At 42.6% G+C, this 209521-nt stretch overlaps 1 protein-coding gene across 1 annotated transcript; it reads left to right on the top strand.

The window, feature by feature from the left end:
• Nucleotides 1–24612: 24612 nt before the first annotated feature.
• LOC126474040 (pyruvate dehydrogenase E1 component subunit alpha, mitochondrial-like) lies at nt 24613–145870 on the top strand. The gene is made up of 7 exons (XM_050101452.1): nt 24613–24750; nt 75681–75743; nt 81888–82061; nt 99207–99425; nt 128599–128847; nt 141729–141977; nt 145415–145870. The coding sequence occupies exons 1-7, from the start codon at nt 24709–24711 to the stop codon at nt 145601–145603; spliced, it is 1185 nt and encodes a 394-aa protein (XP_049957409.1). The 5' UTR covers nt 24613–24708; the 3' UTR covers nt 145604–145870.
• Nucleotides 145871–209521: the final 63651 nt, after the last annotated feature.

The following is a 209521-nucleotide window of genomic DNA, read 5'->3' as shown; positions in this document are numbered from 1 at the left end:
GTAACTAATGAGGAGGTATTGAATAGAATTGGGAAGAAGAGAAATATGTGGGCCAAGCTGCCTAGAAGGAGCGATCGTTTGATAGTACACATTCTGAATCAAGGAATCATCATTTGATATTTGAGGAAAGTGTGGGAGGTACAAATTGTAAGGTGATACCAAGAGATGAATACAGTGATCAGATTCAGACGAATGATAAATTGCAGTAGTTATTCAGCGATGAAGAGGCTTGTACAGGTTAGAGCAGCATGGAGAGCTTCATCAAACCAGAGTCTACAGACTGAAGACCACAACAACAACAAACAATAAACATCTTACAAGCCCTTCTGTGGCTGCATGTTATTGAAATTTCTAATCTAATGGTTCAATATTTAAGTTCAAAACAGAAAAATATATATATATATATATATATATATATATATATATATATATATATATATATATATATATATATATATATATATATATATATATATATATATATATATATATAGTGAAATCTCGCAAAGCAGTCTTTAGAGTTGAGAAGTACAAACGATTTGAATTAATTTCAAATAATTTTTGTTATCTGTTACAGTCTTAGAATCACTATGCTAGGTAATATTTATAAATTTTAAATAATGCACACACAATTTTTTTTCTGTCCAGTGCCGATATTGAATGTTGAATTACGAATGATGTAGGTCATAGTAATACACTTAATTTTCTTGTCGCTTTTTGAGCTATGACTTATCTTTCAATAATCACAAGGGAATATACAGCTGATATAAATTGATAGTCATGGGATAGCAATATACACATATACAGATGATGGCAGTATCATGTACATAAGTTAGAAAAGGGCGCTGCATTGATGGAGCTGTCATTTGTACCCAGATGAGTCACGTGATTATTACTGCATGACAGGAATCACCAGACTGAACACAGAATGGTAGATGGGCCATTCTATTTCGGAAATCGTTGGGGAATTCACTATTTCATGATCCACAACTTCAAGAGTGTGCCCTGAATGCCAAATTACAGCCATTACCTCTCACCAAGGATAATGCAGTGGCTGACAGCCTTCACTTAATGACTGAGAGCAGTGGCGTTTTCGTAGAGTTGTCAATACTAAAAGACAAAAAACACTGTGTGAAATAACCACAGAAATCAATGTCGGACATACGGCGAATGTATCCTTTGGGACAGTGTGGCGAAGTTTGGCATTAATTGGCAATGGCAGGAGACGACCAATGCGAGTGCGACCCAAGATGACTGGAAAACTATGACTTGATCAGATGAGTCCCTATTTCAGTTGGAAAGAGGTGATGGTATGGCCCGGAACCCATGAAGCCACGGACCCACGTTGTCAACGAGACACTGTAAAAGCTGGTGGTTTCTCCATAATGGTGTTGGCTGTGTTTATGTGGAATGGACTGGGTCCTCTGGTCCAACTGAACTAATCATTGACTGGAAATGGCTACGTTCGGCTACTCAAAGACTATTTGCAGCCATGCATGTATTTCATGTTCCCAAACAACGATGGAATTCTTAATGATGACAGTGCACAATGTTATCAGGCCACAATTGTTCATGATTGGTTTGAAGCACATTGTGGACAATTTGAGCAAATGATCTGGCCACCCAGATCGCAAGACATGAGTCGCATCGAATGTTTATGGGACATAGTTCAAAGGTCAGTTCGTGCACAAAATCTTGCACCGGCAATGCTTCTGCAATTATGAATGACTATAGAGGCAGCATGGTTCAATATTTCTGCAAGGGGCTTCCAACGACATGTCGAGTTGCTGCATTACACCGAGCAAAAGGAGGTCCGACACCAAATTACGACGTATCCCATGACTCTCTTCACCTCAGTGTATGTCCAGCTGTCTAGTGAGTTGCTTATAAAGCATTACCGATACACACCATTGATCATATGCATTGGAAGATGGTTTGTCACATACACAAAAGAGCAGACATATGAAAGTTACAGCAGTTAAGTTGGTCTATCCCAATTGTAGACACTCAAAATGAGTGATTGTATCAAGTTGCAGGTTACACTAAGTTATAGCAAACAGTGCGATGAATTTTCTAATGTAGAAAAATAAGTTTTAACATTTATGTCTGCAGAATTATGGCGCCAACTTCTTTTATAAATTGATCTATGCAGCTACTTTTTTCTGAGCTATTAGAAAAAGACTTCCAAGATAACTTCAGCGACATAACATACAAACTACCTAATCAGACTGTGAGAAGATAACAGTGACACAAACCACTGCCCTGCATTTAGAAGATATGCCAGAAATATAAGCTCTACTGTACCACATGTAAGCAGATACATGATTCGTGTGTTTATTATTATAACTGCCACATCATGTGGCCAAAATGTTGCAACTCGAGTACTGATACATGCTACTAAGCGATTCTCGACAGAAAGTAATGCCCATTGTGTTTCATCTGGGCTTATCATAGTGCAGCATTTTCTTCTTTGCGATTCATTGGCATTTCCTCGTTCTTTTAATTTTCCCCACAGATAAAAGCCCCGAGGATATCAAGTCTGATGAATGTCCAGATCATGTTGTGTTTTCCAAACGACCATACAACAATCTCCAAATGTTCTACTGAAGTCTGTAGTTACCAGTACACATGTGTGGGAAATCACAACAGGATGTCCTCCAATAGCTGTGGCAGCTTATCTGTTAGGGACTGCAGTTAACTGTGGCTATTTAGAGTCTCATTAAGACTCGACAACAGACTACAGCTATGTGAATGACGATGTGCAAGCGAGAATCAAAGCGACCTGGACATGATTTGAGAACGTCACTGGTATTCTTTGGGATAAGAAGATCCCTATCCTCCCAAAATCAGACACAGCACAATGGTGAGGCCTGTTGCATTGTGTAGTACTGATTGTTGGCCCACACCTAGAAGTGCTGAGCACTCGCTGCATGTCACGGAAATGCGGACACCGAGATCATTAGGCATTTCTCAGCATGATCAGATCAACAATACATCTACATCTACATGGTTACTCTGCAATTCACACTTAAGTGACTGGCAGAGGGTTCATCGAATCATTTTCAGACTACTTCTCCACCATTCCACTCTCGAATGGCGCGTGGGAAAAAGGAACACCTAAATCTTTCCGTTCGAGCTCTGACCTCTCTTATTTTATTCAAAAATGGTTCAAATGGCTCTGAGCACTATGGGACTTAACATTTGAGGTTATCAGTCCCCTAGAACTTAGAACTACTTAAACCTAACTAACCTAAGGACATCACACATGTCCATGCCCGAGGCAGGATTCGAACCTGCGACCATAGCAGTCGCGTGATTCCGGACTGAAGCGCCTAGAACTGCTCAGCCACCGCGGCCGGCTCTTATTTTATTATGAAGATCATTCCTCCCTACGTAGGTGGGTGTCAACAAAATATTTACGCATTCGGAAGAGAAAGTTGGTGATTGAAACTTCGTACATAGATCTCGCCGCAAAGAAAACCGCCTTTGTTTCAGTGACTGCCAAGCAACTCACGTATCACATCAGTGACCCTCTCACTCCTATTGCACAATAACACGAAACGAGCTGCCCTTCTTTGCACTTTTTCGATGTCCTCCGTCAATCCTACCTGGTAAGGATCTCACACCGCACAGCAATATTCCAGCAGAGGGCGGACAAATATAATGTAGGCTGTATCTTTGGTGGGTTTGTCCAATCTCCTAAAGTGTTCTGCCAACAAAGTGCAGTCTTTATTTTGCCTTGCCCACAATATTACCTATGTTGTCTTTCCAATTTAAGTTGCTTGTAATTGTAATTCCTAGGTATTTAGTCGAATTGACAGCCCTTTGATTTGTGCGATTTATCGTATACCCAAAATTTATTGGGTTTCTTTTAGTACCCATGTGGATCACCTAGTACTTTTCTTTGTTTAGTGCCCTTTGCCACTTTTCGCACCATACAGAAATTCTCTCTCCATCATTTTGTAATTGGAATTGGAATTTACTAGACGGTAAATTACAGCATCATCTGCAAACAATCTAAGGGGGCTGCTCAGATTATCACCTAGATCATTTATGTAAATTAGGAACAGCAGAAGGCCTATGACACTACCGTGTGGAACGCCAGATATCACTTCTGTTCTACTCGATGATTTACCGTCTATCATTATGAACTGTGACCTCTCTGAGCTGAAATCACGAATCCAGTCACACAGCTGAGACGATACTCCATATGCAAGCAATTTCATTAGCCTAATAGTTGCTTGTGAGGAACAGTATCAAAAGCCTTCTGGAAATCTAGGAATATGGAATCGATCTGAGATCCCTTGTCGACAGCACTCATTACTTCATAGGAATAAAGACCTAGCTGTGTTGCACAAGAACGATATTTTCTGAATCCGTGTTGGTTATGTATCAATAAGTCATTTTCTTCAAGGTGATTCATAATGTTCGAGTACAGTGTATGCTCCAAAATCCTATGGCAAATTGGAGTCAGTGATATGGGTCTGTAATTCGGTGGGCTACTCCTATTTCCTTTCTTGAATATTAGTGTGACCTGTGCTACTTTCCCGTCTTTAGGAACAGATCTTTCGTCAAGTGAGCGGTTGTATATGATTGCTAAGAAAGGCGCTATTGTGCCTGCGTACTCTGAGAGGAACCTGATTGGTATACCATATGGACCGGAAGACTTGCCTTTTTAAGCGATTTGAGTTGTTTCGGAACACCTAAGATATATACTTTAACGTCACTCATGCTAACAGCTGTTCTGGTTTCGAATTCTGGAATATTTACTTCGTCTTCTTTCGTGAAGGAATTACGGAAAATTGTATTTAGTAACTCCGCTTTGGTGGCACCATCATCGGTAACATTTCCATCGTTATCGTGCAGTGACGGTATTGACTGTTTTTTGCACTGGTGTATTTCCTTGAGTTTCCTATCAACTTTTGATACAATATTTCATTGTAAAAACTATTAAAACCATCTCGCATTGACGTCCGCACTAAATTTCGAGCTTCCGTGAAACTTAGCCAGTTTTGGGGATTTTGCGTTCTTCTGAATTTGGCATGCTTTTTTCGTTGCTTCTGCAACAGTGTTCTGACGTGTTTTCTGTACCACGGTGGATCAGTCCCGTCTCTTATTAACTTATGCAGTATGAATCTATCTATTGCTGTCGATATTGCATCTTTGAATTTGAGCCATATCTGGTCTACACTTACATAATTAGCTTGGAAGAAATGGAGACTCTCTCTTAGGAAGGCATCAAGCGAATTTTTATCAGCTGAATAGATATAGTTTGCGTTTATTTTTATTGGTTTTGGTTGATATAGTTTTGAGCCTCGCTAAAATGACCTTGTGCTCAATAATCCCTGTATCCGTCATGACGCTCTCTATTAGATCAGGATTATTTGTGGCTAGGAGGTCAAGTGTGTTTTCGCAATCATTTACAGTTCGTGTGGGCTCATGAACTAATTGTTCAAAGTAATTCTCAGAGAAAGCATTTAGTACAATTTCGGAAGATGTTTTCTGTCTACCACCGGCTTTTAACATGTATTTTCGCCAACAAATCGAGGGTAGATTGAAGTCTCCACCAATTTGACAACTAGCTGGAGTGGCTGAAGCCAATGAGAAGATGCAAGAATCTAGACTTGGTTGGCATGGACACATCGTATGGGCACCACCAGGCTCGGTCATCAGCTCTGTCCAATATCTCACTTTCAATGCTCATAGACAACGTGTAAGAACTAGATTACAGTGGCCGGATGCTATAAATGCACATCTTAGATACGTGCATCCATGGGAAGCGTTGAGATCTAATGAAATGGTGTGCACTGACTCAAAAAGGGGACCCTTTTAAAATGGGAAGATGCTAAGAAGAAGAGAGACCCATTAATGAAACAGGGACCAATGGTGTGATTCTTGAAAAGCCCACAGCACTCATCGACAGACCAGCCAGCAATCACGGATTTTCAACTGACCAGCAGCGCATTTTATTAAGGTCGCTTCATCCACAGTTTGTAAAAGATGCTTCATCCATGAATAAAATCTTGCTTAGAAACATCGCATCATTCCAGTTTTTGTAGACACCATGTGGAGAACTCTAATCAAATTTGGAAGATGTTGCCATAAAGCTGTTGAAGGAGTGGAAAGTACAAAGGACGGAACTAGTTGGAATGTAGTATTGGCAAACCTCTCCTTCGGCTGAAGCTACTCGCAATTTCAAACTGCCTGGTAGAGACATTGCGGCATGGCGGATCGCACTCTCACTATTCATTAAACATTCTGCCCACTCACCTGGATAGGCTTCATGTTGTCTGCCCCTTCACCCTGCAGTGGTAGATACTGGTTTAGCAGACAAAAGCGGCGTTGAAAAATATTCGACTAAATACGTGCCACGCAAAGGCCACGTAACTCCAGTCCACGGCTAGTAGTTGAAAGTCAGTTGAAGTATCGAGCGTTCCGGATTCTTGCATGGCTTATCTGAAAAAATGTCAAAATTTTCTTTTAGTTGGCTTATTGTCTTTAAAACAAGGAAAATGGCTATCCAGCCCGTGTTTAACATCCCAATATCAATTATGTAATGTTACGGACTGTCTCTGTAACAACCTCACACCCCAAAGCAGACAGAAGATATTTAGACAGACCAGATATTTTAAACGTCATAAACAGTCACTGACCCACGACTACTTGCGAGCTAACACATCCAGTCGTTCACTAGGCTTCCTGTAAAGAAGTGCTCGCCATAATGTCTCATAACCTGTTCGAAACATGCCACGCGGAGTTTATGCACGACAGAAATGTTCACACGCGAATAAAAATAAAACACTCACAAGGCTCAAACTTTCACAAGTTGCTCAATACTGTAGTCGATCTGTGTAAACGACGAGAGAGCCGAACAGACGCGCGAATTCCTTCATTTTGGTACAAATCTGATCAGTGCGATTTAACAGAGGGGATTACCAGACGACAGCCCCTGAGCGACTATATCGACTCATACATCTGAGGCACAAAGCCCCACTCGAACGCGCGGGAAACGCTGAATTCCTATTGGGTAGTTTGTTAAGCAACCAATCAGCTCATTTCGAGCACTTCTATACTCATGGTATTTCTAATGTCAGCCAATCAGATTACCACAAGTAATTTAGCCTCGAAATTTCGTAATTCCGAAACTAAATAAAATTTAATGAAAACTAAATACGATTCCTTTGCACAAAACAAATCACTAATAAATTTTATACTCAACTGCCCTTCTGGCTGCCTTTTACACAATCATGCTCACTCAGAGATATGTCAGAAATTCCCCTATTGGACAACATCTTTCTCACGCATACATTTACACAGTATTAATAAAATATCACATTCTCACTTTACATACGTCCTCCGTTTACTCTCTGTCACTCGAACACACTCCAACAACCGAAACGTGATGAAACAATAATTACCGAAAGTATTTTAATTACGTCGGAAATCTGTGGTAATGAAATTAAAGAAAATCCCAGAAAATTAGATTACATTGAACCTATCCTCTTGGTCGTAGTTTCAGTTGATATTACACACGAATACATTACAGTCCCTAACTTGGTTTCACAATACCAGTACAGTTATATATTTTAGCTAAAAATATATAGCTCTGAAAGTATTGAAGTTATTGGTTTGAAATTTTAGCGATTTGGTTGGGTTATCCATAGAATTTGGTACACCAAGTATGAAAACTATCGATTAATATTTAAAAGTACTTCAGATTCACAGAGAGTATGCGTAACGTATTGAACGCAGCGTTAGGCAAGTACACGGCTCACGCTGTCTAATAGCCAACGCCAGCTGTGCGAGCGTGAGAACCAAAGTCTGCTCTTCTCTAGGCTCCGCGGCAAGATACGCTTTCAATGAAAGATGACAACTCGTAATAATTTGCTGTGTTACAACATGTGGACTGTGTAATATTGCTGCATTTGTCTCATCATCTGCTGTTCACTTTTAGCTTTCCTTACCTCGGTCGGTTAAAACGAAACGGTTATAGGATCACTTTGGTGTCCCGTCTGTCTGTGTGACCGACAGTTCAAGATCCTTTTTTTTTTTTTTTTTTTTTTTTTTGCAGGAACAGGTAGACGTGAGATTTATGTCACATAGTAATGTGTATAGTCCCTAGGTGGTATAAAAAACATTATCTTCAAAGCCGAAAATACGGCAATTTAAATCACAAATTTTGGTAATCGCAAGCTCACTCAACAAAATCTATAGCATACTTCCCCTTGAGCATGAAACATGAAATTTGGCAAGAAGAAAGGCTTCACAATACAAGTAGAGCTTAAAATCCGAAACTGTTAAATTTGTAAGTATATTACATGAAAACTTTTTTTATCATTTGTTATCCGACTGTCTGCTCCTCCTTCTGATAAGACCCTTTATCTCACGAAAGAGTACACGCATCAAGTTGAAATTTGTACACTGAGATCTGTAGTGCACTCGTGGTGTAAAAATCTTAATCTTCTAAGTCAGTGTATTCGAAAGAAACAGCCGTTTGTATCTCTGTCTTGATACTAGCAGTCTCACTAATTAAAACTTATACCATTCCCTGAAGTAGAATCATTAAATTTGACAAGAATAAAGGTTTCACAGTACAACTAAAGACGAGAAAAGCAGAAAAATGTTAATTTGTAATTACATCACACGAAAAATTTTTCTCTTGTCATTTGTTACCCGACTTCGAACTTGAAATTAAAACATTCTTCAAAGTCTTTGAATCCCTGGGATTGATGTCTTGCCAGTATCGGTGTTGATAACAGGCAAAAATTGTCGAAATCCTGCATTCCTGAAACGGATCAACTGCTTGCGGAACCTTCAGAGGGCGAGTACTGCCCTTTGCATAATGTTTGCTGAGACACATCGGGAGCCCTTGGCGTGGTCGAGGTATCTTTCAGCGGCGCCGCTGCTCGTTAACAGTTTGGCGATATTCACTGCAAACGAAAACCATCGCTCTACGAGCAAATTGTCTGATCGCTACAACAACAGAGGACAGACTTATAGGCTTCAGGCACACTGGTAGACACACAAACCATACCTGAGTTACTCTTTGTGTACATTTAATGTACCAGGTCTGACATTTGCGCGACTTCTTCGCCCACTGGCAGAACAGTGGTTTGCAGTGTAGTTATCTGGTTCCTATTCGATCAAGTCCAACACATGTCGTCTCACCCAAGTTCTGTTTCAAATCCTACACAAAGAGTACGTACAGGTAAATATCGCTTACGCGATAGTTACATTCCGCGGAATCGCCGCGCATATCGAATTCGTGAAAATCGAGAGTCATTTTATGCGGAAAATATAGGCTTAGGTTATGGTTTACTCTCACCCTAAGTTTAAAAGTGCAGAGTTTCTGAGTATTTTTACCGAGAATATCCGTTATCATCTCTCTCAAACGCATTTTAATGCAAACTTCATGCCATTAGCAATTTAACACTGAAACACACAATAATACATTAACATCATTATTTCGTTTCCAATGAAATCCCAGCCTGTTGTTGTCACATTCTGTTAGAGTCCTAGTATTCTGAGATTGGTAGATTACAAAGGGTCTCAATTTGCAATATTCCGGAAACGTTTACTCTGGAAAGGGTGCATCGGCCCCTGGCAGCCTTAAGGATACAGGGTACTTATAAATGGTGGAAAAATTGATTTTTGATGACTTTATTAAATTCTATAGTCTTTCTTGATTACATTGATATATACATTATAGGTTTTCAAATAAAAAATGGCCTATATATACCAAATTTTAAAGTTACGGTCATGTATGCCACCACGCCCCCTTTATTTCTGTTATCGTACAGAATACAGTATTATTTCGAAAAGAGCTGTGAACTTCCTGTTTCCATCAATTATACATATGATACATTGTATATGTTGCTAACAGTGCAGGTTTCTAATGTCTGTAAATGATTATCTTTGTTAGTATTTGCTTTTGTTGCGCTGAATCAGTTTGTTTACGTGTTACTGAATGTTTGTTGCCCAAGTGCTACAAATATTTGTAGAAGAACATATCCTTTAGTGTGCAATAAATACGAACTACGCCACCAATGAAGAAATTCAATAAAAGGCAATTCCATGGTAACCAGTCCACAAACAAAGCATGCTGAACAACGAAGTCGCAGGAAGGGTTTAGCGTCAAAATTAGTTGTTCTGTGTAGATCTTGCAATAAATCTACCTCGAAAATGACTTCGAACATTGTGCATAATTCATATGATGTAAATTTGAAGTTAGTGTATGCAATGCATGCAATAGGAAAAGGAAAAAAGGCTGCTTAAACGTTTTGTGGTTTGATGGACCTTCCTCCTCCTCCCAGAAGGTTCAGCCAGTACATAAAAATTCTTTTAGGTGCCTTGACGATTGTGTCTAAAGTATCTATGAAACGTGCAGTAGAAGAAACTGTAAATATTAGTTGAACCATTGACATTGCTGTTGTACTTGATGGGACATGGCAACATCGAGGACATCGTTCCTTGAATGGTGTTGTAAGTGCTACTTCTCTGGAGAATGGAAAAGTTGTTGATGTTGAGTGCTTATCTACACTTCTGGAAATGGAAAAAAGAACACATTGACACCGGTGTGTCAGACCCACCATACTTGCTCCGGACACTGCGAGAAGGCTGAACAAGCAATGATCACACGCACGGCACAGCGGACACACCAAGAACCGCGGTGTTGGCCGTCGAATGGCGGGCGCTAGCTGCGCAGCATTTGTGCACCGCCGCCGTCAGTGTCAGCCAGTTTGCCGTGGCATACGGAGCTCCATCGCAGTCTTTAACACTGGTAGCATGCCGCGACAGCGTGGACGTGAACCGTATGAGCAGTTGACGGACTTTGAGCGAGGGCGTATAGTGGGCATGCGGGAGGCCGGGTGGACGTACCGCCGAATTGCTCAACACGTGGGGCGTGAGGTCTCCACAGTACGTCGATGTTGTCGCCAGTGGTCGGCGGAAGGTGCACGTGCCCGTCGACCTGGGACCGGACCGCAGCGACGCACGGATGCACGCCAAGACCGTAGGATCCTACGCAGTGCCGTAGGGGACCGCACCGCCACTTCCCAGCAAATTAGGGACACTGTTGCTCCTGGGGTATCGGCGAGGACCATTCGCAACCGTCTCCACGAAGCTGGGCTACGGTCCCGCACACCGTTAGGCCGTCTTCCGCTCAAGCCCCAACATCGTGCAGCTCGCCTCCAGTGGTGTCGCGACAGGCGTGAATGGAGGGACGAATGGAGACGTGTCGTCTTCAGCGATGAGAGTCGCTTCTGCCTTGGTCCAATGATGGTCGTATGCGTGTATGGCGCCGTGCAGGTGAACGCCACAATCAGGACTGCATACGACCGAGGCACACAGGGCCAACACCCGGCATCATGGTGTGGGGAGCGATCTCCTACACTGGCCGTACACCACTGGTGATCGTCGAGGGGACACTGAATAGTGCACGGTACATCCAAACCGTCATCGAACTCATCGTTCTACCATTCCTAGACCGGCAAGGGAACTTGCTGTTCCAACAGGACAATGCACGTCCGCATGTATCCCGTGCCACCCAACGTGCTCTTGAAGGTGTAAGTCAACTACCCTGGCCAGCAAGATCTCCGGATCTGTCCCCCATTGAGCATGTTTGGGACTGGATGAAGCGTCGTCTCACGCGGTCTGCACGTCCAGCACGAACGCTGGTCCAACTGAGGCGCCAGGTGGAAATGGCATGGCAAGCCGTTCCACAGGACTACATCCAGCATCTCTACGATCGTCTCCATGGGAGAATAGCAGCCTGCATTGCTGCGAAAGGTGGATATACACTGTACTAGTGCCGACATTGTGCATGCTCTGTTGCCTGTGTCCATGTGCCTGTGGTTCTGTCAGTGTGATCATGTGATGTATCTGACCCCAGGAATGTGTCAATAAAGTTTCCCCATCCTGGGACAATGAATTCACGGTGTTCTTATTTCAATTTCCAGGAGTGTAATTACTGCCTCACCTGCCATGATAACACTGAAGGACATACTGAACATCAGTGTTCTAAGAACTATGATGGTTACAGTGGAGGTATGGAGTGTGATGGAGCTCTAAAAATATTTCAGAGGTCAGTTCCCATTTATAACGTTAGATATACGAAGTACCTAGGCGATGGGGACTCTAAAGCTTTCAATAAAATTAATGAGTTCAGAGTTCATAGTGATACCTTGGTAACAAAACTGGAGTGTTGTGGACATGTGCAAAACAGGATGGGTGCTAGATTGAGGAAGCTATGAAGAGAAATGAAAGGAAAGTTGCTATCTGATGGAAAATCTCTGTCTGGCCGAGATAGATTGACAGAAACTGAAATAGACCTTCTTCAGAGTTATTATGGACTGGCCATTAGCCGAACTGCACATCTGAATGATGTTACAGCAATGAGAAAAGCTGTATGGGCCACCAACTTTCATAAGTTGTCCACCGATAACCACCCTGTTCATGGATGTTGCCCTGAACGAGCAGATTGTTGGTGTGGTTGCCAAAAAGCAAAAGAAAGTGGTCAAATATACTATGGTAAGCATTCTCTTCCTGAGCGTATTATGAATGAAATAAAATCAATTTTTAGAGACCTGAGTGACCCTGTTTTGCTCAGTAAATATCTTCATGGGGGCACTCAGAATACAAATGAAAGTTTCAGCAATTTCATATGGGAAAGATTACCCAAGAATGTTTTTGTACGACTAAATACATTAAAAGTTGGTGTACTAGATGCAGTGATATGTTTCATTGATGGAGTGATAAGAAGATTGGAAGTCCTGAGATATTTAGGCATAAAATGTGACTCTAATATGGAAGATCAATTGCTTGTTTGTGACAGACAACAGGTGCATGAAGCTGAAAGATTCGCTCTTCAAGTTACCAAAGAAGCAAGAAGTGCTAAAAGGAATGCCAAGAGGAAGCTTCAAGAAGAAAAATGCTGCAGGATGAAGACTATGCATCAGGAATGTTCTGAGGCACAGTTTAATTGGACTCATATCTTCATGCGGACAAATTGTATTTTTCAAAATTCAGGTACAAATATTTCCTAATGTTTATAAAACATTGCTCTAATTTTTCCTGTAACTTTCAATACGCCATACTTGTGTAGTAGACCTACGCTTTCTTGCAGAATCAACTAAATTATAGAAAAAATAACATTTTATTAGGAAAAAAATATAAAAATTAAAATGTAAGATGTGATATTTTTTATCCTTGTAATATACGTAAATGGTGGAATTAAATAGGTCTAGTACCTCAACCATCATGTCATGCATATATGGCAAAAATTTGGTCTCCTTCAAATGTATAACATTGGATTAAATGATACCTCAATTTGAGGAAGCATTTTGGAAATAAACGCATCTATTTCTTTGTAATTTTTTAATAACCCTAAGCAGGTTCAAAAATATTCAAAATACTTCTAATTTGCTTAGAAAGTGTCCTGCATTACCTGATATCAACAAAAAATCTGTAAAACATATACATTATAAGCAGTGCCTGAAAGAAGTGATTTTTACGTAATATTAAGCCGGAAAAGTACCCTGTATACTTAAATCCAGGCGCCGCATTTTCTTCAATAGAACTGAATGTGCCTCTAGGCATCGCTTTCCAAAAGAAGCACGTTTCATCAAGGTTGGAAATGTGCTTCGCAGTATAGCATTTTTGTGTCGTAATTTGTTTAAACCTGACATGTCAAGATGTCGCCGGGAAAGCCTGAAGAGTCACATCTTGTCTAAACCTCTTCGTCTGCCGCAGCTCCACCTCCTGTCGTTTTAATGTTGTGAAAGCCAACATGATGCTTGAATTGATGAAAGCAACCTGAGATGGCGGAGAAAGGTACTGGATCGTGCTCTTATTTCGTTCAATCTGCATACAAACTCTTGGCTTTAGCTTGACAAGCAGCTCCAGAGACAGGCACGTCCTATTGGTTGTGGTGCTCAATCCAATGGCTCAACATTTTTTTTCTATCGCCTAAGAGCGAGATTTGATCACACTTAAAGTCAGTTGAAGAGCGAGCAGTTTTCCGAATTTATTCCGCATTGTCACCAACAGTTCTCACAGTGGATTCATTGAATGTTAACAATATGCTCACCTTTCCCATAGCGATCCAAAACCTCTTTCTCTGTTTCCAGTGAATAAAACTTCCGCGCAAGCGTATTTCCCTGAACTGGTACACTTCCTTTCCTCTTACACGACGTTTTAAATACAGACCGTATCAAGTGCAAGTTCACAGCGCTACTGACTGATTTGATCTGACGATTGACGTTTCGACAAACGCGACAGAAGAAGCGCGCTGAGAAGCGCTTAATGCATTAATACTTCCGCACACTGTTAACAGATGGCAGCACTGGAACAAAAACAAAAATAGCACGCATGCGGAAACTCGGGTAACGAAACCGCGTATAATGGGGGCCTACCTGCAGTTACGCAAATTCGTTAGTGCATGATGCCTTCCCAATTTTCGCCATGTGAGGGTACGTCCAGCATTGTTAAACACGATCGTTTTGGTTGTCTAGGTGTTATGGTGTGGGGAGCCATCATGTTGCAGCCCAAATCTCTGAACACGGCACGATCACCGGTTAACATTATTACGACACTACTCCCTCCCCGTGTGCATTTTTTCAGGGCTGAATTCGGCGCTGACTGCAACTCAATGGATGACAGTTCGCGACAGGATACTCGGAGAATGGACTGGCCGCCTAAATACCATCGAGTGTGGAATGCGTTGCACTGCAGCACGCCCATATGCACCAATGACCATCCTGCAGTTGTCAAACGCACTGGTGGACGAACTCAAAGACCTACCACACGAGGTCCTTATCAGTCTTGCAGTCAGCATGGGAGTACGTTGCAGAACAATGTCCTGCCTTTTGTAATATCCAGGGAACCTTCATAAATCGCCGTGACTTCAGTGTAATTATTGTCTGTCAATAAAAGTGTCATTTCTGCACGTCTCATTGCGTATTTTTTATTTTACACTTATAGTTCCGTAGGACCAAACTGAGGAGCGAATCTCCATGGTCATGGAATGTGTCATTACATGAAATTACAACAGAAAAGTAATAACAGACAAAATAAAATGGTCATGAATTTCAAAAAGACGACAAGCTATAAGTTTATATAAACGCAGTCAACAATGTAACACAGAAATTAGCTTAATTTTTCAAGAACCTCCTCGACAGATTAGAAGGAGTTGACAAATGAGGACACTCTTCAGTTTCGATTTGAAAGGGCGTGGATTACTGCTAAGATTTTTTAATTCTTGTGGTAGCTTATTTAAAATGGATGCAGCAGTATACTGTACGTCTTTCTGCACAAGAGTAGCCTAAAGGAGGTGCAATCCAAATGTAGACTGGATTTCTGCCTAGAATTAACTGATTGAAAGCTGCTAATTCTTCGGAATAAGCTGATGAGGCCTACGTCAGAATACCCAGACTAGTGAACAAGAGTGGACAAGAGGTTCGCGAACTTTCATCACTTATTGCCAGAAGTGCCCGTTTCTGAGCCAAAAACACTTTTTGAGAATGGGAAGAATTACCCCAAAATATGATACCATACGTCATTAGCGAATGAAAATAAGCAAAGTAGACTACATTTTGCGTCGAATTATCACTTACTTCAGATACTGTTCCAACAGCAAAAATGGCAGCATTATGTCTTTGAACAAGATCCTGAACATGGACTTTCCACTACAATTTACTATGTGTCTGAATACCTGGAAATCTGAACTGTTCAGTTTCACTAATCATAAGCCCAGTCTGTGAAGTTAAAACGTCGGGTTTTGTAGAACTGTGTGTTAGAAACTGTAAAAATTGATTCTTACTGTGCTTCAGGGCTAGTTTATTTTTCTACAAGCCGTGAACTCATATCATGAACTGCACTATTTAAAACAGTGCCAGCATTGTACACAACATCCTTTACTACCAAACTAGAGTCTTCGGCAAACAGAAATATTTTAGACTGACATGAAATACTAGAAGGCGTATCATTTACAAGAATAAGGAACATGAGTGACCCCAGCATCGATCCCTGGGACACCCTCCCCCAAGCCCCCGCCCCCTATTTAACGGTGCCTCACTCGGACCCCACATTATAGCCATTCTTAATAATGTGGAGAATGACCTTTCGCTGTCTCTTCTTAAAGTAAGAGATGAACCAATTGTGAGCTGCTTCCTGTATTCAATAATGGTCCATCTTCTGGAACAATATTTAGTGATCAACATGATCAAACGCGTTAGTTAAATCAAAAAAGGTGACTAGCGTTCGAAAGCTTCTATTTAACCCACCCAGTACCCAAACAGAAAAGACAATACAGTATTTTCAGTTCTTCTACTTCTACTTCTAAAACCAAACTGTACATCTGACAACAAATTGTGTAAAATGAATTATCTAATTATCCTTACAGACGCCGCTTTTTCAATAACTTTATCAGACAGTGATGGGATAGAGATTGGTCTAAAATTTTCTCCATTCTTCTTTCAGTTTCCTTCTGAACTTTACTGTAGCATTTGTTCCTATGTATGGACCAAGTTTCATCGATCTATGTTACTTGGCAGTGACACATCACGATAAAGTCACTGTAGTTCTAAAGTTTTGCACGCCAGTGTATACGAGAACAAGAGCGATCCTATCACACTTCTCTGGGGCACTCCTGTCGATATCCTTGTCTCTAATGAACACTGCGTTCCGTTACTTAAGAAATTTTCGAGCCACTCACATACCTGAGATCGTATTCCGTGTACCCGGGCCTTACTTAACAGTTTGCAGTAGAACACTGTGTCAGGGGCTACACGCAAAGGTCAGGTTTCAAAAGCGAGGATATGTTGACAAAAAGTTATGGGGGAAAGTGACCTAGGAAATAGTAATGAAGCTTATTTACGTGCAACACACTACATTTATTTAGAGTGAGACCCAACTACGACTGTAGCTGAGTGGCCAGCGCTAGAGTTGCCCTCTATCAAAAAATCACAGTTCGATAATTTTTCCACACATGTTTTATATAAGTTCGAGGAAGTGTTGTTTGATATATTTTTTATTTACCTTCTGTTGAGGAAACTGCGTTTCCTAGTGCTAGATGATAAATCTGAGCTGTTGTCTTTACTTTTACTACAACACACCTGTTTCATTTTATAAATAAGAATAAAAGATGAATTAAACATCGACAATTTCAGTTTTGCTATAAATACTCTTTGTTCCTAAGTAATAGCTAGGAATATAACGATGTATTCGTAGATCAAAAACGTTCTGTTGGTTACGCGGCATTTTCTAAACATTCACTCAGTTTCTAGACGGTTCACCGCTTCCGATTTTTAAGGGGAATTCGGTAAGATACTGATTGCATACGTAAAGAAAGTGATCATTATGAGGTAATGCCCGATAGGTGTGCAACAAACCCAACGTGCAGTTTATGCAGGTATGACCCTAACTCAGCAAAGCTACTTGGAAGAGTAAAGTAGACCATGCTTACTTATGGTGGTCTACAGTCGTTTTACAACTATAGTCAGCACATTTCATTTCATTTATTATCATCCTTTTCATCATTTACATGATATAGGAATTGTCATAATACTGTCCAGAATACACAGAGCAGAATATTACAAATTTCTAACAAACACACAAAATTATCATTATGTTGAAAATTAAAACACTGAATTAAAACACATAAAATTAACACTATATAATATGTTGAAAATTAAAATATTGAATTAATGTCTTGTTCTTTTACATGCTCTTTTAACATGTACTGTATGGGATGGATTTATATATACTTAATACATTTTGGAAAAGACATATTACACATAATTTAGAGTTAAAAGATTATAAATGAGGCGTAGAACTGACAATGAGAACAACATGATATTGACAATACAACAGTTAGTGATTTAAGGATTCAAAATAATCCTCTGTGCTATAAAAACATTTATTTATCATAAACTTGTTTAATTCTGACTCAAATTTTCCTTCATCTTCTGTTCCCCTGATGCAGAGTAGCAGAGCATTACAAATCTTTATTCCATAGTGGCTCACATGTTTTTGAGTTTTTGTTTTTCTTGTTCTTTCTACATGCAGATTCTTACAGATACGTGTATTGTAGTCATGAAGATCTGAATTTACACGTAAAATACTCAAATGTGTTCTTGTATGCAGTATTCCTTTTTATATGTACAAAAATGGTACAGTAAGTATGTTTAGCTGCACGCACAAGGGCTTGCAATGTGTTTGTGGAGAGCTGTGTGTAATAATGCTAATGGCTCTTTTTTGTAAGTTAAAAACCTCTCTCAAGCGACAGAATGTTATTCCATAGGATATAATAGAAGCGAAATAAGCCATATACACTAATCTTGTACACTCTGCACTGCAAACTCTAGTAATTATTCTCGGTGCAAAACATGCTGAACTGAGTTTTTTGGATATGTATATGACATGGTCTTTCCAGCTCAATTGCTGATCAATGTACATGCCCAAAAATTTTGTAGACCAGACTTTCTCTATTTTTTGGAATTTGACGATCTACTTGGAAAGATCTAGGTTGATTCCTACGACACGTTTGTTATTGTCTAAATTTCTGATAATTTCTTCCGTATAGGCCTGTATAGCTGTTTCTGTGCTGTAACCTGTACGAAAATTGTGTTGATTACAAATTAGAAGTTTGAAGGCGTCAAGGTAGCTTATGAGTCTAATTTTCATCAGTTTTTCAAAAATGTTTGATAAAGATGGAAGGGGGGATATAGGTCTATAGTTTTCTACCTTATGTATATCCCTGTTTTTGAATAATGGTTTAACCTTAGAAATTTTCAGCCTCTGGGGGAACACACCTTTGTTGAATGATAAATTGACAATATGTACCAGTGGTCCCAAGATTTGTGTGGCAACTTTTTTTATTATTGTCACTGGCACTTCATCCAGTCCTGCAGACATTTTTGGTTTCATACTGTTAATTACTTTCAATATTTCATATTTATTAGTGGGACTCATTAACATGCTACTGACTACTTTTGGAGCTGTTGTTTTCTCTTCTTTGGTAAAGCTCTTGCTTAATTTATCAGGTACATTTAGAAAGCAGTTGTTAATGTAATTTAGCAAGACTTCCTTCTTTATTTCAATGTTATCACTAGATTTAAGTACAGTATCCTGGTCTTTAGAGCTTTTTCCAATTTCTCTTTTAACAATTTGCCATGTGGTCCTTGATTTATTGCCTGACTTCCTTATTAGTCTATCGTTATCTTCCTTATTAGTCTATCGTTACGTAATACGTTTGCTAGATTAATTACCCTTCTATATACCTTTTTGTAGTTACTGACTGCTACATGACAGATCCAGTTTCGGTTCCCGGTACTGCGAGGAACTTTTGCTCACTGAGAAGACTGGAAAGCGGTGCACCAAAAAAGTGTGGTACCCAGTGAGGAGATACTTGACCGAGTAACAGAGGCACTGGTAAAACTGGTCTGGTAACCGACAGGAGAGCAATATACCGCACGTCTTGCAGGCACTACGTGGGCGAACATTGTCCTGCTGGAACAACACATCACTTGCCTGTTGCGAGAACGACAAAAGAACTGCTCTAACAACATTCTGCGTGTACCGAGCACTGGCTAGCAACCCGTCCAGAAACAAACGAGAGTTGTAGCTTATCGCACCCAGATCATAATCCCTAGGATGGGGCCAGTGTGTCTTGAACGAATGCGTTCTATGCGACAGCACTGAACTGTCTACGTCGTACTCGCAAACGGCCTTCACTTGCGTGCGGGCAATATCTGCTTTCGTCACTATAGGCTACAGTGAGCCATACCATTTTCCAAGTGATCCTGTGATGGCACCAGTCGAACCGTGCATTTCGATACTGTGGCGTGAGTGGGAGACAGGCTAGAGCTGTGCATGCCCGTACTCCCACTGCTAATAAAACTCCGCAACTGTTCGCGTTGACACGTCTGGGCTCACAAGCCGTCTTTTCTCTGCTGTGGTAGTTGCACATTCTGCCACTACTGCCCTTACAGTACGACAATTCTGGCGGGAGTGTGTGCTGCGGGCTACGTGGGGTTTCCTATCGTGGGGTTTCCTACAAGGGTGCAGCAGATAGCGAAGCTGTCCAGAGCAACCGGTCCCCTAACTAGGTGTTTGCGAACTGAGCCTCCCCCACTGCTTGTCTACCCCAGTCGCTCACCCCCAGTGCAGGTGTTATCACCGTTTCTGAGACAGTGTCGTCGTCGATCAGCATCAATAATTTCGCAAAGTTAACTTGCCGATTCTGAAGTTTCGTCATATATGTCATACAAAACTAATTATTTGTATTTGGCGGATCTCATTCACAAAAGTACGCTTTTAACGGCATTTCTAAAGTTCTAATACACAATCTGCTATTTATTGAATTTTTAACTCAACAAAACTGAAATTTCACTTGGTAAATTTCTTACATAACATGGTCACTCGTCCTGTGAAGCTTCCAGAATTTATGTGAGGAAGGCGGAATGAGGACTCAGACAGCTGGTTGCCCACTTTTCTGTCAGAGAGTTTTAAACACTATCATATTTGCCTTTATTGTGCTCCAACAGGAACATTTTTCAGCTAATTATTATGTAGTTCATTTTATAAAGATGAAATTTCAACTAGATGAACTTTGGTGGAGTCATCTATATTAAGCAACGAATTTTATCATCTGTAGACATCAAGAACAACACTCTAGTTATCGAACTTTATACGCCGCATCTAACCATAGGGAAATATACTGTAATTGCTTTCAGATGAACACGCCCATTGTCGCGTAAATCTTTATCTACTTACTAACTGTAAACCCGGCGTTTCCCGGATATTTATTCATCCCAGTTTTATGTTAGTTCATCCCCTCTTCCCTCATCTCTCTTGTCCATTTAGTCCTATCTCGTCTCTCTATCCACCTCCTCCTTCCGCCCATCCGTCTCTCTTTCCATTTCCTCCATCTGCCCCCCTCTCTCACAACACTTCCTCCTCCTCTCCATCCTCCTCTCCCTCTCCATCCATCTTCCCGTCTCTGTCCACCTCCTCCCCCGCTTTTTCTAATAGTACATCAAATTCACAATAACACCCCTAATTTATGTATTTATTACAGTGATCCATTAGTCATTCATCACCTTCCCCCTTACTCTGCTTACCTGCTGCTCCCTCTCTCTTTTAATCTGCTTCTTTCAGTTCTCTGGGCGCACCTCCTGCCCCCTCCCCACCCCCATCACGTTCTCCTCTCTCCTTATATCCATATATCTCTCTCCGCCTCCGTCATGCCATCTCCTCTTTCTCCGTCTATGAAAAAATACGTATATCTGGCAACTTCCGTGCTGATTGACGAGACGATGTTGAATTTATTTAAAGGTAGGCCAACCATCTGCCATCCAGCATACGTTGGCTTGGGTAAATGCCTTCACCACGAAAACATACATACATGAGCCAACTCCCAAGCTGATTAGTCAAATGGTGTGTAATTCTGTTCTAAGGCACCCTCCGCCATACACCGTATGAAATTTCTCGTAGACGGTGAGGTTACCCTTGTTTTTAAGATCAAATTTACAAAATTTCATCAAGATCGGAGCAATACTGTGGCTTTTGTGGAAATCCGTAAGTAAAGTACCCTCCACCATGCACTGAACGAAGTTTTATGTAGACAGTGACCTTCCTCTTGGTTGGGGAAATAGGAATTCATTTTTATTCACCCCGCTCGCTCTATGCCGACTTATTTGTGAAACATAAATAATAGATTCGAACAACAGAAATCATGTAATGATTCCTGTCGTATAAGGGGCAACATAGCTATTAAATAATAGTAACGAGATAAAGAGAGCAGTCACTTTCAGTGTTACGTAAAATAACGTTATACCTTTAAATTATCACGACACAAAATGATGATGATAAGCAACGTGGGACTTCCTTCCGTTTGCGTTTGAAACTATCGGAGAAATCCTGTGTGGTGAAGAGGGTGGGAGGGGGCAGCAAGGGGAGCATCGATTTGTATTGCGGGCCCAGGCCACTGACGGGTTTAGTGTGCCACTGCACGTACGAAACCCCACGGTAGGAAACCCCACGGCACCGTGCTGCGCGGACGTCCAGAATCTCATCTACAGATGTGAGAAAGACCACGTGACCACTGATACCTGCACCATTGCACAACTGACGCAGCGCTTCCAACTTATGTGGCAATTCTCCGAAAGCACCATCCCGCCAATCGGAAGAGCATACTCTGAATCTTTTCAAACTTGCTAATTTTGCTGTAGGAAGCGCGAGTGTATCTCTGTGGCATGGTTTCCTGCTTTCTTCGTATGTTTGCACCACACTGAGCCTTCTGCTGTGAGCATTCCCTATTAAAGGGTAGACAGAGATGGTGCTCTGGTAGCTATTCCACTACGCTGCTGGCGGACGACGCTGAATTATTATCAGTATCATTCCCCAGGTGGCGTATGCTATCATCGGATCAAAATCGTCGTCGTCTTTTCATATGCACAATTTATTTTTCCCCTGCAGTGTATACAGGGTGGTCCATTGATTGTGACTGGGCCAAATATCTCACGAAATAAGCGTCAAACGAAAAAACTACAAAGAACGGAACTCGTCTAGCTTGAAGGGGGAAACCAGATGGCGCTATGGTTGACCCGCTAGATGGTGCTGCCGTAGGCAAACGGACATCAACTGCGTTTTTTAAATAGGAACCCCCATTTTTTATTACAAATTCGTGTAGTACATAAAGCAATATGAATGTTTTAGTCGGACCACTTTTTCGCTTTGCGATAGAGGGCCCTGTAATAGTCACAAACGTGTAAGTACGTGGTATCACGTAACATTCCGCCAGTTCCGACGATATTTGCTTCGTGTTAAAATGAACCGTTTACCAATTGCGGAAAAGGTCGATATCGTATTGCTGTATGGCTATTGTGATCAAAATGCCCAACGGGCGTGTCTTATGTATGGTGCTCGGTATCCTGAATGACATCTTCCAAGTGTCCGGACCGTTAGCCGGATAGTTACGTTATTTAAGGAAACTGGAAGTGTTCAGCCACATGTGAAACGTCAACCACGACCTGCAACAAATGATGACGCCCAAGTAGCTGTTTTAGCTGCTGTCGCGGCTAATCCGCACATCAGTAGCAGACAAATTGCGCGAGAATCGGGAATCTCAAAAACGTCGGTGTTGAGAATGCTACAGCAACATCGACTGCACGCGTACCATATTTCTATGCGCCAGGAATTGCATGGCGACGACTTTGAACGTCGTGTACAGTTCTGCCACTGGGCAAAAGAGAAATTACGAGACGATGACATTTTTTGCACGCGTTCTATTTAGCGACGAAGCGTCATTCACCAACAGCGGTAACGTAAACCGGCATAATATGCACTATTGGGCAACGGAAAATCTACGATGGGTGCGACAAGTGGAACATCAGCGACCTTGGCGGGTTAAAGTATGGTGCTGCATTATGGGAGGAAGAATAATTGGCCCCCATTTTATCGATGGCAATCAAAATGGTGCAATGTATGCTGATTTCCTACGTAATGTTCTACCGATGTTACTACAAGATGTTTCACTGCATGACACAATGGCGATGTTCTTCCAACATGATGGGTGTCCGGCACATAGCTCGCGTGTGGTTGAAGCGGTATTAAATAGCATATTTCATGACCGGTGGATTGGTCGTCGAAGTACCATACCATGGCCAGCACGTTCACCGGATCTGACGTCCCCGGATTTCTTTCTGTGGGGAAAGTTGAAAGATATTTGCCATCGTGACCCACCGACAACGCCTGACAACATGCGTCAGAACATTGCCAATGTATGTGCGAACATAACGGAAGGCGAACTACTCGCTGTTGAGAGGAATGTCGTTGCACGTATTGCCAAATGCATTGAGGTTGACAGACATCATTTTGAGCATTTATTGAATTAATGTGGTATTTACAGGTAATCGCGCTGTAACATCATGCGTTCTCAGAAATGATAAGTTCACAAAGGTACATGTATCACATTGGAACAACCGAAATGAAATGTTGAAACGTACCTGCGTACTATATTTTAATTTAAAAAACCTACCTGTTACCAACTATTCGTCTAAAATTATGAGCCATATGTTTGTGACTATTACAGGGCCATCTATCGCAAAGCGAAAAAAGTGGTCCAACTAAAACATTCATATTTCTTTTCGTACTACACGAATATGTATTAAAAATGGGGGTCATATTTAAAAAAAAAAAACGCAGTTGAAATCCGTTTGACCTCTGGCAGCACCATCTAGCGGGCCAACCATAGCTCCATCTGGTTTCCCCCTTCAAGCTAGACAAGTTTCGTTCTTTGTAGTTTTTTAGTTTGACGCTTATTTCGTGAGATATTTGGCCCGGTCACGATCAATGGACCACCCTTTATACGAACTCTTACTGGTTTTCTGGCTCTTTCTCGATTAGTGAAACCACTGTACGCCACCAGTGTTCATTTTCTTGTAATATCTACAGAAATGCTTCGTCCGCCCCCACCCCCGCCCCTCGTTACGAGTGTATGTGCGCGCGTATGTTTGTGCAGCGTCGAGGACGAGCCAAGGCGGCCGCGAAATGCCAGCGCTAATCCCGTCCCGTGGGCGTGTCTCGCCAGGTTTAAACATAGCCGCGGCAGAAGCAGCAGTAGCAGCAGCAGCTCCGCCAGCCAGCCGCTCCGTCTTACGGCCGCGCCCTCAGTCGCTGCCTGGGCGCAGAACGGCGCCCGCCCCCACCATGCTGGTCGCTGGATTGCGCGCCGCGCTACGCAGCTCTACGGTGCGTCTGTGTGTCGTGTCGTCTCGTGTGTGCCAGTGTGTGCGTGTGTGGCTTCCCCGACTCTCAGCAACGACGTCGCAGGCCCAGAAGACAAAGTACTCCAGGGAAGTGTGGATAACGTTAACGGACACATCGTCCAACAAGTAGTGACGAGAGCAACTTTATCAAAACATACGATTTCATCGTGGGTAGCCCTAGGCCAATATTATAGTATCAAATTTCTTTGATAAAGTTGCTTTGTGAAGTACACTGACGGAAAGAAATCGCAACACCAAAAAATACACTACCGGCCATTAAAATTGCCACACCAAGAAGAAATGCAGATGATAAACGGGTATTCAGTGGACAAATATATTATACTAGAACTGACATGTGATTACATTTTCACGCAGTTTGGGATAGATCCTGAGGAATCAGTATCCAGAACAACCACCTCTGGCCGTAATAACGGCCTTGATACGCCTGGGCATTGAGTCAAACAGAACTTGGATGTCGTGTACAGGTACAGCTGCCCATGAAGCTTCAACACGATACCACAGTTCATACAGAGTAGTGACAGGCGTATTGTGACGAGCCAGTTGCTCGGCCACCATTGGCCAGACGTTTTCAACTGGTGAGAGATCTGGAGAATGTGCTGGCCAGGGCAGCAGTCGAACATTTTCTGTATCCAGAAGGGCCCGTACAAGACCTGCAACATGCGGTCGTGCATTATCCTGCTGAATAGTACGGTTTCGCAGGGATCGAATGAAGGTTAGAGCCACGGGTCATAACACATCTGAAATGTAACGTCCCCCGTTTAAAGTGCCGTCAATGCGAACAAGAGGTGACCGAGACGTGTAACCAATGGCACCCCATACCGTCACGACGGGTGATACGCCAGTATGGCGACGACGAATACACGCTTCCAATGTGCGTTCATCGCGATGTCGCCAAACACGGAAGCGATCATCATGATGCTGTAAACAGAACCTGGATTCATCCTAAAAAATGACGTTTTGCCATTCGTGCACCCAGGTTCGTCGTTGAGTACACCATTGCAGGCGCTCCTGTCTGTGATGCAGCGTCAAGGGTAACCGCAGCCATGGTCTCCGAGCTGATAGTCAATGCTGCTGCAAACGTCGTCGAACTGTTTGTGTAGATGGTTGTTGTCTTGCAAACGTCCCCATCTGTTAACTCAGGGATCGAGACGTGGTTGCACGATCCGTTACAGCCATGCGGATAAGATGCCTGTCATCTCGACTGCTAGTGATACGAGGCCGTTGGGATCCAGCACGGCGTTCCTATTACCCTCCTGAACCCACCGATTCCATATTCTGCTAACAGTCATTGGATCTCGACCAACGCGAGCAACAATGTCGCGATACGATAAACCGCAATCGCGATAGGCTACAATCCGACCTTTATCAAAGTCGGAAACGTGATGGTACGCATTTCTCCTCCTTACACGAGGCATCACAACAACGTTTCACCAGGCAACGCCGGTCAAGTGCTGTTTGTGTATGAGAAATCGGTTGGAAACTTTCCTCATGTCAGCACTTTGTATGTGTCGCCACCGGCGCCAACCTTGTGTGAATGCTCTGAAAAGCTAATCATTTGCATATCACAGCATCTTCTTCCTGTCGGTTAAATTTCGCGTTTGTAGCACGTCATCTTCGTGGTGTAGCAATTTTAATGGCCAGTAGTGTAATTAATGTAGAGTAATGAAATTTAGGATATACACTTGCCTAGGTGACGTATTTAAGTGATTAACATCGCTAGATCACAGTTTAATGTACGTGTGAGATAAGCCGTCGCAAATATGAAATAATGGAACATTAATAACCGGTGTTACAGTCAGAACGTTCAATGCAAGAACGTAGACCTGCATCAATTGTGTTGTACCATGCCTAACGCGTCTGGTGGTCCAATCCTGGGATGGTTTACGCTTGTTGTGGATGGCGCTCCGATGATGTTCCATATGTGCTCGATTGGAGACAGATCTGGTGATCGAGCAGGCCAAGACAACATGTCGACGCTCTGTAGAACATGTTGCATTAGATCAGCGGTACGTGGACGATTCGGTGTTGGAAAACACCTCCTGGAATGCTGTTCATGAATAGCGGCACAACAGGCCGAATCACCAGATTGACGTACAAATTTGCAGTCAGGATGCGCGGGATAACCACGAGAGTGTTCCTGCTGTCATACGAAATCGCACCTCAGACCATATGTCCAGGTGGAGGTCCAGTGTGTCTACCGTGCAGATAGATTGGTTGCAAGCCCTCGACTGACCTCCTCCTAACCAAGAAACGGCCATCACTGACACCGAGGCAGAACGGGATTTCACCAGAACGCATGACAGACCTCCACGCTGCCCTCCAATGACCTCTGCCTTCACACCACTGATGTGGGAAATGGCAGTGGTTTGGGGTCAAGGGAATGCACACTTCCATGCATCCAGCTAGCGGCTGTCCTTCAAGCAACTGATTTGTAACAGTGCGTTGTGTCACTGTGGTGCCAACTGCTGCTCAGATTGCTGCTGCAGATGCATTACGATGCGCCAGAGCCGTCCGGAACCCGATGTTCTTGCGAGTGTACATTGGCTCTAAGCACTATGGGACTTAACATCTGAGGTCATCAGTCCCCTAGACTTAGAGCTACTTAAACCTAACCAACCTAAGGACATCACACACATCCATGCCCGCGGCACGATTCGAACTTGCGACAGTAGCAGCAGCGCGGTTCCGGACTGAAGCTCCTAGAACCCCTCGGCCACAGCGGGCGGCGACTGTACATACTCGTGAGCACCGCTGCCAGTAATCGTGTACAGTGGCTATCTTCCTAGAAGTCTTCCTGCAATAGGAACATCCAGTTTCTCGTAGCCCTGCTACACGACCTCGGTGAAACTTAGTGAAGTGTCGCTTTAAAGGCATTCTTGACTAACATCAACTCATCATGTCCAATGGCAAATGGGACTTAACTCTCACCACAGTTACAGCGTGTATTTAAAGCAAACATGATTTGCAGCCTCATAGTGGAGCTATTAGTGCCACTCTTATGCGGTTGGTGTCAAATTTGAATACACAGTATCTTTTAGATGTAGAAACGCGACTACCAACTTTCGCTTACGTTGCACAGCTCCTTCCTGGTGTTTCGATTTTTTTCCGTCTGTGTATATTTGACTTAGTGTAATATGAAACTTCAGTCACATGTCACCTTTCGTCAAATTTATTTGATCAACTCTAGAGTCTCACCTTGGATTTTATCAAAGAAAGCGATCGTCTTCTGTTTACTGCAAACAGCTGGAATGTATAAGCACAATACAAAACGGTCGAGTGTTGAGTGTATGGAGCACATTCAAAACGCAAATGAGGTCGTATCTCGGCGGTTGTTGGGGCGCAATAAATTTTTTTTTTTAGACAGGGAGATGGAAATAAACTCTCTTTCTTCAAAGCGGATTAGAATAGTCAGTACTCAGTACTCACATTTGTATAAGAAGTCAAACCAGAAAAAAATATAAGGCAGATTCATTGTTACCACCGTTGTTTATTTGTTCACTGAATTAAAGTACTTTTGTTGTTTGTCAAGCACAGAAAGTTAGCACAAAACCATTCATTGATGATGCATCAGTGGTAGCTGAAAGTGAACACGAATTCGATTTTGTTTTAAATGGAATGGAACATGCGCTAGCTGTAAGATAACATATGCACATAAAGTAGACAGCGTCACGGGTGGACATGATAGTGAGCTAAATGTTACAGCCAGGAAATAAAAAGCAAAGACAAGGTCAAAAGGCCTTCTATCAGAATAAACAACAGCTCTAGTGAAATAATCTAAAAATCGTGTCTAGTTTTGAATGTACTAAAATGAGCCTGAAATACGTAAAGCAATTCTCGAAAGCGAGCTGCAATCGGCATAAAGCATCAGAAAGTACTTGGCATGCACGCGGATGTACGCACAATCAGCCCCTTTTGAACTTAAAACACGCCGAGTTACAATTCATTTCTCACGTTAAATGATTTCTTCCATGATTAGATTACGAGTCGGATACTGTGAACTGTATACAATACATTGCACTCAGATTTTATTTAATGTATCTTAGCATTAACAGGTGGTGGGATATTGGTTTGATCGCATTTCGTTTCGTATTGTAAAAATACGTAAATCTGAACTATAGAACTAACAGAATTAAAAATAGCAGTTTCTCATCTGATATCATATGTATTTTAAAAATGGACTATAAACAGTGTCCACAGCAAAAACGTTTATTTCGACGGTAACCGGTTTCGGCCAGTGTTTGACCGTCCTCAGACCCTCATATCATGATGGCAGTCGGAGGCGGTAAATAGAGCGGGTGTTGTAACTCCACCAACGTCACTACTTTTAGCCAAACCGCTGTTTCTAGGCGAGAAATATTCTCAAAAATTACTGATATCGCAAGGTTCTTCTGTTGTTACATGCTAGCCATTCTAATTGAACTATGTCGAGATATTTGACGACGGAGTAATACCACTTTTGCGTTACACCAAAAATCTTTGTCAAAGAAACATAATGAATATTTTATCAAATTTCTTTGACAAAGTAGTAATTCTGGTTTAATTACGTGTTTGTTGAACTATTGATTTATTCTTTTGCGTGAAACTGCTGGAGCGACCGAATGGAAACGGTCGATGCAGTCGGTTGTAGTTTGACGTATGCATAGGATAATTATTCATTCATTTCCTTCGAGTAAAATCAGTCTACGTGTACAAACATATGAAAACATTCGACACAACCCGGCGCATCCAATTCTCAGCGGAAACATTCGGTTGTTTTGGCACTGTTAAATAATTATTGTTTACTGCACTTTATTATCAATTGTCGTTACTGTTGCTGTCTTTCCGATATCTGCTTTTTATTGGGTGCTAATGTGTAGCTTTTAGTTACGTTTTTCGTCCATTAAAGTAGGCGTTTACTGAATAGTGAACTTTGTGTCTGGTCAGAATGCCAAAACGCTCGGTGGCGTGGGAAAGGAAGCAATCATATGACTGGATGAAAAGTGATCCTCAAGATAAATTCACTGTGATATACAGTATCGTCATGGATGATTCAGGTTATGAAACTAAATGAAAGAAATTCAAAGAACATTAACGTATGATTAAAAATAATTGCGACAGTACACGCTTAAAAGGCAAGTGAAAAAGTCAGTAAACAATTTAAAAAGATATATATTATATGCTTTCTGTTCACGACACATGACAATTTACCGAAGTAAAATGATCGGTGTAGGGCCCAAACCAGTGAGAAGAGAGAGAAGATCTTCAATAAGTTTAGATAAGAAAGTAATCATTTACACAAGTTTATAATGTAGTACCAGTTATCAACAATTCAAAACCAACCAAAAAACCGTATTTAATGTCAGAAATTCGTGTTTAAGTAGATAAATACATAAACTTTGAAAATATTTCGTTTTCAGAAATATTTTTTTTATTCACCTCGCCTTGAAATAGGATGTGCTATTTGTATATAAAAAGAAATTGACAAGCGTAGCTGTGGTTGATGCAAATGTTAATAGACCAGTAGGATGACGGAAACGTGATACTGAATAATGCACTATGTATCAGAACAATGATTATTAACACCCTACTTGAAGTGCACCAACAAATCCTTCATATTACTAGAATTTTCTTGGTATTTTTCACCTGTGTGAATTTTTCTCACATAACTACTTACTGTATAACAATCTGTCATACAGGTCTGCACATGAAATGGTTAGACTACACTTCAGAAACATTTCAATCGCAACTGTACTACTTAAAACATCTGTGTTATCACATGACCAATTATAATTCATTTTTGAAAACCAAAACTTATATCCCAAATTCAACCCCGGGATGCACAGAGCAGTTTCTACAATTTTAAGCAAGATTACTACTTTTACGCAACTTTCTTTTAAACTTTAAATATTACAACCCGTATAATACGCACTTCTTTCTTTGAGTCGTTCCAGTTGTTTTGACAAGACAATATTCATCAAACAATTCTGCACTATCAATTTTTACACTGTTTACTTTTTGAATCAATGGTATGCTTGATTCTATATCACTTCACTGCAGCTTCTTTTTCAAATTGGCGCAACAAAGTCGACTATAATCTGAAAATTACTTCCCCCATGAAAGCAAATATTCAAGTACTACATTATTGAATGAATGAACGTAGGAATAAAACCTACTGTGAGCAGCTTGAGTACTGTCGTACAAGCCCTTCAACATAGAATTAATCTTGAAACTCACAAACTTATTTTTTCCTGTTTTTATGTTTGTTAGGAATAATTCACAACAAGATATTGTCTCTAGAAGGAAGGCATGCTGCTTTTCGATTTCTCTTATGCTTGTTTCAAAAAGATGGATCAACTATCATCAAACCACAACCATAATTTCAGATTCCTCATTATTAAAAACTGATTGCAAAGATAAAAGACAACGTGATTCAAAGTGAAAAAAGGAATTTAGAGTAAGACATAAATTCAAAATTCTTTCAAAAGCAGGAAGCAATGTCACTCATCTCGTTCTTCTGTAACCTGGCAATTGATGGTAACTGACATTTCCAAAATAAAAGAACTCTCCCAGTCTTTCCACCCCTACAGCACAAATCTGAAAATATATGTAAATTTTACAAATAACATTATCTACACGAATTGACAACTTTCGAACGAGTGATACCACACTGTTGTGGATGATACGTTCCACACAACCCACACCTATAAAATAATTGCTACCAAGGCTTGCTCCTAATTTAGCAAAAATATTTTCTCTGCCCCTTCAGTTTACATAAAAACTGTTTGAGCTGTCAGCAGGTAAACAAACAAACTTTGGTTTTAGGCAGTGATCATGCAGAACTGACTTCTCATTTTTAGATGTTAGAAGTTTCATTTCCAATAAAAATAATTCCAGTATTTTTTTATGCACTCCGCTTTCTGAAGTGAAATATTTTACTTATACTGGAAGGAACTTTGTTGACTCGTGAGTAATGATAATAATGCAAAACAAAATTTACACAGTCAAGATATCTAAGAACTTGTCTGCACCAAGGAGTTAATACACCATTAATAATGGCTTCAGTTTTTGTTAGTTTACAACTAAACTTGACGTCATACAGTTTTTTAATGACACTGATTGTGGAATACACGGAACTGTAGTTGTGGATATGACACACAGTGTGGTATGCTAAGGTTTCCTCAACTGAAGCCAATGAAGCCTCTTCATTTCCTGTAATTTCACGAATTATGCTTTTACTATTTGACCATTCTACCTTGATACTAATTATAGCTAACAACTCTAACATGTATAGTTTTCACTACATAAAGTCGACTTTAACGAAATGTCTTAATAGCAGTTACGATCAAGTATCAGGTCAACCCGCAACGATAATATCGTACCTTTCACTATTATAATTAACGTAAAAGCTCTGTGATCCTGAACATCAAGAATTTGATCTCATGACAGGCCATTAATAAAGCATTTTTATCCTGGCAATGTTTTACATTTCCAAAAGCATGTTTCATACAAACATCGTGAGCAGAACTTCTTAGGATGTGTGAAAAAACTCACCCAAGAAGTAACTGATTTTGGAGGTTGTTGCAACAGCAGTAGAAGAAGCTAGCTTATGTTTGTTTCATTTATCATGCTGAATAATATCCGAGTTCCCACCACGTGCAATCTAAATTGCGGCATTGCACATTTTACAGCAACTTTATAACTAAGCTTTGCCTCTTGAAAGAATGGATTTTCCTCCTTTAAGTTGAAAGTAAAGGTGCACTTGCGCTTGGGCACAATAACTTAGTTTACGCAAATGACAGCACACCGTATCAGATGAGAACACAAGACTAAGCAAACTTCATCTGTTCACAAAACGCATTCAACAACGAGAACAATAAGTGAAATAAGTGTCGATGCAGCTTTTTCCGCGTCAATAAATGACAGAATAATTCGTTTTTTAATTTAGGAAGACGGTATCACGAAAGTGCCAACGGCCTTGCCGCAACGGTAACAGTGGTTCCCGTCACATCACCGAAGTTAAGCGCTATCGGGCTGGGATAGCACTTGGATGGCTGACCATCCGGTCTGGCGAGCGCTGTTGGCGAGCGGGGTGCACTCAGCCCTTGTGAGGCAAACAGGAACTACTTGATCGAAAAATGGCTGCTCCGATCTCGTAAACTGACATACGGCCGGGAGAGCGGTGTGCTGACCACATGCCTCTCCATACCCGCATCCAGTGACGCGTGTGGGCTAAGGATGACACGCCGGCCGGTCGGTACCGTTGGGCCTTCCATGGTCTGTTTGGACGAAGAGAGTTTAGTATCACGAAAATATGAGAACTATTCGCGCCCTAACAAAAATTCTGGGGACCCGGAACACGCGAGCAAAAAAAGGGACTTAACGTTTTTTACGGGACGAATGGCACGCTTCATGTAAATGAAGTCACGCAAACCAGGAAAATGAGAGAAAACATTCATACAACTGCCGTAAATATCAGTGACTTTTGTCAGTAGGTTGTCTTACTTTAAGTGAAACCAATGAACCCCGGAGTGTAGGTGAATGAAAACATTCAAATCGCTGACAATTGCGAAGGACTAGTTTCGTTCAGTTGTTTCGTTCGATTGTAAAAACCAACTGAACGAAAAGCCAACAGACTGGTCAATCGGCTGTTAAAACCAATCGGTTGTCCATCGCTAACAAAGGGCAGCTGTCCGCAAACTAGATTCATTGTATCGTCAACAGATAAGCAGGCCGTGCATTAGATTGTCAGGTGGGTGAGCGTAAGTAATGGTCGCAGAACGTCGCGATCGTATCCAAGTTGGCATTTTCTGATAATATAATCGCCGCTCTAACCCATTGAGTATGTATGAATGGAGTAAGCATAGCCTACTGCGCTTCTTCTCGACTTCTAACCGGGCTAATCACGTGATTTTGGGGCAACGCTGCATATCTACAATTTCCGGTAATACCGTGACTTGAATACTATACGTATTCGCCTTGTCTTACATATGTTTCTGCATGTTGGAGTTTTAGTATGAGTTACAGTGCAGTATTGTCGTTGCAGCGGACTTAATGAAAAGTACGTGAAACGAGATCCTGTTTTCATAGGGATGTACAACAAATGTATAATTGCAAATGTCATGTTGATATGAGGCACTTTATATTATAAAAAAAGCGAGACACAGTATTGTATTGTAGAGATAATTTCCACGATATTAAAGTATGTGTTTACGAGACAAGTGCTAGATAAATTTGCAAGTGTGTTTGTGTAAACTCCCATATTCATACTACGTTCATTTGGAGATAAAATTGATACATGACAGTCTGATTAATTTCATCCGATTTATGAAGGTTCTCAAACCCTTGTGTGTTTAGTATTTCTTCATGAGACAGTTTCCTGTATAATGTCATTGTAACGCAGTTAATTAGAACAGATTCCACAGTACAATCAATGCAACAGAAAACACTAAAAGAATATTGTTAGCTGTCACTTCTTTTGTTGCTCCAAACTTAGAGCATTGATCTTGTAAATTTTTTTTTGTGGGTAGTGTATGTAGGGGGAGACCAAGAGATGAATACACTAAGCAGATTCAGAAGGATGTAGGTTGCAGTAGGTACTGGGAGATGAAGAAGGTTGCACAGGATAGAGTAGCATGGAGAGCTGCATCAAACCAGTCTCAGGACTGAAGACCACAACAACAACAACAGTTATGGTTTTTCTTTTCTGATGAAATGACGGGAAAATGTTATAGACTTTTACTTGTCTATAAGAGGCAGAATGGTAAATAAAGGAAAACTGAAAACAATAATGGGCAAGCGGATGGTGCAAATAGGTTACCGTATTTACTGTTACAGTTTCATAATTCCAATGCATTCTTTCTTCGTGACACTTCGGTGCCGTCTACAGTGGCATTCTAATGTAATTAATTAGAACAAAGACTCGACAACATGAATAAGTGCGACAAAAAGCGTAAAAAATAATGTTGGTTGTCAATTGTTATCCCGTTACGAAAAAACCTAAGTAAAGTGAAAGCTGAGCTACGATACTGTTGCGAAAAAGCAGAATACTATTGCTCGTCACATCTTTAGGCCTGGTATCAAATAGTTAGGAAGTCTGTAAAACACATATACAAAGTTTCATCGTACTTCTGAAGGTGATGTATCAGTAGCAGCGAACTAACAACACTCAAAATACTCAAAATACTCTTAGCGCTATATTGGCTAAATGCGCGGTCACAAAATCACGTGGCTTGAGCTGCAGCAGAGGTTGCGGGTGGAATTCTCGTTCTGCGCATCCGAATGCTCAGTCCATAGAAATTTATACTTCTCTAGCCCGTGCGAGCCTCTTCATGCCCGAATAATGACTGCATCCTACATTCATCTGAACCCGCTTAGTGTAATGGTTCAAATGGCTCTGAGCACAGTGGGACTTAACATCTGTGGTCATCAGTCCCCTAGAACTTAGAACTACTTAAACCTGACTAACCTAAGGACATCACACACATCCATGCCCGAGGCAGGATTCGAACCTGCGACCGTAGCGGTCATGCGGTTCCAGACTGAAGCGCTTAGAACCGCACGGCCACCCCGACCGGCCCGCTTAGTGTATTCAAGCCTCTATCTCCCACACTTCCTTCCATTACAAAATTGACAGTTCCTTGATGCCTCAGGACGTGTCCTATCAACCGATCCCTTCTTTTGCTCAGGTTGTGCCATAAATTACTTTTTCCCCGTTCGATTCAGTTCTTCCTAATATGTTAGTGGATCTGCTCATCCAATTTTCAGCATTCTTCTATAGCACCGCACTTCAAATGTTTCTACTCTCATGTCTGAATTACCTATCGTTCACGTTTCCCTCGCATACAAGACCACGATCCACAAAAATATCTTCGGAAAAGTAATTCTCACGCTTAAATTTATACTCGATGTTAACAAATTCTTCTTTTTCAGAAATTATTTTCTTGCTATTGCCTGTCTGCATTATATATCTTCCCCAATTCGACCGCCATCTGTTATTTTGCTGCCTAAATAGGGAAATTACTAATGCTCTACACTTAGCGTCACATATTTCTAATCTAATTCCCTCGTCATGGCCTGATTTAATTCGACGACAATCCATTCCCCTTGTTTTACTTTTATTGGTGTTGCTCTTATAATCTCTTTTCGAGACAATATTCATTTCGTTCACCTGCTCTTCTAGTTTCTTAGCCGTCTGTGATGGAATTACAATGTATCGGCAAACTAGCAAATTTTTATTTCTTCTCCCTGAGCTTTAAATCCCTTTCCAAAACGTCCTTCGACTGTTAAAACTCCAGTCTTGTTTCTGTACGAGTTGTAATTCACTTTTCGGTTCCTGTATTTTGTCCCCGTTAGCTTCAAGATTTGTAAGAGTGCAGTGAACACTGTCAAAGGATTTCTCGAACTCTACAAATGCTACAAACGTAGGTTTACCCTCCTTCAACTTATCTAAGGTATGTCGCAGTGTCAGTATTGTCTTTGATGTTCCTGCATATCGTGTTCTCCAAGGTTGGCCTCTACTAGTTTTTCCACTTTTGTTATTAAACTTGTTGTCACCAGGCAAAGCTACTTTGATTGCTCTGGGAGAAGGCTCATTATACCACAACACAAGAAATATTAGTTCGCTTTATTATATAAATGAATAAAAGGTTTACTTTACTTTGACTCAAATCTTTGTCACAGGATTACTGGGTAATCTGAATACTTTAAAACTGTCATGACCAGCAAAGCATCACTTGATGCACTAATTAATTAACTATTCCTTTGCAGTAGAGAAAGGAACATATACGAAATACATTTCCTCAGAAACTTCAACGGTTACTGTCCTACGTGATGATGTTGACTGCTGTAGCTGAGGTCTTCAATTGGGCGAACACTGACATGTCCGACACTACACTGACAACCTGAGGGCGCTGCAGAGCTGATATTCAGGAGCGCCTCTTATACGTCATTGGAGACTGCATAGAACCCTCGCTAATATCTGTGGTATCGATTCTCGTTGTCAGCTATGGTGTGGCAATGCGACCTCTGTACCATACCACAAAACTCGTGGTTGAGCAGTATTCACACGTGTCAGCAACCGCCTCGTTTGTAACTGGTACTATTACATTCTGGCTAAGTCTGAGCGTGTTTCCCCTGTTTCATACATCTTCCGCAGCAGGTGGAATACTTTTGTCATGGCTGGTTCTTCCAGCAATCTCATTAATTCTCAGTGAATATCGCATGCTCCAAGGGCCTGGTTTCGACTTAGGTCTTTCAGTGCTCGGTCCAATTTTCTCACAATTTCTTACCTCCCGTTTCATCATATTCTTCGCTTTCTATAATATTGCCCTCAAGTTTTTCTTCCCCTGTATAGACATCCTATATATTCCTTCTTTCCTTCTGTTTTCCCTTGTTTGCTACGTACTAGCCTAACCACTGAGTAGGAATATCTATGCAGCGAGCTATCAGATGCGCAGAACCGAATTTCTGTCTGCAACATACATCGACTACATCAGTCACATGACTATGGTTGGCGTAAGATTTGCCCGTAAGCACCCTACAGATTTTGAACGTCATTACGTCGCTATCATAGACAGATGCTGTCCAAAAGTACCGCGATTTTGTGCTCGCATCTCGCATCATCATTCGATGTATGGAATCTACTTGGCCTAAAGCTTTAAAGAGATAAAGTACTAGAATCTCGCTGGTTTGCGAGAAGTTTCACAGCTCAGAAGTCGGTATTACTTAGGGCTTTCTCCTTCAATCGATAAAAACAGAACTATTATAGGATTACTTTGTTGTCTATCCGTTCGACTGTTAAGACCCATTTTACTCAGGAACGGGAAGCTGTGTCAAGTTTAAATTTATGTCAGATATTAAGACCTACGGCTACTTGGCAGCATAAAAAATTTACGTCTCTAATTCAATACAATCAAAAGATACGACCATGTATGTCACATATTTTGATACTCGCAAACTCACTCATCCTAACCTGTAGATGAACTATTTATATACTTATCGGTCTTGGTGGTCCAGCGCCAAACCGCGAGCACAGAAACTGAGTGGTTACGGATTTTTCAGTGTTCGTTTTAACCCAGCCGTCGTCTCTTAACGATGCGAGGAGTCGCCAAAACAACATGTGGTTCGGATTCCACGTTAAAATGTGGGTCCCTTTACCACAGTTGGACAACTGGGTAGGTTAGGGACACGTCAGCCTCCGAAGTGGCGTCCAATAGAAAGACTTGTACCAGGCCATTGAAGCGTATGAATTGTCATTATTATTAGTATTATTATTACTATTATCTGTACATACAATTAAGTTTTTTAGGTTTTCTGTTTAAGAAGTGGTAGCACCCGGTCACTGAGGCACACAAATGTGTTAGTACCAACTCATCGTCAGATGATGCGTTTAAAATGAAAGAAAAAAGAAGATAACAGAGTACAAGTAAACTGAATTACAGGTCAAATTAACTGGGTCAACTGAAAAATGGGATACAACTCGTTGTCTTTGACCAATGACGTCATATTCAAGTCACAGCTGATAAGTTGTTTACTTATGAGTCCTAGATAGTAAATCTTGGGAAACGAAGCGTCAAATCGTAAATTTAAATAAGTGAATGAATGTAGAATTAAACCAAAGAAACAGTGCACGCGTTTTGTTGTTGGTCGTTGTATTAAAGAATTTATGTAATCGTTTTAATTTGCCATTGGCAAAGAATAGGATACCTATGTCAGGTTTATCGTTCTTTTTGTGTTGGGTAACACTAGTATGTTATTTTTCAGTTTACTTCAGGATACTAATGTAGAGGTACCGTTTTCTACGCATTAGGTAATATACATGTCAGCTGAAATAAAGCTACACAGGTCAACTTAAGTACGGAATACTAATGTTAGGTATGTTGTTCTTTTGGATGTAGGTAATACTAGTATCTTGTTTTTCAAAAAATGGTTCAAATGGCTCTAAGCACTATGGGACTTAACATCTGAGGTCATCAGTCCCCTAGACTTAGAACTACTTAAACCTAACTAACCCAAGGACATCACACACATCCATGCCTGAGGCAGGATTCGAACCTGTGACCGCAGCAGCAGCGGTTCCAGACTGGAGCGCCTACAACCGCTCGGCCACAACGGCCCACCCTATTCTTTTTCAGTTGACCAGTACAGGTTATCTGAAGGACAGGATACCGATGCTAGGTAATACCAATGTTTGGCGGGTGTTTTTTCCTCCAAGGGTAACACTGGTATCCTCTTCCTCGGTCGTACATGATATCAGTGTTCGGTTTGTCGTAATTTTCCTCTAGCGTAATACGTTTTCTGTTGTTTTTGTTAGTATCTTCTTTTGTGGTATCTGCCCGAAACTCCCTAATTCCCACATCTGTTTCTTTAATTTGATTTATTTTATGGACTTTCATAAATCGCGCATCATTATTTTTCCTTTACATAAGATTCTTTTTTACAATATGAGTTCACGCGATGTACATGATCGATCTCTGTACTCAGTGCTACATTTCTTTGTTTCTGAACATTCGTTTATGCTTTCAGATGTCAGCTATCATCTATGGCTTACCTATGAAGTCATTGGGCAAAGTCATAGAGTAAATATCTCTGGAGATAGTATTGCGTTCTGCGCATGTTGTCAACATTAAACCAGGATTGTCACGTGTTTTCGGGACTTTGCTGTGCGTGTGTGCTTTCCGCAGAGTTTTAAGTTTATAATATCAAGAGTTTTGTTGTGTTTTCACCGTTTGTTGATAGTGTAATTGGTGAATTACTGTCGTTGCTACGGATGCAAAGAAAAATATGTGAAAGGAGAGATAGTAACTTTTCATGGGTACATACCATCTAACTCTAATTATAGTTATCATATTAATAAGAGACACTGTATATGTTTAAAAATTTCGAGACGTATTATAATTAAGGCTTGATTTTGTAGACCTATTTTTCTACGATTTTATGACTATATAGTAGATATTACGGCTCGTACAAAAGCTTACAAACAATCGCTTCCTCTCGTAAATTTTCTAGTGGAACAGGAAAGGGAATGGTTAGTTCTTTCAGCAAATGCTATCCTCCATGCATTTATCAGTGACTTGTCGATTATGTATATAGATTTGAAAGACGGGAGACAGAGAAATTCAATAGAGTGGGAGTCTGTAATTGTCTTCGTATAATTACGTGCGTCCAAACCTTTTTGTTTACTATAAAGTTACAGTAGGACACCATGTTAAGTGTGTCTTTGGCATGGAGAATGATTATGTGTGATTTATATTTTAGTTTCCCGAAGGATGAACAACGAGTAAAGATGTGGCTCCAGAAAATAAGGAGGCGTAATTTTGTCCCCACAAAATATTCCAAAGTATGTTCAAAACTCTTTGAAGAGGAATGTTTAGGCAGAAAAAAATTTGGATGTGTGTGGCTGAAGGTAGATGCTATACCAACTATTTTTAATTTTCCACAGCACTTACTACCAAAAGTACCCACACGAAAACCACCTGTAAAACGAAATTTGTCAGGTTCGTATACATAACTTGTGGTTATCATATTTGCTACTTTCTTTCACTGACAAATGTGTTTCATTCTGAATTATTTGGCATATGTTTGTACACTGAGATGTCTGTTTCGTCTTTACACTCAAAAACCTTGATAAACTGTGATGACAATAGTGCAAAAAGTCAAGACGAGCGTAAAATATTAATAAACATGTCCCCAAACTCTTTCATTTGTGTCAGTTTCCACTTCCCTTAATAGTGTTATATGGGTTGGCTGTTACATGACCAACTGTATTTGCTTTACAGTACATTTATTCTCCGATCGCCTTTTTCCCCCCTTCGTACTCAGTCTACTACTTATTTAATAAACTGGGAGCAAGTACGTAAAATGAGTTAAATAAATGCTTCAAAGTGTCACCAGTAAGAAAAATTGTGCTTTAGGTCGCAAAAACGAGAAAATAAATAAGCAGAAATAGCAGAAAAAAGGAGGAATTAGCAGTGATATAATCGCTAATTTGTGGCAAATTCGGTGTTTTTCGGTCACTTACAAAAGTACTAGCGTACTGTCAAGTCGTTTTGCAAGACTATCACTGAAAAAATCTCTGTAATACTATAAAGTGCCGTATCATACCGAAACTACCAAAAATCGAGTGCATCTGAACTGTGACACCCATCGCAAAAAAGCAGAATGCAATATCACTTGCCCTTAAAAGTTACGTAGCTGGTTTAGTCCCCGTATCAAATAGATACTGTTAAAATGTCTGCGTAACATATATAAATAATTCACGACACGTACGAAAAGAATCCGTCAGTACTAGGGATGTAGTGACATTCTAAATATACAGGGCGCTATACGGACAAACACACGACGCCCCGAGAACACGTGACCAGGTCGGTAATGTATGTTGACAACACAAAATCTGTTCTGCGCATGTGAATGCTCACTCCAGAGATATTTACTCTATGGGCAAAGTCGACGAGTTGCATCCCATTCTTCAGAATTTCCAACTAACTTCTATAAGCAACCATACATAGTTAATATCTTACATAGTAACTCGTCAACTGAAGAGGCCGGATCGTAACTTAAACATATCTGGGCTCTAATTGTCAATTCTAAATACTACAACTGAATCAGTAATAATACCGGTTTGGTATCATATAAGATTAAAAATATCCACACAATAAAAGCAATTGAAAGATAGAGCCTTCTCAAAGCGAAAACTAGTTAGAAAATTACATGACTGCTGTTGCGAATAAGCTAGATATGCACCAGAAGCAGGCTTGATGAAGCTCGCCTGTGGAGCGTTCCGCGAGTAGCAAATTAGTGCATGCTGGTCGCAAGAGTACGCTAGTTCATACTGACTGTTTAGCGTACGCTCGCCACTACCAGCTACTAATCTGCTGTTCCCGGATCACGTCTGCAGAGGAAATTACTAGCTTACTTCTAGTGCATGTCTAGCTTATTTGCACCAACAATTAAGTAATTTTTATATAATTGTTGATGGCGTACAACAACCAGCCACAAATTGGTTTTAGGTTACATTATTGAAAAAGTTCTAGACGCTTCAGTCTGGAACCGCGCGACCGCTACGGTCGCAGGTTCGAATCCTGCCTCGGGCATGGATGTGTGTGTTCTGCTTAGATTAGTTAGGTTTAAGTAGTTCTAAGGGACTGATGACGTCATATGTTAAGTCCCATAGTGCTCAGAGCCAGTTGAACCATTTGAAAAAGTTCGTTAGCGGTTTAGAATTTACAAAGTTCATCATCATCAGAGGGCTTTCATGATTTCGGCAAAACATAAGATGCATTCGTTTGCTGGTGAATTGCCATAGGATAAACAATAATTCACAGTTACAAACGCGTAACAAAGATGGCTGCGCTACGGACTTGTATTAGAGTGCAATTTACGTGAAACGTCTGGAGCATTTGTTTGCACAGTTTTCTTCCAGCGAATCATATTCGAAATGCTGTTTGTATTTTCACCATCACATACGTTTGTTGGCATTGTCAACACTTTCATTGAGTCACAAAACGAATTTCCAATGTGGACCTCATGTTGTGACTCACACCCAACGAAACTAAATGCAGAGTTTGCTAAGTGCACAAGTCAAAGCTGCAGCAATACAATGAATTATTGTTTATCCTAGAGCAGCTTACCAGTTAACCAACGCATCACATGTTTTGATGAAATCATTAAAATCTTCTAATGATGAACTGTATAAATTCGAAACCGGCAACGCTACTTTCTGAATAAAGTAACTTAAAACCAATTTGTGGCTCGTTGCTGTACACTATCAACATTTTACCTCATATAACAGCCACAGTCTCCAATCATGTCTTTATTTGACAAAATTGCAGTAAATTTTTATCAGTTTCTCTTACAATCAGTTTTACATTGTGAATGTTTGTAATCTCATATTTGTGACATGAGTTACCAGCATAATCATTGGCAGCCTGTAAGTTACCCGTTCTTCCGTTACGTTCGGAAAACATGCAAATATGTATCCTGAGTATGAGCTAAAATGATGCCCTCTACAACATAATGTTTAGACCTACAAAAGTCATATGATAACGTTATATGACTACAAAATTTTAGAGCAATGGGATAAGAGAATAAAGGATACAGTTTACTTTGCATAACGTAATAAATGAACATCTGAAGGGTTTCTGTGATAGCACTACTTCGTGATAAGCTTACAACGTCGTTTCAGGTCGTGTAGTACTTCAGCTTGTGGCCATGTTATGTCCAGTAAGCATGCTTGGTTCAGTCTGTTAATCTACACTATTCTATGTAGAAATCTGAAATTTAAAGACACAACGCAATCACTTCGTATATAAAGTGATGATCCCGCATTTCAGGCTGCTGACTTACCGGCTGGCCTAAGAAGCATGCAAAGAAATAGCCGAAACGTACTGCTGACTGCAGTTTTGAGAAATTTGTTTACTGATTGTAATAGTGACTCAGTAAGACTGGTATCTCTGTTGAAAGTAGAAAATCGGTAACATTACGAGAGGTAACTAAATGAAGTTTTCAAAGTGCAGAATCTATCGTAAGGATGTTAGAACCTTTAAAAAGTGACAAGGAATCATGAATGAACCACGTAGACTTTCATTTAAGAGAGTAAGTTTCGTCTAAAGCTTAATCGTGCCCACAATCAAGCACACAATTGCCTGTGCATGAAACGTTTCGTACACCAGGCCACTCCTAAGGAAAGATGTAACAAAATAATTTCATATGCGTTACAGAGCGCTGAAAACAGCTCGCTAGACGAGAGTGTGACGATTTCAACGGCCCTTGCATCCGGATAAGCTAATGTAAACCAGATTTCTGTTAACATGCCTCGAGGACAACGAACGAGAAATTTTGAACACAGATAAATACAAGCTGCGTATCTGGAAGTCCTCCAGATACTAATGCGAGAAGCAGCCCAATGCAGAATAAAACTCTTGTAAACGAGATCTGAGAATGTTCAACAGAAAGTGACTTCAAATCCATTTAACTGATTACTCAGTCACAGCAGCTCCTCTGCGCTTCGGAAAAGCCGGCCGGAACATCAAGCAAGCCTGTAACTCCCTTTTGTCCGTTCCTAGCTGAGAACATGACGTGCATCCCCGTCTGACTGGCTAGCGTTACGGCTCGCCAAAGTATTTCACCTCACATATCCCTACTGAGTTCGTCACAGACAGTGATACTTTCAGAGATCGACTGTTCGGCCCAGAAAGATGTTTACACAGTGTTTGTGGTTTAGAACACACACAAGAAAAATTCTGAAAGCTGTGATTGTGATGTACAGCTTTCAAGCCTTCAGTGTCGACAACAAGAGATCAGATACGTTGACATTGAGAGGTCCCCTCTAGGTCTCTTCAGTTGACGAGTTACTATCTAACGAATTCAGATACGTGTGATTGTGAAAAGTAGTTTGTTTGATTTGTAATTTGGTTTTTTAGTACTTTAGTATACCCTCCCCTTTTTTTCTTTCAAACATATTATCTGATGACTTGTTAAGAAGTCGCAGTCGTTAATGATACGGTTATGTGACCTGAGGAAGAAAATAAATTATTAAAAAAAATTACAAGACGACCACTCTGTTTACTTAATGTTGTATGCCTAGGCTGTGTAAACACATTACCCAAGCACAAGCTACGTGCAACTCTGCTCGACAATGACGCAAATGGTTCAAGAATAACCTAACAGCAGCTGGTACGCCAGCACTGACGCCCCGTCCTGTAGCGAATAGGGTTACGTTTCTCCACGCATTAAGAATAATTTAGCTCTTAAGGTAGAAGTAAAAAAGTGATGACGTAAACGGTAGGAGAACCAGTTTTCTGAAACGGTGTCACGTACTCTCTCTTCTTTTTATTACTAAACCTCTACGCTCACCAAACACCATTTCAGGTTGTGTATGTAACGTCTCACAGGGGCAATAAAAAATTAGTTTTCAGCATTTGATATAATTACTAATACTATAATTACGAATTTAAAAATTAAAATCTTGTCATAATATGCTCATTAGGAGGTGTAATGTTACGTTAAAAGTTTCGCACACTAGGTCAAGAATTAATTAGAAACTGTGTACGTGGCTAGAGGCAGCATAACTCACGAGCGCAAATTATCCAGACTGTTTTCATACAGCATTTGAAAATGACAGCATTTAGTGACTACCTTTATGCGTAATTTCAGACCTTTTAGAAACTTTTCCTCGCTAACACCCCCTTTGAAATAATGAAAGGAAAAAAATTATCGCTCGCTATATATTCGCTGTTCATGCAGTAAAATTTCAGTATCAGGCATGAAGTTTTAATTTATTTTCTCATTACTACAGAGAGTTTTAGCAAAACACCCTGCAGACTGTATCCATATGCTTGTAAAACAATAAACTGGTAGCCAAGATCGCACGAATTCTTTTTATTCCATGATTACCAGATTCGGCGAAACTGAAGCCGCCATCATCGGATGTTAGGAAACATACAGGTTACAACATCATCGGTAGGAGAACCAGTATTCTGAAACGGTGTCACGTACTCTCTCTTCATATCTTATCTTTACTACTAAACCTCTACGCTCACCACACATCATTTCATGTTGAGTATGTAACGGCTCACAGGGGTAATAAAAATTTGGTTTTCAGCATTTGATATAGTTACTGAACTAATTTAAAAATAAAAATCTTGTCATAATATGCTCATTAGCAGGGGTAATGTGTCCTAACAAGGGAACCTCCCCATTGCACCCCCCTCAGATTTAGTTATAAGTTGGCACAGTGGATAGGCCTTGAAAAACTGAACACAGATCAATCGAGAAAACAGGAAGAAGTTGTGTGGAACTATGAAAAAAATTAGTAAAATGTACAAATTGAGTAGTCCATGCGCAACATAAGCAACATCAAGGAGAATGTGACTTCAGGAGCGTCGTGGTCCCGTGGTTAGCATGAGTAGCTGCGGATCAAGAAGTCCTTGGTTCTAGTCTTCTCTTGACTGAAAATTTTACTTTCTTTATTTTCGCAAAGTTTTGATCTGTCCGTTCGTTCATTGACGTCTCTGTTCACTGCTATAAGTTTAGTGTCTGTGTTTTGCGACCGCACCGCAAAACCATGCGATTAGTAGACGAAAGGACGTGCCTCTCCAACGGGAACCGAAAACATTTGATTGCAAGGTCATAGGTCAACCAATTCCTCCACAGGAAAACACGTCTCATACATTCTATACGACACTGGTGACGGCATGTGCGTGACATGATAGGAATATGTTGTCGACCCACATAACTTGTGTGTTTGTTTCATTGTTGAAGGTTCATTATGGAACATTCAAATACTACCTCTCTTATATACCTGCATAAGTGATAATTCAAGCATAAACAGAACAAACTTGAAGTGATATGATCCTAGATGTCAGTTTCTAGAGCACTTAATCTGTATGATATCTATCTCTCTTTAAATTTTGAACAGCTGAAGTAAAGGCTGACAGCAAACCTTGCAAAAATTATGTGCAAAGCTTCACAATACAAGACAGACCTTTACTTATGCCAGTAACAAGGTTGAATTTTTGTGAACATTTTCAGGTATAAGGGGCAATCTACCATCAAACATATCTGTTGTCATACCCATAAAATTGGTATAAAGAATGCTTTTTCCAAACTTTCTATAAAGGAAAGTCTGCTATCAAGACATTGCTTTTGTTCTATTGCTTTATTTATGACTGAACGTTCTAAAACTGAAGACACTCGTCCATGCTCTGCTCTGCAGTCGAGATCTAGCAACGTCGCTCTCTGTTCATTGGCTGACTGTGTTTTGTGACGTCAGATGCGCAGAACGAACCTGAACTCGGCCGCCAACATAAATGACGCGCACTTTAATCGCACGGTTTTGCGGCGCGGTCACAAAACACAGACACTAAACTTATTTCAGTGAACAGAGACGTCAATGAACGAACGGACAAATCATAACTTTGCAAAAATAAAGTAAGTAAACTTTCCGCTCGAGGGTAGACTTGAACCAAGGACCTCTCGCTCCACAGCTGCTCACACTAACCACAGGACCACAGCACTCCTGCGCCCATATTATCCTTGATGTTGCCTGTGTTGCCCATGGACTACTCAGTTTGTATATTTTGCTTATTTTTTCATAGTTCCACACAACTTCTTCCTCTTTTCTCGATTGATCTGTGTTCAGTTTTTCAAGGCCTATCCACTGTGCCAACTTATAACTAAATCTGAGGGGGGTGCGATGGGGAGGTTCCCTTGTAAGATCCGATGATGGCGGCTTTAGTTTCGCCGAAACCGGTAATCGTGGAATAAAAAGAATTCCTGCGATCTTGGCTACCAGTTTACTGTTTCACAAGCATCTAGACCGCTCCCACATGAGCACAATGTGCTCCCTACAAAACTGTATTCCTATGCACCATTGATGTACCTGCAAAATTATATCATCGTACTACACACACTTCGGGAGATATGACGCCATTAACACTGAGTTGCGCGGTAAACTAGCTTTAGTTAAAACGGAGCGCAAATTTCCCGGACCAAAATCATCCACACATTAACTCATCTGTGAAGTAATCAGGCGTTTGAAGCTGTTTAATACACGGAAGCTGGATTGTTTAAAGAGTAGGGGGTGGGAGGGTTGTTGGTGTACCGTGCCACGCATTGTTCCTCTGCTGACAAACCAGAAAGAGGAGCAGTTTTGCCACCGATTTTTATGCAGTTTTGCTTACACATACGAAGATTCGACGTTTGATTTGTAACGATAGCGATATGAGTGAATTTTTTTGTGCTAGACAGCTACCTAACAGATTTCAGTTGTTGTTATTGCCTTTCAGAAGACTAGAATGAGATTTTCACTCTGCAGCGGAGTGTGCGCTGATATGAAACTTCCTGGCAGATTAAAACTGTGTGCCCGACCGAGACTCGAACTCGGGACCTATGCCTTTCGCGGGCAAGTGCTCTACCAACTTTTTTTTTTTTTTTTTTTTTGTTCGCTTTAGTTCGTTGTATCTGCTCGGGGCGGACGTCGTAAGACATCCATTTCAGTTCGTTGTTGATCTGTTAACTCAGTTTTTTTTATTACAGAGGGCACGTTACCCTCTGACCGAACACGCTGAGCTACTGTGCCGGCGACTGAGCTACCGAAGCACGACTCACGCCCGGTACTCACAGCTTTACTTCTGCCAGTACCTCGTCTCCTACCTTCCAAACTTTACAGAAGCTCTCCTGCGAACCTTGCAGAACTAGCACTAGTACCGGGCGTGAGTCGTACTTCGGTAGCTCAGTTGGTAGAGCACTTGTCCGCGAAAGGCAAAGGTCCCGAGTTCGAGTCTCGGTCGGGCACACAGTTTTAATCTGCCAGGAAGTTTCATATCAGCGCACACTCTGCTGCAGAGTGAAAATCTCATTCTGGAAACATCCCCCAGGCTGTGGCTAAGCCATGTCTCCGCTATATCCTTTCTTTCAGGAGTGCTAGTTCTGCAAGGTTCGCAGGAGAGCTTCTGTGATGTTTGGAAGGTAGGAGACGAGATACTGGCAGAAGTAAAGCTGTGAGGACCGGGCGTGAGTCGTGCTTCGGTGGCTCAGTTGGTAGAGCACTTGCCCGCGAAAGGCAAAGGTCCCGAGTTCGAGTCTCGGTCGGGCACACAGTTATAATCTGCCAGGAAGTTTCATATCAGCGCACAATCCGCTGCAGAGTGAAAATCTCATTCTGGAAACATCCCCCAGGCTGTGGCTAAGCCATGTCTCCGCAATATCCTTTCTTTCAGGAGTGCTAGTTCTGCAAGGTTCGCAGGAGAGCTTCTGTAAAGTTTGGAAGGTAGGAGACGAGGTACTGGCAGAAGTAAAGCTGTGAGTACCGGGCGTGCGTCGTGCTTCGGTAGCTTAGTTGGTAGAGCACTTGCCCGCGAAAGGCAAAGGTCCCGAGTTCGAGTCTCGGTCGGGCACACAGTTTTAATCTGCCAGGAAGTTTCTTTTCAGAAGACTAGTTTGATAGATCTCTCCATGGCAGTCTGTCGTGTGTCAGGCTTTTCATATAGGCTACGCATTACTACTGGATCCTACATCCATGTGAACTTGCTTGTTGAGTGCAAGATTTGGTCTCCTCCCGCCCCCCCCCCCCACCCCCTTCCTCTCCCTAACGCACACTTCCCTCCATTGCCAAACTAACTATTCTTCATTCTTCAAGATGTGTCCGACCATCAAAACTTGGAAATATACTTCACGTACCAATTGCCTTGACATCATTTTCACCTACTGCAGTTGATACTCAGTTGCAGCTCAGTTACATAGGTCAGCGACAACACGATTCACCAACAGGCAATTGAATTTGTGTTTATTGTGGTGGCATTGTTCAAATCGCACTGGTTATCAAAAACAATTAACAGGTCTGTCTGTGGAATAATGGAGGTAGGTCTTGTTGAGTCATTAGCCATGACACATGGTGGAGGACCTGTGTGATGTGAATATAGAAATACGGTAGTGAAGATCGGTAGGAGAGCCAGGCTTGTACAAAATAGCCAAGTCATCAAGCCAACACGTCCTGTCTATCCTCCCCCGCCATTTAGGCAACAAAAAAAGAAAGAAAGGTAGATTAGGTTTAACGCCCCGTCAACATCGAGGTCACTAGAGACCGAGCACAAGCTCGGATCGTGTCAAGGATGAGGAAGGAAATCTGCCGTGACCCTTCAAAGGAACCATCCTGGCATTTGCCTGGAGCGATTTAGGAAAACATAAATATCGATGGCCGGACGTGGGTTTGAACCTCAGGCAACAGAATGAGAGCTTTCGTGATACATATCCTTAATGTGAGAAGGTGATTGCCATAGGTGCATACGAATTTCGACATGTTATTAGATCTTACACTGAAGAGCCAAAGAAACTGGTACACCTGCCTAATTTCGTATAGCGCCCCACGCGGGCACCCAAAAGCGCCGCAACAACACGATGTGGCATGGACTCGATTAGTATCTGAGGAAGTGCTGGAGGAAATTGACAACATGAATCTTGCAGGACTATCGATAAATTCGTAGCAGTACGAGGGCGTGGTGATCTCTTCTGAACAGAACGTTGCAAGGCATTTCAGATATGCTCAATAATGTTCATGTCTGGGGAGTTTGGTGGACAATGGAAGTGTTGAAACTCAGAAGAATGCTCGTGGAGCCACTCTGTAGCAATTGTGGACGTGTGGGGTGTCGCAGTGTCCTGCTGGAATTGCCCAAGTCCGTCGGAGTGCACAATGGATATGAATGGATGCAGGTGATCAGACAGGATGCTTACGCACGTGTCACCAGTCAGAGTAGTATCTAGACGTAGGTTCGTGAGTCGGCCGTAACATGTCGTTCGTTGCAGGTTTGACTACTGGTTCTATAGTTACTAGTTACGGAACGAGAAGAGCTATGGCCACTATGAAAATTAAAAGCCTTTTGCTCTCAAGGAAACAGGACTGCCTTATTTGCAGTCATCAAAAGTGAGGCATCATCAAAAATCTTTGTGTAGACAGCTTTATGAAGACGGCTAATGTGAAACGTGGTCTCCATCCTTTTAGAGATGGTTGCAGGACTCGGCTGTTCGATAGAGGATGTCAAATTAAACACCTTCCAGCCGTGAAAGTTCCAACCTTATTTTATTTGGCAACCAGTTTCAGGATTTTACTACGACATCTTCAGGCCCCTGACCGACGTGTAGGAAGAATCTGCCTCGGTTGTGATAAAAACAGTAACCAGCAATTCTGGTATTAGTAGACATTTGCTACAGTGACCGCTTCAACCATCAAATTCCACTTTAATAATAATTTCGTTTGTAACGAGAAACAAACCAACGCTTTCCATCGACGCTGGGTGGAGCATGAAAGACCTGATATCTCGCGAAGAGACCATGAGGATAAAATCAGAGAGATTAGAGCCCACACAGAAGCATACCGACAATCCTTCTTCCCACGAACAATACGAGACTGGAACAGAAGGGAGAACCGATAGAGGTACTCAAGGTACCCTCCGCCACACACCGTCAGGTGGCTTGCGGAGTATACATGTAGATGTAGATTTAGATGTAGATGAGTAGAATTTGTTTGGGCTGATTCCAGATACAGATTGAAAAAAGGAAATTGCAAACATCTGCCAATAAAACCAGAGGAAATGTGTCTGACGAGCCATAGGAAAGACACCCTGTACGCCGCCCGGAGTGGACGAGCGGTTCTAGGCGCTACAGTCTGGAACCTCGCGACTGCTACGGTCGCAGGTTCGAATCCTGCCTCGGACATGGATGTGTGTGATGTCCTTAGGTTAGTTAGGTTTAATTCGTTCTAAGTTCTAGGGGACTGATGACCTCAGAAGTTAAGTCCCATAGTGCTCAGAGCCATTTGAACCATTTTTGATACCCTGTATACATTAGACATTCTTCGTGGATTAGTCCAGATTTTATGGATTTGGCTTCTCTGGATAGTGTCTGAACCGATCTATGTGCCTGATGAACATTTTGCACTCCGAAACTCTTGACAGAACACAGCCGGATGTTGCTGTATTATGACTCCACGTCTGCTGAGCATATACTGAGGGAGGGCCACAAATACCAGGAACAGTCAAATGTCCTCCTTTTAGCAAACAGAAGTAAAAAATGTAATATCTTGGAAGCCCCCAAAATCAACAAACATTTGGCGTACAATCCTGATTTAACTTTAAATAAACAAACACAGCTCAATAATTCGCTTCACCTAAATTTCACTTAATGTTCACAGTTCTCCAATGGCTCCCTCCATATCTATTCCATTCTACAGGGTGAACGTAAATAAAAGCGACAACTGCAGTGACGGATTCAAAAAAATGGTTCAAATGGCTCTAAGCACTATGGGACTTAACACCTGAGGTCTTCAGTCCCCTAGACTTAGAACTACTTAAACCTGTTGTTGTTGTTGTTGTTGTCTTCAAAAAAATGGCTCTGAGCACTATGGGACTCAACTGCTGAGGTCATTAGTCCCCTAGAACTTAGAACTAGTTAAACCTAACTAACCTAAGGACATCACAAACATCCATGCCCGAGGCAGGATTCGAACCTGCGACCGTAGCGGTCTTGCGGTTCCAGACTGCAGCGCCTTTAACTGCACGGCCACTTCGGCCGGCTGTTGTCTTCAGTCCTGAGACTGGTTTGATGCAGCTCTCCATGCTACTCTATCCTGTGCAAGCTTCTTCATCTCCCAGTACTTACTGCAACCTATATCCTTCTGAATCTGCTTAGTGTATTCATCTCTTGGCCTCCCTCTACGATTTTTACCCTCCACGTTGCCCTCCAATGCTAAATTTGTGATCCCTCGATGCCTCAGAACATGTCCTACCAACCGGTCCCTTCTTCTTCTCAAGTTGTGCCACAAACTCCTCTTCTCCCCAATTCTATTCAATACCTCCTCATTAGTTATGTGATCTACCCATCTAATCTTCAGCATTCTTCTGTAGCACCGCATTTCGAAAGCTTCTATTCTCTTCTTGTCCAAACTATTTATCGTCCATGTTTCACTTCCATACATGGCTACACTCCATACAAATACTTTCAGAAACGATTTCCTGACACTTAAATCTATACTCGATGTTAACAAATTTCTCTTCTTCAGAAAATATTTCCTTGCCATAGCCAGTCTACATTTTATATCCTCTCTACTTCGACCATCATCAGTTATTTTGCTCCCCAAATAGCAAAACTCCTCTACTACTTTGTGTCTCATTTCCTAATCCAATTATCTCAGCATCACCCGACTTAATTCGACTACACTCCATTATCCTCGTTTTGCTTTTGTTGATGTTCATCTTATATCCTCCTTTCAAGACGCTGTCCATTCCGTTCAACTGCTCTTCCAAGTCCTTTGCTGTCTCTGACAGAACTACAATGTCATCGGAGAACCTCAACGTTTTTATTTCTTCTCCATGGATTTTAATACCTACTCCGAATTTTTCTTTTATTTCCTTTACTGGTTGCTCAATATACAGATTGAATAACATCGGGGAGAGGCTACAACCGCTGCTTCCCTTTCATGTCCCTCGACCCTTATAACTGCCATCTGGTTTCTGTACAAATTGTAAATAGCCTTTCGCTCCCTGTATTTTACCCCTGCCACCTTCAGAATTTGAAAGAGAGTATTACAGTCAACATTGTCAAAGGCTTTCTCTAAGTCTACAAATGCAAGAAATGTAGGTTTGCCTTTCCTTAATCTATTTTCTAAGATAAGTCGTAGGGTCAGTATTGCCTCACGTGTTCCAACATTTCTGCGGAATCCAAACTGATCTTCGCCGAGGTCGGCTTCTACCAGTTTTTCCATTCGTCTGTAAAGAATTCGCGTTAGTATTTTGCAGCTGTGACTTATTAAACTGATAGTTCGGTAATTTTCACATCTGTCAACACCTGCTTGGACGTCACACACATCCATGGCCGATGCAGGATTCGAACCTGCGGCTGTAGCAGCAGCGCGGACTGAAGCGCCTAGAACCGCTCGGTCACAGCGGACGGTGACGGGTTCCTAACTAGAAACTGAGGAAGAAAGGCTCTATGACCATGCGTCAGGAAATGCATCGCTACTACGGTAGATGGCTCTGACGAATGAAAGTTCCTCCGACCACGTGCGGTGTGTTCCTTGTGTGTTCCAAGCTGTGTGATTGACGCAGCATACTGTAAGCAGCAGAGTGGTCGGGTATCATGTCCGGAACAATCCGAGATGGCGTCTGTGTACCGACAAGCAGATGGAAACAGTCGAGAAGCAGAACCCGGTCCTTCAAATGCGGTGTACGCACACTCCGCCGCCTCCCTGCACGTTCGTCTGTCTGAGACCCATGATCACACAAACGCGCCAAAAGTGCTGGAAATATTGTATGATGTGGTTGGTGTCTGGGGTGGTAGTTGTTCTGGTATAGCTGTACTGCCTCTGCTGGTATCTGCTTGACCGTATACAAACACCATTTCGGTTTGTTTCTGACATGAAAACAGGACCATTCTGCTGCTTACAGGACGCTGCGTCAATCACACAGCCTGCAACACGCAACGAACGCATGGCACGTGGTCAGAGAAACTTTCATTCATCAGAGGCATCTATCGTGGCAACGGTGCATTTCCAGACACATGTTTACAGGCCCTTTTTTCACCCACTGCCAGTCAAGAATCGGTCACGGCAGTTTCTTGTTTAATTGATGTTCGTATTTCATTCCTTCATTTTTCCTGTGTCTATCTATTATGATACTGCGTGAAGAGTTTGACAGAGCACTGAAAGACCTCAGTCGACACAAGGCCCCGGGAGTAGACAACATTCCATGAGAACTACTGACAGCCTTGGGAGAGCCAGTCCTGACAAAACTCTACCATCTGGTGAGCAAGATGTACGTGACAGGCGAAATACCATCAGACTTCAAGAAGGATATAATAATTCCAATCCCAAAGAAAGCAGGTGTTGACAGATGTGAAAATTACCGAACTACCAGTTTAATAAGTCACGGCTGCAAAATACTAACGCGAATTCTTTACAGACAAATGGAAAAACTAGTAGAAGCCGACCGCGGGGAAGATCAATCTGGATTCCGGAGAAATATTGGAACACGTGAGGCAATACTTAGAAGATAGATTAAGGCAAACCTACGTTTCTAGCATTTGTAGACTTAGAGAAAGCTTTTGACAATGTTGACTGGAATACTCTGTTTCAAATTCTGAAGATGGCAGGAGTAAAATACAGGGAGCGAAAGGCTATTTACAATTTGTACAGAAACCAGATGGCAGTTATAAGAGTCGAGGGGCATGAAAGGGAAGCAGTGGTTGGGAAAGGAGTGAGACAGGGTTGTAGCCTATCCCCGATGTTATTCAATCTGTATATTGAGCAAGCAGTACAGAAAACAAAAGAAAAATTCGGAGTAGGTATTAAAATTCATAGAGAAGAAATAAAAACTTCGCCGATGACATTGTAATTCTGTTAGACACAGCAAAGGACTTGGCAGAGCAGCTGAACGGAATGGACAGAGTCTTGAAAGGAGGATATAAGATGAACATCAACAAAAGCAAAACGAGGATAATGGAATGTAGTCGAATTAAGTCGGGTGATGCTGAGGGAATTTGATTAGGAAATGAGACACTTAAAGTAGTAAAGGAGTTTTGCTATTTGGGGAGCAAAATAACTGATGATGGTCGAAGTAGAGAGTATATATAATATAAACTGTCAATGGCAAGAAAAGCGTTTCTGAAGAAGAGAAATTTGATAACATAGAATACAGATTTAAGTGTAAGGAAGTCGTTTCTGAAAGTATTTGTATGGAAGTGAAACATGGACGATAAATAGTTTGGACAAGAAGAGAATAGAAGCTTTAGAAATGTGGTGCTACAGTAGAACGCTGAAGATTAAATGGGTAGATCACATAACTAATGAAGAGGTATTGAATAGAATTGGGGAGAAGAGGAGTTTGTGGCACAACTTGACTAGAAGAAGGGATCGGTTGGTAGAACATGTTCTGAGGTATCAAGGGAGTACCAATGTAGTATTTGAGGGCAGAGTGGATGGTATAAATCGTAGAGGGAGACCAAGAGATGAATACACTAAGCAGATTCAGAAGGATGTATTTTCCAGTAGGTACTGGGAGATGAAGAAGCTTGCACAGGATAGAGTAGCATGGAGAGCTGCATCAAACCAGTCTCAGGACTGAACACCACAACAACAACATCTATTTTATTGTGAATGCCTATGTACTCCATATATTCTGTTGTTACAATGGCCAGTTCTATCTTTTTCTCTCGATCTGTGTCTCCTTCCATACGCGATAACTCTTCAATATATTCGTCATAACACTTATCACATACTAATTTTATTTTATTTGGATTTTTATTTTAATTTAAACTGTTGTATAGGCACCTGTTTTTTCAAGTTTAGTGTTAATGTTTTTCTGGTTGGTCGTCTTTAAATTTGTTAACTATTTAAAATTTTTAATTACAACTCCTTTGTCAAAGATGACATTTACTCTGTGCTCATACCTCAGTGCTGATGTGTAACTTTTTTCCAGTGTTGTTCACGAACACTGTGTAAGATGGACTCAGTTGAAATTAAGACAGATAGAAAAAGTAATCGCCATAATTGTTAATACATTTAACCAACTGTGAGACAAGACGATCAGTGCCTTCATGGGAAACTGTTTGCTGTTACCTAAGGAACCCGTGGTTGTACCCAGGCGTGCTCTTCTTCGTCCGAAGGGAATCAACGGCCAGCCACAAATGTACGGAAATCGCGTGGGGAGAGACAGGGACTGTATGGGGCATGCGTAAGCGTTTCCCGGCGAAACTTCTGCAGCGTAGTCGAAACAACGTTGTCATCGTGGGGGTTGGCAATGTCCTGCAACATGATGATGCCATTCGTCAACAGTTCTGGGCGTCTGTATTTGATGGTGCATTTTAACTTTCGCGAAGTGGCCACTCACCGCTGTGCGTTAATGGCGCCGTGTTCTAGAAAGTCAATGAGTAAGGAGCCCTTGCAGTCAATGAAAAAGGTGCTCCTAACTTCCCCGGTGCTGGCGTGCCTTTTATTTCGCCTACGCTGCAGAAGTTTCGCTGGGAAGCCCTTACACATCCTGTAGTCCCGATTTCTCCCCATGCGCTTTCCATATTTTCGGAACCCTAAAGAAAGACATTTTTGGCCAATTTCCTTGGGACGAAGAGGAGCACGCCTGAGTACATTAATGGCTCCGTAGGCAACCGAAATCGTTTTTCCGTGAAGGCATTGACCATCTCAGTTCACAGAGTGATAAATGCATTAACAGTTATGGCGGTTACTTTTGAAATAATAAACAGTTTAGTTACGTTTTCCCAATTGTCTCGTTTTCATTTGACTGCCCCTTATACCTTCTTTGACGACGATAGGCAGTTAAAGTAAATTAACACTCTAGAACATATACAATACTGTGCTCTTCATTTATTGTTTGTAACTCGTGACAGAATGTGAAGAATGGCGTCAGTGTCTGCCATGGTACTGTCTCTCATGTTCAGCGGACGAAACCTCCATGCGGCCTCATGCCACTTAATCACAAGTATACGCATCAAATTGCAGGTTATCATACAGGAAAGGTAAGCATTTTTTCTTTCTTTTTGCGAACTGATAAACTAAATGTGCCACTGAGCTCAAAGCCACATCACTTACACGAAATTGAAAAGAATGCTGTGAGTGAAAACCGATCTTGAAGCAAATAAATAAGCAAACCAATGATTTCACGCTCAGTAGACTTGGTCAGCGCGAACTGTCTGAGAAAAAGATAACTGAATTTAAGAAAACTGTAATGTCGGCCTGTATAAGAATGTAACCTGAAACACAAGAGAATTTCCACACTGACATATGGTCCTGGTAAAATAAAGAAACTGACAGAACCTACATGCGCAAAGGAAACAAAACAATCACGTATTATGAATCTCAGCTGCAAAATGAAGTACTGGCAGAAACAGCAATACTCCGCAACAGCTAAAAAAATACTGCTAAAAATTAACTACAGCTGGTCCAGGGATATTGAATTCATAATCTTGACACAGAATGCCAATGAAACACATGACTCAACCTTTAAGTACTGAAATTTCAGTTAGGAAGGAACTTATCAAAGAAAACAATTGTTGTTGTTGTTGCTGTTGTTTTCAGTCCAGAGACTGCTTTGATGCAGCTCTCCATGATACTCTATCCTGCGCAAGCTTCTTCATCTCCCAGTACCTACTGCAACCTACATTCCTCTGAATCTGCTTAGTGTATTCATCTCTTGGTCTTCCTCTACGATTTTTACTCTCCACGCTGCCCTCCAATACTAAATTGGTGATCCCTTAATGCCTCAGAACATGTACTGCCAACCGATCCCTTCTTCTAGTCAAGTTGTGCCGCAAATTTCTCTTCTCCCCAATTCTGTTCAGTACCTCCTCTTTAGTTATGTCATCTATCCATTTAATCTTCAGCATTCTTCTGTAGCACCACATTTCGAAAGCTTATATTCATTTCTTGTCTAAACTATTTATCGTCCACGTTTCACTTGCATACATGGCTCCACTCCATACAAATACTTTCAGAAAACACTTCCTGACACCTAAATCTATACTCGATGTTAGCCGGCCGTGGTGACTGAGCGGTGCTAGGCGCTACAGTCTGGAACTTCGCGACCGCTACGGTCGCAGGATCGAATCCTGCCTAGAGCATGGATGTTGTGTGATGTCCTTAGGTTAGTTAGGTTCTAGAGGACTGATGACCTCAGAAGTTAAGTCCCATAGTGCTCAGAGCCATTTGAACCATTATATTCGATGTTAACAAATTTCTCTTCTTCAGAAACACTTCCCTTGCCATTGCCAGTCTACGTTTTATATCCTCTCTACTTCGGTCATTATCAGTTATTTTGCTCCCCAAACAGCAGAACTCAATTACTACTTTAAGTGTCTCATTTCCTAATCTAATTCCCTCAGCATCACCCGACTTAATTTGACTACATTCCATTATCTTCGCTTTGCTTTTGTTGATCTTCATCTTATATCATCCTTTCAAGACACTATCCATTCCGTTCAACTGCTCTTCCAAGTCCTTTGCTGTCTCTGATAAAATTACGATGTCATCGGCGGCGGACATCAAAGTTTTTATTTCTTCTCCATGGATTTTAATACCTACTCCGAATTTTTCTTTTGTTTTCTTTACTGCTTGCTCAATATACAGATTGAATAACATCGGGGAGAGGCTCTAACCCTGTCTCACTCCCTTCCCAACCACTGCTTCCCTTTCATGCCCCTCGACTCTTATAACTGCCATCTGGTTTCTGTACAAATTGTAAATAGCCTTTCGCTCCCTGTATTTTACCCCTGCCACCTTCAGAATTTGAAAGAGAGTATTCCATTCAACATTGTCAAAATCTTTCTCTAAGTCTACAAGTGCAAGAATCCTAGGTTTGCCTTTCCTTAATCTATCTTCTAAGTTAAGTCGTAGGCTCAGTATTGCCACACGTGTTGCAACATTTCTACGGAATCCCGAGGTCGGCTTCTACCAGTTCTTCCATTCGTCAATAAAGAAATCGTGTTAGTATTTTGCAGCCGTGGCTTATTAAACTGACAGTTCGGTAATTTTCACATCTGTCAACACCTGCTGTCTTTGAGATTGGACTTATATCATTCTTGAAGTCTAAGGGTATTTCGCCTGTCTCATACATCTTGCTCACCAGATGGTGGAGTTTTGTTAGGCCTGGCTCTCCCAAGGCTGTCAGTAGTTCTAATGGAATGTTGTCTACTCGCAGGGCCTTGTTTCGACTGGAGCCGAGCGACCGCTACGGGCGTAGGTTCGAATCCTGCCTCGGGCATGGATGTGTGTGATGTCCTTGGGTTAGTTAGGTTTAATTAGTTCTAAGTTCTGGGCGACTGATGACCTCAGAAGTTAAGTCGCATAGTGCTCAGAGCCAACCTTGTTTCGACTTAGGTCCTTCAGTGCTCTGTCAAACTCTTCACGCGGTATCATATCTCCCATTTCATCTTCATCTACATCCTCTTCCATTTCCGTAATATTGTCCTCAAGTACATCGCCCTTGTATAGACCCTCTGTATACTCCTTCCACGTTTCTGCTTTCCCTTCTTTGCTTAGAACCGGATTTCCATCTGAGCTCTTCATATTCATACAAGTGGTTTTTTTTTTCTCCAAAGGTCTCTTTAATTTTCCTGTAGGCAGTATCTACGTTATCCCTAGCGATACATGGCTCTACATCCTTACATATGTCGTCTAGCATCCCTGCTTAGCCATTTTTCACTCCCTGTCTTATCTCGATTTGGAGACATTTGTATTCCTTTTTGCATGCTTCATTTAATGCATTTTTGTATTTTCTCCTTTCATCAATTAAATTCGATATATCTTCTATTACCCAAGGATTTCTACTATGCCTCATCTTTTTTGCTACTTGATCATCTGCCATCTTCACTATTTCATCTCTTAAAACTACCCATTCTTCTTCTGATGTATTTCTTTCCCCCATTTTTGTCAACCGGTCCCCAATGCTCTCCCTGAAATCCTCTACAACCTCTGGTTCTGTCTGTTTATCCAGGTTCCATCTCCTTAAATTCCCAACTTTTTGCAGTTTCTTCAGTTTTAATCTACAGTTCATAACCAATAGATTGTGGTCCGAGTCCACATCAGACCCTGGAAATGTCTTGCAATCGAAAACCTGGTTCCTAAATCTCTGCCTTACCATTATATAATCTATCTGAAACCTTCCAGTATCTCCAGGCCTCTTCCATGTATACCACCTTCTTTCATGATTATTGAACCAAGTGTTAGCTATGATTTAGTTATGGTCTGTGCAAATTTCTACATCTACATCTACATCTACATCTACATTGATACTCCGCAAGCCACCCAACGGTGTGTGGCGGAGGGCACTTTACGTGCCACTGTCATTACCTCCCTTTCCTGTTCCAGTCGCGTATGGTTCACGGGAAGAACGACTGTCTGAAAGCCTCCGTGCGCGCTCTAATCTCTCTAATTTTACATTCGTGATCTCCTCGGGAGGTATAAGTAGGGGGAAGCAATATATTCTATACCTCATCCAGAAACGCACCCTCTCGAAACCTGGCGAGCAAGCTACACCGCGATGCAGAGCGCCTCTCTTGCAGAGTCTGCCACTTGAGATTATTAAACATCTCCGTAACGCTATCACGGTTACCAAATAACCCTGTGACGAAACGCGCCGCTCTTCTTTGGATCTTCTCTGTCTCCTCCGTCAGACCGATCTGGTACGGATCCCACACTGATGAGCAATACTCAAGTATAGGTCGAACGAGTGTTTTGTAAGCTACCTCCTTTGTTGATGGACTACATTTTCTAAGCACTCTCCCAATGAATCTCAACCTGGTACCCGCCTTACCAACAATTAATTTTATATGATCATTCCACTTCAAATCGTTCCGCACGCATACTCCCAGATATTTTACAGAAGTAACTGCTACCAGTGTTTGTTCCGCTATCATATAATCATACAATAAAGGATCCTTCTTTCTATGTATTCGCAATACATTACATTTGTCTATGTTAAGGGTCAGTTGCCACTCCCTGCACCAAGTGCCTATCCGCTGCAGATCTTCCTGCATTTCGCTACAATTTTCTAATGCTGCAACTTCTCTGTATACTACAGCATCATCCGCGAAAAGCCGCATGGAACTTCCGACACTATCTACTAAGTCATTTATATATATTGTGAAAAGCAATGGTCCCATAACACTCCCCTGTGGCACGCCAGAGGTTACTTTAACGTCTGTAGATGTCTCTCCATTGATAACAACATGCTGTGTTCTGTTTGCTAAAAACTCTTCAATCCAGCCACACAGCTGGTCTGATATTCCGTAGGCTCTTACTTTGTTTATCAGGCGACAGTGCGGAACTGTATCGAACGCCTTCTGGAAGTCAAGAAAAATAGCATCTACCTGGGAGCCTGTATCTAATATTTTCTAGGGCTCTTGAACAAATAAGGCGAGTTGGGTCTCACACGATCGCTGTTTCCGGAATCCATGTTGATTCCTACGTAGTAGATTCTGGGTTTCCAGAAATGACATGATACGCGAGCAAAAAACATGTTCTAAAATTCTACAAGAGATCGACGTAAGAGATATAGGTCTATAGTTTTGCGCATCTGCTCGACGACCCTTCTTGAAGACTGGGACTTCCTGTGCTCTTTTCCAATCATTTGGAACCCTCCGTTCCTCTAGAGACTTGCGGTACACGGCTGTTAGAAGGGGGGCAAGTTCTTTCGCGTACTCTGTGTAGAATCGAATTGGTATCCCGTCAGGTCCAGTGGACTTTCCTCTATTGAGTGATTCCAGTTGCTTTTCTATTCCTTAGACACTTATTTCGATGTCAGCCATTTTTTCGTTTGTGCGAGGATTTAGAGAAGGAACTGCAGTGCGGTCTTCCTCTGTGAAACAGCTTTGGAAAAAGGTGTTTAGTATTTCAGCTTTACGCGTGTCATCCTCTGTTTCAATGCCATCATCATCCCGTAGTGTCTGGATATGCTGTTTCGAGCCACTTACTGATTTTCATTGCTTACCCCCATTCCATATTCACCTACTACGTTTGCTTCTCTTCCTTTTCCTACTACCGAATTCTAGTCACCCATGACTATTAAATTTTCTTCTCCCTTCACTATCTGAATAATTTCTTTTATCTCATCATACATTTCATCAATCTCTTCGTCATCTGCGGAGCTAGCTGGCATCTAAAATTGTACTACTGTGGTAGGAGTGGGTTTCGTATCTATCTTGGCCACAATAATGCGTTCACTGTGCTGTTTGTAGTAGCTTGCGCGTGTTCCTATTTGTTATTCATTATTAAACGTACTACTGCATTACCCCTATTTGATTTTGCATTTATAACTCTGTATTCACCCGACCAGAAGTCTTGTTCCTCCTGCCACCGAACTTCACTAATTTCCGCCGTATCTAACTTTCTTTCCCTTTTTAAATTTTCTAACCTACCTGCCGATTAAGGGATCTGACATTCCACGCTCCGATCCGTAGAACGCCAGTTTTCTTTCTCCTGAGTAGTCCCCGCCCGGAGATCTGAATGGGGGACTATTTTACCTCCGGAATATTTTATCCAAGAAGACGCCATCATCATTTAACCATACAGTAGACTCTAATACGAAAATTCATTTAATCTAATAACTTCCATGGTACAGTAACTTAACCCTGCGGCAAGCGCGCTTAAGATCGTTGCGTCAGCGGTCGCGTGCGGCACTACGTGCCGCCTACATTTAAATACATTAAAATGAGTTTTTTTTTTAATTTTTTGGTGGAATTAATTATTTATTGCTTATAACATCATTCTTAACAGCATCTTTTAATATGATCTGTATACATATATCCAAGGTGAATGGGAAAATTAAATTTGTGAAAGAATATCTGACATACGTTTCCAGGATATTTCCTAAGCGCTACTTTAATAACAAATTCTAAATAAATTATAACCACAGATATGATTCGATTGTTTACCATTGTTAAAGCAAGTTTTACAAAAACGTGTAATATGTATAAAAACTTTGTAGCAATAATAAAGAATAAGGCAGTCAGTAAATACATATCAAGAATCACAGAGAGAAGCTCTGCAATCATTATATGTGACAACATTGTGGCAATGTTGCTTGAAAACGAATCTTTTGCAGCTATTGCAAGTGAGAGTAGTTTTTTTTTTTACCACCACAAAGATGGCACCTTCCACACCTTCTTTCAGTCTCATCGTGATTGGCGGGAATTGATTGATGAGGTGACTGAAATCCTTGAATATCTCGTGGTAGAGTTGAGAGCTGAGCCCTTTCTTTCAAATGGCAGTCCATCAGAGCCAAGGCCAGGTTTTTTAGGTAGGTTCTTCTTCTGAATCTTTTCTCTGGATTGTTTGCAAAAAACAAGACCTGGAAATTTATCCCAGCACTATCCAGATAGCGAAAAAACAATGCTAACGGCCATCTTCTTGTGGTCCTTTGTGTAGAGTAGGATGAACACACATAATCCACAGTATCGACTCCACCTTTTGCATTGTAGTCCAAATTTACAACAGACTTGCCTGTAGCGGTGTCGATTTCAGCAGTTTCATGCATTGACGACAGGAAAAGCACAGCCTTGTTCCTTTTTGTTTAGCATGAAGTAAGACAGAAGTCATCTTGAAATCTGAAAAGACAATTTCCAATTTCTCGCGATCTGTTGGGCAAAAATTCCGGAGGAATTTCCTTCTTGTTCTTTTTCAATGTGTCAATAAATGTTAGCGCATTTTCTAAAAGATGCTGGGCTACAGGGTAACTACTGTAATAGTTGTCCTTAGTTATATTCCTGAGAGTTCCCTTGATTGGCTCAACCAGTCTCTTCACAATATCCATTGGCTGGTTAGATGCAACATATGGTCCAGGATTCCGCCTGCCGCAGTATACTTCAAAATAAAAAGTATAAAATGTCTTGCTATCGCACAATGCATACAACTTCAATCCATACTTAGCGGGATTATTGGGCATGTACTAAACAAAACCACAACATCCGCGAAATGGGAAAAGCATTTCGTCTATGGTTGTGAACTCCCCTGGACTGTAGTTATTTCTGCAGTTGTTCAGAAATGCTGAGTGGAGATTGCGGATGGCAGCAAGTTTACTAGTTGCTAGTCGCTCTTTTCTTGTAGAAGTATCGTCAAACCTGAGTAACCGGAGCAAGAACAGAAAGCGCTTGTAGCTAAATGCTGCCCTTGGAATAATCATTCCTGTTCCATTTGATGCCCACAGCTCTAAGACATTTGTGCGTCCTCGTTTTTGTACAGCAATGAGAAACAGTGCTCCTAAAAGAGCCGTTATTTCAGAAGCAGAGGTAGTTTTGCAATCTCTAGCCCTTGAGTAAGTCAGAGATGATCTGTTGTTATTTACGTACTTGTTTGTGTTTGCAACGACATAATCAATTATCTCAGGATCAAACTATTTGAGAAAACTTTCAATTTCAGTTTTAGCTTCTCTACCATTGCGTTTCGGGCCATGAAGGACTTTGATTATATTCTTACGTTTTGGTTTCCCTGGTAGTCCTAACGTATTATTTATGCACAAAGTTTCTTGGTCCTAATCAATATAAAAATGGCAGTCATCATGTGGCATTCCTTTCACTTCATTCCCGTCAACGAATGACTGCTCAGATTCGCTGGAATGATCTGCAGTTTCAATTATTTCTGCCTCCTCATCGCTGTCAGAGAAATTTGCGTAATCTTCTTCGTCAGATGATTGCAGAAGAAGACGCTCAATTTCTTCTGGTGTTAGTCCTTTTCATTGTGCGGACCTGGGAGACAGTAAAATAATTCTAATACCAAAGCAGTGTTAATAACTAAATCATCATTCACCCACAGAGTTGTAAAACAAAGCTTCTAATCATCAAAACATTCGACAGAGGTACGGCTACATGTACTTACATTACCGGGCGCGTGCGGTACGCAGTGCCGTCTCGGTGCAGTCGTCCACTTCACAGGTGAGTCACAGCTGTTAATGGTGGGTACAATGACGGCGCAGTAACGCAGTTTGGCGCGTGACTAAACAATCGAAGCATATCTAGCACCTCTGTTGTGTGCTCGGCGCGCTGACGTAATTATTTAACGAAAACAAAATTGGCGGCACTGTATGCCACCACGCGCCCGCCGCAGGGTTAAGTAAGAAGATCAATCAATAGAATTAATTATTAAAAACTCGACTGTGACGCGGGTGAAGTGGACCAACAGTTCAAGTCCGCAAAAATAAAATTAAACTTTTTACCTCATCAAATAATACCTTGTCCTTCATTGTGGAATCTTTTTTTGTTCGTATGCAGCCCAACCATAGTTCTAAGTCATCATTCCTCTTCATAATAAATCTGCAACTCGCATAGTTCCAAAAGTGCATCCATGCATTACACTGTCCACTCAACGAACCCCCACCTGCTGCACACCGCAGCTCTCCAATACTGACTGTCAAAGATTATACGACACCACAATGCTATCGTAGTAGACACTTATACTGTTGCCTAACAACTGTTTCTCTGACCACAATTCTCCAAATATATTGTTTTCCTTTATAAATATTAACACATCCAATAACACCATCAAAATATAGCCATCTTACAACTGTCTCTCATATTCAGCGGACAAAAACCTCCATGCAGCCTTGTGGCTCTTGATCACAAGTATTCGCGTGAAACTCCAGGTTGTCATACCGGAAAGGAACGCTACTGCGTGAGGCAGGACAGTGAGCGAACTCCGATTGAAGCTTGTGTTTCTGCACATCTTTGATCACGTAACGGAATTAACAAGTAAAAAGTGTGTGTGTCTACAGGAGCGATAAGAAAATGTGCTTGTCAATGACGCAGCATCTGGAGACGCAGGTGTATGTCGCCTTTGCGTCACAGTTGCTGCTGTTGGTCAGCCCGCGAGTATAAAAGGAGACACAAGAGGCAGACGAGGCTCGCTGGCTCCCGGCCACGCGTGAGACAACTGATGTGCCGGGCTTCCCCACGTGACGCATGCGCAATGGGCACACTACTTGGCACGGAATCTCAGGCGTGTCACGCGGTTCTCGCTCCCATCGCACGCGAGCCAAGTACACGCCCAACGGGCCATCGAATTTGCTCATCTTTCTTACACCTTGTAATACATACACTGACGGAAAAATATTACTAACCTGGAAAGACGACTTCGATTTTAATCTGATGACGGGCTATGCCACCTAGGGGATAATAGATGCACTGATAATACGAGGGTAAAACAAAAGTAAGGTCTATTTTTTAATAAGTACATAGACCTGTTCATTTCTACAATGGCTTACATCAGTTTAAAGCTTAAAAAATTAAGCTATTTTTCGACATAATCACCATTTCTGTCGATGCATTTTTGTAGACGCTATAATGGTCGCCTAGTATTAGATATTACTATAATCGCACTATTTCACTCCCATTTACGGAGCTTGTTAGCACTTGATGTTAGGTTGGCGCCATTAAAATGCATTGTGGTAATCGCTGCTGCTTGCTGGATCGCTGCTGTGTCTCGATGCTGATGCTGGCTCTAAATCTGGTTGTCTAGGAGTAAAACGATGAGGTCCCGTGTTTTTGATGTGCTTTTGATGATAATTAATGAGCGAAACCAACAAATATTTAAACTTCAAATATTTATTACTCTGGTGGCCATCTTAATTCCACTGTCCACCAAAGACAATGACACAACACAAAGTAGCACTTCTTTTACATGTTCTTTGCAATGTTTATCCACCTCGAAAAATAACACACATACACTTTACCAAAGTGACATTCAGACTCCGCTCCCGACACTTCTTGCTGCTTGTATTTATAACCTTGTCAAAGAACTACTAAAAAGAGATATAGTTCATAAGTCACATGTACATCTGTTATCGTAATTTGTGCAGAAAAGTTATTAATTTATATTGAGTGACATAATTTAACAGGTTATTAAAATGACAGATTTGTTGACTTGACAGAATAGTTCTTTGTTACAAAACGGCCGTTTTTTTAGAAGTTTGTCAATTGACTTCTCTAATTTGCATAAATAAGTAAATAACATGAATTATTAAGAATTACATTGGTTTTCGTCTAAAATAGGAGTGTTTACGTGAATACTGAGTGAAAACGGTCCTAGTGAACAAATAGATTTCACTGGGTGATTTTTATTTAAGGAGATCCAAAATACGTAAGTTGGCCACTATATTTCGTACTTCATATTAATTATTTAAGATGAACTTAGTGTTTTTACATGATGACATTAGCTGTATCAGTGATCAAGTGATATTAACTTTTGTGTGGGTCAGTTATTCAGTATAATTTAATGTGTTGACTGTTCATGGAGACATGTTATGCAATCATTGTTAACATACACAGCAACTTTTCTATAATCATAAATACTCGATAAACTGTTTGAATTTGGAGGGTATCGCATACTTCGGTAAAGTAAAGCCTTTAATAGGTTCCGTTACAAGGCTGTGGCAGTTTTTGTATGCCCATGTCGTACCAGCTCGCCGCCATTCTGTTCAGAAAGTTACGAACCTCTTCTTTCACCTCGTGGTCGGAGCTGAATCGCTTTCCGGCCAAATGTTCTTTTAACCTAGGTAACAAATGATAGTCACTCGGCGCCAAGTCAGGACTAAAGGGTGGGTGGGTGATTATGTTCCACTGAAACTGTTACAGGAGAGCAACAGTTTGCCGAGCGATGGGTGGGCGAGCATTGTCATGGAGAATGTGTACGCCCTTACTCAACATTCCTCTTCTCCGGTTCTGAATTGCCCGTTTGAGTTTTTTCAGAGTCTCACAATACCTGTCAGCGTTAATTGTGGTCCCGGCGGGCATAAAGTCGACCAACAATAGCCCTTTCCGAACCCAAAAAACCGTTGTCATGACTTTACCGGCAGACTGTGTTTGTTTGAATTTCCGCAGCTTTGGCGAGAAGGATGCCGCCACTGGCGTGATTGTTGCTTGGTCTCAGGTGTAAAGTGGTATGCCGAAGTTTCTTCACCCGTGACAGTTGAGTCCAGAAAGTTGTCTTGTTCGGCTGCAAGGCTTTGAAGAAATGAACGGGAAGCATAAACTCATTCAGCATGCGTGGTACCCATCTTGCGCACACCTTCCAGTAGTTCAATGTTTCCGTTAAAATTCTGTCAGCGGTGCTTCGGGAAACCTCAGGAACCAACGTGCAGAGCTCATCCAGGGTGATCCGCCGATCTTCACGCATGCTTTGCTCAACCTTCAACACTGTCTCCTCACAAAATGGCGGTCTCCCGCTCCTTTGTTCGTCGTAAATTCCGGTCCGACCAGCTACAAACTCTCTACACCACTTACGAACATTTTTTATATCCATGCACGACTCACCACACACTTCCGTCAATTGGCGATGGATTTCAATCGGCGCAGTGCCCTTTCCGTTCAAAAACCGAATAACTGCGCGCAATCGCACTTGGTGGTAACATCCAACGAGAGCTCCATTCTCAACGACTGCCAAGCCAAGACTGAGCGCCTCAGCGCGGCGTGCGCGTGTTTACACACAGCGCGTGAAGCACTCTTCATAACCGTGTGACCAACTGCCACACAAACAGAGTTCTGTACTAACAAAAAAAAAAAAAAAAAAAAATAGGAGACCTTACTTTTGGGATTACCCTCGTAGTTTCAACGTCATCCGTCAACAGATAGCGTAGTGGCATGGCTACCAGAGCGCCATCTACATCTACATCCATACTCCGCAAGCCACCTGACGGTGTGTGGCGGAGGGTACCTTGAGTACCTCTATCGGTTCTCCCTTCTATTCCAGTCTCGTATTGTTCGTGGAAAGAAGGATTGTCGGTAAGCCTGCGTGTGGGCTCTAATCTCTCTGATTTTATCCTCATGGTCTCTTCTTGAGATATACGTAGAAGGGAGCAATATACTGCTTGACTCCTCGGTGAAGGTATGTTCTCGAAATTTCAACAAAAGCCCGTACCGAGCTACTGAGCGTCTCTCCTGCAGAGTCTTCCACTGGAGTTCATATATCATCTCCGTAACGCTTGCGCGATTACTAAATGATCCTGTAAGGAAGCGCGCTGCTCTCCATTGGATCTTCTCTATCTCCTCTATCAACCCTATTTGGTACGGATTCCACACTGGTGAGCAGTATTCAAGCAGTAGGCGAACAAGCGTACTGTAACCTACTTCCTTTGTTTTCGGATTGCATTTCCTTAGGATTCTTCCAATCAATCTCAGTCTGGCATCTACTTTACTGACGATCAACTTTATATGATCAGTCCATTTTAAATCACTCCTAATGCCTACTCCCAGATAATTTATGGAATTAACTGCTCCCAGTTGCTGCCCTGCTATATTGTAGCTAAATGATAAAGGATCTTTCTTTCTATGTGTTCGCAGCACATTACGATTGTCTACATTGAGATTCAATTGCCATTCCACCATGCGTCAATTCGTTGCAGATCCTCCTGCATTTCAGTACAATTTTCCATTGTTACGACCTCTCGATATACTACAGCATCATCCTCAAAAAGCCTCAGTGAACTTCCGATGTCATCCACAAGGTCATTTATGTATACTGTGAATAGCAACGGTCCTATGACACTCCCCTACGGCACACCTGAAATCACTCTTACTTCGGAAGACTTCTCTCCATTGAGAATGACATGCTGCGTTCTGTTATCTAGGAACTCTGTAATCCAATCACACAATTGGTCTGATAGTCCATATGCTCTTACTTTGTTCATTAAACGACTGTGGGGAACTGTATCGAACGCCTTGCGGAAGTCAAGAAACACGGCATCTACCTGTGAACCCGTGTCTATGGCCCTCTGAGTCTCGCGGACGAATAGCGCGAGCTGGGTTTCACGCGATCGTCATTTTCGAAACCCATGCTGATTCCTACAGAGTAGATTTCTAGTCTCCAGAGAAGTCGTTATACTCGAATATAATACGTGTTCCAAAATTCCACAAGTGATCGACGTTAGAGATATAGGTCTATAGTTCTGTGTCTACCTGTTAATAGCGAAAGCGCACAGCCAGAAGGCTCTCAGTGTTGTGCAAACGTGACAAGAAAGCTGGAAACCACGCCACAGAGACGCACTCAAGCTTCCTGCAGCCAACTGAGTGAGTCTGGAAGTGGTAAAATTGTGGCCTTCCGAGGGACGAGATATCCCTTTGGAGAACTGGCACACAAGTGTGGCGGGCTGCGTCAGTTGCGCGACGATGCTAATATCTGTGGTCACATGAACATTCTCACATTTGTACATGAGGTAATGGACGTCCACGCAGCACAGACGCTCGCCAGGATCGTTGTACTGTAAGGACAACATTGGGAGATAGCTCAGACGTGTCAACACGAACTGTTGCAAGCTGGTTACCTGCAGTGGCAGTACTGGCACGCACACCCGTAGCCGATCTTGCACTCACGCCACTGCTTTCAAAAAATGGTTCAAATGGCTCTGAGCACTATGACACTTAACATCTGTGGTCATCAGTCCCCTAAGACTTAAAACTACTTAAACCTGACTAACCTAAGGACACCACACACATCCATGCCCGAGGCAGGATTCGAACCTGCGACCGTAGCGGTCACGTGGTTCCAGACTGAAGCGCCTAGAACCGCACGGCCATGCCGGCCGGCGCCACTGCTTTAACGTGCAAGACTCGAGTGGTGTCTTCAGGGGATTACTTGGAAGGTGGAATGGCGCCCCGTGGTCTTCAGCGATGAAAGCAGATTCTGCCTGCGATCAATTGATTGTCGTTTGCATGCACGATGTAGACCTGTTGAGCACTGTGACGTAGAGTGCATTCGTCCGAGACGCACTGACCCCGTTCACTCTTTCATGCACCGGATCCAACGCTCTCTTCAGCAGCTGGCGGACGACGGTTCTCCGGTTACCTTTATGTGGGTTCCTGGCCATGTCGGTATCCCTGGGAACGAAGCTGCAGATGCCGCCGCCCAGGCTGCGGTCCTCCAGCCTCGGACAGCTTCTTGTTGTGTGCCTTCATCTGATTTTAGCAGGGTCATTTGTCAGCGCATTTTATCGCTGTGGCATGCCGATTGGTCTACACTTAGTGAAAACAAGCTTCGGGCCTTGAAACCTCTTCCCACGGCTTGGACGACCTCTTCACGCCCTTCTCGGCGGGAGGAGGTCGTTTTGGCCCGGTTACGGATTGGACACTGCCGGTTCACCCATCGCCATCTGCTGACGGCTGCGCCGGCGCCGTTCTGCCCATGTGGGCAATTGCTGACGGTACACCACATTTTAACGTCCTGTCCGAATTTTAATACACTGCGCGTTGATCTTGGCCTGCCATGTACTCTGGATGCCATTTTAGCGGATGACCCAGGAGCAGCTGCTCGCGTTCTTCGTTTTATCCACTTGACAAACCTGTCAAAGGACATTTGATTATGCTGTTTTCTTTTAATCCCATGCCTGTTAATATGCCTTTTATAGTGTTGTCCCTTTTAGTTGCTGTTTTAACCTTGTGCCTCGCAGTGCATTCCTAAGTTAGTCTGAGCGCTAATGACCATTGTAGTTGTGCGCCCTAAAACCACATAAAAAAAAAGAGCACTGGCCTCATCCAGGCCCCTCTTGTCTCGCGTGCGATGAGATACAACTTTCACCATTAGTGTTTTGGAGAGGACGCTAACCAGCACTTGGTATGTACAGAATGTTGTCAGAACCGTTATTTTGCCGTTGTTGCAACAGGAAGGTGATGTGTTGTTCCAACACGACAATGCTCCCACACACACCGCCCGGGAAAGTCCATATGTTCTGTAAGATGTGCAGAAACTTTCCTGGCTAGCACGCACTCTATCCTACAGCAGCAGCTGTAGGATAATGATGTATGGAGAATAACATTCCTAAAGTGGACTGGCCTGTCCATAGTCCCGAACTCACCCAATGAAACACCTTTGCAATGAGTTAGAACGGCTTCAGGCTCCAGCAACTAACATCACTATCCTCTCTGGTTTCTGTTCTTGAGGAACAAGGGGCTACTATTCGTCCACAGACACTCAGACATATCATTAAAAGTGTCCCCAGCACAGTTCAAGCTGCCATAAAGGCGAACGGTGGACACTAACGTCCACTAATTGGTTTCCGGATACTTTGCATCAGAGTTTGTACTCTGGTGCAGGCTCGGCTCGTGGTTTCTACTCTGGGGAAGACTGTGACATTTACCTAACAGCAGTATGGTGCCAGGGCTCTCTAGAAAGTTCACTGACTGCATCTCCTTTCCTTTACATAATCACCTACGAAACGACAACAAAAGATGACTCCAAGATAAGAACTGTAGGTAAGCACATTTTAGAGCCGCCACTAATTCCTCGACACTTTATCACCACAAACTGTACTGAAAATGATGCCTGTTTGGCGTTTTAGAGAGAATTTTAATGCGTTGTGTATTAGTTTCACTGCGTACTTAATGTTTTTCGTGTTTTCAGTTGAGAACGTGTTTAATGTTTTGCATAATTATGGTTCACTCCGTAGCGCTTATGAGTTTGTGGGACGAAACATTGATATTTCGTGACGTCATGCGTCCTGTGTAGTGATTGGCTGACAGAAGTAAACTGAGAAGCCCCCCTTTCGATTTAACTATATGCGTAGCTAACATGTCGTATTTGTTGGTTTCTGGTACTTATACTTGCGTATTACGAAAATATGCAGTTTAAGTGATACACCACATTATGGATTTATCCTAGACGTGTCATTTTTAGCAAGGTTTGTTGGGCTCAAGCGCCAGAAATCTGTTGTCAATGGCTAAATACGTTACTGTACATTGCCCTATTGAAATTATCTAAAATAGAATTCTTTGCCTGGATTTGCACGCTTTTGTTTCCGACTGTGTTTAGATCGGGCGTGAGCGCACCGAGTTCGTGCTTATGCTACAGTTATTCCAAGAAGATAAAAACTCACAAGAACTGAAGCACAGTACACTCACAGAAAGCTTGCTAATAACGTACTTTATCCCACTAAAGCTGTCAGCAAGGAAGGAAATTTTTAGCAACTAAAGGTAACAAATAATGTGTTGCGCTTTTATGTTCTCTAACCATTCGTGAAACTCTCGCTAGATGGTACCGCTTGTGCAACCATATTCTAGTGCACTGTACCGAGACATTTACAAACTTAGCATGCCTTTCCAGTAACAGGTGAAATTGCTAATAACAGAAACAAAGAAACCATCTTCAACACTGAAACTTCCTGGCAGATTTAAACTGTGTGTCGGACCGAGACTCGAACTCGGGACCTTTGCCATTCGCTGGCTGATCCTTCCACTCAGTTTTTTTTTTTTTTTTTTTTTTTTTATTATTACAGTGGCCAACGGGCTCTCTGACCGAACACGCTGAGCTATCGTGCCGGCTTGCGACTTGCGGTTCAATGATGAAAATGATGAAGAAGGACACACAACACGCAGTCCCCTGCGTGGCAGGCGGAAACGCTACCACTACGCTACAGAGGCGGACTCTGTTTGTTCGCTTTTGTTCGATGCATCTGCTCGAGGCGGACGTTAAATAAGAAGATGATAAACGTTTGTACTGAAAGATACAGTTAATAGCCTAGTACAGAGGCACTATAATGTTTGGGTTACTTTGAAGGTGGTTAGTTGAGAGCACAACAGCCCTCGTTTCCTACCTATACCTATATGATTGTGTATTACTATTGTCCAGTATGATGTTCCATCGATGTGTCATGTAGTTCCCACTGTGAGACTGTTCGAGTTAGCATTATAAGCAGAAGACAATAAACATTTTATGCTGCAACATGAACTTAATGTCCTAGTACGACGGGTCGTTATAATTTTTACCTGACTTTGGTATCCGTTCTAGTGGAACTAGGACCGATTTCTGAATCTAGATGTGGGAATAAGATTTTTTCTTTAAATTTGGTACAAAGTCAAACTCTTCTCATCAAGAAATGCATATTATGCCATATGTTACATCAGTCGTGTTAGTAAGTGAGTTGCAAGTAATTTGATAAGTAATACAATTTAGATGTGGAAATATTTAACTTAATGGTCCATTGTGCTTGCAAATTGTGGTACAGTTATCGAACTTTAGTTGTCGACAAGTGGTCCTTAAACTGCAAATCTTATCAGTACTGCTACTCTGTCAGCCAAGTGTATTTTTTAAAAAAATCGCATACAACAATTAAGTTTTGACAGCAACTGTAGTTTGGAACAAAAGCAGAATTTTTGTTTGCAATCAGTGACCTGTAATTATACCTACTAGTACATATTACAATAAGTAACCTGAACTTGTGATAATGAACACAGGCTGAAATAATTAATTAAAATTTGTACTAAGGCCGAGATTCGAACCCGTGTCTTCTGGTCACGAGGCAGATGCACTAACCACTACACGGTCCTGGCACTGCGAATAGCATAGGTGCATGGGGTTATCCTAGAATGTCTCCCATGCGAATACAATTTCAGTCCCACCTCAGCCCATCTTCATGCTCCCCTTCTTAACTCTTATCAGTATTGCAGCAGCACTCCAACATTGGAATAACACCTTTCGTGTGAGTGAGCGTGTATATATATATATATATATATATATATATATATATATATATATGTGTGTGTGTGTGTGTGTGTGTGTGTGTGTGTGTGTGTGTGTGTGTGTGTGTGTTTGTGCGTGTGCATTTGTGTGTATGTGTGTGCACTTACATGATTTTTGAAAGATCATTTGGATAATTTTGAACATGATAGGCTACAAATTGATTAGCTGTTTCGTTTTATTGTCCCTCTCGGTAAAATACTGCACTGTGATTAGCTGTTTCATTTTAAGTAATGCTATTTTTTAAAAAAAATTACCCGTCAGATCATTGTTGCATTTTTTAAATTTCCTGCCATTGCCATCTTGGATTTTCAAATTTCTTACCACTGTGATGTTGATGATGCCATGCATTTGAACCTGGCATGTAGCTAACCTACACTAGCACTTGCACTTTTCAAGGTCATTTAAGTGCAGCTATACCCTTGCGACTAACAGCCACAGGAGAGAGCTGAACAAACACCTCAAACAATTATTCAGGTGAAGGAAGACAGCGCTGGGATCTCGATGCTTCATGTACTGGTTGCACACTTTCATGCACAAAGTGCAGCATTTCCATTAGCAGACTTAAAAAATGCGCCAGAAACGAACGTAGTGGCCACTGGACATCCTATGCAGTCACTCTTCCTTTTCTGTCCATTTCTGTTATATCAGATCCATAGTCAGATGGATCAGTAGAATCTTCAACCACTCTTTGTACTGACGTAGAACGATCATCATCAATGAAATTACAATAAGATCTATATCTATACTTCGCAATCCAAGCACCTTACCTAGGGCAGGAGGCTACCTCTGTTACCTCAATCTTTTCCTCTCTTCCCTGTTCTATTTGAGAGTGGCCTTTAAGGAGACTGACCGTCGATAAACGTCTATATGAGCTCTAATTTCTTTGACTTTCGCTATAAGTAATGCTTTGCCTGACTTTAAGATCTGTCAATTTATTGAAGAATTTAACAAAAAATTAATAGCGATTAAATGACGATTTTGCATAAAATTTGGTTAGTTGTATTGAAGCAAGTAGTACACACCATGATGACAGAGGGATCGTTGACGTAGTGATGCTTGAAAAAATTCCAGGAAGGAGGGAAGTGATGAGGGGTTCTTAATGGTCCTGAGACGTCTGCTGCTTCGCTTTAATGTTGAGAATCTGTGAAGGATATTAACGATGGGAAGTGAGATGTGGACCAAATTCTGATTTGAAGATGTGGATAAGGAACAGATCAGTGTGAGGGACAGTGTTTGAGTGTAGTGGCGCTACTGAGTTCAAGGATCGGTAGCTGGTAATTTTGACGATTTTCATAACCGAGGAAAACGCTGGTCTCAACGTCCATCAACTACCATAAACTGTAAACTTTGCCGTAGGATTTGACAGTATAACATAGCTTTGTTTTAGTGTGGTGCAGAGTAATATTTATGTCTTATTCTCTTTCCAGAGACCGCAGGTATTATCTGTGAGCAGCAATGGCTACGCAACGGAGGCGACATTTGACACGAAGGTACGTTCCACACACAACAAATAACGAACTTACTACTTTTAGAACTTTTCCAATGCTGGAGCATGTCGTCTAGAAATCATTTAATTTCATGTGCTACGCCTATTTTCGAAATCGAACTGCATCAGACGATCGCTCACGGGACAAAATGGCTACTTTACTTATGTGTCTCATATTTGTAATTTGTATATATACATTAATTTTAACTGGTATGATGATAGATCATTATATGTTAAACATCCATTAATAATTCAGAGCCTTTTGCTAGTGCGAAAGATACGCTTTGTATGTCTAGAAATTTATCTGTACAGAACTGCTTCTGAATGAGTTCTACAATCTTTGACACAGTTTTTGTGACAGAAGGGCGTATGCCACTTCGGTCAGACTCTACGCTTGCCCCCATTAACATGTTACCTTACATGTGGGTTGGATGTTTTCTTGCAGTCTGTGGTTTTGATACAGGGGTTCTTTAGCATTGGTCTGGATCAGTAGTCGCCAAACTTACGAAACTTCTGAGCTACCATACCGGTTTTAAATTCTAATATTAGCTATCAAAAGATACTAGGACAGAAATAATAACTTTTAAAAATCTTGCAATTGTTTACGTCTATATTCTTACATTTCTAACAAATATGAAATGAATTTTTAGTAACCAGTATATGAAAAAATAAACTGAATTCGAATTGCACATAATAAAGTAATTGAAGCGTAGTTAGTAACAAATTACAAATGTAAGAACAGATTTTTATCATACATTACCTTCAGTGAGAAGGCTGGCATTCTTTTATGTCATCAACAAGTTTTTTAATGTTGGAGGAGTAGGTACTGGGTGCGCGGGAGAAACAAGCAATTGTCGTGAGCGCGGTCTGAGCTCAATGGGGCCAACCTGAGCGTTACCACGATCTCTCAAAACTGTTCCCACGAGCTACTAGGAGCTCTGGATCGACGATTTGACGATCACAGGTGTAGATGCAGTTGTATTGCTCTGAAACACGTCCAGTAACTGATGTTTTGTACGTATAGTTGATATGACGTATGTCGTATAGATATATGACGGTTATATTTGTATGTGAACGCTAGGCCTAATTATGGTCTTCTTTACTGTATATATCTACCTGAGGAACGGCTTGTCGTCTGATCGAAAGTGGTTGTTTGTAATAGAATGATGTACATCTGTTATGATAATCATGACTTTTCGAAAGCATTTCGATGCTATCTCTTGGGAAGCCATCGTACAACTGCATGCGAAACAGTACTAAAATTACTACGCACCACTTGTCTAAGATGTGTGATTTGTTTAACACATTATATTTCGGGGCTACATTCTCTCATTATCAAGTTATATAAAAGAAACAAACACAAATCATTATTTCGCATTACAACAGACAGTAAACCTATCTACACTGCCTGTGCACTAGTATCACCTACAGTAAACTTCATCTACCATTAGGCACAGAAAAAATAAGAAGCAAGTACCAAACAAGCATTGTTAAACATACAAGACTTTTCCTTGTGCATTACACTATCATAAAGCTCAATTCATTAACTGAAGATAACTACCCCCGGCTACCAAATGGTGACCTATCTTGCTCCGTATATCTCATAAGCCCGAACGATGCTACAGTTTGAACAATTGTGTGTCAACTCACATCAAATCCTAACCTCACAATGGTGCTACTAGCACCGCTCTTATGCGACTGCCGCGAAATTTGAATAGCCGTCATCTTTCAGATGTAGGAACACGCCTACCAACTTTCGTTTATGTCGCACGACTCCTTGGCGTTGCATTTTTTTTTTTTTGTCAGTGTATGTGTGTTAGTGTGTGTAGTAATGCGAAGTAATGGTTTGTGTTTATTTGTTTTATATAGCTTGATAATGTGATCGTGTACGAGGGCTATTCGAGAAGTGAGTTCCAATTGGTCACGAAATAAAACTGCTATGAAAATTCGATGAAGCTTTGCACATGCACTATGTGATCAAAGGTATCCGGACACCTGGTTGAAAATGACTTACAAGTTCGTGGCGGCCTCCATCGGCAATGCTGGAGTTTAATATGGTGTTGGCCCACTCTTAGCCTTGATGACAGCTTCCACTCTCGCATGCATACGTTCAATCAGGTGCTGGAAGGTTTCTTGGCGAATGGCAGCCCATTCTTCACGGAGTGCTGCACTGAGAAGAGTTATCGACATCGGTCGGTGAGGCCTGACACGGAGTTGACGTTCCAAAACATCCCAAAAGTGTTTCATAGGATTCAGGTCAGGACTCTGTACAGGCCCGTCCATTACAGGGAAGTTATCGTCGTGTAACCGCCACAGGCCGTGCATTATCAACAGGTGCTCGATTGTGTTTGGTGCCATCGCCATCTCCGAATTGCTCTTCAACAGTGGAATACAAGAAGTTGCTTAAAACATCAATGTAGACCTGTGTTGTGTTAGTGTCACGCAAAAAAACAAGGGTTGCAAGCCCCCTTCACGAAAAACACGACCAAACCATAACACCACAGCCTCCGAATTTTACTGTTGGCATGCGCACTCTGGGTGATGACGTACCCCGGGCATTCGGCATACCCACACCCTGCCATCGCATCGCCACATCGTGTACCGTGATTCGTCACTCCACACAACGTTTTTCCACTGTTCAATCGTCCAACGTTTACGCTCTTTATACCAAGCGAGGGGTCGTTTGGCATTTACCGGCGTGATGTGTGGCTTATGAGCAGCCGCTCGACCAGGAAATCCAAGTTTTCTCACTTCCTGCCTAAATGTCATAGAACTTGCAGTGGATCCTGATGCAGTCTGGAATTCCTGTGTGATGGTCTGCATAGATGTCTGCCTATTACACTTTACGAACCTCTTCGACTGTCGGCGGTCACGGTCAGTCAATAGACGAGGTCGGCCTGTACGCTTTTGTGCTGTACGTGTCCCTTCACGTTTCTACTTCACTATCACTTCGGAAACGGTGGACCTAGGGATGTTTAGGAGTGTGGAAATCTCGCATACAGACGTATGACACCCAATCACCTGACCATATTCGAAGTCTGTGAGTTCCGCGGAGCGCCCCATTCTGCTCTCTAATGACTAATGTCTAATGACTACTGATGTGGCTGAAATTGAGTACCTGGCAGTAGGTGGCAGCACAATGCACCTAATATGAAAAACGTATGTTCTGGGGGTGTCCGGATACTTTTGATCACATAGTGTACGTGCTGGGCAGAGTGTTTAGTATGCCCGTCGATCGCGTCACGCCGCTCTTTTCAGTTCTCAACGCACAGTGAGCACGTAGAGGGGCTTAGAAAACCGTGTCGCCTGCCAAGTATGAGGGCCTGGTGAGAGATTTCGCTTGATGTCGTGCAGCCCACATAACACAATTGCCACACGGTGCCTTCTTCAAGACAATTCTCGGCCGCAGTCTGCAAAGGCAATCAAGATGCTCCTGCAGCCTTTGCTAAGGGAAGTGTTTGATCACCCACAATACAGCCCGTAATTGGCTACCGCTGAGTTTCATCTCTGCTCACATGAACCGCTGGCTATGAAGACAACGTTTTGTCACAGACAACGAGCTTTAGATCAGCGTAGAGAATTCGCGGAAAGCACAGGCGGTTGCCTTCTATGACGAAGGTATTGTAAAGTTGGTACAACGCTACGACAGATGTCCAAGTCGAAGTGGTGACTATGTAGAAAAGTGGCTGGAAGATGTGCTAACTCTTGCAAATAAAACTTTTTTTTATTTTCACAGTGGTTTCCATTTTGCGACAGATGGGGACTTGTTTTGCGAATAGCCCTCGACGTTCCGAAACATGTTGTGTTAAATACATCACACATTTTCGACAACTAGTGCATAATAATCTCAGTACTAATTCTATTAGATGTTATAACTCGTCGTCCCCTTAAAATAATGCTGTCTGTTGTCGGCTGTTCATTTTTGGAACACAACCAACGACCATCTTAGAGACAGAAGTGATAACACTTTCTGCAGGACCTGACCATCATTTTGTAGCACAATGTTCAAGCACGTACAGTGCAAGCTGTTACTGATTTTTTTGACTGATGGGGCTGCTAAGTGTTATACCAACTACTGCACTCCCCTGACTTAATACCTCGTGAGTTCAACTCGATTTCTGAACCGAAGGAAACAGTTCACGGCATTCGCTTCAGAACGGCTATAAATTCGTCGGGCAATACACCGCGCCGCTCGAACTGTCAACACAACTGGCACTGCTAAGAGTATCCTAAGACTTCCACATCCCTGCAACGGGTTATACACAATGCTGGTGACTACTCTGAAGGTCAGTAAAACTTTGAAACAAGTATTTATTTTGTACGAGTTGTAAATAAATAGTTGCCACTATTAAAGTTTCAACCTTGGTAAACGAACAGTAAACATCGAAATACAGAATATAAACAACGTAAATCCGTAAAAACTCAAAAAACTTACAGCTAGAACATTTTGAAAGGTGGATTCGAATTCTGCACACCACACTTCACATTAGTTGATGTATCACATCCCAGACGCAAAACTGCTGCCGCGCAGTCTCACTGAAGCCCGACTCTCTACCTTATGGATGGGCTGCACCATTTTGTTTTGGGTTTTCCAGTGGTGTGCTATGGCACTGAGGCACAGGGATTTCAGTGTGTACCAGGTCGGCAGTCATTACCACAAAACAAACAAACAAACAAAGAATTACATAGGTAAGTTTACTCTTTTGAGGTCAGAATGAAAACGTTGTAACTGCGCACTGTACACATGTATACGTAACAAGCAAATTTATTTATCGATGGATTCCTCCTTGAGTAAACACAGTTTTTTCTTCTTTTCAACCAGACGTGTTTCGCTGAAGTTACAGCAACTTCAGTGGGTTTTTATTTGATTTCTACCAAACAACAGAAAAATTACTCTTTGTTATTTGTAGACATAAAATTTCAGTTTCGGAAGTATTCACAAATTGAAACAGAAATCTTTTAATACCTTGTTAACATATGCTCTAGTTTTGCAGCTTTCTGCACTTTGCAGTATAGGTGTTATTCCTTGAGAGTTTGTTATCTGCAACGATAAAGAAACTAATACAGAAAACTTATTTACATTGAAAACTACGTCTGTTGTGTCAAACGGTTGTGATTAACATTACTTCACACTACGTGAAAGGTTCTATGTCCATGTGTGTGTTTTTTTAGGTGTATGCAGTTGGTGATACCTACTTTTACAGGTTTGCACATTGTCTTCACTTTGAAACTGTACTAGTAACTTACACTGTCTCCATTTTTACAAGATACGAAAAGGAGATGGCGGACAGTTGATTGTGCCCTGGGTGGGAGTCTTGAATCTAGTTTTCACACTAGGCTGTATCTCTCTCTCGCCCCCTTCCTCTCTCTCTCTATGTGTGTGTGTGTGTGTGTGTGTGTGTGTGTGTGTGTGTGTGTGTGTATGTGTTTGTGTGGGTGGGTGGGTGTGTGGGTGTCTGTGCGTGTGTTGCGTCTGTGCGTGTGTTGCGTGTATGTGTGTGTGAGCGAATAAGGTAACACCATCTCGTTTTCGTATCTTGTAAATGGCGAGACATTGACGTACCTGTGCAGTGAAGACATATACACACACACACACACACATACATATATATATATATATATATGGACACGCAGTCTTTCGCACAGAGTAAAATAATTCACAACAATTTAAAATCCCAGGAGTGATTTTCGAAGTAAATAAGTTTTCGTTATCCGGAAAACTATGGTTCCAGATGACAAATTGTAGAAGGATAGCAGTCATATTATAAAGTACAGAAACTACAAAAACCACAGCATGAGTTAACAAGCTATTCAAAATTTCTGTTGAACTTTGTGAATACTTCACTTTAAAAAGTGAAAGTCTATGTGTACAGAGACGAAATAGCAACATTTCCTGTCATTGGTGGTGGTATTTGCTTAAATCTGGAAAGGCATGACAATACACGATTTCTTTCTTGTTTAGGGTCAGCACTGTCCAACTTTTCACCTTCTGATAAGAAGTACCATTGAACAGGTTGACTGAGTGGTCTATTACGTAAATAAACAGCATTTCGGATTCCTTGGACTTCCAGATTACAGCCAGACTGTCGCTTATATTCCTGTGCGTGGTGCCTCCGCGGTGAGTGACGCATAGCTCTTCTTGTCACAGGAATTCCGGCTGCACCGGCTGGACCAGGGCCCGTCCACCAGTGTGAAGCTGACGAGGGAAGATGCGCTGCAGTACTTCGAGCAGATGCAGACAATCCGACGCCTCGAGACCGCTGCCGGCAACCTCTACAAGGAGAAGATCATCCGGGGGTTCTGCCACCTCTACTCTGGACAGGTCAGGACAACTCGTCACTGGCCGCCGTTCCCAGAAGTCCGGGAAGAAGGGACGAATATTAAAGTGCCATAGAACATACACAATTTATTGAAAACGTAATTTTTTTACAAACACATTAAGTAGCTTCTCCCATTTATGTATGGAAAATTATATCCTCCGTATGGTTACTGAAGGCCGTGCGGCACGAGCAGTGGGTTGGTTCATTGAAGTTCTTGATGACACGTTCAGAAATATCTGGTGGGATGGCGTTAATAACCCCTTTAATTATTTCATTCCTCAATTGGTGTACCGTTTGTGGCTTGTTCACATAAACTTTTGACTTCATAAAGCCCCACAAAAATGTCACAAGAAGTAAGATCGCATGATCTGGCAGGCCATTTCTTGTTGCCACGTAAAGAGATAATTTTTTGAGGAAATTTTACATTCGGTAGAGAAAATGTTTCACGGGATGTGTGACATATCGCACCATAATGTTGATACCAAAAATCGTCATTTTCATCAATAAGAGGGGCAAACCAAGCAGGAATCACGTTTCGGTAACGGTCGCCGTTCACAGTGACGGCAGCTCCCTCATCATTTTCAAAAAAAGTACGGGCCGATCACTCCTCCTGCCCAGAAGCCGCACCACACAGTCGTGCGTTGTGGATGCATCTCATCATCCACAGTCACTAGCGGATTTTCGTTACCCCAAATTCTGCAATTCTGCTTACTGTTGTACCCACTGCGGTGGAAGTGCGCCTCATCTGAGAAAAATTCTTTTGTGAGGTTCGCATTCTCCGCTTGTCGAGTCAAGGCGCATTGAACAAATCGATGTCTCTTTCCATGAACTGCAGGCTCCAACTCTCGTGAAACACCTTTCACATGTATTTTCAGATCATTTGAAAGGGTTTCATTCAGTGAACTTGGCGATAAATCCAGTTGTTGAGTTCATCGGCGAACCGCTTTTCTGGCGCGTGGCCTCATTATCACGCACGACAGCAATGTTTTCTTGTGTACGGAAAGCAGTAGTCCTGTTTTCTTAACGTTTGAAACAAAAGTGGTCTCAAACTTCCGGATCAACTTCCGAACTGGTGGTTAGGTTGGAGCAGCATTATGTCCGAGTGTCACGCGCAATTCACGGACGGTTGTCTTGGAACTTGCACCGTTTTCGTAATAATTTATTCTCACTTTGATATGTTGCTCAGTTTTCATCTGTTCCATGATGCAGATAAACATCAAACAACAATGCTCGCCATACAAAAGCTATCACGCTACTAATGGGAATGATCGCATGTAACAAACATGAAAAAAACCACTCCTGCCAAACGTCATATGACAAAATACCGCAAAATTCAAAATTCGTCCTTCCTTCTCGGACACCCGTTACTTGTGTATGTTACTTGAGTTACGACGAATATGCTTTTCTTTATTTTTCTCGCCAGTCTTCTGGATGATTTGATGCGGTCCGCCACGAATTGGCCTCCTGTGCCAACCTCTTCATCTCAGAGTAGCACTTGCAAGCTACGTCCTCAGTTATTTGTTTTGATATCCTGTCAGAGTGAGGCGTTCCGTCTCGGCGCGGCTTCAACTGTTTACTCTATACTTCGTCTTTCCCCCTCTTTCCGATGCTTTTTTATAATCTTTTCTCTCATCCCATTTGTTCACAGGTTCCCGTTTCAGTGCCGTGTTTTAGTCCATAATTATCTCTTTTTCCTTGTGAAATTTCCCAAATTTTAAAAATGGTTCAAATGGCTCTGAGCACTATGGGACTTAACATCTTAGGTCATCAGTCCCCTAGAACTTAGAACCACTTAAACCTAAGGACATCACACACATCCATGGCCGAGGCAGGATTCGAACCTGCGACCGTAGCAGTCTTACGGTTCCGGACTGCAGCGCCTAGAACCGCAAGACCACCGCGGCCGGCCCCAAATTTTAAAGAAAGAATTGGGATCGGCCTGTAAAAGTGGCTTGAACACTGTAATGTAAGTATTCAGTCTTGCGGAAACTTTTTTATCACTGTGATACGGTCTTTGCGTAATACTGTTTACGGTCTTTTTCTTCTTTTTGTTCAGATTTACACCCGATGATGCAAAGTGATCTACGAAATCAGTCGCGCTTTTAATAAAAAATCTACAACAACTGTAGCTCCTTTTCTTGAACATATTCCCTTCTGGTTCGTGTACATATTCTAAGTTACCCGTCTTCACCTACAGTTTACTGCTATTCTTCTCAGGATTTCGAACAGCTTGTTAAATTGCACATTGTCGAGCGTTTCCTCCAAGCCAACGAATGTTTCTTGATTTTTCTCTCAGTCCCGCTTCCATCATCAGTTGCAACGTCAGAACTGTCCATCTGGTGCCCTTACCTTTTTGAAAGCCGATCTGAATGTCATCTAACAGATCCTGAATTTTCTTTTCCATTCTTCTTTATCTGATACTAGACAATTCTGACCTGGTTTAAGAGAAACGGAAAAGATGACAGTCGAAGCGTTTGAGATGTCGTTTATAGGAGGACGATAAAAACTAAGCTAATTTAAAAAAAATGAGAAATGAGATTTTCTACAGAATCAGCCAGGAAAGAAACGTATGGAAGACAATAGTTACAAGAAGGGATAGGATGACAGGGCATGTGGTAGAACATCGAGGAGTGACTTCCATGGTACTTGAAGTGACTGCAGAGAGCAAAAACTGTAGGGCAAGACAGAGATGGGGATATATCCAGAAAGTAATTGAGTGCGCAGTGAGCAAATGCTGCTTCGAAATGAAGGGGTTGGCACAGGAGAGGAAAACATGTCGAGACGCATTAAAGCAGTCAGAAAATCATGTTTTCTCAACCACGGAAACTATGTTGTAACTGACCATGACAGGTAGTCATCGGCGAATACGGTGTGGCCTCTTTGCTCTCGTGAGGCATGGGTCGCGCAGCGGGAGTTACTCGATGGTAACGCTCGCGTTTCACATTGTTTATGAGGTCTGTTGGGCTCTGACGACGGGCAGTGACCGGCAGCTCGGTAGTTGAGTCACGACGAAATACGCCTAGACAACAAAATACCCGAATAGACTTAGATAAAGGCTGCTGTAACATTGCCGAAATGTCGATATCATTCAGTGATATTTACTTTACGATATGACGCAGCTTGTAATCTCCTCCCTCCTTCCTGATTCCAGCTGTTGTCCTCAATAAGCAAAGTCTTTTATGAAAAATTTGAGAGGAGCGAAGATTACAGTAAACTTTCTAGTATACTTAGCTTTTCGTGTAGAGTTGGCTCCAGTTCTTCTTGTCTAGGGGTCTTATTCTTGAAGCTTAAATTCTGACATTTTAGGTCCTCATGGTTGAATTGATCTAAATAAATTTGAAGATTATTGTTGCAGAATTTTTTTGTTACACATTTTAGTGTATCATACAGTCTTTCGAATTTTCACATAAAACAAAGCCGAAATTACAAAACTACGTCCGATCACATCAGAGGCATGCTTACTACTATCTCACTCAGCCGAAATAACAGTATTCCAAAGGGTTTACAAGTTTCCATGACAAATGAATTTCTATTAATTTTCGATTATTATTTCATAAATGAATCCAGAAATAAACATATTAAACAGTACTAGATGGCGTAATTAATAACAGAAATTTTAAGTGTGCCAAATAATTCTCAATTTCAAATGTTTCAAAAAAAAATTTAACTATACCTTCAGAGCTAGTACTTATCGATTGTAACATCGAAAATAAAGTAATTCCTTTTCATAAATTTCAGCTTGAAATACAACACATTTTGTTTAAAAATTATATGAAAGTTTCCAAGTCTGCAGCTCGTGGTCGTGCGGTAGCGTTCTCGCTTCCCACGCCCGGGTTCCCGGGTTCGATTCCCGGCGGTGTGAGGGATTTTCTCTGCCTCGTGATGACTGAGTGTTGTGTGCTGTTCTTAGGTTAGTTAGGTTTAAGTAGTTCTAAGTTCTAGGGGACTGATGACCATAGATGTTAAGTCCCATAGTGCTCAGAGCTATTTGAACCATTTTGAAAGTTACCAGAAAAGCAGCTGAGTTTATACTGACCTGTCCAAAATTCGAAAAATAATACTGGTGTCGACAACTAGTGTTGAGGAAAGGTAGTTCTGGAGGAGGATGTCCCGTTACATGCTCCATATCCAGAAAATTTATGTTAAAGCAGGAATCAATATAGCTTTCTGGGTTACTTTCAGTATAACATTTGTAGTACTCCGATTTTTAACTTCCATTTAGAGCACCTGGAGACGAAAATTATTTTCCTTATAATATCGCAGGCGATCATATAGTGGTATTGCGAACACGTATAGCGTCAAATTTTGTTTTAATATTTTTCTGTCTCCTCGTTTGCTATTTCTGATCTATAAGAACGACTATGTTGACATATTTCCTCTCATCTACTACTCGCAGTGTCACACTTTCTAACCTAATTCCCACAGTTGGGCTATATTCCATTACCACTTTTTACCTTTCTTCATATTCATCTTATAATCTGTTTTGAAGACATTGTGCATTGCGTTTAACTGCTCTTCGCCGTTCTTTGGCGTCTATGAGTAATTGACAAACCTCATTGTTTTCTCTCAGATCTGACAATTAGGCTAACCTGAAACGAATAATGGGTGTTGTTGTCAATGTGGTGGCCTTCAGTTCAAAGAGAGCTTTGATGCAGCTCTCCACACTACTCTATCCTGCGCAAGCCTCTTCACCTCTCCATAACTACTGCAGCCTACACCCATCTGAATGTGCTTACTGTAGTCAATCTTTGCGACACCTCTACAACTTTTACACCCCCCCCCCTTCACCCACACCCACACAACCAACACTTCCCTCCATTATCAGATGGTCGACTACTCGATGGCTCAGAATGTGTCCTGTCAAACGATCCCTTCTTTTAGTACAGTTGTGCCACAAAATTTTCTTTTCTTCCCACTTCGATTCAGTAACTCCTCATTAGTTACACGATAGACACATTTAAGCTACAGCACTCTTTTGTAGTATCTCATTTCAAAAGCGTCTGTTCTTTTTTTTGCCAGAACTCTTTATCGTCGCCGGCTTTGTGGCCGAGCGATTCTAGGCGCTTCAGTCTGGAACCGCGCGACCGTTACGGTCGCAGTTTCGAATCCCGCCTCGGGCATGGATATGTGTGATGTCCTTAGGTTAGTTAGGTTTAAGTAGTTCTAAGTTCTAAGGGACTGATGACCTCAGATATTAAATCCCATAGTGCTCAGAGCCATTTGAACCATCTTTATCGTCTACGTTACACTTCCATACGAGTCTACATTGTAGACAAATACACCTAGAAAAACTTTCCAACACTTAACTTTACAATTGATAATAACAAATTTTCGTTCTTCAGAAACGCTTTTCTTGCTATTGCTAGTTTACATTTTGTATCCTCTCTACTTCAGCCATCGTTCCTTTCCCAAAAAGTAAAATCCATGTAAGATTTGCTGATGTAATTCTTTCAACATCGCTGGATTGCGTTCACCTGTACCCCATTATACTCGTTTTTGTTGGTTTTTATCTTACATCCTTGTTTTTAAGACAGTGTCCATTCCGTTCCTCTGTTCATTCAAGTCCTTTGCTGTCTCTGACAGAATTATTTACAATGTTATCGGCAAACCTCAAGGCTATTATCTCTTCTCCTTGATTTTAATTCCTTCTCCAAAATTTTCTTTGGTTATCTTTACTGCTTGCTCTATATACAGATTGGATAATATCGTGGATAAGTTACAATCCTGTCTCACTTCCTTCTCAACCACTGCTTCTCCTTCGTGCCCTTCGACTCTTATAACTGTTATTTCTATAGAACTTGTGTACAGGGTTTCTAACCTTTCGCTTCCTGTATGTTACCCCTTATACCTTCAGAATTTCAATGGCTGTATTCCAGTCAACACTGTCAAAAGCTTTCTCTGTGTCTAAAAAAATCAATAAACGTGCATCTACATCTCATCTACATCAACATGGATACTCTGCAAATCACATATAAGTGCCTGGCAGGGGGTTCATCGAACCTCCTTCGCAATAATTCTCTATTGTTCCAATCTCGCACAGCGCGCGTAAAAGACGAGAGCCCTGATTTCCCTTATTGTATTATGATGGTCGTTTCACCCCGTGTAGGTCGGCGTCAACAAAATATTTTCGCATTCGGAGTAGAAAACTGATGATTGAAATTTCGGGAAAAGATTCTGCCGCAACGAAAAACGCCTATGTTATGGTGTCCATCCCAAATTCTGTATCACGTTCGTGACACTCTCTATCCCGTTTCGCAATAGTAAAAACGTGCCGCCCTTCTATGAATTTTCTCGATGCACCCCGTCAATCCTATCTGGAAATAATGCCACCCAGTGCAGCAGTATTCAAAATAACGGCGTAGAAGCGTAGTATAGGTAGTCTCTCTAATGCATCTGTCACATTTTCTAAGTGTCCTGCCAATAAAACGCAGTCTTTGGTTAGCCTTCCTCACATCATTTTCTATGTATTCCTTGCAATTTAAGTTGTTCGTAATTGTAATTCCTAGTTGAATTTACGGCCTTTAGATTTGATTGATTTATCGTGTAACCGAAGATTAACGGATTTCTTTTAGCACTCATGTAGATGACCTCACTCTGTTCAATATGTAGAGTCAATTGCCAATTCTGCACTACATAGATATCTTTTGTAAATCGTTTTGCAATCTGTTCTGATCTTCTGATGACTTTGCTAGTCGATAAACGACAGCATCATCTCCAAACAACGCAAGACGGCTGCTCAGATTGTCTCGTAAATCGTTTTTACAGATAAGGAACAGTAAAGGGCCTATAACAGTATCTTGGGGAGCTTTGCCTTTCTTTACCTGTCTTCTAAGTCATAGGCTCAGTATTGTTTTGCGTCTTTCTATATTTCTCGAGAACCCAAACTGATCTTCCATGACGTCGATTTCTACTAGTTTTTCGATTCTTCTGTAAATAATTCGTGTAAGTATTTTGCAACCATCACTTATTAAATAACTGATTGTGTAGTATTCACATATGTCATCACTAATTTCTTTGGCTTTTCCTTGTTTCTAATGAAAGGAAGTAAAATGAACCGCAAGCCATCGGTAACTGGTAATTTCTTTATTGTCACAACCGGTTTCGCTGCATTAAAACAGCGCCCTAAGGCGGAAACAGTGTCACATTAGCGCCCCAAGATGTCCCCAACGCTCATAGTCAGAAATCAAACCTCGGAAGAGCAGGAGTCGTCAAAATAAATAAATAAAACCGAACATCTGGGCGAATAGCGCGGTGGCGTACGTTTGCTGGTTGCGAGGGTACAGCACGGAAGGCGGTCAGGTGCATGTTCCTCTTTTACTTATTTTGACGGCTTCCCCTCTTCAAGAGTTTGATTTCTGACTGCGAACGTTGGGGTGTCTTGATGCGCCATTGTGACACTGTTTTCTCTCGAGGATGCTGTTTTAATCCAGAGAAAGCGGTTATGACAATCAAGAAACCACCTATTACTTATGTCTTGCGGTTCATTTTACTTCCATTCAATATGAAGGTTAACGACTGCAGCTGCCCGCATTACGAAGTTCTGTGTTTCCCTTCTTTGCTTTGTACTGGCTTGCCATCTGTGCTGTTTGTAGTCATAGAGACGATTCTCTTTTAAGAAAACCCGTCTTTAATTTCCATGTAGGTGGCGTCTGTCTGTCTCATGCATACTTCTTCAGCTTTGTATTTCTGCTCTAGCAAATTCTGACTTGTCATATTTAATACTTTCTGTCAATATTATTTTCTGAGGTAACTGATAAATGATAAAATTCGGCGACCAGGGCGAAGTGAGGTTTGACGTAGCGCTGTACGCTATCTGATGAAAAGTATGTAGGACACCTCAACGTAATGTGTAAGTGACCACTAGATGTCACTAGAGGCAGACCCCCACCCCTCAGTGTAAAAGGAGGCAGGGAATATTGTGTAGCCAGTAGAGAAACAATAACAGGAGTATGAGTGGGTCAGAAGAGCTCAATAACATTGAATCCTTAGATATCACCTGAGTGACAGATCTGTCAGAGACATTTCATACATTCTAAAGCTCTTCAAGTCGAGTGTTGGTGGTGTGATTGAAAAGTGGAAACGCAAGGGAACAACGAAAGCTAAACTGGGACCAGGAAGAACTTATGCACTAAAACGGACAGGGACCTTCGAGCATTGCGAAGGGTAGTTGTAAAAATATCTCATGAAATCAGGAGAAGGGATCACCTGTGAGTTCTAAAGTGCAACCAGAAGTACAGCTAGCACAATAACATACACAGATTTCTCTATTCTGTGCTCAGCGGTGCGTGAAATAGTGTAAAGAGTGATATCACTAGAAAGTTGACGACTAGAAACGAGTAGTTTAGGGGTGATGTATCACGGCAAGGTGCTGGGTGGATTTGGGTTTGACGAACGCCTGGGAGCGTTACCTGTCAGCATGTATACTGCCAACAGGGAAGTACAGAGGAGGTGACGATACAATGTAGACGTGTTCTACGCGCTTAAGAAAACGTTGAATTCGAACGATGTAAATAAATTTTACAGCACTGTGTATAGTAGAGGAACAGCTGCGAAACGATGATTATATCAGCATGACAATACACCCTGTCATAAAACAGTATCTGTGAGACGATGGCTTATGGCCAGTAATATTCCTGAAATAGACTTCCCTATTCAGAGTCTTGACCTAAATCCAATGGAACACCTCTGGGATGAAGTAGAACGTCGACTTCGCTCCAGTATATGTGAGGCAATGGTTTGTGGGCAATAATATTCCTGAAATAGGGAGCCCTGCTCAGAATCTTTACCTAGACGCAGTGGAATACCTTTGGGATGGAGCAGAATGTCGACTTTGCTTTAGTATCTGTGAGACAACGGTTTAAGGCCAACGATATTCCTGAAACAGACTTCCCTGCTCACAAGGGAACCTCCCCATCGCACCCCCCTCAGATTTAGTTATAATTTGGCACAGTGGATAGGCCTTGAAAAACTGAACACAGATCAATCGAGATAACAGGAAGAAGTTGTGTGGAACTATGAAAAAACAAGTAAAATATACAAACTGAGTAGTCCATGGGTAGCATAGGCAACATTAAGGATATTATGTGCACAGGAGCGCCGTGGTTCCGTGGTTAGCGTGAGCGGCTGCGGAACGAGAGGTCCTTGGTTCAAATCTTCCCTCCAATAAAAAGTTTAAATTTTTATTTTCAGACAATTATCAGAGTTCAGCCACTCACACATAATCAATTTCGCTCTCCAAACTTCCAGGACGTGTTCAGATTTGCTTGAACATATGCAGATTTTCTTGGACATATGCAGGATTTGACGATCTGCACACGTAAAAAATTTGAAAACGTTAAAAACATGTTTTGACAGAGCACAGAGAAAACTGTGCGACTGTGAAACTGTTGCATTCATTTGTTGCAGTTTATCTGACACACTCTTATGTTTTCATCACTTTTTTGGGAGTGACTATCGCATCCACAAGAAAACCTAAATCGGGCAAGGTAGAAGAATCTTTTACCCATTCGCCAAGTGTGCAAGTTAGGTGGGTCGACAGCATATGACGCACATGCCGTCACCAGTGTCGTATAGAATATATCAGACGTGTTTTCCTGGATCAAATGTTTTCGGTTTCCATTGGAGAGGCACGTGCTTTCGTCTACTATAGTTCAATTCTTTTATTTTGGCGGCTCGCGCATGCCCGCCCAGACGCGGGAGATTGCTGCGTTGCCAGTTGCACACGACGCACGCGCCAATAGAAGCAGCGCCATAGTATAGCATAGTTCGCAAGCTTACGTTTAGGGGGGAGCGCGCAGTTCATGAAGTAAAGCCACCACGGTCGCATTAACCCTTTCGCTGCTACAAAGACGTGCTCCCTGCATTCCGCGCTGTGCGCGATTTTGTCACTGCACTGCTTGCCTGTGCAGACACATCGTGTTCCGACTGCTTTGACACTCGTACCATTCGATTCCACAAAAACTATTTGGCCCAAAAATTAGCTTTTTATACATCTTCTTGACTGATACCTTCCCCCCATAAATGACTTAATTTTGTTTCGATGTTCAACGCAGTTATTATGCAGCATTAAATATAGTAAACCATTGCACGAAATTTTGAAGAGTTTGCAGAGGTATAAGTCCATAGAGTAAACTTTCCGTATGGTCCATTTTAGTTGCCACAATGTTGAGAATGAAATGTGGACAAGATACCTAAATTTCATATAAAATTTACTGTATAACAATATCTCATTTAAGTACCACATAGGTGTCGTATGTAATAATGAGAAATATTCCGTCTTTCGCGACTGTAATAAAAGTTTTATTTACACCAGATGCGTTTGGCTTTATTTTAAAGCACTTCAGTTAATGAAAGGTATGGCACATACACAATGGTACTCACATTCTCTTTCTTGTTTTTGTTCCACAGTCGCAGTTTTACCAATGGTACTGAAATATATTGCTCTTCTGCAACTGTAATAAGCGACTTATTTATACCAGACGCGTTTCTCTCTTTTGAAGCATACGGAAAGTATACGCTATGGACTTATACCTCTGGAAACTTTTCAAAATTTCGTGCAATGCTTTGTGCTGCATAATAACTGCGTTGAACATCGAAACAAAATTAAGTCATTTATGGGGGGAAGGTATCAGTCAAGAAGACGTGTAAAAATCTAATTTTTGGGCCAAATAGTTTTTGTGAAATCGAATAATAAGTGTGTCAAAGCAGTGGAAACATCATGTGTCTGCACAGGCGAGCAGTGCAGTGATGACAAAATCGCGCTCAGCGCGGGTTGCGGAGAGCACGTATTTGCAGCAGCGAAAGGGTTAATGAAGAGACAAAGCACTAGAAATTTCAAAAAATTGCATTCAAACGAATATAATTCGTGACGAAAGGCACTTCGATATTGTTTTTAAATAATGAAAGTACTAAGCACCGCACAAGGTTTGAACTCATAACCTCTCACGTAGTAGCCCAACATCTTAACCGTTTCGCTATCACAACCCGTCTGGCTACTGATTGCCATGAGAAGTATAACACGTCACGCAAAATACTGACGTATGAATTGACTATGAATTACTCACGCTTCGTCGAAGTACAATAGGAAATAAACAATTATCGCCGTTCTTTAATGCGAAAAAGCGGTTCGTGAGATTGATACAAACACCTTTCCTTGCTATCGCCTGAATTAGGAGTCTTATTGCTTGTTTGGTTTAATTAATTAATAGAATATGAAGCAATTGGTATGTTGTTGTTGTTGTGGTCTTCAGTCCTGACCGAGCGGGGTGGCGCAGTGGTTAGACACTGGACTCGCATTCGGGAGGAAGACGGTTCAATCCCGCGTCCGGCCATCCTGATTTAGGTTTTCCGTGATTTCCCTAAATCGCTCCAGGCAAATGCCGGGATGGATCCTCTGAAAGGGCACGGCCGACTTCCTTCCCCATTCTTCCCTAATCCGATGAGACCGATGACCACGCTGTCTGGTCTCCTTCCCCAAAAACCAACCAACCAACCTTCAGTCCTGAGACTGGTTTGATGCAGCTCGCCATGCTACTCTATCCTGTGCAAGCTTCTTCATCTCCCAGTACTTACTGCAACCTACATCCTTCTGAATCTCCTTAGCGTATTGATCTCTTGGTCTCCCTCTACGATTTTTACCCTCCACGCTGCCCTCCAATGCTAAATTTGTGATCCCTTGATGCCTCAAAACATGTCCTACCAACCGATCCCTTCTTCTAGTCAAGTTGTGCCACAAACTTCTCTTCTTCCCAATCCTATTCAATACCTCCTCATTAGTTACGTGATCTACCCACCTTATCTTCAGCATTCTTCTGTAGCACCACATTTCGAAAGCTTCTATTCTCTTCTTGTCCAAACTGGTTATCGTCCATGTTTCACTTCCATACATAGCTACACTCCATACAAATACTTTCAGAAACGACTTCCTGACACTTAAATCTATACTCGATGTTAACAAATTTCTCTTCTTCAGAAACGATTTCCTTGCCATTGCCAGTCTACATTTTATATCCTCTCTACTTCGACCATCCTCAGTTATTTTGCTCCCTAAATAGCAAAACTCCTTTACTACTTTAAGTGTCTCATTTCCTAATCTAATCCCCTCAGCATCACCCGATTTAATTTGACTACATTCCATTATCCTCGTTTTGCTTTTGTTGATGTTCATCTTATATCCTCCTTTCAAGACACTGTCCATTCCGTTCAACTGCTCTTCGAAGTCCTTTGCTGTCTCTGACAGAATTACAATGTCATCGGCGAACCTCAAAGTTTTTACTTCTTCTCCATGAATTTTAATACCTACTCCGAATTTTTCTTTTGTTTCCTTTACTGCTTGCTCAATATACAGATTGAATAACATCGGGGAGAGGCTACAACCCTGTCTCACTCTCTTCCCAACCACTGCTTCCCTTTCAAGCCCCTCGACTCTTATAACTGCCATCTGGTTTCTGTACAAATTGTAAATAGCCTTTCGCTCCCTGTATTTTACCCCTGCCACCTTCAGAATTTGAAAGAGAGTATTCCAGTTAACGTTGTCAAAAGCTTTCTCTAAGTCTACAAATGCAAGAAACGTAGGTTTGCCTTTCCTTAATCTAGCTTCTAAGATAAGTCGTAAGGTTAGTATTGCCTCACGTGTTCCAACATTTCTACGGAATCCAAACTGATCTTCCCCGAGGTCCGCCTCTACCAGTTTTTCCATTCGTCTGTAAAGAATTCGCGTTAGTATTTTGCAGCTGTGACTTATTAAACTGATAGTTCGGTAATTTTCACATCTGTCAACACCTGTTTTCTTTGGGATTGGAATTATTATATTCTTCTTGAAGTCTGTGGGTATTTCGCCTGTCTCATACATCTTGCTCACCAGATGGTAGAGTTTTGTCATGACTGGCTCTCCCAAGGCCATCAGTAGTTCTAATGGAATGTTGTCTACTCCCGGGGCCTTGTTTCGACTCAGGTCTTCAGTGCTCTGTCAAACTCTTCACGCAGTATCTTATCTCCCATTTCATCTTCATCTACATCCTCTTCCATTTCCATAATATTGTCCTCAAATACATCGCCCTTGCATAAACCCTCTATATACTCCTTCCACCTTTCTGCCTTCCCTTCTTTGCTTAGAACTGGGTTGCCATCTGAGCTCTTGATATTCATACAAGTGGTTCTCTTCTCTCCAAAGGTCTCTTTAATTTTCCTGTAGGCAGTATCTATCTTACCCCTAGTGAGACAAGCCTCTACATCCTTACATTTGTCCTCTAGCCATCCCTGCTTAGCCATTTTGCATTTCCTGTCGATCTCATTTTTGAGACGTTTGTATTCCTTTTTGCCTGCTTCATTTCCTGCGTGTTTATATTTTCTCCTTTCATCAATTAAATTCAATATTTCTTCTGTTACCCAAGGATTTCTATTAGCCCTCGTCTTTTTACCTACTTGATCCTCTGCTGCCTTAACTACTTCATCCCTCAGAGCTACCCATTCTTCTTCTACTGTATTTCTTTCCCCCATTCCTGTCAATTGTTCCCTTATGCTCTCCCTGAAACTCTCTATAACCTCTGGTTCTTTGAGTTTATCCAGGTCCCATCTCCTTAAATTCCCACCTTTTTGCAGTTTCTTCAGTTTCAATCTGCAGTTCAAAACCAATAGATTGTGGTCAGAGTCCACATCTGCCCCTGGAAATGTCTTACAATTTAAAACCTGGTTCCTAAATCTCTGTCTTACCATTATATAATCTATCTGATACCTTTTAGTATCTCCAGGATTCTTCCAGGTATACAACCTTCTTTTATGATTCTTGAACCAAGAGTTAGCTATGATTAAGTTATGCTCTGTGCAAAATTCTACAAGGCGGTTTCCTCTTTCATTTCTTCCCACCAATCCATATTCACCTACTATGTTTCCTTCTCTCCCTTTTCCTACTGACGAATTCCAGTCACCCATGACTATTAAATTTTCGTCTCCCTTCACTACCTGAATAATTTCTTTTGTCTCGTCATACATTTCATCAATTTCTTCATCATTTGCAGAGCTAGTTGGCATATAAACCTGTACTACTGTAGTAGGCATGGGCTTTGTGTCTATCTTGGCCACAATAATGCGTTCACTATGCTGTTTGTAGTAGCTAACCCGCACTCCTATTTTTTTATTCATTATTAAACCTACTCCTGCATTACCCCTATTTGATTTTGTATTTATAACCCTGTAATCACCTGACCAAAAGTCTTGTTCCTCCTGCCACCGAACTTCACTAATTCCCACTATATCTAACTTTAACCTATACATTCCCATTTTTAAATTTTCTAACCTACCCGGCCGATTAAGGGATCTGACATTCGACGCTCCGATCCGTAGAATGCCAGTTTTCTTTCTCCTGATAACGACGTCCTCTTGAGTAGTCCCCGCCCAGAGATCCGAATGGGGGACTATTTTACCTCCGGAATATTTTACCCAAGGGGACGACATCATCATTTAATCATACAGTAAAGCTGCATGTCCTCGGGAAAAATTACGGCTGTAGTTTGCCCTTGCTTTCAGCCGTTCGCAGTACCAGCACAGTAAGGCCGTTTTGGTTAATGTTACAAGGCCAGATTAGTCAATCATCCAGACTGTTGCCCCTGCAACTACTGAATAGGCTGCTGCCCCTCTTTAGGAACCACATGTTTGTCTGGCCTCTCAACAGATACCAGTCCGTTGTGGTTGCACCTACGGTACCTGTATCGCTGAGGCACGCAAGCCTCCCAACCAACGGCAAGGTCCATGGTTCATGGCTACAACACTGTAAATATGACCTTAATTTGTACTTCAACACTTCGGTTCTTTCTCCAAACATCAGTACAAGAAGAGTTCCATAGATGGGCACCTCCTTTACTGCGTGTGGTAGGTATCAGCCACTTATCCTCATTTTACGCTACTACCATCATTTCACACACCCATCCCATTCCCTCCCCAATCCCATGTATAGTTCTGAAACTAACACTTTTTATATTTATTTTTATTTATTTATTTCTGCTGTCACCCAGTAAATGAATATGTTGTGTGTTTGTTTCATTGTTGAAGGTTCATTATGGAACATTCAAATACTACTTCTCTTATATACCTGCATAAGTGATAATTCAAGCATAAACAGAACAAACTTGAAGTGATATGATCCTAGATGTCAGTTCCTAGAACACTTAATCTGTATGATATCTATCTCTCTTTAAATTTTGAACAGCTGAAGTAAAGGCTGATAGCAAACCTTGCAAAAATTATGTGCAAAGCTTCACAATACAAGACAGACCTTTACTTATGCCAGTAACAAGGTTGAATTTTTGTGAACATTTTCAGGTATAAGGGGCAATCTACCATCAAACATATCTATTGTCATACCCATAAAATTGGTATAAATAATGCTTTTTCCAAACTTTCTATAAAAGAAAGTCTGCTATCAAGACATTGCTTTTGTTCTATTGCTTTATTTATGACTGAACGTTTCTAAAACTGAAGACACTCGTCCATGCTCTGCTCTGCAGTCGAGATCTAGCAAAGTCGTTCTCTGTTCATTGTCTGTCTGTGTTTTGTGACGTCAGATGCGCAGAACGAACCTGAACTCGGCCGCCAACATAAATGACGCGCACTTTAATCGCACGGTTTTGCGGCGCGGTCACAAAACGCAGACACTAAACTTATTTCAGTGAACAGAGACGTCAATGAACGAACGGACAGATCATAACTTTGCAAAAATAAAGTAAGTAAACTTTTCGCTCGACGGTAGACTTGAACCAAGGACCTCTCGCTCCACAGCTGCTCACACTAACCACAGGACCACAGCACTCCTGCGCCCAGATTATCCTTGATGTTGCCTGTGTTGCCCATGGACTACTCAGTTTGTATATTTTGCTTATTTTTTCATAGTTCCACACAACTTCTTCCTGTTTTCTCGACTGATCTGTGTTCAGTTTTTCAAGGCCTATCCACTGTGCCAAATTTTAATTAAATCTGAGGGGGGTGCGATGGGGAGGTTCCCTTGTCAGAGTCCTGACCTAAACCCAGTAGAACACCTTTGGGTTGAAGCAGAACGTCGACTTCGCTCCAGTATCTGTGAGACAATGGTTTACGGCCAATAATAGTCCTGAAATAGACTGCCCTGCTCAGAGTCCTGACCTAAACCAAGTGGAACACCTCTGGGATGAACGAGAACGTTGAATTCGCTCCAATATCTGTGAGACAATGTTTTATGGCCAATATATTCCTGAAATAGATTGCCCTGCTCGGAGTCCTGACCTAAGCCTAGTGGGATGGCACATCTTTGGGATGAAGCAGAAGGTCCACTTTGATAAAATGGTTTATGGCCAATAATATTCATGAAGTATGCTGCCCTGCTGAGAGTCCTGACTTAATCCCAGTGGAACACCTTTGGGATGAAGCAGAATGCCGACTTCGCTCCAGTATTTATGAGACAATGGTTTATGGCCAGTATTATCCCTGAAACAGACTGCCCTACTCCGAGTCCTGACCTAAACTCAGTGGAACACCTTTTGGATGAAGCTGAACGTTGATGTAGCTGCAGTATCTCTGAGACAATAGGTTAAGTCCAATGATATTCCTGAAACAGACTGTACTGCTCAGAGTCCTGACCAAAACCCAGTGAAACACCTTTGGGATGAAGCTAAACGTCGATGTAGCTTCAGTATCTCTGAGACAGTAGTTTAAGGCCAATGATATTCCTGAAACAGACTTCCCTGCTCCGAGTCCTGAACTAAACCCAGTGGAAAACCTTTGGGATGAAGCAGAGTGTTGACTTCGCTCCAGTAACTGTGGGACAATGGTTTATGGTCAATAATGTTCCTGAAATAGACTGCCGTGCTCAGAGTCCTGACCTAAACCCAATGGAACACGCTTGAGATCAAGCAGAACAACGCCTTCGCTCCATATCCCAGTGCTCAGCATTACTACCTCCTCTGGTTTTGGCTTCCGAGGAAGAGTGGCTACTATTCCTCCACAGGCACTGAGAGACCTTTATTAAAGTGTTGGTAGCTGAGCTCCAGCCGTCGTAAAGGCTAATGGCGGACAAATTCCATAATAATGTCCACTAATAGATGTTCGGATGCTTTTGATTAGACCTCTGGAGAAGCTCCACTTTCAGAGTGATTGCAATGCGTTCGGCGGCACTGTTGCAGGAGGCGGTGGCGGTCGGCATGCGGTGTGTGATGCGGCCGCAGGACTCTGTCATCTCGGCGTACCGCGTGCACGGCTGGACCTACCTGATGGGAGTGCCGCCGCTGGGGGTGTTGGCCGAGCTGACGGGCCGGCGCTCGGGCTGCGCGCGCGGCAAGGGCGGCTCCATGCACATGTACGCCCACAACTTCTACGGCGGTAACGGCATCGTCGGCGCACAGGTCGGTCGCTCCAGCCGCTCGTCTCAACTACTGCTGTTGATGAAAGATCGATATATTGATACATCGATATTTTTCCAAATAACGTCGATAAATATTGGTCGATACTACACAGTGTATCGGTGTCGAAAGGCAATATCGGGTGCCGATATTTTTGATTTATATTGTATTTTTTACCAAATTTTCGGTAAATAACAGTTCTTTTGAAACTGTAGTAAAACATAATTCTGCTTTCACTGTTTGAAGGAGTCTTACTATTTTTTGAGCAGTCTTTCTCTTTGACTGTGTAAAGCCAGTATAGGTGACACAAAGAAGACGTCCGACTGCGCCTGGCGGTGGCTGTGTGAATAGAATAACAAGATTTCCGATGTGAAGAAATAGCACACCAGTTGCGTTACAAACAATTTTTCACGCAACTAGCATGCTCCTTCTTCACACTGGCATTCTTCAAAAACAGTTGCTGAAAATGACGAACAAAAATCTAAATGACAAGACTGGTCTTTACGGTGGACGGAGACGTGCGAGGGGAAATGCTGACGTACTCGGTGCTCGGCGCTACTAACACAAACTGCAACGTTTAACTTCACCACGCAATTTTGACACTACAACTGCTAGTTTGCTAGCGTTTTCAGAAATGCAAAAATAGGGCAGCCAACAAGAAGTGTTATAGATAAATCCGATATATGACGGAATCGAAAGGTTGAGCCATCGGACGCCTTTTATCGTGCCACCTACAGGCAGTTACCATTGTTAGCAAAGTGGTTGTAGCCAAGCGCTCACTTGGATCGGTTACCTTTCAATTCTTGCTCTAACGGGAATAAGCAGGCTGATAGCTTGTTGATGTCCAGAATATCCAAGAATAAATCAATACTTAAATACACAGCTCTAAAACCGGCGGTATATTTACAATGTGCAACCGATGTTTTTATAGGCCGTTACATCGATATTTTTTCCGTCGATATATCGATACATTTTAGTTATATCGGGGGCAATAATGATATTTTTTTAAATATAAATATATCAGATTACCGCCAAATTTTAAAAATATCAACAGTCCTACTCTCAACCGGCTGAACATTCTCCCCACTACTGTCTCTGTCCACTCCACCACACGACCGCAAACTAACACCAACTGATGTCACTGACTTCATCATAAGAATAAACCTAATGTAAACATTTCAATATGTATTCTTCCGCTTTTGCTGGAATTTCATGGGATGCCATTTCACGTGGAGCGGAAGTCAAGATGTTTCGAGTACAGTCACAGCCTAACATAACCAGTCACGACACACTCTGGTGCAAAAGTTGTTACCATTTGTCAGATGGAGCGATACTAGCGCTCCAAGCGGTGAGAAAGCAGTCACATGCGTCGTAAGGATGATGATTGTTTTCAGTTATTTTCTACTTAATGAACGAAATAGTTTTACAGTTTTGCGTTACTTGCGTAATTAAATTACCAAGACAAATGAATTATAGTGAAATACATTTAAAAAGAGCTGAATCACAATGATTCAATGACATAAACTACAGCTTGTTTCTGAGGAAATACTTTCGAATATGTGTTGATTTGCAGCTTATTCAGCTGAATATTTCATGTATGAGAAGCATATATTTCTGTGTTGTCTGTTGTTATTATCATAGGCACTTTCATTGATGCTTAAAATTTTTTTTATCGGTTCTAGTGAATCAGCCATTCTTATGCTTCGCTCGGCTTTCTAATACAGGGATATTTTTATAAATGTAATTACGTTTCCAGAATGAGATTTTCGCTCTGCAGTGGAGTGTGCGCTGATATGAAACTTCCTGGTTACCGGAGCACGGCTCGCGCCCGGTACTCACAGCTGTACTTCTGCCAGTGCCTCGTCTCCTACCTTCCAAACTTTTACTTTACAGAAGCTCTCCTGCGAACCTTGCAGAACTAGCACTCCTGAAAGAAAGGATATTGCGGAGACATGGCTTAGCCACAGCCTGGGGGATGTTTCCAGAATGAGATTTTCACTCTGCAGCGTGCGTCGTACCGGGCGTGAGTCGTGCTTCGGTAGCTCAGATGGTAGAGCACTTGCCCGTGAATGGCAAAGGTCCCGAGTTCGAGTCTCGGTCGAGCACACGGTTTTAATCTGCCAGGAAGTTTCGTTAATTACGTTTGCTTCAAAAGCTAATGTTTTGAAGATTCTAGCCGTTTGTGGCTCGTATTTAGCAACAATAGGCTGTTTTCCTAATTTTAAAAATATGGTTTGGATTGTTGTTATTCTGATTGATCATGACATATGAATAACATTTACGGTTAATATTCTCACATACCATCAGTTATTTTCATGTAATTAAAGCTTAAAAATCATGAAATATCAAGCTCTGGTCACGTGATCGAAAACGCTCTGTTATTGGCTGATGTTCTGGTGATGTCACAGACTAGGAGCAAGACGATACTGTACGTGTGTTGTGGAGCGTTAGACGAAATTACGAGGTTTTCGCGTAATTTTTTGTGAACAGTTTAGCTATTTAGTAATGAAAAATAGGTTACAACTTTTAAGTAGCAATAGAAAGGAATTTTGTGAACGCTGATAGTGGAAGAGTTGAGAACGTTGATGCGTTTATGCTCCACGCATTCAGAGGGGCGATATATGCAACAACGGACATTCTTGTCCCTGCTCCCTGCAACACCGTTAAACTCGCTCAAAACTAAGGAATTATAGAACTCGGGGTTATCACCTATGGTTGGTCGGTAATTACACACACAAAGCATGGAAATTGCATTTATTAATCACTGAGACAAAACGAACAAACATGGCAGAAGAAAAAGTTACACGACGAGAAGAAGCTAGAACAAACGCAGTCCAAAGAAATAGCAGTCAAAGATAGGGTACTCTGCGCCAGAGACGACACAGAGCCCCCCCTCACCCGGTAGTTCGGAGCACGGCGGAGGGAAGCTTCATCACACGAGTTCATAATCTTCGTGCCAGCGCGGTGGTTGTAGGCGGAGGCCGGCGCGAGAAGTAGGCGCATCGGAATCTGCAGTGCAAGGGTCCTGTGGTTCCAACGGCTGCGCAGGTGGAGAGACATCGGCTGAAGGCAGGTGGGCAGCGTCGGGAGGCAGGAAGGTGAGTGACCACGCCGGTTTCAATCGATTAACACACACAGTCTGTGGGCGCCCGTGTAGGTGGATGATGAATGTGTCCGTACCGCAACATAGCATGCGGTGAGGGCCCGAATAAGGCGGCTGCCAGGCTGTTCGCACAGTGTTGTCCCATAGCATCACAAAGTCACACGAAGCAAGGTTCTTGTGGACGCACACAGGCAGGGTGGAGTGAGGGGATGGAAGAGGGGTGCAGAGGCGTGTGACGTTTGTACGAACCCATTCAACCAGAGAGGGAAGATCCACAGTAGTGGCTGATGGAAGGATGAGGGGTTCGCCGTATAGGATCTCAGCAAGTGAGGCGTTCCAGTCTTCTTTATGGGCTGAGCGAATATCCAGCATGACCCACGGGAGGGCCTCGGACCATAGGCCACCGTGGCACATAAGCATAGCCTTGAGTGTGTGGTGCCACAGTTCGACCAGGCCATTCGCCTGTGGGTGGTAAATCATAGTGTGAAATTTGACAACGTCACAGAAATCGCAAAGTTCGTAGAGTTGTGCAAAGAGGATGGACTCAAACTGGAAGCCCTGGTCGGTCATGAGAGACAGGGGACAGCCGAGACGAGTAACCCAAGCTGAGATGAAAGAGCGTGCGATTGTCTCGGCCGTGATGTCAAAAAGAGGGACCACCTCGACCCAGCCAGTCACGTGGTCAATTATCTATAAGATTTATCTGTAACACTCAGAAGGGGTGAGGGGACCTATGACGTGGTTATCGACGTGCTGAAGACGCCCCTTTGGAATTTCAAACATAATCCAAGGAGGTTGAGCGTGCCTGTCGATCTTACTGCACTGGCACAGGATGCACACACAGGTCCAAGTGCGGCAGTCGTGCTTCACGCCGGGCCAGACAATGCGCTCCTTAAACAGCCGTGTTGTGGCTCATTCCAGGATGGGCCAAGATGTGCAAGGCAGTAAAGACGCCGTGACGAAGAGTGGTAAGAACCAGGAGGTGGGGTGTGGCCGCAGTGGTGTCACAAAGGACAGGGATCGTCGACCCGTGTACTATAAGGGGTTGGACAGACAGCGATGATTCGTTTTCTGATATTATTTGCTGTATATCATCGTCTTCAGCCTGAAGTAGGGTGAGCTCTTCCAGATTCACCAGTGCAGTTAGCATGCAGATGCAGGAAAGGTAGTCTGCCACAACATACTCCACTCTGTGAATATAGCACGCGTTGGAAGAGTGCTAACAGATGTAATCCATATGGCGGAAATGTCTCGGTGGCAGGTCTGTAGTAGAGTTACGAACAGAATTCACTAGTCGCTTGTGATTTGTATAGATCGTGAAAGACCGCCCCTCGAGGTCACAATGGAAATGTTTAATCGCCTCTTACACTGCGAGGAGCTCACGGTAGGAAGCTGACGATGTAGTCGGTTTCTTGGAAAAGAAAAAGAGGGGTTGGGTGGAGTCAGCGGTGTGCTGTTGTAAAACAGTGCCCACAGCTAAGTCACTGCGTCAGTAGTGTTCGAGACACAGGCCTCAGGATCAGGGTGGACTAGTGTGATGGCCTTGGTGAGGGCAGTTTTAAGGTTACCAAATGCATCGAGCATGGGTTTGGTCCACTCCAACTTCAGTTTCCCAGTGGTGTTCTTACAGGAGAGGGCGTCGGAGAGGTCCATTTGGACAGAGGCAGCCTGAGGAATATGGCGGCGATAAAAATTATCCATACCCAGAAAATGATTGAGCTGAGCATTATTCTCAGGGAGAGGGAGATCAACTGATTTCGACATGAGAACTCGTTGGTCGGAGGCCGTCGGCAGAGATGGTATGGTGTGGAACACAGTTGAGATTTATCATGATTGATGATCACATCATTGGCAGTGAGGGCCAAACAAACTGCATCGAGGTGAACTTGATGCTCCTCAGTGGAGGAGGAAAAGATCAGTACATCATCTAAGTAAGCATAAGCAAATGGCAGAGGGAGCAAAATGGAGTCAATGAACTGCTGCCATGTTTGCACAGCATTTTTCAATTCATAAGGCATGTAAAAGAATTCAAATAGGCCAAAGGGTGTGATGATGGCCATCTTCGGAATATCTGGTGGATGCATAAGGACCTGATGGTATGCCTTGGAACAGAGAAAAAATTAGAATCATGTAGTAATTGTGTGAAATCCTTTATATGAGGAATGGGATAGTTATCGATAATGGTGCAAGCGTTAAGAGACCTGTAGTCCCCACACATGCATAAGATGCTGTCCTTTTTAGGAACAAGGTGAATGGGTGAAGGCCAGTTTCTATCGGAGGGATGGAGGATGCCCGAAGCCAACAGATCCTGAACGATCTCCTTGGCACGCATAAGTTTGGAACCGTTAAGGCCCCTGGCCTGATAACATACAGGTCAGCCATTGTTGGTGCAAATCCAATGACAAGTGCCATTACTGATGGCCAATACTCGCAAAGGGGGGTTGGAAAGAGGGGTCAAGAAGGGATCTGCAGGCAATGTTGGTTCACTGACCTTGATGAACTAAGCCAGCATAGGTGGGGCTTTGGCTGTAGTTGACAATGAAAGGCTTGGTGCAGGAGGCACACGGTGTGGAGAATCAGCAGGGGTGCATGAAGGTGTGTCTTGGAGATTCAGCTGCAGTGATGCGAAAACGACAACAGGTGCTGGAATGTTCGACACAGGAGCAGGTTGGCAAGAACACGTAGTAGAGGCATGTGTTGGGAGCCTTGTTGCGGTTCTGCAGATAGCCGATGTATTGTACGCCGTGCACGTGACAACTCAATGGAGGTAGAGGCAATGTGGGTGCATAAGGTGGCATTCTGGATGTGGAGTTCTTCAATTTGTGAGTGCACATTCGACAGGTCAGAGCACTTGAGCAGGGATGAACATGAAGGAGGCGGAGAGTGAAGCCGTGCTGAACTCGTGTGAGCACAGAACAGTAGAGCCAGACACATGGCAGAGCATGGAAGCTTGCAGGTCTGGTGAAAGGTCGTACTGATGTAGAAAATCCAACCTGATCACAGGTTCATCCACGTCAACAACGTGGAATGTCCAAGGGAAGGTGATAGGCGACATCTTGATGGAGCCATGGACCGCAACAGGAGAATGATTGTCGGCGATCAAGGCGAAGGTAGTAGGTGAAAGAGTGTTGCCAGCGTACTTGGCTGTGATAACGCTAACGTCGACACCAGTGTCGAAGAGAAAGCGAATGCCCAGTGACATGTCTGTGGCATAGAGGCATCACACCGCTGAAGCGAGTGGTGCAGTGTCGGATGGTAGGTATCTTGAAGGAATGTGCCGGGACATGGCGCCTAAACGTGCCTGCTGAAATCGTTTGGGTAGGTGCAAGGTGTGCGGTAGTTGCTAGCGTCATCCCTGTAAGTAGCATGGAACCAGCACAGTGGGTAGGCTGCTAGGCGAGGCGGTGCGGAGCGGAGGGGGCGGCAGCCTACTGCATCGGGGCTGGCAGTCTATCGGGCTGCTGCTCGGGTGAGGTCGGTGGCTGTTGGGAGGCCGCAGGCAGTACCTCCTATAGGTCGCTAGGTGGCAGATGCTGACTGGCAGCTGAGGCACCGAGGCGAGCACGCTGGCCTCTGCCGGCAGGGCACGGAACTGAAGGTGCAGGCGTGCCAACTGAAGGTGATGGAGACGCCGTCCATGACAGGTGGTGTCAGTGACAAATGATAGCGTAAGCCCCATCTGCCATGCATAAAAGAACCTCAGGTGGGTCAGCGGCGCGAGACAGTAGAGGAAGTTGCAGATACAACGGCATTTTGACCATCCACAATCTCCAAAGCGTGGCATCAGGTAATGCTTGATCATAAATTAATGGATGTAAGCGCTGCCAAAACTGCAAAGGACTGTGGTTGTCAAGATGCTCGTCGTGAATAATGTGGTGTATAGCCTCTGCCGGAGAGTGAGAAAGGTGCTCAATGAGCAGTGCTTTCGTCGTCTAATACTTGTGCGAGGCGGGCAGTGAGAGAAGCAAGTCACTGATGAGGTCCGGATGAGTGTGGAGGTGACTTACCAGGCAGACAAAACAGGCGTCATCGTCCGAAATTGAGAAAACTAGGGTCTACTAGAATCTGCCTGCGATTGTAAAACTGAAGCCGCGACGTGTGTTCTCTGATCAGCACTGGGAAATGGTGAACTGCTATCGTGACTGAGTTGTGCAGTAGCAGAAGAGGGCGTCCTTGTTCCATTAGGGACGTGTGTTGGACAGGTACTACCCAACCACGATATTTTTGCACTTCGCCTCCCGTGGCAGCTATCGGAAACAGGCAGTGACATTACAGTAAGCAAGTACAGTGGAACATATGGCACTGTCAATGCTTCTGGGTCAGTTGTGCATGTAGTGTCAAGTGGTTTAGCATGTCCTCGTGAAATACCGTCTGTAGTGTAGTGAGGTGTTATCCATAACCATGAACACTCCAGAGAATGGAAAACAGAGGAAGATGTAGTGGAAGTGGACACTTTCAGGTGAAAAAGAGCTTATTTTCAAAGTTTTGCAGTTTTGTCACGAATAAGAAAAAGCAGAATCAGCTATCGATACCGCTACAGAGAGTAATCTTGTCGGTGGTAAAAATGGCAGGAAGAACAGTATAACACATTTTGAATGACTATAAGAAAGAATAAGGAACCGGAGAAAAAGTTAAACCGTATAAAACGAAGACGTTATAAAAAAGTTGTTTTTCTAGATGACTTCGTTAAGCATTTATTCGGAGAAAATTTTTGGAGTATTATCAGGAGAAGAAGTAAATCCCAACGTTGAGGAAGTTGATTACATTTTCAAAAACTGAAATGAAATTCAGGGGGAAGGGAAACATTTCGGAAGATTTAGGAATATATGAGATTTCGCTTCTAAAAATGTAAAAATAAGAGGCTGTTCTAGCAGTATGTTGCAACATTGTTCCAAAGCTTTGGAAATATTTGGGGGCACTCAAAAAAAAAAAAATTAAAAGGGGCCATATAAACCAATGGGTGCATACGCGTTACGCCATGAAAAAGTGCTGGTTGTACGAAAACATACCGAATTCCCAAGATAGTCACGATGAAATCAGTGAGGTAACTATCGCAAGTGTTACAAGAGAAACTGAATCCCAACATCCCAGCTGCTAGTATTATTGGTTTTGATAGCGCATTGTATCATACTCGTCAGACAACTAAAGCCCGTACTACTGCAACTCGCAAAAAGGGCATAACTGAGTGGGTCATTCAGATTAAAATCAGCTTTGAACTAAGCTTAACATTTAACAAAATGTAAAGTGTTTACAAATTATGTGTCATAATAAGCAGAAGCGTGTTTTTAAAGCAGACGCAGTTTTAAAACTGTCCTGAGGCTCCCGCCATGTCACTGTAATTTGAATGCTATAGATTGTCTGTAATCTGGAATACAATGAAAAAAAAATTGCACGCAAAAAAGTTTCTTTCAGTAATTTTACGCTAAAACAAATAACCAAAGAGTCTTTATGTAAGATTACCAAACATAACTAATTAAAAGCCTGTGAACATGTAAAAGGAGCTGAAAATGAATATTAGCGTATTGGTGGGTTAATGGAAAAAGCAACACAGAACTTAATAATAAATGTTGGTCTTGAGAGTGAGATTAATAAGCAGCACATGATGACAATTATATGGAAACCGACACGGCGGATAAAACTGGAACGGATTCCAGTGAAATAGATGCAGCAGATGACGTACTTTGCGTCTGTGCTTTTCGTGATGGACCATCCACTTCATAACTCTAATCATCAAGGTTAGCACAGTTTTCATTGTGTACCTGTAGTTGTACCTTCCTTCCTTCCTTCGCTCAGACTTCGCTCCGCAACCCCGATTACGTGCTGACCCACGTTAAGCTCTCTCACTCCCGAGTGCAGTAATGCTGCGGAAATTTTGGAAATTTGTGGTTAAGTCTTACGGGACCAAATTGCTGAGGTCATCGGTTGCTAAGGTTACACACTACTTACTCTAACTTAAAAGTAAGTTACACTAAGGACTACACACACACACCCATGCCCGAGGGCGACTCGAGCCTTCGGCGGGGGGAGCCGCCCAGACCGTGACAAGACGCCCTAGACCCATCGGCTACACCGGGCGGCAGTAATACTGTGCTTGACTAGGAAACTCCTGCCATGTTTATCTTCTGCTGAGAACAGGCGCCGGAATCCGTGCGCAAACGTGTTAGTACAATCCTCCTGGTCAGCTCTCATAAAGGACTACACTTTTCGTTGAAAAGCGGGCGACCAAACAAACCCAAGTTACTGTTGGCAAAGTCGTTTGAGTCGTTAGGCTGCGTGTTACTGATAACGCAATTCCGATACTTAACGTTCATTTACAACGAAGAATTCATGTTTGTGTGCATACATTGTTCTAACTATATGGCAGTTTTGACAATGTTTAAATTACTACATAACAGAAAATATATTACACCGGCAGATAAATATTACTTATTTCGCAAAGTCGGTCTCAGTTACTCGGCTGGCTTCTTTCTCACTATATAAACTCATATAATATTTGGTCCTGGGTCTTTCAAATAACAAGTCGCTGGAATATTATGTTTCTTTTAAACACGGTCTTCATTTATTGCCACGCTCTCGATACACTTTCTACAACATCACTTCTTCAAAAAAAAATATTGTGCCACGTTCTTGAACTAGACAAAGAACGCGGTAGATCAGAGAGTAACATGCACCAAAGTTAATAGGTGCTAAACTCACTCTGGCGCGCTTCGCGCCAAAATTCTCTATAACTAATACGATCCAAGCTTCCAGTATTTTCTAGAACAGGATGTAGTCCAAAATAGTATCAACATGATTGTCTTCAACGAAATTGCTTTTCAGATTTAATTTAATATTATTTGTGTGAAGATTTCTATGGCTAATTGTTAATAACAAAAACTGCAAGTGTTTGACAATATGAAAAATAGCAGCTCCCTGTAATTTTATAGGATCGATTTAATTTTCGATGCTAAAATTAAAAAAAAATTATAAATGAAGACAGGATTTCGTTCCCATGAAAACTGAAGCATTGTGTGTATTGTTTATTCAACCGGGGACTCAGCAACGACGGAGAGGCTTCGTCCCACCGTCGTCCTCAGTGGTCCACAACCTCACAACAGGCCACAGCAGTCCACCCACCCCGCTGCCGCCTCACACCGAACACAGGGGTTAAAGTGCGGTTCGGCCCCCAGTGGACCCCCCCCCCCCCCCCTCCCGTCTCATACCATACCAGACGAGTGAAACCCCAAATGTTTGCTTGGTAATTATGGTGTATGTGTACATGGAAACAGTGTTCGCACAGCAATCGCTGACATGACGTAACTGGGGCTGAATAAGGGGAACCAGGCCGGATTCTCCCAGGCAGGTGGAAAACCACCTTAAAAACCATCCACAGGATGGCCGGCACACCGGACCTCGACACTAATTCGCTGGGCGGATTCGTGCAGGGGACCGGCACGCCTCCCCGCTCTGGAAGACTGCGCGGCTAGCCGGGCGAGTTAATCTGAAGCACAATAATATTGTCTTTACTGTAAACTGGTTTTCAGATCATTTGAGTTGACAATTGTGATTAGGTATTTTCATGGTTCAAGATTAGATATTGCGATATAAATAATAGTAAATACTGTATCACAGAAATATCTTTTGGCAATCAAATATGTTCAAAAATGTCTTCTGGAGTGGAATATATAAGTACGAAAATTAATCCAAGTCTGGCCAAAATTTATGTGGGATCGAGCATATCAATTGATGTACGAAAGTTCAAAAATGGTTCAAGTGGCTCTGAGCACTATGGGACTTAACATCTGAGGTCATCAGTCCCTTAGAACTTACAACTGCTTAAATCTAACTAACCTAAGGACATCACACACATCCATGCCCGAGGTAGAATTCGAACCTGCGACCGTAGCGGTCGCGCGGTTCCAGACTGAAACGCCTAGAACCGCCCGCCCACATTGGCCGGCTTGCGAAAGTTCCAAGGAGGGAAGATTCATTACATATTCCACTGCGAAGTTCTCCAGTGTTCAGCCATCCAGGGACGCCAGTGGAATCCTGAAGAAGAACCCAGCAGAGGGATCTACACGACGAGCATTCAAGATGTTTGAGGAGAAATATGACGGAACCTAGCGACTCAGACTTTTGACATTCCGCGATTCATTTCTCGAAGTCTGAATGTGATAGGGAAAGTGTTAGGAAATCCAGAAAATCTAAAAAAGGAAATGGAAGGACTCAGTTTAGATATAGTGCGAGGTCAGTAAGTGAAACGGAAGGAGGATGAGAATTTCTGGTCAAACAAATACAGGATAATGTGATCACCAACAGAAAGTGGTGTAATGGGAGTAGAATTCGTGATCTACATCTACATCTACATCTACATCTACATTGATACTCCGCAAGCCACCCGACGGTGTGTGGCGGAGGGCACTTTACGTGCCACTGTCATTACCTCCCTTTCCTGTTCCAGTCGCGTATGGTTCGCGGGAAGAACGACTGTCTGAAAGCCTCCGTGCGCGCTCTAATCTCTCTAATTTTACATTCGTGATCTCCTCGGGAAGTATAAGTAGGGGGAAGCAATATATTCGATACCTCATCCAGAAACGCACCCTCTCGAAACCTGGCGAGCAAGCTACACCGCGATGCAGAGCGCCTCTCTTGCAGAGTCTGCCACTTGAGTTTATTAAACATCTCCGTAACGCTATCACGGTTACCAAATAACCCAGTGACGAAACGCACCGCGCTTCTTTGGATCTTCTCTATCTCCTCCGTCAACCCGACCTGGTACGGATCCCACACTGATGAGCAATACTCAAGTATAGGTCGAACGAGTGTTTTGTAAGCCACCTCCTTTGTTGATGGACTACATTTTCTAAGCACTCTCCCAATGAATCTCAATCTGGTACCCGCCTTACCAACAATTAGTTTTATATGATCATTCCACTTCAAATCGTTCCGTACGCATACTCCCAGATATTTTACAGAAGTAACTGCTACCAGTGTTTGTTCCGCTATCATATAATCATACAATAAAGGATCCTTCTTTCTATGTATTCGCAATACATTACATTTGTCTATGTTAAGGGTCAGTTGCCACTCCCTGCACCAAGTGCCTATCCGCTGCAGATCTTCCTGTATTTCGCTACAATTTTCTAATACAGCAACTTCTCTGTATACTACAGCATCATCCGCGAAAAGCCGCATGGAACTTCCGACACTATCTACTAAGTCATTTATATATATTGTGAAAAGCAATGGTCCCATAACACTCCCCTGTGGCACGCCAGAGGTTACTTTAACGTCTGTAGACGTCACTCCATTGATAACAACATGCTGTGTTCTGTTTGCTAAAAACTCTTCAATCCAGCCACACAGCTGGTCTGATATTCCGTAGGCTCTTACTTTGTTTATCAGGCGACAGTGCGGAACTGTATCGAACGCCTTCCGGAAGTCAAGAAAAATAGCATCTACCTGGGAGCCTGTATCTAATATTTTCTGGGTCTCATGAACAAATAAGGCGAGTTGGGTCTCACACGATCGCTGTTTCCGGAATCCATGTTGATTCCTACATAGTAGATTCTGGGTTTCCAGAAATGACATGATACGCGAGCAAAAAGCATGTTCTAAAATTCTACAAGAGATCGACGTAAGAGATATAGGTCTATAGTTTTGCGCATCTGCTCGACGACCCTTCTTGAAGACTGGGACTATCTGTGCTCTTTTCCAATCATTTGGAACCCTCCGTTCCTCTAGAGACTTGCGGTACACGGCTGTTAGAAGGGGGGCAAGTTCTTTCGCGTACTCTGTGTAGAATCGAATTGGTATCCCGTCAGGTCCAGTGGACTTTCCTCTATTGAGTGATTCCAGTTGCTTTTCTATTCCTTGGACACTTATTTCGATGTCAGCCATTTTTTCGTTTGTGCGAGGATTTAGAGAAGGAACTGCAGTGCGGTCTTCCTCTGTGAAACAGCTTTGGAAAAAGGTGTTTAGTATTTCAGCTTTACGCGTGTCATCCTCTGTTTCAATGCCATCATCATCCCGTAGTGTCTGGATATGCTGTTTCGAGCCACTTACTGATTTAACGTAAGACCAGAACTTCCTAGGATTTTCTGTCAAGTCGGTACATAGAATTTTACTTTCGAATTCAATGAACGCTTCACGCATAGCCCTCCTTACGCTAACTTTGACATCGTTTAGCTTCTGTTTGTCTGAGAGGTTTTGGCTGCGCTTAAACTTGGAGTGGAGCTCTCTTTGCTTTCGCAGTAGTTTCCTAACTTTGTTGTTGTACCACGGTGGGTTTTTCCCGTCCCTCACAGTTTTACTCGGCACGTACCTGTCTAAAATGATAAATAGGAAGACAGGGCAGAGAGTGGGAATATGGGAGGATATGAGCTTGATAGCAAGAACTCGGCAGGAGAAAATTTCTGCAATTAATTTGAACTAGTAATAGCGAATACAGTTGTTGTTGTTGTGGTCTTCAGTCCTGAGACAGGTTTGATGCAGCTCTCCATGCTACTCTATCCTGTGCAAGCTTCTTCATCTCGCAGTATTTACTGCAATCTACATCCTTCTGAATCTGCTTAGTGTATTCGTCTCTTGGTCTCCCTCTACGGTTTTTACCCTCCACTCCGCCCTCCAATGCTAAATTTGTGATCCCTTGATGCCTCAGAACATGTCCCACCAACCGGTCCCTTCTTCTTGTCAAGTTGTGCCACAAACTCCTCTTCTCCCCAATTCTATTCAATACCACCTCGTTAGTTATGTAATCTACCCATCTAATCTTCAGCATTCTTCTGTAGCACCACATTTCGAAAGCTTCCATTCTGTTCTTGTCTATGCTATTTAACGTCCATGTTTCACTTCCATACATGGCTACACTCCATACAAATACTTTCAGAAACGACTTCCTAACACTTAAATCAATACTCGATGTTAACAAATTTCTCTTCTTCAGAAACGCTTTTCTTTCCATTGCCAGTCTACATTTTATATCCTCTCTACTTCGACCATCATCAGTTATTTTGCTCTCCAAATAGCAAAACTGCTTTACTACTTTAAGTGTCTCATTTCCTAATCTAATTCCCTCAGCATCATCCGACTTAATTCGACCACATTCCATTATCCTCGTTTTGCTTTTGTTGATGTTCATCTTATATCCTCCTTTCAAGACGCTGTCCATTCCGTTCAAGTGCTCTTCCAAGTCCTATGCTGTCTCTGACAGAATTACAATGTCAGCAGTGAACCTCAAAGTTTTTATTTCTTCTCCATGGATTTTAATACCTACTCCGAATTTTTCTTTTGTTTCCTTTACTGCTCGCTAAATATACAGATTTAATAACATCGGGAAGAGGCTACAATCCTGTCTCACTCTCTTCCCAACCACTGCTTCCCTTTCATGTCCCTCGACTCTTATAACTGCCATCTGGTTTCTGTACAAATTGTAAATAGCTTTTCGCTCCCTGTATTTTACCCCTGCCACCTTTAGAATTTGAAAGAAAGTATTCCAGTCAACATTGTCAAAAGCTTTCTCTAAGTCTACAAATGCTAAAAAACGTAGGTTTGCCTTTCCTTAATCTGTCTTCTAAGATAAGTCGTAGGGTCAGTATTGCCTCACGTGTTCCAACATTTCTACGGAATCCAAACTGATCTTCCCCGAGGTCGGCTTCTACCAGTTTTTCCATTTGTCTGTAAAGAATTCAGCTTAGTATTTTGCAGCTGTGACTTATTAAACTGATAGTTCGGTAATTTTCACATCTGTCAACACCTGATTTCTTTGGGATTGGAATTATTATATTCTTCTTGAAATCTGAGGGTATTTCGCCTGTCTCATACATCTTGCTCACTAGATGGTAGAGTTTTGTCAGGACTGGCTCTCCCAAGGCCGTCAGTAGTTCTAATGGAATGTTGTCTATTCCCGGGGCCTTGTTTCGACTAAGGTCTTTCAGTGCTCTGTCAAACTCTTCACGCAGTATCGTGTCTCCCATTTCATCTGCATCTACGTCCTCTTCCATTTCCATAATATTGTCCTCAAGTACACGCCCTTGTATAGACCCTCTATATACTCCTTCGACCTTTCTCCTTCCCCTTCTTTGCTTAGAACTGGGTTTCCATCTGAGCTCTTGATATTCATACAAGTTGTTCTCTTTTCTCCAAAGGTCTCTTTAATTTTCCTGTAGGCAGTATCTATCTTACCCCTAGTGAGATAACCCTCTACATCCTTACATTTGTCCTCTAGCCATCCCTGCTTGGCCATTTTGCATTTCCTGTCGATCTCATTTTTGAGACGTTTGTATTCCTTTTTGCCTGCTTCATTTACTGCGTGTTTATATTTTCTCCTTTCATCAATTAAATTCAATATTTCTTCTGTTACCCACGGATTTCTACTAGCTGTCGTCTTTTTACCTACGTGGTCGTCTGCTGCCTTCACTACTTCATCCCTCAGAGCTACCCATTCTTCTTCTACTGTATTTCTGTCCCCCATTCCTGTCAGTTGTTCCCTTATGCTCTCCCTGAAACTCTGTACAACCTGTGGTTTATTCAGTTTATCCAGGTCCCATCTCCTTAAATTCCCACCTTTTTGCAATTTCTGCAGTTTTAATCTACAGTTCAAAACCAATAGATTGTGGTCAGAGTCCACATCTGCCCCTGGAAATGTCTTACAATTTAAAACCTGGTTCCTAAATCTCTGTCTTACCATTATATAATCTATCTGATACCTACTAGTATCTCCAGGATTCTTCCATGTATACAACCTTCTTTCATGATTCTTGAAGCAAGTGTTGGCTATGATTAAGTTATGTTCTGTGCAGTATTCTACCAGACGGCTTCCTCTTTCATTTCTTACCCCCAATCCACATTCTTCTACTATGTTTCTTTCTCTCCCTTTTCCTACTGTCTAATTCCAGTCACCCATGACTATTAAATTTTCGTCTCCCTTCACTATCAGAATAATTTCTTTCTTCTCACCATACATTTCATCAATTTCTTCATCATCTGCAGAGCTAGTTGGCATATAAACTTGTACTACTGTAATAGGCGTGGGCTTCGTGTCCATCTTGGCCACAATAATGCGTTCACTATGCTGTTTGTGGTAGCTTACCCGCACTCCTATTCTTTTATTCATTATTAAACCTACTCCTGCATTACCCCTATTTGCTTTTGTATTTATAACCCTGTATTCACCTGACCAAACGTCTTGTTCCTCCTGCCACCGAACTTCACTAATTCCCACTATATCTAACTTTAACCTATCCATTTACCTTTTTAAATTTTCTAACCTACCTGTCCTATTAAGGGATCTGACATTCCACGCTCCGATCTGTCCTCTTGAGTAGTCCCCGCCTGGAGATCCGAATGGGGGACTATTTTACCTCCGAAATATTTTACCCAAGAGGACGCCATCATCATTTAACCATACCGTAAAGCTGCATGGCCTCGGGAAAAATTGCGGCTGTAGTTTCCTCTTGCTTTCAGCCGTTCGCAGTACCAACACAGCAAGGCCGTTTTGGTTAGTGTTACAAGGCCAGATCAGCCAATCATCCAGACTGTTGCCCCTGCAACTACTGAAAAGGCTGCTGCCCCTCTTCAGGAACCGAGCGAGGTGGCGCAGTGGTTAGACGCTGGACTCGCATTCGGGTGGACGACGGTTCAATCCCGCATCCGGCCATCCTGATTTAGGTTTTCCGTGATTTCCCTAAGTCACTCCAGGCAAATGCCGGGATGGTTCCTCTAAAAGGGCACGGCCGACTTCCTTCCCCATCCTTCCCTAATCCGATGAGACCGATGACCACGCTGTCTGGTCTCCTTCCTCAAAACAACCAACCAACCCTCTTCAGGAACCACACGTTTGTCTGGCCTCTCAACAGATACCTCTCCGTTGTGGTTGCACCTATGGTACGGCCATCTGTATCGTTGAGGCACGCAAGCCTCCCCACCAACGGCAAGGTTCATGGTTCATGGGGGGGGGGGGGGGGGCGAATACAGTACATTGTTAAAAAATCACAATAGGGCCAAGTATACTTGGGAAAGGCGAATGAGACATACACTGAATTCACTTAACTGGCGATCAAACTACTCTGAACAGCTGTGGATATTGTAATGGCTTCTCACTGAATGTGAGTGGACACCGGCTGGGAAACTTGGTGCTACTAGTTAAAGAAGGTTAGAAACTGTGCAAACTAAAACTGCGTAGAGATTGTCGTTTTATTTTATGCTAGGATTGTCAGGATAAACAATTTTACTTAAGAAATTCCATCGCTTTTATTCGCAGTAATGTCTACCTGCCCAATTACATCGGTCTGAAGGTTTCAGCCTAATAACAGGGCGCTGTTTATTTAAGATTTTCACAGAGCTGAAGATACCAGCAGCGAAACTGGTACTTCGAGGCTACTTGTTTGAACACAAGTAGTGAGAGCCTCTGTCGAGAAAGCGCAAACATGGAGGCCGGCCTGTGTGGCCGAGCGGTTCTAGGTGCTTCAGTCTGGAACCGTACGACCGCTACGGTCGCAGGTTCGAACCCTGCCTGGGGTATGGATGTGTGTGATGTCCTTAGGTTAGTTAGGTTTAAGTAGTTCTAAGTCTGGGCGACTGATGACCTCAGATGTTAAGTCCCATAGTGCTCAGACACATATGAACTACACTCCTGGAAATGGAAAAAAGAACACATTGACACCGGTGTGTCAGACCCACCATACTTGCTCCGGACACTGCGAGAGGGCTGTACAAGCAATGATCACACGCACGGCACAGCGGACACACCAGGAACCGCGCTGTTGGCCGTCGAATGGCGCTAGCTGCGCAGCATTTGTGCACCGCCGCCGTCAGTGTCAGCCAGTTTGCCGTGGCATACGGAGCTCCATCGCAGTCTTTAACACTGGTAGCATGCCGCGACAGCGTGGACGTGAACAGTATGTGCAGTTGACGGACTTTGAGCGAGGGCGTATAGTGGGCATGCGGGAGGCCGGGTGGACGTACCGCCGAATTGCTCAACACGTGGGGCGTGAGGTCTCCACAGTACATCGATGTTGTCGTCAGTGGTCGGCGGAAGGTGCACGTGCCCGTCGACCTGGGACCGGACCGCAGCGACGCACGGATGCACGCCAAGACCGTAGGATCCTACGCAGTGCCGTAGGGGACCGCACCGCCACTTCCCAGCAAATTAGAGACACTGTTGCTCCTGGGGTATCGGCGAGGACCATTCGCAACCGTCTCCATGAAGCTGGGCTACGGTCCCGCACACCGTTAGGCCGTCTTCCACTCACGCCCCAACATCGTGCAGCCCGCCTCCAGTGGTGTCGCGACAGGCGTGAATGGAGGGACGAATGGAGACGTGTCGTCTTCAGCGATGAGAGTCGCTTCTGCCTTGGTGCCAATTATGGTCGTATGCGTGTTTGGCGCCGTGCAGGTGAGCGCCACAATCAGGACTGCATACGACCGAGGCACACAGGGCCAACACCCGGCATCATGGTGTGGGGAGCGATCTCCTACACTAGCCGTACACCACTGGTGATCGTCGAGGGGACACTGAATAGTGCACGGTACATCCAAACCGTCATCGAACCCATCGTTCTACCATTCCTAGACCGGCAAGGGAACTTGCTGTTCCAACAGGACAATGCACGTCCGCGTGTATCCCGTGCCACCCAACGTGCTCTAGAAGGTGTAAGTCAACTACCCTGGCCAGCAAGATCTCCGGATCTGTCCCCCATTGAGCATGTTTGGGACTGGACGAAGCGTCGTCTCACGCGGTCTGCACGTCCAGCACGAACGCTGGTCCAACTGAGGCGCCAGGTGGAAATGGCATGGCAAGCCGTTCCACAGGACTACATCCAGCATCTCTACGATCGTCTCCATGGGAGAATAGCAGCCTGCATTGCTGCGAAAGGTGGATATACACTGTACTAGTGCCGACATTGTGCATGCTCTGTTGCCTGTGTCTGTGCGCCTGTGGTTCTGTCAGTGTGATCATGTGATGTATCTGACCCCAGGAATGTGTCAATAAAGTTTCCCCTTCCTGGGACAATGAATTCACGGTGTTCTTATTTCAATTTCCAGGAGTGTATTTTTGCAAATACGGAAAGTACAGGAACTTTTAGGAATATTAAAAAATATTATATTATAATAATATTTCGTAGCCGGCAGCTGGACAGTTGCCTTTAGTTCGTTTTACCCAAATATCTTGACTGGAAACCTACCCAGAAATTGGGAAAATTTGATTTTTCGGTTTTTGTACTACAGTAGAAGAAACTTTCCTCTTTCATATAACGTACAGTGTGCATTTATATTTTATGTTCTTTGATCTTAAAGTTTTTTTAGATATATGATATCACAATCTAAATGAATAAGGTACCCTATTTTTTCAGATATTCTTCTGGTATATACAATGTTCGGAAATTCCCCTTACAAACTTCTAGGACTTGTAGAGTGGAGTGAGTACATAATATTTTTAATAGGAACCCATTCCAGAAACCTCATCCAACTACGTTGTAGGGCGTCAAAGTTGTAGGTGCCAGCGCCTGTAAATGTATGTATATGCGGGGCGATTGCGTCATGATGTACAAACTTTTTAGGATGATGGTGAAGGATAAATGTATCAATTTGAGGTAAGGGTCCCTGTACTGGAAACGAACGAGCCGAAAGTTATAAGCGAAAACCGTTCTGATACCTCTGACACTGGACTACATGTACTGATATTCTTGTTGCTAAGATTGTAGGATGGGCAACTTTCAGAGGTGATAGTATGGACCAAAATAAGAAAAAAATATTCGGTAAACATGGTATCTAAAATCCATACCTGAGGAGCTAAGAGCGCTTGTTCATCTTCGATGCTATGAAAAACGTCTCCTCTATTGAACAAGTGCTCTTAAGGCGTGCGATGTAGAGCCCATGTTTAGTAGACATTTTTTTCTTGTTTTGGTTCATACTACCAGCTCTGAAAGTTGCTTATCCTACAATCTTAGAAACAAGAATACCAGTACATGTAATCCAGTGTCAGAGATATCAGAACGGTTTTCGCTCACAACTTTCGAATCGTTCGTTTCTGCTGCAGGGGCCCTTACATCAAATTGATACATTCATCCCTTCCCATCATTCTAGAAAATGTGTAATATCATCACGGAATCACTCTGTATATAGCAACATTTACACGTGCCGGCGCCTATAACTTCGACGCTCTGTATCGTCGTTGGATGATGTTTCCGGACATGGTTTCTTATACAAAACATTATGTACTCACTTCCCTCTACGAATCCTTGAAATTTGTAAAGAGAATTTCCATACATCCTATATATCAGTGAAGCATGTTCCCACGGGTGGTTGACGTGAGACTACCTGCTATTGTTTCAGTTTCGGATCGAGAGCCTCAAGAATAGAGCAATATCTTTGCTGTTACTTTATGAATTGCACTGTTGGTTTAATGCAAACATGATGCATTTCAGCAATGGGCTTTATTAAAAAGAAGAAGCTTCCAGGAAGGTACATAAGTAACAAAATAATGACAGTTTTTTGTTACAATCCATGCAACACTATTAACAGTAGGGAGCTCATGTGTGATCAGTGGAAACTGGAAACAAGCCACATGGATCTGAGGACTATGACTGTTTCAAATCACATTGTTCACACTCTCGTTCTTATTCTGTCAGACAAATCTCTAAAAAGTGGATTTATAATTGCCATCGCAGCTTTTGACCGACTGTGGGTATGCGCGTAAACGTGCTGTCATCCATGCTATATGTATTTGCATTAACTATCTGTTGTACATGATCCACGTGAAGGTTGAATATTAGTAGAAAGATATATTGAACTCTATACAATTTGACTATGTGACAATATTGATACGTAGAACATAGCAAATATTAATAACTACTATGTGGTCTGAAAAATACAGGTCAAGTCCTATGAGAGAAAGGGGATAATTGGAAGAAATAGAAGGATTTGAGGAGGCAAGCTAAATAGAAGACGGAAGCTGTTGGCTAGTGACTTAGAAAATTCAGTCTTTGGTCCGGAACTTGATTGAAGTGTTATTGAAACTTCAAACACCGTTTCCTGCAAATGTCCTTGATTGTCATAAAACGAATATTTTCAGATAAGACAAATTTTCGATGTTTGTACAGCATATCTGTTTACACCTTAAGAATTACCCACCCCATGCTTTTAAAAGAACTCTGGAAAAGTTGCATGAAGTGCCATTGTCCTATTTAAACAACTGTCTAATTTCATTGTGTTTGTATTATGTGTATATTCTGGAGTGTTGTACGATAGTATTAATAATAATAATGATAATAATAATAATAATAGATCATAATAGGTTTTCCAAGCAGATCTTCAAATATCTTAAGGAAAAGAAAGTGAGAAACACCTGGGTTTAAGACGTTAGGAAAGACTTGGAAAAAAATAACACAAGAAGAAGGTATGTTGTAAAGAGACATTTTTAGGGTAAGGTTTTAAAAGTAGGAGGATTCCAAGGCAAGAGGGAAATGAAAACCAGCTCAAAGTGGTCTGAAGACAAGAGCAAGAAACATACTGAAACGATGAAGGAATATTAGAAGTAAAAGAAAAGATCAACAATGGATTAGGAATTGAAATTACAAAGTAGTCCCTAAAAGGTATTAATGCGATAATAATAATAATTCTCTAAGAAATCTCTACACCGTAAATATGATGTACAAAAGGTAAATGGTAATGAACAATTTACAAAAGAAACACAAAATTTAAAACCACAAAATTGGCAACAACTGCAAGCAGGACTTTTAAGAGCAGCTAAAACTGTAGCACCGCAAACAAGAACATGTAAACACCCATGGTGGACAGATGAGTGTGACCAACTGATAACTCTCAGATAACAGGCGTAGCAAAATTGGTTGTGCAACAAAAATCGAAAGACCCTGGAAGATTTCAAAGATACCAGGAAAACAGTCACAAAAGCAATACGAACAGTCTGTAAACAACACAAAGACAAAAAATTGCAAGACATTGAAAATGATTTTAAGAAAAACAATTCCTGAAATTTCTACAGAGTATTCAAACAAAAATTAACAAAGTACTCTCCTCCATCACTGAAATTCAAAAATGAACATGGGGAAATTGCCCATACCAACACCGAAAACTGTGAAATTCTTGCAAAATACTTTTCTAAATTACTGAATTGTGAAAAGCCTGCAGAAAAATTTGAGTTCCATTACACACAACAAAACCCAGATTCAAAGCCACCAAGTTTACAGGAGGTTAAAGAGATAATTCAGTCACTGAAAAACAACAAAGCATCAGGAGAAGACCAAATAATCGCAGAATTATGGAAAAATGTAGGAGAAAATCTTATTGCAAAACTCAAAGAAATTATACATGAAATCTGGAAAACTGAAAAAATCCCCACAGATTGGAAGACAGCAATCATACATCCTCTGTACAAAAAAGGAAGTAAAACAAACCCCAACAACTATCGTGGAATCTCTTTATTGTCAATAACATACAAAATACTGTCTAAAGCCCTACTAAACCGAGCAGAACCTCAGCTGGATTCAAAACTAGGCGAATACCAAGGTGGATTCAGAAAAGGTCGATCATGTGTAGAACAAATCCTTAACTTGAAAAACTCAATGAAATATTGTCATAGTACTTCAAACAAAAGTTATGCCATCACGTTTGTCGACATTAAAAAAGTATATGACAGTTTAGACCGAGCACCCCTTTTCGAAGTATTAGCAGAATTAGGACTAGATCAAAAGACAACAAACGTCATAAAAGAAACACTTATGGATCCAAATCCAAAGTAAAATATATGGGAGAATTGAGCACAGAATTTGAAATAGACACAGGAGTACAACAAGGGGATGTACTGTCCCCAGTACTCTTCAATTGTGCTCTTGAAAAAGTTGTTAGAGAATGGAGAAAAGCAGGTGCACCAGCACACAGACTGGGACCAAGGCGTAAGGGCATAGAATTAGACTGTTTAGCATTTGCTGATGACATGGCACTGATCGCCCAAGATATTACCGATGCACAGAAACAGCTAGAATTATTACAAGAGCAGGCAGCAAAAATAGGATTACAAATTTCATTTGAAAAAACAAAATTTATGACTGACATCGATGATGCACCTTCTGATCTCAAAATTGGTAATAACTACATCTCTCGAGTAAAAGAATTTAAATATTTAGGTGAATGGATTGCAGAAAATTGTAATGAAAAGAAATGTCAGATCAAGAGTCCCAGAAAATGGAGACGGTGTTTCAATTAACAAAAAACATTTACAACAAAAAGAGTTTCTTGTGGAACTGCAAAATACGACACTACACAACAGTAATTTAACCCGAAGCTCTCTACGCATCTGAGACACTAAACCTTCAACACAGAACACTAAAAGAGATATTAGAAGTGAAAGAACGTAAAATAATGAGGAAAATCCTAGGACCAAGAACTAAAGATGGTGTGCATTATCCAAAGCCCAATGCAGAAATATATAAAAATATCTCCAAAATAACAGACACAATGCGCATGAGAAGAATCCAATTCATGGGGCATTTAGAAAGAATGGACTCAAACAGGTTAACGCATAAAATCCATACATTTTTAAAGAACAAAACTACAAGACCGAACTGGTACAAACAGATAGAAAAAGACCTGAGAGAATTAGGGTCTCCAAATCTACATGATAGAAATGAAATCAGAAACATCACAAACACACGGGGTTTTGAGGAAGAAGAGAGAAAAACTAACCGACTTACGCGGTCTACGCAAGGAAAGCTAGCCCATTAGTTGTTTATGAAGGAATACTGGCCAAAAAGGAAGGCCAACAAATGTTGATTACGCGTGGTCCTAAGTGATCCATTCGCGAAGAAGAAGAAATAATAATAATAATAATAGGCCTGGGAAAACCCTGTGGAGGCCCGGGAAAAGAATAGGCCTCCGGTATGTTCTGCTAGTCATAAAAGTCGACGAAAAGAACAAACCACTAATAGGGCTAACCCCCCCTTTTAGTGTGATTAGTTGGTTCAGGACAGAACTAATGAAGCCTCAGACAAGCGCTGTAATGGTCGGGGACGACGCTTGAACCCTACGCCTGTCCACAAATGTAACACTGCTAGCCACTCGGAAAATGATTTAAATCGAAATAGAGGTGTTTTGCAGGATATGCTTCCTGCAAGCACCCTGGAAGGAAACAGAGACAGAGGATGAGATGATCAGATGAAGTTAGCCGACACCTCATGTTCTGTTATTACCAAGCAACAAACTTAGGAACCAACACAACTGGATACAGATCACAGGTATACACAACATTTATTACCAGATACACAGAATTAAAATTTTCAACAGAACAACGACTAGTTGATCAGATCCGTGTAATAATCAAAAATAACAGGATACCCCAGTCAGAATTAGAAAACATCAAACAACAAGTGCAACAAATACTGGAACAAAATAATGTGCAATCAGAAGAAGAAGAAAATACAGTACTCAAACATCCCAGAGCAAACAAACAAAGAACAACACGCATCACTTAAACAATCAGAGGAAAACGAAATCTTAAGACAGCCACCAGAACAAGCACAAATAGAACACGAAGTGACACACATGTTAGACATAGAAGAAAAATTTCAGCTGACATATATAGAATACAAAGACACAAATGCAGACATTAGACCATTCTTCCATAGACCACCAAATAACCCAGAAGTCGAAACAACAATAACAACTATCAACACAATCATGCACAACAAAATAAGTAAAAATACAACTATGGAAGAGTTACAACTACTGGTTTATATAGGAGCACACTCTACACTAAATATACACACTAAGCAGAGATCAGAACCAACCAACACACAGAAGAAACCCACAAAACCAGCATGGCAACACAGGCTACAGATCAGAATAGAAAAACTGAGAAAAGACATTGGACAGCTAACACAATTTATAAGAAATGAAATATCAGACAAAAAACGAAAAAGGTTAGGTAAAATCTCACAACAAAAAGCGATAGAGCAATTAGATGAAAAGAAGCAGAAATTACAAGCATTGGCCATACGACTTAGAAGATACAAAAAAAGTGAAAATAGAAGGAAACAAAACCAAACATTCAACACAAACCAAAAGAAATTTTACCAGACAATAGATAACACACACATTAAAATAGACAATCCACCAAACATAACAGACATGGAACACTTCTGGAGCAACATATGGTCAAACCCGGTACAACATAACAGACATGCACGGTGGATACAAGCAGAAACAGACACATACAAGATGATACCACAAATGCCTGAAGTGGTAATTTTGCAACATGAAGTCACCTGAGCAATTAATTCTACGCACAATTGGAAAGCCCCTGGGAAAGATAAAATAGCAAATATCTGGCTAAAGAAGTTCACCTCAACATATTCACATCTAACTAAATTATTTAACAGTTATGTTGCAGACCCATACACAGTCCCTGATACACTTACGCAAGGAATAACTTATCTGAAACCTAAAGATCAAGCAGACACAGCAAACCCAGCAAAATATCGCCCCATAACATGCCTACCAACAATATACAAAATATTAACTTCAGTCATTACACAGAAATTAATGACACATACAACACAGAACAAAATTATAAATGAAGAACAAAAAGGCTGCTGCAAAGGAGCACGAGGATGTAAAGAGCAACTGATAATAGATGCAGAGGTGACATTTCAAGCTAAAACTAAACAAAGGTCGCTACACTACGCATACAATGATTACCAAAAAGCTTTTGATAGCGTACCCCACTCATGGTTACTACAAATATTGGAAATCTACAATGTAGATCGTAAATTGATACAGTTCCTAAACATAGTAATGAAAATATCCAAACAAATTCAAATAATATCACATCACAGCCAATACAGATTAAGCGTGGAATATACCAAGGAAACTCATTAAGTCCTTTCTGGTTCTGCCTTGCTCTGAACCCACTATCCAACATGCTAAATAATACAAATTATGGATATAATATTAATGGAACATACCAACACTAAATCACACATTTGCTATACATGGATGATCTAAAACTACTGGCAGCAACAAATCAACAACTCAACCAATTACTAAAGATAACAGAAGTATTCAGCAATGATATAAACATGGCTTTTGGAACAGACAAATGTAAGAAAAATAGCATAGTCAAGGGAAAACACACTAAACAAGAAGATTACATATTGGATAACCGCAGCGACTGCATAGAAGCGATGGAAAAAACAGATGCCTATAAATATCTAGAATACAGACAAATAATAGGAATAGATAATACAAATATTAAAGAAGAACTAAAAGAAAAATATAGACAAAGACTAACAAAATTACTGAAAACAGAATTGACAGCAAGAAGCAAGACAAAAGCTATAAATACTTATGCTATACCTACTCATTTGGAGTAGTGAAATGGAGTAACACAGACCTAGAAGCACTCAATACACATACACGATCACAATGCCACAAATATAGAATACATCACATACATTCAGCAACAGAAAGATTCACATTAAGTAGAATGGAAGGCGGAAGGGGGTTTATCAACATAAAAAACCTACATTATGGAGAGGTAGACAATTTAAGAAAATTCTTTGTAGAACGAGCAGAAACTAGCAAAATACACAAAGTAATCACTCATATAAATACATCGGCTACAACCCTTTAGATCACATAACATGAACAGATACGAAGAAAGTAAATTGGAAAAAGAAAACACTGTACGGCAAGCATCCGTGTCATCTAACAGAGCCACACATCGATCAAGATGCATCCAATACATGGCTAAGAAAAGGCAATATATAAAGTGAGACGGAAGGATTTATGATTGCAATACAGGATCAAATAATAAACACCAGATATTACAGCAAGCATATTATTAAAGATCCCAATACCACAACAGATAAATGCAGACTTTGCAAACAACAAACAGAAACAGTAGATCACATCACAAGCAGATGTACAATTCTAGCAAATACAGAATACACCAGAAGATATGACAATGTAGCAAAAATAATACATCAACAACTTGCCATACAACATAAACTAATAGAACAACACATTCCCACATACAAGTATGCACCACACAATGTACTGGAGAATGATGAATACAAATTATACTGGAACAGAACCATTATAACAGATAAAACAACACCACATAACAAACCTGACATCATACTCACCAATAAAAAGAAGAAATTAACAACTAATCGAAATATCCATACCCAATACAACAAATATACAGAAGAAAACAGGAGAAAAAATTGAAAAATACATCCAACTGGCTGAGGAAGTCAAGGACATGTGGCATCAGGATAAAGTTGACATTATACCAATTATACTATCATACCACACAATATCCACCAGTACATCAACGCAATACAGCTACATCCAAACGTATATATACAATTACACAAATCTGTAATTATTGATACATGTTCAATTACCCGAAAGTTCCTAAGTACAATGTAACATGTACCGTACAGTTAAAAGGAAGTCACGCTTGATCAAGGTCTGCATCTCTTTCCATTTTTAACTAGACATAACGTCTGAGAAAGGAAAGAAATAATAATGTAAAAATGTTGAATACTTAGTGCTCTGCAGCTTTTAGTTATTTGTTAAAGGACACTTCTAAACACCATGAGTGGCACTTTCAACGTTTATTAGGAGGCAAACCGGTATTCAGATGTGGCACCCATCGTCAGTGAAATCTCACATCTATTGACGACGGCCTATACGCCTGAATATCCGCCTGCTTAGCTGACTGGTTTAGTTGGTTCTCTATTTTCTGCTTTATAAATTTCAAGCTCCTCTAAAAAATTAAAAAATAAATAAATAAAAAATAAGAAAAAATATAAAAAAGTCGTTAAGATAAAAAAAAGCTTTCGCGGTTTACGAGACGGTCGTGTTCGAGACGACAGTTCGAATCGTGCTAACATGTATTTTCTAATCTCTATATTTTTCGTCACTGGTCACATTATTTAATTTAAAATTTAAAAAAAAGTGGTAACGTGCTTGCCTCCCATGCAGCGGGCCCGTGTTCGATTGCAGGCCGGGTTGGAGATTTTCTCCGCTCGTGGACTGAGTGTTGTGTTATCATCATTTCATCCTCATCACCGGCACGGAAGTTGCCTAGTGTGGCATACACTGAAATGAGACTTGCACTCGGCGGAGGAATTTCCCCGGATGGGGCCTACCGGCCGACGATGCCATACGATCATTTAATTTTTTTATACACTTTAATACCGGTTTAGCTAATAAACATTATGAATGCCGCTCATGGTGTTTAGAAGATGTCCTTTAACAAACAGTAATAGTGATGATAATAATAGTGATAATAATAATTTGCACATTTTATATAGCTCCGTCATAATTCGTCAAAATATAGATCAATATCTACGTAAGATGGTGTAAAAATTATTTCAGTTTCCCAGCCATAAAAAAATATCTGAAAAATAATTTCCAATATACTGAAATTCCTTTGACAGAAGATGTCAAACATATTCACGATGGTGCTTCAAAAATATATCTTTACGGTGCGTGTGATCTAACAGAAAATGTTCCTTAAATTTAACAAGTGTCCACGTCCTCTTAAGGTAAATGCCGGGATTTTAAGGAGGTGGCGCCTTATCGTTCGAAAATATTTGAAAAAGTCAATGATTCACCGCTGAGAGCTGCTGCTAAAATTTTATTTATTACGTAATCAGTTTCGGTTCACAGGCCATCATCAGGTATCACAAAATATTTATATCAGCTTACAAGACAATATAAAATCATTGCCGTCAAAAAATATAAAATCCATCACACTAGTGCCGAATTATGGATTTATATTTTTTGACGCCATTGATTTTGTATAAATGTTCAAGCTGTTGTAAATATTTTATGATACCTGACGATGGTCCGTAGATCGTAACTGATTGTTCAATAAAGAAATCTTGTCAGCTGCTCTTGGCAGTGAATCATGACGTTTTTCAAATACCAGGATGATTTTTTAGAAAAGGACGCGGCCGATTTCCGTTCCCAACCTTTCCCCAATCCGAGCCCGCCCTCCACCTCTACGTGACCCTTCCCTCTTTCTCTGCTGTACTAGCTGCTGTGTGACCGTGCTCCCTGCAGGTGCCTCTGGGAGTGGGCGTGGCGTTCGCGGCGCAGTACCAGGGTACGGGCGGCGTGTGCTTCGCGCTGTACGGCGACGGCGCGGCCAACCAGGGCCAGATCTTCGAGGTGTACAACATGGCCAAGCTGTGGGGGCTGCCCTGCATCTTCGTGTGCGAGAACAACGGCTACGGCATGGGCACCAGCGCGGAGCGCGCCTCCGCCAACACCGACTACTACACGCGCGGAGACGTGGTGCCCGGCATCAAGGTGCGTACGTGCGTGACGCCTCTCCCACTTCCCAGTCCACTCTGCTACACCGTGGACCACCATCCGCAATATCTCGCTACGGCGCAGAATACTTTCCGGCACATTAAAAGTCTGCCGTGGACAGAGACTGAACCCGGAAACTTTCTTCTCTAAAGTATGGAAAGGATAAGGTAGATAATGGCAAAAGAAAAGTTGTGAGGGTGCATCGTGAGACGTGCCTTGTTATCTCAGGCGGTACAAGCATTGATCGCGATAGGCAAGGTACTGGGTTCGAGACCCAATCTACCAGTCAGTTTAAATCTGCCAAGACGTTTCATAGCAATTTTTGAGAACATTTCTCTTGGAATACAGCGGTTTTTTTACTACTTTATGCCGGCCGGTGTGACCGAACGGTTCTAGGTGCTACAGTCTGGAACCGCGCGAGCGCTACGGTCCCAGGTTCGAATCCTGCCTTGGGCATGGATGTGTGTGATGTCCTAAGGTTAATTAGGTTTAAATAGTTCTAAGTTCTATGGGACTGATGATCTCAGATGTTAAGTCCCATAATGCTCAGAGCCATTTGAACCATTACTACTTTAAAAGGAACATGAACAGCCACAACCGCAAGAAACGTCTTTTCTTTTAATGAGGTTACCGGTTTCGGTCTGTTTTAGACCACTTCAGACCTCACACCATGATGGTAGGCGGTGGTTTTGAAGGGATCAGGTGTTACGACTCCACCATCATGTTTTGAGGTCTGAAGATCGTCTAAAACAGGCCGAAACCGGTAACCTCATAAAACAGAAGTTTCTTGCGATTGGGACAGCTCATGATCATTTTTAAGTTTCATAACAGTGTATACTTTGCTGCAGAGCGAAAGATTCATTCTGATTATGCCAGCTGCTTCGCAGAATTGTTGTAGATTCTCAGTGAAAATGTGGTAACATCTACCCACACTATCTGATCAGCAGTATCCAGACGCATATTCGTGGACATTAATATGGGTTGTACCCACCTTTTGCCTTTGTAACACCTTGGATCCGCTGAGGACACTTGGAATGCAGTGTCGTAATGTCTGTGGAGAAATGACATCCCATTCTTCCAAACGTGGAAATTGGCTCTAAGTATTGAACAGTGCGAGGTCATCCACAGAAGTACTAAAAGGAAGTCCTTAAATTTCGATTACACGATGAGTCACACAAATCCAAAAGCTTCCAGTTCAACCAAATACTAGGGACAACAATTACAAACAACTGAAATAGGAACGATGATGATGATGATGATGAGGTCCCATAGTCCGAGGAGCGTATGGAACCATGCGGGAGACCCGCACCGCCGTACTAGGCAAGGTCCTAGCGGAGGTGGTTTGCCATTGCCTTCCTCCGACCGTAATAACGATGAATGATGATGATGATGATGACGACACAACAACGCCTAGTCATCTCGAGGCATGGAAAATCCGGGACCCCATGCGCGGGAAGCGAGAACGCTACCGCAAGACGAGCTGCGAACGAAATAGGAGCAAGCAATGGAAAATCCAGGTAGGGATATGAACTATGTATGAAAAAGTAGAAGATTTCTCTTTACCATCAAGAAGACAAATTGAGTTGTAGTCAGGCACAATTGAAAGACACTTGCAAAAAAGCATTCGGCCACAGCGCCAAATCCAGCATCTCGGGCCCTAGATGCAGGAGTTGGCGGTCATGTGTACAAGAGGTTTGCTTGCTTGTGTGTATGAATAGTGTGTGTCTCTCTTTTGCTGATAAAGGCTGTGGCCGAAAGCTTTATGTAAGTATCTTTTAAATGTGCCTCTCTGGAACGGAACGTGTCATCTTTAGGGTAAGTAGCAATCTGTCTCTCCGTACATTGTAAATAGGAACAATCACATTGAAAATGTTGTGAGGAATAAGAGCCAAAGACTTCATTTTATTGGCAGAACACTTACAGGGTGCAACAGGTCTACTAAAGCGACTGCCTACACTACATTTGTCCCTCCTCTTCTGGAGTACTGCTGCGTGATATGGGATTCTTACCAGATAGTATTCGCGGAGGACACAAAGAATTGCAGCTCGTTTTATATTATCGTGAAACAAGGGAGAGAGTGTCACGGATATTATACGCAAGCTGAAGTGGCAGTTACTAGAATAAAGGCGTTATTCGATGCGGCGAAATCTTGTCACGAAATTTCAGTGTCCAACTTTCTCTGAATGCGAAAAGATTGTGTTGACGTCCACCTACATAGGGAGAAATGATTATCGTTGTAAAAATACTAGAAATCCAAGATCGCACGGAGAGATTAAAATGTTCGTTTTTCCTGCCCGCTGTTCAAGGGTGGAATGGTAGAGAAGTAAAGTGAAAGCGATTCGATGAACCCTCTGCCACGCACTTAAGCATGAACTGCAGAGCAGTCGAATAGATGAAAGGACACCTGGGCGGAATGTTGTTTTTCGCCGGTAACGCTTTTCGTAGAACAACGTAGAGTCTCAGACTGGCTGGGAGACTTTTATCCCTGCTTTCTCCTGGGAATCTCGATGGGTTTATCGTTAACAGTTTTTTCTTCTGCCTTTAATTGGGTGGAAGTACGGTCGCCTAACGCCACTCTACGTGGAGCAAAGACTTGTCTCTCTTAGAAGGTGGGAAAGAAGCCCACTGGATTTTCTAAAAAAAAAAAATCTGTAAGTGGCAGTTAAGGATGCTGTTTTCTAGAAATGTTGGATGTGAAACAACGTCCCATTGGGTAACACACAAAGATATCTGAAAAATGGGAGCTTTGAGTTTGGCCTTCTCAGTATTGTATGCCCCGGAAGGAAGCCCATTAGGTGACTTATAAGACAACTGCTAGTTGGGGCGTTGGATGTCCCTTTAAAAAAAATCTTACTGGCCAGAGTTTAACGGAGTATTCTTTGCGTGGGTTTTGTGCAGAGCAGTGAGGAAAGATAGAATCTTTTAGACACACTGGAGGAGAACGAAGAAGTGGTCACTCCAGTGGGATGTGAAAGCAGACGCTCCAGGCTCAGAGACATGGTGAAGCAGTGGAGAGTGGACTCGTATTTCTGCGGGACAGCCGATCACACGTTGGCTGAATGATAAGCAGCTGGCAGGAGACTCTGCAGTATGCAGGACTCGATGCTCCACGTCATCAACTGTGATGAGACACTCGCAGTGTAAGTTAACCGGGAAGGAAGACAGTTACGCATTTTTTGCGGCCTGTTGCACCTAAACGTAATTAGGTTCCGTGATTTAACAACTGATGAGAGATTCGAGGGCTCGTCCATAGCCGAGCAGACTGTTTTGCATGAGTGCTTCATATGACTTCCTGGCCCGATCGGGGTACTCACTGCACAAGCGTTCACAGTCATGTGTTTTCGAGAATGACCTATTGAGATGGTGGTCACTGTCTATCGCCTTGTTCTTTGTAGACTTTCCCAAACAAGTCTATTTGCGATTTAAGTAAGTTGCAATGTTCAAAACTAGTAGTTTCTCTCACTTTATAATCTGTTGCTCACGTTGATGTGTAATTATTGCTTTCTTGAGTGTACAGGGTGGTCAAAAATTCCCGTTACAAACTTCTAGGACATGTAGAGGGTACTGAGTACATAACATTTTGAATAGGAACCCATGTCTGGACACGTATCGTTTCCGTTCTACGAGAGTTTCAATGCAGATGATTATCTCATCCACACCCACGTGAGGAAAGTACTTAGACGTGACCCAGTCAGTTGTTGCAATCCATTTGAAAAGAATACTGACTCGCTCCGTTATTACTTACGCATTTTTTACAACTTACACCTTATGGTTTACATTAGTCGACAACAACAAGAACCAAACATCTACGACACCAGCCGCAACGGACCGATGCATTACGACAGCGGATCGATGTGGCGACCACCAACATTGTTACACACATTGTACCTCCGAAGCATGCTCCGGTACACTGTCTCCATCCCATCTGGTGTGCCGGCCGCAGTGGTCTCGCGGTTAAGGCGCTTAGTCCGGAACCGCGCGACTGCTACGGTCGCAGGTTCGAATCCTGCCTCGGGCATGGATGTGTGTGATGTCCTTAGGTTAGTTAGGTTTAAGTAGTTCTAAGTTCTAGGGGACTGATGACCACGGAAGTTAAGTCCCATAGTGCTCAGAGCCATTTGAACCACCTGGTGTCTCTTTAATGTCTTGTGCAGCGGCCACAACTCGTGCCAGCAGATCTTCCTCTGTCTCTACAGGTGTCTCATAAATCAGGCTCTTCAAACGACCCCACAAGAAGTAGTCCATAGGGGTTAAATCCGACGATTGTGGCGGCCACGCGGTTAGACCACCACGGCCTATCCATCTTTCACCATACCGTCTGTTGAGATATCTCCGGACAGTCAGTGAAATGTGAGGTGGTGCTCCATCATGCTGAAACAACATTTCCTGACGGACATTCAATGGCACAGCTTCCAAGAACGGGTCCATTACGTGTCGGAGGAAGACTAAGTATGCGGGACCCGTGAGCTTGGATGGAAGGAGGTATGGTCCAGTCACATGACCGTCCAGAATACCTGCCCACATGTTAATTCCAAACCTGTCTTGAAATCCCTGAACATGCGTGGCATTAGGGTTTTCGTCCTACCAGACATGGCTATTTCGAGCACTCAGAACACAATCCCTCGTGAACCTACATTCATCTGTGAAGAGAACTCGACGTGGAAACAGGGGCGCGTCGAGACGACGGTGCAGGAACCATGTACAGAAGGCGACGCGCTGTGGAAAGTGGGCTGGACCCACAGCGTGTACCCTTTGTAAGTGGTACGGATGTAATTGTTGCTCATGCAGGACGTCCAAGACGGTACTGTGACTAACAGCCATTACACACGCAATTGTTCGCGAACTCGTTGACGAGCTATCCTCAATGCGACGCAGTACATCTCCAAATTCGGGAGTGCCGCGTCGCCATGGAGCACCACAGTCCTGTCTCCTCACGGTGAAGGTACCCTTTTCTCGTAGCCGTTGTGTAACTTGGGCAAACAGTTTGTGCGATGGTGTGTGACGGTGTGGAAAACGTTCGTGATACAGCCGACTAGCAGCTCTTCCGTTACCTCCAGCTTCGCCATACACAAGGACCATGTCTGTGTATTCCGCAAAAGTGTACTGCACCATGTTTCCTCTATCGGTGATGCACAGGTATTGACTCGGTCTCACAGCAAAGCGGACAATAAGTGATATCTGGACATCGTTTGACGTAGTACACTTCATCGTGTCTACCCTGTTGCATACCAGGACAGGGAACTCTGAGACGTTTCTCTTGCCCTAAACTGACGTTGACGAGGTACACATCTGAACCGAAACTGTCGTAGAACGGAAACGATACGATTACGGACATGGGTTCCTATTCAAAATGTTATGTACTCAGTACCCTCTACATATCCTAGAAGTTTGCAACGGGAATTTCCGACCACCCTGTACATATGCTTAGAAGCAATGTTTGTAAGAAATGGTGTTGGACCAAGACTTTTAATTCGGTATTTATATGAAACCTCCTTTTAGTTATTGAACCTACAATGTTTTTTGTAAAGACAAACACCCGGGACTCATTATGAGGTCCATTCTGTTTATATCATTCAGTCTGCTGCGCGATGAAATCATTTATGTGTCGGAGTTTGTGGGTAGTGATGTGTCTCTCTATCAGTCCAGTCGTTGCAGATCACTTTTGCAGCCACAAAGGTAGCTTGCTCGGATGGCATCTTACATTTGTTAATGGAGAATTACACTCACAAAATGGAATGACCTGTCTAGAGTCCTGACCTGAACTCAATGGAACGTCTTTGGAATGAATTAGAATGTCAACATCGCTCCAGATCCCAGCGTCAACACCACTGCCTTATCGGGTTTGGGTTCTTGGGAAAGAATGGACTGCCACTCCTCCACAGACATTCAGACACCTTACTAAAACATTAAAAGTGTCCACATTAACGATCAAACTGTCACAAAGGCGCAGGGTGTACAAACCCCATACTAATATCCACTAATAGGCATCCAGATACTTTTGAACACGTAGTCTACATATTACTGAAACAGAATTAGCACAAGTGAAATGCATGTTATCTCTACCTGATGCTATCGCATACTGATTTTGTAGTATGTTAAATTTCGGTTCAATATATTTGTGCGGTATCTTGGATTAATTTCTTATCCAACATGTGGATCATGACGGTGTAGATTCCATAACAGTAATAATTACTTGGAATAAAATTACAGCACCTGTTGTACTTTTATTTTCGATCACCACGGTCGGTTTCGGCCACCAAAGCCATTTCCCACTAGTTGTGAGTGTATCATCACGGAAGTACACAGACACGTCACCACGACCAGCTTCGGCCATCAAGGCCATTTTCCACTAGTTTGTATCATCATGGTACTACACAGAAATATCACCAAGGTCGGTTTCGGCCACCAAGGCCGTTTCCTACTGGTTGTGAATGTATCGTCACGGGAGTACAGAGACAAATCACCATGGCCAGTTTTGGCCACCAAGGCCATTTTCCATTGATTGTGAGTGTATCATCATGAGACTACACAGAAAGATCACAAAGGCCGGTTTCGGCCACCAAGGCCATTTCCTACTGGTTGTGAATGAATCCTCACGGGGGTGCACAGACCATGGACAGTTTTGGCCACCAAGGACATTTTCCACTGGTTATGAGTATATCATCATGAGACTACACAGAAAGATCACCAAGGCCGGTTTCGGCCACCAAAGCCAATTCCTACTGGTTGTGAATGTATCGTGTACACAGAAAGATCACCACAGGCAGTTTAGTAAATCGTAATTTCACTGTAATTTAAAATAGTAATAGTACAGTAAATATACACCGCCGCACAAAGAAAGTTAGCACTCAGTGTGGGAGGAGGAAACGAAATGAAACTTCGTACATCGAGAGCATATGTGATGTTACTGCAGTGATTAAAAAATGGAGTCCAGTTTAAAAAGAACTTGGCAGTACAGGCACACTTATCAGTATGTCATTGCACTCCATGTAGCCTGGATGCATCCACTCATTCGGTTGGGAAAGACATCATAAATCTGTTGTATCCCCCTCCTGAGGCAAGCTGGCATACAACTGTTGTGAGTGGTCCTTGATGTCCTTGACACTGGCACTGGGATACTGCACGTGTTCTGTGAGGGACAGATTTGTGGACATTATTGGCCAGAGGAATACCTCGACATCACGCACACATACAGAGGCTTCCCATGTATGGAAGAGCATTGTCCTGCTGAAAAATGGCACCACGTTAATATTGCATGAGAATTAACGTGTGGACGCAGAATGTTCATGACGTACCATTGTGGCGTCAGAGCTCCCTCAGTTACTATCAGCCATGACTAGGTCACACTCGATGACTCCCCACACCTTGACAACAGGAGTGACACCGCTGTACCTCTCAAAAGATTGGAACAATGGGACATCAGCCCTGGTCTGCAGCACTCACCGAAGATGGTCATTGGCGTAGTGCAGAACCGTGATTCATCGCTCAACGCAATACGACGCCATTCATCGGTGGACCATACTTCTTTATCATGGCAACACACCAAACGTAGCTGTCAGTGTTGCGGTGTGAATGGCAGCCGTCACATGGGACGGCAATTCCCTAATCTGGTTGCTGCTAGTTTCCATCCAATGTTTCGGTATGGCGCAAAATGTTCCTGGAAGTCCATTAATCTTTCTCTGATGGGAGGGGTGTCACAAAGTACTAGGTGCACAATACGGCGATCTCCCTTGCGGTGGTCATACGGATCGACCGGAACCTTGTCGATGAATATACCTGCCGTCATTTTTCCATGCTGTCTAACATCAGGCCACTGTCTTATTCGAATGCTACATAAATAAGGATATTGTATGAGTCGACGAGCTGGCCAAATGGAGGCCCACTGTGACCCCATTTTTAAAATGCCTGCTGTTGATAATGCTGTATCACATGAGTATGTATCATCTCTGTGTCATTGATAGTACTCACTGAACATATGATATTTTTCACGCACATTATTACCCTACCAAAGGTGGTAACAACACTAAACACACTACCAAAGTGTCCAATTTAAATATGCAGATTGCTTTTCTTTACTTCCAAATAACCGGTTTCAGGTCAGTTCCGCGTCTTCAGATCATTTGTTACAGTTACAGAGTAACTTGTAGATACAGAATTGCAAATTCACTGTCATAACTTTTATTTGTCAGGCAGAATACAGGTTGTTTCAAATATGCTTTTACCAACTCTGGCGCTGGTTCCTTACACCAAAACGTGAAAAAAGTTCATACAAACATATTTCTGAAAATCCTTCATTTTCGAACCATCAATGAAAGTTTGCTGTTCACATAAACTCACAGTAAGTACTCAAAATGTCGTCCTCTTGTTTCTAAGCACACATGACTCGTTGCCTTGTTGACTGTTGCATACTGTCAAATAATGCCTGACGGTTTCGAGTAATTTTTCACGCTTCCAAAACATGCTAATGAAGAGTTTCTGCATGCGGGTGGTCTGCTGCTTAGATCAATTCTTTAAGGTGAGATAATAATCCAATAAACTGAGGTCTGTGGAAATGGTCTTCCTCTACCTATCCAACTGTCATGGTATGGGATACCAGCCAGTGCCTCTCGAACACTGAGACTGAAATGTCCTGGGACTCCATCATGCATAAACCACATGTCTCTTCTTATTTGCAGGAGCACATGTTCTAGTAGGTCCTGGAGAGTGTTCTGAATAACCCTGTAAACAACACCTGTAAGACGTGCTGAGAGGACATATGGCTCTACCTGACAGTCACCTACTACGATTGCAGCCCACATGTTAATCTTAAGTTAATGCTGATGTCTAGTCTGTACTGTAGAATGAAGATTGCGAGAAGTTCATATGTTGTGGCTGTAGAAATTTGTTATTTCATCTCTTCCAAACGTTGCCTCATCTGTATATAAAAGTGAAGGGGCAAAAACGAGTTGGCAGCCTGAGCAGAAAACCGACGGCAACAGTTCTCTCGTGGTGGATGATCGGCAGATGTAAAGTCCTGCACACACTGAAGACAATACGAATAAATGAGTTGCTCGTGAAGTACCCTCCATGCTGAATTTGGAGATGTGCGACGTGCCAGGGCCACTTGTCTTGCGCTGATACCTGGCTCTTTTTCTACAGCCCGTAGAACGTGCACTTCCTGGTCAGGCATATGAGCAACATGCGGTCTTCTACGGCCAATAGTCTGTGGTGCTACGGATAATGTCTCGGCAGCACGACGATACGCAGCACTAAAGACTGGATGACTCTGCAGTCCTCAGTCTGCAAACGCCGTGTGGTACTGCCGTGCAGCCTCGTGTCCATTACCATTCGCGCCCTTGTAGTTTTATGTCTGCTTGCTCACGAAGTGAATATCCTGCCACACTTTAAAGGAGCACTCTGAGTTAAGTCACTATCACCAATACATGTACACGATGGACTCGAAACGAGACGAGTGACGACTGTAAACAAGTCTCCCTAGCAGCACAACGCCATCGGGGATACAATGAGCCGAACGGGCGCATAGATAGGTGAAGTTGTTGAGCTGTATCTGGAACGCTCCTAAACGCAACTTTCGTTAATAGTTCGAAGCCGGCCGTTTAGGCCGAGCGGTCCTAGGCGCCTCAGTCCGGAACCGCTCTGCTGCTACGGTCGCAGGTTCGAATCCTGCCTCGGGCATGGATGTGTGTGATGTCCTTAGGTTAGTTAGGTTTAAGTAGTTCCAAGTCTAGGGGCTGATGACCTCAGATGTTAACTCCCATAGTGCTTAGAGCCATTTGAACCATTTTGAATAATTTGAAAACGAAGGGTTTTCGGACATACCGGTACACTGAAGAGCCAAAGAAACTGGTACACCAGCAGAATATTGTGTAGGGCCCCGTGAACACGCAGAAGTGCCGCAACACGACGTGGTATGGATTATACTAATGTCTGAATTAGTGCTGGAGGGAACTGACACCATGAATCCTGCAGGGCTGTCCGCAAAATCTGTAAGAGCACGACGGGGTGGAGATCACTTCAGAACAACACGTTGCAAGGCATCCCAGATATGTTCCGTAATGTTCATGTCTGGGGAGTTTGGTGGTTAGCCGAAGGTGTAGCCACTGTGTAGCAATTCTGGACGTATGGGACTCGCATTGTCCTACTGGAATTGCCCATGTCCGTCGGAATGCACAACGAATATGAATGGATGCAGGCGATCAGACAGCATGCTTATGTACGTGTCACCTGTCAGAGTCGTATCTAGACGTATCAGGGGCCTCATATCACTCCAACTGCACACGCCCCACGCCATTACACAGCCTTCACCAGCTTGAACAGGCAAATGGTTCAAATGGCTCTGAGCACTATGGGACTTAACTTCTAAGGTCATCAGTCCCATAGAACTTAGAACTACTTAAACCTAACTAACCTAAGGACATCAAACACATCTATGCACAGGGCAGGATTCGAAACTGCGACCGTAGCGGTCGCGCGGTTCCAGACTGTCTTGAACAGTCCCCTGCTGACATGCACGGTACATTGATGAGGTTGTCTCCATACCCAAACACGTCTATCTGCTCGATACAATTTGAAACGAGACTCGTCCGACCAGGCATCATGTTTCCAGTCATCAACAGCCCAATGTCGGTGTTGAGGGGCACAGGCGAGGCGTAAAGCTTTGTGTCGCACAGTCATTAAGGATACATAAATATGCTTTCTGCTCCGAAAGCCAATATCGATTATGTTTCGGCAGCAATTTGCGGAAGTGTTGCACTTCAGTCACGTTGAACGATTCTCTTCAGTCTTCGTTGGTCCCGTTCTTACAGGATCTCTTTCCGGCCACAGCGATGTCTGAGATTTGATGTTTCGCCAGATTCCTCGTATTCACAGTACTCTCGTGAAACGGTCGTACGGGAGAACCCCATTTCATCGCTATCTCAGAGATGCTGTGTACCATCGCTCGTGCGCCGACTGTAACACAACGTGCAAGCTCACCTAAATCTTGATAACCTCTCTCTGTAGCAGCAGTAACCGATCTACACTACTGGCCATTAAAATTGCTACACCACGAAGATGACGTGCTACAGACGCGAAATTTATCCGACAGGAAGAAGATACTGTGATATGCAAATGATTAGCTTTTCAGAGCATTCACACAAGGGTGGCGCCGGTGGCGACACCTATAACGTGCTGACATGAAGAAAGTTTCCAACCGATTTCTCATACACAAACAGCAGTTGCCGGCGTTGCCTGGTGAAACGTTGTTGTGATGCCTCGTGTAAGGAGGAGAAATGCGTACCATCACGTTTCCCACTTTGATAAAGGTCGGATTGTAGCCTATCGCGATTGCGGTTTATCGTATCGCGACATTGCTGCTCGCGTTGGTCGAGGTCCAATGACTGTTAGCAGAGTATGGAATCGGTGGCTTCAGGAGGGTAATATGGAACGGCGTGCTGGATCCCAACGGCCTCGTATCGCTAGCAGTGGAGATGAAGGCATCTTATCCGCATGGCTGTAACGGATCGTGCAGCCACGTCTCGATTCCTGAGTCAACAGATGGGGACGTTTGCAAGACAACAACCATCTGCACGAACAGTTCGACGACGTTTGCAGCAGCATGGACTATCAGCTCGGAGACTTTGGCTGCGGTTACCCTTGACGCTGCATCACAGATAGGAGCGCCTGCGATGGTGCACTCAACGGCGAACCTGGATGCACGAATGGCAAAACGTCATTTTTTCGGATGAATCCAGGTTCTGTTTACAGCATCATGATGATCGCATCCGTGTTTGGCGATATCGCGGTGAACGGACATTGGAAGCGTGTATTCGTCACTTCCATACTGGCGTATCACCCGGCGTGATGGTATGGGGTGCCATTGGTTATACGTCTCGGTTACCTCTTGTTCGCATTGACGGCACTTTGAACAGTGGACGTTACATTTCAGATGTGTTACGACCCGTGGCTCTACCCTTCATTCGATCCCTGCGGAACCGTACTATTCAGCAGGATAATGCACGACCGCGTGTTGCAAGTCCTGTACGGGCGTTTCTGGATACAGAAAATGTTCGACTGCTGCCCCGGCCAGCACATTCTCCAGATCTCTCACCAATTGAAAACGTCTGGTCAATGGTGGCCGAGCAACTGGCTCGTCACAATACCTGCAGTCACCATTCTTGATGAACTGTGGTATCGTGTTGAAACTGCATGGGCAGCTGTACCTGTACACGCCATCCAAGCTCTGTTTGACTCAATGCCCAGGCGTATCAAGGCCGTTATTACGGCCTGAGGTGGTTGTTCTGGGTACTGGTTTCTCAGGATTTATGCACCCAAATTGCGTGAAAATGTAATCACATGTCAGTTCTAGTATAATATATTTGTCCAATGAATACCCGTTTTATCATCTGCATTTCTTCTTGGTGTAGCAATTTTAATGGCCAGTAGTGTAACAACTGCGCCAGACACTTGTTGTTTTATATAGGCGTTGCCGACAGCAGCGTCGTATTCGCCCTGTTTACTCGTACATATCTCTGTTTTTGAATACGCATGCCTATACCAGTTTCTTAGGCGACATCAACTTTCTTTCTTGTTGTGGCCGAGCGGTTCTAGGCGCTTCAGTCCGGAACCGCGCAGTTGCTACGGTCACAGGTTCGACTCCTGCCTCGGTCATGGATGTGTTTGATGTCCTTAGGTTAGTTAGGTTGAAGTAGTTCTAAGTTTAGGGGTCTGATGATCTCACAAGTTAAGTCCCATAGTGTTTAGAGCCATTTGAACCATCTTTCTGGTTTGAATCACACTGTATAAAGAGAATCATCCCCAGTTCTTGCTGGTGGTCGTTACATAGTTTGTTAGTAAATAAAACGATTGAGGTGACTGACTGCGTTGCACGCTGCCTGCAGGTGGACGGCATGGACGTGCTGGCGGTGCGCGAGGCGTCGCGGTTCGCGATAGAGCACTGCTCCTCTGGCAAGGGCCCGCTGCTGATGGAGGCGGTCACCTACCGCTACTCCGGGCACTCCATGTCCGACCCGGGCACCAGCTACCGGACGCGCGAGGAGATCCAGGAGGTGCGCTCCACCAGGGACCCCATCTCCTCCTTCAAGGAGAAGATCCTCAACTCGGAACTCGTCAAGCCCGACGAGCTCAAGGTGAGCAGACCTACCCGTCCACTGTCCTATCTGTCTCCAAGACCAACCGCATTTACAATATCAGCAGTCTGTTCACACTGGCAGAAGTGGAACGTGTTACACTATCAAGCATCAGTTCGATATTTTACTAGTTTCTTCACGAGTGCTGATTCCTCGACTACTTGTTTGTTGTTTTTGTGGTCTTCAGGCCTGAGACTGGTTTGATGCAGCTCACCGTGCTACTCTATCCTGTGCAAGCTTCTTCATCTCCCAGTACGTACTGCAACCTACGTCATTCTGAATGTGCTTAGTGTATTCATCTCTTGGTCTCTCTCTACGACTTCTACCCTCCACGCTGCCCTCCAATGCTACATTTGTGATCCCTCGATGCCTCAGAACATGTCCTACCAACCAACCCCTTCTTCTTGTCAAGTTGTGCCACAAACTTCTCTTCTCCCCAATTCTATTCAATACCTCCTCATTAGTTACGTGATCTACCCATCTAGTCTTCAGCATTCTTCTGTAGCACCACATTTCGAAAGCTTCTATTCTCTTCTTTTCTAAAATATTTATCGTCCATGTTTCACTTCCATACATGGCTACACTCCATACAAATACTTTCAGAAACGACTTCCTGACACTTAAATCTATACCCGATGCTAAAAAATTTCTCTTCTTCAGAAACGCTTTCCTTGCCATTGCCAGTCTACATTTTATATCTTCTCTACTTCGACCATCATCAGTTATTTTGCTCCCCAAACAACAAAACTCCTTTACTACTTTAAGTGTCTCATTTCCTAATCTAATTCCTTCAGCGTCACCCGAGTGAACTTGACTACATTCCATTATCCTCGTTTTGCTTTTGTTGATGTTCATCTTATATCCTCCTTTCAAGACACTGTCCATTCCGTTCAACTACTCTTCCAGGTCCTGTGCTGTCTCTGACAGAATTACAATGTGATCGGCGAACCTCAAAGTTTTTATTTCTTCCCCATGGATTTTAATACCTACTCCGAATTTTTCTTTTGTTTCCTATACTGCTTGCTCAATATACAGGTTGAATAACATCGGGGACAGGCTACAACCCTGTCTCACTCCCTTCCCAACCACTGCTTCCCTTTCGTGCCCCTCGATTCTAATAACTGCCATCTGGTTTCTGTACAAATTGTAAATAGCCTTTCGCTCCCTGTATTTTACCCCTGCCACCTTCAGAATTTGAAAGAGAGTACTACAGTCAACAATGTCAAAAGCTTTCTCTAAGTCTACAAATGTTAGAAACGTAGGTTTGCCTTTCCTTAATCTATCTTCTAAGATAAGTCATAGGGCCAGTATTGCCTCACGTGTTCCAATATTTCTGCGGAATATGTTATTAATATTGTGAGTTCTGGTGCAGGTAAAATTTAGAAAATAAAATACGTTCCAAAACAGAAGGAATCACACATATGCTGTTGATATTTTCATCTTCCGAGACGTCTAACATGTTCTCAGGCCTGTACATCTACATCTACATTAATACTCCGCAAGCCACCCAACGGTGTGTGGCGGAGGGAACTTTACGTGCCACTCATTTCCTTCATTTCCTGTTTCAGTCGCGTATGGTTCGCGGGAAGAACGACTGCCGGAAAGCCTCCGTGCGCGCTCGAATCTCTGTAATTTTACATTCGTGATACCCTCGGGAGGTATAAGTAGGGGGAAGCAATATATTCGATACCTCATGCAGAAACGCACCCTCTCGAAACCTGGACAGCAAGCTACACCGCGATGCAGAGCGCCTCTCTTGCAGAGTCTGCCACTTGAGTTTGCTAAACATCTCCGTAATGCTATCACGCTTACCAAATAACCCTGTGACGAAACGCGCCGCTCTCCTTTGGATCTTCTCTATCTCTTCCGTCAACCCGTTCTGGTACGGATCCCACACTGATGAGCAATACTCAAGTATAGGTCGGACGAGTGTTTTGTAAGCCACCTCCTTTGTTGATGGACTACATTTTCTAGGGACTCTCCCAATGAATCTCAACCTGGTACCCGCCTTACGAACAATTAATTTTGTATGATCATTTCACTTCAAATCGTTCCGCGCGCATACTCCCAGATATTTTACAGAAGTAACTGCTACCAGTGTTTTTCGGCTGTCATATAATCATACAATAAAGGATCCTATGTATTCCCAGTACATTACATTTGTCTATGTTAAGGGTCAGTTGCCTCTCCCTGTACCAAGTGCCTATCCGTTGCAGATCTTGCTGCATTTCGCTGCAATTTTCTAATGCTGCAATTTCTCTATATACTACAGCATCATCCGCGAAAAGCCGCATGGAACTTCCGACACTATCTACTAGGTCATTTATATATATTGTGAAAAGCAATGATCCCGTAACACTCCCCTGTGGTACACCAGAGGTTACTTTAACGTCTGTAGACGTCTCTCCATTGAGAACAACATGCTGTGCTCTGTTTGCTAAAAACTCTTCAATCCAGCCACACAGCTGGTCTGATATTCCGTAGGCTCTTACTTTGTTTATCAGGCGACAGTGCGGAACTGTATCGAACGCCTACCGGAAGTCAAGGAAAATCGCATCTACCTGGGTGCCTGTATCTGGGTCTCATGAACAAATAAAGCGAGTTGGGTCTCACACGATCGCTGTTTCCGGAATCCATGTTGATTCCTAGAGAGTAGATTCTGGATTTCCAGAAACGACATGATACGCGAGCAAAAAACATGTTCTAAAATTCTACAACAGATCGACGTCAGAGATATAGGTCTATAGTTTTGAGCATCTGCTCGACGACCCTTCTTGAAGACTGGGACTACCTGTGCTCTTTTCCAATCATTTGGAACCCTCCGTTCCTCTAGAGACTTGCGGTACACGGCTGTTAGAAGGGGGGCAAGTTCTTTCGCGTACTTTGTGTGGAATCTAATTGGTATCCCGTCAGGTCCAGTGGACTTTCCTCTGTTGAGTGATTCCAGTTACTTTTCTATTCCTTTGACACTTATTTCGATGTCAGCCATTTTTTTCGTTTGTGCGAGGATTTAGAGAAGGAACTGCAGTGCGGTCTTCCTCTGTGAAACAGCTTTGGAAAAAGGTGTTTAGTATTTCAGCTTTACGCGTGTCATCCTCTGTTTCAATGCCATCATCATCCCGGAGTGTCTGGATATGCTGTTTCGAGCCACTTACTGATTTAACGTAAGACCGTACGCGTACTTTCCTGTTGCATCTCGAGTGACCTGTTATGTCATGCACTCTTATTTCAATAGGAAATGTCTGGCGGCTATTTGGAACATAATAATCAGTATCGTTAGTTCTGTATCTCCACAAGATCAAATAATCAACAACAGGCTTCAATGCATATGACGTGCCTGAAGAAATTTTCTCGGCGGACTGAGGCCATTCTCAAGGCTAGCTGTCGTGTCGGACGATGCGACGTGTTCCTTGCACGGCCCCCTTCTGTGTCGGCAGGAAATCGAGACGAGGGTGAAGAAGGCGGTGGACGAGGCGACGCTGAAGGCGAAGGCGGACCACGAGATCGGCCTGGACGAGCTGGCCAGCGACGTGTACGCCAGCCCCCTGGAGCCCATGGTGCGCGGCACCGTGCCCTGGTCGCCCGTGGCGCACAAGCGCGTCGGGCCCGCCGTCAACATCAAGTGACGCGGGGGCGGCGGGGGCTGGCCGCCCGCCGGGCGCATCATCGTCCCCTCCGAGTGAGGCGGCCGCCGCCCCCGCTCCGCAGACATCTCCAGACATCGCCCGAGTGGGCGGCTGTCGCCCGCCGGGGATCCACTGCCACGTACTGCCTGCCATGCAGCTGACGAGCTAGTACACCACCAGTAAAGCTGTCCACTTTTTCGTCACGTTACCGTTCAGTGTCTTATTTAAAACTTGTAATTTGTAAATAAATGGAATCTTTGTGTCTTACACATCGGTTATTTCTGTCAGCCTTATTTCTTCTACCTTTGTAGGCACAGTACCTTTAAGCTTCCTATCAATAAATAAACTTACTGATAAAAAAGACTGGAGCACCTAGACGGAGAAGGGGAAAGTAAACTTGACGGGTTGAGACGCTACGTAATGTTATTTCAATACTTACCAAATCGAGTTAAATTTACAAATAATTTTCCAGATGATTAAAGTGGGGCAAGATTGCGCACTTAAGGTTTAAATAGCGATATACTGAAGGAAACGTCACAAATTACAATTATATTTTAACTGGCATGTCATCTGAATTTTGCCTGTTATATGACAGAGTCCGAAAGTCATGGAAGCAATTTAAACTGTAGTTCGCACTTAGTAAAAAAAGTAATGCAAATGCGCAGTCTTATCCGACCGTGGGGTAACAGACCTTGTTTCTCTGCATATAACAGTTACTGTTGACACAATATTTGACCTAATGAACAAATCTGGGCCTGTCATCAAAAATATTCATGTCGGACGAAAATATTTTTAACAGAGATCACAAATGGAAGTGTCCAGAACTTTCATGACAAGAGCAGGATTCATGCCACCACTCCTCGCACTTGAGACATTGAATCCGGTCTTCTGTTGGTGGATTATTGTATTTTTTAGTACAACCTCGACAGTGAAAAGTTCGTGAATTTTCCCTAGACGTATTTAAGTTTTGCTTTGCTTTCTTTTTGTTTGCTTGATCAGAATCAAACCGTTTCCTCTTTGGTTTCTTTATTTTTTGTTCTGTTGATTGGGATTCCAGTTGCTTCTTGAATGGGGTCCCAGATACTATTTCTGACTTCTTTCCTTTCTTCTGTCTTTTTTTGGCGATCTTTTCTTCTTGGCAAAGGAATTATTTCTTTTGGGGAAACGTAGGTACTTGGTCCTGGTTGTGGTTCATTTGTAGATGTCTCTGAACTTTGGCTCTGGGGAGATCCAGTTTCAACTGTGGATGCATCATTAAATTTATCGCTTTGGTCTGCAACAGTCGAAGGCAGGAAATCTTCCTCTGTGAATTTGTGACGATCGGTTGGATAAATGCCACATATCTTGAACGCCTTTGTTGCCTTCGTCATTGTGGCCGTCCTTTGATAGGCGTTCCCAAACAATTCAGCGATACATTCTTGCGTAATTACATATCCAGGGTGGTTAATGAGCCACTTGTCGCATTCCTGTGTATAAAAGTCCGTCAGTGGCTTGAAAAAGCAGCGATCCAGTGTCTGCATTTTGTGGCTGCTGTGTAGAGGAACGGTAAACACGTGAATGTTATGGTCCCTGCAGTAAAGAACGGCGTTCAGACTCAAATGTGACGAATGATTGTCCAAAATGAACAAGGCTGGATTATCTTCTGTTGGCTGTGTATGTTCTTCAAAATGTTGTATCCATGTGAGATACAAATCTGAGTTGATGTATCCAGTGTCCGAACACATCATTAGTGACCCAGGAGGGGCACCGTTCCTCGAACTATCCTTCATCCTTTTCCAAGGAAATATTATTCCTGGAGAGATGTAACTCCCCTAGCTGCCATACAACATATAACCGTTATCAGCTGACCTCTTTCTGCAGATGATATTTTGCCTATGTGCTTCCTGCCACATGTTGCAATCCCTTTCGGAACTTTGTTAGGAACAGTTGTAATTCCTGACTCATCCATGTTGTAGATGCGATGAGATTCAAATTTATATCTCTCCATCAGCGACGAAAGATTATCAAAGAATATGCTCGTTTGCTGTTTGTTGAACCCGATCACACGACCGAGACTAGTTTTCTGTGGGATCCGAAGGCTAAGATTTCGTCTCTACAGGAAATCATAAGCCCAGTCCTTTCTGGCCATCTTAGTGTTTTTGTCAAATTTTGTTTTTATGTTATTCCTCTCAGAGTAATCATGAACTAATCTTCTGAAATCTTTCAGTCATACCATAACAGCCGGCCGGGGTGGCCGAGCGGTTCTAGGCGCTACAGTCTAGAACCGCGCGACCGTATGGTCGCAGGTTCGAATCCTGCCTGGGGCATGGATGTGTGTGCTGTCCATAGGTTAGTTAGGTTTAAGTAGTTCTAAGTTCTAGGGGACTGATGACCTTAGAAGTTAAGTCCCATAGTGCTCAGAGCCATTTGAACCATTTTTTCATACCATAATAACATTTGACCAAAGATCTGCAGTGTTCGGCGAGTTCCAGTTCCTGTTCATCATTAAAAGTTCTTCCGAATCTTCCCAGTTTGTTTATCCCAAAACCCTGAAAAAAGTGGAGGTGGGAGTATTAATTTTAAGCTTATCCCTATGTAGGCAAAAGTTTCCAAAATAAAAAATATAGAGATAAAAGTATACTTGCAAGGGCCTCGTACCTCTTTAAGGCGATTTCTGAGGGCAGCTTCACTTATTCCAAGCTCCCTCGCTGTTTGTCTTTTAGACTTGCCATTTTTCAAGCCCTCTTTTGCAGCTCCCAGCATTTCTGGAGTGCATGGTTTCCGTTCGGTTTTCCTTTTGTAGACGCTAAAATATAAAAAAGGATTCTTAGAGGACTATTGCCGATGTATAATATTCACCTCAACGTTCATAAATATTTCTAGGTCTATGAAAAAGCTGATAATTATAAAGCATGGGGTAAGATTACGCACTGCGAAGTTTTGTCCCACCTGCAACGCGTAAACTTGCCCCGCACTACGACACTGCAGCTTTTGACTGCACATGGAAACGCTTTGTAGGAATATAGATGTGTTAATATACCACAAGACTGAATGCATCGTAGTACACATTGAAATAAAGTTTAAATTGATAATCCAGTTATTGCCTGAGTTATACTTAGCTTATTTCCGGAACATGAAATGTTATATGAAAATAACGTAAAGCAGTTCTTACCGCATTGCGCAGCCGTTAACAATCAAACTACGGCAATAAAGGGTCAGCCACAGAGGCTATTTCGTGCCCTGTAGAGTAGCCAACTGCTGCATTACTAAAACTGAGATACAAGCCTTGCGCAGTCCGCCGCGCAATCTTACCCCACTCTACTCTATGACTTATCAAAATGATAATGATGGAAGTTGACGAAATGAATTGAAACTTGTGCCACGGTCCAATGCCCTACTCAACGAGCCTCAATTCATATCTTCAGCTTATTTTCCCCCTAAATCGAATGACTTTGCGCACCCATTTCCCTGATTTCTTGCAGTGATTTGGTTTGAATAACACCACAGCGTTGGACGTAAGGGGGAAGTCCCGTAACTCAGGTGATCTTATAGATCATATAATTAAACTATATCATATAAATTGAATAATTAACTGAGGTAAAGGACTTCCCCATTACGTCCGGCGCTGAGGCGCTATTCGAATTCCGGTAATCCCCGTCAATAATGACGATTTGGGGTAAAATAAACTGGAGATACGAGTTGAGGTTTGTTTTGGGGAGGACACTGGATTTGAGTAATCCCTGTAGCAGTGCTGACCGTAGTGCTGTGGTGATGTATTGGTTAGTATTGCTGCCTAATAAGCAAGGACCCCGGATTCGAATCATGAGCATGGTACAAATTTTAGTTCATTTCTTCAGCTTCCATCATTATCGTAAATAAAGATGAGACTTGAATGTCTCAGGAAAAATTTTATTATAAGATTATCAAAATGACGTTGCGCACCCATTGCCCTGATTTCATGCAGTGATTTGGTTGGTAAGTGTGTTATAAAGCTGTTTTACCCTCTCATGAAGGTAGCTGACAAACAGCTTTTGTAACTGGTCCTTGATTACTGGCCCTGGGACCGAGTTGACGTGCGAGCTGTGTAACCTCCCCCTTACTAATCGGCCTATCCTGCTTCTTATGTAAAATATGACCATGGATGGCATGTATGCCTAATGGATTTTTACTAAATGGATAAGGCTATCTTTGCCGAAGAAATAATACCGAGAAATAGGAGGAGAGTGTACAACAGACCCTTCTGATGGAAAAGTCTACTAAAAATAAAAAGTAATTAAACCTAACAGGGTTATAATTTGGAAAAGTGGAAGTTATTTTGTGCATTCACTCACGAACAACACTGGATAGAAAATTGGTACCACTGATAATGAATCCAAAAGTTACACTAATGAACGAAAAGGAAATAATTAACGGCCGCCAGACCATTACGATAATTTACATCCAAAAACCCTGTACAAGAATAAGGGAAAGAAAAATATGTATTATTAAACAGTGACGTGGCAACTGAAGGTTTTTTGACACTAATTTTGAGTATGTAATGATAAAGAAAACTGAAAAGTCACTCTTACGTTATGTTTGTCATTAAATTTTGAAAAAAAAACAATCGATTATAGATTTGAAAATATGCAGTTAAACTGTTTGTTAGTACTGAACTTCGTTACGTGGACAATGACTTTCAGTGGCCTCAACGTAATGTCATCAAAGAAATTTAGAAAGAAAGCAAGCACCTTTACTTTGCAGTTAGTTATTTTGCAAATTGGATTTCAAATTATTGTCTGAACAACTGAGCCTTTTTTACTGACTTGAGCAGAAATAAATAATAGAATACGTACCAAACCAAACAGCCGTGTGCCCCAAGCTATATGTAAAATAAATAAAACTTCCGCACTCTCAATTTGTGCATTTCTTTAGATTTGGATTTTTTCCAGTGATTGATGCTCAAACTTGAGAAACGAAATTGCTTTACTTTACTCAAATACAACAGTTAATTGACAGTAGACTGAGGCTAAAATCCTTAAAACTGAAATTAGTCATTAAGAAACGCTGTAACTATTCAATTTGATTCTTATGACACTCGGTTAGCATGTAAGGAAAAAAAGGAACAAGGACCCTGCTTGGTAACAATGTCTGAGGACCATGAGGACACAATCGCCCTGAGTTTAACTGATAATTATTTAAATAAATTTTATCAATCAAACCACGTTCAGTTGTGCTGCTGGGTTAGCCGTTAATACTTTCTACCAATGAACAGCCTTACTTCAGTGCTGAGCATACGGCGAAACTCGGAGCCGACGACGAATCTGTGTTGCTGGAACTACTGCTGTTGTTGAAGACGGTAGCATCTTGTGGAGCACGGCTAATTACGGGAACAGGCAATCGTAATTAATGCAGCCCCTTCTGCCCGTCCACTGCTACTAAACATCTGGCCGGTGCGCGTACATGATGCCGCCGAAAATGCTACTCTCTACTGCGAGAGCGTTAACACCACACTTCCGGACACTACAAGCGCTGGAACCGGTCTCTCTCTCTCTCTCTCTCTCTCTCTCTCTGTCTCTCTCTCATCGCGCTCCGTGCAACAACTCCCTACCCAAAGATTTTACAACGCACAAGCACTGCTATTATCGTTGCTAGTCGATGCAAATAACAATTCTTTACGCTTTTCCCCAGAGCTTGTAAGTTTCACAGTAAGACACAGATAAATACAATGAAACGTTAACAGACTTCTATCTATATTTACACATATAGTGAAGCAATGTCCTTACTCATTAAAAGAAAGCATTTAAATTACAAATACGCTCATGCTCATAAATTAAGGATAATGCTGATACATGGTGAAACAACGCTCTGGTGGGCCGTTTGCGGGCTTAAATCACCTCGGGGTATGACCATGCGGTGTATTTGATCTGCGGTCGTCACACGGTGACGCTGGCAGCAGTCCACATACTGTACACAGATATGTGTTGGTGCATGTCAGAGTACGGTGCAGCGAGTAAGTGTGCTGTGCGGCTGGTCCCGGCGGAGGTTCGAGTCCTCCCTCGGGCATGGGTGTGTGTGTTTGTCCTTAAGATAATTCAGGTTAAGTAGTGTGTAAGCTTAGGGACTGATGACCTTAGCAGTTAAGTCCCATAAGATTTCACACACATTTGAACATTTTCGAGTAAGTGTGCAGACGTTTTCAGACGTGCTAATGTTGACTGTGTGTTGAAAATGGCTCAAATTACACATATTGATGACGTTATGAGGGGCAGAATACTAGGGCGACTGGAGGATCGTCAAACACAGCAGGTCGTAGCACGGGCCCTCTGTGTACTACAAAATGTGATCTCAAGATTGCAGCATACAGGAAACGTGTCCAAGCGCTACAGTACGGGATGTCCACAGTGTACAGCACCACAAGAAGACCGATACCTCACCATCAGTGCACGCAGACGGCCACCGAGTACTGCAGGTAGCCTTGCTCGGGACCTTACCGCAGCCACTGGAACAGTTGTCTCCATACACACAGTCTACATATGACAGAACAGACGTGGTTTATTCGCCCAGAGACTTGCAAAGTGCATTCCACTGATCCCTGGTCACAGGAGAGCCCGTAAAGCCTGGTTCAAAATGGCTCTAATCACTATGGGACTTAACTTCTGAGGTCATGAGTCCCCTAGAAAAATGGCTCTGAGCACTATGCGACTCCTGATGTCATCAGTCGCCTAGAACTTAGAATTAATTAAACTTCTGATGTCATCAGTCGCCTAGAACTTAGAACTAATTAAACCTAACTAACCTAAGGATATCACACACATCCATGCCCGAGGCAGGATTCGAACCTGCGACCGTAGTGGTCGCTCAGTTCCAGACTGTAGCGCCTAGAACCGCACGGCCACTCCGGCCGGCGTAGTCCCCTAGAACTTAGAACTACTTAAACCTAACTAACCTAAGGAAATCACACACAGCCATGCCCGAGGCAGGATTCGAACCTGCGACTGTAGCGGTCGCCCGTCCCAGACTGTAGCGCCTAGAACTGTAAAGCCTGGTGTCAAGAACACAATACATGGTCATTGGCACAGTGGTCCCACATTATGTTCATGGACGAGTCCAGGTATAGTCAGAACAGTGATTCTCGCCGGGTTTTCATCTGGCGTGAACCAGGAACCAGATACCAACCCCTTAATGTACTTGAAAGGGACCTGTATGGAGGTCATGGTTTGATGGTGCGGGGTGGGATTATGATTGGTGCATGTACACCCCTGCATGTCTTTGACAGAGGAACTGTAGCAGGTCAGGTTTATCGGGACGTCATTTTGCACCAGTATGTCCTCCTTTTCAGGGGTGCAGTGGGTCCCACCTTCTTCGTGATGAATGATAACGCACGGCCCCACCGCTCTGCCATCGTAAAGGAGTACCTTGAAACAGAAGATATCAGGGGAATGGAGTGGCCAGCCTGTTCTCCAGACCTAAAACCTATCGAGCACGACTGGGATTCTCTCGTTTGACGTATCACTGCACGTCTTCAAACCCGTACGTCACTTCAGGAGCTCCAACAGGCACTGGGGCAAGAATGGGAGGCTATACCACAGAAGCTGCTCGACCACCCGATCCAGATTATGCCAACCCATTGTGCGGCCTGTGTACGTGTGCATGGTGATCATATCCCCTATTGATGTCGGGGTACATGCGCAGGAAACAGTGGTGTTTTGTAGCACATGTGTTTCGCGACAGTTTTCTCAATTTATCACCAATACCGTGGACTTACAGATCTGTGTCGTGTGTGTTCCCTATGTGCCTATGCTATTAGCGACAGTTTTGTGTAGTGCCACGTTGTGTGGCACCACATTCTGCAATTATCCTTTAATTCATGAGCATTTGCGGTGTTACAGCTGGTCCCACACATATTTTCTTGGGGACAGATCTGTGGATCTTCTGGCCACAGGAGTTCGTCAACATCACGCAGACAGTTCGAAGAGACACACGCCGTGTGTGGACGAGCACTGTCATGTTGACAAATGGCATCTCCATACTGTCACATGAGTGGCAATACGTCAGAGCACAGGATGTTGCTGTTTACACCGTTTTTTCGCCAAGGGTTCAACAATATTACCAGCCGTGATCTGAAATCATATCCGAAGGGTCCATAGACGATGACTCCAGGAGTACGTCACCATGCTCGTCATCGATGGCCACCTGGGGTGGGGCAGAACCGTGGTTCATCGCCGAACACAGTGGGACACTATCGATCAATACTGCATGTTTCCTGGTCATGGTAAGCCTCCAGACACAGCCGTCTGTGCTGTGCTGTTAACGTCAGCCTCTGCATGAAACAGTGAATCTCAATTGTAGCTGCTGCTATTCTCCGATCACAGGCGTGGAATGACACAGAACGCCGCAGGGAGTCCATTCCTTGTTCTCGGATGGCAGGCGCAGGTGTGATCGGGTTACGATGTACTTGGTGGACAATACGGCAATCCTGCCTTGTGATGGCCAGACATATTTGCCTGGAACCTTAAGTATGCCTGCCCTCATGTTCACATTGCATGGGGGCTTATTTAAAATGCAATAATTTTAGTAGCTGTGTGTCCGGTTACGAAATCTCGTAACTGGTTGGGCCTGAGTAATATTAGCACACAATCTGACTGTATAAAATAAAAATAAAGAATGACAAGAAATTTCCGTTAACACAATTGCTTAATTAAGTCCCCTGCAACTATAAAAGCTACGAAACAACAAAGCACAAGTGTAACTGTTCTGTGTATGGTAGTGTGACTCAACGTACATGTATCTGGCACGGTTCTTTCTCAATACGACAAGATATTTTAAACACCATTTACAATGAACTAATTAAAAAACCAGAAATACTATAATTGCACAAGAAACCAGAATTACAAGTCTAATACATGAACACGAGCCAGATGCTTTGTTAACTGAACCTGTGACCAAGAAGCATTGTCATTAAAGAAAAGTGAAATAATTTTTTTTTATCTCAATATATATTGACGAAAAATACACTGTGATCATTGCAACATCTTCCATCTATACATTACACCAACCCAACAGCATCTACTCTCTCGCCCAACAGAACAACAACTGCACTCGACATCCTCTGAACTAGTACTGTTCTCGACATCCTCTCAACAAGTACTGCCCACGGCAACCTCTGATCTACCACTGCACCAGTGGAGGCGGCGGAACTTTGGCGCAATCTCTGGCGCTGTGACTCAGTGTAGCCACCTTTCAACATGCAGTCCAATACCTGGTCTCTGTCTTATCCGAATACCTCAAAAATTTGGATATTGCTTGATTCGACCAGCTGGTCAAACGAAGACTAACAAATGAGGTCATTTTCAAAGTCAATCAGGCGCTGATAACTCTGTCCCACACGATTATGTGACATCCCCATCTCCTTCCCAATGAGCGCTGAATATCTTTTCACGTCCCTTGTATAACCTACTAGATCAGGTAACAACATTATACACGTAGAACATTAATACAGTCTGGTAGCCGTTCTGTCTGTCACAGAGAATTGCTACTCTAATCATTTTCGAACCCGCCGGTGGTATGTCAGTATACAAAAATGGCTCTGAGCACTATGCGACTTAACTTCTGAGGTCATCAGTCGCTATAACTTAGAACTAATTAAACCTAACTAACCTAAGGACATCACACACATCCATGCCCGAGGCAGGATTCGAACCTGCGACGGTAGCGGTCGCTCGGCTCCAGACTGTAGGGCCTAGAACCGCATGGCCACTCCGGCCGGCTTGTCAGTATACGAACCTTTGTTTATATTTCATTATGTCTTCTGAGTACTTCACGTTTTTCGTTATGTGGCGGATCTGAAGAGTAAATTAATACTTTGAGAACCGAGCGCAAGTGTGGACGCTCAACCGGCTGATACTGAGCGATTTCACAGTTTTTCTGAATTTTCTACAGCAGATTCTATACCACAGAAAATAGATTGCCTGTTTTGCATTTAAAAACTACGTCCATTCCCTTCAGAGTACTGCAAAGAAATAAACATTTACGTTAGTGACAGGGGTTGTATATTAATTTTAGAGTATGCTGTTTTCACACTGAAAAATTTTTTTTTTTAGGTTTTAGGACCTCTAAGGGACATAGGATTGAAGTTGTTAGTTTTAAATGAATAACTGTTGTGAAATATGAACTTTTTATTTTATTATTAATCACACAGTTACATTGGCTTTTGGATGAAATATTTCGAAACATTTTGGAAAACAAAGCCCTACGTCACAAGTTTCACAATAATATCGCGTGTCTTTCCTTGAAACTTTACCATATCTGGCCTTGCTTGTTTCTGCACATACTTTGCACCTTCTCTGAGGTCACTTAGACAATTTTGTGGGTGGAATTAATTTTGGAAAATGTCTGCCGCTTAGTCTGTTGATGGATGAACTATTCTGAGAAGTGCATTAAGTCTAACAGGCCACCTTTGTGAACCAAGTTCTCTGCTAACTCTGTAATGTATTCAACCAGATGTTTGCTTGTATTCTACGACGTTTTATACAAAATGTATGAATTTATAGTCATGAGCACGAAAATGTGAAAGAAAACTTTTCTCCACCACTTTATTTGTTTTCCTTCAAAAGGATAGTACGCCATTAGCTGATCGCTATGATCCACTCCAGCTTTTTTACTATTGTAGTCCAAAACACAGTCTGGCTTCATTTTTTCCGCCATTCATAATTTAGTTTTTACACTGACATTTGTTGTCGTCATTTTATGCTTTGTTGTCAAAAGAAAAACGTCTCTGTTGTCCTTCCATTGTACAAACAGTAAGTGATCTCGTCTGCGAAACGAAAGTTCATTTTTTTTCAATTTCTGGCCAACAAGATCCCTTGGTAGTCTTTTTCTATTTTTCTGCACAGTAACAACTGCCATAGTTCTTTTCCCCCACAAATAATGCAGTAAATCAGGGTTGGTGTAAAATCGGTCCATGTATAATGTGTGACCTTTATTTTGAAACGAATGACACAATCTGTCTACAATGTGTAAAATGCTGTTATCGGCATTAGACTGTTTCGGAGAATAAATTTCACAGTTCAGGACGTACCCACTTCCACTTTCACATAGCATAAAAAATTTTACGCCATATTTATTAGGCTTATTTTTCATATACACTCTAAAACTCAGTCTACCACGAAAAGGGCAAATTCCTTCATCTGTGGTAATATTTTCGCCTGACTTGTAAGCCTTTCCACTTTGGGTTAAGCATCTGTCGAATATAGGTCTTACCTTATGAATAGGATCGTGACCTACCTGGTTTTTAGGAATATATGTTGCGTTATCTATGATATGTAACTTTCGTAGAATTGACAAAAATCTACCTCTTGGCAGACACTTTACCGCAAATGAGGACTGCAACACCGGATTTGTTGACCAGTAGTCAGACAATTCTGGTTTCTTGACTAGGCACATATGCAAAATAATACCAAAAAATTTATACAGTTCACTGAGTTTCACTGTTGTCCACTTACGCCACACTGACTGAGGCTTCAGTTTTCCAGTAGCACTTAGTGTCTCTATTGTCATTCTAGAGTAGCGGTTTCTCTCTCGTTTGATCAGTCTCACCAGATCTTCATCGGAAAAGTGCGTGAAACAATCAAACACTGAAGAATGTTGGTCAATCCCATCTTGAATTCCACAGGATTCAGAAAAAAACAGGAAGCTGGGGAGTGATTGTATCGTCATCTGTCCACTGGCCAGAAGAATATGGCAAATTGCAATGACCAGTTGTGTTTGTTGTGACAACGATGTAAATAGCCTCATCTTCAGGTCTTCCTGACAGTTCACCGTCCGAGGGATCGTTTTCATCTATAACAAAATTCGTAAAAATTATCTTTTTTGTGACCAGGAATCAAACCACAGAATTGCGGAAAATTCTGACAAAAAATAGCTTAGCATCACTAATGTCAAAATCTGCAATTTCTTCATTTAATTCTGAACTACTATTGTTCAATAAAAACTCTCATTTCTTCATCTCGCAAGGCCATGACGAAAATAAAGCGCAAAGCAAGTTTCGAACTGCGGCGCGCCTGTTGTGGAGCGTGAGCGCGGCAAAGCAAATGACTCAAAATATACTCCTGTACCACCTCCAACAGTGACAAATGCTGCCATCTATATATTTTTTTCTTGGTACTAGGATAACCAGAGAGTGCTTTTAAACCTACAGAGTATGAAAGTCATGCGCTGGGAGTCGTTAACATCGCTGATATCGGCCGACGTAGAAGCTACGTCGATCGTCTTTTTGGGGTACTGTCGGACCGACGTAGGAGCTACGTCGCTCGTCTCGAAAGTGTTAAAAGTGTCTGCTGGACCAGGGTTCGAACTTCAGTGGCCAATGCTCTTACCTGCTGTGCCAGCCAGAGGCGACCCCCGGCTCGCCCACACAGCTGTGTATCTGCCAGTTCCTCTTCTACTTTCCAAATATAATAGAAACTTGAATTACTATTTTAAAAAAGAAAGTTTTCTTGTTCAGAGTCCATTTTTGCGAATTTTTCTTCTTTGATCATTTCACAAACAACTACGCTTAGAGATGGAACCCTCCTTCGATCTAACCTGAATAACTAACGAAGCTTTCTATACGCAACAACGAATTACCTAACTGGCAGAGTAACAAGGTAACTTTAAAACAACACATGAAAATTTGTTTGCAGCTGGGGTGCGGCTTAGCGAAAGCCCAATTCTGCACCGCAGTGCAACAATAGCTACAGTATTCTATGCCGAAGGCACAATAAAATGATTCTGCTGGCCACGAAAATGATGCGACTATGCAGGGCAAAACTACTGAAATATACTGCGATGGCAACATGCAGCGACTGTACTTTTTATGCAAACTGCAGCTCATCATCTACGTTTCCGCTTCATCATCTCTTTCCTCAGTACTACACTGGTGCAGTTGGTTCATGAAAAATGAAACAAACAAAAGATTAGCACATTCATGAATTATAGTTCGACTCCCACGATAGGCGCCAGTTGAATTATTATTTTAAAAAAGAAAGTTTTCTCTACACTGCTGGCCATTAAAACTGCTACACCACGAAGATGACGTGCTACAGACGCGAAATTTAACCGACATGAAGAAGATTCTGTGATATGCAAATGATTAGCTTTTCAGAGCATTCACACAAGGTTGGCGCAGGTGGCGACACCTACAACGTGCTGACATGAGGAAAGTTTCCAAATGATTTCGCATACAAAAACAGCAATTGACCGGCGTTGCCTGGTGAAACGTTGTTGTGATGCCTCGTGTAAGGAGGAGAAATGCGTACCACCACGTTTCCGACTTTGATAAAGGTCGGATTGTAGCCTATCACGATTGTGGTTTGTCGTATCGCGACATTGCTGCTCGATTTGGTCGAGATCCAATGACTGTTAGCAGAGTATGGAATCGGTGGGTTCAGGAGGGTAATACGGAATGCCGTGCTGGATCCCAACGGCCTCGTATCGCTAGCAATCGAGATGACAGGCATCTTATCCGCTTGGCTGTAACGGATCGTGCAGCCACGTCTCGATCCCTGAATCAACAGATGGGAACGTTTGCAAGATAACAACCATCAGTACGAACAGTTAGACGACGTTTGCAGCAGCATGGACTATCAGCTCAGAGACCACGGCTGCGGTTACCCTTGACGCTGCATCACAGACACGAGCGCCTGCGATGGTATACTCAACGACGAACCTGGGTGCACGAATGGCAATACGTCATTTTTTCGGATGAATCCAGGTTCTGTTTACAGCATCATGATGATCACACCCGTGTTTAGCCACATAGCGGTGAACGCACATTGGAAGCGTGTATTCGTCATCGCCATACTGACATATCACCCGGCGTGATGGTATGGGGTTACGCGTCTCGGTCACCTCTTGTTCGCATTGACAGCACTTTGAACAGTGGACGTTACATTTCAGATGTGTTACGACCCGTGGCTCTACCCCTCATTCGAGCCCTGCAAAACCCTACATTTCATCAGGATAATGCACGGCCGCATGTTGCAGGTCCTGTACGGCCTTTCTGGATACAGAAAATGTTCGACTGCTGGCCTCGCCAGCACATTCTCCAGATCTCTCACAAACTGAAGACGTCTGGTCAATGGTGGCCGAACAACTGGCTCGTCACAATATGCCAGTCGCTACTCTTGATGAACTGTGGTATTGTGTTGAAGCTGCATGGGCAGCTGTACCTGTACACGTCATCCAAGCTCTGTTTGACTCAATGCCCAAGCGTATCCAGGCCGTTATTACGGCCAGAGGTGGTTGTTCTGCGTACTGATTTCTCAGGATCTATGCACCCAAATTGTGTGAAAATGTAATCACATGTCAGTTCTAGTATAATATATTTGTCCAATGAATACCAGTTTATCTTTTGCATTTCTTCTTGGTGTAGCAATTTTTAATGGCCAGTAGTGTATTTTGTGTGGCGCTCTGAGTGGTAACTGAAAAATAAATTTAGATAAGAGGAAATTAACAGGAATGCAGTTAATAAAAGAAGCACCCAAGTAAAAAATAAGGTTTAAGTTATCACACAGCACAGATAAATTTACCATTAAAAGACAGAAAATCAATAATTCAAGACTTTTTCTAACCTGCTTTGACACTGTGGAGTGGACTGACCGCGCACATCGTTTGTTGGCTGTATGTGGACCATTAATACCACGCGTTATGCGCAGAAGTGCTGCCCGGAAACTGTGTTTACAGATCGGCTTAACACATCTCAGCAACGCACGAGTGGCTTCTGCAAATTCGAACATCAATGATGTTCGGCAGCGGCGAGCAAACGATATGTCGGTAGTCTTGCAGTTCTCCTAGTTGAAACATAGAAAAGTTGGCAGGCAAGGTTAATGTTATTGAAATGAAACATTGGTTAACAATTATTCATATATTGACGACACATTTACATAGATAAATATTTTACACGCTTTGAAAATCTTTTTCTAGTACAACTGCCTGTTACAAATTCATTCGAGAGAGCGATCATTAAGAGAGAGCGATCGACAAGAGTGGGGGCATCAATAGAGAGCGGATCTCAGGAGAGAGACATCGAGAGAGAGCGAGCCAGACGCTGCTCGTGTTTATACACAAGTAGACAACTGAAGGTAACTTTGCTGTCATTTTTCCTCGGTCTCTTCCTGTTCTGGAAGCCTCTTCCGTGGAAACATTTTCGAGAGACTTCGCTGCACTCCTTTCCGGCGTGGCTGATCGCATAAAATTTGATTGTTGACTCCGCTTGCGCTGCGTCTTGTAAGCTCCCGTCTCCTTGGAGATTATATGGATTAGTTAATAATTGTTATGTTACATTCCTCTTGTTTTAGTTGACCGTGTATATCGAGACTTCGTTCATTGTTAAATGCAATGGTGTGATACTAACTGATGGAGAAGCATTAAGAACTGGTAAAATTTAATTTATTTCCTTTATCACACTGCACAAACATAAACACACTATTATTCAAACTGTGTTCCACTACTATTAAACATAGAGATAAATCCTTCTCTACGCAACCGCCTTTGGCTCACGCAGTTTACACCTTCCACAGCCTCTGCCTCTGCCTCTGCCTCTGCTTGCGACTCTCTGCGCCACTGGGCATTGTCGCCCTCCAAAGAACAACCACTTACAAATACTACACACCAGTACCCTCATAGTTTGATGCATTATTTGCCAATTAAAATGTACAATTGCTCCCTTTCGCTAATTTTAACATCTGTATGTTTTCTCATATTTAAGAATTAATTATAATTTTACATTATAAGACAATTTAAGGACAATAAACGTAACTAATAACGAAATACAGCGTTTCTTAATTAGATTTACATAAATTATTTTAGTTTTTTACATTATAAGACAATTTAAGGACAATAAACGTAACTAATAACGAAATACAGCGTTTCTTAATTAGATTTACATAAATTATTTTAGTTTTGGGGCTTAAATTTATTTACACATAAAAAGAAACATTTCAAACTCTTCTGCATACCCTGGAGACCATTAATATCGAAAGTTCTTTTAGGTTCACCTTTGCGATGTAGAAATGAACAATAACCGCCTTTTAATAAGGCAAAAGGACAAGAATAATGACCGCTTGGAAATCGTGAATAAAATTATAGTATATAGCTATGAATGCGAACTACTTACAAAATAACTTTAAACTACCTTCAACAATAACTGGCACTCACAGTCCTTGAGAAACGAGACGGCAGTGCAACAACGTCCATTGGCCTTTGCCAGGACCAAACGCATTCACCGTTAAGGGAGAATTCAGGCAAGAAGCTCTGAGGTTTCTCAGCAGCCCTAGGGGAAGGATTCAAATCCTTAACCTGGGGGAAAGAAGATGGAATACGTTAAGACAGCTGAACCAATGCAGATAAACTTCAGCTGCAAATGGAAGAGCAATTCTGGAAGCTAACAAGCCCAGTTCCTGACGCATGGTATGTGACGTGACTGGATGATCCCACGTGACCGACCATACAATATACATCTGTCCTCTCAGGCGCGAGGGCGTTTGAGACACTGCATGGCGTCGTGTACGGTCCGCCTGGTTCCGTCGATTACAAAAAATGGTTCAAATGGCTCTGATCACTACGGGACTTAACATCTGAGGTCATCAGTTCCCTAAAATTTAGAACTACTTAAACGTAACTAACCTAAGGATCTCACACACATCCACGCCCGAGACAGGATTCGAACGTGCGACCGAAGCGGTCGCGCGGTTACAGACTGAAGCACCTAGAACCGCTCGGCCACACCGGCCGGCCCGTCGATTACATATTGAAAGGTGGCTACACTGTGCCACTGCGCCAGAGAGTGCGCCAAAGAGTACTATTAAGCCGCCTCCACAGTGCGTGTTAAGAGATCGTGGCAGTCAGTGCTTGTTATGAGATCGGACTGGACAGTGGTTGTCGAGAGTTCATGGGACAGTGCCTGTTTAGGGTTCGTGGAAGTCAGTGCTTGTTGTGACTTCGGAGAGGACAGTGCGTGTTGAGAACTCATAGAGTCAGTTTTGTCGAGAGCTCGTAGCAGTGTGCGTGGGCAGAGCTCGTGGTTGTTGTGAAGTTGGAGCAAGATGTTGTAGTAAAGAGTGTAGTTCCATGTCTTATGCAGTTATTTGATGGGAGAGATAGCAGATGTTATTGTAATGAGTGCATTTCGTCAATATATATGAAGGTAAAAATTACAATGTTTTTATTTATTGGTTGTGTATCTGAAATAATGTGTCACTACAGGTTCAGTCAACAAAGCATCTGGCTTGTGTTCTTGGATTAGAGTGTAATTGTGATTTTCTTGCGTAATTATAGTTTTTCTAAATTTTTTTTTGTCACGCCAGTATAGTTGGTATTTAAAAATTCTTGTCTTGTTGGAAAAGAACCGTGCCAGATGTGGACGTTGAGTCACACTCCCACATACAGAACAGTTACATTTGTGCCAGGATTTGTAGATTTTATAGTTGCTGGGGACTTAATTAATTAACTGTGTTTACGGAAATTTTCTTACATTGTTTGTTGCAGTCAGATAGCGTAATAATTCTAGTCAGGGCCAACCGATTACGAGACTTGCGTAATCGGACATACAACTAAAAACAAAAAAAATCATTTTCAATTAATTTATTTAATTAAGCCCCCATGCACGTGGCGACCGCTGCTTCGGATCGTCCCTTGGAATTTTTCTGATTGTGAAAATTGTAGACTGTAGTATTGTTGTAGTAATTTGTAGCTAGTGATTGTAGTCTGTATTGAGTGTGTAGATTTGGTAATTGGCATTCTTCTAATGGTATTTTTCAAAATTTAATTTTTTTATTGTCTTGTATACGCGTTTGACAAATTAGTGCAATTATTTCAATTGTTCGATTGATCGTGTTTGAGGGAGACATTGCATGTGAATAGTATTGTTGGAGATAAAGAGTCATTGGGTGTAATTTTCGTACAGTGACGAATCTTTCGTATATTTTTTAAATGATTACGCGATCAATGAAAAAGGCAAAAATGATGAATAGTGAGAATAACGAAATTGTTGACATGGCGAACTCGCCAACACAGGAAAACAGTATGGTGGATAATGGAGTTGAAAACAATGTAATAAGTCGGGAAAATAGTCCAGAACCATTTCAAAATTTTTCTCAATCAGAAAATTTACAGAATATGAGATTAACGATAGAAGATTCTGAAATAGTATCGAACACAGATAGCTTTACAGCTATGACGAAGGAAACTGGAATTGCGGGAAATGCTAGGCGCGAAAAGAATTGCGACCCGGCTACAATGGAGCAGTTGATGGGTGCAATATTAAATCTGGGATCACAAATGGGAACAATGGTAACACGAATGGAAACAATGGAAACAATTAAAACAGAGATGGGAACTTTGCGATCTGAAATTAAAACTGATATAGGAACAATTAAAACTGATATGGGAACAATGGAAACACGGTTTGGATCTGAATTAAAAACAGAGATTGGAACAATTAAAACAGAGATGGGAACTTTGGAAACACGGTTAGATTCAAGAATAGGGACATGTTTCAAAAATATGAAAGATGAATTAAAGAAAGAAATCAGGGAAGAAGTACAACCGATTCTGAATTCTCACAATAATAGATTAATTGCAGTAGAAATCAGACAAAGGGAACAGGATAGAGAACAGGAGGAAAGAGATCGCGTGATAGTACAGAATTTTTCAGAGTTAAATTTACAACGTGCAAAGGATAAGGAAGAAATATTTGAAAGAATCGAGGAATCCGTACCAAATGACAGAATAAATAATCTAACACGACAATATGAACAGTTAACTACCAAATGTGTCAATACTGAAACCCGAGTCGCGACACTTACGGAAGATGTAAACAAACAGAAAGAAAAAATAGGTGACTTATCGGAAAGAGTTGAGGAAATTTCAGATAAATTGACAAATCTTAGTTTACATGGGGACAGAGATTCGGATGATACAGCTCCATTACCATTTGCAGAAACCGAAGAATACCAGAACATAAATAAGCATGTTGAAAATCAGGGAAAATTTAATGAACGCGTGAAAAAGGAATTTGAGGCATTACGGAAGCAAGTCAAGCAGATCGAAGGCGAAATTGTAGGAAAAGATAGCAGAAGAAATTTAGAATCACAGGTAGCAGAGGGGTTTGAAGAAAATAATTTGTTTCATTTACGGGATGCAACAAGAGAGCGCCAGGCGCGCGAACTTTACAATAATCGACATTCGGACTGGGACAGACGCGGTAGGTCTTTGTCGCCACGAGGCGAAAACTTTGACTATAAACACTTTTTAACTGTTTGGAAGATTAAGATATTTCGCAATTCGAAGGACGACATACATCCATGTGCATGGTTAGATCAAATTATGTACGCACTTCCGCCAGATGTGCCACAAAGTCACAAACTAGAAATTATGTGCGGCTATTAAGTCCTCAGGGGATTCACTACTCTAAAGTGAATATGTGCCGTAGCGAGCATAGGGCCCCGAGCTGTAGTGGTGCTATTTCTCTTTTAGTTTTCTGCACCGCTACCTACTCTTTCACTATTCTTTGCATCTGTCAAACCAACTCTTCGACTATCAATCTATCTAGAGAGTAAGTAAATAATAACCTGATATGACGATTTTACCCAAATGAGATTTCGAAAATTACTGTTTGGACTTATTAATGACCTCAGGGGATTCACTACTCTAAGTGAATATGTGCCGTAGCGAGCATAGGGCCCCGAGCTGTAGTGGTGCTATTTCTCTTTTAGTTTTCTGCACCGCTACCTACTCTTTTACTATTCTTTGCATCTGTCAAACCAACTCTTCGACTATCAATCTATCTAGACAGTAGATAAACAATAACCGGATTTGACTACTTACCTAAATGAGATTTTGGAAATTACCGTTTGGACTTACAGTATCTCCAGCAGCATTCATTTGTAGTTTAAACGAAATTTTACCTGTTTATCTTGGTGACAGTATTACTTCATATGTTGACGATATTCTTATTGCTAAACGTTCTTGGAGTGAGCACAACAAAATTTTGGATTCATTATTACGTATTTTTACGCGAGTTGGCATGACAGTGAACTTGGAAAAATCTGAATTTGGTCGTTCTCAGGTGAAATTTCTCGGCCACATTATTTCTACAGAAGGTATTCTCCCTGATCCAGAGAAATTAGATGCTATTCGTAATTATGCTGTTCCTACTACAAAACGTGATGTTCGTAGTTTCCTTGGTGTCTGTAATTTTCTTCGACGCTTTGTTAAATTGGACGATTTGGCCACACCTCGTTTATGTGAACTATCCGGAAAGAAATCTAATTGGTGTTGGGATGAGGAAGCTCAGTCAGAATTTGAACAGCTTCGTGATGCTTTAGTTGCTGCTCCACTTCTTTCACATCCGGATTTATCTAAAGAATTTTGTTTGGCAACGGACTCATCATACAAAGGCCTAGGAGCACATTTATTTCAAGAGCTAGAAGAAAACGGCGTTGTAGTACAGAAGACTATTGCATTTGGAAGTCGCGTTCTCTCTAAATCCGAAAAGAATTATTCGATTACGGAACTTGAAGCTTTGGCTGTTGTTTGGGCTTTTACAAAATTTCGCACATTTTTGTTTGGCAGACATACTAAGGTTTACACCGATCATCGAGCTCTGGAATTTCTTATGTCAACAAAATTAACTCATGGCAGATTGTCACGATGGGCGTTGTACCTACAGGAATTTGACTTTAGTATTGTTTACATACAGGGTTCTGCAAATATTGTTGCTGATGCTTTATCACGTGCACCTATGGGTTTGAAACAAAGTGCTGAAGAGGACTACAAGGAAAACAATTATGGTTTGATGTATATTCAAGGTGTTGCGTTTGAGAACTTTATTTCGTCTTCGCTCCAGGACATCGCTAAGGAGCAAAATAAGGATCCTATCTGGAAGGACATTAAGGAGAAGTGGAGGAGAAAGGAAAGCGTAGCGATTAGACAGCATTATCTAGTTCGCAATGACATTCTTTTTAAACGAAAATCGGTCGACAACTCCGTTTGGTTAGTTTGTATTCCTGATGAGTGGGTCAATAAATTGATTTGGTATACGCATTTCAGTTATGCACACTTTGGTCCCAGAAAATGCTTTCATAAATTACGAGAAAATTGTTACTTCAGTAATATGGAAAAACGTATTCGATCTGTTCTTGCCAAATGCAAATTATGTCAAATGGCTAAGCCTCCAACGATTTCTCACAGAGCACCGTTGTTTCCTGTCATTCCAGCGAAATTAAAGGAGATGGCTGCAGTTGATTTGTTTGGTCCAGTGGTTCGTTCTACTAATGGTTTTGCTTACATTTTCGTAGCAGTGGAGTTGACATCAAAATATGTGTGTTTTACACCGTTACGCAAAGCAACAGCTCGTTCAGTATCTAATGCCTTCATCAAACATTTTCTTAAAGAAGTTGGTCATGTTGATAAGGTTATATCAGATAATGGATCACAGTTTCGTTCTAAAATTTGGCTTCGTACTCTACACCGTCGTAAAATTAAACCAATCTTCATCTCACTTTTTCACCCTCAATCTAACGCTTCAGAGAGATGGATGAAGGAAATCAATAAATTGTGCCGTCTTTATTGTCATCAGAATCACAGAACTTGGGATCAGTATCTTCATATTTTTCAAAACGTTCTGAATGAACTTCCTAATGACTCAACTTCTTTACCGCCTCTATTGACATTAAAAAATAAAGCACCGACAAATCGCATTTCTGAAATCGTTCCTTTTCCGCCTTCACGGAAACTGCGGCATTCTGAAGTTGTGAACATGGCTCTGCAAAATATTGCATCTGCGGCTGCTAGAAGAAAGAAATCGGCGAAGCGTCCTGGTCGTTTAAAAACTCTTTCAGTTGGTCAAAAGGTATTAATTAAGTCCCACCGTTTGTCTCATAAAGGAAAAGGCTTGTGTCGCAAATTTTTTCTGCTTTATAACGGTCCATATAGAATTCGCAAAATTATACATGATAACACTGTTGAAGTAGAAACTCTTAAATCTCGACGCTCTAAAGGAATACATCATATATCAAACGTTAAAATTTTTGTGGAATGACATACTTGTGAGAAACTAACAGCTACATGTAAACATGCGGAGAGTACAAGGATACCGCGCTGTGTTTTGGCGGCGGCACATACTCAAAGCAACAGTCAAGTCTGCGCGCCGTACAAGGCAGTCGTTGACCGCAAACAATTGCTTCCTACGTCACGCGCCCACAGCTGATCGAGCGCTCAGTGCGAATGCACTGACAGCCGTAAACAAATACTCAGTCTAATTTCTCCGACTAAATTCAGTATAAAGCTATAGTGACTTGATGAATTTTGTTATTAACATTCAGTATTTTGCAGGATACGGTTGTATAAAATATTTAAGACCTTCAGGTAAATTCTGTGCGTGTCCGACGTTAAGACGACCTGCTATCGAGAAATTTTCAGGAAGAATGTAATTTCGAAGAAGAAACTAATAAACTAAAAAAGGGTAACTATTCATTGAGTTCATTTACAGGTAACCTATTTCCACTTAGGTACGTACTTTAGACGTAATTTGCTGCTCGCGATTACGTGATTCATACTTTGTGCTAAATTTCATGTTCTATGAATTTACGTGTGAAGCGACGTGCTTGTATACATTTACTGATTTTGACAATTATTGATTAATGAACTGGGTTGTGATTTGTATATATTATGCATCGCTTAGCCGCTATGCTTTTTCACTGATGTCATATTTTCTTATTATGTGTCTGTAGTGCTTATTTATTTAAATTGTAATGGTAACCTGATTTATTGTGCTGATGTGGTTAGGTATGTAAGTTATACTTTGTGATTTATCTGCTTGCGCCTCCATGTTTACTTATTAAGATGACATATGAACATTTATTTGCTTATGCTGATATGTTGCTAATAACCTGTTTATTACTTAAGATATATGTTTGCTGCTTTTTGCATGGATTACATATTTACACATTTCTGTTTTGTTGCCATAACTGCTCTTTAATTTGGTGTATAGAAATGCTGATATACTGTGTATAAACATAGAGTTTAGGTCACACTATTGAATTAATTATAGATTGTTCGCTTGGCAGAGCCTCGTTGTAGGAATTGTGCTGCATACACTTGTGGACATTCTGTTCACTACTGGTATATTTAATCGCTATTGCTTGTTTTGCTTACGCTCAGTGCCTTATATTTTTAAGATAAGAAAATTAACTGCTATAATTCGACGAACGACATTAGTACAAGAGAGTCATAGAAGTCACATGAGCTGAGGTTTTATGAAAGCTGTATAAATTTATGCTAATAGGAAGGAAGCTAACGACATGACATACCAATACTAGGTTTAGACCATTAACAGTTATTACACTGCATTTTTCGTGAGCAATTGAAATAGGAAGTGACACTTGACACAAAAATACTCCACATGTTTGCTTCTGCTATGATTCTTGAAGTGGTGTACACACTGTGAAATATTATGATCATTCACACTCCGTAATCGTACTTAATTACTGAGAGTTATTCAAACTAAGTCTGTTAGAGGTCAGGTATGCATTTCTTTTATTTAATAATGGACAAGGAACCAAAATGTATCTTATAATTTATAATGAGTAGAAAATTTGGGTCAGATGGATTACACAGAGGTTGTGTGTTGGCAATGTGTCTTCGGATTGTATGGGATGCTGAATTGAAGTTGCATTAGGATTTTATCTGTACTTGTTCGAGGAGACTGACGAGAGGAAAGAGTTGTTATGGAAGTGAAATGATATTGGTGCTGAGGTTTATATTTATCGATGTATTATTATAGGTATTGAGAGTATATGAAGTTGTTTGTGGACAAGAGGTAAGGTGATATTGGTGCTGAGGTTTACATTTATCGACGTATTATTGAGGTATTATTGAGATTATGTGATGCTGATAATTATTGGAGTTTTGGTGGATAAGAGGTAAAGTAAGTGAGGAGCATATTTTTTTTGTTGGTCTTATGGAACAAGAGGATGAAGAGAGCAGACTAAAACACTAAAATAGAAGGAAGATAGTCTATACACACACTTTGTTATATCACTAAGCAGTATATACTTTTTTTTGAAGAGAGGAAGTAATTGCATATCGTGGCTCACTGACAGTTGTTCAACAACAGTACATTTTGATCTGGCTTGGCAAACATTCGTCTTGACATGATGACTATGACGTTGACTTAACTATTAGTGACTGTTATACATTGCTGCCAGTACTACTTGATACACATGATGAACATTAAATTTTGACAGAATTGCATTTACACAGTTAACACTATTCAATTACACAGTAGTACTTAATGTGGATGAGAGATGAGTGAGTGTGTTCTGTGTGTTTTCCTTTACTAATCCTACCAACCTATCTCCTAAATATTATTTTATTTGTGTGTAGTGGCTTGCACTGACACCCATAAATATTATAGGTTTACTGGTATTTGTGTATTGTAATAGTTAATAGGACAATTATCTGATATCATTTGTGTGTTTGTTATGATTTGTATCTTACTGTAAAAGCATTTGTATGTGCATTCAAACTATTGTTCAAGCCTGAACTGTCTGATTAGTGAAGATAAATATTCTGAACTGTTACCTGCACTTTTCAACATGATGTGTGACATTTGGTCGTGTTTAATTTCTGCTGATGAACTGTGTGATCAGTGCTAGTGAATTTTGTGGAACTGCTTCGGCTGAGAGATGTCACTTGTTGGTGTCTACACCTGCTCTCAACATTGCTGGGTGCAACTGATGAACTGCTTCTACTGAAATGATGTCACTTGTTGGTGTCTGCACCTGCTCTCAACTTTGCTGGGTGCAACTGATGGACTGCTTCTACTGAACTAATGTGACTTGTTGCTGTGTGTACCTCTGCAACATTGCTGGGTGCAACTGATGGACTGCTTCTACTGAAATGATGTCACTTGCCGGTGTCTGCACCTACTCAACATTGCTGGGTGCAACTGATGGACTGCTTCTACTGAAATGATATCACTTGTTGGTGTCTGCACCTGCTCAACATTGCTGGGTACCACTGATGGACTGCTTCTACTGAAAAGATGTCCCCTGTTGCTGTGTGCACCTGATCAACATTACTGAGTGCCACTGTTAGAACTGTTTCTACTGAAATGATGTTACTTTTTGGTGTCTGCACCTGCTCTCAACTTTGCTGGGTGCAACTGATGAACTGCTTCTACTGAAATGATGTCACTTGTTGGTGTCTGCACCTGCTCTCAACTTTGCTGGGTGCAACTGATGGACTGCTTCTACTGAACTAATGTGACTTGTTGCTGTGTGTACCTCTGCAACATTGCTGGGTGCAACTGATGGACTGCTTCTACTGAAATGATGTCACTTGCCGGTGTCTGCACCTACTCAACATTGCTGGGTGCAACTGATGGACTGCTTCTACTGAAATGATATCACTTGTTGGTGTCTGCACCTGCTCTCAACATTGCTGGGTGCAACTGATGAACTGCTTCTACTGAACTAATGTGACTTGTTGCTGTGTGTACCTCTGGAACTTTACTGGGTGCCACAGATGGAACTGCTTCTACTGAAATAATGTCACTTGTTGCTGTCTGCACCTACTTAACATTGCTGGGTGCATCTAATGAACTGTTTCTACTGAAATGAAGTTACTTTTTGCTGTCTGCACCTACTCAACATTGCTGGGTGCCACAGATGGACTGTTTTTACTGAAATGACGTCACTTGTTGGTGTCTGCACCTGCTCTCAACTTTGCTGGGTGCAACTGATGGACTGCTTCTACTGAACTAATGTGACTTGTTGCTGTGTGTACCTCTGCAACATTGCTGGGTGCAACTGATGAACTGCTTCTACTGAAATGATGTCACTTGTTGGTGTCTGCACCTGCTCTCAAGCGGGGTGCAACTGATGGACTGCTTCTACTGAAATGAAGTCACTGGTTGCTGTCTGCACCAACTCAACATTGCTGGGTGCCACTGATGAACTGCTTCTACTGAACTAATGTGACTTGTTGCTGTGTGTACCTCTTGAACTTTACTGGGTGCAACTGATGGACTGCTTCTACTGAAAAGATGTCACCTATTAGTATCTTTTTGTTGTATAAACTAATCATTGAAAGCATTTTATGTGAACATTTGTATAAACTGATTTTTTGTATATTGTGTAAACTATTATGTAAAGTCACGTGTATGAAAAGAATTTGTATTGCCTACTGTATTTCATATATTAGGTTAGTGAAAGGTCAGTGCAAAGCCAAAATTTTTAACTAGTTATGTGTTGTTTAGGTATTAATATTATCTTTTATTTTTGTCTGTATTTTTCTGGACGAATTTGGTGGTATTTTCACCACCAATGCTGGCAAAAATACCATCAAATTCTGGCCTGTGGAGGAGGGGCATATGAAAGGTGGCTACACTGTGCCACTGCGCCAGAGAGTGCGCCAAAGAGTACTATTAAGCCGCCTCCACAGTGCGTGTTAAGAGATCGTGGCAGTCAGTGCTTGTTATGAGATCGGACTGGACAGTGGTTGTCGAGAGTTCATGGGACAGTGCCTGTTTAGGGTTCGTGGAAGTCAGTGCTTGTTGTGACTTCGGAGAGGACAGTGCGTGTTGAGAACTCATAGAGTCAGTTTTGTCGAGAGCTCGTAGCAGTGTGCGTGGGCAGAGCTCGTGGTTGTTGTGAAGTTGGAGCAAGATGTTGTAGTAAAGAGTGTAGTTCCATGTCTTATGCAGTTATTTGATGGGAGAGATAGCAGATGTTATTGTAATGAGTGCATTTCGTCAATATATATGAAGGTAAAAATTACAATGTTTTTATTTATTGGTTGTGTATCTGAAATAATGTGTCACTACAGGTTCAGTCAACAAAGCATCTGGCTTGTGTTCTTGGATTAGAGTGTAATTGTGATTTTCTTGCGTAATTATAGTTTTTCTAAATTTTTTTTTGTCACGCCAGTATAGTTGGTATTTAAAAATTCTTGTCTTGTTGGAAAAGAACCGTGCCAGATGTGGACGTTGAGTCACACTCCCACATACAGAACAGTTACATTTGTGCCAGGATTTGTAGATTTTATAGTTGCTGGGGACTTAATTAATTAACTGTGTTTACGGAAATTTTCTTACATTGTTTGTTGCAGTCAGATAGCGTAATAATTCTAGTCAGGGCCAACCGATTACGAGACTTGCGTAATCGGACATACTAAAACACTAAAAACTATTTTCAATCAAATATAAATTTAATTAAGCCCCCATGCAATATTTGCGTGACCAGCTCATGTATCAAAATCACAAAACTATGACCTAGAGACTCAACCGCTGTCACTACTACACGTTTGGACTTGGGACTTGAGTCTGGTGGATGTTTCTCTCACGATCTCACAAAAAAATCTACGTTACAATGTGAATTCTGAATGAGAAACGGGTTGCGTAATATTACTATTTACACAGAATGTAGGTGGAGTAACTCGTAGCTCCTTTGTGTGTTGTGGTGAAATGGTAATTACTTGCATATCCAGCGGATGTAGTACTCTTCATCAGAATTTGCCATTTTTTGAGTGCCGCCATCGTGGAGTTGCACGTTGACGGTCAGCAGTGTGTGCACATTGCTGCAACGAGGAAATCAATTCTGTGGCACTCCTTAGCTTCTTAAAATTTGTATTGTCGCTCAGAATTTTCTACAAGCAACTGAAAATCACAACGTCAGAAAACAATACCCCATCCTGCAAATTTGTACAACGAAGTCTACGTGCATGCAAATGTGTGTGGTTGTGTGTGTGTGTGTGTGTGTGTGTGTGTGTGTGTGTGTGTGTGAGAGAGAGAGAGAGAGAGAGAGAGAGAGAGAGAGCATGAATGTGGTATGTGCGTTTATTTGTTGATATGTGGTCTTAAACAATATGGTGGCAGCAGTATAGCGCAACAGCCTTTTATCTGTGTTTTGGCACTGATTTGTGTGAGTTCTTTCATTATCAGCGTCTCGGCAAACAGTAGCTGTATCTAGTAGCCCGATCTCTCCTTATCACAGTTCTGAGGAGCACCTCAGTCCATTGTGTGACGTATCGTGAATCCCGTAGCGATAGTGCTGATAGCGGCCTGCCGGCATTAGTGGCCGAGAGGTTCTAGGCGCTACAGTCTGGAGCCGCGCGACCGCTACGGTCGCAGGTTCGAATCCTGCCTCGGGCATGGATGTGTGTAATGTCCTTAGGTTAGTTAGGTTTAAGTAGTTCTAAGTTCTAGGGGACTGATGACCACAGATGTTAAGTCCCATAGTGCTCAGAGCCATTTGAACCAATTTTTTTGATAGCGGCCTTTTGGCCGAAAAATAGACTTACTCGTACAAATACGTGCCCAGACGTACGGCCAGGATGAAGTTTAAGAAAATCAGTCTGTGCTCGCCCTGTTTATCAAGGGTGACATACGTCAAGGATCTGTACCTCCGAAATAAGGGGAAGAGCTACTGAGCAAGTTAGTTAAGACACTGGACTCTCCTTCTGGAGGATGGCGAACACACTGGACTTTCCTTCTGGAGGATGGCCTTTCAAATCAAATCTCCACCCACTCTGACGTAGATTTCAAATGGTAAACTAAATGTCGTTTGAGAAGGACACGGCCAGTTTCCTTCTCTATCCTTATATCAGTCTGAGCTTACGTACGTCATCTGGCCTCTGTCGTTGGGACTACATATTTACCAATATATCTCCTTCAAAAAGTGCAAGCTTCTACATTCGTTCATTTATTTGAAGACGATTTCGAGACAGCGCAGGATGGTACGTTCCTTCAGTTGCAAGACATGTGTCTGGAACAAGAAGGATTTATAATCCTCGTCCAGCCATCTGATTTGGGTTTTCCATGGTTTCCCTGAAACTGGTTAACGCCAGTGCTGCGATCTTTGATTTTAAATCACAACGGCCGATTTCTTTGCCCGTTCTTGTCTATGACAAACATACTTTCCTTCTCTAAGCCCCTTGCCCGAGGAAGGAAGGAAAGCACCGCCTTTCATTTAAAGAACTGTCTGGGGAGGACAACCACAACTCAGAGACATTGTGAACAAGTCTCAGCACTCAGTAAGCATTCAAATTATCACAAAAATTATAATAATTAAATAGTCAAGAATGGTGAGGTGTTTCCAAAAGCTGCATAGTTGTATGAAGATGCTTTACTCGCATCACGTCAATATAGGCGCATCTTCAGGTTTATAATGGTTACATTTTCATATTGTAGATGGACATTTGGTAAGTCCCAGCTTTCAGAAAGTTGTCCATGTTAAGAATCAGATCACGCTGGTAGGTTGTCATAAAAAATCGAGTACATCCAAAAGATGCGTCTCAAAATGTACAAAGCATGACTGTTAATGAGCGCTGATAACAACCCAAAGAATATAAGACCGGGTAGACACCAGCTGTATAAAACTGGTATAAACGAAACAAAATTTCCTGTTTTATAAAATGCATTTCAGCCATCAGCTGTTTATTTGTCCCATTAGTCATCTACCGATTTCGGTCCTTAAGCATCGTCCAGGATGTTCGATACAAGAAATTAGTTAAAAGTATCCCGTACTCCTTCGAAGCTGAACAATATCGAAACTATCCAATGAAACTGTACAGACACCTGACATAATTTGTCTTAGAATACTGACAGTAGTGAGATATGCACTATTTCACTGGATAATTTCTATATTCAGCTTCAAAGGAATATGGGATGCTTTTAACTAATTTGTTGTACCGTAAGTCCTGGATGATAGATAACAACCGAAACCGGTAGATGATTAATGGGACAAATAAACAGCTGATGGTTAAAGCGCATTTTATAAAATTCTTTACGGCTGTTGAACCTCATCGTACGGAAGCATTAAAAATTCCGTGTGATGGCCGGCCGGAGTAGCCGAGCGGTTCTAGGCGCTACAGTCTGGAACTGCGCGACCGCTACGGTCGCAGGTTCGAATCCTGCCTCGGGAATGGGTGTGTGTGATGTCCTTAGGTTAGTTAGATTTAAGTAGTTCTAAGGTCTAGGCGACTGATGACCTCAGACGTTAAGTCCCATAGTGCTCAGAGCCATTTGAACCATTTGAATCCGTGTGATGTACGTAGTTCCGCCGTCTTACTAAGAGACCGAAGTGGTATAAGCAGGTAATTGTGGCTAGCAATACGGCGGAAGTACGCACATCACACGGGATTTTAAGTTATACTTAAGTGGTTTTATACAACTGGTGTCTACAGGATCTTATATCCACTGGGTTGTTATCCGTGCTCATTCAACAGTGCTTTGTACTTTTGACAAGTATCTTCTGGGTTTGCTCAATTTTATTATGACAACCCGCCAGTGTGGTTAGATTATTAACGTGGACATCTTTTTTAAAGCTGGGACTTCGTAACAGTCCATCTACAGTGTCGAAACGTAACCATTATAAACCTGAAGATGCGTCTATACTGACGTGAAATCGTTTTCTAGTTGCGAATAAAGCATCTTCATACAGCTCTGCGGCTTTTGGAAACACTACTTCATTCTCCAAGGCCCCGGGAGTAGACAACATTCCATTGGAACTACTGACGGCCTTGGGAGAGCCAGTCATGACAAAACTCTACCATCTGGTGAGCAAGATGTATGAGACAGGCGAAATACCCTCAGACTTCAAGAAGAATATAATAATTCCAATCCCAAAGAAAGCAGATGTTGACATGTGAAAATTACCGAACTATCAGTTTAATAAGTCACAGCTGCAAAATACTAACGCGAATTCTTTATAGACGAATGGAAAAACTGGTAGAAGTCGACCTCGAAGATCAGTTTGGATTCCGTAGAAATGTTGGAACACGTGAGGCAATACTAACCTTACGCCTTATCTTAGAAGAAAGATTAAGGAAAGGCAAACTTGCGTTTCTAGCATTTGTAGACTTAGAGAAAGCTTTTGACAATGTCAACTGTAATACTCTCTTTCATATTCTAAAGGCGACAGGGGTAAAATATAGGGAGCGAAAGGCTATTTACAATTTGTACAGAAACCAGATGGCAGCTATAAGAGTCGAGGGGCATGAAAGGGAAGCAGTGGTTGGTAAGGGAGTGAGACAGGGTTGTAGCCTCTCCCCGATGTTATTCAATCTGTATATTGAGCAAGCAATAAAGGAAACAAAAGAAAAGTTCGGTGTAGGTATTAAAATCCATGGAGAAGAAAAATAAACTTTGAGGTTCGCCGATGACATTGTAATTCTGTCAGAGACAGCAAAGGACTTGGAAGAGTAGTTGAACGGAATGGACAGCGTCTTGAACGGAGGATATAAGATGAACATCAACAAAAGCAAAACGAGGATCATGGAATGTAGTCGAATTAAGTCGGCTGATGCTGAGGGAATTAGATTAGGAAATAAGACGCTTAAAGTAGTAAATGAGTTTTGCTATTTGGGGAGCAAAATAACTGATGATGGTCGAAGTAGAGAAGATATAAAATGTAGACTGGCAATGGCAAGGAAAGCGTTTCTGAAGAAGAGAAATTTGTTAACATCGAGTATAGATTTAAGTGCCAGGAAGTCGTTTCTGAAAGTATTTGTATGGAGTGTAGCCATGTATGGAAGTGAAACATGGACGATAAATAGCTTAGACAAGAAGAGAATAGAAGCTTTCGAAACGTGGTGCTACAGAAGAATGTTGAAGATTAGATGGGTAGATCACATAACTAATCAGGAGGTATTGAATAGAATAGGGGAGAAGAGGAGTTTGTGCCACAACTTGACAAGAAGAAGGGACCGGTTGGTAGGGCATATTCTGAGGCATCAAGGGATCACAAATTTAGCATTAGAGGGCAGCGTGGAGGGTAAAAATCGTATAGGGAGACCAAGAGATGAATACATTAAGCAGATTTAGAAGGATGTAGGTTACAGTAAGTACTGGGAGAGGAAGAAGCTTGCACAGGATAGAGTAGCATGGAGAGCTGCATCAAACCAATCTCAGGACTGAAGACCACAACAACAACAAACGTCATTCTCGACTTTTTAATTGTTGCAATTTTTACGATAAATTGACTGGTTATTGATTGTTGAGTGTCGTTATTGTTATTTACCACCGTTCGTGCCTAAGATGGGCCAATCATGCTTATCTAAAGGCGTCACTTGAATGCGACGTGGAGGGACCTGATGTCGATTCACCGCAATCTCGGGTCTTGCTAGCTGTGAAGATCTTGGAGTCGCTACTTCTCAGTCAAGTAGCTCCTCAAACGGCGGCAAGAGGCTCCTACCAAGGGAAAATCCCTAGCAGTACCGGGTACTGAACCCGGGACAGCCGAATGACAGTCAGTCACATTGACCGTTCAGCTACAGAGCATGACTCCGCACCGTCAACTAGATGTTACATACTAGTCTTGCTACTCCTGTGCTCAATTCTTAATACAGTTTGGAGTACTTCGCATTACTTCCACTTTATTCTCGCCCAGTTTTCTGACGCTCCATTAGTACACGATTCAGTGTGACTTCTTCCTCAACCCCATTTCAGATTTTATACCAGTTGATTTCTTGTTGGGATGAAATTTTCTGCGCCTGGATGAATCTGTACTACACTACTGGCCATTAAAATTAGTACACCAAGAAGAAATGCAATTGATAAACGAATATCCACTCGACAAATATATTATAATAGAACTGAAATGTGATTACATTTTCACACAATTTGGGTGCATAGATCCTGAGAAATCAGTACCCAGAACAACCACCTCTGGCCGTAATAACGGCCTTGATACGCCTGGGCATTGAGTCAAACAGAGCTTGGATGGCGTGTGCAGGTACAGCTGCCCATGCAGCTTCAACACAATACCACAGTTCATCAAGAGTACTGACTGGCGTATTGTGACGAGCCAGTTGCTCGGCCACCATTGACCAGACGTTTTCAGTTGGTGAGAGATCTGGAGAATGTGCTGGCCAGGGCAGCAGTCGAACATTTTCTGTATCCAGAAAGGCCCGTGCAGGACCTGCAACATGCGGACGTGAATTATCCTGCTGAAATGTAGGGTTTCGCAGGGATCGAATGAAGGGTAGAGCCACGGGTCGTAACACATCTGAAATGTAACGTCCACTGTTCAAAGTGCCGTCAATGCGAACAAGAGGTGACCGAGACGTGTAACCAATGGCACCCCATACCATCACGCCGGGTGATACGCCAGTATGGCGATGACGAATACACGCTTCCAATGTGCGTTCACCGCGATGTCGCCAAACACGGATGCGACTATCATGATGCTGTAAACAGAACCTGTATTCATCGGAAAAATGACGTTTTGCCATTCGTGCACCCAGGTTCGTCATTGAGTACACCATCGCAGGCGCTCCTATCTGTGATGCAGCGTCAAGGGTAACCCTAGCCATGGTCTCCGAGCTGACAGTCCATGCTGCTGCAAACTTCGTCGAACTGTTCGTGCAGATGGTTGTTGTCTTGCAAACGTCCCCATCTGTTGACTCAGGGAACGAGACGTGGCTGCACGACCCGTTACAGCCATGCGGATAAGATGCCTGTCATTTCGACTGCTAGCGATACGAGGCCGTTGGGATCCAGCACGGCGTTCCGTATTACCCTCCTGAACCCACCGATTCCATATTATGCTAACAGTCATTGGATCTCGACCAACGCGAGCAGCAATGTCGCGATACGATAAACCGCAATCACGATAGGCTGATAGGCTACATTCCGACGTTTATCAGAGTCGGAAACGTGATGGTACGCATTTCTCCCCCTTACACGAGGCATCACGACAACGTTTCACCAGGCAACGTCGGTCAACTGCTGTTTGTGTATGAGAAATCGGTTGGAAACTTTCCTCATGTCAGCACGTTGTAGGTGTCGCCACCGCCGCCACCCTTGTGTGAATGCTCTGATAAGCTAATCATTTGCATGTTGTTGTTGTTGTTGTGGTCTTCAGTCCTGAGACTGGTTTGATGCAGCTCTCCATGCTATTCTATCCTGTGCAACCTCATAGCATTTTCCTCCTGTCGGTCAAATTTCGCGTCTGTAGCACATCATCTTCGTGTTGTAGCAATTTTAATGGGCAGTAATGTAGATACTCTCCTGACTTGGTCGACTTTATGTAATCTGATTTTCAACATACTGTAATATTTTTCACTTCTTCAGTCGTATTTGTACAGTTTTCCTTTGTTACTGCTTTTTTTATCCTTAACCTGTTAGTAAGCTGTTCATGCCACGCAACAGTTCTCTTTCGTGTTCTTCACTTTCCTCAAGGAGGAACCTTTCTTCTTTTCGGAATCATCACCCGCCACGATTTCCTCTCTTGTGCAAACTTCACCTCAGAGAAGCACTTGCTCCTTGCATCCTCAGCTATTTGTTGGATGTATTCCGATCTCTGTCTTCCTTTACAGTTTCCTCTAGTACCATGGAAGTGGTTCCCTGATACTTCAACAGATGTCCTACCATCCTGTCCCTTCTTCTTGCCACTGTTTTCCATATATTCCTTTTCTCGTCGATTCTGCCGAGAACCTCTTAATTCTTTATCAGCTCACGTAATTTTCAGCGTCCTTCCGTAACATCACATCTCAAACGCTTAGATTCTCTTCCTTCCCAGTTTTCCCACAGTCGATGATTCAATACCGTACATGCTGTGCTCCAAATGTACATTTTCAGAAATTTCTTCCTCAGATTATAAGGATGTTTGATGCCAGCAGACTGTTCTTTTTCTGTGCTGGTCTGCTTTTTATGTCCCTTCTTCATTCGTCATGTTTATTTTACTTCCAAGATAGAATAATTCCTTAACTTCGTCTATTTCGTGTTTACAAACTATGGATGATAAGTTTGTCGCAGTCAGATTTCTGCTACTCCTCATTATTTATTTGTTTGTTCGGCTTGCACTTCGTCCTCAGTCTGTAGCTATTAGATTACATTCCATTCAACATGTCCGTAATTTTTCTTCACTTTCACTGGGGATAACTATGTCATCAGCCAATCTCACCACTGATAACCTTACACTCTCACTCTTAATTCCACTCCATAACCTTTCTTTCATTTACGTCATTGCTTCTTCGATGTGTAGATTCAACGTAGGCTCGAAAGACTTCATCCCTCTCTTACACCCTTTTTCTCCGAGCTCTTCGTTCTTCGTCCTTCAGTCTTAGTTTCCCTCCTGGTTCTTCTAGTTACTCCCCTTTTTCTATAAGTACTGTGTGTCAATGTTCAAGATCTGATGACGGGATAACTCGCCATGAGAAGTTAAAAATAAAGAAAAATTGTTGGCGACTAAGAAAAGTGTATGATTAGGGCCCGGATTTTAATTTTCTGAACTATAGGGTGAATTTTAGAACAATTTATACACAAATATAGGCATTTTAGTGTCGAAAAATGTATTTTTATTGTTCATGTAAAGTCATATTTCATCAAATTTTAGTAATAGGTCATATTGCGGCTAACTTTTAATATAATAGGTCATATTTCCGTCAACTTTTGCCAAAAATGCATAGACCGTTTTTCTCGTTATCTTGCGGGACACACGAATAAGAAAATGAATATGTTGCTCACGAGACAATATTTAAGGTGCTATTATGAAAGATAAACAGATAAATTAGTACACAGCTTTATTTCTCAGGACTGTAGCAGAAAATCGGTGTACCACAACAGTCGTTTCGCGGACATAAAACATTGTTGCGCAGAGTCGACAATACGCTCTCAGAGCCAACAAAGGCGGCTTCTGCCGTAATAATCATCGCAGTCACACAGGTGTTCCCAGTAACTAGTTTGAATACAGCCTTTGCCTTGTTCAACATGCCTAAAGCAAAGTGCTCCGACAGCGTGAAGTTGCGAGGATATGTTCAAGACTTTGGAGAGAAGTTCTTTAGTACTGATGAGAAAATATTATTTTGCAAACTGTGTGAAGTTAAAATTAGTGCAGAAAAGCGCTTTAATGTGGAACAACACTGTAATACCGTTAAACACAGCAGCTACGTGAAACAAAGTGCTGAAAATAACAGCAGGCAAACGCTGTTATTAGAACAAACAGGTCAATCGTCAACCGTGCAATCATTCTGCAAGGATTTGTGTGAGATGATGGTGTCCTGCAATATCCCATTGGAAAAGCTGAAGAATCCACGGTTCAGACGGTTCTTGGAGATGTACACAACACATCCAGTTCCAGATGAATCTACACTGAGAAAGAACTATTTATCCGTATGCTACAATGATGTGCTCAACAAAATACCAATTGATGTGTCGACAGAAGTGCCGACACAGTGTGATTTGAGGGGACCGCAATGCACGCTATAAACACACGAAGGATGGCGTGAGGTCTGAAACAGGATACGTAATGAATGCTATAAAGAAAGGTACGTAGCTGCTGGAATACTTAACTTTAATCCATCCTTGTTGTACATCGCTATTGACGATACAAGTGAGACTCTGTAGATTCAGGCAATAAACTACTAATGGCGCCTTGCTAGGTCGTAGCCATTGACTTAGCTGAAGGCTATTCTAACTATCTGCTCTGCAAATGAGCGAGGCTTCGTCAGTGTGCATCGCTAGCTACGTCGTCCGTACAACTGGGGCGAGTGCTAGTCCGTCTCTCGAGACCTGCCTTGTGGTGGCGCTCGGTCTGCGATCACACAGTGGCGACACGCGGGTCCGACATGTACTAATGGACCGCGGCCGATTTAAAACTACCACCTAGCAAGTGTGGTGTCTGGCGGTGACACCACATTCCTCCCCCGCAAATCGGCGAACGGTCGTGTTATAAGGCTTCCGCCCGCCGTGGGGAGGACCCCATGTTGACGTATGCGATGAGGTGGGGAGCCTAACAACAGGCGAGGCTGTGCCACCCGCACCCGGCCATTCGGTCCGAGGGGAGCTAGGAAACGCCTGAAAACCTAGTCCAGGGTGCACGTCAACATGCGGCGTATGCGCCCGTAAAGAGACAGGAGGGGCCGAAGGGTCGACCTCCATTGCGTCGGGGTACCCGACGCGCGAAGACGCCATGTGGTCCGGAGCGGGCAAGAGTTCCATGGCGGAGGACTGCTGGTCACGGGAAGCGATCGGCGGCGCGTGACCCAGGGAGGCGCTTGGCGGCTGCAGCGACGCGTCCAATGCGGGCGGCGCCGGCGGGAGAACAGGCGGCGGCGGCGGCGGCGGCGGCGGCGCGTCGCCATGGGGCAAAATGGAAGGCAGCGTCGGTAACAGCTGGGGATGAGACGAGCCAGTAGATGGGTCCCCAGGGCGCTGACTGGACGGCACCGTCGCTGAAAGCAGACGGGGAGTGGCAGAACCCAGGCGACGACAGAGGCGCAGCTGATTGAGATGCCGACGCACCTCACCAGAGGCCCCCAAAACCAAATACATCGCGCGGCCGAGGCAGCGAAGAATGCGCCCTGCGAGCCAACGCCGTGAACCGCGATAGTTGCGATAGTATACAACGTCGCCAGGAGCAAAAGCAGGAGTCTGCCGCTGCACAGGAACCTGATGCGGCGGATGCAGCAAAGACATCAAGGTTCGATGAGGACGACCGTGGAGCAACTCAGCCGGCGAGCGACCATCTCGGGGCTGAGAGCGATACGAAGACAAAAAGAGCAACAATGCGTCCTCCCGAGAATGCGACTCTTTCAACTTCAACATCTGCGACTTGAAAGTCCGGACCAATCGTTGAGCGGCACCGTTTGACTGAGGCGAAAACGGCGCGGATGTCAGATGCTGAATACCATTGGCCTTGCAGAATGACTGAAATTCTGCGGACATGAATTGTGGGCCATTGTCGGAAACAATAGTCTGTGGAAGACCTTCAATGCAAAAGATAGCAGACAACGCTTGGATGGTGGCAGATGACGTCGTGGAAGACATTCGGACAACAAAAGGAAAATTACTGAAGGCATCTACCACAACCAACCATCGAGCATTCCAGAATGGACCAGCAAAATCGATGTGCAAGCGTTGCCAAGGGGAAGTGGCTTTTGGCCATGCAAAGAATTTCTGTGGTGGTGCGGATTGTTGTTCGGCACACGCCATGCAAGAAGAGCACATATTCGTAATCGCAGCATCGATTCCGAACCAAGTACAGTGCTGACGAGCAAGTTGTTTCGTTCGCACGATACCCCAATGTCCTTGGTGAAGAAGCTGTAAGACAGAGGACTGTAACGAACGTGGGACCACGACTCTGGACTGATCATTATCAGAACGCAACAACAAAACACCACGTCGTACAAAAAGTCTCTCCTTGTGAGCAAAAAATCGGCGAACCAACGGATCCTCGATCCGAGACTTTGACAAAGGCCATTGCGTAGCAACAAAACGCAAAACGGTAGCAAGGACAGGGTCAGCAGCTGTGGCTGTAGCTACACTACGAAAATCAATCGGAAACGATTCGACCACGTCATCGGTTTCCGAATCAATGAACAAGCAAGCAAGTTCGGAAGAATCGAATGGTTTATCCTCAGCAACAGGCAAACGGGACAACGCATCGGCGTTTCCGTGCTTAGCCGTGGACTGATACACGATATCGTAGCGGTACTGCGAGAGGAAAATAGACAAGCGAATGAATTTCTGCGCAGTACGTGGAGGTACAGGCTTGTTCGGATGAAAAAGCGACGTCAAAGATTTGTGGTCTGTGATGATGGTAAAGTGACGACCATACAAGAAATCGTGAAACTTAGTAACACCAAACACGAGAGCCAAAGCGTCTTTCTCGATTTGTGAATAATTTCTTTGCGCTGACGAGAGCAATTTTGACGCAAAGGCAATAGGGCGATCATGCGATCCTTCTTTGTGCGCAAGCACAGCACCGATCCCGAAATCCGACGCATCTACCATCAACAAAATGGGTTTCTGGGGATCGAATGGCGTAAGGCAAGTATTAGAAAGCAACGCCGATTTCATCTGGCGAACGGCGCGTTCGCATTCCGTCGTCCAGACGAACGGAACACCTGTACAGCGTAAGCGATGAAGCGGAGCTGAAATGGAAGAGGCATTGCGCACATTCACTCACACCTTGTGATTCCAAATCATGTAAGGTTCTTGCGACCTCATCACGCAATGCGTGGGGAACATTGCGCGCTCTGAAAAATTTCGGTTGCGCGTTTACTTTCAGTTCCAAATGTGCTTCATAGTCCTTAGCGCAACCAAGGCCCGGTGCAAAAATGTCTGCAACTTCTTCACATAGACGAGAAACACTGGCGGAAGGCACAGTCTGGTTCACTGATAGGACCTGATTGACTATTGACAAGTTAAACAACTGAAATAAATCTAAACCAAACAAGTTGACTGCAGTAGAAGAACGAAGAACGTAAAATGACACAAGTTTTGTTTGTCCCTTGTATGTTGCAAGAAGAGTGCACTGTCCTAACACAGGGATCTGCTGTCCTGAATAACTACGTAACTTAACCGTTGTGGCATGCAACAGAGGTTTGCCCAGTTGTTTGTACATGTCGTGATTGATCAATGAAACTGCAGCTCCGGTATCGAGCTGGAATGGTATCACTTTGCCTTCAAAGTCCAAGTCTACAAAAAGTTCATTGTCCTGCCGACGACAAGAGCGACTTTCTCGTGCAATTTGAACTGATACAGGTACATCATCACTTGCTAATTGACGTGATTTCCGGCGACGTCGACGCACAGTATTTGTGGGACGAACACAGTCACTGTTAGAGAAAGTGGCACTGGACGGAGTGGAATTAACTACATGAATGTCCATGGGTGAAGGTTCACGAGCCTGAGTATTCTTGGTTCGATTCCGGCGCGAAGCAAAGGGCCTGGGATCGTTGTGAGTGTCCGATCTGAGCTTTTTCTGGCAAACACTCTGAACATGTCCTGTCCTATTACAGAAAAAGCAAATAGCTTGGCGTGACGGGCAATTCTCACGCGAATGTCTAGTAGCACACCGCGGGCATGATTTCACTGCATTTGCGTGCTTGCGCGGGACACTTAGCTGCGCGGACGTGCGCGAGGGCTGTTTTTCGGTCCGTGCAGCGCGCCCGGCGGGCCGCCTAATGTGACACACGGCTGGTGAAGTTTCAAATGATTCTTGTGCAAAGTCAAGTGTGTCTTGTCTATCTAATATGTCTATCACTTGTTGAAGGGAGGGATTAACTAGTTTCAAAATCTGTTCCCGTATACGAACATCAGAAACGTTCTGTGCAATTGCATCACGTACCATTGTATCTGAATAAGGGAGTCCACATTCACACTCAAAAGCACAATCTCTTGTAAGGCCTTGCAAGTTGCAACCCACTCCCAATTAGTTTGACCGGCCATAGGTTTTGTATGAAAGAAAGTATACCTTTTTGCAACTACATTAACTGTTTCCTTGAAATAGGCATCTAAAGCAGACAAAATTTCTTCATAGGACAGAGTTGCTACGTCGCGTCGGGGAAATAATTTCACTATCACACGGTACGTTTGCACCCCTACACACGCCAATAAATGAGGCTGCCGCTCGTTACCTTGAAATCTGTAGGCGGCGAGATGAAATCCAAACTGGCGTGACCACTCCGCCCATGTCTCCAGAGCCGCTTCATAGGGACGAAATGGGGGTGCAACTGCATGTTGTGGCTGCGGTAGCGGTGAAGCGGCGGCCGCCGCATCGTTTTGCATTGCACGTTGACCCTGGACGAGCTGTCCAAGGGCATCCAATAACGCCTGCGTCTGCTGATTCTGCAAGCGATAAAATTCGGACAGTACATCTGGAGATTGTGGCGAAGCCATGACACAAGCAAAGTAGAGCAATACGAACGCTAATTCCTCTTTTAAGCCTCGTCGCCATATGATGTGTCGACAGAAGTGCTGACACAGTGTGATTTGAGGGGACCGCAATGCACGCTATAAACACACGAAGGATGGCGTGAGGTCTGAAACAGGATACGTAATGAATGCTATAAAGAAAAGTACGTAGCTGCTGGAATACTTAACTTTAATCCATCCTTGTTGTACATCGCTATTGACGATACAAGTGAGACTCTGTAGATTCAGGCAATAAACTACTAATGGCGCCTTGCTAGGTCGTAGCCATTGACTTAGCTGAAGGCTATTCTAACTATCTGCTCTGCAAATGAGCGAGGCTTCGTCAGTGTGCATCGTCCGTACAACTGGGGCGAGTGCTAGTCCGCCTCTCGAGACCTGCCTTGTGGTGGCGCTCGGTCTGCGATCACACAGTGGCGACACGCGGGTCCGACATGTACTAATGGACCGCGGCCGATTTAAAACTACCACCTAGCAAGTGTGGTGTCTGGCGGTGACACCACACCAATTACTATTGCTGAGCAAAAGATCTGGCTGTCGATAGATGAAACTATGGATATTAGTGGGCCATATGTTGCAAATGTTGTTGTTAGTGTTCTAAAAGTTGATGGCTCTGGAGATATGTTCCTACTAACGTGTGAAGCTCTCGATAGAGTAAACAATTCGACGATTGCTGAAGCTACTGTGGCTGGATGGTGTGAAAAGAGACAACCTTTTGCTGCTTGTAACAGACGGTACTTCATATATGGCTAAAGCAGCCAAAGGGCTTCAGATTCTCTACCCCAGTATGGTGTACGCCACTTGCCTTGCACATGCGTTGCACAGAGTTGCCGAAGAGGTGCGATCAAATTACCCTGACGTGGACAAATTAATTTCCTGTGGCAAGAAAATCTATGTGAAGGCTCCGCTACGGGTGCAGAAATTCAAGGAACAAGCACCTTCAGCGCCCCTCCCACCTAAACCTGTTCTTGCACGATGGGGTTCTTGGCTTAATGCTGCTGAGTATTCCTGCACCAACTACACCCAAATGAAGACAATCTTCTGTGAGCTTGATAGCGATGAATCAAGTGCCATCAAAACTGTGAATGAAGTTTTTACAGATACATTGTCTCGAAACTTGGCATGCATCAAAGCCAATTTTTCAGTGATATCAAAAGCCATCAAACGACTGGAGGCTGATGGCCCTCAGCTATGTGAGGCCCTGAGTATTGTGCAACATGTGCAGGGTGAGTTGGGTCGAGCTCGTGGTCATGTGGCCGACAAAATGAAAACCAAATTGCAAAGTGTTCTCCAACGGAATCCTGGATATTCTACACTGTGCAAAATTAGTGACAGTCTTTCAGGGAATGTCGCAACATTTGAAGGTACTGAAACAAAGCTGAACTCCAGTGATCTGGATGCCTTCAAATACGCTCCAGTGACGTCTTGTGAAATGGAGAGGAGCTTTTCCAGGTACAAAACTATCCTCAGCGACAACCTTCGATCTTTGACAATGGAAAACCTGAAAATGTACCTTGTGATTCAGTGTAACTTTGCAGATACTGAAGATTGACATATGGTATTAAATAATGTGAAACGCTTTAAATACTATGTAGAAGTAAAAACATTGTTTTACTGTTTCGATAGATGATCTTTTCACTGTACTTTGGTTTAGAAAATAAAACATTCAGAGATTCAAAAAATAGGTGCAAATTAGCCACAAACCCTACAGAAAGAAAGAACTATACTTACAATATTTTGAGAAGTGAATTTTATATTACTTTATGATGAATAAAAATTAAATAAACAAAAAAGAATGCTTTAAATAAACTTCTATTAAGTCTATTTTATTTTTTAAGGTCATATTTATGTAAGTTTTAGGTCATAGATACCTACATATTTCACTGTTTTTTAGGTAATTAAAATCTGGGCCCTAATAATGATTAGTGCCAACAGGTCACAGATTCCCTTCTTCTTGTCTAAGGTGATAAGGTAAAATGTAATTTATGATATACAAGAAAAAGAATACCAAAGAAAATATGACATCTAAAAACAAAAATATCTAGAAAAATCTCTAGAAACCAGAGAAAGATCGAAGGAGAGAGCCAGGGAGGGATGGAGAGAGAGAGAGAGCGAGAGAGAGAGAGAGAGGCAACAAGAAAGCTGGAAAATGCAAAAGGTCATTAAAAATAAGTAAGTTGATTGAAAGTAAAAATCGTTAAAAATGTAAGGAAGTTGAACCCACCTCAGTAGCCGAAGTCGCTAAGACACGCCTTTGTAGTGGTGCTCGATTCGCAGATAAGCCGGTTCGACTCCAGGCGGTAGATGAAGTTTCCACAGCCTGTATTTGGCAGGCGAGGAGACGACAAGTGGTGGCATAAAGCCGATGATCACCAGTCACTGCGTCAGTGTCCCGGGCTAAATTCCAAACCTCTGCACAGTGCCTCATGAAGTGAGGGCATTTGCCACTGTTGATCGTGGTCCGTCAGTCGGCTGGGGACGTTGAGCTCGGCGGCCCCTTTGGTGCTTTCCGAGGGGACTGCGCTACTTGGCAGCACCGGGTTTGACTCTGTCCCTTTCCTTCATGTCTAACAACGCAAATCCAACACTACACCGTACAAGCGCTCGTCACACTACACACAGACACACACTTTTCACTTCATATCAGGTAGAAGGAAGCCAACAACAAACCGTCTCACTGGCATCTTACCGTGAGCGGCAGTGCAGGACTCCTGAATCTGCTCCTCACACGAGATGGTAGCCAAAATAAAAGCCAGAATTATTTTTTAAAAGCTATATTCGTAGGTTGGAACTTAAATACTGGCAACACTGCTGTGGAGACACTATGCAATGGAGTCTACTATTGTCTCTGATAGCACACGTTGTTGACATACCTACCTTACCTCCGAGCAAATGGGCTCGCCCGTCCCACGTCACCGGCATGCGCACGAATGAGGGAAATACAGTCACTTCTGAGCGAGCCGTCTAACGGTGTCACCATGTTTTTGAAACAGGAACAACGGAGTTGGATCAAGGTTGAATGTGCCAGAGGTCGTACAGCACGACATGTCATCAAGGTCTTCAAGAGACGTGCCCGGCGAGGAGAGGACAGTGGCACGTTGGGTAAAAGCCTTCAAAGAAAATCGGAAAACTGCGGCAGACATGCATCGGGCAGGTCGTCTTAGCGTCTCTGAAGAAGTGCATGCTGATGCCGTGTTAGTGGACAGCGATTGACGCCATACGATTCGTGAGCTTGCCCACGGAACCGGATTAGCGCATACGACTGTGCTTCGCATCCTGAAGGAACTCCTGGGCATGCGAAAAATTGCATCATGACGGGTTCCGCATGACTTGAAAGGCACAAATGGATGCGTTACGACGCTGCTCAGCCGCACTTGGAGCGCTATGAGCGCGAAGGAGAGGCTTTCTTACGCCGTGTCGTAACACTGGATGAGACATGGGCCACATCGTACGAGCCAAAACTGAAACGCCAATCCAACAAATGGCGCCATTATGGGTCGCCGTGAAAGTCGAAAGTGCGTCAGAGCCCCAGTATGGCGATTTTCGTGTACAACTGTTGGTGTTATCCTAACGCATTACGTTCCTCCACGGCAGGCAGTCAATGCACAGTATTACTGTTCGTTTTTAGAGCATCAACTGCGACCAGCTTTGCGAAACAAGCGGTGTCACGTTCTGCCCAACCTCCCTCCCCCCCCCCCCCCATCATTTTGCTAAACAATGCGCGGGCGCATACAGCGCGAGCTGTGGCTGCTGCTCTGTTCGGTCGATGGGACTGGGAAGTACTGTACCATCCACCACACTCCCCGGACTTAAGTCCTTGTGACTTTGATTTGACTCCGAAGATGAAGGAACCACTTCGTGGCATTCGCTTCAGAACTTTTTCAGAAATTCGACAGGCACTAGACCGTTCCATTCGCAGCATCAGCAGAACAGGCTCTGCTAACGGTAAACTACGCCTTCCACATCGCTGGCAATGGGCTCTACACAACGCTGGTGACTACTTTGAAGGACAGTAACAGGTGCAAACATGTAACTCTTTTGTATCGGTTGTGAATAAATAGTTGCCACTGTTTAAGTTCTGACCCTCATATTTTCAAATTGTTAACAAAACAACCTTATCCCCTTTAAATTACTCTCCATTACAACTGATACTTTTGTCCCACTGGTGCTTCCATTGTTCGAATCACTTTTTGCAGTCATCTTTAGAAATGGCTGACAGCGCCTCACTCGTTTTTTTTCTTGACTTCTTCAATTGCCAAATCAGCGTCTTTTCACGCCCCTGTTCACGCGTGCAAGAAAGAAAAAGTCGCACGGAGCCAGGTCAGGCAAGTAAGTTGCGTGGGGCAGCGGAACCATGCCATTTTCAGCCAAAAACTGTCTAACAGAGATAGCTATGTGTGCGGGTGCTTTGTCGTGATGGAAGAACCAGTTTCTTGTTTGCCACAAATTGGGTCTTTTTTGACGAACACTGTAGTGCATTTTCTTAAAACTTTCAAATAAAAGGTGTGATTGACGGTCTGATGTGGGATAACAAACCCTGAATGAACTACGACCTTCGCATCAAGAAAGCAAATCAGCATTGTTTCAATGTTTGATTTGGCTTGAAAACATTTCTTTCGATGGGGTGTCGATGACGCCTTCCACTGGCTTGACTGTTGCATTCTTTCTGCGTCGCAACCACTGCACCATGACTCATCACCGGTAATGACCTTTGACAGAATATAAAGATTAGTTTCAAGCTGTTGTTTCAAAGCACGATGTATTTCATCCTGACGTTCCTCTTGATTGTCAGTCAGAACCTGAGGAACAAACTTGGTACCAATCCTTTTCATTCCCAAATCTTCCTTTAAAATTGGCTGAACCGAGCTCCAAGATAACCCACTAATCCGTGACAGTCGATCAACTGCACAAGCTCTCCAATTTTTTTTCAGTATTTTCGTCGTTTTGGGCAGTTCAAAAATGGTTCAAATGGCTCTGAGCACTATGGGACTTATCTGAGGTCATCAGTCCGCTAGAACTTAGAACTACTTAAACCTAACTAACCTAAGGACAACACACACATCCATGCCCGAGGCAGGATTCGAACCTGCGACCGTAGCGGTCGAGCTGTTCCAGACTGACGCGCTCGGCCACACCGGCCGGCTATTTGGGCAATTGATGGACGTCGAGAACGAAGTTTCTCATCAGTCGACATGTCGCCATTTTTAAATCGAGCTAACCAATCGTACACTTGAGTTTTTCCCACAGTGTCATCTTGGTAAATTGTTTTCAACATTAAAACAGTTTCAGTAGCATTTTTACCGAGCTGAGAACAAAATTTCAAAGCTGCACGTTGTTCACTTAAACTTGCCATTGTACTGAATCATATTACTTTTCTTGCTTTTCTTTTCTTATATGTAAGTTATATATAAACTGAATGAGCTATAAACCAAAGACACCGCCAAAAGCAAATTAACGAGTTGTTTTGTGGCAAGGATAATGTTTTGATACATCGTGAATATCTGTATGAAACGAAATAAAAAATACGCTATTCAATTTATTAATTAATGTTTGGGGAAGTCGTAGCGTACGGACGTATGCTTGGATCCGTCGTACCAGCATTGTTCAAAATGTATATTTTAACCGTTCGTTAAAAGTATTACAAAAAGTTATTAGAAAAAAGGAATATTTATTCGTACGGTTGAGAGGTCAACTCCTATCTGTTCACCATTTCACTCGCTCCGAGACCCTGCATCAAAAGCTTCGGTGCAGACAAGAATAATTAACGCCGTATCTGGACGAGCGTTCCTGCGTCAACATTGTCACACTCAAAACTAAGCACAATGGAATTAATGTGACTTGTTTGGCACCTATTGAACTTGGTTTACTTATACTAAAAATATTGTGCTTCGTGTGTTTAAGAACTTATAGACAGATCGACAATTTGAATGGTTGCGGTGATTATTTGGTACCGCCCACTACTGGAAGCAGCAGTACGAAATGCAGATTATGTTTATTGAATGATATTCGAGGTCTGTTGATCTTGGTATCACTTAAAATTCACCTAAGACTGTGCACAGATTCAAAAATTACCTTCAAATTTTTCCAATTATTCAAGCAGTTATTAATCCATTTCCATTTCCACATCCCTATTCACCATCATAAAAAATGCAACAAGAACAAAACAGCGCTAGCAAAATCAATCACTGCAGATGAACAGAAAAAACCAGGTCGACAACACAGGCTGCACTGAACTGGCAATGATTTGCCCTATACACACCTAGCGCAGAAATGCGTACTAGACACGTTCCTCCCACGGCAATGTTATTCCGTTTTTTCTTTTTTTTTACTTTCGTTAGTTGAGTATGGGACTATCTGTCTATCTACCTATAAGAACTCTGGTCTAAAATAAGAACACTGTTAGAAAATAAGGAAGTTGGGACAAATTAACAAATAATGTAGGTTAATTCTTACAGAGAAGAAAACAGCAACCAGCCACTATTAATACTGCTATTTATTTAGGTAAATAGCGCCGTTACCGGTTTAGAACTAGCAAGTTCATCATCAGACGGCTGTTCACATGATTTTAAAGATACACTTTATTATCGTCCGTTTTCGATTTTTATTATTCCACTGTGGCGAAGTATTTTTGGTGCGTTGTTGCCGTCGATACCTCCACGCGATTTTGTTGCGAAGTTGCTGGATTGTATTTTTCGCATATTCCTAAATATCTGTAATCTGTAATCTCTGTGATAACTTCACACGTGGCAAATTCTTTTTGGTATGGGTGTAAGTGTGGTGCTTTGTACAATATGGTGATGTACAAGTTACGTAAGTGCTGGATATATTTCGGAATACGCGAAAAATACACTCCTGCAACTTCGCAACAAAATCGTGCGAAAGTTTCGACGGCAACAACACACAAAAAATACTTCGCCACAGTGGAATAATAAAAATCGAAAACGGACGATAATAAAGTGTATCTTTAAAATCATGTGAACAGCCGTCTGATAATGAACTTGCCAGTTTGAAACCGGTAACGGCGCTATTTACCTAAATAAATAGCAGTATTAATAGTGGCTGGTTGCTGTTTTCTTCTCTGTAAGAATTAACCTACATTAATTGTACACAGCCAGGGTCTCACCATGTCAGTTTTAGACAAAATAGCAAATTAACAAAACTGGCGGGAATAATAGGAAGTTGCTAGAGAAATGAGAAGGTCACCTGTCGCCGGGAAGCCAGTGTGTAGTACAAACGAGGCGACGACCGCCTTCCAGCAGAACAACGAGTAGCAGACGCGCTGCCAGAGTCCGCCGTTGCATTCCTTGGCCCCGATAGCAGCCGCAACGCGATGCCCTGAGCCGGCATACCAGATAAGGAACGGCGCTACACGCGGCTGGTCCCGCTCTGCCACCCCGGCTGACTCCTGCGCGGCAGCGAAAGATTCGAAAAGCCGTTCTCAGCTGCATCCTTTCTTCTCCAGCCCACGGGTGAACGACTCATCTAATTACACGTTCTGTTCTGCGGATAAATGTTCTACAAAAGCCGATTGGAAGTACTGTTCAAACTATTAACTTCAACTGCTTTTGTTGGCCGCTGTGGCCGAGCGGTTCAAGGCGCTTCAGTCCGGAACCACGTGGCTGCTGTGGTCGCAGGTTCGAATCCTGCCTCGGGCATGGATGTGTGTGATGTCCTTAGGTTAATTAGGTTTACATAGTTCTAAGTCTAGGGGACTGATGACCTCAGATGTTAAGTCCCATAGTGCTCAGAACCATCTGAACCATTTTTCAACAAATTTTGCTCTTTGTATAATTGCTAGTCTAGGGAAAAAAGGAATTAACCTCCTGATAATTTTTTGGTGTACTTCATCACTTAAAAAAAGATACTGATTGCACGAAAGCTACCAATAAGAATAATATGTGGTGTTTACCTACGGTCGTCATGTATCTATTCAAAGAGTTGAGTATTGTAACTGCACCGTCAGAATACACATGTTTGCTAATTAAAGTCGCCATAAATAGTCAATCACACGTTGCGAAGAATAGCGACGTCTATACCTACAACGCCAGAGATAAAGAAGACAATTTTCACCCATTATTACAACTGTAAGTGCTCAGAAAAGCGTACAACACGCAGCAACAAAAGTTTTTGATTATTTCCTGAATTCCATAAAATGTGAAAGGTAGCACAGCAAGTTTTACGTCCAACCTAAAATCATTTCTCCTGGCCAACTTTAAAGAAATTTCTCTTTAAACGCTAGTAGCCTGTAAGCAAACAAAGAGAGAAAAAGAAGTCAATTTTAAGATTAGTTGAACTATTACGGCTAAAAAATTATATATTCATTATACACACTAACAATAGTCAGGTATAGATCTAAATATCCTGTAAATTGATTCATTCCATATCATTTCTATGAAAGAATCAGTCAAACTACCAACGCAACAACTAAGTAACTAACTAACTATTCCGTTCAATTTAACATTGTATTTGTTGGTGGTATGTTTTGGGTATACAGTCGTGTAGCTCATAACCCCGGACAAAAATTTGTGCCGGCCGCAGTGGCCGAGCGGTTCTAGGCGCTACAATCTGGAACCGCGCGACCGCTACTTTCGCAGGTTCGAATCCTGCCTCGGGCATGGATGTGTGTGATGTCCTTAGGTTAGTTAGATTTAATAGTTCTAAGTTCTAGGGGACTGATGACCTCAGATGTTAAGTCCCATAGTGCTCAGAGCCATTTGAACCATCTGAAAAAAAAAAAAAAATTGTCACGCCTAGAAGACACCATGCTAATACCCTGCCACACTGCTTCTTATCTTCGTAACAGTCTCAGCTCGGCGAGAAAGAGAGTCCACAACGTTTTTCAAGTACACCACGACTAGGTGAAGCCACTCATTGATGATTAGATTGAGAAAAACTAACAATTACGGCCATGTAATTCGCGCATTATTGCAAGCAGTTGCAGAGATTTTCTGTGGAATTAAGACAGTATGATTTAGCGGACCAATGGAGATGTTATAGAATGCTTGGGTATCCGTCAAACCGTGAACATATATCTGCAACCCTATAAATACGACTGTAGTCTTCTTCGATGACGGAAGTAGCCATGGAATAATCATCATGTGAATGTAGATGAAAGGGCAACACATTATCACTGATAGTTTTGAAGTCAATCTCATTTTTAGATGTTTGTATTCCCTTTCGCCTGTTTCAGTCATGCAGTTTTATATTTTATCTTTTCATCAATTAAATTCAATATCGCTTGTGTTATCCGAACATTACTAATAGGTCTTCTCTTTTTACCTACAACTTACCTTAGAAAACAGGTTGCGAACTTACTTCTATAGCATTTGTCGACTTAGAGAAAGTTTATGTCAATATTGACTGTAATAGTCCTTCTGAAATTCTGAAGTTAGCAGGTGTACAATACAGGGAGCGAAAGGTTATTTACAAATGGTGCAGAAACCAGACGGCAGTTACAAGAGGCGAAAGGAATGAAAAGGAAGCCGTGATTGAGAAGGGAGTGAGGCAAGGTTGTATCCTACCCCAAATGTTATTCAACCTGTGCACTGAGCAAACTTTAAAAGAAACCAAAGAGAAATCTGGGCTATGAATTAAAGTCCAGGGAGAAGAAATAAAAAAACTGAGGTTTTGCCGATGACATTGTAATTCAATCAGAGACAACAAGGGACTTGAAATAGCAGTTGAAAGGAATGCACTGTGTCTTGAAAGGAGGATATTAGATCAACTATCAATAAAAACAAAACAGCGATAATGGAATACAGACGAACTGAATCAGGTAACCCTTAGGCATTTAGGTTAGTAAACGAGACACTTAAAGTGGTAAAAGAGTGTTGCTAATAATTGATGATGGCCGAGGTAGAGAGGATGTAGAATGTAGACGGCTTATGGCCAGAAAATCGTTTCTTAAGAAGAGAAATTTATTTACACGTAATATAGATTTAAGTGTCAGGACGACTTTTCTGAAAGTATTTGTGTGGAGTGTAGCCATGCATGGATGCGCAACATGGACGACAAACAGTTTAGACAAGACGAGAACGGAAGCTTTTGAAATGTGGTGCTACAGAAGAATGCTGAAGATTAGTAGATCACGTAATTAATGGGGTGGTACTGAATAGAACTGGGGAGAAAAGAAATTTGTGTCACAACCTGATTAGAAGATGGAATCGGTTGATAGGACACATTCTGAGGCATCAACGGATCATCAATTTAATACTGCAGGTGATGGTTGGGGGTAAAAATTGCAGAGGGATACCAAACGATGAACACAGTAAGCAGATTCAGAAGTGTGTTGGCTGCAGTAGTTATTCATAGATGAAGAGGCTTACACAGGATAGAGTAGCATGCAGAGCTGCCTCAAACCAGTGTTCGGATTGAGGATCAGAGAAACAACTGTTTTGAATTGTATATCCTGTCTTATGTTCACGGTACGTGAACCAATGTCCCATGTCGTGGCGTGAAAAACACGCCGTAAACATAACAGAACCATTTCTGGAATCAACTATGCGATCCACACTGACCAAGTTGAGTGTTTCATTGGGCTGTCGCTGCACTAGACACATCGCATCTTTTAAACAGAAGCAAAATGGCGACTCGACAGTCGCACACTATGCGCCTCCAGTTAACATCTATACAGTTCTTGTTTGGCAGTTTTATGGACCACTATGAGAAATGTCCTTCTGCCAGATACCGGAATCCAAGTGTCTATTGCATGCAGTTGCTTCAGCGATGTTAGCTCCGAAACCGCTGTAGATGTACTTGCATTCATTTTCAGCAGCAATTTCTTTTGGATTCGCAATCGATTGTCGTTGACAAGGCGTAACAACACCCGTCTCCGATCCCTGTCGGTGAAGGTGTTTTTCCTTTCTTGAAACAAAATTTTGTAGTTCATTGGTAATGAGATACAGGCATCTCACGAAATGTAGTGTCATGGATAGAGATCGCACCGTACCACGCTGACCCACCTGTTGCGGAGACGCCTGTGCCACCTACAAGCAGACCGAAATAAACCAGTTTCGTTATGCAACACACAGATGGCACTAATGGCTGTAGGCGTTAACAGCACGTGGTGTACGGAAGGAGACACATTTCATACAGGAGCATGCTAGTGGAGAACATTGCAACAAGGTAAGTAGTAGAGATGGGCAAACTGAAACACGTAACTGTTTCGAAACAAATGAAACAGTACAATGTAATGTTTCGATGCGCTGTTTCGAAACAGTGAAACAGTTTGTGTTTTGTTATCTAATAAACCTACACATTTTATCATCTTGAATGTCTACTGTATAAGTTTGTCCATATAAACACAAATGAAGTGCGAGAGCGCTAATCATATCGCAGAAAATATGAAACTATCACTTAGGCGTCTTGGCAGTTTCGTATTTCCTGCAGCAAATGCGCTGCTTTCGTGTCGTTTGACTTTCATACTTTTCAATTGGCTGAGGACAGCCATAGCCTAAGACAGAAGAACCACCACGAACGGAACTGGAGGTGGGAGCAAACTGCAGACACAACGGATATGCTACTGGGATTCCCACTATCCGTTAGTATGGGTAATATACCCATCCTGCTAATTTCCATGCACACAAAGGGAATCATTGTGGAAAATAGGCACAGTGACTATAGTCTCACAAATAATGCCAAATAATTCGAATAAATAACAAAATATAACAGAAAAAATTCTGTCTTTCAAGGTGTTTCGAACCGTTACTATAAATTCACCATGCTTGCCAGCCCTTCCCGTTCACCATTACACTATCAGTGATATGTCAAACAGATTGCTTCCAATTATACCTACATCAAATTTACGTATATGTCTAATAACTGTCACTCTACGCCTTTTTTTATTCGAAAAGTTGTAGGCTTACTTGCGTTTCTTAATATGATTACTGTACATGAACAGAGAAGCGTATGTTATAAAAAAAGTGTAATTTAACTGAATGATTTTCACCTATTTATTATTTTGAATGTGAATAGTATGCGTTGTTTTATTGTTTGGCTAGTGTTTATAAAGCAGATGTTACGCCATTTCGGCATAGGACAGTCAGCTAGAAACGAAGCTTTATTTTCGGATATCTTAAGCTTCATGTTATTGCTTGTCAAAAAGATTTCGACACTCTTGAAAGTGTTTCACGAAGTGGTATGCTGTGTTTCAGTACCAGTGCCGAGCCCGAATCTCGCCCGACACATAGCGGAATGAAACATCACTGTTTCGATACAATTAGTCCGGTCCAAGCACAGGTGGACTGAAACAGCCTTATTTTGAAACAACGATACAGTTTCTGTGTCTGGCTCGAGATCGAATCTGGTCCGGTTATCCGAGACAGGGGCGGAATGAAACACCACTGTTTCGAAACAGTGAACCACAGCCGTTCCGAAACACTGAAACAGTTCCACGTATCGATACACTGTATCGAAACATAGAAACAGTAGCCAAGTCTAGTAAGTAGGAAGTCGCGTGTGAAACGTGGGGCATTCCGTAAAGCAAAACCAAGGCGAAATGCTTTCTTTACGGTCGTGCATGTGGCAGTGTGCGTACGCCTAAGCTGCACGTCTGAATCGTAAGCATTTTCCGCGCAAACTGCAATCACCGCACGATGCATGGATGTAAGGAATGCAGGTCACTGCAGAGTATTGGCTACTAATACGTCATACTTGCGTTAATGGTTATTCGCTGTGCACGTTGTCAGCCAATGTGGCATGGCTTACACGCTGAATATTGTATTTCCGCTGGGCATTCAATGGGATATGGTAAAACAATGATTCTGACCATAGCGACATCGTCTTGGAATTTCATTGTAAAAGAATCCGTGGAAATACTCCTGGCAGAAAATCTGATGATCCGTGACAGCGGACAATGCATGGAACAAGGATGTAGCCAAAGTGCGTGTGTGTGTGTGTGGGGGGGGGGGGGGGGGATATCCGAAACACTCAACCTCCCCTCCCCTAAATCACACCTAAATGACTTAGCTGCAGTGTAGTGATTTTCAGTCGTACTTGCTTGAGGTCAGTTGTCCTCTTAATCACCTTAGTTCTTACTATCAGTTGAATTTAATGTAAGTGCTGCCGTTTACAGTTTTTATGCTGTGTACTGATGTGATACAGTTTCTAGTTTCTAATTATGGGTAAGTTTGTAACAAGAAGGAGATTTTGATTCGTCTACTAGCGTTATGGTAAGTTAAAAGTAAGTATGCACTACTATAATAACCTAAATACCTATCAATAGCAGTTTAATTTTAGCACTGAAGTCGTTATTTCGAGACAGGTAGAACTTTGGGATTTCAGTACTTCAAAAGGCAGTGGATCGGTAAATATCATTACAAATTACATTAAACTAAAATCAGTCCTTAAAAATACACATGGATTTGCATGTGTCGCCCAAAACTCGTGTTGATCAACACAAATATTGCCCAAACGTCGATGGTTGCATTTCTTTAAAAAAAATTGCCCAGTATTCTATCATTAGTAGCCCAAATGGCAAAATATCGCCAATCTTGTCACCTGGTCGGTACTCAGATCCGATATGGAACGATGAGGAGAGGTTTATGGAGAGCGGAAGGGGTGTATGATAACCACACATTCTATAGATCATTCGTTTCTAAGAGACTATTTGGCGGGCTGCTTGTATTCGTCCGATCCGACTGCGCCCTGAATCCCCCTTTCGTCCAAAATCTATTTATGCCCTTGTAATACTTTAACAACCGAAGCCAGCAGCTCAGTGCACAAGTAAATCATGTACGAAACATGCAAAATTAAAGGAAAAACAAGTTTTTCCACACTTGAGGCAACTCTGCGCGTTGAGGCGCTGAGGTAGCAATACCTGTATTCGGGGGGCAAGGTGGTTTGAATCCATCCGCTGGCAACCTTGAAAATGGTTTTCTGTGGTTTCCCGTTTTCAGTTTTGGCAAATGCCGGGGATGGTCTCTTACTATAGGCCGCAGCCAGTTGCTTTCTTTCCTGGCAGTTTCCATTTCCGTTAAAGATGCAGCCTCTCTGCTTAAATGAAAAACTCTGCATCGAAGGTGAGCCAAACATCTCTTTCAAGACTCCTGACACTAAAAACCATAAGATAAATAGATGATAATCCCAGTTCTCCTCTTTTATGCTCATGCATTTGTCTGCCAGAACATTGTTTAATCCGGGAAATGATCTACCTACACTGCAAGAAGTGGCAAATACATACTGAAATGAGGAAATTTGGGAAAGTACAAGATTGAATGATTCCAGATACTTTGCATGTTGTCCACCAAAAATTGTTCTTTGTTCTCTGTCGAACAGAGATCTCCTTATTCCAAAATCCCTGCAGGTAATAATCACGGTGTTCCGAAAAACTTGTTCTCGTCCACTTCAGATCACTTTCTTGCCTCAGTGTGAAATGACCTTTGAGGGGGAAGGGAGATTGTAGCATGACTGCTTCTCAGTGGTTTGCCAAAATACGACACACCTAAGTAACGAGATTATACAGGGCTATTACAAATGATTGAAGCGATTTCAAAAATTCACTGTAGCTCCATTCATTGACATATGGTCACGACACACTACAGATACGTAGAAAAACTCATAAAAGTTTTGTTCGGCTGAAGCCGCACATCAGGTTTCTGCCGCCAGAGCGCTCGAGAGCGCAGTGAGACAAAATGGCGACAGGAGCCGAGAAAGCGTATGTCGTGCTTGAAATGCACTCACATCAGTCAGTCATAACAGTGCAACTACACTTCAGGACGAAGTTCAACAAAGATCCACCAACTGCTAACTCCATTCGGCGATGGTATGCGCAGTTTAAAGCTTCTGGATGCCTCTGTAAGCGGAAATCAACGGGTCGGCCTGCAGTGAGCGAAGAACCGGTTGAACGCGTGCGGGCAAGTTTCACGCGTAGCCCGCGGAAGTCGACGAATAAAGCAAGCAGGGAGCTAAACGTACCACAGCCGACGGTTTGGGAAATCTTACGGAAAAGGCTAAAGCAGAAGCCTTACCGTTTACAATTGCTACAAGTCCTGACACCCGATGACAAAGTCAAACGCTTTGAATTTTAGGCGCGGTTGCAACAGCTCATGGAAGAGGATGCGTTCAGTGCGAAACTTGTTTTCATTGATGAAGCAACATTTTTTCTTAATGGTGAAGCGAACAGACACAATGTGCGAATCTGGGCGGTAGAGAATCCTCACGCATTCGTGCAACAAATTCGCAATTCACCAAAAGTTAACGTGTTTTGTGCAAATGGTTCAAATGGCTCTGAGCACTATGGGACTTAACGTCTGTGGTCATCAGTCCCCTACAACTTAGAACTACTTAAACCTAACTGACCTAAGGACAGCACAAACATCCATGCCCGAGGCAGGATTCGAACCTGCGACCGTAGCAGTCGCGCGGTTCCGGACTGCGCGCCTAGAACCGCTAGACCACCGCGGCCGGCGTGTTTTGTGCAATCTCACGGTTTAAAGTTTACGGCCCCTTTTTCTTCTGCGAAAAAAACGTTACAGGAGACGTGTATCTGGACATGCTGGAAAATTGGCTCATGCCACAACTGGAGACCGACAGCGCCGACTTCATCTTTCAACAGGATGGTGCTCCACCGCACTTCCATCATGATGTTCGGCATTTCTTAAACAGGAGATTGGAAAACCGATGGATCGGTCGTGGTGGAGATCATGATCAGCAATTCATGTCATGGCCTCCACGCTCTCCCGGCTTAACCCCATGCGATTTCTTTCTGTGGGGTTATGTGAAAGATTCAGTGTTTAAACCTCCTCTACCAAGAAACGTGATAGAACTGCGAGCTCGCATCAACGATGCTTTCGAACTCATTGATGGGGACATGCTGCGCCGAGTGTGGGAGGAACTTGATTATCGACTTGATGTCTGCCGAATCACTAAAGGGGCACATATCGAACATTTGTGAATGCCTAAAAAAACTTCTTGAGTTTTTGTATGTGTGTGCAAAGCATTGTGAAAATATCTCAAATAATAAAGTTATTGTAGAGCTGTGAAATCGCTTCAATCATTTGTAATAACCCTGTATACCTGCTTGGTGAAAACTTCAAGATTATTGTCGAATAAAAAGGCTTTTCATTCTTTATGGAAATCTTCAGAACAAACGAAAAACATGAGTCTTTTTAAGGTCCTCTTCAACAAATCGGACCCCTCACTGACAAAATATTGGCTATGACCTTGCGTGGTATCCTATCAAATCCACGATTTGCTCTAATGGACGACAACAGACAGCGCCAACGGCTGCGGCGAGAGGTAGCGCAGAGGACAGTTGAGTTTTGCGATTCCACCAGCGAGGGCGCTGTCGCCGGAAGTTGCCCGTCGTCATGATTTTCACGCATGCACAGAATACTTCATGCGCGCTATATATTGTGGATTGGAGGACGCCTTCGTGACATTAAACGCATCCCCCTTTCAAAACGCAACATCGCCCCTGGTCATGATTGCATTACCTACCGCCACCTCAAGGAATGCCCTCTCTTTCCTCGCCACCCTGTACAACACCATCCTCTCCATTGGCTTCTACCCTGACTTGCGGGAGACTTGCCATACCTCATTGTTCCTTAATCCTAATCTTCCGACACCTGTCACCCCATCTGCCTCACCTCCGTGTCCAGTAAGGTCTTTGAGTCCATCTGACCCTGCCATATCCATCAGAACCTAACTCAACACCACTTCCTCCCTCTTACCCAGAGTGGTTTCCAGCCCTTCTTCTCTGCTGACAAGCAGCTCCTTAACCTCACCCATCTCCTCTTCCTCCTACTTCACTCCCCTCGCTCTGCTGTTTTTGTTTCGACCGCCAGAACGCCTATGACCGTGTATGGCATTCCAGGCTCGTTTTTAAGCTCCAGTAGACCTACACCTTTCCTACCAACTTTATCCGTCTCACTGCTCCTTCTTCTCCTGCCGTCCTTCTTATGTCACCGTTCATAATACCAATAATATAATACCAATTCCTGTACCTTCTACCGCCGATGTGCCCCAGGGCTCCATCCTTTCTTCTCTCCTATACCTGCTGTACACCGCTGATATACTCAAACCACCCCACTCATCCATCTCCTTCAATATGATGATACCACCTTCCTTGCCCTCCCCTCTCACCTACCCTCCAAGGGTCCCAGAGCTCCCTCTAAACCCACAAATATCAGTTTACCACTTCGTGCAACCAGTGGCTCCTTCAAATCAATCCTTCCAAAACCCAAGCAATCATTATAGGATGTACCGGCTCCTTCTTCTGGCTTCATGGTTTCTACATCACCTTCTATGGCCGCCCTATTCAACTTACCCCCATCTAGAAATGCTTTGGCCTCACCCTTGACCATAACCTCACCGGGACTCCCCATCTCTTTACCATCCAATGCAAAGCCTGCAATAGATTGTACCTCATGAAACTCCTGTCTGGCTGGACATGGTGCTTGCACCCTTCCACCATCCTTCATCTGTACGAATCCTTGATCTGCACCATCCTTTGTTGTGCCAGTGTTGCTGGATCTCTGCTCCTCCTAAATTCTATAAAGCCCTCCAAATTCTGGAACGCCATGCACTCCCCCTCACTTTCTGTATCCATCTGCCATCCCTCACAACGGTGTTCTATGACATCATCCCCTTCCAACATCACCTCCTTTTCCTTTAACACATCTGTATCCTCTACACTAGTCACTGCCTCGATCCCCTCACCCCTTGGTGTCACCATTCCTCTCCACTCCCCACTTCCTGCTACGCCTTTACCGATGTCCCCCCCTCTCTCTCTACCTCTTTTCACAAATGAACTTCCTCTGTCTCCCCATCCTGGATGATATGCTTCACCCCAATATTTATCCTTCCTTCCAACTCTGACCCTCCCCTTACCCTCCCCTCCTCCCTTGGGCTTCCTCTGACCCTCTGCTGTCATCTCCCTCCTCCCCCCTGTCCTTCTCACTTCTCCTTTCCCAGTCCTAGCGCTCCCTCCCCATCTCCAGCCCCTTGGTGTGCTACAGACTCCGTTCCTTCACCCCATTCCTGCCCCTCCCCTCCTCCATCAACCCCCTCATCTCTGCTTCCTCTCTCCCTCCTCTCTGACCTCTACTTCTTTGGCAGGCCCTTCAAATGTTACTGCATGTTAGTTTGTTATGTTATGGTGTTCGCCGTGTATATCACATCAGTACAGTGCGTGTTCAGTGTAGTCGTCTCATGCTGTGAACACCGTTTTTAATTATGCAGTCCACCCGCTAGTGTTAACGTGCTACGTCTTCTTCCAGTACCATTTTAACTAAGTGGATTTTCATAAACATACCTCATCCAACTACCCCTTTTTTGAACATTTTAATTCCACTTGCTTCCCCCTTCCCATGTGTACATTTCTTCATTTATCCCTGTATTTTATACATGTAATGTTCTCCTATGATATTTTGCGTAATCTCTTGGCTGAAGAGAGGCGAATTTTGCCGCTGCCAGCCACTGCCTCCTTCCATGGGGCAGGGGAATGAAATGATAATAAAGAAAAAAAATAATTCTTCGTCTAGAAGGACGTTACGCTGGCCACGAATTACCGATCCGTTAGTCTTGTTAGTGGTTTGGGCAAAACCTTCGAGAGAGTCATCCAGGCCCGCATTTTGGAACCAATGGTGCCAGATGGTACAATCGGGGAAGAACAGTATGATTTCCAACGTAAACTATCCGCAGACCTGCAACTCTGTCTGTTTGAACATGTCACCAGAAATTTTGATGTTTCTAGTGCTACTTCAGCGGTCTTCTTAGCTGTTGAAAGGGCCTGTAATAAGGTAAGGAGGGAACAACTAATTCGGAAACTGAATGAACTGTCGTCGACATCCAGTTGTTATGTGAAACTTATCGCTAGTTTTTTGACAGACAGAAAGATGGTTGTTAAAGTAGAGGGCCAATCGTCTGATACCCAACTGGCGCAGGTGGGGTTGCCTCAAGGATCCGTTTTATCCCCCTTACTATTTAATCTCTATGTAAATGACATGTCAGCTGTCACAGGGGTACAAAACTGCACAGTTTGCCGATGATTCGGCCTTTTTCACCAGCGGAAGACATACGCACGCCAATATTCGAAGCCTTCAGTACCATCTAGATGCCATAGCTGCTTGGTGCAAAACCAATAAAGTGAAACTCAATCCCGCCAAGACGACAGCCATCAATTTCAGCAAGAAACGCTCATCGATCCTTACGAACTTGAGACTGCATAGGAGAGCAACGGTGACTTACCTGGGGGTCACCTTGGACAAACTCTTCTTCCTCCATAAACATACTGACTCTCTCAGGAACAAACCTTCTAGTATGGCCAAGAAACTCCTCCCTTTTTTCAAGTGTACTGATCTCAAAACACAGCAATGCTTCGATTATATAAAGCGACTGTTCTCTCTAAGATATTGTATGGCAGCTCGGTCTGGGGTCTTGGTCAGCCGGGGTGGCCGAGCGGTTCTAGGCGCTACAGTCTGGAATCACGCGACCGCTACAGTCGCAGGTTCGAATCCTGCCTCGGACATGGATGTGTGTGATGTCCTTAGGTTAGTTAGGTTTAAGTAGTTCTAAGTTCTAGGGGACTGATGACCTTAGAAGCTAAGTCCCATAGTGCTCAGAGCCAGTCCAACACTAACTGACCATCTACAAGTTTTAGAAACTATGGTACTCAAATAGATACTTCGAGCCAGCCGCTATACTCGCATCTTTGACTTGCACACAGCCCTCCATATGGATACAGTACTTGAAGCAGTTCGCAAACGGACGACGACGCTGCAGAACAAAGCAGGCACTTTCCAAAACTCGGTGTACCACACAAAAATTCTGGGTAGTACGATACCTCTCCCATGGCATCGATATAAGGTACCACGTTCCTTGGTACTACGACGTCCTAATCCATTCCACCAATTGGCAGTATCTTACAGACCGATCTACAGGCCCTAAGAAGGTGACCTCAAAAGTTTATCCAGAATATAGTGAACCCAAGCACCTACTTACCTATCACTATGAGGTCTGGATCGTCGTAGACGATGACACGTCGTTCTACAGTGTGTAAAAAAAAAATAAAAAAAAGGAGACGCAACCCAGTTGGTCTTACGATCATCACTATCCTATGTAGCTGTGTCACTTCTTCAATTTCAATTACTACCAGCAGAGCTTTGAACTCCCAGCATCGGTGTGTGGTACGACACTTCAGATCCCACTGCCACACCTTCAATGTGCAATACAATGATGCCATTGTAAGGAAGATTTTACTGGCAGCTACCCAGTTCAGATATTGTGGAGCGTATTGACCGACGACCGGCTGCAGGCCCGAAATTTGTCTGAAAATTCAATTCGCCGGGAAAATTTTAAAATCGATGTAACGCCATTTGTTTACATTTTGCTCTAAGACAAAAAATGTCGTATTATACGTATTTGTAATGGTATTACACGTTTATTTATTATAATAGCACTGGCGAGTGATTGTTAAGGCCATGAAAACAATTCGAAGTACGAGAGTTCGTAGGTAAGTACCACAAACTCTCTCACCCTTCGATGTTAACGACGAAAATCCTGTTCTGTGTCATAGAGTATACTCTATTGCTCACTCTATAGATATTGCTACTCGAAAGCCGCAACGCCTAAACGAGATTGGCTGATTTAGAAGCTAAGAATGATGGCAAGATCCTTCTGAATTCTCGAGCCGACGAACAAATTACTGCGAAAAGCCTTCAAATAATAATTTAGACATTATTATGACAGATCAAATAACTTTTATTGAACGTTGTAATACTTCAAAGTGACACAGATACATAACACTATTTTTAACACAGTCACCAAGGCTCTGTAAACAAGGATCGGAACTTTATATCAGTCATAAAATTCCTCGACGGTAAAAATCCGTTCCTCAGTCGCGGTCACCCCACAACATCAGTCCACCCACACCGAACACAGAGTTATTGTGCTGTTCGGCCCCACAGTACGCCCCCCCCCCCCCCCTCGCCCCTCGCCCAGGGAACGTCTCATACCAGACGAGTGTAACTCCAATGTTTGTGTGGTACAGTGATTATGGTGTACACATACGTGGAGACTGTTTTCACAGCAATCACCGACATAGTGTAACTGAGGCGGATTAAGGGGAACCAACCCGAATTCGCCGAGACAGATGGAAAACCACCTTAAAAACCATCCATACGGTGGCCGACACACCGGACCTCGACACTAATCCGCCGGGGACTGGCACTCCTTCCCGCTCGGGAAATAGCTCGTTAGACCGCTCGGCTAGCCGGGCGAGCTCTTCTAGCTTACGGAAGAGGTGGATATCGCGTGGTACAAGGCCTGGACTTCCCAACGTCTTGTGCGGCCTTGGTCAAATTGTTCGCACTATTTCACTGCGGCTGGACGCGACAATACGTTTAGTCGTAAACCGCCAAAATTTCAGTGCGAAAAATTGTGCACTTAAAGCATTTGGCCACAAGAATAGTACAACCCCGCATAGTTCCTTCGTGAATTTAACAATACTGCCCTAAAGCGCGCTTTCCATCACGGAAATCCAGATAGTTCTTGCGGTAAGTGAGTGTTAGATAGTTAGGTGGTGCTTCCTGCTTAGCTGATACTTAACAGATTTCTTCAGCAGTTAACATTTACTACGTGGAACTCACCAATCCATTTTCGTCAGCCGATTTCCCAATACCATTCCTAGCTGGTTATTTAAAAACTCCGATATCGATCTGGAAATACGATCTGCCAGTTATCCTATTCTACAATCGATATTCGCTCCCATCTAAGCATTCAACTGTTTTTGAAACATGCTTCGTTGTTCAGCTTGCTTTTAGAAATGTTAGTTAATTCAGACGAATCAATTTTATGTGCTGTGATGGAAAAGAAGGATTATTCAACCGAGCTGGAAGTTATTCATTTCTTTATTTGTTTGAAGATAACTACTTACCGTTCCTTAGGTGGTAAGGGATGCATGAATGAAGCAATGTAAATAATGATTTGCACCAATCCTACACTGCTCGTAGCTGGCTAATTTGTAAACTGCTGTATCCATTCCCTCTTTTAGTGGTAAAGACCTCGGACACAATCAATACTTTTACTCGTCTGAAAGACTTCAAAAAATTGAAACAGAATAATCTTCCCTCAGCGATCTCGTCGAACTCTTTTTACACATTGCGCCTAAATAAAAGTTTCTAAAGCATTAATCATCGTAAGTAAGATTCTCAAACACTTCTTCTTGAATAAACTACTGACAAGCTTACTTCTTCGAGCAGACGAAATCAGACAGTTGAGCTATAGATTCCATTTATTTAAAACAACTGACTTTCGTAAAATCGATACGCGATCGCGTTAAGGGCCCTACATCTGCATAAATTTATCAGCCGGGCGTCCAGACAGATCGAGATCGAGATCGATTTTGCTTGTCGGTTGGTCGGTTGGGTAAGGACACCCGATAGCCCACTTCTCCCCCCCCCCCTCCCCCGCCCAACCGCCACCACACCTCATCCCCCCCACTACCATTAAACCCAACAAATTGTGGAGTGTGTTCAGAACAGCATTGTCGTGCCAACCGCTCGACGTTAATTCGCCGGAATAAAAGCTGTTCAAATATGGCTAACGTGACAGAGCGCGAGGGAGACGAAACTTTACTGAAAGATTTTCTGGAGAAGTCTGAAGAATGCAGATGTTTGTGGGGCACGCCGTGGGAGGAGCGTAGCAATAAAGGTACAAGGAATGAGGCGCTTGTTTCGTTTTTTAACGAATCACTAATGTTTTCATGTGGCACACAGAAAGAGTAAAACATAGATATTTTATAAATAAAAAGGCTGCTGACTGCATTTCGGTTTTCAATTTTTATTGCCGAAGCAAGGAAATGAAACAAAAAAACCGAAAACAAACAGATTAAATTTTTGATTTCATGTACGGTACGTATGGGAAGTAAAATCTAAAAGCCGAAATGCAGGCTGTCCACGGACCTTCATTCATTAAATATGCTTTCTTCATTGTGAGAATTGTTTAAAAAATCCAGCCTGCCTTTTTCAGTTCCAGCAACTTCAAAATGCTTCTCTTCCTACGTATCTGTTGGCGCCATGAGATGTGTTTGGAAAGGCATGCTTGCTGCTTATTTATTATGTTCCGACAGTACATGATGGCGTATTAATTTTAAAAACTTGATAATGGGATAATGTAGTCCAGAAACATGTGTCGAGTGAATTACACATTATCGACATTTGTTGCGTTATTATCTCCCTGCTGATGTCCTCATAGTTGTATGATGGCTTCACAACAATTGTTTTATGAGAAAAAAATCTGTTTACATAATAGTAGTGAAGACA

The sequence above is a fragment of the Schistocerca serialis genome, chromosome 4 (assembly GCF_023864345.2).
Source record: "Schistocerca serialis cubense isolate TAMUIC-IGC-003099 chromosome 4, iqSchSeri2.2, whole genome shotgun sequence".
In the NCBI taxonomy this organism is placed as follows: Eukaryota; Metazoa; Arthropoda; class Insecta; order Orthoptera; family Acrididae; genus Schistocerca; species Schistocerca serialis.
Note: the sequence above shows the minus strand (reverse complement) of the source record. Positions and strands in the feature narration are given on the sequence as shown.

Bases quoted from the DNA above. Each gene is read 5' to 3' on its own strand.
- LOC126474040 (XM_050101452.1), top strand. From the start codon at position 24,709: ATGCTGGTCGCTGGATTGCGCGCCGCGCTACGCAGCTCTACG. The intron at 75,744-81,887 runs GTACGTTCCACA...TTCTTGTCACAG, and splicing joins AGGCGACATTTGACACGAAG to GAATTCCGGCTGCACCGGCT. The intron at 99,426-128,598 runs GTCGGTCGCTCC...TGCTCCCTGCAG, and splicing joins ACGGCATCGTCGGCGCACAG to GTGCCTCTGGGAGTGGGCGT.